The 252,117-nt window shown below is 40.1% G+C and overlaps 13 protein-coding genes across 29 annotated transcripts; 4 read left to right on the top strand and 9 right to left on the bottom strand.

Moving 5' to 3' along the window:
- Positions 1-3,097: 3,097 nt before the first annotated feature.
- Positions 3,098-9,058, bottom strand: ZP2 (zona pellucida glycoprotein 2). Its single transcript, XM_063344104.1, has 18 exons — positions 9,012-9,058; positions 8,860-8,933; positions 8,614-8,697; positions 8,432-8,526; positions 7,456-7,614; positions 7,053-7,097; positions 6,623-6,787; positions 6,158-6,254; positions 5,894-6,075; positions 5,349-5,478; positions 4,984-5,165; positions 4,807-4,898; positions 4,595-4,719; positions 4,143-4,332; positions 3,682-3,817; positions 3,502-3,598; positions 3,329-3,415; positions 3,098-3,243 (listed from the first exon to the last, which is right to left on the bottom strand). Exons 1-18 carry the CDS (start codon positions 9,056-9,058, stop codon positions 3,098-3,100), a joined length of 2,133 nt encoding a protein of 710 aa, XP_063200174.1.
- A 6,296-nt stretch (positions 9,059-15,354) lies between these two features.
- On the top strand, positions 15,355-20,718 carry ANKS4B (ankyrin repeat and sterile alpha motif domain containing 4B). Its single transcript, XM_063345284.1, has 2 exons — positions 15,355-15,582; positions 19,001-20,718. Exons 1-2 carry the CDS (start codon positions 15,419-15,421, stop codon positions 20,073-20,075), a joined length of 1,239 nt encoding a protein of 412 aa, XP_063201354.1. The 5' UTR covers positions 15,355-15,418; the 3' UTR covers positions 20,076-20,718.
- Positions 20,719-22,831: 2,113 nt separating this feature from the next.
- CRYM (crystallin mu) lies at positions 22,832-34,570 on the bottom strand. Its single transcript, XM_063345285.1, has 8 exons — positions 34,266-34,570; positions 33,833-33,983; positions 32,725-32,787; positions 30,476-30,577; positions 29,277-29,460; positions 26,780-26,901; positions 25,859-25,943; positions 22,832-25,213 (listed from the first exon to the last, which is right to left on the bottom strand). Exons 1-8 carry the CDS (start codon positions 34,436-34,438, stop codon positions 25,149-25,151), a joined length of 945 nt encoding a protein of 314 aa, XP_063201355.1. The 5' UTR covers positions 34,439-34,570; the 3' UTR covers positions 22,832-25,148.
- A 294-nt stretch (positions 34,571-34,864) lies between these two features.
- LOC134520207 (cytochrome b-c1 complex subunit 2, mitochondrial) lies at positions 34,865-47,183 on the top strand. The gene is made up of 14 exons (XM_063345283.1): positions 34,865-35,025; positions 36,570-36,662; positions 36,790-36,939; positions 38,198-38,262; positions 39,256-39,312; positions 39,672-39,796; positions 41,263-41,360; positions 41,781-41,838; positions 42,005-42,100; positions 42,997-43,196; positions 43,466-43,546; positions 44,128-44,204; positions 45,947-46,100; positions 46,937-47,183. The coding sequence occupies exons 1-14, from the start codon at positions 34,990-34,992 to the stop codon at positions 47,018-47,020; spliced, it is 1,374 nt and encodes a 457-aa protein (XP_063201353.1). The 5' UTR covers positions 34,865-34,989; the 3' UTR covers positions 47,021-47,183.
- A 64-nt stretch (positions 47,184-47,247) lies between these two features.
- PDZD9 (PDZ domain containing 9) lies at positions 47,248-55,276 on the bottom strand. Its single transcript, XM_063345133.1, is given in 4 exon segments — positions 47,248-48,068; positions 49,068-49,263; positions 53,143-53,240; positions 55,200-55,276. Coding segments are annotated over 4 exon segments (717 nt in total). The 3' UTR covers positions 47,248-47,722.
- A 2,528-nt stretch (positions 55,277-57,804) lies between these two features.
- MOSMO (modulator of smoothened) lies at positions 57,805-90,966 on the top strand. Of its 2 annotated transcripts, XR_010072377.1 has the most exons (5): positions 57,805-58,144; positions 79,051-79,263; positions 85,902-86,594; positions 90,551-90,630; positions 90,860-90,966. XR_010072377.1 is itself a non-coding variant. In XM_063345345.1 (3 exons), the coding sequence occupies exons 1-3, from the start codon at positions 58,039-58,041 to the stop codon at positions 86,084-86,086; spliced, it is 504 nt and encodes a 167-aa protein (XP_063201415.1). In that variant the 5' UTR covers positions 57,805-58,038; the 3' UTR covers positions 86,087-89,879. The 2 variants fall into 2 exon arrangements, 1 of the variants encoding a protein (XP_063201415.1); XM_063345345.1 differs by lacking the exons at positions 90,551-90,630; positions 90,860-90,966 and having other exon boundaries at positions 85,902-89,879.
- A 3,420-nt stretch (positions 90,967-94,386) lies between these two features.
- Positions 94,387-147,345, bottom strand: UNKL (unk like zinc finger). Of its 10 annotated transcripts, XM_063345335.1 has the most exons (17): positions 147,092-147,345; positions 145,100-145,309; positions 138,744-138,920; positions 135,744-135,877; positions 133,681-133,816; positions 132,851-132,968; positions 128,079-128,163; positions 122,539-122,693; positions 113,740-113,928; positions 111,511-111,573; positions 108,969-109,134; positions 103,397-103,489; positions 101,319-101,549; positions 100,449-100,651; positions 99,370-99,624; positions 98,334-98,485; positions 94,387-97,960 (listed from the first exon to the last, which is right to left on the bottom strand). In XM_063345335.1, coding segments are annotated over exons 1-17 (2,439 nt in total). In that variant the 5' UTR covers positions 147,163-147,345; the 3' UTR covers positions 94,387-97,959. The 10 variants fall into 10 exon arrangements, with proteins under 10 accessions (XP_063201405.1, XP_063201404.1, XP_063201406.1 ...); XM_063345334.1 differs by having other exon boundaries at positions 94,387-98,485; positions 147,092-147,344; XM_063345336.1 differs by lacking the exon at positions 147,092-147,345 and adding an exon at positions 146,255-146,913 and having other exon boundaries at positions 94,387-98,485; positions 145,100-145,206.
- A 141-nt stretch (positions 147,346-147,486) lies between these two features.
- Positions 147,487-149,354, bottom strand: LOC134520096 (ubiquinol-cytochrome-c reductase complex assembly factor 4). Its single transcript, XM_063345073.1, has 2 exons — positions 149,274-149,354; positions 147,487-149,190 (listed from the first exon to the last, which is right to left on the bottom strand). The coding sequence occupies exons 1-2, from the start codon at positions 149,297-149,299 to the stop codon at positions 148,848-148,850; spliced, it is 369 nt and encodes a 122-aa protein (XP_063201143.1). The 5' UTR covers positions 149,300-149,354; the 3' UTR covers positions 147,487-148,847.
- A 1,216-nt stretch (positions 149,355-150,570) lies between these two features.
- GNPTG (N-acetylglucosamine-1-phosphate transferase subunit gamma) lies at positions 150,571-159,515 on the bottom strand. Of its 2 annotated transcripts, XM_063345245.1 has the most exons (11): positions 159,428-159,512; positions 159,290-159,344; positions 159,064-159,131; positions 156,986-157,040; positions 156,786-156,869; positions 155,650-155,743; positions 154,306-154,420; positions 153,662-153,744; positions 153,270-153,392; positions 151,805-151,886; positions 150,571-151,015 (listed from the first exon to the last, which is right to left on the bottom strand). In XM_063345245.1, exons 1-11 carry the CDS (start codon positions 159,471-159,473, stop codon positions 150,891-150,893), a joined length of 930 nt encoding a protein of 309 aa, XP_063201315.1. In that variant the 5' UTR covers positions 159,474-159,512; the 3' UTR covers positions 150,571-150,890. The 2 variants fall into 2 exon arrangements, with proteins under 2 accessions (XP_063201315.1, XP_063201316.1); XM_063345246.1 differs by lacking the exons at positions 156,986-157,040; positions 159,064-159,131 and having other exon boundaries at positions 159,428-159,515.
- On the top strand, positions 159,487-163,718 carry TSR3 (TSR3 ribosome maturation factor). Its single transcript, XM_063345247.1, has 6 exons — positions 159,487-159,641; positions 159,749-159,968; positions 160,871-161,064; positions 161,867-162,040; positions 163,408-163,471; positions 163,551-163,718. The coding sequence occupies exons 1-6, from the start codon at positions 159,542-159,544 to the stop codon at positions 163,693-163,695; spliced, it is 897 nt and encodes a 298-aa protein (XP_063201317.1). The 5' UTR covers positions 159,487-159,541; the 3' UTR covers positions 163,696-163,718.
- A 2,119-nt stretch (positions 163,719-165,837) lies between these two features.
- UBE2I (ubiquitin conjugating enzyme E2 I) lies at positions 165,838-179,497 on the bottom strand. Of its 4 annotated transcripts, none has more exons than XM_063345248.1 (7): positions 179,364-179,497; positions 174,613-174,691; positions 174,293-174,376; positions 170,942-171,014; positions 169,498-169,607; positions 169,273-169,352; positions 165,838-166,494 (listed from the first exon to the last, which is right to left on the bottom strand). In XM_063345248.1, the coding sequence occupies exons 2-7, from the start codon at positions 174,676-174,678 to the stop codon at positions 166,431-166,433; spliced, it is 477 nt and encodes a 158-aa protein (XP_063201318.1). In that variant the 5' UTR covers positions 174,679-174,691; positions 179,364-179,497; the 3' UTR covers positions 165,838-166,430. The 4 variants fall into 4 exon arrangements, with proteins under 4 accessions (XP_063201318.1, XP_063201321.1, XP_063201320.1 ...); XM_063345251.1 differs by lacking the exon at positions 179,364-179,497 and adding an exon at positions 178,992-179,144; XM_063345250.1 differs by lacking the exon at positions 179,364-179,497 and adding an exon at positions 178,376-178,617.
- Positions 179,498-182,118: 2,621 nt separating this feature from the next.
- KCTD5 (potassium channel tetramerization domain containing 5) lies at positions 182,119-219,798 on the bottom strand. Of its 2 annotated transcripts, XM_063343780.1 has the most exons (7): positions 219,405-219,798; positions 208,855-208,963; positions 207,677-207,768; positions 206,461-206,556; positions 203,232-203,348; positions 196,683-196,808; positions 182,119-188,497 (listed from the first exon to the last, which is right to left on the bottom strand). In XM_063343780.1, exons 1-7 carry the CDS (start codon positions 219,645-219,647, stop codon positions 188,468-188,470), a joined length of 813 nt encoding a protein of 270 aa, XP_063199850.1. In that variant the 5' UTR covers positions 219,648-219,798; the 3' UTR covers positions 182,119-188,467. The 2 variants fall into 2 exon arrangements, with proteins under 2 accessions (XP_063199850.1, XP_063199851.1); XM_063343781.1 differs by lacking the exon at positions 203,232-203,348.
- Positions 219,799-219,927: 129 nt separating this feature from the next.
- On the bottom strand, positions 219,928-251,636 carry PDPK1 (3-phosphoinositide dependent protein kinase 1). 2 transcript variants are annotated; one of them, XM_063343822.1, is made up of 14 exons: positions 251,537-251,636; positions 237,153-237,422; positions 235,301-235,343; positions 234,959-235,096; positions 233,576-233,720; positions 232,215-232,312; positions 231,367-231,442; positions 229,838-229,906; positions 229,253-229,349; positions 227,879-228,052; positions 227,262-227,479; positions 226,606-226,663; positions 225,542-225,694; positions 219,928-225,007 (listed from the first exon to the last, which is right to left on the bottom strand). In XM_063343822.1, the coding sequence occupies exons 2-14, from the start codon at positions 237,363-237,365 to the stop codon at positions 224,900-224,902; spliced, it is 1,590 nt and encodes a 529-aa protein (XP_063199892.1). In that variant the 5' UTR covers positions 237,366-237,422; positions 251,537-251,636; the 3' UTR covers positions 219,928-224,899. The 2 variants fall into 2 exon arrangements, with proteins under 2 accessions (XP_063199892.1, XP_063199891.1); XM_063343821.1 differs by lacking the exon at positions 251,537-251,636 and adding an exon at positions 251,320-251,472.
- Between the last annotated feature and the right edge of the window lie 481 nt (positions 251,637-252,117).

Here is a 252,117-nt window from a genome sequence, read left to right on the forward strand (position 1 = left end):
GAGTAAAAATTGTGAACAAAAGCATTTGATAAGCATTTCTTAAAGTAAATTGACTGCAAAATCCAACAAGGATGTAACACAACAATGGAAGATTTCAGAACAAAGACTCAGGAAATTCAGTATTGTAGTCATCATTAAAGGCAAATCTCCAGTGAGGAGATACTAAGAGAACCAGCAGTATTCAGCTTCACAAATAGATGCAGGAGAGGGAATACATGATAGACATAAATAATTAACAGTAGGAATGCTGTACGGAATGCTCTCTACCCTGACAGGTAGTGGAAAGCCACAAGTAAAAACAACAAACCTGAAATGGATTCAGCAAACAGAGATACGTTATTTCTCTACAATCTATGATTGGCCTTAAGTATTTATCATGAAAGATGATAGAGAGACTAAGAGAGTAGTAGAACCAGAAACAATTTGTTAGTAATGACCAACAAACCAATTCATGATCCTCTTAGACAGGGCCTCGGTTGTTTTTCAGAAGCACCCCGTTATCCCTGGCTGACCACTACTGCAAAACAGTATGATCTAGCAGAATAAAAAGCATTAGGTAAGGGCTCAAGAAGCCTGAGCTTCAACCTCCAAACTCCAAGCCTAAAAATGCATTTGCTTATCTATAATCAAGATGAGGCTCCCTCTTCCCCTAAAAACACTAGTAACTGTATTGCCTTTCTTGTAGGGAAGTTTTGAGGCTTACAGGTGGAGAGCAAGGTGATACTGGGGACTGTTGTACCTCCCTTTAAACTGAGCCAGCTGGGAGAACTTAGCTTTTACCCAGACACCTCATTTATAAGCTGCTGAAGCAACAGCAGAATACAAGATCTGTTCTGGTAAAGGTGAGATTTTCCTACTTCAGAGAGGTGTTCTTGGTTTTGTTATCAACTGCTGGAATCTCCAAAAATAAGCCACTAATTGGTCTATGGGAAACAGAACAAGAAGATAAGGCGTTAAAAAGAGGCCTTGTAAGATACATTACTAACTGCAATATATCTCAAAACAAGGACCAGACCTACAAAGGTAGAGATGGCCAAACAACAGAAACCACTGCTAACTGCAACAGAATAGAAGGTAGCAGTCAGCTGGCACATTTGCAGCACAAGATAATTTATTTCAAGAGCTTAGTACCGATTAGAGAGAAGCAGATACCAAGCACCCGCTGGTTAGTGAGATGACTAGAGATCCTGAAGCTGCCATTCAGTATGAGAGGACTAGACTAGGCTATCACTAGCTACAGGTCCATCTCCTTTGGGCGCCCATTCCCCAGGTGGGCTGTTGGCTGTCTAAGGGGTAACTGGTGCAGCCACAGCAGTCCAACACAAGGCAAGCATGGCCACTGGGGAGGGAGGGCCGCTGTGCTCAACAGCAGCACCAGAGCAAAGGAGAACAGGGCTTTTAATCCCGAACTACAGAAGGGCAGCCCCAGACCACAGCTGAACAGACAGGGGTTTAACATACCACTGCTGAGCATGATTCAGGCTCAAGCAGCTCGTGATCTTTGACTCAAGCATAGTTAAAAATCAGCCAGTGAACTTAAAGCCATATTACAGTCTTCAGCTCCTCAGGAACACAAAGCTAGGGCACTGAAGCCAGTTTGAAGGCACAAAACAAGCAGATTAAGAAGCTACTTTTACATGGTCACTTTCTAGTCCTAGAGATAAGTTTATTAGAGATAAAATTATTCTAGGACAGTTTGTTCTACCACATTTAGTCCTCCCTGTAGCAGTGAGGCATGAAACTAAGTTAAAAATAAGTCACACACTACTCCAAAGGGTTTTGCTATTGTTAGAAACAGCATACCTAAAGCTATACAGATAACAGGACATTTCCCATCTCTATCGGCCAAGTCCTCTGTAATCACCTCAGTGTTGCCCTCAAGTTTCCCTTATGCGGAAGTTCATTTTATACATTGAAACTGAGCTTGAGTTTCAGGCAACTAAACATTTCCAAGCCTCCATAGGCTAAAGCACATCAGCCTGTGCCAAAGGACACTTCCTGAACATGTTTTAAGCGGAAAAGCAACAGCAGAGCCATGCACGTTAACAGACTGAAATCACTGATGTGGCAGCTGTCTTGGTCTTGAAGAGTCTCAGCAAGAGAGACTCTTACTTGTCTTTTATAGTTAGTTGATTCAATTCCACTTTCACTATTGGTGAGCTTAAGGCTGGTTACAGGCTATAGCCTACACCTCGCACTCCCCACTCCTGCAATGCGGAGGCTTCATTATGACAAGCCAGAACCAAGTGAAATTATGACTGACTTTACTTCTACCTTGAAGAGCAGTGGGGCATTGAGTACTGCTACAGACTGATCTCTAGCCAGTAGAGCACAAAGCTACTACCTGGGACATGTATCTCAGCATACTTTTACTTAAGTCACAGAGCATTCACTGAACAGCTACTGTGCACCCCCGTTAGAGCCTGAGGTTCACCCAAGATTGAATCTAGAGTTTGTCATCTCGACAACTAGCATGAAGTACAATTCACAGCTGGGCTTTGGTTCTGCAGGGCAGGTGTAATGAAACACTGCTTGTTTCTATACAACCTCAGCTAAACTAGCAGTAAAATCATACTGAGTATTTGGTTACTGCTGTAAAGAGTCTAGATGCTGAGTTACCAACATTAGGCCTTAACACGACAAGTTAACCGCACTCTTGTTAAGGAGCACTGCTTTAGCTTGAACTAATATTTTTCTTCAGTTAAATCCTCTTCTGCAATCCTACGAAAGGGCAGAAGAGCTCTATGGAATCTTCTAATACTGTGGGAACTGACTTATAATAAGAAATTAGTACCCTCTCAGTCACCCCATAATAGGAACTAAGGAGGAAAGAAACTATCCAGCATAGGGGAAGCTGCCATTGTCACTTGAGTCTTACTCAAAAAGAAGCAGCTTTTAAAAGTTTCAGTTCTAGTTTCAGCTGGAGCACTCTGACCAAAGACATTGAGAACACTGCCACTGCTCAGCAAGGTGGACATCCATCTGTGTCCAGTCTAGTTCCTTGAATGCTATACAGCAACAACTCCAGAGCCACACAACTCATCCAAGAGACTTTTGCAGTCACATTTCTACTCCAAGTTTATTTGTAAAAGATACACTAGCATACCATGTTTACCATGGATGCTCTTCTCTTTAGGCATTTAAGAAGAGCCAAAAATAGTAGCATTGTGGCCACCAGAGAGAGAATAGCAGCAGCAGTCATTGTAATACCAGCCCATACCTCCTTGCTCAAGGGAGTGCTCCCTACAAAGCAAGCAGAAAGGTAGTTAGAGAGACAGCTCTTCACTAAGGTTCAGCAACATACATTAGCACCACACTGTCTTAGTACCTTGGGTTGCAGACCATCTTTCTGGCACAAGGAGGACAGGACCCCACAAGCTCGCCACTGCAGAGTTCACACCTGGCACCCTGCTCTCTACAACAGTAGCGTAGTAAAGGTGAACCCCATAGTACAGTGGGATATCTTGGATCACTACAACCTAATATTTGTTTAGACATTACCTCGCTTGCTTCTAGATGGCCTAGGGCATCTTGTCATACACAGAGGGGAGTCTGGCTGGAAACGGTCACAAATCAGAACGCTGCAATGGAAGTATACCTGGGACAGAGAATGAGAGGTCCATTCACTTTGAGACAATAACTGCTCCTACTTACTGCTCTAAATAGGAGTATGTCACCTACTAGGCCAGGGAGGGCTTTGTCACCAGAGACAAAGGCAAAAGTCTTCACTTCCAGCCTTTGGCGATAGTTAGCATAGCTGACACCATGCCCCACAGGATGAAACACAGTCCTGTAGCTGTCCAGTTTGTACTCACACCTGTCAATAGATAAGAAGGAAGTCTGAACAGCAGGGTGGAGAAGGTTTGGGTGTTGGTTTGGTTGCAGGGTTTGGTTTTTTTTTGCCTTTTTAAAAAAAAAAAAAAAAACCAGACCAACAGCAGGCTAGAGTTCAAGGTGAACTCTAGAGAGAGGTGCCGCCATCCTCCTAGAAGTTCCAGCATACCCAGGCAGTACCTGGAAGGCCACCTCAAATGAAGCCCTTGTATTATGGGGCTCTTTTCCTGAAGGAGGAGGAGGGAAGAATTAGGGAATCCTCCCACCCGCTGCCAAAATTGCTTTCATTTCTGTGTCAGGGCACTCACCCATCAACAACAATATTCCACTGGGGAAGTGAGTTTGGATCTTGTGAAGCTGTTGCCCAGCAGTCATCCAATACCAGATGGAGGTTGGGATCATTGCGGTTCAGGACCTGAACTTCCAGGAAGATGGGCTGCCGTAGGTACCTCACTATTGGGTACTGATCTTCACGGTACGGATGCCTATATGAGCCCTCTGCAAAAGCCAAAGCCCCATTAGATGAATCAGTATACAAAGAGTCCTGAGGAAACTCTGGTCTAGAGCTCTTCAACAGCAGCCAGTCCACCAGCTGCAGTTTGCCCTAGAGTCACAGATTAAAGGCATCTGCCTCAAGTAGCATGGGTGGGAGGGAAGGAAGCACATCAGGTCACCAGCAGCCCATGCACAAGAACAGTTCACTCATACATTCTCTACCCTCCAAGCTCAGTTGCTTCCCTGAGCCCAGAGTCAGCTTTACCTGGGTAGCTTAGAAGAACTAAGGAGAGAGGACCTTGGTTCATTGAAGAAGCTAATGGAGGAAGGTTGTCCACCCTTATAGAGAGGGAGGCATCACCATTGCTGAAGGAGCACAGGACTGTTAGTCTGTAATAAGGAAGGAGCAGGTAAGTCTTATGAACATATATAGGTTATCCAGGACTAAGTAATACCCAAAGAGGTTTCCAGGTGCACCTGAGTTCACTGTCCCTTGAGATCCTGTGCAGCGGAAAGTCTGTCCATAATGCCCTCACCTCATTCTCATAAACAATCTTCTCCCCATCAAACTGCAGAGAAATAACAGCATTATGAGGACATTCCCAATGCATGAAACCCTCCCCATCAATCCTGGCTACACACTTACACACTTACCCAATACCTGGTCCCACATCCATTCAGTGGGACATGAAACCAAACCCTGTCATTCAAAGAAGATTTAAAGGCTGGCTGGCATGCAGGATCTCTGAGCCTAAGTGCATCCAAGTCTATCGGTGGTGTAGTGCTGTCAGCAAGTATTTCAAAATCCATGTACCCATCTTGGGTGCATACAGCAGCTGTAACAGAAATTCACATAAGTTGTCATGCCAGTCATTGACAGCTCAGTCTGGCAAGAGCTGTTGTGTTTTATTCTGGCTAGAGATACAGTTTCTGTGAAGGACTAGCTCAGGAACAAGCCACAATAAACAATTATCATCTGAGCAGCACATGGGCTGAGTCCACGTCAGTCAGTCACTTACCTATTGGTGCATGCTGGTCACAGGGGCACTCTGGGTGCATCACCATTGCCACAGTCTCCCCATGGAAGTGAAAAGACAGTTTCAAAGAAGACACGTAGGACTGAAGTCCTGAGCAGCTCTCCCCACGTAGCTGGAAGACAAGAGTTACTCTCCTGGTGTGTAACTACAAGAGCTTGTTTCAACACACACATGTGTTAGAGTGTTTCACCTGCCCTGTGGTCATGGTGCTCTTCACCCATAGCTAGTTTGTTAATTTGCATTGCTCCAGGCATGCCAGATACCAGCCCACTCCAAGAGGAATATTTTCACCTCCCAGTGTTTTTGCCAAGAGACTTCATGAAACCCAAGTTACCTTTGGGTGATGCTTATCTATTATAAAGTCAGTTTACATTCATCCTAATCACAACTGCCCTCAGACAGCCACAGGGCACATGGCTGACTTGACAAGTGCTTAGCCAAGGTCAAAGCTACTGTGCTCTGGTTCTCACTAAGCACCAAGGAGCTGCGATCACACCAGCTCCTGTGACTTGAGGATCAGAACTCACCCTGGACTGCAGGACTCCCCTGCTAATATGCAGCTTGACCCCGCTCTTTGTGTCCAGAGCAATCCCATTTTCCTGAAGCCGGTCCATGGGGATGGTCTTATTCTCTACACCCACAGTCATAAGGGTCCCTGGGAAGGCTGGGATGGCTACAGTCATGTGTGTTGCATTACAGATTGCTGGACCTGCAACAACATCTTTGTTAAATATAACACCAGTTTCCTCAAGGCAGAGGCAGACCAGGCTCTGACTTTCTCCATGCATTACCTGGTGCACAAAGCATTCTTGACTCCACAGTCAGTCTCTGTTCAGGAGGGCCATACGTGAGCTTGAGTGCCACAGTGTAGAGTGCCTCATCATTGTGCTGACAAAGATGACAGAGGTCTATTAGACAGTACTCAGCTCATGATACATTGTAAGACCAACCTGCAGGGCCATATACTATGTATAGTTCAGGACTGCTGCTATTCATGTTTGCAACAGCAATTTCTTCCATCTCAACACTCTTTCAAAAAGGATCTGCTCATGAGACTGCCAGTCAGACATTCACAGGACACACTGTAGGTGGGATCCCTCTTGCATAGATGCCTGTCAGCTGTGCTGCTGAGGTGCAGTCTGCTTCCCCATTTTATAGTGCTGGGCAGTTCACAGGTTTCCACAGGTCTATAGGAGGGAGTTACCTAGCCTCTGCTAAAGTAGCACCATCTCAGTGCCAATTCTTTGTTCACCTACCTCGTAGGAAACAACTCCAGTAGCAGTAAAGGCCACTTGCAAGACCAGGTTGTGGCCGTCATCTATAAAGTTATAGCCTTGCTGCATGGCTTGCCCAAGGCTCATCTGATGTATTCTGGTTCCATCATCAATCGACAGAGTCCAGGCCATCAGAGTTGCTGGAACCTGCAAAGCAGGAGATCCTTCCTAAGGAAGGGAAGTCATAGCCTCTCAGAAACAGCAAGGCATTACAGTTCTTCACCCTGTAGGGCTGCCACCTTGCAGGTTTTACATTCAAGCTCCCTATATGGATAGTATAGAATTAAGCTTCCCAACAACATGCAATTACCCCAGAAGAGGTAACTACTGCAGCTTGGAGACATCAAACTCGTTTTAGACCCAGAAGTCATGCATTCCCACACCCTCCCTTTGCAAGGCAGCAGGCACATACCATATGCTCATCATTGAAGCCCAGAAGGAGTCTTGGGAAAGTAACCTGGAACACAGCACAAAAGTTAGACCACAGGAACAGACCACAGTCACAACTCTACAGCTTTCTAAGAAGAAATCTCACAATAGTTTTTTCCAAAGCAGACAGCTGTTACCAACATCCCAGTTTCCCCCATAATAGGGCTAGAGCCAGACCATGTGCATCATTAATGACCACTTTCAAACTAGCTCTTCAAAGAACTTGTGGTCATGCCAAGATGGACATGCAGACAACAGACCTCCCTGAAGCTGGCTTGACCTTTCCCTGTCTTCCTGCAGATCCTAGCCATGCAGTTCTAGGAGACAGCCATCCTGCCTTGAAAACCTCTAAGCAGGATCTATAGCATTCCCGTTCCCCTACTTACTGCCATGAAGTCTTTTGTACAGTTTGTTACACCAGCAAAGAAAGGAGTAATTATTTCATCTGCATGAACAGTATTGCAGTGAGTGCTGTAGGTTACATTCTTCTCCTCTCCCATCGTGTCATTTGCCATCAGCCTCAATCTTAGCAGATGCTGATCATGCTACAGAAAGAGACATTAATTAGAAAAAGGCAGCAGTAGTCAGTGCAGCATGAAGAAAACTAAAAGCCATTGAGACTAATCTCTAACTTCAGAGTTGTTTTAGTTTTTTGTACCAGTGCAAGGACAAAATGAGTTGTCATTTTAAACACTCTATGGAAAAGGATGAGTTCTCTAAGAAAGCATGGGGTGCACAGGAGGGACACAAGGCTAGGTTGAAGAGCAGAAGGTACTAAGAGAACTGCAGAAGTCAAGAAGAAAGCCTTCAAGGACTTGCAGACTGTAGTGCCAGATAGTCAGCAGTTCAAGAAACAAGTTAGTATCAAAACCAAAAGTCTTGTGGCATTTCAAATGCCCAAAAGCAACAGATACCAGTAAAGCCTCTATTTTTGAGGCCAGTTTGGGTTGGTCTCCCACTTACTAGTCCACCCCAATAAATAGCATGCATTGTTAATTTTTCTATCAATGTACATGTGTAAATGAAGTGCTGCTATGGAACTCTTGGACCTGATCCACTTCCCTACAAGATGTTATTTAAAGTACTCTCAATTCCTTTACAGAAAAGTACAATATTTATGGCTGTATCTGAGGGAGGTTAATCCACAGTAAACAGTCTGGTGGTTGGTTTTTTTGTTGGTTTGTTTTATTTTACTACTTCTGGTAGGAGCTGCTCTTATAGAATAGTTTAAGCATTTCTAGTCTTGACGAAAATTAGAACTAGAAACACTATTAAACCCAGTCCTGACCAGAGGGGGGAAAAAAAAACCCCAAAACACCAACACTCCACCACAGTACCATCCCAGAACGGAGACCCCTTTACCTCCAGGCTAGTACAGTTCACAAACAGGACACTGAGCAACAACCTCTCATAATCCACAGTGTAGTTGCAGGACACCATCTCCTCACCGCTCACATCTAGGGAGAAGATGGAAGATTAGCCCTGCAGGCAGGCAGCTGCTTTCAAGCTACAGTTGAAGAGGCCAGGGCAGTAGCAATACCTACCCACAACACACACATGCCAGGAGTAGTTGCCAAGCTCTCCAGAAAACTCAACTGCCATCCTGTCCCTATGACAGGTCACGCTCTCTGCGGAGTTAAAAAACAAAGTCAGCACCACCATCACCCTCCTGGAGGCACACACCCCTGTGATCACTGCAGCTAGCCAGCCCTGCTCCGGAGACCCCTTCCACACCAACGCAGAGGGGAAGCAGCTCCAAGCAAACATAAAGTCCACACCACTCTCATTACCCAAGAGATCCTGATCCTCCAGGCCATCAGCACAAGGCACCAAGGGCAGCAAAAAGCCAAACAGGAGCAGCAACCTGCAAGAAGAACAGGACTAAATAAGAGAGCAGCAAGGAAAGGACACAGCTCCCCACGCCACCTCCAAGTCCACTCACCACATCTTTGAGGTGCACAAACACCACTGCTCCACAAGAAGTCCCATCTCCTCACTGCCACCACAAGCTTGCTCTCTGCCTGCCTGGGGAGGATTATATAGGACCTGATGCAGGCTCCACACAGGTGCAGCCTTTCTGCTGCCTGGGGGACCGAGAGCTTGCACCTGCTTCTCGTTGAGATGCCCTCTCCCTGCTGTGAATTGAATGGCTCACAGGAGACCTTAAGTTGTTACCAAGTCTTTGGCATGGGTTGTTGTTTTCTTCTATTTTTAAGGCATTTTTTTCTTGCTGTGCTAGTTTACTCCCTTTATTCCCTTGTCAGATGTTGCACAGAAAAATGCACATCTTTTGGCAGTCATTTTTTAAAAAGATTTCTGTGACACTTTGGTTTTCTAATAGTTTAAAATCCACTGGTAGATTTGTACATAACTGAGAATATTTTATTCCCATGTATGGGCAAATCTGCAATGCTGTACGTAGTACTGAAGTGATATAGATCTAATTAGGTGGAAAACATAAGTGGCAGGTTAAGGAAGAGAAGTCCTAGATCAGATCTTCAGACTGGAAGTGCTCTGGAGGCTTTGGTCGGACTGACATTGCTCAAAGCTGTGGGAAAGAGGCATGGGAAGAAAAAATCTCTGATTTGTGTTATCTTTCAGCTTCGCCAATGCTTTTGAATTGAGACAGACTTGTACAAGACCCAAAGACTCATATTTTTAAAAGTAATTGAATTCTTGAGATGTGAGAAAGCAAAAAGATAGATCATAGGAAGAAAGGAAATTTAATATTATGGAATAGTAATTTAGGAATGGGATGTTAAATTGGGCTTCAGGAAATAATAAATTTTATATTAATGTACCATGTATTCATGTAAAATATATTCATTTTTATTTCTTTTTACAGTTATAGACCTGTGCCTAGAGCAGATTTTAGAGCTTCCCAGCCCAAGTGACAGCAGCCTTATTTCCCTTAAAGATTTAGAGTTGTGAGAAAGAGCTTGTCTGTCAATTGCTGGTAGGTACCAAATCGCTGGGAACTCGGATGGGACAACTGCATGGGTGGAGGCAGGTAGCTGCGGAGCATGTGATTGCCATCAGCGCGCTGTGTAGCAAAGTAGTATGATCCCTACAGGCAGAGCAGATGACGAGTGTAATTTAAAAATGGGCATTCTTGAGAAACATCTCTTCAACTCATCCTTGTGAGAACACGGCAAATGCAGAGTTAAAGCTATTATGGAAGTGGGGATACCAAGTGTGCACGACGCCACTCATAGCAATAAGCTGGCATTAACTCGGATCCATAACCACACCAGAGTAAATAGCAGCTGATGTTAGTAGCATAAAAAGCAATTGCACTTTTGCTTTTGCCATGAATAGGATTAGCATGCGGACAACCTTTGTCAAGAAATTAACTTCCCAGAGACTCCTGAATTCACAAACATACGTCATGTACCTTTTTTTCTCTCTCTCTCTTTTTTTTATAATCAGGTTAATTGTTTTCAAAAGCAATGATTATACAGAAAACTAATGAAACAAACTCTGAAGCCATACACAAGTTTATCGTATTATGTATCTATTATTATTTACCTTGGTTTTAACTAACAGTTTGTCCCAGCCACAGAGAAAGCACAGCCATTTCTCCTTTCAAAAAATTCAGTTGCACCTGTCTGAGTTGTTGAGCCTGTAACAATAACTATGGCCTGAGTTACAGGTAAACAGCTAATTCATGCCCTGAAACACAAAACTATCTCCATGGCTTTTTTTTTTTTTTTTTTCTGCTGCAAAAAGCCTGCAAGGTCTCCTCTTCCAGTCCTCCGCTTTTCCCTTTTACTTGTTTGATTTTCCACCTTCTGGGAAAAATGGCACTGCCCCAGAGAAGCGCTGAGCATCCCTGAGTACTGGGGCATTACACACCATACAATAGATAACGTCACTGCTTCTAGCCCTTGTGGGGGGTTGACCCTGGCTGGACGCCAGGTGCCCACCAAAGCCGCTCCATCACTGCCCTCCTTGGCTGGACAGGGGAGAGAAAATACAATGAAAGGCTCATGGGTCAAAATAAGGACAGGGAGAGATCACTCAGCAATTACCGTCATGGGCAAAACAGATTCAACTTAGGGAAAATTAATTTAATTTATTACCAATCCAATCAGAGTAGGGAAATGAGAAATAAAAGTTAAATCTAAAAACACTTTTCCCCTACCCCTCCCTTATTCCCGGGCTCAACTTCACTCCCAGTTTTCTACCTCCCTGCCCTGAGCAGTGCAGGGGGACAGGGAATGGGGGTTGCAGTCAGTTCATCACACGCTGTCTCTGCCGTTTCTTCCTCCTCAGGTGGACAAGTCCTCACGCTCTTTCCCTGCTCCAGCCTGGGGTCCCTCCCACCAGAGACAGTCCTCCACAAACTGCTCCAGTGTGGGTCCCTTCCATGGGGTGCAGTCCTTCAGGAACAGACTGCTCCAGCGTGGGTCCCTCTTCACAGTCACAGGTCCTGCCAGGAGCCTGCTCCAGCATGGGCTTTCCATAGGGTCACAGCCTCCTTTGGGCATCCACCTGCCCTGGCATGGGGTCCTCTACGGGCTGCAGAAGGGTATCTGCTCCACCATGGACCTCCATGGGCTGCAGGGGCACAGCCTGCCTCACCATGGTCTTCACCACGAGCTGTAGGGGCATCTCTGCTCCAGCACCTGGACCGTCTCTTCCCCTGCCTTCTCCTCTGGCCTTGGTGTCTGCAGGATTGTTTCTCCCACATATTCTCACTCTGCTCTTCTGACTGCTGCCACCCGGTTGCTTTTTTTCCCTTGTTAACTATGTTATCCCAGAGGTGCTACCACCATAACTGATGGGCTTGGCATTGGCCAGTGGCGGGTCTGTCTTGGAGCTGGCTGGCATTGGCTCTATCAGGCATGAGCGAAGCTTCTAGCAGCTTCTCACAGAAGCCACCCCTGTAGCACCCCCACTACCAAAACCATGACACACAAAGCTAATACAGCCCTACAAAAGTCCCCCGGTCTGCTTTTACATGCCCGGCATGGCCAGGCGTCGAGGTGTGCATGTGAGGAGAGACAGGGCTTTGGTACAGTTGGCTTTATTGCCTTTCAATCTTAAGTACCTTCCCCTATTGATTAGGTCCTCGCTCTTGAAATGATGTGTGCAGGCAGACTGTGAGGGCTGGCCATGGACCCCTGATTTGAGCATGGTTACACCTGAACAAAGATCATATCAGAATGGGTCTTGGGCAGCACCGGCGTGGGTCACACTCAACCTCACTGTGGGAACTTGCTGCTGAAGGGGACATCGAGCAATAGTGTCCTTGGGCACAGCAGTTTTGCATGTCTAAGTAGTGAAGAAATAAGCTTTTATTGTTGTTTAAATGTTGTCGTCATCTCTGAATTGTGTAGCCACAATTACTCCATGTGACTAATTTCATTCTTCTCTAAGCCCATTAGTTCCAAGGATCTCATTACACAAGCAGAGACTTACTTGCCTCCCCTGTATGGCCTTTACCATACCACGTCTGGTGCTTATAAAAATTGCAATGAGGAAATGTTGTGCTGGATAATGCCTCATGCAAAACAGATGGCACAACAACATCGCTGTTCGGACCAGGCACTGAGTTATCTAGAACAACACAACTAATGGTGCTGTAGTCTTTTAATCTAAATTGTTTGTATAACTGGTAATATTTTAGTTAAGATAGTTCTTAAAAAAATAGAGCCATAATCAGAAACATAGCAAAATCCAGTAACAAATCAAAACTGCTAGTTAAATAATTAATTAGCTTACAACACCACGTACCATCACAACAGAGTTTCTCCTGAGCCTGGTAAGACATTTCTATTGGAAGTGGAATGGTTTTGAAGTTCTTTTCAAACCCAAAAAGAAAAGCTTCATTCTAACTACTCAGGGAGTTTAAAAAGTTCACAATTTTGAGCTTTGGTCTCAAAAGAAAAATCTCCATTCAGGCTGAGAAATTTAGCTCAGTTCATGTTGAATCATTTATCGCATTTTAAGTTGGGCTTTTTGGATGGGACAAAGATGAACAAATACCAGGAGTTTAGAAACAGATGGAGATTTTGTTTGGTCTTTTCTTTTTTCTTTCTTTTTTGTGATGCCCGCTTTTGTGATATAACACTAAAGCTTGCAAAGTCCCAGAGCTTCTCTCCAATTGACGTAGGTTTTGCTTTACCTCTAATTAAGTCTTGGAATAATAGTTTCCCACTTAGCATCATACAGAGTAACTTTCTTTTAAAATCAATATTTTCAGATGCTGGATGATAAAAATCACTCTGAGATCAACACTTTGTGTGCTGAATTACAGAATTAATTAGCAGAAAAGCAAATGAGTGTACTTCTGTGGCAGAAATCCATAATCTTGAAAAATGGAAAGGTCTCTTTTGCCATCAACTCACTTTCATGGGTGTAGCTAACAATGCAAATGTCAATGTACAAGAAAAAAGCTGTCTCCTCTCTTCTACCAGGCACTGGTGGTATATGCAGTATGTGTCTTAGTGTTCTTGAGAGTAAAAAAGCTTACGCTTCCTTACAGTAAAGGAAATAAAATTCAATGGCATCAAGAAACAGCTAATCTAATAGATACATAAAAAAGTATACGTGTATTACCTGTCTTATGCAGCAGGTAGTTTCTTCTAGTAGCTGTAAATTTCACTCGGTGCTGAGCCCGGTTAAATAGAAAACGGAATAAAGGACTGCATTTCCTATTAGATAAGTATTAATTGCAAGGAACTTGAAAAAGGGCTGAGGGTAAAAACCAGGGATGGAAGTGGCCTCGGTGAAGCACAGCCTTCCTCACTGCCCTGAGATGGCAGGATAGCACCAGGGATGGCTGTGTCTGTAGATGACATGAAGGAAATCTGGGGCTTTAGTTTACTCCTACCTAGACTTGTTTATTCAAAATTCAAACCTGTCACAGGATCTGACCGACTCTCCTTGTTCTCATGGAGGAAAACATTGGTACAAGTTTGTTCCTGAAGAGATCTTCAATCCCCGTCTGAGAAAATAATTAAGAGAGAAAGCCCATTTGGAGAGGTCTCCGGTGTATTACATGGGTAGCATTATGGGAAGTAAATGAGGTGGCACTCCATTCAGTAATTGCAACAGCTCTGGACAATGAGTTGGTTTGCAATTGCTACTGCTTCTGTAACATGGGCATAATAAGCAACAAAACCTCACTGCTAATTGCTGAGGGCGGATTCTCTAAGACACACATTAATTCAGTTAGTCATAGAAAACAGCTTGACAAAGTAACATTTATCTGGCACCTGTTGTGAATGTGATGAGAATAACAGATAGCTTGCAGCATTTTATTACGCAGCATATAGTCTCTTACTGATGTTTTCTCAGGTACTGTTTTAAAACTAACCTTTTACATGGTTTTCTCTTAGTAACTCTTTTGAACCTGAAAATCAGAATTACGGTCTAATTCTATAAGCTTCTACTTGTAGAGGTAGCCCTTAATGACACTGAAATCAGGAGAAATAACATCTAAAGCAAGAAGTGGTTACGTGAAGATGGGAACTGGACCCACCTGTTCCCAGGCAAGGACGACAGTTCCCAAGCTGGGGCAGTGGGTGCAGGCCCATCATGTTTCCATTTCTTGAGTTCCCTGTGCTATCCTGTGGAAATCCTGCACAATTTTTGTATCTAAAACAGAGATTACAATACCTGTTAGATGACAGCATATTCACCAAGTGCCTTAAGATTCTCTGATGGAATGTGATTTGCAGTTAAAAGGATCACATGCTAGGCTGTGGTTTTGCCTGCTGTGACATGTGGACCTGCTGGCAGTTTTATCCGAATACCACCCTGGTCCCAACAGGCCCATTCCCATACACACATCAGTCTGCACGAAACAGCTTCATGGATGTGCCTGGTTTGGCAGGGGAGAGTCCTGTTTGTAAATGCAGTGACCCAGTAAGCAATAGGTTACAAAGGACTTCACCAGTAAAGGTAACTGATTACGCATTTCATCCTATCAAAACTCAGCGATACTTTATTACTTAGGGTGAAATCTGGTCCTACTGACATTCATGGCTTTTTGAAGATTTTTTTGAAGTTCAAGGTCCTTTTGAAGTTTTCCCAGAACAGCTAGGCAAAGACACAGAGAAGATGAATGAATCGCCTCTACGTTTAGGTAGTCAAATACTCAACAAATGTAAACAGCACAGCCACCTTCCGGAAAATGAAAGCATTCACCATACCATTGCCCTATTACCTATGCAGAGCTCCAGATAAGTTGACTGCTAGGATGGACTTTGCCTCCTCATTTCCATCCTCACGGGGACGTCTTAACTTGTAATCATTAATGAACTATCCCTGTAATGGAAAGGTGACTGTACAGTGTGAATATTGTTCAGAGCTGCCTTGGGAAACCAGAAGTTACTGAAAATGTCAAGTAGGTATCACAAAGCAGCTGCCGATGGCAATTTGGACCTCTTGAAAGAAGCCACTAGGAAAGACCTCAATACTTCAGATGAAGATGGGATGACGCCCACCCTTCTGGCAGCATACCACGGGTATCTAGAAGCTCTGGAAGTCATATGCCGGAGAGGGTAAGTCAATCAGCCTCCATTGCTTAAAGCTTGTGGCTTAAAACTATAATTAGTGTGTCATTTTTCTTATGCCCCAATAACCTCAGATCCAAAAGGCTGAAAATCACAGTCATTTCTTGCACTGCATTGCCAAGAATTGTTTCCCCTCATTCACAATGGCTTAGGCTCAGAACCTGTGAGCAGGTCTGTACGTGCGGTCGGTGAAGCCACATCGACATCAGTGAGATTGTCTTGTGTATGGAATCTGCAGGGAGCAGTTAGTGGGAGCAGGGCCCTGGGACCTCGCCTTGCTATAATGGAGGAGAAGTTGGCCAACAGCCTTTGGTGATAACACATCTTTGATACTGGCTCTAAAGAAATGCACTGTTTGAAACATTTTTAGCAAAAAATCTCTCCCATTTGCTTTGAAAGTACAGCTAGTAGACACCGGGGGAGATTTAATGCTTTCCAGAGGTGTCACAACCAATAGTTTTAAGACAGTAACGTCTAAAATTGTTATTCCTCTGCTTTTTATAGTATTAGCAACTACCATCATGCTAAAAATGATAATACTGTTCCACTAGTTGGGGTATGATATTTGCAAGCTGGAAAAAAATAAGTTTTCTACATGTTTATTTTCTAATAGTAATTTCTGTTTGGTATCACTTACATGTCCTACGTGCTTAAAATGTATTATTGAAACAGTAATTACCTCCCCACCCTCTGTAGTCTCTTGCTTGGGGCCTGCCTTTTAAGCTGTGATTCTTTAATAAGATCTAATAAAAGAAAATCCACTCTTGTGTAGAGATACAGTTAATAAAATGTTCTTTCTGGGCTGAGATGAAGATTATGTTGACCGTATTTTCAATCATAATAGTTTAAAGAAGATTGGAGGGAGAAGTTGAATAACTCTATTTGGATGTATCTGAGTTTTATTAAAAATAGAATTGAAAATACGGAATAAAAATAGGGTTTTCATAGATTTGCTTTATAGCACATTGAGCTTAGGTGTGGCAGTAATAACACAATAAAAAAGACCTTTGGACTGCATGGTTATTGCTGTGTCCTCAGGAGAAGCAAAAATAGATTGACAGTTTTTCAACTTGTATTGGCAGCTCCAAGGAAATACCTAGAATCAATAAAGGTTTGTCCCTGAACACCTACAAAACAGAACAACTAGCGAAGGAATAAATAACAATATAATTTTTTTTCAAAATTTGAGGGAAAAATATGGCTTCTACCATATAAGCTGACAGAAGTCACAGCGGATGACACAAGGATCAGAATTTCTGTGTATCTGTATTTAATATATTATTAACTCTTTTTCTTGGTAGAGGACAGCTTTGGGACAGCATTGTCCGCCAAATCTTCAAACATGTGCATTCACCTCTATTTTAATCCAAGATCTCTTGACACAATCAGTAGGCTGGGGCTGTCAGAGATATGGCTGTAGTCTCACTGTTTTTCTCGGGAGAAGCTGAATTTTTGAAGATGTTCAATCTGTTCTGCAGTCAGTCAAAGTTTCATTGTGAGAAAGTATTATAATTATTTTTAAGAAATTCATCCTTTCCTTGAAGAGGTTTCCTGACAAAGGCACTGAGATACAGGACGGTTTTCTTTAGAGTGGCTGCAGATTTTAGGACTCTGAGGCTTGCAACACAATCAGCCCTTGGAAAATGTAGCAATACTAACAATAAACCCCTTTCATCTTGAAAGAGTTTCTCTTCCCAGGCATCAGGAGACATTTTCTCTGCTTGCTTTGCAGGTACATGAATAAAGGCAAGACCAAGTAGTAGATCTGCTCTTTTTGTGTGAGCCTCTTTCTTGGGAAAGCAGGGAAAGAGTTGTATGAGAACCCAAAGTAGATGTCAAATCTTATCCAAAGTCCCACTGGGCTTGGAACAGACTCTCCAGTTTGTGAATTGTTTGAGGCTCAAAGGCTGGCAGGCTCCAGGGGAAAAAGAGACCACAAACAGCTATGAAGGGACATGGGGGAGGACAGATGACCCGGCACTCCCGAGGCTCAGGACAATGCAGCCTGTTTGCTAATGTGGGAATTAAGGAATCTGGCACGCTCGGCCACAGTCAGGCAGTTCCCCAGGGCAGAGCCACAAAACCAGAAATATGTACACGTGGTTTCCATATGTCTAAGTGGAGAAACTTTGATCCTCAGCTGCCACCTCCTTGTAGAAATGCCTCTGCTCTTGTAGCCTGGCACGCTCAGACTTGCCATTGTTTCTCACTGTGAGCAGCTCTGTGGGGACCCCTGACCTCTCTCCTGCCTGTGCCATTTCAGGCTGAAGGGCGTTTTCAGATTTGGCAAATATGTTTGTGCTTTGCTTCAGAGATACGCAAAGCCAGAGATCAATGCCTGAAGGAGATTTTGTGAGAGGATGTACATAGTACAGCTGCCACAGAACAGATCTCCAAGTCATTGACATGCTCGAGCCCCCAAGAGTATAAATTCTCCTTGTACATTTGGTCCCTGGCTCTGAAGCTATTAAAGGTTTTGGGCTACTGTGGCTGCCTTGGTTATTGGTGGCAGACGACTCAAGCTCTGTTCTGAACCACTGCTAATGTTGATCCTGCCAGATCAGATTCAAGACAATTCTCAACTGCAGGCAGCAGTTCAGTGTGAAGTCAGTCCAAGAGTTAAAAGGAAAGCAATACTTTTCACTGGCTTTAAACTCAATTGAAAGTATGTGGTATTTTATTTTCAAATGAGCTTCTGCTTTTCAAACCCCATGAGCAAAAGCAGCTTAAGGAGAATAAAAGAGCTGAAGAAAACCAACGGCATCTATCTGAGCTTAATCTAATAGCAATGGAGACAAATGTGTGATCAGGGCTTTACTCTTAATAATTTACCTATTGCATACCAAAAAAGTTACTGCATGGGCTCATTAAATACATATCACTGTGGCCAGTGAAGAATCCTCCTAATATTGCCATGCAAAAGGGAAGGGTCACAAAAAAGTCTTTAAAATATTCCATGCAAAAGCTATTGAAACAGTTTTGCCATAAATTCCAATGAGTTTAAGTGGAAACCTGAGCTCACTTTTAGCTGTCAGCAGCAAAGCAGTCGGAGCTGCAGCCCCTCGCCTGTGCACGGGTGGCTGCTTATTTCTGCCCTATTTCAGGAAGCAGGTGAGACCGGCAGGGAGCAAAGGAAGCACAGCCAGACCCTGGGATGGCACATAGGATGTATCCTGGCTCCGTTAGGGGAGTCCCATAAGCAGTCGCAGTCAGCCCCAACAAGCTTGCTTAATTCACACGCAGCCAAACTCGGTGCTGGTGTAAGCAGGTGCAGCGCTGTTCTAGAGGATGAAGCTAAGCTGACTCATTTTCACTGGGCTGTACTAAATGTTTAATATCTGTTCAATGCCACTGCAGTTCTATGCTTGGCTACGTGCAGCTCACAGTATGCTATTTTCCTTCTCAGAGGTGATCCAGACAAATGTGACATTTGGGGGAACACGCCTCTCCACCACGCTGCTTGCAATGGTCACATCCACTGTGTTTCTTTTTTGATCAACTTCGGTGCCAACATCTTTGCTCTGGACAATGACCTCCGCACTCCCCTGGAGGCAGCTGCCAGCAGAGATCGCAATGAATGTGTCCGAATTCTGGACAAAGCCGCCACTGAGCAGAACATACTGAATCCAAAGAAGGTCTCCAAACTCAAAGCGCAGGCCCAGAGGAACGTGGAGAAACAAATCAAGGAATGCGAGAAGCGCCAAGAGAAACACCAGCATGAAATGAACCGGAATTATATGAAAGAAAAGGTTGGCACCGTAAATTCTTCCCAAGGGACTCACTCCAGAGTAAAGTTGCCTGGTCTCTTTGCTTCAAATACAACAAATTCTTTCTCGAAAAATCTGAAAGATACCTTCAAACTTAAGGCAAAAAAGACAGCTGACAGCGCAAGAAGCCAGGAAACACAAAGCAATGGCCAAGAGGATGGTAGGGGTAGGACAACTGTGATGCACTTGTTTGATGAGAAGGAGGAGGATGAATTACTGAATGACCTTGGAGAGAAAAACTTTTCTGATAATGACAGTCAGCTCTCCATTTTTAAGCGGCCAGGTCTTGGTAAGATTGTATTTGGAAGGAATTTGGCTGCAGATGTAAATCCTGGAACTGTGTCTTCTGAGACAGAAGGGATAAGCTTTAAAATGTCTAGCGAGCTCTTTCATTATGAAAATGCTGAGAATGGCGGGGAAGATAATGCTGAAAATGGTGTTGATATCCCTTGGCACGAAGAAGAAGTCATTTGGGATGATGAGGAAGCAGAGAACACGCCCCTTGAGGTATTTCTGGCATCACTGATGCTGGATGAGTTTCTTCCAGTCTTCATGAGAGAAAAAATTGATTTAGATGCCCTGATGCTATGTTCTGATGAAGATCTACAGAGCATTCAGATGGAGCTTGGGCCAAGAAAGAAAGTCCTGAATGCCGTGAATAAAAGAAAAGAAGCACTCAAGAACCCTGGAAAGACTGTAGATACTTGCTTATAAATTAACATACGCCTGTTGCTGTAAACTGCACGCTGGTTCATTATCTCTTTCTCTTTCCAAAAAGCATGCAATTCTTTTTGGACATCTGCTAAAGCAAAAGGTAAAGAGGCTACCAATTACTTTAGAACGTACAGCAAGGACAAAACCTTTTCTCTCTGCATAGATGGCTGTGGTGCGTAGGATATTAATTCAAGCATATTCTGCCAAAAAGAAAGAATGTGATGGTTAAAAAACAAAAGCTATAGATTTAAACCTCTTTCTCCCTCAACAATTCATAGGGATCCAATTTCTTCTTGTTGGAATAACTTAAAATATTAGTGAAGGCCAGCCACACTACATTCCTTAACAAAGCCCTTCCCTTCTTCTCCAAAACCACAATGCAGAGAGCATTCCCAAAACTTGAGAGCTTTGAGTTTTCTCCTTTTGCTTTTGTTAGATTGCTACAAACTGCCCTTCCTAGTACTGATGATACGTTAGAAATAGTATCTGAATCTTGATTTCAGCTATGGCCTATTGACTCTAATAGCCTCCGAATGAGTGCAAATAAGACTAATTTACAGCAAGTTTCTTGTTCTTGTCAGTAAAGTGTTTTGCTACTGTATTGATGTTAATTTAAAAATATATGAACTATCTTGCCACGAGATTTCGGTGTATTGTATATTCTTTTCTCTTGTCTCATTAGACTAGACCCAGTTGCCAGCACCCATCATGTCCTAAATGGCATCATGACTGCAATACTTTTAACTAAAAGAAGCTGAGATCTTATTTTCAGCATTTTTGGTCTGTCTTGATATATCCTCAGTTTGGTTCCTATAGGGTGCACATTTGCCGTGTCAAGTCCCAGAAACCAGGACTCTCACCACCCAGCGTTTTCTGTTGGTCATTGTCAGCCTCAGCCTGAAAATTGCATGTAACACACACACCCAGCTCATGAAAAGAGAAAGAAAATGAGACTGTGCTTCTGTGGAAGCTCCTGTTCTTCACAGTCTATCTGGAGGCATTCACAGCACGGTGTCCTTCATCTCTCTCAGGCCTGTTCCCTTGGGAAGACAGCACTATCTGATATGAATTAATCACTCCTGTTGAGTTTTGTGAATCTAATAAGATGCTTGTAGCAGTCTTGCTCTGCCTAAGATCTCAGATTTTAGAAGCACAATTAGCAGCAAGACTTTTATCTTTACATCTCTTTTTATAGCTTTCCATTAGTCAGCTCTCATTTTTCCCTTAGGGGTATACTGCATTTGTGGACACTAATCCTAGTTAATAATCTATTTTTCCATGCTTCCTTCTTTCCACATCTTCTTCTTATTACTTTGATTTGCATATTATAATTCCTTTTCTTGCCTGGACTTTATACTGCATTCTTTCCTCCTTGGATTCTTGTACTTCAGCAGGTTGATATTTTCTTCTATCAAGCAGTCACATCAGAGCCCTGTTCTGTGCAACCTCAAACGACTGCTGTGCTTAGCACAGTAATTAAATCAGACAGTATGCCCCCAAACTCCATATTATTAGCCTGCTGTGTTGTTTTCATTTTAGCTAAGAAAGTCACACATCTAACAAAGCAAGAAGGAAATGATGAATCTTACATATTTGAAGGCATACAATGAGTGGATTTTGAAGGGTCAAATCCTATCATTCCCAGTCACATAACCAATGTATTTGCTCATTCTTTACCTGTCCAAATGCTTGTGACCTGCCCACAACACACCACCAAAACATCAGCGAGTGGTGTCACCCACAGAGGACCTGTCCAATAACTGCCACTATCACAGAACAGCTTCAGCAGTCCTATGATAGGCCCCAACTGTCTCTGCGTTGCGCTGAAAATCTACCTTCACATGCTCATCTGTAAATCTGCCTGACTGCTGCAGCCTCTGAGAACCAGAGGTAATGGCACAGACCACCTGCACATAAACTGATTGACTTGGTTGTCACAAGCATCCAGCATGTCCTAAAGTATCCACAGGAACTCTATGGAGCCAGCGGATACAGCACAAGATCCATGGGAAGGAGTTCCTTGTCCTTGGTGAAGGGAACTGCATCCTGAGACTGAATAAGAAGCCCCAGAGGGCTGCACATGCCACTTACTTTTAGTTAACTGAATAAAAAAAAAAAAAGATTATATATACACACCCCCTTTTAAATTAAATAAATTAAAAAAAAACAACCAAAACCCAGTGCAATAGTGATAGTCCTTTTCTTGCAGGGTGGTCCTGGAAATGGGCCTTGGGTATGAAATAGCCATGTAGAAAAATTGGGAGAAAAAAAAATAATAAAAAGGAACACTCACATTTCTTTTCTTTTTTTTTTTTTTCCTCACCACTTATGTGCTTTGCTGTTTTCCAAATTTTTGCACCAACCCCTTCGGTTTCTTTTATAATTCGAAGTATTTAAATTAGTGAATCCCAGATCTGACTCCTTTGTAACGTTTGTACAGTGCAGTTTCAATCTTACAGCCCAATCTGAACCCAAATCATAAAGTCATGAGATCTCACACGATCACAGTCCTACCAGGTACAAGATTCTCTTTCCTTAAGGATTTGATACACTGAACAGACATCACGAGGAAGGGATGTGCAGTATGGGATAATGACTGCAAAACTGAGTATCACGGTGGAGCAAAGCAGTCCCAATTTACTTTCCCCTTTACATTCAGTGGTCACATTTGCTGATAGTCACTGCAACAACTTGAATACTTTCTTCCTCATCTTAAAAAAAAACCCCACCCAAAACAAAAGTAATGGACAACAAAGTGAAAGTAAAAGACAGACAGCAGTATCTATTTAATTTTAAAATAAATGCAAGTTATACAATTCTTTGAGACCGATTTGTACAAGAAGGAAACATGGAAATTAAGGTTATTATTTCCCCTCAAAAAAAAAAAAAAAAAAGATGGCACCCAAGCAACTCTCATTGTAATTGAATCGAATCCTCCTCATGAATTCAGAGGTACAATGCTGAGGACAGGCTCCCAGAACCTCCTATTGCCAGTGAAAGTTGAGAACACTGTGGGTTTTCAGAATCAGGTTTTTGGACTAGTTCCATCTACTTTTAAAGTGCACAGTCTGTAGAAGAGTACATGTGAAAATTGTATTTGAACCATGTGAAAAACTGTATTTGTCTTCTTCCCAAATACTATGTCTCACTTCAAATTACAAACCTTCTTTTGCACAGGCACAGAACTGGGATAATATTGTCATAAATTGTAAGTGCAAGTTTCCATATAGCTCTTGAATTACGGAACATAGATGGCTGTCACCTTTGTCTCACACTAGTGGAATTCTCCATTGCTGAAGTAACAGGCTAAGTCAACACATACATTTCTGTATGCTTCAGAAATGACACAGAAGAAAAAAACAAGTAAAAATAGAAGGGTGATTTTGCTACAATTAAAAAAACGCAAAAGCTTACAGTGAAATTTCTGTTCTTGTTTCTGCTGATATAAACAAGGTCAATGGAGTTAGATGTCTACCCACACAAACACATCCTTTGGCCCTATTCACTTACTGGTCTGGTAGTCTTCCATACTAAAACTCTGCAAATTACAAACTCTGCCACTTACTACATTTTCCAACTAGATTACACAAGGCTTATAACTTGGAGTATTATTTACGCCATACCTGCACTGTACTCATTAACCTCTTCTATACTTACTTATGCACCATCAAGGGCTTTAACACTAACTGCTTCTGAACCTCCTTCCTGTTGCTCTACTGTATTCTTCTGGCATCAATATAGAATGATCATGTCATCTAATCCTTCCAAGTGAAGAAACACTTAATAACCTGCATGAATTAATACGTAAGTAAAAATAAAATTTCACAAGGCACAACTCTAGCCTGAGACAGGAATTTGTTTCCAGGGCAATAGCTACTTTTCAGCAGATGCTCAAGCTTTTGTAAGGCAGTTGCATAACAGCACAAAACTGGAACTCTTCCTTATGTAGAGCATCACTGGGTTCCTCTGCCAAGAAAGGATCATGGAAATTCCTGCCCCAACAAAAACCCACTGGGATAAAAGAACAATTACCAACTGATGCATAGTACAGCTAAGGTGAAAATATTTGCCTGCATACTTTAAGTTTATCCTACTGAAATCAGTCTGCACTGTTGCAACCTTCAAAGCAGTTTACAAAAGGGACTTACAAACACATAGATAAATAATGAAATCCCCCCACAGAATATAGATAAACTAAATCAAAACACATTTTAGTGTTCACATTTTGGGTGACTCCTTGCAATACAAAAGTGGCAATATCCCACCCAGGAATGTAATAAAGAAGGCACTGAGTATAGTTTCCTCCCAGTTAAGATGTATATAATATTAGCTTTGATTTTTTTTGCACTTTAAGTCTTCCTGAGCCAGGTCTTCTACAAAAACAGACAAAAATCTAATTGTATGGGAGGCATCATTATTCATATAAACTCCCACTCAGGAGTGTGCTCTTAAATGAAAAACCATTGGGTCTGACGGCAGGGAAGGGGGATTGTGGGGGGTAAAAGTAAGGATGGTGACCTCCAGATCCCAGTCTGAGTTGGAAGGGAAGGGATGTCCAGGAGTCACGGGTGGGCTGTGTTCCCAGGAGACTGAAGACTAGGTTACTGTCAGTGTAGCACTGAAACCCACAGTTGCATTTAAAGTACCATCACAGGTAAATATGACGCCAGAGACCATTCTCCAAACTGATATATTGTATACCAGTATGAATTACCTCGCGCAAAAAAAAATATCTACCCACAGACTTCCATTATATAAATAATTAGGGAGGAAAGGCATTGATTCCACAACTATAGCAAAATATGTAAAAAAAAAAACCTTGTTAGTATCACTGCAAGCCTCTGATACTTGTTGTTAGATGAGACAGATTTATTAGTAATAATGCAGGTATCCAATACTTGCCATTAGAAAACTGTAGAAGTTAGTCTACTGCTGAAATTTTACTTTTCATTCTTGAATGTTCTAGAAGTGCCACATTCAGATAGGACTGGTGCCTTTCTTATTAACAAAAGACCTAAAGAAGCTAAGCGCAAATAATTTTCTTGGCCTCGTTGTGATTGTAGACTTCTCTCTTTAGTTACCAGCTGACCATGAGTCATAAACAAATTTTGCTGCTACTGTATCTTCAACCGCCATCCCTGAAAAAGAATTAAAAGTCACCTTCAAACAGATCTTCAGCTGTACAAAATAATTTAGCTTCAGAAGGGAATATAAAGACTCAGGAAATTACCTAACTGGACAGGAACAGGAATCATTCCCCCATCCCAAACACCTACAGTGTTGCATTCAAAGTTTATAGCCATCATGTAACTGTTAGGTGTGCTATGTGAAGTTAATGTAACAGTATGAATCTAATTTTCGGTGTTCTTATTGCAACTTGGCCCTTTCAGACGTCTTTCCCCCAAAACATCAACTCCAACCCCACAGTATATTGCCACACTGTTTGCAGGTCAGACAGACTCCAGGGGCATAACAGCAGGGCATTTGGGTTGGAGCTGTATTAATAAACGCTGCAGTCTTGTGTTGAACAATTGTGAAATGGGAAATATATTTCTTCCTATTATTTGTTTGCTTCCCTATCACTTTTCATTACATCAGTCCTGCTACATAAATAAAAAGGGAAATAAAAAGGGAAAATGCAAATCACATTCCAGTGTCTTCTGGACAGTGCATTGCCACAGCAGTTTTGAAGATGATCAGCAGCTTTCCCACGCATGGGGGACCTAGTAAATAACAAGGCATTGTTTTCTGTCAGACTTGTACACAGGAGGGGTTGTTCTTACCCAGTGATTTAAACACTGTTGTTTTCTCAGGCAGGGCTGGTTTTGTACCCTTCACTACCTCTCCCAGCTCAGCAAAAATCTCTGCCTGTAAAACAAATACATATTTATAGAAAAACATAATATCCATACATATGTTAAGAGAAAAACTTTTTTTCTGCATGACTTCAAAAGAACTCACTCCTCGAGTTCTGCTATCCCAGAACTGATTCCTTTCCCTGTTGAAGCAGATCAGTATTCAGAAAAATAATACAAAAAATGGACAGGAAACAGAGAAGTGGGATGGTTTTCAGAGAACAACAGCTGTCAGACCTTCCTCAGTCAGTAAGTTGCAATGGATAGCTTGTTACATATCCAATAAAACACAAGGGGTTCCACACACCTTACCGTATCTGGACTTCTTATGTTAAACCTCAAAAGTGGAAACCATATTCATTCCGCAAAAAAGATTAAAAGAGCAAAATTACCACTCCGTTAAACCTAAAAGACTCCCAGCTGTCAAATTTCTGCAGATGACTGGCTGCTTGGCTTCTGTGTGTTAATCACAATGAAATCTTATGGGAAGAAAATTACAGGTTTTAATAAACAGATTTGAAAAATATTTAACACAAGTACCAAACATTGCAGGAAACGTTGGTCTTTCAAAAACAATACATTGTTATTGTTCACGAAGGCCAATGATGAAAACATGCTACTGTAATATGGTGTCATGTAATGGCTGATAAAGAGGTTGCATGGTTTTGGCATAGACATACAGAAGTCTCAGTTTGAAACCAGTTTATCTTTCAGCCTCTGCCTGGAAAGTGCTAACAACTACATTTGATGTTCTAAAAGGCCTCAGTGCAGCACATCATCAGTACCAACTCATTTCAAATGCAAGCCAATTGCCACAAAAATAAAGTCCATAAGTTAAGGAAGTCTTACCCCTGATAATATAACATCTCCTGATTCTGTAAGAGCAGCCTCTCTGGAATCCACAAACAGAACAGAATTCTTCATCAGTTCATCATCCAGCTCTCTCCAGTCTGGTCTGCTTGCTCCAACAGCTAAGACAACAAAACTGATGAACTTGGGAAGAACATTTAAAAAAATTCAAACCACATTTTGTCCAAAAGGCATGTGTGAAGTAACAATGGACATTATTGTGCAACTGTAATATACAAACAATCCGATGTTAGCACTGGAGACATGTTGATTAACAAAACAACAAAAAAAACCCAGGATGTGCCTGAGCAACTGGGAGAAAGCCTGGATTTCTCTCAACCTGGCCTCCGCTGTAACACTGACATATATATGGCCTGTTTCTGTAAGGTGCTAACCTCCTGAATTCCCACTGATGTCAATGAAGGACAACACTGTGTCCAACCTGCCAAATTACAGCTCATTAAAATGTACAGCATCCTTGACCTCTAGTCATGCAGATGCTGCTGCTGACAAAAGTCTTATATTTCCCATAAGCACAGCCAGAACAACTGGAATCAATTGGCCTTTGCGTTTCAGCCTGCTGAAGCATTAAACCGCAACTCTTCAGGAAGCAGAAGTGAGATTCTTTGCTGGCACTGTTTCCACCTCTTTGGTACACTAGTCAAACTACTCCTTCCGAATAATGCTGACAGAGAAGGGGAAGCAGCACTGCTTAGCCCTTCATATCTATACAATGTAAAGATAGGCATAACTATGGATCGGTACAAAAAACAAGCCTTTGCCAGCAGCTTTGAAAACAACACCGATAAATATGTGTGACATAATTACTCTTTTTGCTTACAGAAGCACCATTAGAATAAACTTTGATCATTTGGTGACACAACTCCAGGAAGATAATCTTAAGGTTATACAGACTACAACTCTTCTGCAGACAAACAGTAACCTGTTCCCACAACCGCCAAATTAATAGGATTTTGTTGCTTTTTATTTTTTTAAACAGACTTAATTAACATCCCATACAGCTCCTCTAAAACATTCAATATTTGCTTTGTCAGTAGAATATGCTTGTCAGCAGACTGTGGGTAGCTGAGGCATAAGAAAGTCACCTCCCTTTGTCCATTATCCTTGTCTTTCATCAGATCATTACCAAATTCCCTGAATTTTATAGTCCTTTTATTTGATTCACATTGTGTTTGTTATTTGTCCATAGAGAAAAATAAGATTTGAAGAATCCCTCAATTACCCTGAACAGATAAGAACCGAAGTATTGTGCAACAAAGACTTGCACATGCAGACAGAGCGTTCAATGTTACTAATTAGGATTTTTAAACCTATAGCCTTCTATTACCTCCTTGTAACCTTATAAGCAGTAAAACTTAAGCAGATTATGGATTTTCCTTTACCTGGAGAAACTGAAAACAAACCAATGAGCTCAACTTCTAAATACAGCAAGGCTACTATGAACTTGTTATGAGCTAAAAAACCCCAGTTATACTGTAGTCAAATGTTTTTCAAAAGTGTCCAACTGTTACAGAATAATAAATTCCATGTTGCCTGAATGCCTCTTCAAACAGCACAAATGCCTCAATGGAGGGGAAAAAAAAGGCAAAGAAAGGAGAGGGGTCTTTGTGCGTGTGTCGCCTCAGTGACTGTAGACCCTAATTGATTTTAGTTGTACTTCTGGCTTCCATGCCGTGACATAACACAGACAACAACATTAAATGACAAAGGACTAAATTGAGTTTGAAAAATTGGTAGGATGCCGCTGGAATGTGGGACCTTTCTTTAAATTGTTCCCTTTGACAAGTCGCTTTTGTCTTATTACCATGCTATTTGGAAAGTGCACAAGGTCATCTGAACCAGGCCCACAATTAATAAAATAAACAAATGTGGGCATGTCCAGAGACTCCAAACAATAGTGTGGTAACATCATTACAAGGCAGGCAAAAAAAAAAAAAAGCCCCCCAAACCTCAACATAATTAGAGGTCAAATTATGAATGTCTTAACTCAGTTATTGCATCTTTTAAACTCAAGTGAAAAAAAAAAAACCAAAATAACACAGTGTGATCAGACCAAAAAGGAACAAATAGAGAAACTTACAAAACTGGGTGAAGATGACAACTACGAGGGAAACATGACAATGAGCAGGAATCACTTTGGAAATAACATGTTTGTACGGGTTATTTAAACAGAGGGCAAAGTGAGCATCAAGTGACAACATGGTGGCAAAGATGATGCACCACTAGGGAAAAAAAAAAGCATATCCCATGCTCTCACAAGCATCCAGTGCTGAAATATGCAGGAGTTTTGGCTCCAGACAATCAGGAAGACAGAGCTGGGAAAAGTGGTCCTCACTCGAGGGCAAAAGTCAAACCAGAAAAAAACCAACAAAAACACGTTCATTCTGAGAAGCATCGAGTACTGCTTTTCAACAGTTTTTGATGCTAAACAGTGTGATAATAAATGTATCCTTTAAATGATGAGAACACAGCATACCATTGATATGGGCACCCGGTTTTACCCAGTCTCCAAATAAAATTGGTGTTGTTGCCATGGTGACAGTTATAATCACATCAGCTCCAGTAACTGCCTCCTGAGCAGAAGAGCAGACCTGCACTGGACCATTAACTGAATTAGCAAACTTCACCGCTTTCTCTTTGGTGCGGTTCCATATCCTGACCTTCAAGGAAAAAAAAAAGACAGATTAGCTTGGAGAATTTGTCCTTGCTGAAACATAACACTTTGTTTCAGTTTTCAGTAGATAGTTAAACATATCCTAGAGGTGCGGTTTTTTTCCCCTTTAATGTTCTCATCATACAAGTGAATAAATTTCATGTGTGTGCAGCTGCATTTGAATGACTGGTTTTTGATGCCAGAACAGCAGCTCCTTGTAGAACTGTGTTTATGAAATCCAAGTATTTCCGATATTTAAGGGAAAAGCACAGAAAGCTTATCCAAGTACGGCACACACAGTAGGATTTTTCTCAGAGAGAAAAAGCCACCTGACTAATGACTTTGTTACCACCGTTTTTTTTTTTTCAAAAATACAACCAACATTTGAGCAAGAAATTCTACAGCTGTTCAGAGCATTCTTGGGTTCCATAGAAACAGAATCAAAATGTGATTGAACTCATAACTTCTGTGGTGGGTTGGCCTTAGCTGCACACCAGGCACCCACCAAGCCGCTCTATCATTCCCCTCTTCAGCAGGCCAGGGGTGGGGGAGAAAATAAGATGGCAAAACTTGTGGGTCAAGATAAAAGTAGTTTAATAAACCAAAAGCAGAAGACAAATATCATAACAACAAATGCCCCCACCCCTACCCCTTAGCTTTTATTGCTGATCAGACATCATGCAGTATGGAATATCCCTTTGGTCAGTTTGGGCCAGCTGTCCTGGCTATGTCCTCTCCCAAGATCTTGCCTGTCCCCAGCCTACTGGGTGAGGGAGGAATGTTGGAGAGACAGCCTTGATGCTGTGCCAGCACCGCTTAGCAGTAGCCAAAACACTGGTCTGTTATCAACACCTTTCTAGCTACCAATGCAAAGCACAGCGCTATAAGGGCTGCTATGGGGAAAATTGACTCCATCTCAGCCAGATCCAATGCAACTTCATTGGCTGTACTTTATTTATAATAAGTGCTCCTGAAACATAATAGAGAAAAATAAGCATATCCTGTTAAGATGTGTCCATTACCTCTTTAAATGTGAACAGCTCTGTGAAGATATCATAATGGCTATATGCTTGAACACCAGCTCCCAAAATGCACAGCACTTCTGCAAAAGCTGGCATTAACAACTAAAAAGTATCAAATATTAAAAAAAGACAACGTATTAACAGGTATGACAAATATATATCAAAATATTACGAAAGAAAGCAGTATTCTTAGTCCTTTTAAACAAAAAAATGTTTTATGCAAAAGCTAGTATTGATTCATATTAATATAAAACAATAGTCAATTACCGCTATATATATTTTTAATTTTCTTTAATGCAAAAGCTAGTGTCAATAGCACCAAGTACATCTTGGCTTAATTTCAGTTTTGAGTTGTCCAACTTCTGAAATTTGGGCTTACCATGCAACGGCATGAGCCAATGCAAATTCTGGAGCCTCAGCACACTCTAATATTAGTATAACATATTACACCTATGTGGCTAATTAAGCGTAAAACCATAGTGTTGATGTTCTGCACTGGCTGAAAACAGGGCTTATAATACCAAAGCTATCAGTACTGAAAGCGGTAGCTGCATGGGTAAACTGGTCCCAGTAGCCCCACACTAAACCTTCTTTTTCAATTCACTGAAGCCATAAATCATACCACAAGCACACCTTGGCATTGTAAGAGCCATAATATGTATGCATCAAGCATTGTAAAAATAGGGGTGATTCTGGGGAATAAATATTAAAATTCAGTTCTGTAGCTGCTTTTGGTTTTCTGGTTTAGTTCTTGCCTGTGATTCACTAGTACTTGGCAAACAGGAAAGAGAGAGCTGCTGGAGTCCAGCCCTGAGCTATCCTTGTGTCTTGTTTATGCGTTTGCTGTGGCCACTCACTTTTGTATAAAGAGCTTTATAATTGTCTAGGCTCACAACACTTATTCTGCTGCAAATAAATTGAAAAAAGTCTCATTGATCCTATTTTTCAGTAGCAAGAACTCTTTAGTTTTCCTTTTAAGGACTCCGAAGCACTGATTTCAAAGGTTCCTTGCATAAAAGCATGGGTCTTTGAAAAGCAAATAGCATAAAGAGGACAAGATGACAACTATGAGCTAAACTCAAACACTCCTGAAAATCTCCCAAAACAGACGACAATGAAGGATCTGATCTTGAAGTCCCTTCAGCAGCCAAGCTCCTTTGAGGCCAGCAGAGCCTTGACTGTGTAAAAACTGTCAGAACTGCACAAGTATAGAACGGGCTGAGATGAATGAGGTCCTATAACCTCATGTCCAAGGAATCCATTGTAAATTGTTCTGTTCCTTGGACTAGGGGAAGCTCTTGGGGACAGGTTCTTCACTCCAATTTTGTGTCAGTTTAGCTCTATTACCACAGATAGAGTCACACTGGCATGAAGACTGACACTAATGAAGCAGTGAGCTCACCCTTCATTCTGATGCAAAGTTGATGGGTGAAAAACAGAAGTATTTTTCAGCTCTGACCCTCTTCTTGTCGCCTCATCCTTTGAGTTGAGGACTAAAACCCTGCTGTGCAATGGATGGTTACTTGCTTTCTTCCCAATATTAGCAGCCCAGACAAGTATAGTTTTAAAAAAGGACTCAAAACCAATAGTTTCCAACTGAAATTGAAATGATATAAAGCAACATACAGCAAGATATGCCTCACCTGTCTTCAGACACTGAAATTTATGGCTGTAGCGAGGGACAGTCATCTGGACAACTTCCAGTGACAACAGAGAAGCTGACAGACAGCCACCTCTGGACTAGTCATCCATCTATCTTGGGCATCATCTAGCTTAAGTGGACCCACATTGCCCCCGGAAATGTGCATTTTTCCTCTTTCTCCAGGTCCAGTGCAACCCACCTGCCCTGGCCCAACAGCAGAAAACGTACATCTAAACAAAACTGAATTTATCGACACAGCTGCATCACCCAAAGCTGTAAAGGAGCATGTTAAGACAAGCACAAGAGAAAGTGACAGAGGAAGACACCCCAGTAAATTCCCAGAAGAGTGTGCAAAATGAGCCACAAAAACATAGCTCAGATTCCTTCTCCAATCACACACAAAGTGTAAAAGCCAGACATCACTCAAAACAGAAATCTGCATTTTTAAGTTATCTCTGAAGATACAAATATTATCATAAATCAAATTTAAAGCTGTATTTGATGAAAAGTCACATGCACTGAAAGCCACTTACATCATGGCCCCTAGTTATTTTATATATAACATCACTAACTGATTCTGTCCCAATTTAAGAAACAGAAGACATACCTTGGTAGCAATTGCAGAAACTGCAGCTGTTCGTTTTGCTGTAATGACACTGCCATCTAAGACCTTTTTTAAAAAAAAGTTCAGACTGAAGTGAACACTGAAAACATAAGTAAATACCAAACATTTTCATCCCATTTGTGAATTAAGTGATATTACAGGGCACAGAAAAATATAAAAGTTAGTAACTACTATTATAGGAACTACAAACCGTATAAAATCACGTTTAAACTGGGCAGATTCTCTGTTCCAGTTCTTCCATGTCATTCCACCAGCACAAATGGAGTGAAAACTGGTCAGAGCTGAGCCACCCCTAACTCCCGCAGCTCTTTGTGCACTGCATTACCTTGACACTCCAACGCAGGGAATAGACCAACATAAATGCAATACTCCGCACTCCAGTAAGATCAATGACCAGTGCAAGCTGGCCATGGTTCATAAGTCTGCACTGTCTTGGTCTGTACAAAGGGATGACAGAGAGCCATGGAATCCCTTCAATGTGCCTCACGCACAGTGCCTCCTGCCTCAAAGTGTATTAGCTACTGCATACAAATTAATTACGGGGCTTAAAAAAGTTTGGAAAGTTTTGGAATAAAAGCCCAATATAGTTTTCTGGACCAGTTTTTGCCCTTTAATAATCACTGTTACTAAAGCGTAATGCAAATCATCTGCATTCTTAAAAAATTCTTTAAACAAAGAAAAAAGTAATAATCAGGCTCTGAATACTATTCCCTGTGATGCCAATTGTGAAACTCTTTTGATTAAGACTTAAGATGGTTTAAGATCAAGTCTTTATTCAGCAAGCCTTTGGGTTTTTTTCCTTTCAAATGCAAGAAAAACTTTTCCTGATCGTTTCTTTCTTCCCCGTCATCTTGTGGGCCATTAGATTCCCTTCAAATCACAAGTAACCATGAAGAATAGAGAGAGTACAATTTAGCACACATGAAAGACATAATGCTTTAGGCCAAATCCTCATTTGGTACAAACACGTTTTCACTGATGATGTAAGTAAACTCAGTGCAATTTACACCAGCTCCAGCTTCTAAGATTCAGAAGGGAGAACTGGCAGAACATGAACAGAGAAGAATGCAGAAGCACACATGAAACTCACAGCTTTTAAAGAGCCATTTCTTGGGTCAAATAAGAGAACTGTCGCTTGGTGAGAAGGGACAGAGGAATCCTTCTTGTGCTCATAGAAAGTCACCAACTTAGTTGTCAGAGCATCATCCGCAGCACTGTAAGCAGGCATAACTCCTAGGAACCTTGTAAGAAAATTACTTACGTTACTTATGTACCTTTAGCACGGCAGCTTACAGCCACCGGCGCGGTTAACACCGAACGGCTACTGACCCGTTTATCAGTAACTCGGTACTACCGACTTTTTTTGACGCCCTAATTGCTTCAACCCGCCCCTTCCATTACCGCTACCCCTGCTCCCGCGGAGCCGCACCTCCTCCCGCCGGTGTTGCCCTGCCCGGGACTCCTCCAGGCCGCCCCTCGCGGCGCCCGCCCCACCTGCCCCGCCGCCCGCCCGCCCGCCTCACCCGCCGTGCCGGTGCACCGGCACCACCGTGCGCACGGGCTGCACGACCCCTCCCGCCGCGCCGGCCGAGAAGTTGGCTAGGGCGGCCTCCAGCGCCGGGAGCAGGAGGCTGGCACGGTGCAGGTGCTTCTCCACCTCCTCGGCGCCGATGAAGACGGGCGGAGTCGAGCCCATGGCGACCACCGGCCGGATAAGACACGAGCTGCGGGTACCGCGTACCGCCCCGCACCGCCGCTAAGTACTCGGCAGGCAGTCACCGCCCCCCGGCCCGGCCCCGCCACCGCCCGCCCCGCGGCCCACCCCGCTCCCCTCACGGGCACGGCTGCGCCCCCTCAGGCACCGCCGCCCACCACCGCCGCCAGGCCGCCTCAGGCAGCGCCGCGAGGGGAGGCGGCTGCGAAGTGGCTCTGCCGGGGTGATTTACTGAGGGTTCCCCGCAGCCCGCGGCAGCACCGGGAGTCCCGCAACCCGAGGCGGGGGGACAGTCACACGCCCCCGAGCGGTACCCGGGAGGCGGTGGCACTCCGCGCATGCGCGCAGCCGCCCCGGCAGCCCGCGAGGTGTCGCTCTCCCCTCAGGGGGTGATCCGAAGCGCGGGCAGTGGAGTCTGGGCATTCGCTCGCTAGACAGTGAACGCGGCGCAGGGCGTGCCGGGAAGGCAGAGTCTTCCTGCGGGGCAGCCATCTTGTTCTCCTCGCCAGGGCCGAGCTGAGGGGCGCCGAAGGATGAAGGGGTTCCCGGTGGTTGCGCGCTCCCTCTCGGTGAGTGCGACCCGGAAGCGTCGTGTGTGGTGGGGGAGAGGCACAGAACAGCGGCGGCAGCAGTTGTCTGGGTCCCGGCGGCTGCGGGCGAGCCTGACCTCGGCCAGTCCCGAGGCGGCGAGCCGGGCTGGGGGGCAGCGGTGGGCGGGCGGGCGAGCGCGCGGGCTGTGTTCGTGCCTGTGGGGCTGTCAGCGAGGGGCATGAGTGGGGGCCAGGGCCGGGGTCGAGCCGGCCGGGCGGACGGCGGAGCGGGGCTATGGGGCTGAAGGTCAGACAGGCCGCGGGCCGGGCCCGGGGCGGCCTGGGCGCAGCTCCGCGTCTGCGAGCTCCTGCCGGGGCGAGATGCTCCCCGGGGGCTTCCATGAGGCCCCTCCCGGCAGCGGCCGACGAGGCAGGTCTGCCTGTACGGCCGGAGAGGGGAGGAGCGATCTCCCAGGGGGCCCTTTATCGCTGGGGAGACTTTAGCTGCTTGTGGCAAGGTGGTGCCCTTGGCAAGCGGGGCTCGGCTTGCCCGGGGCCGTGGAGGGGGCAGAGGTCTTGTTCTGCTGCTAAAAAGCTCCGTGAGTCGGCGGACAGCTGGAATATAGTTTGCGTTAGGTTTCTGCTGGAAATGCTCTCTCGAGTGGGATGGTGTCTTCTGAGTCACAGTATGTTTATAAGTCAGCTTTAGACATGCAGTAGAAATTCATAAATAAGGAGGCTTAAAGGTTAAAATTAGGTGTCTTAAATTAGTGGTGGTGGAAGAAAGGAGTTTTTCCTAGACTGATACATTGAACGGAGTCTGTGGCAAATCAAGGGGAATTATGTCATTGGTGTCCCTACTACTGAATGCAGTGGTGTTTCTGTCACTCGTTTTTTGCTTTGAGATGTATGGGAATGAAGTTACTTTTTTAATACGAAGAGTAATAAATAAATTTATTTGGCAAGTATAAAAAACTTCCAAAAAGGTGGAAAGGAATAACATTTTAGATTCAAAAATCAATAATCTTGTCATTTCTGTTGCCAGCTATGGAAAGGAAGGCTCTTGCAATGTTCACCTCTTCAATTTGAAGGCCTGTTTCTGGTTATTAACTGTGCAGTTTGGGGACTTGCATAGGTGTCCTCTTTGTGTGCAGCAGTCAGTGTAGACAGGTTGGTGTTCTCAGAGGTGACTCTTTAGGAGTTGAACTGCTTAGATCTGATAAATTAGAAAGTTATCTCCAAAGCTGTGTTCTGCATATGTGGATTGCCGTAGCTGTTTGTTAATTGCTATACGTTGGTCCTACAGACTATATAGTCCACTGTACAACCGCAAAGGGGAGGGGGGGGGAAGCTTTTTTACAGTGCTATTTCTTGAACTTCAGAGACCTCAGGTAAGTCATTGCATAGGTTCCAACAGTGATGTAAAAAACGATGAGAGGAATTAGAAGGGAATCACCGTTTTTACTTTGGAGCTGGAAGTTGCTCCTTGTCTTTCGGCTTTAAATTAGTTGCTTTTTCACTATGTAATGGAGTATGTGATGAACTAATTCAGGAAATCCATTCTCTTATGCTTTCTCCTGTAGAAGAGACTTTACTCACTTAAGGTTGCTCCTAAAGTTGCAACCTCAGCAACTGCAGAACGAGTGAAGTTATCTCCAGAGTCTGAGGATCTTGAGGTCAGTATGAATACTGGTATTTTTTTCTTTCTCCTTTTTATTTATCTTTTAAAGCTCAATCAAAGCACAACTCTTGACAGTACTTCCAGTGGATGACTTAACTAAATTTTTTCTTTTTTTAATACAGATAACAAAACTACCAAATGGCTTAATTATTGCGTCTCTGGAAAATTTTTGTCCAGCTTCAAGAATTGGTGTGTTTATTAAAGCAGGCAGCAGATATGAAACCGCTAGTAACTTGGGAACTGCTCACTTGCTTCGTCTTGCATCTAATTTGGTAGGTGTTTATTCTCTTTGTTATTATGTTGGCAGTAGATGAGATGGTGGAAGGTTTATGATTGCAAAGAGAAACAATATGGTAAAACTTAATGTAAGAGATCTTATAATGTAGAAAACAATGTACATTGATTCTTGGTTATCTGGTTCAAGTGCAGAAGAAACTACATTACTTTCTGGAAGACAAACAGTGATATTTATTTAGAGTTATGCTCTCCGGTGGTGTCTTAAAGTATACACATATAAAATATATCTATATGAAGCTATGCGCATAATCCATGTTATTTAAGCTGCAGTAAAAGTTAATTTGGGTGGCTGATACAAACTCAATTTTGTGCGTGTAATATTTCTGAATAGTTTTTCTTACTACTGCTGACAAGATATTTTATGCTCCTTGTTTTCCCTTCGTCTTTTATGGCTAGCTTCAGTTATACAAGATGCTGTGGAGGCAGATATGTATCAGCGGGTTCAAAAAAGAATCAAACTCATTGATAGCAGGTCGTTAAACAGTTGCTAATAGGAGTAACTCCTGTAGGTATTGCAGGAATACCATTGAATGGGTTGTGGGATGTTATATTTAAATAGCCTCGTCTGTTGCTGCTGTCAGGTACAGGACGTTGGGCTAGAAGTCCCATGGGCTTCACCCACTGTGGCCGTTCCCATTTTTCCTGTTTATCTCCATCGCTGTCAGGCTGTAGCTGCAGATGGAAACATGGCCTCTCTCATGCACCAGCCAGGCTGTGACAGTTAGAGCCATCCAGTGCCACTGACACGCTTTTGACTGCTGTTGCATGGGCTTAATCCACATCAGTTTCAGGCAGGAAAAAAACGCCCACAACATCCCAGCTGCTTATTACCTCCTTCCCAACTGCTGCCCAATGTTGCTTTCCCCAGAGAGCTGTCAGCGTAATAGTGTGTATATGCATTTCTTGCCCTGGTTTTGTCAAGCTTATCAAATTCAAAGAATCCTATTAAATGTTCAAGCAAACCGGGATCATTCTAGAATGGGGCTGGTGAGCAAATATGTGCGCAATTATGGTGGAAAATCAGAGAGGACGATAGAAATGACTGGGAGTAGGGATGCAGTAAGCTGGCTCAACTTTTCAAAATGACTTCTGTATAAATGAATAAACAGATACTTGTTTCAGTTTTGCCTGAGCACTGAACAACCTCAGGCAAATCTGTTCTTAAAATAGCTGGAATTTTAATTTGCACTTTTTCCTTTTTTTTTTTTTTTTTTTTTTCCCCCCTTTAAATAGACTACTAAAGGAGCATCTTCTTTCCGGATTACTCGTGGCATTGAAGCTGTTGGGGGTAGCCTGAGGTTTGTAACCACATACAAAGATAATCTGTCTTGGTAAAACACAAACAAGCTGTATGACTAAAGGAAACTTAAAACAGTAAGCATAGCTATATGTAGGCGGATAAGCTCAGCGTGGTGAGGGTATTTGAATAGTGAACATTGACAAGGAACGTCTTTTGTACTTCTTGTTCTATTAAGGTTCAAGAGTGTACCCATGACTGGTATTTTACAAACACCTTTCAGTTAACAAAATATAAATGTTGTGTACCTGGAAGAAACATAATTTGTCCAGAAAGCTTAATGTTCTTTCTGCCTTTTCAGGCTTTGAGATTAAACTTCCTGAAGTCAGAATTTTTTTTTTTTTCCTCCATCTTTTGTGAATGGATAGCGCTGATCACACTGCAATTTTGGGAACAATTCAGACAGTAGTTGGCTTTCATGATTTGAGAGTTTAAAGCCTAGAAAACAAGCCTAAGAGAAATAGAAGAGGGATCTCACTGTACCTGCTTTGTTGCAATATATCTTGAAATAGTCCAATAAGATTGTTTTATATAGAATTTGGTTAAAAGCAGTGTTTTGTATGATTTAAGACTCTACCCTTTTTTTGTTCCTGTTAATCACAAATATGTTGAAGCAAGTGGAAAAGACCAACTATGTTTTCCGCCCAAACAGAATAATTTCTAAATTGGCTTGTAATACATACACACACTATTATTCAAGTTTTGCTATTCAGTCTTTTTTGTTGTTTTACCTTGAATTATCAGGGTATCTTAAATTCTGATGGTCACAATACACTTGTTATTACTTGAATACTTAAGATAGGAGTTTTAGTTATGTCTGTTTCTGTTGCGTGTGTATTATCACTCCTTTAAGCAGTCATCTCAAGCAGATTTAAGGTTAGCTGGGTATTCCAGTCAATATCTTGCTGACGAATTCAATCAATGGGGAATATGTGTGAAAATCTAATTCTATGTTCTCTGCTGAAATGGATTTTGTATTTTTTTTCTCATTTAGTGTGTACTCAACAAGAGAGAAAATGACTTACTCTGTTGAATGCCTGCGTGACTACGTGTAGGTATTTAGATATGCTGTAAACTGAATTATTGCTTTCTTTACAAACTGTTCTGCAGTAAAGTAGAGACCTATCATTTTACAGGGTAGGAGTAATACCTATTTTCATGTCTGAAGTTAACCAATAAATTACTGTATTAATCTTCAGCTTCTGTATCATGTTACTGAGCATACAAATACTATGGAATTGAAGTTGAATTCTTATACTGTCTACAGCAGTGCTCATAACTACTCTGGCTCAAGTGATATATTTTGTTGTTAGTGTGTTACTTACAGATTAGTTTAAATTGCTTTGAACTTCAAAAGAAATACATGATACTTCTGTTGCATTTAATGCCTCTGTTACTTTTTTTACCTAGCGACACAGTAATGGAGTACCTTCTTAATGTTACCACGGCATCAGAGTTCAGACCATGGGAAGTAGCTGATCTTCAGCCACGATTAAAAGTTGACAAAGCAATCGCATTTCAGAATCCTCAAGTTGGTAAGTGTGTTTTCTGATCTGCTGCATGTGCTTCATGGGAGTTTCTTCAAAATTAAAAACCTTGGAAAAAAAAAACAGTTTCCCTTTTGCACTGTCACATGACCATTTCATTTTTCAGCTTTTTCCTGTTAATAGGTATGGTCTTTCTGTTGTTATGGAACTTTGGAACTTTTTTTTTATAAATCCAGATGTTTTTCCAGCCTGTCCATAACAATGTTTAGCAAATACTGTGCTGAAAACAACTTACACCATTCTCCTTGACAGCTTTCATTTTACCTTTTTAATTTTTTTGAAGTACAACCAAAGAACATGCAATTCATGATTGTTGTTGGCAATATATTTGCAGCAGCTTGTGTTCTGAGAACAATATTTAGGTATTACTCATCGATGTGGAAACAGTATTCTACAAAAGACTTCTTGAATTTGTATGGTTATTTTGGTGTAAAATAATATGTATTTTCATTACACTGAAAATGGATTCCAGTTTTAGGTTTATAAATTTAGGTTTCTGGATTTAAAAACAAACAAAAAACCAACAAAAAACCACAAAGCCTCAGCCAAATCAAGCCTATTCCAGTATATCTTGTATTAGTTAACTCTAATCATCCAAGTTCACCCAGGTAGTTCTGCACGATAAACATCATTTATGCTACTCTGTGAAGCGTGCTCACCTTCATAACCCATTAAAGGTGACACTGCAATGTTGGGCTTTGTAAAATCTTTGGCTTATATTGAAGCACTAATATTTTTTTAAATCAGAATCAAGAACAATCTTTGTTTTTTAAACTTGTGTCAACTACAGGTTGGTTTCTTAGTAATTTCATATTTTCAGTTACAGTTATGTTCAGAATCAGAACTATGAAGAAATGAGTGTCATCTTTCTCTTGAGAATATTTTGAGACTATCAAACAGGAATGAGTAGAATGCTATTGGATGCAAGAAAAAACTAATGAGAAGGGAATTGAAGACACTAGCATCCTTCACCAGAACAGGGAGGGAGATGAGATATCACACAAAGCTACAAATAGTATTATAAACAGCCTGTTCTTTCTCAAGCTCAAGAAGGGGTGCATACAGTAAAGATGATGATTCTGAAACTAATTAAAAGGATGTTGGGGCTTGTTGTTGTTTTCTACTGCTCCCCCTCTCCCACACAGTGACTGCATTTATAGCTTGCTGTTGAGGCCAAAAAGTCTTGAGCATATGCAAGTTATTAGATTTTTTTTTTTTTTCAAATAAGTTACAAAAGAATAGAAGCCCTCAGACCAGATTCTGTTGCCTAAGGATTTGGATGAAACTTCTATGTGTATTGGATTATTCCAGACCTGCTTTTGCAGATTTTGTAGTCCTTCAAGTGGACTACAGCTCTGTTTCACTGGGGTAACATTTAGTTTCATTCATAATCATATCTTTGTTAGAAGTGGCTCTTACATTAACCGTCATTGCTGAAACTTTGTTCCTCTTAGGAGTGCTGGAAAACTTGCATGCTGCAGCTTATAAGAATGCTCTGGCAAACCCCTTATATTGTCCAGATTACACAATTGGAAAAATTACTTCTGAGCAGGTACGTTTGTTTGTGTTGTGTTATAAATCTGTTTCAGTTTCTTTATCAAGGCTAGATGAGAGAGAAAATAAATTTATAAATATACAGTCAGTATTTACTATCATATTAGTATCATATTAAAATAATTTGTTTCTATGCAGCTTTTACTACTGGATACAGAACTCACGTTCATGTTTAGAGAGGTGGTTGATGTCAGTGGGTTTTTGTTGATAGGAAGACTGTCAATGAAATGCAAGTCTTCTTGTATAAAAGGGTTTTGTAGTTGTCACTGAAGAATCCGTAAAATGCTATTCTGTAGACAGTTCCTTTTGGAAGCATTGGAGTTTGCTGCGTTAAGAAGTATAAGGCTGAACAGTGGATGTCAGAAACACATTTGCCGTTCTTTATACAAAATACCCTAACGTGAATTTGCTGTTGCAGCTTCACCATTTTGTACAGAACAATTTCACCAGTGCGAGAATGGCTCTTGTAGGAATAGGTATGTATGTTCTTTAATGGATGCTGCAATTCATAAGGGAAAATTACTGTAGAGGTTTGAGTTCTCTGTAGAAGTAAAATGTTACAGTACACTTAAAACACTTTTATGTAACTGCTGTAGCTTTTCAGTGCCATTATGTTACTTGGAATAAACTATTGTATTGCAGGTGTAAAGCACTCTGACTTAAAGCAAGTTGCAGAGCACTTTCTAAATATCCGAAGTGGAGCTGGTATTTCGAGTGCAAAGGCTGTCTATCGAGGGGGTAAGTATGTTTCTTGTATTTGTTCTGAATGACTGATTTTCTGTTTATTATAAATATACTATTACTAAAATTTGCAACTGAAAACTGTACAGTTGTACTAAATGCTGTACATGGAAAGTGACAGTTCAGAGGCATCTCCCATCTAAATAAGCAGAGGCTTACTCCCCACCATGGAAACTTCTGGGATAAAACTGAACTCATACGTCCAACAAAGCTTTACCTGCAAGATCATTTATTCCATAAAGTGAAAAGCAAGCTGGTATATGGTTTCTTTTGTCATTTTTGGGAAGATTTCCTTAAGAATAGAGTATGGACTATCTAGAAGTGGTGGTAGGCTTTCTTTTTAGGGAAGATCTGTTACAATGTCATAAGTCTTTCATTAAAAACAAAGCAATGCTTAGCTCTTTCAGAGCAGTATCTTGTACTAATACCAATAGTTATTCTTTAATTGGCGTATCGAATCACTCTGTAAATAGATGGGGGAAAAAAGTTTCCAACATTTAATATTTGACTGGAATAACTTCAGTTTCTATAAAACAGGATAAATATTACTATGAACAGAAGGTATGCTACTTTTCTGGATATTTGTTGCCTGGAGACTTACTGAGTTTTATCATCATTTATTGTTTTATGGTTTTATGGTCAAATAAGGCATAGTAAGGTACTTGGTTTTGTGATTGCAAGAAAATTTTTGAACGTGAAGGTCTTATTAAAATGACCTACAGCCTATTAATAGCTTCTTGCTGTCTTCCTGAGTGGACATGCAGTAACTTCACAGCCTGGGTCCTCTCTGAAGCTAACTCCCGGCTAGAAATGTTTCCTTTCCATACCTCTGAATGTACAGTAATTTCTAACAGAACACTGCATTACCTTTTATTCTGTTACTGTATTTTTAGGAGAAATCAGAGAGCAGAATGGTGATAGCCTTGTCCATGCTGCTATCGTAACAGAAGGAGCTGCTGTTGGAAGTGAAGAAGCAAACGCGTTCAGTGTTCTCCAGCATGTTTTAGGTGCTGGACCCCTTATCAAGAGGGGAAGCAATGTTACCAGCAAATTGTCCCAGGGTATTGCTAAAGCAACTACCCAGCCATTTGATGTAAGTTCAAAGGGATGCTGTACTCTAGTATTTTAAGTAAAATGCATGTTACCCTTTGAGAGATTACTACCTCCAGTTAGGATCTCAGTTAGTTCATTCTTGCACAAGTTAACAATATTTCAGAGAAGGCCTTCCAATCTGATCTTTCCTCTGCATGGTGGGAGTTTAGCTTCCTGAATTACAGTATTGTAGATCCTAGTAGTTTTCCTGTGCTTCATGCTGAGCTGTTCTGATACTTGAAACAGTTGCTGATGATGTTTGTTTTGCAGGCTTCCGCATTTAATGTTAATTACTCTGATTCTGGGCTCTTTGGGGTTTATACCATATCCCAGGCTCCAAATGCTGGGGAGGTGAGTTGCTGATTAGAACTTAAGTATTAAAAACATAACCCACAAACTAGTGTTTTGATTTGAGATTGTGACTAATTAATCTAAAAAAAAGTTGATTCATCTAGAAGAGTCAATTCATCTGGTTTCTTTTATAAGAATGCTGCATGTTCGGTTATGACATAGCTCTGTAAGTTGGGAATGAGACTTGCTTTCTGGGAAGTACAAATACCTAATACAAACTAGAGCTAGTAAAATACCTTGAATTGCTGACTGTAACTGCTGATTTACGTGTATAAGCCTAGGCATAGCGTGAGGGATGTGCTGGCTCTTGAAGCTGGCAGAACTGAATACTCTCATGAAAAACGGTGAGACCATACTAATTAATGTGATGATGCCATTTAAATCCGCACTGTTTGTTGTGTCTCACTTTGGCATTTATTACAGTGTTTTTAGTTTTGTTATAAAGCTGTTCAGAATTCAGTTCAGGCAGACAATCCTGGCACTCTCAAACTGCTCTCCCCTGAAGTTTCTGTCAGATAATAAGAAAGAACATGTTGAAATTTAATGTGGGAAGAAGTCTTAAATGATTTAATTTTCCTCAGGTAATTAAAGCTGCTTTGAACCAGATAAAGGCAGTTGCTCAGGGTAGCATCACCGATGACGATGTCAAAAAGGCAAAGTAAGTGTGCAAAGACAAAAATGGTGTGTGTTGTAAAGAGAAGTTTCTTAACATGTAGCTACTTGTCAAACACTTAAGACTATTCCATACAGCAAAGTTTATCGTTGTCCTGTAATTATTTCCATGGGGAACTGCTGGCTTTCCTGCATTAAACTGAAGCACTGTCAATACTCTTTTTTTCAAAGCTGCACTGATTCTCTGCTAGTGGTATTTCCTAATAGAAACTTGTTAGACAAGTGTTAATGTTTTCTGAAAACTCTTTTCAATGTAAGGAATTAGCAAGTATCAGCAGATGCTGTCATTTTAATCATACTGTGTAGTATTAAGACGTATTCAAATTGGAATCCTAAATTGCATTATTTAGGTAATTCCCTTTACAGTTGCACTGCAGCAATTCCCAAAACAATTACATCAAGCCATTTTCAGCATCTTCAAAGAATAGTAGTAATGAAGGTCTGCAAGTGTAAAGCACTGAATTAGTTATGTTACATCCCAAGTGCTTGAAATACATGCCCCTAGGAATATTTGAAACGGGTAAAATTTCTATTAGAGATGCAGTAATACCAACAAAGTTTGAGGGTTTCTAATTTATAAAGGGTCGTGCACATTAGTTGGTGATTGGTCTCAAAGCAGTGTTAAACTGCATTGAGCCTCTGAAACTCTAGTTGTGCAATACAACAATATAATACAAATTTACTCAAGTAGCAAAATTAAAATAGTCTGTTGTATACATAAAATACTTACAAGACTCCACATAAAGCTTGATTACACAAAACGTGATAACCTAGACATGATTGGCTCTGCCTTAGTCACTAGTAGCTAAATGGTGAATTCTGGACCTTTATATTTGGCATTATTAGTTTTGTGTTGTGAGTTTGTTTCGTTTTGTGCTGTTTGGGGGTTGTTTTTTTTTTTGTAACAAAGCTGTCTAGTATGAGGGTGTTACACACAGTGCTGTGGCTTTTTTTTTTTTTTTTCCGCGTTTCCCTTCTGGAGTGGTTTCATGTATTTTCTATAATGCCCTTTTTGCTTTAGTGACCCAAAAAAAAGAAAAACCTCAAAAAACAAATTCAAGGTCAGTGATATTTGCAGAATCTTGCAATGCAGTCAGAAATACTAAGCTATTTAGTCATAATCTATTGGAATAAGCCATTTTTTACCACCTTGACTTTTAAAAAATAATAAAAGAATAGCTTATAAAAATAAGACTTTCATACGTAGCAATGAGACTGCGTGAAACAGAAGAAGCAGTATAAACTTGCTGTCTTTTAACAGAACATGGAACTATTTATTGCACAAGGAGCCTAACCATTTACATTCATTGCTTCTTTGTTGCTTACGACAAAATTGCTCTGCATACATCTGTTCTTGATTAGAAACTGGAATAAATTTTAAACCTAATCTTTAAACTTGATAGATTAGCTTGTCTAATTCCTGGGGTTACCTGCATTAGTTACTTCAAACAGAAACAAATTCTGAACTAGAGATCGTCTGACTGTGCAGGGTGGCTGATCATTCCAAGGCAGTAGGGTAGGTGTTCAAGTACCCTGTCATTGTCATGCTTAGTCTATTTGTGGTGCCTCTTCTCTAACTACAGAACCCTTCCATACTTGAAAATACTTCAAAATGGAGAGGAATCTTGAAAACTTAAAAAGCACCAAAAACTCATTGTACGGGGCGGTGGGAAAGGTAATAACAGGACTTAGATGCTCACTCAGCCTTAATGCTTTGTTTGATGGCAGAAATCAGCTGAAAGCCACCTATTTGATGTCAGTGGAGACTGCAGAAGGGTTACTGAATGAAATTGGCTCCGAGTCACTGGTTTCTGGCACACACACATCACCATCTGTTGTTGCTCAAAAAATCGACTCTGTAGCCACTGCTGATGTTGTGAATGTAAGTATGTGTCGGCATCTACAGGTGTTCCTTAATCACAGTGTAAGGTTGTTTTTGTACAAAACTGGTGCTCATTTGTGCATGTTTGTAAACACACACGTATACTATCTTCAAAAAAAGCAACTCACTCACAAATCCCAGCTGGCTATCTTTTGATGTCTTCACTTACTTTATTAACAGAAGACCCTTTAATCCTTTACACTGGAAAACTAGTATAGCTGAGTATGTGAAATTCTTGTCCACTTCACTTAAATTTACCAAAACCACCAGTTAGTATTCATGGAAAAGTTGATATTAGTTACAGTGCAGGCACTTGTGTGTCAAGGCTTTTAGGATTCTTGAGTCTAGAATATTTAGTGTGCTTAATGATAAATTAACATAACTGCATTGCTCTTCCGAATTATCACGTTACTTATACTTGAAGCAAACTTCATACAGAAATCCATCAGTAAGAGAAATTCTAACATAGAAAACTTGTTTTTTCACAGTCACCAGTAATTTGTGTTGCAGTAGCAACTAGCAATAGATTTAGTAGTAAGGAGAGATCCACTGTATCTTGTGGTCTAATAATTATTCTAGGAATAACCATTTTCAAAGAATTTATGCCTTTTATATCTGACTGTCATTCTGACGTTTCTGTTTAGATTATAAAGTAACAAGGAACTGGATTAGAAGTAAGGAAGTTTAGACAGCAAAAGGAAAATTATTTATGTCATGTACTATAGTATTGTTGGGACTCGTTTGTTTTAGTAACTTGAAGCTGAGGCTATGAGCAGCAAGATAAACTGTGTTGTAGTGAATATTTCCTTATATCCATATTTCTGATTTATTTTCAGGCTGCAAAGAAGTTTGTCAATGGGAAGAAATCAATGGCAGCTAGTGGGGATTTGGGAAATACTCCTTTTCTTGATGAGTTGTAAAAGCAAAACTGGGATGCGGATTCAAGATGGACCTGAGCTCTAAGTCACCTATGTTCTAAATAAATTACTACTAACTTGTTATTTATGAATTCATTTCTTTCAGAAATTTAATCTGGAGTAATTGTGGGCTTGCACTCATCAAATAAAGTGCTGAGTTCATACATTTTGTGTTTAGTTTTTTCCACTGAAAATGGTGTCTAATACTGATAAGTCTGGCTCCCTACACTGAAAGTAAAACCACAGTGAGAAAATAAGGTGACTTTTAGTTGATGTGAAAAATAGGTATATCGAAAATCATCACTGTGATGCAGACAAATACTGTAATTGCCACTAGTTGTCCATGTATTCTTGTATGTTCAGGAAAAGTTTTTGATAAACTGAATGTGCCGTCCTTATATCAAGTAAATGAACAACTTACCTTCAAGCAATGATGAATATATTAGACTTCCTTAGAGCTGGCGACTACTTGTCCGGGACTAGCAGAGGCGGCGTTTCTGAATGTCTTCTCCACAAGTAGCATTGATAGACATCTTTGAGGGCAGGGAGGGCATGGCTGAAACAGCTTTATATAGCTAATATATCATTTCAAATATCTTGGGACGCTTGGATATTTTTTTTTTTTTGAAGTCTAGGCATATATTAAAAGAAAATAGATACAATGCAACTTCAGAAATACAGGTTTTGAAGAAGTCATGTTTTGAGCTATTCTGAAACAACAGTAAGTTCTTCCAGATAGGATGTATCTGATGCAGAAGGGCAGGGGGAAGTGGAACTGGTCTCGTTTTCCATAGCCCAATATGAAGGGGGTTTAAGATCACGAGCATCAAATTTAGGATTGTACAATGCATCAACAAAATTGTGAAGTACAACATCACAACCAGTGTCTGTGCCTACTCTCAGTGTCTGGCGTATATCAGATATTGATGGTAATTTCTGTGTGAACTCACAACAGTATGACTGGGAAGATTTATACTGAAAAGTTTCCAAGTCTGCATCATCATCGCTACTGGACGTGGTGGTGTCTTCATCCTCAGTATCTTCACGTGTGCTGAAAATACACAGCATGGTATTACTTCACCATAGCCATTTAGTTAACTACTCATACAGTCTTAAGTGTTTCTGCAAATATTTGTTTTAAAGGCAAGTTCATTATTTCTGGAGCTTCTCTAATAGCAAACTAATCCATGGTCCTTTGCACACTGTTTCCTTTGGACTCTAAAGTAAGAGCTAAGTTGAAATTTGGTTAACAGAAAAGCAAGCTATCTTTTTTCTGCTCTTTCAGAATAGCAAATAATTTGATTTATTTAAACATAAGCTTTCAGGTTTAATCACTTGGAAAGCCCCTTGCTGCGTGAGCTTCCTTTCTGCTGTTCTAGCCTAATTATCTCCTTTTAATACTTCTGTTCCTTCCCCTTCCTCTGAGGTTTCGTTTCTATTAAAACTTTGTGCCTCAGGAAAACTTGTAACTACCTTATATCCCATCTAGATTAATTACACTGGCTATACGAGCCACCTTTAGGATTGGGAGCAATATATTTTTAAAAGTTTCTGTATGGAGTTGCTCTCACAAGAAGAGTTTATTTTTCCTGAAGTTTAATTTTAAAAGTCATAATCATTAACCACTGTCAGTAGTTAGACTGATGAAGAAACTGATAAGCTTTTTACATGGTTATAGCAAGACTTCCGTCTTGGTATCATCAGCTACTTGCAATTGTCTACATCCTTGGCTACTATGAATCAGCATGGCCTCTTGGACTTCAGTGGCGTTATTGCCAGCCAGACTTGGTATCGTCTCTGGGGAGGTGGGAAGGGGCCTATCTAAAATTAATGCTTGTCCTGATCCTGTCTTCACTATAACTGGGAAAGTAAACTTTTATTTTGGTATTTGTTCATTTCAAATCACAGTTTTCTATTTCATAAAAATAAATGAAAGTAAATCCTCAGACTAACATCCTAAAATGAAAAAGTTATTACACTATTTCTTGTTCCTTGCTAGAATAATAACCAAGGTGTGAAATTCTAGTTATGTACAATACTTATTTCTTACTCTGCTGTCATCACAGAAAGCTTTACTTCAGGAATTAATTCAACAGCCTTTTGCCAGTGTTGAGGTACTTCAACAAAATCTCTGTAAACTCTGATTTGTAGAGTAGTTCCTATAGGAATATTGTGCAGGAGTTGCTTAAGCTCTCACGGAGTCCATCCTAAAATGTTAGTATGTCCAATTTTTATTAGAACATCACCTGCCAAGGAAGAAAATGGACAGTAATCAGTTTAAAAGAATTTTTCAAAATTTTTTAATGTTCGTATTACAAAATATGTAGTCTTAACCACTATACCTCTACATTTTTATGTAAAAGCATGTGCTTAGCAGCTCTTCTAACCAACTAGATGCAATTTTGTTTTTGCTTTCATTTTTAATTGAAGTTTTTTTAGCTCTGCTAACAACTAACTTATTCACAACACTAAGGAAAGCTGAAGTTCACTTACTTTGGGATTTTTTTGAATGAATGTGCTAGCCTTTAGATTGCCTATTCACTGCTGCCTTCCATTTCTGTGGGGTTTTTTAGGCAAGGTAAAGGTGAATACTCAGATAAGGACCACGATTTGGGATCGGACTCCAGCAAGGTTGAGTTGAGGTTACATAGCTGCACTCCTAACAGTTCTGCTGGCATTTTTTCCACTGCGTCCCTGTACTATTCCACAGCTGGAATACCCTGTCTATACATATCTGCTGCCTACCTTTGTGTGTCACCTTGCTGTGCATCTGTTGATATGGAAACAAGCCTACCCCTTCCTCCACAGCAGCTAAGTTTACCTAGGTGGATGCTGGAGAATCTGTGTAACAGCTGTGTCACCTTGTGTTTGTCTGGGCCTCTGGAGGATTCCAGGGTGTGACTCTCCACAGTGGCTGGTGCCTGTCCCTCCCCTCTGAGAACAACCAACACGGGGACGCATTGCTGCACAGTGTCAGGCAAGGCTGGGGGAAAAGCAGGAGATGACTGCAAGAGCTGGCACAGAATCTGACTGAAGAATTCCAGCAGAAAGTGGTGGTGATGTTTTGTTTGTTTGTTAGTATGTTTTAAGGGATAAGGCTGCAAATAATATTCTTACTACCCACTGTCAGTGGGAAGCACTGGGCTGCAGTTTTTCAAAAAACAGTACTGCATCCAAGAACAACAGAGTGCAGAAGGCACAGTACCTCGATATGCCATGGGGTACAACACAATGGGCTTCGAGGGGTTGGGGGGAGCTGCAATTACTGGATAAACCTGTAATTTTGGAGACTGCAAAAGGCAAGCAGAATCCATCTGCAGCACACCACAGCTCTATCAGCAGCCTGGCAGAAACAGTTGCACAGAGGAGCAGTATCAGTAAACGTTATGTACTGAACTGCAACAGAACAGCATAGGGGATTTAAACAAGCAGTACAGCTGTCTGCTCTGTATTAGGCAGAGCACGGAGCCTCTCTCCATCTGCTCTATCTTCGTCTTAAACCTTTTGGGTTAAAAATGCCTGTAGCAAAAATTGTCAGGCTTTAAAACTGTTTACCTGAACTACTGACTACCATTTTGTCATTCACTTTTTCCACTAACTGCTCCTTCTACGCTACCATCATCACATCCTCTCTCCACTCTAGCTTATCACAAGATACTGGTTCTACTGGAGTGCAAACAAGAAGTTCTGGAACAAGTACCAGGATAGCAGATAACAAAAAAGCAACGGAAAACGTTTTACTAACAGTTTTATGTAAGTTCTTAGCCTCAAACAGAATGCTAAATCACCCAAATTACATGTTTCAAAATGCATAGACATAAATGTACTTATGCTTTTAAAATATCCGCAAGACACTCTTGGCTTTTAATAGGTTCTTTCAGAATTCTGGTTTTTTCTGCCTGTACTGTGCTGATAACACTGTTGTGGCAAGTCAAAGCCATCTCTGAACTGCAGACGTAGATAACTTTGCTCCTCTGCTCCAGCACCTAGAGTCTGAACCACCCAGCTTTTCAGTTCACTTATCAGTTTTGTGATTGAGTACCATTCAGTGGCCACTGAAGATCTATGTGGAGGTGACCTCTTGCACTATAAAGGTATTTTGAGGAAACACACGAACTAAGCAGCCCTGTTTCTTCTTGCTGGCAAGGAGAATAAGGCATGCGTACATACATGTGAGGTTGGTGAGTCTAACTGTAGGATTTTAAGTGCCTCCCACTACCTCTGTTAATTTCTCCCTCCTCCCCAAGTCAGCAGAATGGCACCAGCTCTTTCAAGCTATAAGCGGTAATAAAATTGTTCTTTTAGGTTCCAGTTTGAAATTGTACAGATAACACTCAGCTTACTTAGCTGAAAAAATAAGTCCATGAAGATAAAACCTAATTCACTGCAAGAAAAACTCCAAAGCAGTGCAATGTGCATCATCATTTTCTCAAGCCCCATGCTCTGTACATTGGTATTAGTGACACAGTAAGTGTGCTGCCTCTGGTATCATTAAGAGACAGAACTTCTATAAAATACAATCTTTTCTGCAAAACTTCACAGCTTTTGTCTTAAATACAAAGTTTTTGTAAGTTCATTCCAAGCATGAATTGAACAAATTTAGCTGTTTGCTTTTTTGGTGTCTGTGGAATGTGCTGAGTTAGATCCAGGTGCTCCATGAAGCACACTCAGATTGCTTCTTTTGGCTCCAAAAACTAAGATCAGCTACAAAGGGACAATGTTTGTTACCAGTCCTCAACCCCCTTTAAACTGTTCAATACTTGCTGCAGTAAATCAAATGCATCACATGCCATAAATTATTTGACTCCTTGTTCTTGTAGCCTTTATTGAAAATGCTTTAGGAGCTTGCCTTTTTCACATTGTTGCAAATAGAACTACTTCATTTCAGTGATTAATATTCTGTATATTTTACCTTATGGATGTAAAAAAAACCCACAAAATCAGTATCATATATATGCTTTTGTATACCATAGGGGTTTTTTTTAGGGAATAGATGAAAGCTATCAGTTCCTAAGATAATAAATAAAAAAAAAGTACTTGTTCAAATCCAAATCCAATTCTATTTTATGCTCATGATTTTTCCACCAATTTTTATACTTGGACCAACAGTCCAAAGCCTTGTCTAAAAAGAGGTTAAGAACTCCATTTGATGGTTTTTATTGCATCAAACAAGTAGGTCTTTTTTCCTAGTGCTTGGAATTCTAATTCTCTCTGAAAGGTGCGAGAATAAAGGACTGCCCAAATTATAAAGGCAATGCCGGGAAAATGGTTCTAATTTAAAGATATGATTTTTCAATATATAGCCAGTAAATTTCTAAATGACTTCATTACACTCAAGTCTTAGCTTCATAGATTTCTACGTTAGAGACAATTTAATAAATGGTAATAACATGGCATGCTATCGTCCCCAAACTGTAGTTCATCAGTCTAATGCAGTTGGTCTAGGGACCCATATGAAGCAGTCAAATTTGCACAGCTTTCAATTATAAGCTTTATATAGGAGTCTGATGTTCCACAAGAAACCTTAATAACTAGTAATAGTCTGTCGGTACTGATACGGCACATTTCAGGTTTAAAGCATTTAGCAAATGAACACCTGCATACATTGTCAGAGCACAGAGATCACTCCATTGCCGCTTCATAACTATTCTGTATAATAAAGAGAAATAAAAAGCAAACAATAAAGCAAATTAATTTCAAGCCTTCGGGAAGTTTTGTGTTACTTGTAGAGTGAAATTACTTGAACAACAATGCACTGAACAAAGAATGATATTATTCAAGTGAGTTGCTATATAAAGGTAATAGTCAAACTATTTTTGGACAAACCTGCTGATGAACAGGAAATCTGTTTTTGCAGGAGAACAATATATAGATTTAAATCTTGGTCTGATTATGAAACAGTCACCCATATCAGCTATTTTAAGATCACAAGTATTTCATTACAATGGAATGCTGGCACTGAGCTTTATACAGTTTGTGCTGGTTTCTTTTCTCTGTAATTTTAAATTGAGTTTCTTTTGATCTGTGTAAGTGTAAATAAATCAGAGACAGGCTCAAAGCATAAATGCAGAACAAGAATATTTTCAATGCTATTAAATTTGAATATCACTGTTGTTTCTTTTTACCTGGTTTGAGCTTTCCATCTTTAGCTGCAGAGCTTTTCTCAACAAGGCTTGTTATCTGGAGGTATGTCCCATTCTGTATGATTATGAGACCCAATCCTCTTCACTCATCCTAATATTTGCCTTCAATGCTGCAATCAGCATGTGCTGAGAGACGTTTTCCAGCGCTGGCAATTGCCCTTTGAAAAGTGAGAGGAAAATTTTACTTATTGAAAGTGTGATATCATTCTTCAGTAAAATGTTTAAGGAAACATTTGAGCAGGTGCTGTACCCACTTTTAATCGTCCATACAGTTAAGTGTCCCTCATCCTTAATTGCTTCTCTAGATAGTCATTGCCTGGTGAGTTGCTGCCAAAAAGCCATAATAGCAATACTTATAAAAAGTTAGTGTACTTCATAAACTAACTTTCTGCAAATAAATATATTGAAAGTAGTTTTTACTTAGGAACTTACTTCTTTAAAAGGCACACATTTTACCAAGAGAAAAAGCAATACTGCTGTTAAGTATTCATTACAAATGACGATATATTCAGGGAAGGTAGAGAACAGGGTACAGAATAACATAACAGAGGATTTGTCAGCTGTTAGGGACTTCAAGAAAAGATTTAATTCCTATAAAAAATTGATTTTTCAAATCAATATTTATAGAGGAGATTAATTTCTAAATTTCCAGCAGACTGGTTTCACACCCTACTGCTGACGTGAGGGAAGGGATTGTACTTGCCATATTTAGCACCTAGAGAAATAAAATACTCTTGAGCATCCGCTATCCATTAAAATGCATAATACAAGTAATACAATATAAATGACATTATCCCAGTGTCTCCACCAAGAAATATAATAGGTTAAGAAAGTAAATCCTCCATCTCTCAAGCCTGTTCTCCTCATCAAGAGCCAGGAAAAGTTAAGACTGTCACACAAGTGCTTGAGACTCCTAAAACAAACTGTATTCTGTTAAAAATTACTTTTTTGTCTCTGTTTTAAGATGCAGTCTCTAAATGTCACTTCTGACTATAGGGTAGCAATAATTTAACTGCTTGAGACCATGTCCAACAGTCTGGAATCACTTAAAGAAAATTCCCACCACTTTATCCCTCTTTAAAATACGGAAACTTGGTCATCTTTCCAATGGCTTCAAGTAAAGCTTTAGATCAGGCTCTAAATGACAGCACAGAATGTCTATAAAATGATTAAGATTGAAAGTATAGCAATGTGAATATTTGATTTGCCAGTTTGGCTGCTGAGAAGGAAGCAGGAATGGGTTTTTGGTTTGGTTTTTTTTTTTTTGCTTCCCAGTGAAAAATGCAGGATTTTTTTTTGTTGTTGTTGAGTAAAATATTACATTTCATTTGGATTAAATACTTTATTTTCATGGTCACGCAACAAAAGCAAAGGAAGACCCACTCTGGAACACACTTTCATGTCTTGATAGTTCTAAGAGGTTGGACGTCTGACCTGCTACTGTTTCTCTGGCTCACGAATTTATGCAAAGTGGAACAAGATCAGTCGAAGGAATTGAAACCTTTCCTATGGTATTCTGGGTCACTTTCCAAGAAACGTATGTTTCAATCTTTGTCAGGCAGAAGGGGGAACTGAATCGTAGTTTCCTACTTTCAGAACAAGTAATTAACTCCCAGGCCAATAAATGTAAACAGATGATATGAACTAAGGCTACTTTATATTATTTTCTAGCCAAAATTATTCAGCAAATTCCATTAAAATTCATGAGCAGTTGTAGGTCAGCAAATGATCAGAAGTGAAACAACAACCAAAAAAGCCACTAATAACAAATCTGGATAACTTTAATTAGAAGCCAGAATCCTGATTTTAAGCTTCTTATTGCATGAAGTTATCTTGCTGGACATGAGAGATTTAAAACCATGAAAGCTGTGACTAATCCAAAGCCTACAAAATATTTAGGAGGAATGCTAAGATTCACACTTTTAGATGAGGCTCTTGTCTTTCTGCTATACCTGATATCAGTCTAAATAGGCTCCAAGGAAGGTGGATTTTCTCCTTGTTCTATGTTACAGGAAGTTTAGACACTTGACAGAACTTACATTACAGTTCCCCTAACATTGTCCTGATTTTCTCTAAGGTCACCCTTCAATTCTGCACTTTCTGCAGGCAGCAGCATACTATCTCATTCAATCCTCTTCTGTACATCCTTTTCCTCTTGTCATCTGCCTATGATTCTGTTCAAACACTCAGGCTCAGGAGCAGGAATGCCTCTTGATACTAGGAAAATTTGGGGTGTTGGGGGCTCTGTGAAGAAGATAAACCGTCTGGTAGCACAAGGACCTAAAAAGGTTGAGATACTTAAATACAGGGCTGAAAGAATAGTGCTGGAGCAGCAGTGAGGAGGTGAAAATGAACAGAGGAAGAAATGACCAAGAGAGATGGAAACTCACTCTTAGTTTCATCCCCAACCACTGGCGAAGACTGTGTATGTTCCATCGAGTCCAGAGGAAGAGGTTTTTTTATGGATCCAAAACCCCTGGGCAGGCGTATCCTAGACAAGCCTTGTGGAAATGTGCTGCTGCTCCATGATGGCCTCTGGAGGAAGTCTACCAGCAGGTGAGGAGGCGACAACTCCTAGCAACTGCTTAGAACGCTGGGGCAGATGGGTTCTGATTCCCCCCCAGCACCATAACAGTAACGCAGGCATAGGGATATCTGGCGTTGGCCAGAGGAGGTGTCTGCATCTAGGGCAATGTTTCAGTCCAAGTGGAGTAATTAGATTTAGGCTGCCAGTCCGTCAATACCACAGCTCTGTCTGAGGCCCCAAAGCTTTCTGAGGAACCTATAGCTAGTGGTGTCCTCCCACATGGCATCCTTAGGCATGTACTCATCTCCTAATAAACCTCAGCAAGATTAAATAAGTGACCACACAGCCTGCAGGGTGTGAAGACTGGGTTCTGTCATTATTTCTGATTGCAGATTTGCGTGCCTATCAAAAGCCAATGAAAACCATGTCTTCCTTTTGTGTACCCTCTCCACTCCTCCTTCCTTTATTCCCTTTGCCATGAAGCTGAGTTATTTGAAGACAAACGCATTTTGAGGCAGACTTTTACATAATGCTTGTATTAAAAGCTATTTAAATACCACTTAAAGAGGGTTTATAGGGTAGTTGCAGATGATTCTTGGAAATAACTTCTTTTCAAGGCTGCTGGCTTCCCATTGTTAGTGCAATGTAATTTTTAAATCTTTTAAATAAAAAATCAATTGTCCCATTTCTTCCACACACCAATTGTTTCCTCTTTAAAGGGAACAATTTCAGCTGTTTTTCATCAAAAGTCTTACTATTTTCTCCACCCTTAAGAAAATCTGTCAGCAATTGGCAATTTCAACAGAACGTAAGTACAGCTCTCAACCCTCCAAATAGTAAGTCCTACTGATTGCCATTGAACACTTTAAGATTACCTTACTAATATCTCCATTTTGTTTGCGTAGTCTCCCATCTACATAAAAGACAACATAAAAAGAAACAGCACAGGCAATTGCCCGCTCGGCTTCCCGGTATGTTCTCTATAGACCAGTTATGCTGCCCTGGAAAAAATAAGTGGGTGTTTGCTGTTAGAAGGAAAAAAATATGTAAGCAATTAGATACTTTTCAAGTACCTGTAGATGTGGGGGCTGCTACACTAATTTAGTTCAGCATTCCCATGGCAGAGTGTCAATACTGAAGGCACAGAGTTATTGTGGCCAAAACCAGGCTGGTTTCCCACATTTGGTGCATTGTTCATTTATTGGCTACAGCTTCCCCTAAGCTTCAATATAGCTGAATCCATGGAAAAGCACGTCATCAAAAATCGCTGTATATGGATGAGTTTTCTAGTCAAGATTAATTAGGTTTCCTTCCAAGCACAGAGCAGAGACAGCAAAGCAACGTAGTGTTTTTGCGCCGCTCCACAGTCGCGTAACGTCTGGAGGAACCTCCGTGAATCAGTCCTTCCACTTCCCCTGCTTTACCATTCCTACAGAAGCCGTGCTGAAATTTAATCCAATGCCCAACGTTTCAAAGAGATGGACAGTGGCTAGTGAAACACAAGGTAATTTTTTTGCGGTGAAGACGGATCTACAATCGTTCCTCAGCCCTCTTTACACAGCGCTGACCAAGCTGCTCGCTCTCCTCTCTCTCTGTGCACCTTGTTTCCGTCGGGGGACGACAGGCCTTGCCGGGGGCGCGGCGAGGAGTGGGCAGCCCCCCTGAGGGCCGTGAGAAATCCCCCTGTGCCTCGGTTAAAAACCTTTGGGGACAGGGATGGGTGAGGGCGGCGAAGGCCAGGCCGCGGGGCAGGTCTTGGGGCCCACCCAGGGCGAAGCTGTGAGGGGACAAGGCGGAACCGGCCGCCCCTCACAGGAGACCCGCGCTCAGGCGGGCCGCGCGCCGCCCGCCGCCAGCGCCCCCCTCAGGCCCCGCGGCGGCGGCAGGCCCCGCCCCCTCCCAATGGCCCCGCCCACCGCCCCCGCCCCGCTTCACGCTTCGCACAGGCGACGCCCTTCTCGCCCCGCCCCTCTGGGGACAGCACCGCCCCTACGCCCCGCCCACCCTCGGCAGGCCCCGCCCCGCCGCGCCCCGCTCCCCAGAGAAAGCCCGCAGTCGCCTCGGGGCTGCCCCGCCCCGTTGCGGCGGAGGCTCCGCCCCTCCGCGGGAAGCCCCGCCCCGCCCGGGGGAGCGCGCCGGGGAGAGTGGGTTTCCCTTCCGGAGTAACCGCCGCCCCCCCGCCCGCCGGGTTCGCTTCCGGCTCCGTCCGGGGGGGGGGGGGGCCCGTTCCTGGCGCCGCTGCCGAGGGGAGCGCGGGGTCCATGGAGCCGCGGCTGTGAGGCGCCCCCGGCCCGGGCCCATTGCGGGAGCCGGGCGGAGGCCGGAGCCGGGAGCCGCCGGAGCCGGAGGAGATGGACAAACTGACCATCATCTCAGGATGCCTCTTCCTGGCCGCCGACATCTTCGCCATCGCCAGCCTGGCGAACCCGGACTGGATCAACACCGGCGAGTCCGCGGGTGAGGGGGGGCCGGCGGCGGGGACCCGCCGTCGGGGAGGGGGAGGGGCGGCAGGTGGCCGGGGGTCCCGGGGGCGAGCGGGTTGCGCGCCCGGGGCGGCGGAGGGGGCCGGGCTCCCCCTGAGGGTCCGCTCCTCAGGCGGGGGACGCGGGGCCTGGCGGCGGGACCAGGGGGAGGACAGCCCGGAGGCCTGGCCCGGCCGCCGGGCGGGAGGGGCGGCTGGGCCGGGCCCCCCTGGGGGCTGCGGGGAGCTGCCGGTGCCGGCCCCCCGGTGCGGAGAGGGGCGAAGCGGCCGGTCGGGGCTGGCGGGACCCTCCTCCTCCCGCGACGCGTCCCGGCCGCTGCCCCCGGGGGCGGGGGGGATGCGCTCTGCGGAGCCCTGTCCCGAGGGGTCCTGCGGCAGCCCCCATCCCCCCTCCGCTCTGGGTAAAGCCCAGGGCCCGGGCGACATCCCCGCCGGCTCTCCAGAGTCAGTCACCTTGGAGTGGGAAGGTAGATCCGTCTCTCTGCACAGTTTGTGGCAGGTTTTGAATCTTTCGTACTATTCTGACGTTTCCTTTGTTGCAGGCAACATCTTGCTTTCCTTCATCTCTTTTTTCCAGAATATTTCCTGCGTGCTGATCTTTATCAGCCTTTAAGCCTAGGTCCCATGTGGTTTTTATTTTAGAAGTGACATTGTTTGCTTTGAAAGAACAAGGATTTGTGCATCTGTCTTTTTACTAATGATGTAATTGTTTGCGTGAACGATTTATTTCAGCCTGTTGATAAGGACCCGCGTGTTCGGATGAGTGGAGCAGGGAGAGATAACAGGAGGAGGGCGGCTCTTTGATCTCGTGTCCCAGAGAAACCCAAATCTCCATGTCAGGAAAGGAAGCCATCCTTACTGCAAACACATGAAACTAGTTTAACCACCTTTTCCTAAGCTTATAATTTCCAAGCAAACCACAGGTATAGAATAGAGAAGAGGGGTGTATCAGGAGTATTGTGGCCAGCAGGACTAGGGTAGCGATCATTCCCCTGGCACTGATGAGGCCCCACCTCAAATACTGTGTCAAGTTTTGGGCCCCTCACTACAAGAAAGACATGGAGGTGCTGGAGCATGTCCAGAGACAGGGAATGAAGCTGGTGAGGGGTCTGGAGCACAAGTGTTACGCGGAGCAGCTGAGGGAACTGGGGTTGTTCAGCCTGGAGAAAAGGAGGCTGAGGGGAGACCTTCTCGCTCTCTACAACTACCTGAGAGGAGGGGATGGTCTCTTCTCTCAAGTAACAAGCGATAGGACAAGAGAAAATGGCCTCAAGTTGCGCCAGGGGAGGTTTAGACTGGATGGTAGGAAAAATTGCTTCACCGAAAGGGTTGTCAAGCATTGGAACAGGCTGCCCAGGCAAGTGGTTGAGTCGCCATCCCTGGAGGTATTTAAAAGATAGGTAGATGTGGTGCTGAGGGACATGGTTTAGTGGTGGTTTTGGCAGTGTTGGTTGAGGGTTGAACTGAATGATCTTAAAGATCCCTTCCAACCTAGGTGATGCTATGATTCTATGAAAGGCTTCTGTCATAAATTCTTGCAGAGGGTTTAAAAATTTCTTTTCATCCACCTTGGATCTTCCGTGCCTAATATTCGATACATGTAAGAGGACTGAACCGATTCAAATGTGGTCATATTTCCTTTATTCTGATGAAGCAGAGTATTAAAAATGTTGACTATTAGGGGTTGATGACTGGGCATTCCCTGTGACCATGCTGTCCTTATGGTTTGTTTGAATTGCTTCCAGTTACCTAGTCTAGAACCTGGCCTTTCCTACTTGGTCCAGAGGAGAGGAAAGAGTCACTTCCCTTCGCAAAGTGCAGCATTCAGGAATTCCCTAGGTGACTTCACCATTCCTCCTATAGCTAATTGTGATGATCTTCCTGCCTATGGCTACATCAAATAGTTGGTTCTTTCCTCTTACAATTCCACCTAGCAGCAGTGCTACAGTAGTGAGCCATTCTTCAAGGGCATACAGTCAAATAAAATAATCTTAATTTTAAATATTTAAGTATGTCTTTCTTAAGTCCTGCCTCACCTTAACGGATCCTGTGCAATGGGGGAGATGTTGGATTCTCTCTGCCTGTATAAAAATGAGATAACAAAAACTATTCTGAAGAAATTGCTGATGGAAGGAAAAGACTTTTGTGAACTAAGCACAGTCCATCGTGTTCTTCGTTAAAGAAAAATGTTTAGTATCTCTTTATATAAAATTGTTTCCTGGAATATTGTACCTAGGAATCATTAATTCTTACTTAGTTTATGATTACTTAAGAATCATCTGCCTTTTCTGTCCTGTACTCCTTTTAGAGTTGCAAATAACAGTTTTACTTTTAAATAGGCTGGCAAACGAGAAATCTGTATGGGTTTTTCTGAAGGACTTCACTAGTGAAATAATATTTTGACAGAGCTAAGCCTTTTCGTGCTATATTTTGAAGGCAAAGAAATTGTTGACTTGATAAAATCGTAAAGGAGAGCTAGCTGTCATCCTTCTGTAATGACTCTTGTGTAGATTTTTATTGATATGGGATTCGATGCGCTCTATTATAAGACTTTTGGTTAAGAGCAATATAAATGTATATTTCTAGTACTTACACCTCCTAAAACGAGCCTTTTGCCCAAACTGCAAAGAAAGGAAGTGGGAGGATGCCCATTGAATCAAGGACTTCCTGTAGCAAACACTGTAGTATTGAATTATGAGATAAATGCTTTTATGAGTGGCATTCATTACCCGGAGGCTGCTGTGGAGAAGCACGGCACAGGAGGACACAGCCCCGATGGTAAACCCTGTCCCAGCTGCTAGCGACATTCAGGCACTCTCAGCAGACTACTGTACTTGGGCCACATTCAAGCCATCCAACTCCCATATGTGCCACTAAGAAGCAGGTTTTTTTGCAGCATCCTGCTCTCAGCTGGTGAAAGAAACTATTCGGTGGAAGAAAATATTTCTTTGCTTTATCTCTGTGCTCTTAGGTGCGTCTCCTGTGGGAATTAGTCTAGATTCTGCTTCTACAAGTCAGCCTAGTACCAAGGAGAAAGGGGAGTAATGCTGTTTCTCTGCTTGGCTGCTGTCCTTGGGGTTCTGAAAGGCAGCGTGGAACAGCCTGGTCTTCTCAATACTGCAGCTGTTTGAGAATTGCGTAGAGCAGAGGTCTTGGCAGACCTGTGAAGGCAGCACTGCATTGGCTCATTCAGAGCTGTTTACAGCCATTAAGGTTGGGAACCTGGGCTTACGTTTCAGAAAAAAAAAAATCTGTTCGGATTTTATCGCTAAACAATACGTACATCTTAGTCCAGAGGTAATGATGATTTTCTGCTAAATTGGATAGCAAAATAAAGCAGTGGCTTTAATGCTTTTCTGAAAAATCTAGATTGCTTTTAGTATTTTTTTTTAAAGGAGCTTATGTTCTGGGGAAATCGATTTAGGGGAAGGGCTGATTAGTCTCCTAAATCTTCCTCTTAAAGACAAATTTTACAGTCATTTGAAGAATGTTATCTATAGGAATTCCTCTCCAGCATTGTAATTATGAGATCACTGAAGGTTTCAGACGCTCATCTGTCTTTAGGCCAGAGGAACTACACCTTTGTGGACGTAGGTCCAAGTCTCCATTGAGCACTCTTTCTTTATGGAGTTTTGTAACAGTTGCTCATTAACTTGGTTTCTAGTATTCCATACATCTTTAAGCTTGTAAAGGAAAGATGAAAATTAAATGGACTTTTCCTTCAGAGAGCTCTCAGTGAGGTTTAGTTATTCCTAGTGTGCAAGTACAGAACACTGATAACTCCAATCTAGAAACCAGTGGCTTCTCAGTGTTCTTGCACAGACATCCTTTTCTTATCAAACCAATACTCTGTGAGAAATAAGGAAGAGTTGGCTTTAATTTAAGCCAATGCCTAAGCTCCTGTTGATTTCAGTAGTAATGAATTTTGCTTCTGTATCTCTACACGTCTTCTGCGATGAACTTTAAAAGCCGATAGTTTTGTCTCCATGTATTCCTTTTTTGTGTGGGAGACTCTTTAACGATTTTGATATTTTGTCTTCAGTAGAGGAGGAGTGGGGGATATAAGTTGCTCTGTCTTCAGCTCTCAATCCTTTTGTAGGGAAAAGGGTATGAATAGTATGCACGGTTGAAATTAGATGTGCTAAAAGCAGTAGACGTTGGGGGGGTTGACGGTCTGAAATGTTTTTAGGATAGGTCAAATAATTCGTGGGGAGAATTTAATCAAATAAAATCCCCCTGCAGAAAGCTAGGCTATCAGTTTGTTTATGTGACTCAGTCATCCCTTCCTATGTAGCTTGATTGTTCATTTGGTTCCAATTTACAGAACGACGTGTACTTTTTTTATAGCAGTCATTAAGTTAATATGGATGTCAGAATTTAAGGCTGCTGAATTCTGATGGGTAACTTCTAAAGCAAGTATTTAGCACATCCTCTTATGTTGGTACATATATCACGATGGGGCATACAGCATAATGTTATGGCCAGGCCACTCAGCGTATGCACAGCGGTGCTGACTTGGGTGATATTAGCCTTCAGCAGAGCTTCCAGTTTCATCTTGCATCTGTGACACAAGCATCAAGGTCACTTCTGTTAGGAATTATACTTTTCATTTAAACTGCCTTCTGTACCATGCTGTGCTGAAACACAGTACATTGTGAATCTACAACACACCACTTATTTTAAATTGTGGGTTTTGTTTACAAATGCTGCCTTCCCATGTATCTTCCAAAGTATTGTGTGTAGTTCTTGGTTTTGCATACTCGGTTTCTTTTTTTATTTGTGAAGTGTGATTCCCGGTTCAGTGGTGTCTATGGTCTTATAGAGGAGTAAGCTGTACCCAGCAGGCCATTCCTCCTGAGGCAGTTAACTCCTTGCTGCTGGGAAATGAGGTGTCTAGTACTAAGTGGCAAATCACTGCTGTTCAGTGTTATTCCTCTGCATGTGATAGCTCTTCCAGAGGAATTTTGCTCCACAGTTCCAACAGGAGCTGTAGCTTTGTGGGGATCAGCTTAATGAACTATCACAGGTGATAGGACCCAGCAGTGATTCCCAGCTCCTGCTGAGCTTGAGACCATATTGCCACTGAACTATTTCTCTCTACTTGGAGCACTGACTGTACATGGACTAAATGCAAGACCGCGTGAAGGTATTTGAATGAACCAGTGTTTCTAAATAGAATAGATAGAGTAAATAAAGCATCAACAACTTAAAAGAGGGTGTAAACATGAGTTCCAGCTAGCACTGTTGTTCTAAATGCAGTTGTCTGCTCAAAAAGTAGTGATATGCGAATATCAGTATGGCATGTTAATGTTTTCTTCTGCCCTTTAGGGCCTGTGCTGAGAAACTGTTCATCTACAGTGCTCCTCTGTGAGGAATCATGGTATAGAGCAAATCATTGTCTTGTCCACTGAAGGAGATACTGTTTTGTTTCTTTGTTGTAGGGATGGTTGGCTTTTCAAAAACTGTCTGTAAAAGGGTTCTGGTGATCATTTGTTAAGCACCTTGCAATATACTCAAAACACAGCATGCTTCTCCCAGTTCCTCTCAGTAGAGAATGATGGGACACGATAGGAAGCAATTCTACAAAATCACTTTCTCCTGGTGGTTTTTTTTTTGTACTGTATCATGTAGTGACTGTGATAGGAGAAGTTATTTGCCCTTTCATGAACCTGTTTGGATTGCATGCTGAGAATACAAAAAATAAAATAAAATGGGGTGATGATACAGAAAATGAAGAATTATGTACCATCATGTCCTAGAAAGAAGTGACTGCTGAAAAGCAATCTTCAAAGCCATCTGAACTTACTCGCATTTTAGAGATGTTACCAGTGCCTTAAAAACAACAACGCAAAACAATGCAAAAAACCAAATAAGAACTAGTAAGGACTGGCAAAGAATCTAAACCCCAAATAACTCGAATACTCTAACAAGAGCAGTCTGTTAATAGGTGTGCCTGGACTGGGAGCGTCAGCGCCATCTTTAAAGTTAACATTTCCATTCCACTTCGTGACTGTAGATGTCTTTCAAGTGGATGTAAAAATCTGACAAAGCAGAGTACTTGAATTGTACTTGGGTTCTGTAATTGACCAGGCCTTAAGGCACAAGAAAAATTAATAGTGAGGCATTGTTGTAATGAATTAATTTTGTGCTTGCTCAACCACTCAACATTTAAACATATGGAACTATTTTATATGTAGGAAGAATCTCATGAAAGAGAGCTGTGTCAGCCTGGTTATGTGAGCCTGCCAGAGAGAGATGAGGGAGCTGATTGTTTTTGTCCGTAGAGGAACTGATGTTTTACATCTGCGTTTTAACAAATAAAAAAATAATGCTGCTTCTGTTAGGTGAACATTTTGTTTTCTCTTTAGTATGTGAAGGTACAGAATTATTAGTTTGCCTCCCACCAAATCCTGTTGAATTCCTCATTCTCTAATTAGTCTTAAATAATTAGGTAAGAAATACCTGATTTATAAAGTACACATCTAGGAGCTAATAACTTGTGTTTTCTTTTCAAATATAGCACCTGGCATGACTAACCTTGGATGCTGGAAAGTTATTGTGGTAATGCCTCAGCTGCTGCTTCTGTAAAATAGAGGTGATGTCTTTATCACAGAAACCCCTTTAAGCAGCAAATCTTAATTTGATTTTTTTAAAAAACTTTTGTTCCCTATCATGGTTTTACTTTATTAAATGGAGGAAAAAATTCTAAGGATAACAGGTATTTCATTTGTTTTTTTCTGGTAGTAGGTGGTTTTCCTAAGGTACTTGAGTTTTAGCATTTGGAATGAGTTTTTTTTTCTTTAAAGTATTTGCTTCACAGCGGTATGAATAGCTACTATAGAACTAAATTATATTCGGTAAGTGCAGATACATATGTTGTCTATCCTGTGCTTTAGTCAAGAAGTATGTAGTCGTAGATGTGTTTTATAGACAGCACAAATTGTGGGAAAGGTGCCTTGTTGAGTCTTGAGCTTTGTGGCTTGAGGAGCTATCTGCATTTCACTGAGAGTGATGATTTTTTAAATCAATTAGAGCTGATTTCAGGTGTGTGTATTAAATTTGTTGACACAACGTGACACTGAGATGAACACAAGAGTGACTTAAATACATGAATCTTCAAAGTAAGGATTCAATAGTATGTACCGCAAAACAAGAATTTAAAACTAACTGAAATCCAAAAAAATGGGATTCTGTTAATGGCTGAGGCTTATTAAAAACATTTGTGTCGTTTAGTTTCCAGCCAGCACTTACATGTGAGCAGCATTATGTAAACTCCATTTGCACTTTTGCCAAAGCAAGGAAGATCAGTAGGTCAAACTTTTAAGCTTGGCCTACTTTTTTTTTTTTTTTTTATAGGTACCTCACAATAGCTCAACTTTTTCTTGCTAGTCTTGAAACAAAGTAGAGAGAACTAGCTTTTCTTGCCTACTGCAGTTCAGTATGTGGGATTTTCATCTCATGCAGGAGTTCTCCACCTAGTTTAGGTATCTTTTTCCAGCAATGGTTGGTACCTGTATATTTCAGAAGACGGTAACTAGAGTGACTCGTGGGTGAGGAGGAATGTTGACCTCTGAAGATGCTGCTATCTATTTTAAAATCAAATATGAAATGACTTTTATAGTATGGGGGTACAAACACAATATGGAAGCAGTTTTATCCTTCTACAAATTAATGTGGGAAAATTATAAATTATTATAAATTTATAGTCTATAAAATTTAAAATCCATTTATTATTACATAATTACTAAGTTTTTATTGTCATCCCCAGTGCCTACAAATTTAATAATGGACAGAGTCTTTTTGAGGGCTATATGCAGGAAAAAAGTCCTGTGGTAATTTTGCAGCAATCCCCGTATGTGTGCTCCAGCTGCTCTTCTCAATCTCGCTTTTCTTCCCCAAGCATCTGACTGATGGAGATACACACAGATCTGAAAAACTGGAGATATAGCCAAGAGGAGGATCTGTGCAGGGTAGGTGCCAATTTCAAGGAGTGAGGAAACAAGCTGGAACATTTGACTGGCAAAGCACTTACGCGGGCCTAATTCCATAGGAAACTAAGTGGAATTAACAGTTGTAGGTTACATCCTATCTCAGGGTGAAACTCTGTTTTTTTTCCTATTATATCATATTTGATTTCCTATTTGATGTATTACCTTGTATATGTTGTTTTTACATCTTGTAAATTTAGTTGATTACAAGAGTTCGGTCTGTCTTGGGCCCCTTAGGAAGCGTAGTCTGATTGCTGTGGTTTGTCTGCGGGATGAGCTAATCAAGTACGAAACACTATCTGCTAAGAGTTAGAGGTTCAAAATTCCACGGAGGACGTAGAGTCCAGTTCCTCTCTTTGAGGAAAACATACTCAGTCTGTTATGTTTGGGTCCTTGAGATGAACTAAAATGCTCCCTTGTGAAGGCATCAAAAGCCTCCCAGGGATTTACTGCAGCCGGCGTTTCCTATCCACACAATGTAGTGCGATAAGCAACAGTTGGCTGCTCCCCAAGAGCCTCGTGGTAGCTGCAGTTCTGTGCCATAAATTACAAAGCACTTTGGGGATTATTAAGGATGACAGTCTCTCAAGGTGTAATGATTAATAACCCACTTAGATGTTTAAATATTTGTCCAGTTGAAGACAGTTCACATTAGGCCTTGAACTTGACCATGCGCGATTCTTCATGCAGTTGTTTGGACACTGCATTAGTAGGGCTGAGCTGTCTCTGAGCTTGGTACAGCCAAGACTTTATTAATCAAATGACAGTGTTCATGGGCGATAAAGTCACATAGTTTTCTTTTGTAGTGCTCTTCATTGAGCCACCTTCCCAGTTTATGGTGTTGCAGTTTTTACTCCTGGGTTTCCTGTTCTCTTGCTCTCCAATCATTGTCCAGGTTCTTCTTGCCTTGTTTCTGCTTCTCTTGCGGTGACTGCTTCCAGCTATTGGCAGCAACGAAGTCTAGTTGTATTTTAAGGCATAGGTATGAGATGAGAATTAGAGAAAATGGGACAAACTGACTGTTCTGAGATTCGCTGAACAACTTTGCTGTGAATACTTCCAAAGAACTGCTTTGAATCTAGATTCTTTCTACACTTCTCAAATTGATGGCGTATGTACTGATGTTATTGGGATGTCTTAGTGAAACTGCTTGCTTTCTGCAATAAAATCTTCGTATACATCTGAAATGAGATGGATCCTGACTTCCACGATAGGCAGTGCAAATGTACAAGTACGGAGGAACAGTTTTATCTGTAACTTCATCAGTGTAAGCTTAATGCATCAAACATACACAACCTTTAATTGTAACGTCTTTGTATCAAAGCGAAGAAAACTGATAAGAGGTTGTCATGGACTTCAAGTTTCCTGAAGCTTGACTTTTGTATAGAAGGCGACTTGTTTAACTTGAAAATTTGCTTTAATGTTCAGTTTATAAATTGCAGTATTGAGAGAGATCTTTTCTTAAGCATAGATAGCAACCAACGGTATTCCCACAGTCAGTGGAAGTGTCAGCTCCAGAACGGCCACAGTGAAAGATTTTGGTCTCCTTTCTTGTAGTGGAGAAGATGCACTGCAGCTTCTGTGCCTATTGACGCGAGGAGTGTTGTAGGTGTTGCATGCTGTGGGGGAAGAGAAGTCACAAGGGTGAAGAAAGAACTTTTTTTTTTTTTTTCCTTAGGTTGGATTCCGTTCTGAAACTAATCATGCACCTAAATTCATGTGTTAATGATGTAGTTCTCCATTGTAGAAACTCGTGTGGGAAGAAGCATGTTTTACTTTGTTTTTTAAATTGATGCTTAATTCGATTTAAAAACTATGCAACAAGATTGTACAGGAAACCTGAAAAGATTGAATGGCCAAGAACTTCTAATGTGGTCTCATAAATTCTTTCAGTGGAATATTACTGGGTCACTCAGCAATTACAAGGAGCACCCTGAAGCTTGATACGTGAAAAATGGTGAAATAAAGAGTAAAGACCAGAAGTAGTAGTTGCTGATTGACAAACAGAAGTCTGTTGACTTATCCCCAAAGTAGTCTGAAGTAAGTGCTCTCTGTGAGTATACGTTCAGTAAGATGAAGTTGGTGACGAAGACACGGTGTTTCTTGCCTGTTTATATTGAATCTAAAATTAAAGAGAATTCTGTTTCAGAACGTCAGTATAACAACTGTATAAGCATATGTTAACAAAGTGCTCTTTGGAGCACTATGTAACATCTGATTGCTTTTTAAGAATAGTCCCACTTGTTCAGAAAGGACTGAGCCCTGCTGTTAAGATAAAGTCATATTTTATTTCAGTAAAGTGCAAATTTAACTGTTCGGGAGTGGTCTGTCTTGTCTTATTCTAGCCAAAAGAAAGCCTCCAGACTCTTACAGTCTATTTTTGTAGATGCTGATTTTTGATAAGGGAGAAAGTGTTATCACCACACAGGCAGCACCTGTTAATTGCTTAAATTATGCAGGCTTCTAAAACAAGGACTTGATCTAGCAAAAGGGATAAGATAATATAATGTCAGGATAAATCCTGAATATGCTCCTTGCCTCCCTTTTAATGTTTTTGTTGTGATGGGAACAACAAGTAAATGCCTAAATTTGATAATTGTTATTGCAGAATAAGGTTGCGGGGTTTTTTCCCCCAATTTGCCTGAAAATTTAAAGCTACCCTTTGTACTGTGGGGGGCGCTTAAAATGTTAATCAGCCAGAAAACTCTGTGCTGGCTGTCCTTGAGGACAGATTGTATACAGTCAAGCTATATGTCAGTCTTTCAGCACATGAAGTGTTACTTAGAGAATAAATTCTTTGTTGGCGCTGTACCTAATCCCTATTTAAAGTGCAGTTTAACCTGTATTGCCAGTTGTTACAAGCATGTAATACACAGATTTGGCAACAGTTATAAAGTGCCTTTAGGAATAAAAACTAAGGTTAGGTTTTATTCTACTTGAAATATTACTCTAGTTGCAATGGAATACACTTTGGGACATTTAGGTGCCATTCTTCGATTGACGAAGGTGCCTTATAGAATAAAGCAAGTCTAGTAGACATAGATAACATCTTTTATATCTCCTGTTAGTAGAGTGGGGGAAACCTGGGTGTCCAAGGAAGGGCTTGCAAGACCAGAAATGTGATTAATCTTTCCACTTATTCTAGTTGTTCTAATAAAAGGTGCAACTACCTGCAAACTTCCCTTCCCATTGCTATAAATACAATCCTGCCATCAGTTATGTGATTGAAAGAAACTGCCACCAAATTGTTAGTACATTTTATTTGCTCTTTGAATATTTTGTTCTTTATTTAGCAAGGTCTTTCTGGTAATCTGGGCCTAAAATTTGCTCTCAGCAGTGGACCAGGAGGAAGTTAGCTCAGCTGTAAGAAAGCATTCAAGCACATAAGGTGTATTTAGGCTGAGCATTTGCTGAGCAGACGCCTAAAATTTGCAAATAAGTTTCTAACCAGATGCCAAAAGGCATTTCAATGCTTCTCTTTTCACCTTACACCGCTGGGTGATTCATAAGGCCATGGAAGAGCCAGAGCAGTGGGTGTCCTTGGAGCACGTCTGATGCAAGCTGAGATCAGCGCAAAGCACAACAGTTACGGCTGGCAGAGGAAGATGATCCTTATTCCTTCTGAATTTCATTTGATAAAATGCACAAGCAATCTTGAGGGCAGGGCTGGAACCTGCATTTTCTCCCTACTCTTGAATGCCCTTGTCAGCAGGCTGGAGAAATTGCATTACATTGTAGACAGGAAGGTTGGCAGATATTTCATCTTCATGAATAAAAAGGGAGAGGAGTAAAGGCTGCTTTACTTGGTGTGATTTGGGGGTTTTGGTAGATCTCTGCTGATCTACTTGGACATCTGTGAAGTTTGAAACTCAACTGACTTGGTGAAATGGTGCTTTTAGATATGCAGGAGTTAAAAATGGAGAGCTCTGAAGTCCAGTTGTTGCCAGTCTGTGAACAGACCACTTTATAAGACACCTACGTGGAAGGTGCTCCACTAAACGGTGAAGATCCAGAATTTCTGTGGTTTTGCTGGTTGTGTTTGTACCACTTGGCAAACTCTGGTGCTGCCATTACTCACCCAGCTTGGCCACCTCACATCACTGGCTCCTTTAGATGATGGCCAGCCTCAAAGAGCCTGCATGTCAACCATACGATTGTGAAGTGATTAGCAGACCATTCCTGAGAAGGTTGGGGTAGGGTTGTGTGGTGTATTGGATGGAGAGGCATCATTTTACAGCTCTCTCTGAAGCCAAATATAACTCTTGAAAAGAGCACAAGCTCATCAGATGTTAAATGGCAGAACAGCTGTAGGTGTCATAGCTTCTGGCTTTCAACTGAACATATGGTATAAAACTGGTGTAGCTGACTAGAAAAATCACTTTTAAATATTGACACTGCCTTTGATCTTTCTTTTTTTAGACAGCGAATTTTGTCAACTTTGAGTAGCTCTAATTTGGTTGGGGGAAAAGTGGAAAAACCATGGATTTTTTGTTTGGTTTTTTTAAGCTAAATAAAACATAAAGTTTTATTGTTTTGTTTTTAAAGTTCTCTCTTTTTTTCCAGGCCCTTGCCACTTCAGAAATTGTAAAGATTCTAGTCACTGACAACACTATCCTATTGTGAAAATGCTTAAAGTGTCAGAAAATAAACAACCAGAAGGATGCAACTTATTAGAGATCCTGTTTACTAACATTTAATTAGTGCTGTCTTCTGAAGTAGGAAAGAATACCTTCAGCGTGGGCAGATCTCTTGGCTCTGATACATGAGAACACACAGAGCCTTTGTTATGTCCTCAGGAGAGTTGTTCCTGCGTTGTTGCCTGAGGATAGCTCTTTCAGTGTGTGGTGGTCCATCTCTTCTTAAAAAAAAAAAAAAAAAAAAAAAAAAAAAAAAAAAGGCAAGGCAGAACTCAAATATTAAAAAAATCCCACCCCAATACGCAAGCAGTGTGGTCATAATTCAGAAAGAAACATGCTTTTTATTGGTCCAAATATCTGCAATTAAAACATCAGTTACAACTCGTATATCATAGTGATTGTTGTCTGTAGTAATAAACTTTTCTAATATGTGTAAGTCATAAGGATCTTTCCCAATAGATGGCCCCTGACATTTTTTTCTTTGGTGGTGGGAGGAGGGAGGGAGAAGAGTGTGGTTTTTGTGGAGGGGGGATTTGGTTTGAATTAGGCACGATACAAACACTGAATGGAAAACTTTTGAGACAACTCAGGCACCAGATGGTCTTCAGCAGCAAGGCAGGCTTTTCTGTTAATATACCACAACTCTTTTAACATTGAGTTTAGACTTTAAAAATGAGAATTCTTCCATTTAAAAGCCAATAAGCTTTGGAGTTTTAAAGAGTGCCAAAAATGGAACCTAATAAATTAAATTCTCTGGCCATTAGATGGTTAAATAGAATTCAATTGGTAGATTCCTCATAGCTAGCAGAAGCTGGGTTTGAATCTAGGGACGTTAACTCACCTATTGTTGCCAATATGAGTATTTTTAAGAAAGTCACTTAGTTCCTGAAACAAGGAAGCACCTTTTACAATTCTAGGGCAAGAAGAATGGTGCATTTCAAAGTTGGTTTTAAAGGGAGAGAACATTTTGATTCCAGAGAAGGGGACAAATGGAGTAGAAGAGAAATAGCAGCTTATCTAATAACGTGCTCTCTCTTGCAATAGTGGTTTGAGTTGCTCTTAAAAGATGCACTTTAGATATAGCAAGGACTTTGCAGGTAAATCTAGGTCTCTATTAAAACTGGTCTTTTAACATTGTATAAATTTTTAGGTGTTTGTTTCATACCAATAAATATCCAGCGGGCATATGAATTGATCTTGCATCTGGTCTGCTTCGAAGTGAGAAACTCCAAAGCTTTTCTTCCAGGGTTAGAATACCTGTTAGATGATTTGAGAGACAAAGACAAGGATCTGGCATACAAAGGACAGGAAAGGTAATTCGTAATCCCTTTGTTTTGGACCCCTCTATGTTCTCTGCCTCTGCAGTTAATCCTCTGTTATTCTTTTAAGCCTTTCTCTAGATCATCCTTTAACATTCATAAATCTTATTTTAGTAAGTCTGAACTTGGTTGCCTCTTAATCTACTAACTGAACAACATACTGGAACATCCGCAGTAAAAGAATCAATCTGTCATGCCACATCCTCAATACTGTACTTGCATGGTAACCTCGACGTTGTTTTAGCAGCGTTAAGTGCTAAAGAGCATCTATTCAAACTACCCCCGATCCCTCACAAAAGAAGTAATTATTTACATAAGAACAGTAACAGATATGGTGGTCTCATACTTGATAAGAAACCAGCAGTTGATTGTATCTTATATTTTGATCCTTTTTAGTTATTTCGGTATAATCCTGTTATTGTAGTGTCCTACAACAATGACCTAAGCAAAAGTGGAGGAAAGGGTGTTCGACTTGCTTATAATTACTTAGCTGCGGTTAATGATGTGTATGTGCTATTTTACAAAATGCTCTGATATGACATTATTTGAGGTTGTAAACATTTTTAAATGGCTTTAATGGGTTAATGGCTGAAAATTTAGTTGAGGATTAACTATGTTTCCTTTTACAAGGCGGTAACTCTGAGCAGTTGTAGATACAAAAAGAATTCTAGGAGCTGTGCCTGTGGGCATCCTTCAGTGGGACCTTACCTACAGGCACCCTGCAATTCTTTTAACTATTACAACATGGACTGTGCCTTCTTGAATCAAGAGGTCTTCCCCAGCATTCTTAATCCTTTTTTCCTCCCCAGTTTTGAAGTGCTTTGCAAACCAGCAGGGTATTGCTGTCTTTTTCCTCTTCCCACCAGAGGTGGTGCATATCCTGCAAAAGCATAGCTTTCTCCCTAACCTTCTCCGTTGCTTACTGTAAGCGCGACTAATCTCCCCATAAGAGAGGGTACAGGGCCTGATTTCTGATGGAGTTTTACACTGGAATAAGTAGAACTAACTATATGCAGCCTGGAGTGACCTCCCAGGCTATGGTAGGGAAGGATCAGGAATGTTAGTTCCCTGGATTTCGGGAAAGGCAGAAGGGAGAGTATTCTGTTTACAAGGAACTAATTCCTAGAATATAGAATTAATAGAAATTTTCCCCAAAGCAATATACATATAAATAAACCTAAGTAAGGCATTCTCTCTTCCCACTTTGTATAGTAACATCACTTAAAGTGCCCATTGGAGGAAAATAAATTCCATATGTAAGACTGGGAAACATCCCACTTAAACTGCCAAATTTCTTGGATGACTTAGAAGAATTTTCTTCTTGGAAATATTGTGTCCTTGTTTGCTGTTATGGGCGGTTGCATTGGAACTATTCTTACTGTGCTCTGTTGTTTGTTCCTCTCAGGAATTCCCCGGCTATGCTTCGCTCACTTTGAACGCGGTCTTCTGTCAGAGAGGCTTGGTTGCAGGCAAGGAGCAGCAGACATGTTAAAGGCAAGATGGCCAAAGTCAACTCGGTGGTTACCCTTAACGTTGGTACAGGGAATTAGTCTGCCATGACCAAATCACTGCATTCTCTTTAGACCTTTAAAGCTTCCACTTGTACTGGGTAGCAAGCTACAGCTGCAGCCTGTTCCTCCTCTTAGATGGACCTAGACCTTTTTCCATTCAAGTTTCTTAATTGGATAGAACTTAGAAACTTTCAAAGAAAAACTTCATTTCCTCTTGTCCTTGTCTGTGGCCCAATAAGAGTTACAGGGAATGGCTTCACTGAGCTGCCCTTATTTTATATTTGTCATTCTCTGGCATGCGACTGTTACCTAACCAGCAGCAATGAATGTTTTAGCGTGCCCAAATAACATAGTTCCATGTACTGTGCTCATTACTAAAACATAAAACTTATCAGTGGCCTTGCCACATTGGCGGTGCTCAAAGATTTACATCACGATCACCTCATTAGGAACCCTGTAAACTGTGCTCTTCACTTAGCAAGGATGGTTTAACAAGTCCATAGTATCTTGTTTGAGCAGAAATTGTCTGGCAGTCACAACTGAGGTTTCTATCAGAACCACACCATCTCGTCAGCACAGCGAGGGAGGGCGGGCAGGCTGTCTGGCAGCGGTTGGATGTTTTAACCTCTTCACTAGGCATATTGGCCTGTAATATTTATTAAATGTTAGTAGTAAGTAATTTGCTAAGGATGTGGTCGGTATATGGAACGTAAAAGCGAGGAAGCTGTTGTCAAGGAATGTAAAGGGTTGCAGACGCATTTAAACCCAAGGAATAGCATTTTCTCTGAAATGATGGGAAAGAGTAAGGACATTTTCAAGTGGGGGCAGTAGGGGAGGGCAGAGGAGGGGCAGGTACCCCAGGCTGTATGAGCAAGAGCAGTTCTGAGGATTTGTGGTTTGTATGTTCATGTGAGAGCATAGCTGCTGGGCTCTGTGACCTTCTAACGTTTGAGCCCCACCTTGTTCACTGCGTCGTGCTTTCACCGTATTAATTGCTTCTTATGTTATGGTAAGCTCTTCACGGCAGTGGCACCTCTCCTGTGTCCATCTGGCACGCTTGATCCCGCGTGTTCTGGCTGTCAAATAATAGATGAACAGCAAACATCTGAATAGCTGTTATTATGCTACTGCTTTCCAGCCGTGGTATCGCTGCCACTTTTAGTAATTCAGAAGTGATGGAGAGGTGGGGGAGTGAAAGGGCTGCAGCAATCTTTGTTTCTCTCTGTAGCGGGTGATTCCTCCTTGGTGGCTCTATAGTTACCACGGAAACGGGAGAGGGATGGCACTGCACTGGCGGGGCTGCAGTGGGACTTGTGGGTCGGCTCGGTGGCAGCCACACATCGGAGCATTTCTTTGGTTTGGTGCCTTTTCCCGTCTTTCCCTCAATGGTTTTGTGAAACTTAATTGTTAAACAGGTGATGCTCCCAAATGTTGGTATATTTGTTAAAGAGTCTTTTTATTACTTATTCTGGTAAAAATATGCAGTGTCAGAAAATGAGCATTACTGGTAGTCTGGAGGAGTTGGGTGAGGGAGTGTAGGGATATGATCATGAAGTCTTTCACTCATATAAACTGGAGTCCTGGTTATAGTCCAGCTGTCACTACTGGAAGGTCATTTAATGTGTTTGAAATGCACCGGCACTTTAGGGAATAGATTTACTGGAAAAGACTAAGGACCACTTCACTGACATTTGTTCAGTGCAGCATCCTCTGGTTTGATCGAGGCTGAATCTCATTTTAACTAATCAGAAATACATATCCTAATGACCTCTCGCACTAGCTGTACTGGCCTGCAGAGTGCCAGCCTGGGAAACTATGGAGGGAGAGGTGTATGAGAGAAAGGATGCAGCCCCCAGTGTCTCCATGTTGTCCTCACAGCTCCTGGTGGCCGTGCAGTGCGGGCATTGCAATGGGGAGGATGCGCAGGTGTCGTTACTCCTCTGCATGTATTTTAGGGCTGTATCCATCTTTAAGCTGCCTAATGTACTAGCATTAGCTGTGCTGTTTGGTTTATACCTGTGTTAGGCACGTAGATTTTCAGCAATTATACTGGAATTCTTCTGAGGGAATGACTAAAAACCTCTTACCCAGAGACCAGAGCGGAACTCAGTGACTGGCTTGAGATGGACTGTTGGGCTATTCTCCAACTACAGGCAGAAGGGATCTGTTCGATTCAGTATCTCTGTCCCTCTTTTCAATGATAGACTAGATAAGGTTAAACAAGATTTTTTGTAACAAGTTAGTTTTTTGGCAGCTGCCTGGCAACTGTCTGCTTGATTGCTTTAGAGCGGGACCAAGACAATAAATTACCATGTAAACCCACTCTTCTTTTGAATTCTGTGGCAAATAAATACTTTTTCCGCACCAGAGACTTCTTTTGAAGTCTGCATTCAACAGGAGATTTGTCACTATGGGACCAAGCTGTGAGGTTTAATTTCCTTCTGCCTAGTTTATGTACACAATTGAGGTATCCCTGTATAGTGAACTTAAACTTTAACTAAATTTATGAGCACATAATGAGATTGTTTCTCCCAGTTACGTTTGTGAAACCTTTAGAACTAGATCACAGACCTTCTCTTGCCTTCCATTTGTCTCCCTAGAGTCTGCAGACTCAAGGTTCAAAACCTTCAATATGGAGTATATCTACTTTTGTAATCCATGAAGAGTTAAGAGAAAATACTAAGCATGTGCTAGCAAAAGCTTAACCATAAAGTTCAGTGTTTTTCCTCCAGAATGGCAGATCCTGAAATTTATTTGCTTATGCTTTAAAACTCTGATTTAAAAAAAAAAAAAAAAAAAGGAGAAAAAAAAAAAGAGTAGAGCAACTTGGGCATGAGAAGTGATGTTCAGGAAACCTTGCTCTAAGGAGTTTCTTGCAGCTATCCTTGTGTCTTCAAAAGGGATACTGCCCTGGTATTCACAATTCAGAGATTTAACTGATTGTTTTTTTCATTTTCAGTTGTGGATTTGTTGGTTTTGGTGTTCTTTTTTTTTTAAGAAAATCTGTCTTTGGAGAAGTAGATGTTGACAGCAAAAAAACTGCACTGAAAAAATAGTAGTTCAAGATGGAGTTCTCTTCTGTTTCCTCTAGTTACCGCACTGTTGGGCTTAGCTTTGGTCCTCTCTAAATCTGACATGTTAAATGTGCGCTTGTTAATTGAAAAATGGCTTCAGTATAAACTACAAATTGCATTTGAAAGATGAGTTAGTTGTCTCTTTCTAATACATGCTCCTGTATAGCAGCTGTTCCTCGGTACCAGTTAACACACAAAATGGACTGGAGGCCAGCACAGCGGTTCTTATCACTGTTGCTTTTGCCACAGTTAAAAATGCACTAAATTATTGCCACTGGATTCAGGAGAGGTTTCTGAATTCAGAATGTGTGTGTGATGTAATTTTTATGAAGTCATTCTTTAGATTAGAATTGCAGTTTAGAAAAAGCTGACTTCTACTGTAAGTATAGTAAAATTGTTGGCAAATCCCAGTCTCGCAGAGTGATTGGGATTAATTTCCTGTTGTATGGTACTGCAGTGAATAGCCTCTCTATCCCCAAACTACAGGAAACTACTTAGTGTTTTGTATGAGGTTCTGCAGCGGGTGTTTCAGGGAGCTTGACGTTGAAGGACACGTGCACATCTCCCCTCAGCCCCAGCGGCTGATGTAAAATGAAAACGTCGCAGGCTGTGAAAAAGCGAGTGAGAAGCAGCTCATGTGAAGCTGCGCACTGCGCAGGTGTGTGAGCTGTGCGAGATCGCGTCTGCAGTGCTGCCTCCGTTGTGTGGGATCCCGGTGCGCAGTAATGGTGTGATTGCTGTGTATCTGGAGTAGAAAATGCCAGTTTTGTTGGTTTTGTAACTGACGCTTTCTTAAAGGATTTTACTTCAACTTGTAGCTGAAAATTCATCTCTGAATCTTTCAGTTGATGAATATGTAATTAAAAGGATGAATTTGAATAAGGCTAAAGATTTATAGTCTAAACAAAGGTTACAGTAATACTTCAACAGAAGTGGTTCAGTAATGGTTTTGCTCTTGGTTCTTCATCCTGTAGGAGCGTATCACAAGTGCTGCATCTAATAAAACACGATATTCTGCCTCGCACCCCAGTGACTCTAAGCTCAGACGCTGATCCTGTGGTACTCCTTGCTGAGGTGTAAGCAAACAGGATCTGAACTCTTGTAGAAGCTGGCTGCAGGGTGCTCGGATGTGCACGCTAGGACTGGGTACCCTTTGACTATTGGCTTACTTCTTTGTTTCCTGCCTTTTTTTCTGCCTTTTTTTTTTTTTTGTCAAAGAGAAGCTAAAAAGTATGACAGTTGTTTCTCCCTCCAGAAGACGTGCTAAACCTAATCTTCCAAGTGTTAATGTCTTAATTGTTTCTGAGTTGCCCTCTTCTTATTTTAAACAGGTCAACACTATGACAATATTTACTTACAATAATTTGTGGAGGAAGATGTTGACTCTAATATTATCAGCTGTTGCTTTTTGCTCCTAATTTAGGTAAAGGACAATTGTGATTATTTAGGAAAACAGTTCAGAAGAAGAGACAAAATTGAGAAATACAGGACTTAATGTTTAGGAGACACTGGAAGAATTGGATTTTAATCTTGCATGTTAATTTTGAATTAAAATTTTCCAAATAAAGAGCACTTTGCTATTAAAGCTTACTAAAAGCTTCTTTATGAGTCTTAAAAACACTGAACTGGATTTTAAATCAGATTTTTTTTTTTATTTAACACAAAATACCTCATTTTGTGTAAAACTTTATGGTTTCTGTACCGGTCTTGTCCTTTTTCTAGGATCTTTTTGATAGATATCCCAGTTTGTGTGTGTAGTAACTCTTGTTAGCTGTCAAAAGGATTGACCAGTCTCTTACGTAGAGGAACTCTTAAATATTGTCAAGAAGTGGTTTTTTTTTTTTGTAATGTTCTTAAAATCTCGGTATGAATTAAATGCAGTTTCTGCTGTAAGACTTTGAGGTTTAAAGCTGTATTTACAGATGAGGGGAAAAGGCATTAGACAATTAAAGGCATTTTAGGGGTCTGCAGCTCATTTTGTTAGATTATAAAAATATTTCATCTTGCATGGATGAGGGAGTGATCCTCTGTACAACTCGGCTACCACTTCAGCTGATATTGGCAGGCTTTACAGGAGCGCTTTATCCCTTTGATTAGACCTTGATTGCCACTCAAGAGCCAGATACAGCTTGCAGCCATCTCACTTCAACTTGTGCAAATGCATGATGAAAGAACACGAAGATAGATGTTTAAAGCATGGCCCCCCTGCATCCTCTGTGTTTGAAAGACTTACTAAGGTTCATCAAAGAAAGAATCCCTTATTTTTGGACAATTCTGAGCTTTGGTTTGCAATTGAGCGCCCCTCAGAGAGGATTTTGAAAGTTTACTTGCCTCTCTGCTATGTATTTTCAGGTGCTCTCACAGTTGGCCTTGTGCGACAGTGTCAAACCATCCATGGACGTGACAGGACCTGTATTCCTCCACGGCTGCCTCCTGAGTGGGTCACTACGTTATTTTTCATCATTATGGGAATCATTTCACTAACTGTCACATGTGGTTTGCTGGTGGCTTCCCACTGGCGAAGAGAAGCTACTAAATATGCCCGCTGGATAGCTTTCACTGGAAGTAAGTGACCTCAACTACACAGTTGACCTGTATGCAGGATAAACTGGTGCAGTCTAAAATAACACTAGAGTGTTGTCAAGGAGCAGTGAGTGTTTAGGGCTCTTACGATACAAAACGTTCCTTCTCTTTAAATACCACATCTGGGGAAAAAATAAAATTCTTCAAAAATCAAGGGGTTGGTATCTTAAGTGACTATAATTGAGAGGGAATAATAGTCTGTGGCCCAAGGTGAGAGAAAGGAAGGCCTGACCCCCCTACCTTCCTTGGGTGGTGCCATTAATTGACCTAAGAATACGAGCAAGGATAGAAGAAGTCAGTCCTGAACTGTGTGTCCGTTGGTCTTTCATACTTCCCCGCTCCTATATATCCAGGACGTATTCCTAGCAGAATGGAATGACTGAAAATTCCATCCCTGAGGAAGAGGAGGCAGTTGATACGTCTGAGGCTTACTATAGTCGGAAATCCATCCCTACTTCAGGTGTCTCACGAATACCTCATTCAGGATTGACGCTGGTTCAGTCCTGCTTCACGCTCACAGTGGGTGTTTTATTCAGAATATCTGCATCCTAATTGGCGATGCAGGAGGATTGCCCACTGCAGAGCATCTGCTGTGCTTCTCAGCACTGAGACTTTTGCTTCCATAAGTGACCCGCAGCAGTGCTTTAGCTGGAGGGAGGAATACCAGTGTTTTTCTGCCTCCCTCGATTCTGCTCCATATGAGCACCAGCGTAACTCCTCGCAGCTGAGCCTTCTCTAGCAGCTCTGTGTGTCCACACAGGGAAACATATCCTATGGCTACTTCAGTGCAAAAGAAAAACAGTTATAATGAGTAAGGGGAATAACTTTCAAACTTCCTTTTCTTGGTGTGTGTTACAGGCTTAGCCCAACTGTGAAATGGTGCCTTAATGGTGGGGATGACAGCATGAAAAAACTCAAAACCTGAGGGCTTTTAAATTGACTTGAATTATGACATACCACTAAAGGTAGTGTGAACACTAACTAGAAAATGCGAGTTTGTGGTTTACACAGGCATAAATGAGGTTTAATGTAACTTTGTGACATGTAATGGTATCTAATATGAATGAGATTTAACCTTGTTTTGGGGAAGGGAATAATATAAAAAAGCGCTCAGCTTCAGCAAAGGTACTTCACTGAGGCACTTGTACAATCAAAGCCATCCTTCTGACAACTTTGCTACACGGCATATTAAATTAATAGTGCAGCTCTTGCAGACAATGGAGCTATTGAAATGCTGTATCTGTTGTGATTGACTTTTATTTATTTTCCGGTGAATGATTAAAATAGCAGACATGAGTGTTACTGAATATTCCATCCCAACTTTTCCAGTGCCCTTGTTTATCTATACATATTTCATGTAGATCTAATGTATGCAGGGAGGGCTTAAACTCAAAATGCCATACAAAATTAAGATGCTTACAGTAAGCTGAAGTCAAAGCTCTAGGGTAAAGAGGGGTTTTGGAGTTGATACCACAATTTATTTACCGAGGTTTTTTTTCTTAATTCAGAGCTTATATTTGGGACTTTACATATTTTCATGTTGGTTTGGTTTTTTTTTTTAATATCTTCAATCATCACGTCCCTGCATCTTTAGTTTTTTACAACTGTGATGGTTAGTTCAGCCAAAAAATCTGATATCCTAAGGCCATTTTTTTCTGTAGATGTCTTTAGGCTTGCAACAGGTCCATTATTAGAAGTCTAAATATAGAAGGACATTCTTTTATTGCAGTACTTGCCTTTTGTTATGAGATGTTTAATAATGAAACATACTAATTTGTTCTTTTGCAAGTTAGACTTATTCATAATTCTATTAAGATACGATTGCTATGTTGCTGAAATTCTAAAATTCAATGTCTTTGGTATTCATCTCCAATACATATGACTCCATGACCTTTGCATTCCTGCTAACAATGACGGTGGGAAATTTTATTGCTAAACTCACTTGTAAGAAAAATCACTTTTGAAAAAAAGAAGTGAATGAGAGGAAGAGTTCTGTATTTTTCAAAAAATTGGTGAGAGTGAGTTCTGTGGTTCATTGGATGGCAACACAAATTGCCATCCTATTGCCATCCCATTGCCTAGGATGGCAACCTATTTGTAGATTAGTATTAGGAAACACGTAACCATGTGGAATCAATTTGGAACACCATGAACTGGTCCTTCCTGTGAAGTGCCAGTGCTGTGAGATGAAAACGTGTGTAACTCGTGAGAAGGTAGTAGGGAAAACTTCATAGTTGTATTACATCTCTTCTGCAAGTAACTTCAAGACTAGGCTTAACAGCTTAGTACAGGCTGCTAGCAGGTATTCTTCTCACAGATCTTTCTGAACACAACAGAGGACACGGTATCCTCGGCAGGCAGGGAATTCTGCTGGGACTGCCAAGAGCAGCTCTGGGACTGGCAGCTCCGTTCTCTTCAAATGCAAGGGGGTCCAGAGTAAATCATCTAAGGGCAAAGGAGTCCTCTTCCTCAGCCCTTTCCTCGCCACCCTCACAGCAGCAAGGAGAGCCTGGTAAGAGGTCACTCTTGCCCAGTTCACACTAGAGTTTATATATATATATATATAAATAGATAGCTTATATTTTTCATGGAATTTTTGCTTGTAATTTTGTTATCTTGGATGACTCCAGATTTTTTCAACCATGTACGTGTAAATATGAGCTATTGCTGAGAATGGTCTTGTCTATCTTGTGTAGCTAAGGGACACAAGAAGGACGAAAGTTTGATCTCTCAATTCTCTTTCTTATATACACTTCTAAAGTGATATGCCCGAGAGAGTATTTACTAGCACAGCATTTGCGTCCTTCCCCAGCCATTGGGGGTTTGCTGCACAGAAACTTGTCTTTCTGGCTTCTCCGCAAAACAGCTTTGTGGAAAGGAGAGATACATCCCTCTTCCAGGTCATACTGCGTAAGTGACACAAGTCTTCTAAAGGCAAATGTGAAAGTTCTCCTTCACTTTCTGTAGAAAAGAGTCAAGAATTACGGTATTCCTCCTGATGTGATAGGTATTGTCGCTTTGGGCATAGATACTATCAAAGCTGTCACTGATGTTTGAGTCCTGTTAACTGTAGTACCATACAATGTGATGGAGAGTGGATTCCGTCTTGATGTTCGTTTGTGCACTGCCCAGGTGTTTGTGTGCTTCGTTAATGAATGAGGTATTGCAAACTCATACCTGTGCCTCGTGTGTTGATGGCAGCCAAAGATCTGATCAGCTATTCCTTTGCATGGTAATATTTACTGGTTGCTCATGTCACCTAACTGCCCATTACCATCCCAGCTTCTATACCACTTCATCACTAATTATGCCCTGTGACTTAGTGGCATGAGTTGGTAGCAAAATAGTAACCTGGCTTTGGATCTTTTCGATGTGTCTCTGAAGCTGATCCTTTTTTTGCTAGCCCTACTTCGAATTTATGTAAACCCTTTGTCTTTTCAGGGTGTTCGTTATGCCATCTTCTGGGTTAGAAGATAGGATGTGGTGAACCTATGGTAAATCTCAAACGTTGTAATTTCCATGGTCATTAGGACAAATGCTGCTAGGTTCCATAATTAGAAATGATGTCCAGAGCTTATTCTCTGCAGAGGCCACCTAGGTGGTCTTATGTATATTGTAACAATCTTGGCTGTTGCAGGAATTCACAGAGCTCCCACAAGATCTGTTTACATCTTACACAGATTCAGGCCTCTTACCATCTGCTACAACTAGAAAGGGAATTCAGTCTGTGTCTGCTGCCACTGAAGTGGGTCCTTCTCTGAGATGTATCAAGGGAGGAGACGCTGGACAGAAAAATCATATTTCTACCTTGTTTCCAACAGTCACCAGAGAGGCTGTTACTCTTTTTGCCTCAGGATTTAAATGTTCATGAGGATAATGGACTTGCTTTTTGGAATGCAAGTAAAAATGGGGCAGGATAATCGCATTCTTAACTAACAGTAGCTATCTTGGTGTTCCCCGGTGAATAAATAAAGTGCTTCTTGCGTTACTAAAGATTTGTACCAGGTGCTACTTTCTGCGTTACGCATCTCTGAAGAGCCGAGCAGGTACTACAATGAGCCCTCTAAAGACTAGACCATAGCTTTTTCCTTCTTTTAATGCTCTGTATCCTGGATTTTTTTGAAGCTGTCATTGGATGCTCAAAACAATTTCAAGCTAAAGAGTTAGAGGAACTAGATCTTTTTTTTTTGACAGCCACCATTCAGAAGCAGACTAGAAATGATTGTGTTTTGTTACCTGAATATTCTTGTTCACAGATATTGTAGTCATTAAGTGTCTTTTCTGCAGATTCTTCTACCCAAGGAAGAATTTGAAATCAAAAGCAAGTACTTTTGAGGGAGAAGTTCTTTATGGGTTGCTGGAAATGTTGCCGAAAATTCATTGAGTTGATACTACCAGATATGGAGAGTTACATTTGGGTTACAGCTTGTATAAGAAATTCCTATTTTCTAGCTTATAAATCTCCTTCTGAAAGAATAACACATTAAGTTAACTGAGCAGTTCGTATGTTGGATCTTCTCCTTAGTTTCTTCTTCTTTAAAAATAAATTTATCTTGCAGTCTTTTCTTAATGACTTCTCAAAACTTTGCCATAATTCAGGCTTCCTAATCTGGCAGAGACTTTGATGAATCCGTTTTTCATTTGCTATTTCAGTAGACTGAAAATTCAGACCACACTAAGAAAAATTGCTTGGACACCCTGACAGCAGCACATGTGCACTGTGTGTGTGCACAAGGGAAAAGACAGCTGGTTACTTCTGTAGTAAATGTTTGAAATGTGCACGCGCATCAGCATTCTTCATACTGCCGGCATGTGCAGAATTTATTTTTTCTCCTGCTGTGAGGTACCTGGGCCCTTCTGTCCTGGGGCAGGAGCACAAGGAGACGGTGGGCACACGCTCCGGCCGACACTTGTGGTGCCGCTGGCAGGTCTCACACCTGGGAGCACTGGTGCGTGTATGTACAACACACCTCAAAGAACAGGGGTTTAATAGAGAGGGATAAAGATCTATTCTACAACCATATCCATGAGGCCATCAGAACTTTTCCAGCTGTGTAGTTCTTGAATGTAATAAAGGAGATTTAATCTTGAAAGTGCAGGTTGTTTTCAGAATCCTAAAGCTATTTCCTATAAGTGGGTTATTGTTAAAATATAATAGAAGTTTTGTAAATAACTGGAACGCTCGTCAGGGACAAACTGGATGTAATAGGAAGTGTGCTGAGTTATGATAATGTGACTCATCCTCAGAACATTGTTCAAACTGTTACTAATTGTATGTTGCGTTACTAATCACCCATCAACCAGTGTTTTCTGGACCAGTCCAGTATAGAGCCCTTCGATGTTTGCACAGATCTGCTCAAGAAACACATAGCCAAGCTTTCTCTCCTCAGATGGACCAGCTGTTGGTTAAGATACAATTAAATAAAGGGAAACATTCCTTAAGGATTAGATTGTGTAGCGTGAAATTACATGGACCAATAATCATGTAGATTAATCCCTTCTAGACTACTTAATGTTTAACATCTAGTCGCTGGTTCTTTGATTTTGTTTTAATAGATGGCCTAAGGAGGTAGCACTGAGCAAGAATGTAGTAACTCTGCAGTTGCCAGCCGTTTTTTGTTTGTGCTCTTTTTCTTCCCCATTGAAAAGCGATCTGCCGGTGCCGTTAATTAAGGCGAGAGGCGAGCTCCCTCCAGTGGAACGCTTGATTTGTTTTCCTGCTCGTTATTGTCAGCCGAAAGAAAAGCTGGTCCTGGTGGTGGCTGCTCTTGACCCTGGGTGTTGCAAAGCTGCTTCATGTGTTTCGGAAAGCAAGGAGCAGCTGATGTTCTGATGTTCTGGTTTCCTTTTTGTACATCCACCTAGAGTCAGTTGTAAGCACGAACCATGTAAATAAGTCTAACTGTTCAGGTGAAATAAAAAGCCTCATTTCTTGGTTCTCTTTGTTCATGCAGTCTGAATTTGAAGTTTTTCACCAAGAAGCTTAGATTTAACTGAATCAGAAAACTTCTCTTTGTATTCCGATGGAAAATCCTAAGGATATTTCATTACTTAAGGAAACACTGATATAACTTCGGGAAACGAGTCTATTTTAATCTAAAAGAATATGTAATGACAATCTATGTGTTTTCTATTTTTAGCAAAACTTTTACAGAAAAGGAGTTTATATGGAAGAATGTCAGAGGGCAACTACAGTTGGAGAAAATCAACTCTGATATTAGAAAAGGAGTTTCTTCAATGTTGACTGTTCATTTGTCTTGACTTTGGGGAAAAATGACTCTAAAATTACTGGAGAAATAATGAGCTCTGTGACTAAACTTGTGGATGGTGGTAGAAGTACATCCTCAAACTTTTATTCTGTAAAGGCAGTTCATGATCTAGTGAGCAGGACTGAAATTACAGTCAAAAAGTCTTTCAGTCTTTCTTGGGAGTGGATGAGGAATGTTTTAAAAGCAAGGTAAAGCCTACTCGGCCATTTCAAGCAAGTTAGGCACTGGAATATCTCAGCTCTTCAGTTTGGTCAGAATACTTTGCTTGCTTTTCTGGACTGCTCTATGAACTGGTAAATACTTTGACTTCAACGCAGCAGTGACCATTTTTCTTTTCTCTTTTCTTTGCAGTGATTCTATTCTGTATGGCAGCCCTAATATTTCCAATAGGATTTTACATCAATGAAGTTGGAGGTCAACCATATAAATTACCCAATAACACAGTGGTTGGGTCTTCGTATGTACTGTTTGTCTTATCCATTTTCTTTACAATAGTGGGACTTCTATTTGCTGGCAAAGTTTGTTTACCTGGCTGATGAATGTCTGAACTGCAGGACTTTATTTTGGCAAAGAGCAAGACATCAGAATTGCATTCTCAGGAGGATGCCTAGATCAGACTATCAAACACTTACTGAAAAGAGGAATGCTTTGACTTGTTCTCACTATGCACTTTGGATGAAAAAAAGGAGAGCCTTTCCCATAACCAAATACAGACAGCGTTGACTAATCTCCTGAGCATATTTAATGCAGTCAGGTCTGCACTGTGATAGGCACTAGTGAAGAATGCTTTACACTGAGAAGCATAATGCCCCACGTTACTGTACTGTTCCTGTTTTTAACGTCTAACGATTTGGAAGTCAAAGTATTTATGAACTTTGTGGTAGACCAGAGGGTTGCAGAGGAATTCAAGTGAGGCTGGCCTCGCTGTTTAGGAGATTAGTATTCTACATCTTCCTTCTGATGAGCAAAGCCTTTGGCACCAACGTGGATCAATCTTGCATTACTGCACCAAGAAGCCAATAGATCAAAACACGTTCTCTAAATGTATGTAACAGCAAGAAGACATACATCCCCTCCTCCCCCATAAGCTCTAGAAAAACACTAAGGAACGTTTTAGAGGGGGATTTCTTCCTTATATTTATATAAATATATATATAAATATATATATATTTTGCTGATGCAGTATACAGTGTGTGTGTATGTGTGTGTGTGTGTATACACATATATGTATATATATGTATATACACACAAGTGGTTCCTGGAAAAGAACTCAGAACGCTTTGCTAGCAAAACACTGTGGTGTGCAAAACTAGAACTCAATAGAAAAAAGCCATTTCTCTGAAGGCCACATAGCTGAGAGTCTTCAGTTTACCTCATTCTTTGTAGCAGCCCTTGATTTTAACAGTTTTTGTAATAGGTACAAACGATCCCATGCCTTTCTAGGTGCAATTTTAAGTTAAGCTAAAATTCTTTTTATGGTAATTTATTTGTATATGAGGGTAGAAGGTGAGATCATGTCATACTTAAAGTTAAAATCCTAATTTTGGGAAACTGACACTATTTAAATTATTAGCAACTGTTGTACAGAAAGTCTCTTTTTCTACTGCGTTGTTACATTAGCATTCATACATGTTCAAGCACAGCATTTTACCATAGGTAAGCATTTCTCTAGCACATGTAAAATGTAATGTTTAAAGTAATGCAAACACTATCCCACTGCAAAGATGTATTAATTTATTTTCATTTTAATTATTAATTCATCTTTAAAACAAATGAGCAATATAATTGTTTGAATAATTTATGCCTTGTTTACTAAAGTTGTTATTTTAAATGTGGATTTAAGGGCCACCCAAATTGGGAGTAAATATTCCTCACTAAAGGTAGTTTTATTTTTCAACACAAGGATAAACCTTTGAATCCATAGACCTCTTAATTCACCACTCAGTCTAACCTTGCAGAAAGTACAGTTTAGTGTCCCAGGTAAGCTGTCTGCACTATCGGCGCTGTTTCATTGAGCTTATTAGAAGAACTGCGTTACTGAGTAGACATTTTTCTAAAATGTTAGTGAAAGTGTATTTTAGAATGAGGTTGTTGGTAAAATGTAATTAGCAGTTTCCAAAATAATCGCTTATCAGATAAGCTTAAGTGTTTGAAAGTAAGACGGTTTGCACAATTCGTTTAAACTACGTGCCATTCAGACCTTAGTGGATCCCTGTCTTCCTCCTCCACCTCTTCACTCTCCCCCTCCCAAGGTATTTTAATGCAAAAAGGTTATTTGCTGAATTAAATATTTTTTCTTTTGGCATTTTTCAACAAACTTGTCATCAGAATGGTCTATAAGCAACTTTTTTTTTCCGGCCAGCTCACTCACAGATAGAAGGGAGTGTTTACAGATCACTCAATTTTTCTAAAGTATGCTAATCTGTAAATACAGCCAGGCACCTACTTGGAAGTAATGGTTTAAGTACGATTTGGTTTCTAATTTAAGCCTTCGTAAGTCCCCAGTGATGTTGGTGAAGATAAAATGCAAGGGTCAGCTGCTGGATGTGTGTCTGAATTTCTGGTGTTATCACTGCTGTATCCTAAGCTGAAGTATTCACTAAAACTTAGACCATAAATTATGTTGCGGAAAAAGAAAAGCTAATTTTTTCAGAAATGTCATTCTTGTAAATAGTTCTAGGAGACTTTTGTAACTGGAACACAGGTGGGGGGGGAGAGTTTCTCATCTGCTAATATTTCTCGCTCCCCAGCTTACTTATTTCAGTTATAATGACATCATGTATACAGTGGATTTAGGCTTAGATTAAATGGATCATCATTTAAAAAAAAAAACAGTATAAACACTTATCTTGGAGCATACCCAGACTGTGGCTGGCTGGCTGGAAATTAATCTGATCTGCCAGTGCTATTGCTATGAATTATTAAATGATAGCAGAGGTTTAACGAGTAGATTGTTTGATTAAATATTTCAACATTTTAAGTCCAGAAATAGGTGCAGCCATCCGCATTTTAAAAAAACCCACCCAGTAATTGAAGAGACAGCTGTCAACAGTTGCTTTTAATAAGGTCACTAAGTACTATATAGTACAGTATTAATTTATAGCAGAAAATCATATCTTGTAAACTGTATATAAAACACTGTTTTATGGTGCAATCATTTGTCAAACTTATGTCTGTTACTTTTGTTTTAAAGTTGTGTGCGTTCTTTTCATACCTAAGAGCATCACTGTAAAATCTGCTGAAGACTATTTATAGGTTTTATTTGCACAAGGTTTTGTTTTAAACTACAGGAAGTTCGTATTGAACATGCCTGAACATCTGTAGACTTTTTCAGTTCATGAAAAGCAAATGTTTCCGTATGAATCTTTCTCCAAAGGTAATCCTGTATTTGTGTTGAGTGTTTACATAAACTTTTCTGATTCTGCCAGCTGTTATTTTTAACTTTTTGAAGGACAGCTCATTTCATGTGTCACTAGAGATTCTTATTTAGTCTTTTGCTTCAGAATTCCCTCAAAGGTTTGATGTCCCACCATAATGTAATTTGGGCACGCTTTGTCATTTACTTGGCTAACAAAATGTAAGATCGGAAACTTAAAATACCTTCGGAATGAGAACTAGTTAATTTGTTTGTGTAAATCTTACTGTTGAGCTCAGCTGAAATAATCGCCTGGAAGCTGTTTGTCTCAGACCTGTGGAGGGCGTGCTTCCCTGAATGCTCCAGTCTAACCATTTAACATCGTTTTTCGTTGTTAATCTTGCTGGCGAGTGATACGAGTTTCCCGAAGACGCTGTGAGTGTGCACCACCACCTCAGCCCCGTCCTCTGGCTGCAGGAACGCTGCCAGATTCGGGCCCTCCTGTCATGCCTGTGTTTCAGAGCCGTTGTTTAACCACTTCAGAACACAACTGTAGATTACCGTTTGCCCCAACACACACACACACAAAAAAAAAAAAAAAGCTGTCCTTTAAAACCTTTGTGAAGGATGAAAATAATGAAGGAAATGGTGTCTGCAAGTGGGTTGTCCTGCCTGGGCGTCGCGTCGCTCCCCGCTCGAGGCCTGACCGTCTGCGTCCCCCGCCCCGGCCTTTACTGAGGATTGTTTTCTAATTGGTTAGAACATTTTTCAATTAATGATTTCCGAACAAATGTTAATACAAACTGTATAAAATGAACATAATTTTCTTCACTTGTATTTTTGTTATTGAGCAAGTTTATCAAAATAAATTGTCTACTAAAGCGACTGGCCCTGGCTGCGCTGACTGGAACGGGTCGGTGAGTGCCGGGAGGGGCCTTGGCCTGAGGATGCTGAGGGAGCCTGGGGGGTCCCTGTCACCATGTCACCCTGGATCGGGATGTGCCCAGGCCCGGGGGAGGGAGGGAGGATGGGGAAAGGGGGTCCTTTCCCCTGGTGAGGTGAATCTCTGGGGACGGGGGAGCTGAGAGGCCTTTCCCTGTGAGGTGAGGAGGGTCTCTGGGGGTGGGATGACCTGGCAAGATGGCTGCTCGGACACCTGCTGCCGAGCCAAAGGGCTCGGGGAGCTGGGAACGGAGTGAGGCGGAGGAGCCCAGCAAAGTGAAAAGCAGCATTTTGTGATCATTTTTGCTCTGGTTTTATTGCCTAGACCCAAGGGGCAGCTCACCTACAGGCCTCCGTCGCCGTGTCTCACAGCCCAGCTGTCTCCGGCTCCCGCCGTGGCTCACACTCAGCCCTGCAGCTCCGGGTTTTGCTTTGGTTAATCTTTTTGTCTCCCAGCAGCTGTGCGTACACACAATCACTGCATAAAGTCCCTTAACAAGTAACTTGCAGAATAGTTCCTAAATGTGTTTTCTATAGATGGATAATTGTAACTTCTCTTGGCAGTTATTTTTTAACTTGCTGTTGTCCCACATGCAATGTAGTTATCATAATTGCTGACAATATTAATATCTTTTAAAATATTGTATATTTCTGAGAATTTAAGCTTTTTACTCTAATACTTTTGTCTTTTTTTTTTAACAAGGCTAAGTCTATTCATATAATGGATACACACATCAGGAAAATGGCACAGTTGGACAACGATCAGGTTTTGGAAAGAGCTGGGTAAGGTTACTGTTATAAAATCTTGTTGGGGCTTCAGAGGTAGATATAGAGCAAATAACTGTAGCTCGTATCAACTATGTACTATGTCGCTTCAAAACATTTATCATGTATCAAATGGAACGTGTAAACAAATGTCAAAGTATAAAACAGTTCCTACAGAAAAAACTTTATGTCAATACAGAAATATTATGGGTAATGAAGTCATCCCATAAAATCCATTGTCTTGTAGGGTGAAATCCAGTCTACAGGGTGATCATCCACCGTGGCAAGATTTTACTATCTCTGATCTAGGAGCAGGTAATGGATTGCTGGTAATGCATATCAACAAGACGTAAGATCTGCTGGCAGGCAAGTTCTCCTGCTAAATGGAGCAACTAGAAAAGTAACACATACCCGCTATAAATAACAGAGTTGGGGGATAAATATACTGATAGACAACTGATTTGTTTCCTTACATATATTTGGATATACACACAGACAATTTCACTAAAGTCACGGAACTACATATAGTTTCTCTGCAGAGATGAATCAGTCTGTGAACAAATCAGGCAAAACAATAAAGGTAGATCAACTGTTGATACTACATGTTTCTTGAGAAAAGCAGAAGGCAATATATACTCCTTCAAACTCCATGAGGTGGATTTTGGAGATGCTTAATTTTACTTCTTCTCTGGTAAATCACTGGGGTATTTCTTTTGTTTCTTTTACTAAACTCTCCTATTTCTTGTCTTCCTTCCTGTCTCCTCCAAACTAAGCTCTCCTTCCCCTTCCTTTAGCCTCACAATCTGAGAGTATTCTGAAACCTTTTCCTTTGTATCCCACATGCAAAAGAGTATGCCAGTACCTAAAATTCTGTTGTTCTTGGATATGCACTGCCTACCAGCAGCTATTCTTAGGAGTTATATTTTTGTCGCATTTGAACAGCACATTTCATTTCTCATACTGCATTTAAGTTTTTCTTATTTGATCCATAGCGAGTACAAATGAAGAAAATACAGTCTAAAAAGGTGCAAACCACAGAAGAATGGCTAAGAAACTACAGTTTAGAATCCTTGCAATTAACATTAAAGCATCTGATATATGAAGGCAATATTATGTTTTAAGTGCAGCACCGCCCTTTCTTTAGTCAGTCCTAATTTGTGTGCATCTCTGATGCTAATTATGCAAAGCGTTACAGGAATTCAAGAAGCAGTGTTGAAGAGACAGTTTACTGAAGAGACTGTTACCCATTTTGAGTCCAGACTTTCTGTAAGTATCCATCTTGTTCACGATTTTGATGTGTAACTAATTCTATATCCCCATCCTCCATGACTACAGGTACTGCCTTAAATCTTAATTTGTTATCTCTGGGAACTTCAGAGCATCTCAGCATTAAATCCTTTCTGCTGAGATTTAGGGAAGGTGATAATTATATGTCACTACAGCTGAGGTTTTTAATTTTTTTTTAATGCAGTTGCCTGTCAACCAGGTTCTGAACTGAGGCCATTAGCTCATTTTCAGAAAGGCAGCTAGTGAATGGTTGGGTTTTCACAGGTAATACTACTTATGTGTGGCTTATGTTTACTGTAACTTGGATTAGTTTCAAGTTACGGATCTAGTCATGATGTGAAAGTTAAAAGTTTTCTAAGTAAATTTTAATGGTATAAAATCAAGGAAGCTTAATTTGTGGGAAACATTTAATGGTTAGGCTCAATAAGCTGTAGAGTAATCATCATGTTTTTGCTGATCTTCACAATACTTGTTAGACTGGTGGTAGGAGTGCCATTACTTCAGCGTACCTCACTGTGTCAGTCGTGAAGATCCAGAATCTTCAGAAGGTCCACCTTCTGTACGTGGGCCCTGCGCCATCTAAGCAAACTGTCTGCAAATCTGGTTTAAAAAAAAAAGTAGCTTTTATGTTCTGAGAAAGCAAAAAGGTTTTCCCCTTTGAAATGTTAATTTAAACTGTCTTTTTGCCAAATTGTAAAAACTATGCACATGGTATTAAAGCCAAGTTGGTTGAAGTAAAACAATTTTAAAGGCCAGCAAGCACTTTGTTTTACCTCAGGTTATACCTATTTTGAAATGAAATTGTTGCAAGTTGTGCTGCAGTTAGTCCGGCACTTCAGTGAGCGTGCTGCCTTTCAAGCCCAAGGTTACATTTCATGAGAGTCTGGAGCAGTAGTGCAGTTTGTGTTAAATGCGTCTCCTGACAGTAACCTCTGTGTGATGAACTAAGCTCAGTTTTGCCAGAGCTTCTGTTGTTCACACATACACATGGTGAATGCCCCTCTCCTGTCTCTGAGCAGAAGAAGCCAGCAGCTTATTATTCAGACAGCTACGTAGCTAATCAGTCAAACGGCATACGGGGAAGAAGTATTTAAACGGTTAGCCCTGCAACCACCAGTTGTGATTTTCGCATCTGTGAGAAAAAGGATGTGTTGAAGACAAATGGTTGAATGTTACATGGCTACACCGTGCAAGAGAATGCCTTAGCTAAATGTGTGCTCTGCCTTTGTCAGGGCGATTGAACTTCATCAGCACCGAGTGCAGTGGCTGTTGCAGAACACTAGAAAGGTAACTTTAACTTTACAGTATATTTTTAGAATGGAACTGTATACAGCACTGAAGAATAAATTAACTTTTGAGTGCTAGTGGCTTCCAGAAGCTTATGTATTTTCATTATTTACTGCGAGTTACGCATCATGTGCAGTGATACTTGATGCTTGAAAATTGATTATTTTACTTGATCTTTCATTGGTATGCAATTTTCTGCTTTCTAGATCTAGGCCTTTTCTTTTTCTTAGCAGTCTTAATCATCAGGACCTCTCAGAGGCATTTAAAGGTGAGCAGACTGTGCAGAGCGTAACCCCTGCCTGGCGCGGAGCTGTCTTGTGGCCAGTCAAAAACAGAGGCCACCAGGTGCCTCAAAACAGCCTCAAAATCCGAGGCCATCAGAAAGCAAACAGGGACCTGACGGTGGGTCCTGCAGGGCAAGGCCTGGGGGTGTATGGGAAGGCAAGTGGACGGCCATAAGGCATGCAGTGCTACAGCTTTGTCACCAGGCTACTTGGGAATAAGTCACTGTGTCTTTCCCTTCCACCTCAGGATTGTTCCTACCACTCTGTCCTCACCCTCATTATTGAATTTCTCATGCAAGGCCAGCATGCAAGCTGAGGCTTTTTAGTAACCAGCTTCAATTTACTTGCCTTGCAGGATGTGCGGTGGCTCCTGGGGAAAAGAAAAAGTCTGAAAAAGACCTGGGCATTACCAGGAGGGATATGGATGACAGGACAAGAAGCTCAAGAAACCCTTGGTGAATCCACATCCTCACTCTTGTATGCTGTCACATTCTCTGCATCTTTTATGAAGACCAAAGTTTTGAGTTGGACAGGTACAAAGGTGCCATCTTGCATAAGGTGAGCCTAAATCGGCTGCAGTTTCTAACATCCCTGACACTGGAGGATCCGAGAGGCAGGGACTGCGGAAAGAGGAGAGACTTGCGTGCTCCTCCTAAATGGCATCTCTTGTTGCCACTGTCAGGGACAGAGTAGTGGTATAGACTTAGGACGCCAGCCCAGTAGGACGCTTTCTATGTTCTTAGGACATGGTACTACAATGGAATGGAAAAGTGATTAAGTTTTAATTACTTTGACAGCCTCTGTCTTGTAGACCGTTCTGCTGAATCTTTCTATCATAGTTAGACCTCTTTCTCCACTGAAACAGTAAACGCCAATCCCAGTGGTTGAAACCCTGAAATGATTAGGATTGCCATAATTAGATTGCGGAGGAAAACATATCTGTAATTTTTTGAGTCTCTAAACACAGTATAGCTCAGAAATAAAGATCAAAATTTTATTTCCATGTTGGTAATAAAAATAATTCCATGACTTCTGTAAACCATTGCATAAACGCTATAGTGTAGAAAAGTTTTAACAAGTGTTAACAGTTTTAACAGTTCACTACAAGTAAATGAGTATGCATTATAAATAATATGTTTTGTATTAAGAACAATTTCATTCACAAAATCATTTCTCTCTGTACACTCAAAACATTAATGGCTTCCATAAATTAATGAGTAAAAATTCTGTATTTATTTAGGGTCTGATGATGACCACAGTTACACAAGCATAGTGTGACAGTAATAATATTACTACCTATATTTAATACTAGGATACTCTGAATGGCAATATAGAACAAAACAAATATGTCTTTAATAATCTGCTATTCAAAGAAGACCAATAATAAGCCTATAGCATGCAGCTTGGGATCTATCCGTAATTAGCGTACTTCCGGTTAAATTACAGCTCCTAACTGTGAAAACCCTGAGAAATCACAATTTTAATCTATTATTCCCCAGGCTAAAGTAACTGTGACAACATAATGGCATTCACATTAGAAATTATATTCTTACATAAATTAACACAGAACTTTGTCAAATACCAAAATGAATCTTGAAAATTCATTTAGTTTGCTTTTATGTATTTTGTGACTTCAGCAAACTACCACACTGTAGTCTTGCTAAAATATAACTTCAACATATCCAGTTTCTAGACAGTGTATATAGTACAAGGACAAATACTTACAAAGGTCAGGTTGCACTTCTGACTTCTTCCAAACAGCTGTCTCTAGTCAACTGCGCATGTATTTTATTATCCTCCGTTGTAAAAGTACGTATTTATTTGCATTTGCAGTTGACCTGCTTTAATAAGATAAGGAAAACTGGCTTGTAATTCTTCACAAAGAGAATTTTGTGAAGAACTGCATTATTTTCACATGACTGCTGTGTGTGATGATGGATGGTTCAAGTGACTACCAAAGGATTCATCTATAATTATAGCAAGCTGCCCAGGCTGAGAATGTCACACATAGGTCTGTTTCTTTGGTATATGTTTTTTCCTTCTCCACAACATTGGTTTGTTGGTAGTTTTTAAATGTGTCTGTAATTCAGCAGCAAAGAAACTTACGGGGAACACCTGCAAAATTTCCAGTACTGGTATTACTATAGGACACACATCATTATTTTCAAGATCCATCACTTTAAAACACAAAACATACAATTTTAAAAAGCAACAGACTAAACATATTAGTTTATTTCCTATAAAAATGCAGCACATATAAACTATGAATGTCAATGTGACGATTCACACTGCAAGTGCTGTTTACATTCCTTTTTTGTTGGTGTCGCAAGATTAGGAAAATCGCCTGTTAACTACAATTAAAAAAAAGGGGGGGGGACCAAAAAAAATAGCTCTAGGACACAGGCAAATGCACTAAAATACACACGAAGAACTATAAACTTTGACAAGACAGCACAAAACCACACTTCCGTATCTCATGGGTAACAAATGTCACATAGCTGCATATGGGCAGCACAATGTGGCCTAAGCTGGTTTCTTCTAAAATACCAAAGCAAAAGTTTTCATTGAGATATTTCTAAATATTTTTGTGAGCAGAATGCTGTTCCACACGAGATAAATATTAGTAAACCGGTGTTCCAAAATAACTGCTTGTTTGAAAAATATGTAATATAATTTCAAACTACAATTACACGTTATTGATTTGCTCACTGTTTTAAAAAAATTAACAAACCCTTACATAACTAAGTTTGCTTTAGTCCAAAATACTGTTAAGGTTCAAAAATCAGTCTTTGTCATAGACTGCACAGATGCAAAAAATACATTAATACCTACAGCCAAACTTAGTGATCCAAGTTTTTTGTTGGTTTTTTTTTTTTTTAAAGTCCAAAGCTGGCTACATTTTAAAAAATGGCAGTTATCTTATTTTAGGACAGAAAAGTGTTTGAAAATGCAAATACAGTCCAATTTTATATTTTTCTCAGTACAAACGTTTTAGAGAAATTGTGTTAAAGTCACCAAAAGCACATTATTAAACCCAACTTTGGTCTTTACAGTGATCTTCAGACAAAATTTTGAAACAGAAGCAAGTAGAAGTGTATTTAATATTTTATCCTAGTTCTCCCTTCCCAAAAGGTCTCCAACATTCCTGCAGATCAACGTCTTAGGAAAGCAGCGACAAGTCTCTACATTTAGTGTGTCATGATTTTGTGCCACCTCAAGCCTTTGTACAAGGAATGCTAAAACCCAAAGGAGAGAGTGATTCCAGTACTACTGGCTTGGGCCCTTTATTTAAGACTGACACAGTGCTAAAAGCTCTATTTCGACAATGATAAACTTTAGTATACATCTTGGGTTTTGTTTTCACATGACTGAACTTTAAAGAGATTAACCCTTTGCTGCCTGTGTGAACTCACTTTTTGTACTAAATACAGTAATACAGAGATACAAATCATGTAACACAGTAGTAGGTCATTTCAGTCTAAGTTGTACTAGTGTCACACCTGAAATTAACAGAAAAAGGAGTAATGCAGGCAATTATAAGTAATAAAAATAAAAATATACAGTGTCAACATGCAGTAATTAATTAACTTCTCCTCCTGAATTGTATCTTCCCAACTACCAGGATGAAGTAAGGATATTACCACCTTTTAAATAATCACTGTGTCAAAGTGCCACTGCCTGATTTCATACTTACATAATTTAGTAGCTCCTTTCAAACATGCATTACTTCATTACTGAAAAAAAGTGTATTTTTTAAATATTTATAAAAGCAAGAGATGTATTCTAGTTATTGTCAAATTGTTCAATATAAAATTAAGCAATAGAAATTATTTGCAAAATTCTTTTTTTATGTCTTCTGCCATTTTATAGGATATGGGGCATAGGCACTTGGTAATATTATCTATATCATATCTGCTCCCGATGAGTACCACACAGGTTAGGAGATGTACAAAAACTTTAAGACTACAAACATCCAAACTGAGGGAAATACGCAAATGCACAGTTGTTTACTAAAACTGATCTGTTTCACAAAATTGAAAACATTGAAATTTGAATATGAAAGCATATACGCCTCACTGTTTTTTTCTCTGCTGGTACATTTATAAATACTACAGTATGCAGTTAACTTATAAATTGTAAAAAAACTAAGTAAGTTGTCTTTTCTATTTAATCATATTGTGATTTAACAGTAAAACCATGTGAAATATTTTAAATTCACAGTACACATATAACACATCATATTATTGCATATTAAAAAATAAACATAAGACCTAGAAAGCAGCTTGAAGCAATTTACAACATACCTTCTAACAAAACACAATAATTAAAAAGTGCTTTTATATTAATCAGAGTTTTTTCCAAACATCCAAGTAAACATAGTGTTAGACCGATTCCAAAATACTGGCTCTGGCGTTCCACACACACCAGACATGGCCAAGGGGCCGTGTGTCCTCTTGCGTGTGTAGTTACTGCATCTACGTATCCATCTTCTGTTAACGAAAATAACAGGTATAAACACTTCATTCAGGCATTATGGTAAGATTTATACAAAGTGATTACAGTGCAAATGAACCTAAGTAGCTTGTGCACTAGGAATGTAAGTGGAAGTCAGAAAAGGCTGCGATGGGACTTGGGGGGAATGAAAGAACCTCAAGACTACAGAACCTCATCAAATGACCGAAGTTGATATGTGAAGGCGAGGAAGCCTTATTCTCTATCGTAAAGCAACTAAGTTTCTCACATCAAAATGGAAATCAGTCTAGCACTATTAAATGGATTAATTATGAGTGATATTCTTATACAAAATACAAAACCATAAAATTACTTAATGAACATGATACGAGTACTATGCCTATATGTTACCACAGATTATTTTTTTTCTTGCAGCAGGGACATTCTTCTTGTGCAGCTGCACAGTGATCACAAAGTACATAATGTTGACATGGATTCAGGATAATGCTACGATCACCTTCCTGACATACGATACACTTCTTCGACTGAAGCTGGAAAATCACCTGTAAAAAAAATGCTGCACTCAGTAAAAGCTATTCCAAAGTACACAGTTGCAGTCGAGCAGCTTTACACTTAGCTTAGTCCCCAATAAAATTCTAATTTAACAACAGAAAGGACAATGTTTTTGTATGACAGTGTCGTGGTTTAACTAGGCAGCTGGCAACTAGGACAACGCATTCACTCGGTCCCTGGCCCCCACAGTAGGGTAGGGAGAAGAGGGAGAAAAAAGAAGGAAAAAAACCTCGTGGGTTGAGTTAAAGACAGTTTAATAGAACAGTAAGGGAAGAAATAATAATGATAAGTAATAATAATAATGGAATATACAAAATAAGTGATGCAATACAATTGCTCACTACCTGATGATCAGTTGCCCAGCCCACCCCGAGCAGTGATCACGGATTTCTGCCCCCCCGGCCAACCCCCGTTTCTATACTGAGCAGGACAGCCATGGTATGGAACATGCCTTTGCCCAGCTTGTCCTGTCTGTGCTCCCTCTCAGCTTCCATGGGAAGCTGAAAAAGTCCTTGACTAATGTAAACGTTACTTAGCAGCAACTAAACCGATATGTGTTACCAACATTATTCTCATACTAAATCCAAAACACAGCAGCTCCTAGGAAGAAAATTAACTATTCCAGATGAAACCAGGACAGAGAGAGTGTGGAATGGAGGGTCGTAAGCTCAGAGCATGCACAACCTTTAAAGTAGCAGCTGGAAGAGTTAGAAAAAAAACTCAGAAGAATCCATTAGGTTGAGAAATCTGAACCACCCTCTATTCCAGAAAAGAAAGACATACCACCCTGAAATGAAACCTGGCATAAATGTGTCATTGAAGGTTACTGAGCTGCCAGTTAATCAAAAGTAGTTATGCAGATGAAGAAACTTACCTCATCTATTGTTTCTAAATCTAAGTGCAGCCGATTTTGTAAGGAACGAAGCTTTGGCAAGGATATCTTTTCTATATCTCCATAGTTTTTCATATAAGGTAATGTAGTAGATAGACAAGCAGCTAATTGCGCCTTCAGCTTTTTTAATTTATTTTCCACTTCCTCCTTCTTCTGAAGAGCGAGTTGTTTGTCCGCATCTGCAATGTTAGCACGTTCTTTTGCTTCTTGAGCCTCTTTCTGCCATGCATCACATGCCTGGGAGAAAGAGATTTCCAGAAGATAAAAAATGATTTTTCTAAATTAACAACAGAAGAACAAATTCAAAAGCCTACAAAGATGTAGGTAATCTCTAATTTTAGACAGAACAATACATTTACTGTCAATTTAACGCTTCTCCCTAATTATCCTAGCTTATAATTAACAACTTTTCTTGTTTTGTTTTAATATAATTTTTACGTATGTTACTGTTACTTGTCTGCAAACAACCAGAAGCCTTTTTGGAGTTCTATAAGTGGAACATATTTTAAATGTTAAATTCATAATTTAATGTCAAGAGACATCAAAAGCTGTCAAAATCTAGTACAGCTGCTTAGCTACCCCTCGTCACAGAGGAAACAACATGAGGGGAAGGAAAGGACTACAGAAAATGCACCAGACTGGCAGTTAACAACCTCGGCTTGACTGCTGAGCTGGGTCGATACTGTCCAGGTTTGCTACACAACCGCAGATCCTGGCAAGCCTCTACTTTTTTTTGCGTGCGTATCATCTGGAAAGAGGTACGGGAGGGAATGTATGTCTTTAGTTACTTAAACATCAAGATACTTGACGCTGTTCAGCCTTATCCCGATATGTGTAAGTGTCCCACTCTAGAGAGGCAGATCAACTTTCAGAAAATGAGCTGCCCTTTAAAAAGCTCCGTTTCCTTTATGTCGCCAGCTCATTTTGAAGATGGAAAAAACATTCCTTTCACAGACTGTAATAAAACTCTGGGTCCAAGGATGAGAAGATATGTAAAAAGGAAAAACAGTAGGAGCTGCTTGTTTGTTAAAAAAAAAAAAAATTACCATAAATTAACATACCTGTTTTACTTGTTGCCAAGATTCTTCCCATTGTTTTAGTTTTCTCTTGGCATCATCAAGTTCCTGTCTAACTCGAGTTAGTTCGTTCCCACTGGTGTTTGAACTTGCTGAGGGGGTAGTGCCACTGCTTAGTACTGGGGATGGACTGGGAGAGAAACTCCCAGTTACAAAGTCCCAAATGCTCCCTGTAACACCATTTAAACCTGTAAAATAAAGGCAGAAAAAATAAGCATTCTGCATGCACTGCTGCAAAATGTTTCACGTGCAGAACAAAACAGGTGTGCCACATACACAAAATTTTACTTTTATCTGCAAGACTCATTATTTCACTACCTTCAGAAATGTGACAGCCTGGAAAATGTTTACAGTATTTAGAACAATTCAGGAGAGTTACCACGTTTTTTTTCTCGCTGCTTTTAATAAAAGACAGTACAGTGCACAAAAGGAGAAGAGTGGGAATTCATTTATATACAAAAAGCTTTGTTCCTAGCAGCTCATACATCATTTTCATTCTTCCTCTTTCTCTGTTTTGTATTCTCCTTTTGCAAAAGGCTGCAGCTAAAACGCGTTCCTGTATGCCAACTTCTGTATTTTAGCCCTTTCAAATGCCTCTGCAAATATCTCCTCTTGCAAGAATTCTTTTTCTCCCTTCACTAGGAACGGAAGTTCACTCCTTGAACTTTCTCCCATGTACTACATGTAACTCCATTATCAGTAGCGTTACCAATTACAACAGCTAGGCTTTGTTGTCCACATTAAGTCATAAGAAACATGCAAAGCCTTGAACTGAACATCTCTTACCTGCCACTGAGGTGGTAAGGTAAGAGATTACTCTTACCATACGCAAAGCGGAGCCTTCAACTGACTTACCTAGAGAGTTGTGAGAGGAGGCTGAGGTGCCTAACATACTATGCTCTGTCTTCAAAGGCTGAGGCTGCTGGTGGTGAGGAGCCGTAGTGGATGAAACAAAAGACTGAGACAGCGATTGTGAAAGAGAACTGAGTGGCGAGGTTGAAAGGGATGACGATGAATGTAAAGATGAGGAACGAACAAGAGAACCTGGAATATTGACAGGTGCTGAACTTCCCAGTAATCTTTGACCTATGCATGTGTTAGGGAAGAAAAAAGAAAAAAAAATAATTTTTTTCCAAAGCATTACACAGCTCTCTGTAAGTATGTTTCTGAAAAATGTATCAAATGCAAACTATATATTCAAATACCTTCCATTAAAAAACCCACTTTATTTATGTCCTATTGCAAAAACATTTTTAAAATTGAACACTTGAAAGTAGTCTTCCAAGTGCCTAAAACCAGAATTTGTAGCCTTTACACAGCAGCGGCCTTTTCTCTTCCTTTGTAGCTGCAGATAACACTTTTCAGATCAAATTATTCGACTTATTTTTACAGCCAACAACTAACACAAGTGGAGAAACTGACTGGAATTTAAAAGATTAAGAAAAATTTGGGTTTTATTTTAATGTATAAACTAGAGCTAGGCAAATGAGACTACATACCTTGAAAATCATACACAGCACAATAATCAGACTTTCCTCTACATATTTTGTTTTTGTTCAGCAGATTTTAAATGTCCAAGCCCCCAAACAAATGCTGCATGAAATGGTAGCAGAAGAACCATCTCTTTTCTGGTTCTTAAAGTAGTTTCAAATCTGGTTGTATTTTGGCAAATACAATCTGCCTGCCTCACTTCAGTTTATGGGGCAAGGTTTTGGCAGCGGGGGGTGGGCTGCAGGGCTGGCCGGGAGAGGCTGGGGCTGCCCCATGCCAGACATGGCCTGTCCCAGTGGACTTGCTGCAGGACACAGCTGCACCCTTCAGCCACACTGGTGGCACCTCTGGGAGAACGTATTTAAGAAAGGCAAAAAAAATGCCACACAGGCAGAGAAGGAGGGAACAAAAGGTGCAAGAAACAGCCCTGCGAACACCAGGGTCAGGAAAGAAGGAAGTAGAGGAGGTGCTCCAGTCACCCGAGCAGATATTCCCCTGGAGCAGATGTTCCCCTGCAGACCATGGAAGATTTGGAAGAGACCATGGTGGAACAGGTATTTCCCTACACCCCATGGAAGAGACTACGGTACAAGCAGGAATTTCCCTGCAGCCTGTAGACAGGACTGGGTTGGTGCAGGTGGCTATTGCCTGAAGGAACCACAGCCCATGGAGAGCGTATGCTGGCACAGGTTCTCCTGACAGGAACTGTGGCCCCTGGAGAGGACCTACGCTGGAGCAGGGACAAGTGTGAGGAGGAAGGAGCAGCAGAGAGGAACTATTATGAACTGACCACAAAGAAAAGGTGGCATTTTAATTTCTTGCTGTTCCCCCTCTTCATCCTTCCTCCCTGCTGTCTCTTCCCTGCACTGCTCTCCTTTGCTATGTCTTCCTCTCCTCTCCTTTCCCAGAAGAGGCCAAATGGCTGAATACTTCCCAACAGACTTTCAACTAAATTGCTCCTTCCAGGTTAGATTCATAGGAAGATTAAGTCTCTAACTTGCAAGTGTTGAAGTCCTAAAGGTTGCTAGTTCTTTCTCATCAAGACTTGTCCCCACTCCCCCCTTGTCGGCCCCCACAGCACATAGTGCCTGCAGCCAGACTTTGCAGCACTCAGCATGCAAGCACTCCAGCATAATGCCTTCCTGTGAGCGCATGCAAGTCCTTCCATAAACTATTACGCCCAAGGGCCCAGGTCATTAAGCATGTTAAAATAAAAACAAATAAACAATAAAACAGTTACTGGACGGATCCCTTGCAAAATACAAACAGGATGATAGCGGTACAATCCCTTTATACCACAAAGTTAACCAGCTGGAACAAAACTGAGGACTTTTTTTTTCAAAGTCTTTGCTGTACATAACTATTTTGATGAGTAAAAGTTTAGCAAGGTAAAAAAGGAGGATATTTTAAATGACTATAGTTTTACAAATTGGACCTCTTACTTGCTAATCCAAGGTCACTGCCTTCTTGATCTTCTAATTCTCTATCTATGGATGCGACGTTCACATCATTAAAATGCAAATCTAAAGCAGAACCTGTTAAACAAAACATTGTATCAATGAATTATCCTTGAATTATCCATCAAACTATCATGATGGCTGAAATGAGGAAACTTTATCTGACTATTTATGTTAGTGTTTCCATCATAGTGTTTTCACATCTAGGTTATGATCTTAAGCATACTACTGACACACAGTGAAGGATATCCTCTGGATTTTCTAAAAGGGAAAACTTTCATACATAAGCTATTACAGCTCTTTAAGCTGGTGAGAAGCCTCTGTAAATGCTGATTTTACAGGTAGGGAAGTGACTATCCCAGTCACTGTAGTCAGTGATAGTGATCGCCTTTGTAAAGAATTTTTAGGTTTTATGTTGAAAATCATTATTGAAAACTTGCATAAAGCCTAAGTGAGTTGAAAAGGAACAAACAGAAATAAAAGACACACTGGCTTGTGTAAAAGTTTACAGAAGATCCAAAAGGGATCTCTTGATCCCTCTGGAATTAGCCTGATTCCTCTCTCATAGCCTAATCCTAAACATTAGGCACTGTAACCTGCAGAAAATCTTTGGCAGAAATACTAGACAGTTGTAAAAGTGCTAAAAGTCAGAAATTGGAAGACCCATTTGGATCATTAATAGAAGATCAGTGCAGTGTTATTACATATAGGCATTTTTCTAATGTTGACTAGGCTATCTAATAGGCTGCACAGTCTTGGAGCTCCAGATAATACATGAAGGGAGATACTGACCCAGAAGCAGGATCCACAGAACAGTGCTCAGCAGGAAACTGCCTAAGCTGGCCAGAAGCAGCTACCAGCCAAGAGATAAAGTTCACATACTACACAATGATGCTCATGACAAAGACACCCAAGAGTTAACATAGCTCTTTGTGAAGAGTTACTAGTCTGGGTCTCACAAACAACACAACTTTATTAGTACGGAGTTGTGCCCAAACAATAATCCTTATCTTTCAGCAGTGCTGACAAAGCAGCTTGGTGTCCAGCAGTCAGAGGGAGGAAGGTCTCTGCATCATCATTTTGGCCTGAAGGGATATGCCCTAGCCTTTCAAAGTTTTCCAGCAATAACCTTCTGTTGGAGAGAGGTGCCTAAAGCCAGTCCTTCTATACACTGCAGTAAGGAGGGGAGAGATGGCCTCCTTTTACTTGATGACTCAAGGCTTAGAGTGCCACACATGTTGTGTGAAACCCAGATTAAAAGTCCCTCTTCCATACCGGGTTTGGGATCCCCATTGCTGCACTGTGCCTTCCCTACCTTTGCCTTTTACATAGGTAAGGGCCTTTCATCTCCAACACTTTCGCCTCCTATCTTGCCCTTTCACCCACCTGCTCTGGCAGTACCTTCCAGAGTTGCTGGGGCCCTGTGCTTCCTTGCTTGTTCTCACGCTCACCATCGTTACACTCACCATCTGGCACCTGCCACTGGTGTGAGAATCACGCTTCCTTTCTCTTCTCCTACTCCTGATTGTAGCTTTTCATTTACATTAGAGGGGCGCAATAATATCTTTGGACACCACTCAACAGCCAGTTAGCACATATCCACTGACCAACATGTGCTCCAATTAACACTAATAACATCATAAGCAGTAAAAGCCCATAAGGAGTTTGGGATGGTCTTGATGAAAAGCTATAGTATAGTACAGTTAATATGGGAAAAGTAATATGTGGGAGAGAACCAGACACTGCACTGGAAAGGATGCCCAACAGAGGACACTCATCTACCCTGCCTGTCACTTCTTTTCCCACCCGGCCGCTGGGACAGTTTTCTCTTTCCCTTTCTTGTCTCTCTCTTTTCTTATGTTTTTATATTTACCTGGAAATAATTTTCACCATTATATGGCATCAGCTATGCAACCCACTAATAAATCTTCACGCGTGTGAACCTGTCTCAACATCCTTTGTGCAAAAACGCCATACACCTGTGAGAGCAAACCTCTCATCGCTACGCTGCAGGATGTTCTGAGAGAGATCCCTCTCACTTTCACTAAGTGAAGCTGTTCCACTTTCTTTCAAAAAATTCAAAATTCTCTCAGTCATGAAAAGAGAGGCTTTAAAATCCCATTATTAGCACCGTCATTATCTTTAAACAGGAAAACAAACTGGTTTTTTTCAAGCTCTTGCAATTCCCCACATCACCCAGATGTTATTAATATTTGAAGTTATTTGCAGGGTCGGGCTCAGTATGTTGCTGCGCAAGTACGACAAGCAGGAATGAAACACAATGATATCATAAATGATACACATAAATGATACTGCTCAAACAGCAGATCAAATTAAGCCTGCAGCCCATCTAAATCAATAACCTGTCACGTTCTCCTCATGCGAGGCCTTAACTCATTCTGCCACACTCCTCCTCCTCTACCACAAAAAGGACCGACACATTTCCTTACTGTTTATTATCTAGATTTTCGAAGCTTAATTTCTGATACCTTCCAGCTCTCTCAGATTCCACCTGACAGGGTGGAAAGTCAGTGGAGTGCAGGGCGAGAACACATACAGCATCTTAAGATCACAACCAACATATATGGGAAGCAAAAGGAGAGACATCGATTTTCCTTGAATGGCAAGTCTTCCAGACAAGTAACATCCCCATCCTTGAGTATCCAATAGAAAGCAGGGAAGCAACCAAAACATTCCCAGGGGAAGACCACCCACCCAGACCTAACAAACACAGACAACAGGGTGGAGTATCAGGCTGGCAGATGTCCCCTAATGTTAAGGTCCCACCTTCTCCCTACTGCCACTTGAGTCGTTCCCTTCACTGCTGCCCAAATCTGTCTCCTTTGACGCTTTGCTTACCTAATTTCTGTATTATCTTTAAAAATATTTTCTTTTTTTCTTTTTCTTTTTTTTCTTTTTTGTAATTTTCAGGAGAACTTCAAACACCCTGCAGCCTTTATGTTCTCAGATAACGCTTCTTTCTTCTCTTTACTAGACCACCACCAGACAACTTAACCAATCTCCCTTGACTCTGACAGGAATAGACTGCAGCAATATACCTTCTTCCACTCCATCATTCCTCAGTTTTCAACGTATTGTCCAAGCCTCGATGCTAAATACTAGTTGTAGGTAATTGGTATGCTTATTCCCAACTGCCCTGCACCCTTCTCTTGCCCAGCTCTTGGGGACTATTACACAGGAGAAAGAGAGGGCTTGGAGCTCCCTGTGAGATCAAGATAAAGGGCGACACAAAGGGCCACAGCCGCCACTGTCTGACAAAGCTTCCTCAGTCCTTGCTAATTTGTCCTGTATTTGCCCTAATCCTTTACACAAATCCGTTCATCCCCTTTCCCCATAATCACCTAGCCCCTTCCCTTGCTGCAGCTCTTTTTCTATCCCCCTTTTTTTTATGATTCTTCAATCCACCACTTCCCATGAGAACACTATGTATTTATTTTCTGTTCTACAGTAACATCTTAATTTTCTGCTCTATTCAGATTACATGCAGCACTTTATTTTTAATGCCATCCTGTATATCCATGAAACAGAACTCTGGAAAAAGGATTTATACATATCTGAAATTCTTTTAAGGAAATAAACCAAAATCTACACAGTTACCATAAAGTATACTTACTTATACATACATGAGATTTATTTTATGACTCATTTTCTGTTTACAAACATAACATACTGAAAGCTGGTTTAGAAAAATATCCGTAGACAGCAGAGGCATATTCTAACTTGGAGGAATCAAGAGTTTCTTATGCTCAATAATATAATCAAACTGGGACATGGGAAACATAGCATATCACTGTTTAAATGACTTTGCAACACTTGTTTAGTATATCACAATTTAAAAATTATACTGAATTAGCACCACATCTCGTATACAGAAATTAGACCGTGTTTTTTATTGTTACATGAGTAACTTGTTACAGACAACTAGTCTCTACTTATTCTAGAAGTAATGTTTATCTTGACAAAAATGTGATTTCATTCCATAGTATATATCAAAATATTAACTGTAAGCAATGAAATTGTATTACTTGCATAGAATAAAAACTAAAATTCTGCTCATTCTAGTTCTGAAATTTAAAAATAATTTAAAATCTATTTTCTGTTCTAACACACAGACCACCAAACAAACCTTTAAAGAAAGCAGGCTATATACTTGTGAGACTGCAGAAAAAGATCCATCATTTAATATTCTGCATAGATTTCTTTCCTAAAAAGATTAAAAGAGTGAATGCCTAACTTACCATGCTGAAATGCTGACTCACTGCCTGCAGTCTCCTGGTCGCTGCTACACATCGATTTAAACACAGAAAGCTTCAAGTACCCCAGCTAATCACAGCAAGTCCCTGCTCACGTGACTTAGCCACAGAATGGGAAGTACAGCATCTTTCAAATCACGACATTCCCTGCCACAGCCTCCTGAATAAACCACATTCTGTTTAAAAGTGCCACGAATTTCAACGAGTTTGTGGATAACGCTAGATTAAGAGGAGCAGCTGACATGCTCAATGGCAGGACTGACATTTAGAGGGATCTCAAAAGGCTGGAGAACAGGACTGATGGAAACCTCATGAAGTTCAACAAAGGCAAATACAACAATACTGCACCTGGGACTGAATAATCCCTTGCAACAGTACAGGCTGGGGGCCAAATGATCAGGAAGCAGCATTGCAGAAAAGACTTAGGAATTCTGACGAACAACACGTTCAGCATATTCTGTGGCAAAAGCTGACAGCACACTGGCCTGCATTAGTGAAAGTGTAGCCAGGAGGCCGGGGAAGGTGATTATTCCTCTCTATCCAGCACCTGTGAGACCACAGCAGGAGTACCATGACCAGTTGCCAGCATCTAATTATTACTGAAATATTTATCACCTTTTACCATCTTCCACATAAACAGCCTTGCTGGTTGGAAGCATGGGAAAGGCTCTGGGCTAGTGACAGAAATTTTGGAAGTGAATATTTCCCAGAACCTGTCTTGTGCACCCACAAAGCAAGGGCTCCTCCTCTTTGTGTCCTTTCAGATCTGGCCCACATACTGTGAACAAAAGATTTTGTCCTTGAATATAAAAATAACCAGACTGGAGAATATGCAGTCAGCCAAAGAAAAATCTCCCATTTTCATGTGAACACGGTAAGATCTGAAATTGCACCTATTATAGTAACATTAAAAAAAAAAGTTAAATCTCCTCAGCACACCAACAGAAGTTGAGGAGACAGTACTTCTAGCAACACAGTGAGTTGCATTACAAAGGTTTTACATATTTTTTTAAATCACTGTCCAATACCAATGCCAAAATTCCAGTTTAAATGTCCCATTCACTCATTCCTGTGCTCATGTTGGAGACCTTGTGAAAAATAATGATACTGGGTGAAAACATTTAAATTAAATTTCAGATATTGCATTTAATTACATATAATAAAGCAGGTGTATACATCATTACTGTCTTTACCAATAAGCTCTTTGAACCTATGGTGAAACAAGAACAACTTGAATAATGCAACAAAACGTGTACAATCAGAGATGAAATGTTAAGACTTACCTATTACTGATTCAACTGTGTTACTGCCAGAATAGAATGGGAGAGCTTTGGCACCGATAGCAGAGACTGTTGTAGGAGATGAACTATCTGATCCAACGCTGGAGGCCAGACTGGAAGTTATACTTGAAGCAAGAGGGTTAACTGCTGAAAAAACACTGAGATGGTTCTGTTAAAAAAACCCAAACAACATATGTATAGACACACAATCACACACAGATGTGTGTACAACCGTATAAAACAAACAGAATCTATTTTTAAAAGTAGTTATTTTAATTCTATCAGAAAGAAAACCATAAGAATTCTCTGAATGAACAGATTAGGATAATTTTCCTTATCATTTACCAGCAAGTGCATTTCTCCAATGTGGCTGGCCATCATGAGACCAGCCATACGAAGGAACTGTTTTCAGAAACAAGGTATTAAAACAATAAGGTATTGCAAATAAGCTCTACAAACATAATCAGTTAGCTGAAGTTTGATGCTCCTTTTCAAAAGGAAAATATCTATTGAGGAATTGTACCATTTCATTATGCATTTGTATGCAAATTATATTCTATATTGGTTTTTTTGATCTGTAAATTTTCTCTTTTAATCTAAATGCAATTGGTGCATAAACTGATCTTCAGTTTAGGTAGGTGAGAAACATGACTCCACTGCGCACATGTAACATGCTATATAATGACCTGTACCTGCGCTACTTCTTTCTAGCTGAACATTTTTTCATACAAATCACACGTTTAAATTATAAAAACATTAGAAAAGCACACAAAATGTAACCATGTAAAATTTTAAAATGGAAAATAACTTCACAAAGTCTACAGGGACTTGGTGCGGAGTTTCTAGTATATTAACTCCTTTTATTGTGTATTTATTCCCTCAATCTTTTAGTTAATAAAAAAACCATTTAATTGTGACTGAATCAATCCATGCATCCTCTCATTGCCTTCTGTGTGACAAGCAGTGATTGTGCAGTATCTACTCTCCTGATTTCTACCAATACCACAGAAAATTGCTATTTCAAAGATAGATATAGTGCAAGATTGAGGCCGATAATGACCATGAGAATGAATATTTTTTTCTTTAAAAATGGGCACAAACTGAAATACAGAAAGTTTCACTTAGACACAAAAATGTTTTTACTGAGATGGTGGCCAGACACTGGAACATGTTACCCAAAGAGGCTGTGGAGTCTTCATTTTTGGAGATATTCAAAACACTACTAGGCAAGGCCCTGAGCAACCTGCTCTAGCTGACCCCACTTTGACAAGGGGAGGGATGGACTGCAGACCTCCAGAGAATCATAGAATGGTTTGGGTTGGAAGGGACCTTTAAAGATCATCTAGTCCAACCCCTCTGCTGTAGGCAGGGACACCTTCTACTAGATTAGATTCTTGAAATGATGCTCGAAGCCCACCCCAACCTTCTGCAGCTCAAAGACTCCTTTCCTCCTCCTGTTTTGACAGAGGAAGAGACTGACCCTATCTGTGACTTCAAAACTCTGCTCTGGGTGATATCTAAACAGAACAGAGAGACATAATAAACAGAAATGAGACCCGATAGAAAGATTATTTAAAAAAATATGTCAACAGTTTTATCATTACATTGCCACTCTTACTAATTTATAGACTTGTAGGGAAAAAAAACCCCAATGTATATTTTTAATCTGCTTCATGTGCTAACTCTTCTCCACAGAACTCACGGGATCCACCTCTAACTGTCTCGTGTTTTCTCTCCTTATTTATGCTGCACCACTCCTCCTACTTTTTAAATGCAAGATACATTTTAATCCTCCACTTTAGATTATACACTCCTGTGAGGCTGCACGAATGGCAAATGCTAAAACTTTTGTTCTCATTTATCTTGATCATTGTCATTAACAAAACATCAGGGTTCTTGTTCTAGCAGTGCAAAGCTGGGAGAGTTTTAAGCTCCTTTGCATATATAGAATGACCTCTAACACTCGATGTATTTAGCTTCATCACAGGTCAAAGCTATGCCCTCTTCCCTGTCACTTTAACTATTCTTCTAGTTTTGAGTATCTGATGCTTGAACAACTGTATCATCGTCTTCCTTCTGGCCTTCCTTAAATTTTATCAATCCATCCTCAAAGCCAGTTAATCCAAAATTTCACTGTGACAACTCTTGCATGGACTTGCTATGATCAAAAGCGTCCTCAAATTGCCTCATATTCTTCTCATCCCTGGTACTCCCTGCAGCACACGTATTGTACATTTTCACACAACCTAGAGCTGGCTGCCCAGGACCATGTCCAGACAGCCCTTCCATAACCCCAAGGAGGGGGACTCCACAACTTCCCTGGGCAATCTGTTCCAATGCTCAGTCTCACGCACACTGTAAAAAAGCATTTCCATACATTTAGACAGAACCTCCTGTGTTTCAGTTTGTGCCCGTTGCCTCTTGCCCTGTCACTGGGCACAAATTTTCCTTAGACTATATTGTAAAGCGCCACATAACTTTGGTACTGCATTAATAAATTATCAAAAAGGGCAAAATATTTACAGTGTTTAGCTTTTGGTGATACCTGTTTGTTGTCTTGTTCATTTATTTTCTGCGGATTCTCAGCTGGGAAGCTTCGATGCTTTGCCTGAAAGATGAAAAATCTCTGTAATATATGAACTTAAAGAGTCATTGCTGTAAAATATATTATTAGTTTATGAAGGGTCAGTGGCATCTCTGTAATGATACCTTCAACAGGCTGGCTTCATTTCCCTCACTGCAGTCCTACATGGGTAATTAAATTTTAATGCTTATAGAGTAAATTTACATGGAAAAGGAACAGCAGTTGCAATTGTTCCACTTATATGCATAATTGAACACATGCAAGTTATTTCTGGTCCAAAAATGGAGTAGTCATGTTAGCACTACGCTGTGACAGAAATAACATGTCCCAAGCGCTCACCAGCTGGGGAATACTTCTCCAAGAGGCTGGTGGGATACAAGCCTGAGGTAGGCAAAAGTTTGAGTGGAACTGCCTAGATTTTCCCTTAAAGCGATCATGCTACAAATAACACAGAAAAAATATTAAAAAATAAGGGCAGATTTTCTTTGAACACCATTTAGTAATACGTTAACTTTTGAAACAAGTGAGACATACATAAATAAAAGGGAATTCTAAGTAATATCCTTTTGCCCACTGTGTTCTTGCAGAGCAGGATCAAAGGATCTCTGCTCTTTTCAGGCCGGTAATTTTCAGTGACTTCCCAAATCGCAGTAAACTCTGCAAGGTATACTCTCTGCCTCCTTAGGAAAAATGGTTCTTTTCTGTGGCCTTTGAGTGGTCTTGTTGTGTCTGTTCCTTGTTTCCTTTGGGAGATTCCTAATCTGTCTTGTAGTGAAAACTCCCTAGCAGTACCAACTCTCCTCTTTCTTTACATGCTTCCCCACACTCTTGTCAATTGCAAAGTCCGTCACTGCTTTCTCTCTAGACAGGTTCAATGCGGCCGCTAAAAGGCAAGCACAGGACGTTTCTGCCGCTGAGGCACATTCTTTGTAGCAGTACATTACTCACTAATTGTCACCAAAACAGCACAATAGATCTTCACCAATGGTTACACCATTTCTCAATTATTGCTGCCTCCTGCCCAGAAAGCAGCCATTTGATACTGTAAGTGCCTTGCTTCCATGACATTTGATCAACGATCACTTGATCCCAATATTGGGAGCTGGAAATCTTTCCTGTCACAATGATCGGCTCTCTAACCTATAGTCTGTCTGAGCACCTACATAAGAAAGCAAATCCTCCCTGGAGATCTTTAAAGTTATAGGTGCTGATCTTGACAGCACCTACAAGTTACCATTTCAAAACCAAAATCCTTCCTTTCATTCTTTTTACATCTTTTACTTCTGCACTTGCTTCTCTGCGCATCTCAGGTTATAGAAATCAATTCTGACAAGCCACAGCTTTGCAAGAAGGCTGATCAGCATGGGCTGCAGCTTATTTATATGAGCCACTGGAGCTAATTTTTTAAACAGTTCCTTTCTGACAATTTAGAAGTGTAATTGGTATTATAATAGAGTGAGAAAAAATTAACTTTAACGGGTAAATCCTGGGCTTTCAGCTTTTTTCTCGTAGGCCAACAGAGCTGTTTCACGTCCCTGAAAAATAGCAGTCTTCCCTTCTCCCAGCTGTGTCTAGCATTGCCTGTTTTCTCCCCACCCCCCTGACTAAAGGATTATAACTCCTCACCAACTTCAGTTTCAACCACTCTCGTTGCTAATGCTACAGATCTCTCCCTTCAAGAGGCTTATTATATTTTATCATCTATGTCTGTCTCAGCAATCAACTTGTCCAAGGAGAATGGCAGCTGCAGGTGGGAGAAGAAACAGACTGATATTAATCAAAGATTGGAACTAATAAATAGTATTAACTGCCAGAAATTAATGCACCTTTTTGCCATCAATTTGCAACAATAACAAAAACCGAATCCTACCAAGTCTAGTTATGATTTTTTTTCCATTGTTATCTTGCTCTGTTCTTGGCAACGTGGGCTCAAAAGGACAATCACAACATTTCTGCAAGGTTAGAATTTACTTCATGTCAGCTGAGCTGCAGTGACTGTTTGCATGTTTTTGGCCTTTGACCTTACTCTAAAGTAATTTGATGCAGTTTAGCTCACTAAAGAAGAGAGTTACAAACTGTGTCCTAAATTTCAAAAATCAGTGCCGATACACAAGGCAGACCACATTTTCTGCTGAATCTAATTTAACTTAAGATCGCATTTGTACTTCTAGACCCACATTATTCACATACCTGATCTTCTCGTTCAAAGCCTGGTGCTTTTGGATAGCTAGATGTTGGTGAAGAAACACCTGATGTGCTAGACTCAGAACACAAAATGCCATTTGCTAATGATCTCTGTCTACAAAGAGGTCCAAGGGGTGATAAAGAACTACTGCTACCAGAACTTGATGTTACAGTTGGACTTGAAGAACAGCAAATCTGTAGAAGACAGAAAACAGTGTCTAATATACTCTATGATAATTTTTTTTATGTTTACAGCTATAGTCTCCCTCTGTAACACAACCAGTTGTAATTATAAATTAATTTCAGTCTTACGTAAACACAACACTAACTTTGGTTTATTTGTATATATTTTTGGTATTAGCTTAAAAAAGTAGCACACGACAAAAGTAACATGGAGCTATTTTAAATATACAGACGTCAAAAGGAGATGGGTTTGTACACACCAGAATAAAGCCTTGTTTGGTCCCTACGCACAAAATGAATCACAGTTGGAGATTGCTCTAGTTAATGGATATTAATTTACAATAAAGGAATACTTGCTTTCTGACAACCCTGATTCCATACATTCATCTATTTTTTAATTTACGGTTTAATGCAAGCATTATACAATATTTCACTCTTTAAAAGAACTCATCCGGATCAAGCCAAGCAGTTCAAAAAGAAGACGACATGTAGAATCTTGGCAAAAAGCATCTCAGTGCTTGTTTGTAAATCTTGAGAGGCTGTTTTTTGAGATTTTAAAATATTAAAATGTTTATTGATTAATAAATTAACGTTATAATATTTAAAAACATGACTGAAATTTATAAATTTTAGTTCTGCTGTACATTTTCCAGAGAGTTTTAAACTTCTAAAGTAAAAGGCTTAAGCTGAAGGTACAACCTGTAAGTAGGTCTGGGCAATTTTTTTTGCTTAAAGTACAATTCTGATAACCTGAAATTTATGAACTCAGGTGCCAGCATCCTACCACAGTAAGTTAGGGTGGAATTGTGGGCATTGCTTGTTTCCATATTTTTTAAGTAAACTGTTCCATTTTCTTAAACTAGATTTACAACTAGACTCACAAGGCAGTATGGAAATAGTTGCATCCTACATTTATGCCTAACAGCCCAGTGCTTAGAACACTCAGTGATGATACACATTTCAATCTCTTCTCTGCTTGTTTCACAACAGAATCTACTAGCTCTCAAGGAAATGAACTAGTCAATACAATAATGAAGTGAAATTCTGCCAAAGCTGTTTCGGTTTGTTTAAATACAAAAAACACACTGAATCAGACAGACTAGACAAGAATAACTATACAGTTTACTGTTAAACTCTCAACTTAGGGAAGACCCTAACCCTTAATTTTACTCTATGCTCCAAAGAATGTGAAAGTATTTTAAGCAAATCAAGATTTTAACAGGAGACACCTCTCTCCCCAGAATAATATAACGTCAAAACGTCCCTCCTGAGCAGCAGCAACTTCAGATTAAAATTCCTGTAAATCAGGTAGAGGACAGACATGAACCTAGATCAGGTCTTAACCCTGGACCGAAAAAAACCACCTCAAACAAACGCAAGCCCTATACTGTCTGAAGACTATTACCTATGCGTTCATTCGCTCCTATCCCTACAGAAAATCTGTCATGAAATTTATCTGTGTGGAGTTCTGTAATTAGATTGCTTCTGAAATCCAAAGCCAGCCTCTCTACACAACAGTCTGAAATGTGCATATACCCTGAGAGCTGACAGAAGTAGAAAAGTGGGCACAACAGCAAAAATAATTAAATTGATAGGATAGCCAAGGTGTACTACGACAAAATTCTTTCTGAAGTCAAAGGCTGAAGAATTCATGTTTTGACCACAAGCTTCTTACAACGTGCAACGTTTTTCTTTCTATTACCGTTTACTCTAAATCCAAAACTGAGGATTGCCCCTGTGCATGCAATGCTCAGTTTGCACACTTTGCTCAGCTCTAAAATACTGAAATCCTTTCTTTATGCTAGAGAGAAAAAGAAAATAAAAGGACACTGCCAGGAAAAAAACCACTGCTCTTAAGTGAAATTAAAGAAAATATTTTTTTTTTGGTCAATAAAAACTTGCTAAGGTATTCAGTTCCATAATAAAAGATTTTGAACACTTTTTATTAATAACAGTTACATCTTGTAAGTACACTTCAAGCATACTTCTGGTAGCTCAAGGCTTCTTAATGCAGCAGACAAATATGTAAGATAAAATGACTAGACAGTGAAGGCAGACTAACACCTGAAGAAAGATACTAATTTAGATTAGCTACTCACTCAATTTAAGGATGAGTTCTCTAATCTGCTGACAACAACCGTAAGTGGAGAATGATGCCCTTGTTCACTCGGAAGTACTGAGCCTGAGGTGCAGACTTACTGGTCAAGATCAGATGATATCAGGTAGGTAGACCATTAGGTAAGACCATAAGGTGCCACTCATGTGATCCTTTTGGTTACAGTAGGTATTAATGGTGGCATTAACATACATATAGAGCTGTAAGCATTACAATTTTACAATACAATTTTGGTAGTTTTGCTCTGAAAAACTGAACTACTAAGCTAAAACAATTGCTCAGCCCCCTAAGATGCAGGCAGGATTATCTGATTACATTCATGTTTAGGCTTTTGGTCTTAATCTCTGAAGAGTCCACCAGGACGACAATAGACAGAGATAGCCTCTACTCTGTGTTTTGTATTTTTCAGAAAAGAAAAGTTAGTTAAGTTTCAATAACTGGTTACAAACTACCACAAAATTTGTGTGACTCAACTTGCAAAGAAGATAAAGAACTCATGCAAATAAAGCAGGAATAAAGCAGTCCTATACGACTCAAGGCTAGGTGGGCTCCGCAGAGAAACCATCGTAGGTTACACTGCCACTCACATGACAAGAAAAAGTTTATCCTCAAATATTCGTTCACCCCTTATGGCTTGCTACAATATGCCTGCAAGACCACTACTCCTGTATCTCTCATTTCTCATGCTCTTTGTACAGAGTAAGATACAAAGAACATCTGAGAAATGCCAAGAAACCTATGACTAGAAACAGCCATACAACTTAGTGCAGTATTGATGCCAAGATGGTGAGCAAAGATGTATTTTGTATCAAGAGGGACTTGTGATTCACAGGTAACATGAAGTAAGTCGAACGTCAGTACCCACATAAAATGAGTGTGACATTAGTATTAGAGACAAAAAGAGTGCAAGAGGGAGGAAGGGAAACTACCAATGTTCACTTTTTGTTCCTCCATGCTGCAGAATTTACATTTTGGTAGCAATGTTGGCATGAATGGCAATCTCCTCAGCACTACTGATGCTAGGAAATCTACTGCCAATTGTTAGTCTTTTTCTTCTTTATTAAGACAGGCACACAAACAACAGAAGCTAGAATTCATACAGTTGCCTCAACTCTGGAGGAAGCTTCAATGTATTTGGAAACTGCTCTACAAATGTAATTTAAGATTTGTGGCATTTGATTTCCTGAATGTGGGATAAAGAGGCCCAACAGATTTAAGTACTCTTCAGGAATGCGTCCCTCCTAAAAATGGAAATCTGCTGTGCTGTGTACTCAAAGACGTAAGCACAGGAAGGACACAGTTCAATGCCTAAGGATTTAGAGTCTAATTTAATTAAAGACCATTACTTGGTGACAATCCTTACTTTACAAAGGCTCAGCTGCAAATTTTTAAGATTAACTAAACACTGCAGTTGGATACATTTCAGATTACCTCTCACTTTCACAGAGGTTACAAAAGAACAACTTTTCAATTTCCCATCTCTGCGATAGGACGACACCTGAATATTTCTCACACACCACAAGTCAAAAGACGCCAAGCTTGCCTTAACAAGGGTCACATCCTCATAATGTTGTAACCACACAGACTTTGGCATTGTAGATTCTTATGAAGAAATCATTTGTCACTAATTTTTCACTGCAGTTAAATTGCTTAGAAAAGGAGCATGTAGAACAAACGATACATTGGTTCCCTTGGTTCTTGCCTACACTAGGCCTCTTACAGCTGAACCTCTACAAAGAAAATGAGAAAATGTATACCTATAAAGCTAGCTATATTTCCTACGAAAATCGCAGCTTCCTGAGTGTCTTGATTTGCATTATATCTTGTGGCTTTAAATGTCCTGTTAGATTGCCTACATTTGTGGGGGGTGGATGGGAAGATGTCAGGAAGAGGAAACCTGTAGGTATTTTTAATCAAGCCGTAAAATTAATTTTGCTCTCAAGTAACTTATTTCCTTCCTATGTCTCTGTCTCAGAACACAAATTACACAGTAAAGGAAGCATGATTCATCACCATGCACACATAATCAAACTCAGTTGCATTATCACAGCATAACAAACCATTATTTACCAAATGAGTGTGGTAACTGATCATCACAGTCAAGCCATCTTAGTTATGAAGTTAAAAAGACAATTTTAGGCTTAATGAAGGCAGCAGAATGTTAGCACTGAGTCGGCAATCAGGATGAGCTATGAAGGCACACAATCCTTACTGTGCCTGAGCTGACAAGCACTGACTTCTTAACTGTGACAACTCGAATGTGTGATCAAGCACTTATACAACTTTGATAAACTTGATAAAACGAAGATGGTGCTGGTTATCCTATCTTCATCCACTGTAATCAACATATATCCTATGCAAATATTCAATCTTTTAAATACATCATGGACTCTGGGCGTGATGACATCGTGGCCAACGTTTCCATCCTTCTACTCTTCAAAAAGAAGCTATGATTTATTGCTCTGAGCCTAGAAAGGCTAACATAAATATTCTGTAATTGATAAATGCAATTAATCTGTGATGTATGTCCTATTTCATCTCCAGAACATACAGCAAGTGTTCCTGTTAATTTTGCAGTGCCACAAACTTGAACAATATTTACAGACAAATTTTATCATACAGCTAGGCCTTTGCTCTGTATCATCACCTCACTAGGTACACTGCACCTCAGTACCAGTAACAAAGAAAAGATCAGCAGTATGGAAAAAATCAGCAGTATAATCCTACAGTGTGAGCTGAGAGTGTTTTAAGAAGAGGCGATGAGATTTTTGATTATTTTTTGCCTGAAAAGCTGCTCTAAAGAATATGCATTTTGTATTGATGTAATAACATTGGAAAGCAACTCAATCAGCTAGAGAAAACATATAAAGCAGCAACTATGACCATGGTTGCACGGACCGAGACAATGTAGTTAATCCAGCTCTCACGGCAGTATGAGAAAAACTGACATAGAAGACCATTTGCGTATGTTAAATTGCAATACATTTGCAGGATACAAATGAGAACAGCTGAAATGAAGGGATGAAATTCAGGTGACACAGAAGCTTAAGGCTGAGAATGATGCATATGTATGGAATTCAGAGGACTGCATGCCAGAGAGATTACTTTGGCAAAGGTGACTGAGATAAGGGGTAGGTAGCAAAAGTGACTGAGCAAAAGGGGTCCATAGCATAATGGATGATGAAACATTACATAGCTGAAGATTCATGGAAGGACATGCAAGAAGTAATGGGAATATGAGTAAACACGAAAAAGTGGTAACATAAGCAATGTTATTAACCAAGCAGGGCATCAAAGTTTGAACGGTGCATGCAATGCATCTGAAACATGGATCAAGCTATTTCAAGACTTGTATGCACAGAAATATTCAAGAAACCTAGTCTACTATCATTTTCCATAACCGAGGAGTTCAGATAAATTAATTTTACCAGCGCAACAGAAGAAACAATAAGGAAGACCCTCTTAAAGATAAATAAAGACTGAAATAAAAGAAATTTATGTCATAAAAAAGGAACAGTAGGAGAATGAGTAAAAAGGAGTGTTTCTTCTGGCAATTAGATGACACTGAACAGAGCACAAAAGAGTAGTAACAATTAAGAACAAGCAGTAAGAGCTGAAAGTAAAAGTTGCTGGTGTAAATGCAGCTCCTAATGAAGACACATCGGACTGGGAAAAGGATGAGTGAATTTGTTGCTACAATGCATACAAAGACTCCGAATCTTACTTAAGGCAGTTCACAGCTCTGAAGCAATATGAGAAAAAATGTGTACGCCAAAAAAGCCAATCTGGGACTTGGTAGAAAAACACAACAAAAAGAAAGATAAGAGGTGATGGCAAGTGTGGAGAAACAAATAGTACTGATTGAAATGAAAAACTACAATCAAGGGAAACACTGTACCACGTTGGGTAAACTGCATTGTGGAGGTTAAGTACATTTAAATGATACAATTGGTGGAGTATAAAGCAAAGGGAACTGCAAAGACAGACTGGAGAAAAACAGTATTATCAAAGATCAGGCGAAGGGACTGACAAAAGTATAGTATTAGATGCTTCAAACCAGAAGGCAGAATACGGAGGTAAAGAAACATAGATGTAGAAGCTCTTCATGGAAACTGAACTCACACTTATCAAAAAAGACTGAAGAGTAGATTATTTCCTGACTGACATATTAAGGAAAGATACAGCAGAGGAATGACTGATGACAGTCCAACTGACAAGGCAACTTAGATGAGGATATAAGAATTCAGTATAGGTGAGAGAAGAAGGTCTATATTTACCACAGTTATACAGCCTCCCTCACTATCAACCTGGATCATACAGAAAGTTAATGGACTCATTTTTCCAATAACATTTATAGATAGGGCAATAATACTACTACATTCTAGAAACGGGGACCTAAGTAACTTGCTTACAGCCAAAGAGGAATTTTATCATCAAGCAGAGAACTGGGTTTAGGTCTCTCAAGTACTACATCATCCTTTTCCTCTAGAAGCAAATAAAACAGTAAGATACTCTCCCAGTGTACTATAACACGCTATCATGGAATCATGGAATGGTTTGGGTTGGAGGAGACCTTAAAGTTCATCTAATTCCAACCTGCCTGCCATGGGCAGGGACACACACCTTCCACTAGACCATATGTGAAAGAAATTTTGGAAGATGAATAGGGAGATTTTGTTTTGAAGACACAAAGGAAAAGAGGCACAGAAAGCCTAATTTCGCCATGATAAAAACCACTAAAATTAAGTTTACTTAGGGTCAGTGTCTGACAGGGATGAGCACAAAGATGAAGGAGGGCACAGAAAGACAGATAGCTTATGGGAATAGAGAGAAAAAACACAAACCACAAATGTAAATAAGTTGCTGGGATACAGAAAATGAGGGGAGGAAAGAAAACAGACTGATTGCTTAAATACTAAAATTAAGCAGTTTACAGCAGATGGAGAAGGTGAAAGCAAGCAAGTAACAAAACTCAAGAATTAAACATGGAAAAACAGAAGAACAACCTACTAAAGGAACTGAATACCCAGAAAAACAAATAATGGAAGTGCATCGAACAATGCTTCAGGTAAGTAGTCAAGTGAAAGAATGACAGAACATTTTGCCAGACGTCAGAAAAAAAGGTGTCCACTTGCAATAAAACTTCAAGTAGAAAGTACAGGGAAGGGAGCAGGGTCAACTTTTCCATTTTCACACTTGAACAGTAGTACAGGCAGAGATGCACTGAGCACTGAATGGAAGAGATACACAATGTTCATCTGACTCCTAATTACTAGCAGAAAAATGCATGTATATTGAAGAAGATTCCCCATTACTGGAAGGCATATTAGAATAGTTAGTGTTTTCAGCTGCACCTAAATTATTCGCAAAAGGCTAAGAAGCTTCTGGGAGAAGAGATGCTTTTATGAGTCCCTCCTGAAAGCTTCAGAACCTTTCCAACAACAAAATCAGCTTCCTAAATAAAAAAGGAGACCCTCTCTCAGAACCTTTCCTATACAGAAGCAGACTTCTGCACCGGGAACCTAAGATTTTTTATGTAGGCATATTGGTATCTTTATTCTCAATTTACAGGACAGCAATATGAAGCTACATGAAAGAAACCCAGGAGTTTTTAACAACTGCACAATTTACTGGCAATTCCTTTTAAACATTATTTAAGATATTTAAGATACATCCTTTTATCTGGTTTCTAACCAAACACTATAAATCAACAGTGCTGGAAAGCTAGAAGAGAAAATTCTGGGAATAAATGTGTATGTACTTGTGTCTCTGCTCTGCAAATGAGGTAAGAAAAATGCAAGTCAGGAGAGAACAAGAGAGATGCCACTATCTTTATATATTATTTTGAAACAAACATAAAACCTAACAAAAGTATCTGTTCCAACTGACACTAAAAGGAAGAAAATAAAAGCTCTGCAACATATCTTGCTCTTTCCTCTCCCCCCATCTTTACCTGATAAAATTTGCTAATATAAACTACATTTATCACCCTTGCAGTCAAACAAAATCTACTCCCAAACACACTGCATGTACTGCACCACTGTAAGAAGCTTTAAGTATAAAGCATGTACAGGTAGGACATCAATTCATTCCTAATGTTAACAAATTAGGGCAGAAAAGAGGGCTGAGATCAGGCAGGATCATCCATGAATTAAACCTTTCCTACAGAAAAAAGACACATATGTAAATTAAGCTGTCCTGTAGTTGTACATTTGTTTAACAATGGTGTTCCTCGCTGTAGCATTCAAAATATTGCAACTGAAGACAAAAAACAAGAACGGAAAACACAAATAATACATAATTAAATCTGGTGCCAAGGGCAGACGTTCCACTTAGGCTTACAATACCAGTTAAATATTACTGCCTGACATTTACTATAGCTGTGGTTTTTTTCTTTTGCTGAAGTACAAAGAAATAAAAAAACAGACATTTAAGAAGTAAAATAAACATTGCATATTGGCACAGTGATTATTAGTAGTAACTTTTCCAGAATTATTTACACTTACATTTCCAGACTGCCCACTGCTATTTGTAATGCTGTTTGTGGAGTTAAGACTGCTGCTCCATTCATTTGCAATTCCTATGCTGTCTGCTGAAAACAGGTGAGCGCCTGGCTTTGATTGACAACCAGTTTGCAGTATGACTACATTCATGGTGTCCTCTGTTGAAGGAATCCCCAACAAATTACACACAGAGTTGATACTTAGCTGTGTGAATTTAACAATTACATACCTAGCACCAAACACAGCACCTGTCACACGGAAATATCAATCACACACCAGAAATCTCTCTTATTCTTTAAATATAAGCATAAAGGCAAGATAAGAATAATATAATTCACCATTATGTATTTGTGGCTACTAACAAATTTGATACTCTTATTCACTTGCTCCATCAAAAATTGGTGGGAGGTAGATCAAAATTAATATATTTAAAGTATTCTATATTTTGCTTTATTTTCCAGAAATCTATATCACACCAGGGTTTAAAGACAACATTTTTATAACTCCTGAGCGGAAAGGTAACAATGGCATCATAATTATAGGGTTCTTTGTTTTCTTTTTCCACTCTAGAACCAACTGACTTAATCATAAAACAATTTGAAGAGAATATGGGACTTGCACTATTTAACTTAAAAAGGAACAAAAAACTTTGAGAAAGTTCATTATTAACATATAAGTAAATTGTGACCAATGACTTGCTAATTTTCATACCAGAAAATTCAACTCAAGGTGACTGAACAATTATTTGCAATTCCCCAAAGGCTATTTCGTTAAACTATTAAACATCTTAGATATTTGATTCTTTAAATTGCAATATATTAAGGAGATTTAGACTTTTAGTTCTACAGGCAAATGATGAGTTAACACAAAGTGTTTACTTTAGTAAGCAATTACAGTTAATAACATTCCTCACCTCATAATCCATGCCCACAAGACATCAAAGTAAGGAAGTCAGGACTGAAAACAAAGTCTCTTAATAAATTCTACAGGTATGGCAAGATTTTTTTCATCTCTAGCCACTAGCATTTCTGAGGGGTTATGATAAGCTACAGTTAAAAATAAATTTTAAACATTTCTTTCTACTAGAAACAGTAAGAGTGTACAAAAGTACAAGCCATAGTAGGAAACAAAATGAGTATGAGATATGTAGACACCTCTCTCCAGTGGAGACAGCATAGCTGAGGATCACTTCTAATGACGTGGGTTTTTTCTATCTAGCATTTGATTTATCACAGATCCGTGGCCTTCTTACTATATGGTCCAATCTTTACCAAATCTTTCCACTATTGTACAAATTACAAAAATATGGATATGGCTCACAAAAGAGAAAGGAAAAAGCTACTAGTAAGTATCACTATACACACAAGTCCAGTCCAGCCACACCAAAAAAAAAAAGGAACCACTGGGATTGCAAAGATGATGTAAGATGATGTCACTAGACCCCTGCTGTTTCTCCTACAGAATGAGAGTGCAAAGAACAGTCAGGAAGACGGAAACAGATGCGCTGACTTTTTGTAATTTACTCTTAACTTTTACTACCTGTCATGTCATTGTATAGCTGCTTGCCCAGAGCAAGGCCAGTCAGCCCGCTCATGTCCAGTCAACCCTCGCACTGTCATTAGAACAACACTATCTGATTCAAGCTCTTTCTTAGATCTTCATTAGCTTCTTTCCCCTGACACAACCACATACTCATCCAATATTCTATAAATGAGTGAAAGTAGTCACACCACCCTAGAAGGGTAGTATAAGACTACTTTCCAAACATTTCAAAAAGAAATAATCTCTGGTTTCTCTTTCCAAGATATTTAGGGAGAATAGCATGATTAGGTTTTGGTATTCTGATTATTGATAGGAAGTCAAATAGCCACGTTAAATTCAGAATGTGTGTTTCTACATAATTCTAATTTCTTCCAAGAGTGAACATCATAGTTTGTGGTCAGCTGCACAAAAGGCACAAATCCTACAGAGTAAGCCTCCACCAGCCTAACCATATTTTCTCAAAGACCTATAGCTGTTGTAGGAGGTTGCAACTGACAGAAAAGCGACAGTCTCACATGGTGACCTATCTCCTGGCGATCACTGAAGCTCATGGAGATTAGGATGGAGCCCTCAAAAAGAACTTCAACCATCTAATGCCAGTGCAGTGGTGCTTCGGGGATTAGGCATCAGTAGCCTAGGATGTTATGTAGAAATAGGGTTGTACTTTTTATGAGATACAACTTTTTCAGCCATAAAGCCTCCTTAGGATTTGCACTAACAAGGCTTGGGTTTTATTAATATAAGAGTTACCATGGTCAGGCTAGGTCTTAATAAATCTTTCATGAAATCAGAAGTAAGGTTTTTCATTATTGCAATATTGACCCCAATAGAAGAGAACAGTCTTGGGCAAACATTCGGAAGGCAAATTGTTCAGTACTGCCTTCAGTAACAGAAGCTATTATACAGGAGATGTGTTCTTTGAAGTGTTTCCAAATTCCTGCCTGTGTTTGTTTAAAAAAAAAAAAAAAAAAATCTATTTTTTGTTAAGGTGCCAGTTGATGTCAGGCAGTCAGTGGGCAAATGGGTGCCACAGAAAGGTGTTCATTATTTTAAGAGTCCCCTACTGAAGTGTCCCAACATACCCCAGCTACTCTGTTTTGCAAAGGGTGTCAGGAAGCTATGTCAGATCCCATTACTTCTCTGCTTTTCAGGATCAAGTGCCCTCCCTCCTGTCATCACAAAGTGTGTTTGGGCCTCCACTGGACCTAGGGCTTCAGCCAGTGGGGCAAAAAAACCAATGAGTGACATTTATAAGACAATACTATCTGCAGCCAGGGCCTCAAGGGAAAAGCAGTCTTGAAGGAATAGTAATACACCTCATGATCTTCACAAAGGAGGGAGTAAAGGAAAAAAACAAATGGTCAGCTGGTTCTGAGGAAGTCATTGAGGGAAGACCAGGAACACTATTATAGAGAACGTGTGCTTCCAGTAATGATTTTGCACAGAATGATAAAAATTGCTGAGATACATATACGAATGGTGGGAAACCTTCCTCTACCATTCTATTCAGTGAAGCTAGGGCTTCACTGCAGCTGGGTGCAGAACACCCATAATTTCTGATTCAGAGATCCATGAACCAAGAGTTTCATGCTTTTCATACTGATTATAAGATCTACAGCTCTGAAACCATTCTCTCTCCCTTCCCTAAACGGAAGGAACCATTTTATTCTATGGGCACAGGAGGCAGAATGTCAGAGCTGCTGAACTAAGCTTAAAGCTCTTGCTGATGGTAACCAAACATCTAACTTCTGATGGACTATTCAGACTACCAGAGACAGGGGATGGGTACTGTTGCAAGATTTCAAGTTCATTTGTCAAGATTTCCTGCTTACACCGTCTTCATTCCAGATGATGCAAGCCAAAGAGGTCCAGAGTATGCTGGTTGAGCCATGTGAGTCTCTTCTGATGGACATAAAATGCTGTCTAATGCAACTATGTGGAGAAAATTAAGCTGCTGCTTCTCAATTAGCAATTCTAACATGATCAAAGTCTCAGGAATTCTTTCAGAGTTCTGGAGATTTTTGAAGAGTACAAGAATTCATTCCACAGAGCTGAAGAAAGGACAGGGCTGGGATAGAAGGACTAGCAACAGATTAGAAAGATACTCCTTAAGAATAACAACATCAGCAAATTGTTAAATTTGGACTTTCCTTCAGCCCTCTTTATCTTTAGCCTGTGCAATGCTTAACTTCTCCTTAGAGATGGAAATCTCGTTTATTGTCAATGAGAGCTCCCTGCAAGAATGATTCCTCTCGTAGGAATCTAGCATCAACTGGACTGGTAAAGTTACTAATGAACAAGACACGCTGAAGTAGATCATGATGGGGTCTCAAAAGAACTCCAATCTCCAAGAGCTCTGATGAGTTTATCCCATACACTGTCCATGCTGGAGAGGCAAGAAGGGAGGCAGCATTCGGTTTGTAAGGAAGAAAACAGAGAAAACGTAGTCTTATCCCACAGGAGTTTTGTAGCAGGTCACAATTATACCATGCTACATGTATGCAGTGAATTTGTTTAAACCGTACTCTTTCAGCTGTTTCAGGAAAGAAAAAACTTCTATCAGAGAAACAGAACAGTAAACCTAATGCCATAAATTACTTCTGAAACAAAATGTGTATTTTCAGACTTTCCTGAGTCAAAGAAGGACTTGCTAACACTGGCAAACAGTGAAGGACTTGATTTAGGAGACAGCCCCAACAGCACAAAAGGCAGTGAGCTACTTTTGATGTGAAGAAACAGCCAATACTGACTTCATTGCCATAATGTTTTGAAGAATTGTAGGTCTTAGAATAATGAGCTTCTTGAAATAAATACAGGACGTTATTTATCTTTCCTCTTCTTTGAGTAACAACATCAAGGAAAAGTAAAATCGATCATTGCACGGAAGTTAAAAGACAAGCTGAACATACCATGGATTCTCAGAAACAAGAGCTGTGGGCGAGGAATGAGTCTATTCACTGAAAGTCTTTTAGGTAAGCAAGTGACACAATAAACGGTTGTATAGAACATCACATTTGCCTAGACAGGTTAGACAGAGAGGAGACTGCCGCTACTTATCATCAGAGAATTATAAGATAAATACGAGTGAACTACAGAAATTTGGAGCTTCCCAAAATTAGTAGGGTCTCTCATCCCTCTTTCCAGCTCAAGAAGCAGAAGGCAAAAAGTAAGATAGGGGCAGACCTTTTTCTTCTTGAAGAATAAATATGAGGTTTCTCTGATTACATAATCAAGCAAAAAATACATAATCAAAGAAGAAAAGATTTATCACCTATAAGAAACCAGTTACACAGAAATGCTTCAAGTTCTGCCGTGCATCACAACTGAAAAGAAGGCATGAATAGCTGTCACAGCAACTGCACACTTCACATTCTGGAGTGCAGGAAGAGTGTAGGGGTAACCTAAGTTGATACTACTGTTAAAAAGAATGTGATGAAGCATACCCAGAATTAATCTGTGCAGATGCACACCAAAGAATTGAGTGCTCTCTCAGAAAAAAATGGTCCCTCTTCCCTTTTTCCATATATAACAGTTTGAGTGCAGTGAAGATGTGATCTACGGGGGAAAGAGGACAGCCGACACAACTTTCTCTGTGCTCTTTTTCAGTCCAAGCTAAGGCCCTAGTTCTGCAAATATTTGCGAGGATGTTTAACTTTTACCTGAGAAATTTACTATAGGTTTAAATAGGGCAGCTAATATATTTTTAAAAGTCAAGTATGTGTGTAGAAAATTGCCAAATAAAGCTCAAAAAGTTACAAGGACAAGCTGCATTTGTAAAGAAAAGCACCTCCTGTTTTACGGCTGATGCAAATTTGATGCAAATGCAGCAAGTTCCCATAGCAATGTACAGTATTAGGAAACATGGAATGAATTTCTAAGAAGACATCAAATGCCATTTATGCATTAAAATTAATGATGTTAAGTCACTTCTGTTACTGATGCTTAGAAACGATGGTTCACTTTTACGAACACTGATAGAAAATAACAGTTCTTTTACTTACTTTCAACATGTGCAAACGCACAAAATGGACCACGTGGACAGTAACCTGTTTGGCGCATGTCATTGCACTTTGTTGATTTATATATCTAAACAAAACAGAAGGGTGGTTAACCTAAATATATTTCTTACATAATGACAAAATAGTTAGAAAATTTAAAAACCTTTAAATTAAAAATTCTGAGTATTTACTAACAATACGTTTTACAGTTTTCTCGGAAAATTCAGTTCTTATGATCATTTTTAAAAATCAAATAGAAGAGCAGAATTTTAAGAAAAGCAAACCTGAGACAAGAGAACCTTAACCCTCTTCTGTATAATAATAAAAAGTAAGTAACAATAATATTTAGAAAAGCAGTGTTTAAACTGCTTTGGTTTTCCATGTCAGGAATAAAATGTTCAAAGTCTTCACACCACTTCTAAGAAATCTTTCAGGATAAATGATGCAGAGCAGCTCACACAGCTGAAAAAAACCACTCAATATGCTTTTTTCAACACAGTTCCTTGGTTAGGACACCTCTAATATCCAAATCATCCTAACATTCCAATGTCTTTCTCTAATCTGATAGGGGTGTGCGAGAACTGAAGTAATACTGACTGTTCATGACAGTAATGTTTACATAACTTGCTAGTAAGATCCAGATTCAGTTTATTACTCTATCGGGATCTTGATGATCTTTGGATGTCACAAGGCTGGGAGGAGAGACTGAATTACTATCATATTAGAAGAATATTAAGAATGTATTTAAAAGCACATAGATTCTTTAGAAAATTAATTCCGGTGATTTGCAAGTCTGTGGCAAATAGCAGAGGAATCTTTTTGATTCCCCAAACCTTGGTACTGTGGTCTTTGGCTTTCAATGCCAGTTGAGTGATTCACGGCTCAATAAGTAATAATTCTTAGTTCAGAATGCCAATTCTTTGGCACTTTTGCATATGCTGTGTAAAAAAGTGTTTACCTTGGACTCCCACCTTAGAGCAAACATGAAAAATGAAACTATGTATTAAAAAGAATACAGAACAACTAGTTCTGTAAGCTCTTTATTTTAGAGCTATTTTAAGCATCTTAGATAAATTTCCCTCTTATAAGTGATTTTGAATTGACGCTGAAAATTTAGTTGCTATATTCACTACTAGTTTACTCATAACCCAAAAATCATCCAAGAAACTACAGTAAAATGTTAAAACACAAAATTATTACTGATGCTTATCATTCTACAAATAATTTATTTTCCCTTGAACACTGAAAAAGCAACACAACTGTAGACCAATATTCACCCAAACGACACACTTAACAAACAAAACAGCGGGATTGATCTTTCCACGAATTTTCCTGGGAGCTATCACAGACATTGCAAAAAACAGAGGATTCATTTGTGCATACCACACCCAAACTAGGAAATGAAGCTGGGCCCATCTCCTTTCTCTCCTGTTCTGTTTATTGGTTAAATATAAAACCCCAGCGTTGTATGAATGATGCTAATGATGCAGAAGAAAAAAAATGGGGTGACTTCCAAATGGTTTCAATAAAAGACGTAATTGAAAGTTCAGTCTTAGTTTGAGGTACTAGCTAAAAAAATAGCCTTCCTGATCCTATCAGCTGCCCAGATGGTGCAGAGTGCCTTCTGGTTAATGCTACATATACAAGACTTGATAAAATAGATAACACCTAAATACTATTGGGGCAGAGCTTGCACCTCAAAGACTGATTCTGGAGATGGCCACGTCATCTACACATACTGATATTACAACACAGAGAGCAAACTCAAAGAAGTAAATCATTACAGAAGACTAACTTCCCAGCTATAGAAAAGAACACAGCTGCTATCTATTAACAGGAGAATCAAGATATTCCTGAATGTGATAACCAAAAGATTTCTTCAAAAAATAGTCACTGAGCCAAGAGGCAATGACAATATTCTTTACTTGAATTTGGTAAAGAACGTGTACATGAAAACATCCAAAAAGAGAAGATAATGTTGGATAAAGTGAGTATTAATTCAACTTGAAGGACATTACAAAGTAAGGCTGATATAATGTTATTGACATCAAATAAACAGACTGAGGAATGAAGGGAACTGACTACCACCATTAAATAGACTGAATTTCATTATGAATTGAATAAAATGAGTGCTTTGAATCCTCAAATCAGAGGCACAGAAGCTGTATGGAATTTCCCTTTTAACCACGCAACTGGATGAAAGTCAGAGCTGGAGCAAAGGAGGGAAAAGATCACAGTGTGTGATACTGAATGAAAACTCCTCTTTCAGTGCAGGCACGTTGCTAGTTTCTGTGAAATTAAATACTAGACCTAAAATTAGGTGAGGTGATAACACCTCACTGCCTCGATTATCAGTAGGAATTATGTTCAACACTACAACAAAGGCAGCACAGCTAATGGAAACAAGCAAAGACTGAGGTGACTACAGCTGACGTGGAAGCAAATCACCATCAATTCAGGAACAGGAAATGAATTAGGTAATTGCTACGTCAGAATTTTTTAATAAAATGGCAAACAAGACAGATGCAGTTAGCAAGCACTTTTAATAAAGCCATCACATCAGAAGTAGTACATATAACTGAGGTATATTTAGTATAGCTCACATATGTTTGAAAAGAGCAAAAATAGCTGAGTCAGGCCACTGTATGTCCACTAATTATTCTGTCTGTCATCAGACAGAAAGAAATGGGATAAAATTAAAAGTACATTTGACAAAGGCACATCATGGTAGACTCATCATATAACTTTGATTAATCAAAGGTGCTTCTCTAAAGTGGAAATATGGTCATTCTAGTAAAGGACTTCAATAAAGGATGTGGTAAGATTCATTAATTAATATAATGAACAACATGACTCTTACCAATCTTATGTATCTGTGTTAAATTGACTAATGGAGAGATGACAATGGATAGTATGAAAGAGGAAGGGAGCAGAAAAAACTAGTAGCAGAACTCAAGGCTCAGCCTTGTGCCTAATTTTAGCACTTCCATTCATAGCTTTGTCATAAATAAAAGCAGGAAGACAACCTTACTACAAAAAAAAAGGGCTGGAATACGATGCAGAATAAATTAGATGATATGAAATAAATCTGGATTATAAAATCTCCAGTAATCAGGACAGTGAAATTCTGGAGCAGCATCTCAAGAGTAGAGATAGCAGACACCTATTTAGTATAAAGCTGTAGCTGGTCGACTAATGAAAGGGAACGTGTGATATGAAGCTTGCAACAATCCTGGAGTCAGTCTTCTAAGAATTCCTTTCCCCATATGGTCTTGAGATGCCTTCAATAATCTTCATAATTGGAAGAGAAATTAGGAATCGCTTGAATGGTCTTTGCTTATACCTTACTAAGTACTGAGCTTTCTAACGCCAGGCATTACATCCTGCTGTGAAGTCTTCATGTTCATTCAAGGGTCCCAAAAATAAAACAGATACCCAACGTTGTACAAGCAGCTTCTAGCATAACATGTCTTTTCAGTACCATGTTTGTTTCCATTAACTGGCACATTTAATATTTTCATAGTGTCGAATAAGAATTAAAACTCAGCAGATTGCATGGCACTGCTCTCGTCCCCAGCATTTCACTGTTATGCTCAAGCATCCAACAAGTTACAATGACTTTGCTTACAGAGGAATCTAAAATCACCTTGTTTTTCTGGAGCATCTTACTTCAGCCACTAGGAGTGTTTTCTGCTCTTTCCACCTCCTCCTGACCTATTCAGTTTCTCTTAATTATTTGCAATAAAGCTTTTTTAATGTTGTGGTTTAGCCTGGGCTGGCCACTCAAATGAACGGCAGATGCTCTCTTTAACCTCTCTCTCCCTTCCCAGAAGAGAAGGGACAGAGAATAAGGGAGAGAGACTTATGGGTTGAAAACTAAAACTACTTTAATGAAATATTAATAACAAAATGAAAATATAATAATATCAATAAGAAAATGATGAAATATATACAATACACACAAAACCAATGTCGAGCTCACAGTATGACGATCATGTCACTGGCAGACACTGGGAAAGTCCCAGACTGGACTAAGTGATGGGAACTGGATTTCGGAACACATGGTCAGGATAGGGATGGAATACCCCATTGATCAGTTTGTGGTCACCTGTCCTGTCCTCTCCTCCTCACAGGTACAACCCCTCTACACTTTTCCACTTCCGACCTTCCAACTTGGTACCTAACTAAATTGGCTGACCTTGGTTGTTATAGCAGTAAGTATAATCAGGAGCCTGTCTGCATACCATTCCTTGGTATTAACGATACACATCAGACCTTATCTGCTAGAAGCAGACACTGTCTGAAAAATATGCCGTTATTCGCAGTCAGTTAGAAGAAGCTTAACTGAAAAGCAAAATTACTGAAAAGAAAATTGGTTCTGTTCTACCTCAAACCAGGACATTTAACTATACTTAAAACAGAAATTTGTCCCAAGTTATCGAGTAGCAATTACTGCTGTGACTTCATTACCAATCTGAGAAGTTAGGTTAAAAAGGAGAACACATTTGTTTATGCCTAAATCCAGAGAATATTTGCCTAAATCCAGAGAATATTAATTTTTCATAAGCAGTACAATAAAAATGCCTATCAGTGAAAACCATAGTAGTACAAATAACTATTTCTTAGCAAATTTTGTTTTGCTTAAGCAAATACCTAAACGACTGGAAGTGTTCAATGAAATGTCACATGTTTTTTCATAAATAATATCTTTAGTCGATAATCTAATCCATAATAAATTTGAAATCGCTAAAAATAAGTAGAAACATAGTTCTTACCTCAGGATGAAACTGCTGCTCTGTACGAGAATGACAATATTGACAGCTGTCCCCGCTTTCACACCTTGAAGGTTCACCCCATTCATCTGCATGTTTTACATTGGGGCAAGGAGTGGACCTAGAAAAAAGTGATGTCCAGAGCATGTTTGTATCTACTTCCTAGCAGAAGTCTTAAAAAATTTCCCATTAAATCTCAGAATCTTAGATTCTGGGACCTATGAAGTTGCACATTCTGAAAGACTCTGACTTTTTGGAAATTCTTTGACAGAAAGATGAGGTAGTAGGATTCTATATATCTCCTATCTAATGACATTTATTCACAGGCCTGAGACTGCCAAGCAAACCCCATCAATTCTGAACCCTGTATCACTGCACAAAAAAACCACAGTGTATGAGAATGATGTAAAGTGATGTAATGATGAAAAGTAAGAGAGGCGATGCATTAAATTTTTGTCATAAAAATATGGCTCAGAAATGGAAAATTAAAGAACAAAACCAGAAAAAAAACAGAAATTCTAACTGATCTTTTCATAACAAAGAAGGTTTCACATAGTGATTCCAATTTTTGCTAAGAATTATAGAATTGTTTGATTCTTCACAAGAAAGGAGGATATTTCCATTACAGCTTCAAGTTTTTGTCTTTAGAACTGTCTGATCATTCTGAACAGATGCTTTTTTCCCCCCAAAAGAATTTAGCAAGGGTATTAAGTAAGATGTGGTTTTATTCCATTAGGAATATCCAATTGCATCATAGAAGAACCCAAACAGATCAATCCATTAACAACTGTCTGACTGAACAAAAAGTCTATTCTTAATATGTATTCATGTACCTGTATTTGAATTTTCTGGGATTTCGTCTTCTATCTCGACTATTGTGATAGTGTGGACATGCATAACCCTGGCGGCAGAGTCTGGGTGGCTTGGTACATTGTTCTGTCTTGTAGCCAGCTAATACAAAATTTGTGTCTGTAAACAGGTCAACAATTAAGAGAAATAAACAACTAATTTTTGCATTCAGAGTGTTTTTAGTGAGCTCAGGTGTCACATTGTTTTTTGCAAACAAATCATGATTCACAGACCGCTCCATTCTTATAGACTTAGTCCCGCATTTCTTAAAATAAGTGTCTAACACATTCACATGCAAAGCAATCTTCATTGCTTTTATATTCGACAGCAATAGTACAATAAAGTACACAAATAAAGCACTAGCAATCTATGGGTAGACAAACTATCCCAAATTTCTCATTACATATATTTAACATTTTGAAAATTAATACCTGAAAATACATTATTCATTTTAGTATGACAAACACTAAAAACTTACACACAGTTTTATATCTGGACTTCTCTTAAGTTTAGTGTTGACAGTCCTTATTTCACCAAAAACTACTCTCATGTTAAGGCATGTTAAGGCTGTCCAGTAAAATCTTCCTGGACAATTCTAAAGCCTCTTCTCTACCTTTGCCTTTGTGTCTACACTTTTGGTTCCAGGAAGGAGAAACTAGGAGATGACAAACAAGGTTCTGTCTAGAAACAGAAAAATTCAGAAAAACAGCGGAGCAAGTAAATAAATTAGAAGGTACAATTTAGCTAATGGCAAGCAGGGTTTGTGAGGAGCAAATTATATCAAACCAATCTAACTTCTTCCTAAGGTGGGAAAACAGATGCAGGTAAAACACAAGCAGTCAATGTCATGTATCTTCACTTCAGCAAAACTTTTAGCTTGAGATGTTCTCAAAAACGAACTGCACAATACTACAAGACTCCCGTAGGATTTGTGGAAAACTAGCTGAAGAAACATCCACAAAGAGTCATTAATGATGTACTTTCAAATAGCAAAGATTATTAATCAGAGTATCACACAGAGTCTATTCTTTGTTCAGTCATTCTAAGTAGTCACACTAAAAACTTAGGAAAATAAGGTTGAAATCGCTAGTTGGGTGATTTTCAGTTACCACAAACTATAACACAGACCTGTCACAATGCAAAGAATGCAATAAAAGTGCTTGTAGTTAGTCAATTTTGCTGTCTTTTTACGTTGAACATCCAATATTTTTTGATCTAGAGATGACAATTAAGCTATACATATTATTAGTACTTAAATGGGTGGAACTCACCCTATAGTAGATTTAAAAAACACAGAGGGGACAAGTATCATACGATTATCTCCACTTGAATTCTTTAGAGACAGCGCCTTCATGTGACCTCTTCCTGGGTTACTGTCTCCTCATGAATTTTGTGGAAGTAATTGTACCCAGCCATCTTTTCTAAAGTAAAATTTGTGCAAGAGCTCTAACAATACCCAATTGATACTAACATCTTTGGCTACATAATAAGCAAACCTAAACCAAGAGCTTGAGAACCAAATTTAAAAGCCTTAAGAAAACTAGGGCAATTGGATTTACTTTAAGAGATCTAATATAACGTTTTCAAGACATTCTTGCTTTTTAATATTCTGCTCCAATTTTCTGTTTAATATTATATGTCATTCCTGTTAGTCAAGCTCAGCAAAGAGTAATGGTCCATTACCTAGTCTATTAATGACTGAAAAAATGAAGACTCTAATCATTGCTATTACTTAGCACAAGACAGAGCTCCTACTGACTTTTAAGAACATTTATTCAATTGACATAGATTAGCAACACTTGTATCAAGTGAACTGAAAAAGACCTATCAAACGTTTTCAAAACAAAACATTTTCAAAACGCAGTCTGAATATAAATGTGACAGACAGTACAACTTGCTCACAAATATGTGTATTACTTATATTAACCAATTCTTTACTCTGTTAAAAAAAAAAGGCTTTTGCACTTCACCCAGATGAAGACCCAGGATCAACAAATTGTATCAAACACCAATAAAGAAACAGAAAAAGGAGACAGGATAACGTTACCCTGCCATCTTGGATCTTCACTAAGGATCTTCTCAATCATTGCCTGGCTTGCTAAAATTCCGGGTTGCAGATCTGGAATGCCTTCACCGCATCCTAGCTGCCCATTCTGTAAGGTTTCCTGTGCCTGAAGTTCTCTGGAAGGGGGAAAAGAAAATAACACTGCTAAACTGTATAGATACAGCAACCCTTTCTGTTGCAGATATAATCCTGTCTAAGTCTATCAAAATTCTGTCATTTAGTCCAGCTCTTAACAAGCCTAAATTGTAAAAAAAATTAAATTGACTGTATTTCAGACCATTATGTGCTCTGAAGCTGGCAAACAATTGTAAGGAATAACCATGCCATACAAGGAATAACCATGTCGTATCAATCAAAGAGAACACATGAAGGAATGCTAGTATTACATACACAGAGTACCAGCAATGCCCATCTGTACCTCTGTATGCTCGTTTGCTGACATTTTGAAAATGCTATTAATTACTGATATTCCACTGCCACATAGGACATGGTAGAACTAAAAAAGACATAGAAAGGGCAATAAGGGTGATCAGAAATACAGAGCTCCTCTATGAGGGAGAACTAAATACCATAAGACTCTTTGCCTTGGAAAAGTTATGACTGAAGGAAGATACAAAATATAGCTATTGAATATTACACCATATAAAAGCAGACAAAGTACTTTTGACTCACTGTAAGAGTTTGCAAAAAAAGTCTGCCAAGATACTTGTGTGACCTAATAACATACAACAATCACTATGAGGAAACGGAACCTCTTCTGCAAGAATTCACAACTGCTTTGCAAGTAAGCAACCACAGGCTTGCTGAAAGATCAGAATGACCACTACCGAACCAAAAGGTATTGTATTAGTGGTATAAATCCTCTGCCAAAAAAATTAGACAATTTTATAACATCATTTTAGTAAAATTAGGCTGTAGAGAGATTCGACAATGGTAAAGCAGTACAAAAGATTTTTATTTTTTTTTTAAAAAAGATACTATAGCATAATTATATTAGACAAATCTTGAAGCAATGGAGAAACAAGCGAGGAATCAAATACCAGAGGTGGATCTATAGTACTCCATGAGAATCAAAGGCCTCTACCTTCAATTGGCACTGCTTTCTCTAGACACAAATATTCAAGGAGCCTACCTCCTATACCAAAATACTCCTACTCAGGATCTCTGAAGAGTTTAAAAAGTGTGGTGGTTTACAATGTAACTAGTTATGATATCAATTACATATCATTTCAAGAACTTCCACATCCCAAGTATCCTCCAAGAAAGAAAATCTCCAAGGGAAAGGAAGACAAGACAGACTCAAAGCCAAGTCTAAAACCTTTCAAACAGTCAAAATATTTCTTTTACAGATTCAGAAAAGATGCAGGCAACGAGGAGGAAAACAGATAGTTCCTAGAAAGTGCTTTTTCTTTAAGGCGGATGTGTAGAAGAGCAAGGCTATTAAGGGGAATAAAGTTAATGTCTGCATCAGTGAGCATACTGTTATTTCTCTGCTCTTCACTTAAAATGAAGAAATCCTAACATCTGTGTCCATTGTAGAGCAAAAAGACCACCAAAGCAAAAATAAGACCTGATTGTTTAGACTTCCTTATGAGTGCTGGATGCCTGAAATCAGGAGAAGCAATGACACACCACTGTTTTTCACAAACACCAAAGAAGTTTGAGGCAGCCTACTTGCAGGTTCAAGCCGTTACATGTAGGCTCCTGCCACAAATGTCTTCAGCTCCTGGTGATGCTCTACACACAGCCAATCACCAATAAACAATCATCTAGCACATTAAAAGACATTTAGAGATCGGAGTTTGGTTTTGGTCTTGCTATACATTGGTTCCTCATTCTAATACAATACAGAAGATTACAAAGATACTAAGGATTCTGTATTCAGACTGACGTGGCATCATGCTGCGTACGCTAATGAGGAAAGTTAAAATGAAGAAAATGGACAGATGTCTTGCAGAAGCAGCAGCAGCTAGCTAACTGAAGAAAGTCTTCTGGAAAGAAAAGCTATATATAAGTAAACACTATGTGACCAGGTAATGCAGCAGTGAATTCTGTGGCAAAATATGAATTCAAATAATTACGAAATTACTGAAAAGGCACCTACTTTACTAAAATTATTGTGAAGGGAGAGCTATCGTCTCCCAACAGATGGCTGGGAATAAGGGATAACAAAGGTAAGAATGTAAGATAGCAGCCATACCAGCTCAGATCAAAGGTTCATCTAGCCTGGAATTCTGTCTCCAACAGTGGCCAATAGCAGATGCCTAGGGAAGAGTATAAGAATAGGGCAAGCGTATAGTGATACTTCCCCAGAATGTTCTTCCAGTGTCCAGTAAGAGATACGCGTGACCCTCCAAGGCTTCAAAGCTCTCTAGGAATTGGTATCCTTCTCTATTGAGTATATACAGACTTCCTTCTGTAGCAAGAGTTCCCCCTCCACCCATTTATAATACCTCCCAACAACACGCTTATCTGCCAGCTTTGGCCACAGCTAAAACTCATACCTACCACTACCCTGATACACAAAGCACCTTCTTTCGAGAATAAATTAGAGAGGCAAAAAATAATACTGGTACTTTATCCACGAAAAAATACAACATAATTCAAAAAAATGCAACGTCAGTAGGCAAAATGTCAAACATACAAGCTGAGAACCTGAAAGATGGCTTAACAAAATCATAAATTTGTGAATGTAAAAACCACATGCAAATTTAAAAGGCATAAATGACAAATGGCAGAGTATCTGGTCTTTTGTCAGGCATAAGAATTACATATATGGCTCTTGAAATTTCAAGTTACAAAACCTTAGTATTTCTATTTTCCAATGTGCTTCTACTGTGATGCACAGTGAATTGCATTCTTATGTTTACAGTTACAGAAGTATATTTTTCAGGCAAAGCATACTGCATTTTCTGGTATGTGGTGATAACAGATATGTGGTATTTCCTGCTAATTAGGATGAAGAATTTGAAAGAAGACTACCTTATATCATATACTGGTGGTCTAAGGTCATGCGGACCATGAGCAAAGGCACAGTGAATTCCATTCTTCACACAGTGACCCCGGGCATCTGTTTCATGAATGCATGTTCCAGTCTTGTAATATCTGAGATGATACTTCCTTTCTGTATCCCCTGTTGTTCGATGCAGGTAAGGGCAACTACATAATAGAAAGAGGAAAGTTAGAGTGTTGCTTTGAGCTTTGTTTTTACTAATTAATTCTGAATCTTATTAACTTATAACAAGTAACTTCGTAGGGTTCTTCAAATGAAAATTGTCCCAAACAAACCACCATCACAGATCAGCTTCAAATTAAAAAATGTTAACCTATTTCTTAGTCTCTGCTAAAGCTATAAGGATTTATAGCTGGCTGGCTCACAAAGATGTTATTAATAAACCTAGTAAGTACCCCTGTAAGCAGCAACACTATCCGAGCTAAAGAATTACATCTTCCATACTGATACAAGCTCAATCATTTCCACGCTAAGAAGGACAATAAATTGTTTATTTTTTTAATGTTATCATCATCAAAAATCAAGGGGCACTTGAAGCACAGTGATTTTTTTTCCTGCCTGCTCTTTATAGACATGGAACTTACTGAACAATCTCAAGGGAAATCTAAAATGACTCTTCTATGGAAAGGAAGAGAAAAATTTTTACATCAGCAATATATCTTTGTACATATAGTAAACATTTTCCAGACATAAGTATATGGGTTACAATCTACACTTTAAAACGGCTAGCATCGTGTATGGATTATAATTCCAACTAATAATAGTAAACAAATTTTAAAACCCCCACATATACACAGGGATGCCTGTTATCTCCCAGTTTATACCAGTGTAACTAATTTTGGCCTCTGCTGGTTTTGAAAAAATATTAATCTCCAAAACCTACTTTCCCACATCCCAAAGCAAAAAGAAACTGCACCAAAAAGCTTAGACAGTGATACAGAACAATGAATGAAAAGTCTCACAAAAATATTTTACCTTAAATGGAGGGAGAATAGCGAAGCACTAAGTAGACTTCAACACCCACAAGAATTTATGCTGGCTTAAGCTTTATTTACTATATTCTAAAAAAATTATTTAGAAACTAAACAAATGCAATTGTTTGCAAACATTTACAAGTCTGGCATTTATATCTTTACATCAAAATCATACATTTTTTCCTGCTGTGCCGAACACCTGCAGCTTGTGCTGACTTCCAGGAACTGACACTGTTTATGATTTCTGAGATTCAAGTTGCTTCCTTGTAGGAATTTAAAACCTGCGTTCCACTAAACAAGATAAATGGGCTGCAGCTAGTGATCTGTACTCTCTTTAAATCCCAACACAATTAATTAGTGGGAAGACTAGGTATACCAAATTCAGTGCTACATCTCATTTTGTCGGTGTAAGATGGATCACAGACTACACTCAGGATCTGAAAGTAGTTCTTTCACGCTTCTTGGCTCTATGTGGAATGACAGACAGGATGCAATCTTTGTCGGACCCATTATAGTGCCTCAGCTGAACTTTGTGAGAAATTCTTTGTGATGTGTGAATAGTTGCCCTCCTGTTCTGCTAGAATTGCTATTGATATGGAAAAATGAGAAAACCCACAAGAGTCAGTCAGATACTTTTGCCAGCATTAGTTCTGTACAGAACTCTAAAGAGAAAATGCAATCTGAGGCTATATTTTTGTTATTGCTAACTGTCCCACCAGAATCTTTGCAGGGATCAAATATTTCCATTTTCCCAGCAGACTATTAATTACAAACTCTAATAGTTCACTCATAGATGCACACCTCTGTCATATTCTTATGCATAATGTTCACGCCTCCATTTTCATCTACTTAAGTTTGTTCGTTCCTGTTGGAAACAAGAATTAAATGTCTTATCTTCCATGCAAGAAGTGTACAGGTGTCTACATCTCATTACATGTCTCTAAGTCCGTGGTTCCTTATCAGAGGGCAAACATTTTCGCTTAAATATCTGCAGTTTTTCCCTAGTAAAATCACCTTATCAGTGGAGGTCCCCCCCGAAATGTTAAAGCCTTCAATTATTTTTAAATTACTGTTAAAAAAAGAAAAAAAATAATTAAACAGAACACAGACAGAGCTTGTCAGACAAGCTAGGCACGACTTGTTGTATGCAATGTAAGAGAGGGAGAAATAGTCAGGTCAAAGTTTTTCCCACAAAAAGACAACATGGATTCCAAAAACAAGCTGGGAAGAAATAAAAACTGTGTCACAAGACTCTCACTTCTGATAAATTAAACCTACGTTTGTTTGTCCTAAGACTCAATATTTGTGTCATCAATAGCAAATGAAATCTGAATTTTACTGAAAACACAGCTCTCCTACTGCAGATTTTGCTAGCTGCCTGAAGAGTTCCATACCAGGTGAAGTCCTCCTCCGGAAACTAAGGGAATGCTTTAACGAGGCTACACAGTATGGCTGGCAGTTTGTTATCTGAATTGTGTCTAAGACTTGTAAAGAACAAGATAAGGGCTAATTCTAAAGGTGACTCAGGGGGACTAAACAGGATGCAAACCTTAAAGAGCAAAAATGATGGCATCAATTTTGCATGTGTATGTTTTACATAAAAACGTGTTATTCATAGAATACCACAATAATACATACGCTATTAACCACAGACATCTTTCTTGATCAGCTGTAGTTCATTGTAGGATCATTAGTCAGAAAGGCAAAAGCCCCTAATAAAAGCAGCTTTTAGACGGTAGATAGTACTTATTCACAGATAGTATCAAACTAAGCCAATGCACCGAAATATGCACAGAACAGATGTTCTACTCAATCTTTAATAAACTAGAGGGATGTTCTATCTTACCTTCACTTTATTAATGAAGTATTTTAATGGAACATAAACCATTGTAATATATAACTTTAAACAAGACTAGTATTTTTATTTTAAATGGCTGATTTTAATTATTAACTGGCTGCAAACTGATAAACTTGTTCTTATGTATCATAATTTGGTATGAGGTTGCTCAGACATCACTTATTCCTTAGGAACAAAGTTGGGTTTTTAAAAAAAAAAAGGAAAAAAGTTGTTCCCAGGCAGAATACCAAATCTATTTCATGGCCCATATCTTTACAGCCATCTCCCAGCTTAAAATAACTGTACTGAATCCTAACTCAGTAATCACCTATCAGTAAAGAACATTACTCTGTATTTTCAAGTTCTGTTGGAGTCTACACACAACATTTAACTAAATCATTCAGCTTTGTTTTCTGCATCTGGATCTCGCAAAGTAAAACTGTCATCACATTATTCAAAGTAAGGAGATGTATAAACCATGAAACAGAACAGATGTTCACAAAAACTTAAAAAGGCTAACTGATTACTGAAATGCATATTTCCTTTCCACACTCTTCTTTATTCACATCATAAACATTCCAAAGATATCCTTTAAGAATAAAACAGTTCCAGTTTAAAGAGTAACACTAGATGCTCTTAAATGTATGAAAACAAATACAAAGTTCTACTTCTGTTCAACCTTGAGGCACTGACGAATTTCTTCCTACGGTTACTTGAAGTGCTCTTCTGTAGTAGGCTTCTGTAATTCATTCACTCTTAGAGCAGTCTTACGTTACAGATACTAACATATCCAAAATAATCTTCTCTTTTAGAATCTGACATCAGTCGACTACAACCTTTGAAAAACACATCATATTTAAACAAAACAAGTATCACTTCTAACCTCACTTGTGAAATTGGGAGGAACGCTATTCACTGCTCAAAATATATCCCTCTAACTCTGCAAGTAATCTAGTCTTTCTCACAGGCCGTTCCTTAGAACAGATTGTTTTAATTTGTTACCCTTAGAAAAGCCCTTTTCTAAACAGCGTTAAAATTTTGGGCTTTTCATTCCAAGTTGAACTTTGGAAAGAAATATCACAGTCAAGCCTGGGTGAAACTAACAATTTCTATTTTAACTCTCCTGAAACTATGTTCCTGAGAACAATTATGGGTGTCATCACTCCACCTTTCTCGCTACTTCTCTATGAACTCACAAACTGCATTAACCTAACCGTGGATTCAGATGAGCAGAACAGAGAAACAGAGACACAGATAAAAGCCAAAAAAGTACCGGTATGTTGTCACAGATAGCTTAGAACAAAGGCGTCCTGGCACTACTGTTTATAACCTATTTCTTTAAGAATTTGAAATTGCTCCAAATAAAAGGATAAATTTTAGGCAGAAGACAAAACAGGGTGAAAAACCTACTCTTTTACTGAGTTCTGAAACAGGAATGCTACCACACTGTAAGCATGTCCTCAAAAACGTCAGTGTTTCCCTCCGTTTTTTTCTCCTGATGCTACAGACATGCTTTGGAATCTTCTATCTTTAAGGAACTTATCTTCGACTTCTCTTGGCTTTCCTAACTATTTCGCCTGTATGCCTTTTCTCTTCTACCTTAACTTCAATGAGCTATCAATTTACAATAGCTGACTGCCATTTCTAGCCGCCAGTTCTCAGGAGCAGATCTAAAATAAGGCCCTCCACAGTTCAGCTGAAACTTTTCTCACAAATGTCTCCAATAATCCCACCTTGTAACTGAGGCAAAGAAAACAGGCTCCATTTCTTCTACTCACAGCTGTCTTCATTTTAATAATTTACTGTCTCCTTTACTCAGTTTTTCTCCCCTTGAAACATTGTTCTCTTTCGTTTACGGGAATTCAGCTACATTCATGTTTTCCTCTCAGTCCCCCCTGCAGCATATCATCCAACGTCAACATTCTCTTATGTCACTGGTGAGGGGTCTCACAGGACTCCAGCCTTGGTCCCTGCTCTTATCCTTCTACATCTGGGCAGTTTCACTGCAAAACACAAACTTGAAAGCCATTGCCTCTTTGATGATAACTTCTAAACTTATCAATTTAATTCAAACCATAAGCACAACATGCTAAACAGAGGTATGAATCTCACTACTGGTCTTCTTTCTGGCAAGTCCTTTGCGCTTCCATTATGGCAGACAGTAAAATCACCCTGTTTGTCATTTAGATTCCTAACCAGGGAGTAATCTTCAGCAACTGTAGGGGACAACCTTTCCAATCCAATTGCAACAAAAAGGTTTCCATCTCACACCTCCCCTTATTTGCTTCTGACAATTCAATCTTGCCCAGCTAATACCTTTTTAAAACATTGCTTCCATTTTCCTCCTTTAGAATCAGTATCTAGTACTCAATAATGAAAGGTCAGTTCTTGTCCCCAGCCAACCCATGACATTATACGTTATCCTCGTTTGCCGATTTTCCAAGAAATGCTCATGCTGCCCCAGGATTGGCAGGAGTGCTTTACGAATACCTGAAAAGATAATTAATTGTTCTCTTTTAAATCATCCTTCACAGACATTTTTTGCTGTTTATATTGCTTAGGCATGGTACTCGATATTGTCACGCTGCCTAGTGCATTTTTCTTGTTTACCTTCTCTTATCCCTATTGTTTAGTTTGTAAAGTCTCTGGGAAAAATCCAGACTTTCTTCTGTGACTACAGCCTATAACACAAAAGATACCTGATCCATGACAAGTGCTGCTATACACTACAGTAACCAAAATAATTAATCTTCGATATTTCAAACAGGTAACCAGCATAACTACATATTTCCCAGCTGTTTTCCTGCAATTTTTTTGGTCAGAAGTCCTTCCTTGCTTCCATCACTGCAGAAGAAGGTAGCTCCTCCGACACATGACCACAATATACCCAGCTCCTCCATAGATGCCTGCCTGCCGTACCGTACCATTTGCCTGTTCTCACTTCCACAAAGCTTCTATCCCTGCCCAAGTTGACCGAAGACCCTCTGTAGCCTTTATCTAGAAGAGACACATGTCCATGGAAATGCAAACACTAGCGAGCTAGCCAGACAACTAACAGTGAATTCCTTCCTTTGCTTTTTCTCACTGGAAGGACCACAAAACTGTTGTTCTCCTCTACTACCCACCAATCTTCACAAAATTTACATAGTTTAAAATCTCGAAGCCACCTCTATAGGTTTGCACCTACTGGTCAAGGAAGCACAACTGAAAAAAACCCAAAACAATACTAGCACAAATGTGCAGGAACAATACTAGCAGAAAACCAGTTTCTTATGTTATGCTTTAAAGATAAGTCACAATGCAAAATCAGAGTTCTAATTCTATAATAGCCTAAAGAATACATGCTCATATAAAAGTATATGTGCCAAAAATTAACAAATCACTTACAGAAATCTGTTTTCAAATGAACTGCAGCAGGATTCTATCAATCTTTTTTTGCTGAGGAGAAAGCAGCATCTTTCCTTAATGTCATTGATAATACTATAAACACCTAGGACTGAAAGAAATCACTTACTCATCTCCATCTGGGCAGATTCCTGTAGTCTCATCATATTTTGTACAATAAACATCTGGACTGTAGTTAAAAGTCCCATCACGCCTTCGTATAGGTCTACGACGACGCTGATTTAGGAAATGCCAATGAAAACAGGTAAATGGTCTGTGCTGGGTACACTTGTGCTGCAAAAATAGGGGGCACTGCTCTGTCCTAAATTCCTTTAGATACCTAAAAAAATTAAACTGTGTTACAAGTTTATCTTATTGGAGGCACATTTTTACAGTATTAACAGGGCACTTGACAATTCAGTGCACACAGCCTGTGAAAAATTGTACAAATGTACCTGCATACAGTTTTAGTTCCTATGCACAATTGACTGTTTAGCTGTTGAATACAAGTGACTTCATTTTTTATGACAGATGCATTACTAATAAAATACGGTGGAATACCTGGCAAATTATACTACGTTTTGTAACTAAACTAAAATCAAATAAATATATTAAATCAAAAAGCACAGTATTTAGAATATTGTCCAAAGTACCCACCAAACAGAGATTACAAATCCAACAAGTTACTTGAACGAGCATTCGTATTGCTTGCTACCATACAAAATAGTCCTACAAAAGCTATTTCAGCTAAATACCACATCTAATTTAAACATTAGTTCTTAATCACAATATTCCCAGAATGTGGACATGCTATATAGAAAGCCAAAGGGTTAAAAGAGGTTTATGAATGTTATTGGGGCTACGAAAGGACTTCAGCAAACTTATTTTAGTGACTGTTACTTTTGTGTTGAGAGTTTGGGGTCTTTAAAGGTTACTTAGGTGTAAGACAGTCCTTCACTAGCATGCCGGACACAGAAGCTAGTTAGGAAGTCTGATACTTCATTCCACAGGACATAAAGATCATGCCACACCGGGCACTGCTGTGGCATTTGTCAAAGGCTGTAAAACAGCACTTCTTCCTGTCTCAGTTTATATATCTATTAGGCAATTTAGCAAGTTCATTATGTTGCTAAAGTTACGGACTATTTGCAGAGGAAGGGGTATATGGGGGCTTTGCTGAAGAACCTTAGACTTCCTAGAAGTATCTAAAAGGGTGCAGCCTACAAGAGAAAGGAAAGCATTAGGAAGAGGAATAAAGGGCATCTTTTTGGTCTCAGTTGCTTACATTGGCATATGAGGGATGTAACGACACAGAGTTATGAAGCATGTCTTTAAGTTTAGAGATTCTTCTCTAAACTATCCAGGATTGCAGGGAGGGAAAAAAAAAAAAAAGGAATAGAATTTTTGGATGTTAAGGGGCAATAGGGCAGGCTATAGCAGTATCTAGGTAAGTAGCTACATTCTGAGAGTGCTGGAAACGTAACATTATAGAAGTGATGATACAGGGGATGGGAGTGCATGAATGCCACAATTAAGTGATAGATTATTCTGCATTTGCGGGGAGCACACGGTCCTACACGGGGTGGGCTGTCAGTAGTGCTCGAGGGCTGCAGGGACTTCACAGATCACACCAGAAGAAAGCGGGCAAGCGTGCAGAGAGTGGCGAGCGCACGGGACCCGTCTCTCAGTACGGGAAGGTCCGGCAAACGTGCCCCAGGGACTCGGGCTGAGGCGACGCTCCGGAGAAGCGGCAGGGCCGCTGTCCGAGCGCGGAGAGGGCGGTCCCGGAGCGTGCTGCGGGGCTCGGCACGCCGGGGGAAGCCGGCGGGTCACGGTGCGAACCAGGGAGGCAGGACACCGGGAGCGGAGAACGGTGGCGGCCGCTCCGCGGTCAGCCGCCGCCGGGCCGCCTGAGGACGCGGCTTCCTCCCCGCGGCGCCGGAGAAGGAGCGCGGCGGCGGGCCGGGCCCGCTCCATCGCCTCACAGCCCCGCCGCCGGTGCGCGAGGCCGCGCGGAGCAGGCCCGGCGCAGGAGCGGGCCCTCCGCCTCGGCCCCCGAGGCCCTCCCCGCGCGGCGCGGGAGCCGCGGGGAGCGGGCCGCCTGACAGGACGCGGTACCTACGTATAGTGCGTCGGCTGCTCGGTCTGCGGGGACCCGCCGCCCCGCGACACCGCTTTGGAAACCGACGGCATCTTCTCCGCCGCCGCCTCAGCCGCGCGCAGGCCCCGCCCCGCCGGCACGCGCCCAGGCGGCAACGCGCGGCGGCGGCCCCGCCTCCCGCAGGGCGCGCTCCGGGCCGCGAGCGCGCGCCGGGTGCCCGGTGTCCGCCCGTCCGCGAGCGTCCCCCGGACACGGTGTCCCCGCCGGCACCGGCCGCGTCCTCCGGCGGCCCGGGGGAAGGCGGGGGGTGGGGGGAGGTGTCTCGGAAAGAGCGCGCAGAGCCGCGTCACCGATGACGTGCTAAAGGGAAACGGCGCGCGACTTTCCCCGCGCCTTAAAAGCAAGAGACCGTGAGGGCGGTTTTGCTGCGGGGTCTTTATTGGACACCTGTCCCGTCACCCCGGGATAAGGCACAGGCGAAGGGGCAGCGCGTCACGGCCTTAGCGCGGGGCCGGGGTCGTCGTTGTCACAGGGCGAGGAGGAGTTGGGCTGGCCGGGGAAGAGCATCACGCCTGCGGCCAGTGACAATAAAACCCAGGATCGCTTTTATTCGCCAGGACACCCCCTGCACGGATCTCACCAGACACCTTCCGCTGTAGGAGAAGCTGAATCCCAAGACAAAATAACCCCGGTGTCAGCACCAAACCGGCTGTACCCAGTCACCAGATGTCACATACACGGTGACCAGGTGTCACCTGGGTAAACCACGGGGACTCTGCAGCACAGTCCACAGCCACCGCGGTGGTGGTATTCAGAGACGTGTCAGCAGCATCGGACACACGGGATGCCAAGTCAGTCTTCTGTGCAGCTCCAGCCCGTCTCACTAACCGCTACCGTGTTTGGTTTTTCAGTTTGTTTGGGGGTTCTGTTTTGGGTTTTTTGGTTTCTTTTTCTTTTAATTGGGAATTTTAATGGACCCAGTTTTGCATTTCTCCAGTTGAAAGCTTAAAAAAAACCCACCTATAACTTTGGAGAGAACTAAGTTGCATTAGTAGCTCAGCTTCTTCCTCTCCAGGAAAAGTCTCCCGCACGTGCAAGTCTGAATATCTATGAATCTGTAGGAAAAACTAGATACGCCATTGTTCAGTGAAACTAGGGGCTTCCTCCCCAGAATAATGCAAGCCAATGACTGTCATTTCCTGCAGAAATCTCTCCTGCCAGTAATGATCACCTCAAACAGGCATGCCTAAAAAGTTCTAGTGCAGAAAGCAAGCACCGACTATGCATTAAGGGTTGAAGATGGTTAATTTAAGTAAAATTTAAAAACCCTCAGAGCACAAAGAATCACGTATTAATGAATCATACACTTACAGTCGTCTTCAATGTAAGCTGAACATACTCTGTGACCAGCAAAATATCACATGAAGGTCACCTTCAGCAGCAATTTTACAGACTTACAGTTTTGGTATTTTAATACCTTGTGCATCTAAGAAAAATAATCCATGGAGAAGAGATGGGTTGCATAAAACCTATCTTCAAATGCGATCTGGTTTGCGATACGTCCTGGGTTCACCCTACCATGCAGCGCAGAAACCGCTCCTTGCGCTACCAGTGTGAATTATGAACCCAAGGCCAGCAGCACGGCAGGTGAGGGAATCAAGGCTGTAAGATAAGGCTGCCGGTGGGCTGGAAAAAAACAAGTTTTCCCATTAAAGTGTCAGTACCAGGCGAATGCCCGCTGGCTGCCGGCAGCTCCCCCGCCGCAGCCGCGCTCCCGTCACTTCTCCTGCTGCGGCGGCAGGGGAGCGGCGCTTTTTTGGGCCGCATCGAAGGAATCCACGAACTCCGCGGAGAAAATCGCCTCCAGCCGCTCGTCGATCTCCGTTTTCTCCCGGAAGGCGGCCCAGAGCAGCAGCCCGCTGCACAGCAGGCTGAGGGGCAGCACCTTCAACCACGGCCGCTCGTGGTCGCTGCCCATCGACTGCCCGACGCTCCACACCCGCGGGCTGGCCTTGCTGGCGGAGAAGGAGATGGGCCCCTCGTCCTCCGCGCCCTCCTCCGGCTCCCGCCGCCGCGACAGCCACCTCCGGGGGCCGGGCAGGCGCAGGGAGCCCCGCGCCCTGCAAAGACACACGCGTCAGGGGCGGGGGATGGGGGCCGCCGACCGGCACCGCCAGCGCCCCCGGCCCCGCCGCCGCCTCACCGCCAGCGGCCCAGTGCCCCGCTCATCCCGCCGCGCCGCCCGCCGCGTCCCCGTGCCCACCGGAAGCGGAAGCGCGGTGGCGCCCGGCGGGGTCCCGGCGGCTGAGGGGCGGCACGGGCGGGCCTGCCTGGCCCCCTGTGAGCGGAGAGGGCACTCGGCCCAGACGACGATGGCGGGGCACGGGGACGGACGGGACACCTGCGCGCTGAGGAACCGGACAGCAGCCCTGGTGAGACACCTCCGGGGCGCTGCGTCCAGCTCTGGGTCCCTCAGCACAAGAAGAACACGGAGCAGTTGGAGCCGGTCCAGAGGAGGCCACGAAGATGCTCCGAGGGCTGGAGCCCCTCTGCTCTGGGGACAGGCTGAGAGAGTTGGGGGTGTTCAACCTGGAGAAGAGAAGGCTCCGGGGAGATCTTAAAGTCCCTTCCAGTCCCTAAAGGGACTACAGGAGAGATGGGGAGGGACTCGTTACCAGGGAGTGGAGCCATAGGGTGGGGGGTAACGGATTTAAATTGAAAGAGGGGAGATTTAGATTAGATATTAGGAAGAAAGACTTTACTGTGAGGGTGGTGAGACACTGCAACAGGTTGCCCAGAGAAGCTGTGGGTGCCGCATCCCTGGAGGGGTTCAAGGCCAGGCTGGACGGGGCTTTGGGCAACCTGGTCTGGTGGGAGGTGTCCCTGCCCAGGGCAGGGGGTGGAACTAGATGATCTTTAAGGTCCCTTCCAACCTAAACCATTCTATGGTAAACAAAAGTGTCCGGGAATGCCTGGATTCATTCTGCCAGCTTTAGGTGCCAGTTGTAACTGAATCCCGGTTGCCTGGGGTTGTGAAGAAACAGAATTCCTGCAGCAGGCGTTTTAATGTGCCGAAGACATATCACTCTTGCAGGTGCCTGCTCACTAGGTGGGATTCTGTGATAACGTCTGGAGACGGTGTTCTTGGCCTCCACCGGCTCCTACAGTAACATTTCCACAGCTGATGTTGGAAGAGTCCATTTTATTCCCTATTACACACAGAGAATTGACATGTATTCCCTTGACACAGCTATTCTTTTATAACAATTTGGTGTTTTCATAGCACCTTTCCATCAGACCCTGAACTGCTTTCATTTTACCCACCCACTACCCAAAGATGACACCTGCACGGGGGTGGGTGGGGTGGCGCGTCATGCGCTGCTGTGGCAGAAAACATTTCTTTTTCTGCTAAAGTCTGCACAGAAAACATTTTAGCATACAGATGAAATAACATGTTCTTAATATTGTACTTACTACCTTTCATACAACATCTGACAGCATTGGTCTTGAACTATTTTTTATTTACACCACCTGTTACCATGCTTGATCAAAGAAAATAACAGAGGTGGGACTGGAGATGCAGAATCTGTAAACCTATACCCAATACTGGCCTTAGCAAAGGAGTTTTACAAACATTCTCAGAAACAAGCCAACTGTTCTTGGTGATGGTGAGCCCTCGCTCCATTATGTTCCCTTTGCTTTAGGGCAGAAATTCAGAAAGTAAAGAATACTCGGAGAAGGTAAATCATCCTAGTGTCACGATACATGTTCAACTTGCTTGACATTCCATATGAACCTGCTGTTTACCACCCAGGTTTCTTCATACGGTCTCATTCCAAATTCCTGTATCGCCATGCAGGTGCTCATCATCCTTTGACCCATTAAGAACAGTTGTCACTGCAGTTGCCAGTTTTTGACTTCGATGTTCAACACTGGTATTTTCAGCTGTAATACGTAGTTTAAGACATCAGTTAATTCTGCTTTTGAACACCAAAACATTTTTGTAACAGAATTCGCTAAATAGTTTTGAAATAAGTCATCTAGAGTAAGTTGTGAATTCTGCTTTTGATCATACAGTTTTAATCTGCAATAATTAAATGAACTACCAAACAGGCAGAAATACTGTGCAAGTTACACATAGTTTAAACACGCAGATAAAATGTTTTACAAGAATTCTAATATGTTTTCCCTAGAAAGGAAATTAATCCAGATAAGCCTTGCTTCTTCATAGCCAGCACCAAACAGTCTTTCCTTCTAAAAACTGCATGCGATATGGTACTCACCTAACAGAAATCAAAGAGAGGGAAAAAAGGGGACTAAGGAACGATAAAAACAATTCAAACAGAAACAGAACATTTCAAGTGTTCTCAAAGAAGTCAGGCCTTGTGGTTGACTATGCAGAAAGTGGAGTTACTTAAAAGATGCTTATGTGCTATGAATGCTGTAACACTGATTCCCTTTGTCATCTTAAGTATTGGAGACAAACCTCAGTTACAACGGCAGTCAACATTTTTCTATCAAGGTAAAATTTCAAGTAATCAACAGATTTTTTGGGGGCAAAACAAGTCCTCTTGCGCAGGAATCAAGACCTAAGTACTTACTAAAATCTTTGTCTACTAAATTTTACCTCCATATACGACAGCTTATTTAATCCTTGCAGTAACCAAAACCAACATTTGGGTATTCACATTTTGAACAGACAATAATGAAAAAGAACAATTCCAAAAAACTCACCAGAAATTCCTTTGTATGCAATACCGTGCTGACTTAATAAATCTTGAAGTTTTTTTATTTCTTTAGAAAGTTGCTTGTATTCCTAAGAAAGAAAATACATTTAAAATGGCTCTCCCACTCTCCAAATGCATACATAAAATGGGAGTTTATCAAAAATAATGCGTCTGTGCATAGCTGCTACAGCTTTTGACTTAAAAGATCTTAAACTGGTTATTCCAGGAACAAGGTGCAAATTTTACAAAAAGATATATTTCTATGTTGCCAAAACAGGAGCCAGCTTTTTCCAAGCCTGAGAGTAAAAAACAGGAGTGCTTTCTGTTGCTATTTTGGATCTATCCTCTAACTAGCATTTTATCACAGCACAAAATTGCATTCATAAGTTTGCTATAGGACCAGCCTTATTTTATTTTATATCATAATGCCTCAAAATTTGTCACCTCCTCAGCTCTTGACCTAGAAACTTCATGTTCTCTCTTTTGGCAGTTTCTGTTAACTTACAGAGCCAGGGATTGCTTAGTACTTTTGAAATTGAAGCCACATATCTGAAATACCAAAGCAGCCCAAATTTTTTATTGTGTTTTGGGTTTTACATGAATCAAGAAAGAGCAAAACATTAATGATTTAAGATTCTGTGGTTACCAAAACAGCCAACTTTATGTCAATGAAGCCAGAAAAAGAAGCACGAATTATTAAATACTGTATTGTTAACAACTGGGGGAAAAAAAAAAGAAAAAAGGTGATTGTTCCAGCTCCTGACAGTACCACATCAAAATGGTGATCTTTATAAAAGTATACTCATGTTAACCACAGTTTACTGGGTTACATTCAGGAATTACTACGAGGTGTTCTGTCTTTGCCACATTTTCAAATAAAATGACAGCAGCAGCTTCTTCTTTGTATTACAATGAATTAATTCCCTTCCACGCTCCTTCTGATGTTCAGCTTGCACTCTTCCAGGCTGAGCACACCTTCTGTTTTCCCCATTTCAATTCTGTTGCAGAAGGACTGTTCACACAGGTAAAAGCCATTCAGGAATGGACACAGCATAGATCATTCTGCCTTTTGCTTGTGTAACAGCCAACGCCTTCTGACACAAGTCTGGGTAATTATCCATTCCCAAGGCTGGTTACACATTTATTTTCACCAGTAACTCCTTCCTATTCCCAGACTGAAAGAGTATTTACAAGGTGTTCATAGCCCAAGCGCCTACATTAGTTCCTACATACTCCCCCTGTCTTCTCATTGGGCTTTCAGTTGTGCTGGTTTGTTTCTGACTTAAGGGCTAGAATCGAGATACCAAATCCCTCTGTGTGCAGATGGTTACACATTGAAACAAGAGAAGATAATCCCATTAACAGACTGCAGCTGAATCCAAAGAGTATTTACACAATGCTGTCACGCTGATACTGTCATACAGTAAAAAAGTGGCAATTTAATTCCACGTTGTAAATATTATGCTGGATACCTTATTGCACTTCTCCACTGTTTCAAATTCCAGACTTATTTTCTTATTCTCAACTTCCTTTTCTTCTGTTGCTTTTAGAAGTCCTGCTTCCTCAAAAATCTCTTTCAGTATTTTTTTGTATCCCTGAAAAAGAAAGTTTCCAAAAGATGACAGATCAATCCACTCGACTCTCATCTCCACTTGTAATTTGCACTGGCCATTCCAATTCCTCAAGCTTTACTGTAGAAAACATTACAGTTACCAGGTGATACAGCAATTACAGAGCACAAAAATTACTATTTGCCAACTGCAGAATAAATGCATCCACTCCAAAAGAAGAAACTGCAGAAGCCAGGTTTGGCTCTTCACAGTAATTGTTCTTTACCACTCAGAGTTGGAAGACATTAACAAACCTGGTCAGTTATGAGTTCATCGTAGAGAAGCTGCTCTGCTTCATCCCACTTCCTTTGTAGTGCTTCAGTCAGAGTCGGATAAACTGAAAAATGGAAGTCAAACCATGTAAAAACCAACATCGCTGCCCTGCATTAGTTAAATGCTCCTCTAGTAGCATACAAGCACATTTGTTTTAAGACCTCAGTGTTTCTATACAGTACATGGTCTCTAGTGCTTCCAAGAGCGGGGATTAAACTTAAATTCCGCTTCACACATCTAAAGTTTCTGGAGAATGCCACCAACCAAAAATTCTCCCCTTATTTCCAGCTAGAAGGCCTCGTATTTCTCTGCTGAATGTAATTCGTATTCAGCTCTCCCTTTTTGTAAGGTAAGTAAATGAACAGATACTACAGGGCTGATTCCTACAACCAGTCCGAAAAAAAAAGAAAAAAACCCACCCACTGTGTCTATACTAACAATGCCAATTTATTTGAGAAATACCTATGTGTTATAATGATTGGGACTTGAAATACACTTCATATTCTATGTTACATTTAATACTCATTTATATCCAGTTACAAACTCAAAGAACCTCAAAACTGACACTCTGAGGTTGGCGTAATATGCCATCTGCTCCACACACAAATTGTTTTCTGAATCTTACCTAAAAGAGAGTGAGGATGGCACACGAGAGGAGTCTCAAATGTCAGAGAGTAAACACAAGTACTCGGCTCAGATACATAAGCCAATTTATTGCTCTTTCCACAAACAAGATGAACCTAAAGATCAGTAAAAACAAAGATAAGTGAAACGCCTCCACATGAAACAGGGCCAGCAGTGATGATCCGTTTGCTGTCTTCCAATGCCAGCAGATGCATTTCTGTACATACCGTCACATCAAAGCTTCCAGCGCTGTCACCCACAGAATCATAGCAAGCACACCTTCAAATTATTTTAAAAATGTGAAAATTGCTTCCTAATGGGAAATGATGCCCCCACCTATCATTGTTCCTTGGAGTCCCAAGCACCGTATTTCCATATTTTGTCCCTTTTCCCATCTTCACATTGGTTATTATTCCAACTATATATCCCTCCCTCTTAACTATTGTATCGTCACCCATCATTGTAATAGCTAAGCATCTTCCACCCAAAAAGCAGCCTGTTGTGAACTATACGGAATCGTTAACTCTTCTTCACGACAGCAATCTATGTCACCAGGGAATGTGAGGTTTAATTCATTGTATCTGTAAAACTCTATAACACACTGAAACGGGAGGTGGAAAAATAAAAACATTCACGAACAAAAGGATAAAGGATGCGTGCAAAGCACGTGCCACACATTGGGCAATTCTCACCCTTCCTTACCCTTCCAGTTGCGTAGTTACTTGGCACAGAGACTGTCTGAACGTGAAAGGGAACATTTTAACCACTCCACAAAATAATAATTTTTACTTTTTCTTTAAAATGTACTCACTCCAGAATCTGTTTCTCTTGAGTTGGTTCCTCTGCCACTCCCGTATACTTGACTCCTTCCTTAATTCTCCTTGCATGCCCTCTGCTCTTGTTTTAACACCTCACTAAGCTTCTCAGCATGCTGTTGTTAACTGCCTAATTCTTTTCCCTCCTTTTTCCTGGATGTTCTGAGCACAATAGGCTGGCATCTTGAACTCAGCAAATAGCGCTTTTTCCTTATTTTTCCTGACACAAGTTACAAAGGACTGTATGTTCCTACAGTAGTGGTAATACCAGAATATTCCACTCTATCAAGGAAAAAAAGGAGTTAAAAGCAACCAATGAGAATACATAAGTAAACTTCTTCAAAATCTTATCCTGATTTTAGCTTCACTCCTCCATCCATTCACCGAGCTCCTACAGGAATTCATCTTTGTGTTTTATGTCACGTCTTAAATGATGACTTCTTCGAAGTAGGAATGTTTCAGTCTGTAGAGTGACACGAGTGTGTGTAGAGAGCGTGCTGTCTGAATTAGCATAGTGGAGGTTATTATACCTTTGTCTGTCTGCTCTTAGTTTCACAGGAATCTCCTTCCCTCATCCACATCCCAACAAATGTGTTGTTCTCAATTTCCCATTCATGCCAGATTCTGAAAAAACAGGACATCATTTTATTTTAAGTAACGGGGAAGAAAAAGGTGAACACTCAGGACGAAAAACACGAATACCCTTACACCGTGTCCAATTTAACTGTATATATTTAATTTTTGTTGTTTTAATATTTCCATTTCTTACAGCCAAGACCTTATAAATGGTACAGTTTGTTATCCTGGCTGCTATCTGGGGCACATCAACATTACTTTGAGAGCACAACGGTGGTTCAACTTTCAGTTTGCGAACCATTTGCACTTACATATCTATGTTTAAATCCAATAAAATACAATCAATCCCACAACAAATTCAAATTCCATGATGCCAAGTACCCTGTGCAGCTCAGATTACTGCAGGATTTTAGTGCTGGTGAAAGCACCTACAAAACCTAGTCTCTACTGCTGCGAGTCCTAAAGCCAACGATACTCTCAGCACCTTGATGTACCCTTTTCCTCTCATACTGGCTCACTGATTATTGTGCACATAGGAAGAAAAAGAGACATCTATATTCAAAATGTTTTGAAAGACAGTAATTTTAAAGCAGTGCTCTAGTTCATAATTATATTTATTTTAGGTCTTATAATTTGGATGCTCTGGGGTTTTTGAATGCTTTGGGGGGGTCTACATTGAGTATTATAATACCTTTTATTAAATATGTTTAACAAGCAACTAGGTATAAAACATTAATTTAATTTTATAAGGTTATATTCAACTCAAAGTGAAGATAGTTAACAGACATGAAATCTTTGTTAATATAAACTGTAGTTATAGACTATTGAATTTCTCACATGAACGTGTCACACCTGCAGTTAGCACTGGTTATTAGTCAGCCTCCAGCTAAAATAGGAGGTTAGTATTTATCAAAAAAAAAAAATCATAATTTTTCAAGACGGGGTATTTTTATGCATAACGCCTGGGGAACCACAATGACCTAAGCTGACCAATAAAAGAATGTTAAATTTTAAAACTGCCTTCTTTTTGACAATCTATAAAATGGTCTGCTATCAACATCAGTAAAACTTAAAGATCTAAAAGCCTCACCCTAAAATCCCACTATAGGCATTCCATCGAAAAGTCTGCTCATGCTGAGTGACATTATGGAAAGGACAAAACTCATACTTGTACCTTAAAAGAAAAAAAAAAGAGAAGAAAAAGAAAATAAGAAATGTTTCAGACTGAAATAAAAAACTATTTCATTCCTAATAAATACACATAATCAAATATCCAAATCCGTTACTCACGTGGATTCCACAAAACTGAAACACTTGCCAGCAAGCCTAAAGAGATGCGCAGGGCCTAAAAATACCACAAAACGGCATCAAGGAAGAATAATGTTTCGGTTAAATTTAAGCAAGTTACTGTGGTGACAAAACTGCAAGGACTATGTGACAAATTTAGTTTTCTGCTGTACATATGGAAATTTGTACCTTCCATATGGATTTCTGCAAGTTCCCACCAGTGCTATATTGGTTTGCATCACGATCTGTAACATTTTTCAACTTCAGCACTCGGTGAAATAGATAAGCCTCCTTCTATGCGAGAAATAAGAAACCTATCGGGAGGCCAGATCCATAGAAGGAATCATCAGTGCAGATCTTGCCAAAACCTAACACTGAAATCACTGGAACTCTTCCTTGCCAGCTGTCTGTCCCCAAAGTCATCCAAACTCCTCAAGCGTACACTGGTAAAGCCCATCTGCTCAGAACATTGACAGTGCTGCATATTAAGTTTCACTGAGATTCCCTAAGTAGATATTCCTTCCCACAGTTTGCCGTCACAGTCTGATCCGGTTAGTATTCAACAAGATAAACCTTTGCTGTCAGAGGGATCAGCAGTTACAATTCTGCTCTTGTGGAATTGTCCATTCCAGCCTTGCTGCCAAAAGAAATCCAAGGGAGGTAACTTGTCATTCCAAAAAAAGGGCCGAAAATTCTGAACTATGTGCTAGAGGGGTACTTCAGTGTCCCTTGTTTAAGGTCATTTTGCATGGAATGATTAAGTATTTATGAGGGAAGAATAAAAGAGATTACAAAGCAAATAAAACCCCATCCTGAATTCTAAATCATAATAATGTACTTTTCCCAAAGATCTATACAAGCAATCCTAGAAACAAAGACCAGACCACCAGAATCGTGCCCTCGGAACGCCCTGACCACTGGGATACAGGCAGGTTCTCTTTCCCATGTGATTTTTCCGACTGCATGATCTTGCATTTCATTCTACAGGCGACCATAGGCTTGGCCAAAGGGTTCGTCCCTCTACTACACGGAGTTCCTGCCTCCGCAATCAGGATGCCCACCCCACAGAGAAAGAAAAGCAAATCTGAACGTCCCTCAGGAACGCGTTAAACTCATGCCTCCATCTCCTTATAGGAACTATTACCCCAGCTCTCTTGTAAAAGAAGAGAACAAGTAAGGTTTCCATGCTAAAGCAATAATTGTGCAAGACAGTGTTCTATGCTCTAGACTGTAGTTCCACAGACACTCCCAATTTTTGGCTACACAGAAGTTCTCATATCCAGGAAAGAAGGATTTCAAGCGTACTGTTCTTTTAACCTTTTTTCTGCTATTTTTGGCATCTTTCCATTCAGCATTTTAACTATTACTAATCCCATGTCTAACTATTTCACTTTCCACATGCAGAATTTATACATTTGATTTGGGTTTACAAAACATGACAGAAGACTTTAAGCATAATCCCGTTCAATGTCACCACACCAAAATGCCTTTATTGAACCTGAGCAAGGTTTAAGTCTGTGCTTAAGGTTAGCGGAGAGACAACAGTTATTTCCTTTTGCTCACTCTTTGCATTCGGTGTTTATTTTATCTGCTCTCCTCCATATATGATCTAGAATTTTTTAGATTCCTGTTTATTTTGCTGAAGTGGTGAGTTTACGTTGCAGCACCCAGACCTGGTGTGTGAAACTGAGCTTCTGGGACTTGTTCCAAGACTACTCTTAGGGCTTTTTTTTAAAACAATTTCTGAGTATTAAGTACTACCAGATGACAGGATGACTTCTACATGACAATCTCAAGGCTGTCAGGGATTGTTTCAAGAAGAAAGAAGTTTTTAGTAAGGATTAGAAGGATCTATGACTGGCTAAAAAAACCCACTGAATAAAACATATGGATAGCAGTGTGACAAACAGCACCGGGACACGGGACACCAAAGCACAATAAAATATATTTGGCCATGCTTATTTTCCACGATGCCATAAGATACCAAGTAAAATTAGCCTTTGCACACAGTCAACGTAGGCAATTTTGCAAATTGTAGTCACTAAACGATGGAAACCGGACAAAAAAGGTAACGCACGTACCCGACACGGCAGACGGGGACACCTTTGGCTGCAGCCTGTTTGTCTGAGGCAAGAACGGGTTATTCAACCTTTCAAGAGAAGGGGAGTTACGCGTTTGAGTCCGAGCTGTGCGTTTGCCCGCGGTTACACCCCCCCGCCCGTGTCCCGACACCGGCGGCCCCTTCCCCGGGGGCCGGAGCGGCCGCTGAACCGGGCACCGCGACAGGGCGAGGGGGCGGCCGCCTACCCGAACGTGTTCGGCTCCTCCACGATCTTCATCTTCCCCGCGGCGGCGAAGAGACCTGCCGAGCACAGAGCGGTTGGCGGCGGGCGGGCGGGCGGGCCACCGACCCGCCGCGACCCCCCGCCCGCCGCCCGCGCTCACCCAGCGCCGCGCCCAGCGCCGCCGCCAGCAGCCGGGCGGCCGCCATCGCCTCTTCCGCTGGAAACGGAAGGGCGGTGGGACGGAGGAGCGGCCGCTCCGCCCAGACGCGGGGATATGGAGCGGGGCCGACGCGCTGACCGGCGGAGGGGTGGCCGGCGGGGCGGCCATCGCGGCCTCCACACCTTCGCCGAGGAGGCGGAGGCCGCGCTGAGAGGTGAGGGGAGACCGCGGCCGGGCGGGACCGGGCGGGGCCCAGCGGGTCCTGGACCGGCACCTGGTGGGGCCTCGGAGCGGTCACTAATGGTCGGCCGCTGTTTTCAGCTTGCCTGGAGGGCGACGGTGCGGCGGAGGCGGGCGAGCCGGAGGCGAGGAGGTTCCCCTGCCCCCTCGCCATGTGGGAGCTCGGACACTGCGATCCCAAGAAATGCACCGGGAGGAAACTGGCCCGAAAAGGGCTGCTCCGGACGCTGCGGCTCCGCCAGCGGTTCCCCGGGCTCGTCCTCAGCCCGCTGGCCACCGAGTGCGTCTCCCCCGCAGACAGGTAGGTCCCGGGGCCGAGCGGGGAGCGCTTCGGTGGTGGGATGTTGTGGGGAGCCCTTTAACCACCGATTCGTGGCCAAAACTGTGCCACAGGCCTTCCTGTTACAGCGCATTGATGCCCGAACGTGAGAAATAGAGCCTTCTTATTAAATCAGGTCAGCATTTTTACACGGTATCGGGTGAAAAATGCATCTGTAGATCATAGACTCACAGAATGGTTCGGGTTGGAAGGGACCTTAAAGATCATCTAGTTCCAACCCCCTGCCCCGGGCAGGGACACCTCCCACTGGACCAGGCTGCTCCAAGCCCCGTCCAGCCTGGCCTCGAACACCTCCAGTGAGGAATCAGTGTGTGGTTTGTAGGTTAATTGGTTCAGAACCGCGGCCCTACAGCTACTGTATCTTTTATGATTCCATATTCAAGTTCTTCGGCTGGGCAACACAACACATTAACTAGAAAATGTATCTGGGGGAAACGTTGAGAATTTTCTCCAAATGTGCCTGCGCAATTTTTATACAGATGCGCGTACTCAGAGAAAAGATTAGCTTTTAGAAGCTAGCGGAGAACCTAAATCTGAACTTTGGTGTACTTTTAAGAATGTGAACATTACTATTAACTACACTCTTCTGTCACATTTTTAAACCTAGAATTTCGCACTTTCAGTCTCAAATGTATGGATCAACCTTTTTTGCCACATGCGTGTTCAGTGGAAAAACGTGTTATTATTCTTTCTCATTGCACCTGTATTTTAGATCATTATAAAACATGCCTTTTGATTGACAAAAGGGGGGGTGTATGCAAATTTGCTGCCAGTATAAAGTGGCAATTATAAGTCTTACTTTAACTTATTTTGTCAATACAGCGATGACAATTTTTCAACTACAGCGATGTTTCTTTTCTCAGGCACGTCGTTGCCCAGAGTGGAATCGCAGTCATAGATTGCTCGTGGGCCAAACTAGAAGAAACTCCTTTTCAGAAGATGAGAGGAGGGCATCCACGGCTGCTGCCCTACTTGGTGGCTGCCAATCCCGTGAACTATGGTCGCCCGTGCAAGCTGTCCTGCGTGGAAGCTTTTGCTGCAGCTTTTTGCATTGTTGGTAGGCTGCAATGCGTCTGATAGGAAACATGCTACCAGCAGTTCTTACGTGCCTAATAAATCAGAAGAGATGATCTGCGATAGAATGAACCGTGATGCCCTCTCACTGGTCATCGCGCTGCTGAGTTTGGGATCAGATTGCGTAGCTTTCTTCCAAGTACTTGTATCTGGTAGCGTTGAGGTCTCTGTGGGGTGTTCAGGTCAGCTATTAAATAGGACACATAAACTGATGATCCTGGTTTTGTCAGGATGGCACTTAATGTTAGAAAAACTGTTTTTAAAAAAAAAAAAAGCCAGAGCGTGAATCCTTAGGCACCTTTGTCTCCAAGAGAGGTAACAGCCGCCTGTTAATAGTGGAGGTTCTGGTTAAGAACAAAAGAAACTGCTCCCTCTTCTGATGTTTTGCAAACTCATCACAGAACTTTCTTGACAACTGAAGAGATGTGCTCTACTATACTGCAGACAAATCTTACCTTCTGAAAATAAGAGAGGATTTGGTCCATACAGTACTGAAGGGCTGTGGGAGCTGGAGCTTGAACCCGTTACCTCTGCAGAATATTTTTACATAACGCTCACTAAAAGATTACGAACTTTTCTTGGATTCAGTTAGATATTTCGAGTTAAACTGAAATTTGAAAGGATTTTTGATCTTTTAAAAAGTCTGAATCCCTGAACATTGAAAAAATGCTGGCAAACATCTCATTATAATAGTGATACATAGATATGTACTGAACTTGGAATCCTGTAAGCTGAGTGAAATCTCCCACTGGAAAAGAAAACTGATCACTTATTTTCTGTTTTAGGGCTCCCAGACCTAGCCACCATTCTTCTAAAGAAATTTAAATGGGGCAAGGCATTTATTGACTTGAACAAAAATCTCTTGGAAAAATACGCAGCCTGTCATTGCCCAGAAGAAGTGCTGAGAGTTGAAAAGGAGTTTTTAGCCAGTGTCCATGAAACGCAAGATGAAGAAATAGGTAAGAAAAAAACACAGACACACCACCCCCCCTTCTCCTAACTAGTTTCCTTACAATCTTTTCCTTTAATCTCATGAAAATAGTAGAGGTAGAAGGTAAGAGCATTGTTGAGATGTGGTGTTGTGTCTTTATACTGTCTATTCTTCTAAGCGAGTTTCCCTATTTCTTTAAACTCAAAAAGATTAAAATTACTAAAGCAATTTAATGCATATAGTGGTGCATTCACAGCTGAACTGTGGAGCAGCTACCCTGATTACATTAAGGATATTGGAGAACTAAGGAGTAAAAAGAAAATACTATGCTTCCTCATTTTATCTACAGATGTTAAAAGCAGAGTGTGAGTAAAAAGACTAGTAATTCAGGAGGAGAAATATAAATACAGGCATACAGTCTGACAGCAAGTTAGTTACACATAAACCTAAGGAAGACCTTTAATGGACATCTTTATATAGTCCCTAATCAAGATTTTTAAAATCAGACCTATAAAGATAACAAAAATAAGTACAGTAGTTTATTCCCAAGTTCTTCTGGTAACTTACTGGTATCCCAGTATTTCAGGCTGCAGTCACAGGTGAGTACTTGGTCTCATTCAAGACAGGAAAAAAAAGAAAGACAAATCAAATGATCAAGAACATACAAAGAGAGATGCTCCCAGTTAATGTTACCCTTTCACAATGGTTAAGTCCCACAGAAGTCGGCCAGGGGATCACACCGTAAGCAGGTGGTAGACACCTTTAGTTTCCCTGCCCTTCAGTCTCTTTGCCGTGACAGGCTAGGCTAGATTCAACTACTGCTATGTTAAACTGAAGACAGTTCTTAAGGGGCAACACTGCTATGCCAAATAAAGCACACTTCCACCCACAATCACGTGTATTTTCTGGACGGGTTGTGGTACCAAAGCTGTCATGCCTTCTTTGACTTTTCAGAGGTAACAGTTCTCCGCAGCTGTGTGAGCCAAAGCAAATCTAGCCCTTCCCTTCCTCAGCAAGAGCTAAACCCGGACGGCTGTGCTTCACTTCTCAGTAGACGTGAACTCACTAGATAACCCTTTGAGAACTAAACCATTAAAAGCCTTAGAAACCCTGTGTACAATCTGACTCCCCCTGAGGAGCTACGGAACCCTTTGGGGCAGGAGGGGAGAGCACAGAAAAGAGTGAAGACTAGAACTGGGGGGCAGGACCTGGCAGTTGTTTCTCGCCTCCCCTAGTTTCTGACCAAACTACTATGGTAGAATCATCAGAAAGCTGAACCAGGCTTCCTGTGCCTTCCCCTCCATGCCAATAATCTTCCATTGAAATGAAAATAAAGGCAGACGATTAAAATATGCCTTCTTCATCAATGTGTGCGTGTTTTCCTTCTTTTTCCAGATCCATTTGATGTTGACTCAGGAAAAGAATTTTCTAATCCCAACAGACCAATCCATTCTCCAGGGTAATGAAATTTTATTTGAAATACTGTTTTTCTTATTATAAGTTGTTTTGGTTTTAAAATCCTGAAAAAATGTTTCCAGACTAGCAGAAAGTGATGAAGAATCTGAGGACAGCGTGAGCGCTCCAGATGATGACACTGAAAGCAGCAATGAGAGCAGTCCGGAAGATGATGGTACTGTAAAGTTGCCACAACAACAGCCAATAAATCAACTACTTGAAAAGTAAAACAAAAAAACCACCCAAAACCCCAACAAACACACATAAAACCCCACACACCACAAGTACATATCCTCCCCCGACATTCCCAAAGAGTTGTAACATCTTGTATAAAGACATTTTCTTGCGAAGTTGAGTGCGGTTTGTTCACTTTTACCTTGGTGCTTAGCAAATGCCTTCCTTTAGGTGAAGGTCAGGCTCTGTGTGGGTTTATAGGTCTATTTAGGCACATAAAGGCTTTATGTTATTTAGTTTTTAGACAACTGTTTATGGAATTATTATGTAAAGAGCCTGAAGCTTAGTTACAAGCTAAAAAAACCCCTGTATTCTAATCAATGTGCCTGGAAAACGGTTTATAGAGATTACTTTAACCTAACAGTACCTTAAGTAAACCCTTCTGACTTCTGGACTATATTTGAACTGGAAAACATGATTTAAGATACTGCCCTGCTCAGAGTTCGTACCGCATAAGGAGCCTCTGACTTTTCACAGGCCCGAACCAGCCATATGTATTTCAACTACTTCACCTAGTTTAAGGTAAACTGACTACCTAAGCTTAAAAGGAAAAGATGCTTCCTAGAATTGTTTTAACATCTCAGTATGTCTTTTCACTAGCTTTACATGCTATTTTTTTTATTTGCTGTGATAGACGGTCCTAAGCAACGTACAGTGTTTTGGCACCTTATGTTCAGAACTGTGCCAAGAAGTTTCAGGTCGCGGGTTCAGCAACACTATCCGCATTCTCCTTCCTCAAAGTGGCACCCTACAAGTCAGAAGTACACACTGTCTGGCCCTCAAAGATTTGAGTCAGAGACTCTCCCCAGCACTAGCACCTTAGTTCACTTTTCCATATGCCTGCCAGTTTGCCTGGTGAAAGCGCAGCCGTTAGCAGTTGCTTCCCGTACATTTAAATAGAATGCTCTTTTGAGTTTCCAGCATCCAACTGGAACTTATTTAAAACTAAACTTCAGCAACCCTTCAGTAGAACTGGAGATACTGAGGACAATTAGAAGCGTTACCTTCGTACATACAAGCTCTTCAAGTCACAGCAAGATTTCCACCTCTAAACTCTCTTCTACTTGAGCAATTAAACGCTAGCCCTACTGGAGTCACAGCAGCAGTTTTAGTGGTACAAATATTCCATTTCCCTTTAAAAAGAAAAAAAGAAGCCCAAGTAAATGAAGTTGACAGGGCATCTTTCCCTTTAACTCAGTTTCTTGGTCACTCACTTTCCCACCCCAAGCATATGAAGTCTTTCCCAAATCAGCTGCAACAAGGATTTCTGGATAGTGCCAAGGAGTCAATCCTACACAACCAATTTTCAAAGGACTGAGAACGGCGTGCGGGTGTGTGCTATTCTAATTTGGGGGAATGCTTTTCCGTTACAAAGCTATCACCACCAAAAGCAGACAAGCAGAACAGATCTGAGATCAGAGCTGTATCACACTTAGAATAACTTAAGTCTCTAGCAGTAGCCATTTTTTAATAACAAAAGAACTGAAGCTACAGCTCAGGTGGAACAAAGCTTTTCACACTTCATTTGTTTTGCAGAATTATTTTTGATTAAAAAATACAATTAAAAAAAGCAGTGAAAGTTTAATAGAGGGCATATCAGCTTGACATACATGAAAATAACTTACATAATTTAACTGATTTCCTTTACAGAAGGAAACTGTAATTGCATAGAGCATGTCCTTTTCCTAAAAAGCTATATACATTGACATATGGAAGAAGGCACAGAAGTATTTCTGATAAACAAGTACCATTTATAACCCCCAGTTGCTGTAGGTCCCCTTGCATTCCTTGGAGAGCTTCTACTATTGTTCACATCAGCCTAACGCTTGTGTTATTTTATGTTAACCGTGGTCACACCATACGCTGATCCCATCATGCACAGTGAGCAGTGGGTCTCTGGCTAGTAAGCTGTTTAAGGGACTGATGAGAGTTGAATAGCTGCAATTACCACTCTGTGCCCAAAGAAGGGCCGCATTCATGTTGGGGTGGGGGCAGGGAAAAGTAGTGAAGGCAATATCTAAACAAAAGATCAGTGCAGCATCACAGGCCTTAAAAACAGGACTTGCACTGAATTGTGTTCAGAGCCATTTAAATGGCAGTCTTTTAATCATTTTAATGAAGATAAATGAAACAAAGCCCTTTATATAAACAGTTTATTTACTCTAAACAGCAACACAGACAGAACGCCATATAAACACAAAGGAAGTGATGCAGAATAAGGATGCTGGCTGACTTTGGATCTCAGAGGCTCTTAAGCAATAACAACCTAGTTTCTGAAAGATAGAAAAACAAATTCAGGGAGGGAAGGGGGTGGAGGGCATGATTTTTTCATACAGCCAGCTAGAGGCTAAATATAGTTCTAACATTTTAAAGCATGCCTGCATCAGATAGCAAAGTAACTAGAGATACTAGTGAATTTATAGAAGTATAAAAGTTTATAATTTTACAGCAGTTGAAATACTGACATCAATATTAAAATAAAAGCAAGTTTTACATAACAATCAAAAATACAAAAGACTGAAGGAAGAGACCCTGTATGAAAAAACTGGGGGCAATTCAGCAAATTTAGAACTGTATACAAGTGGCGTATATGGAAAATGGCACACATACAACCCCCTCCCCTAAGTGGATATTAATATTACATAGCAACATTAGATTTTGCAAAAGTTTTGTAAACAAGTTCTTGCCAAACCAATCCCTTCCTTTTTAAGATGCTGCATGACAGATGCTTATGATGGTGCAAACTTCTTGGCTTGTGCTCGAACCCTCTTTTCATATTCCACTCTGTTTTGGCTGAATAAAAGAGAGAGAAAGGATAATTACAGCTTGAGGAATCGGAGGCTACAATATATAGTTATTGTTCTATTTCTTTTCAATATGAAACTAACTCATTGCTGAAGGCAAAACCATTAGATAGGAATTCACTGAGCACTACAATATATTAAAGGCTTTTCTGGACCATTACTCCGATAGTTTCCTTTGGAGGGAAGGAAGGTACTGTTTAACTAGTTACTTCCCAGACTTTATCTGTTGTCAAACGATTGTACTATCTGACTTCATACCACACCGGTCTCTATAAAACCGGTTTGTGCCTGCTCTTTCTCAAGGCCAGCTGTACCTTACACGCAAGCATTCGTATTCATCTGAACATAAGTCTTCACTCCCCGTGTTAAGACCTGAGGTCATTAACAGTAAATCCCAGTATCCGGACCGCACAAAGTGTTTGAGGAGAGCAGTTCACTAACAGCTGGTGGACTTCAGACTTCATATGATTTTAAAGTAGCATCTTTACTGCTTTGGGAAGAGAGGGGAAGCACTCTTTAAGAAACAGGAAAATGGTAATGGTATGGTAGTTTCAGCCTTTATCTCTGCAGACACAGCGTTAGGTTTATCCCAACCTTCAGCTGGAAAAAAGCTAGCTCAACATTTTTGAAAAACACTGTAGTTGACCAAATCCTGCATACTTGCTACAGACTGATTATCAAGGAAGTATGATCAGTCATTAAGCCTCAGACTCAACACATAAAAGGGCAAGTTGTTTGTTTTCTATTCTTGGGCCAACAAGGGATGGTAGTAGCTTAGTAGAGCATCCATTTACATTCAACACCATATTTTGTATTAGCTGTCAGAAGTGTCAGTCAAGAGCTAAACAAAAATGTGTTACCATTACTCTTGTGCCAAAGGTAGTTTACAGTGACTAGATTTTGCAGACAGCTTTGCAGTAAACTTAACTTACTTTCAGCTATGAAGGCTTGCTGCAGTAAAAGAGAAAGAAGCAGCAAATTATATCCTCAGAAGTTGACAGCTTGGGGGGGATGAAGAAATTAAGCCAATTTTGGTCACATCCATGAACAATTACTAAACAGACTGAAAATACTCTAGTTTCTTCTCATAAAATAAATTTATAAACTTTATTCTGAGAACACAACCTAGCTGTTAAGTCTCACACCCTCAGAATGCACACAGAAGAATGCCTGCCATAGCAGACTCTGCATGCCTACAACAGAGGAAGCAGATTAGCACACTAGGAGCGCTAAAGTTACAGAGTACAAAGCAATCCTGAGAGTGAGAACAAGCATTCTTATTTTGAATACAAAGTTTATTCTTGAAGTTAACAACTTCACTAAAAGACATCTATTTGAACAACACTGCACCTTCCCCAGTACTTATCAACTATGCCAAATTACAGATGCATACACAGTCCTGCTCTGTTGAGCTGCTTCAACCGGTTACTCAAAAGTAGCAAGAGATACTCTCTCAGACTGCAGAAATATAGTAACCCATCTGAAATACTGCCCATGTTGAAAAGACACGAAGAGGATAAGTGGGAGACTATACATTTGAAGTAGCAAAAAACATATGTAATAGTTTATTCTCAGATTTTTTTTTTTCCTAGAAGCACTTACAATAAAGCAGAAACAAGACTAGCAAAGCCTATTTGTACATATATGCATGTGGGAAGTGATAAAAAAACCCACAACACAGGCTATTTACGCATGTAAAAAGTATATTTTTCCTGTCCCACATTCCCTCAGAGTGGCTTTTTTTTTTTTTTTAAAGAAAAAAAAGAGGGGAGGCCTTCGTCATCATTACTGGCTCCCAAAGGTGCTGCCTACAACTGTGGCTGTCTAACTGCCCTCCCATCAAGTCTTCAGCAGCTACTTAAAAAAATAACATTGAGTAAAGCCTTTAAATTGAACCCAAGACACACTACCCATCCCTATCTTCCCTTTTCACTAGAGTCCCATAACAGACATTTTTGACATAGCTTGCATGTGAAGTCTCATAAAATGCCATTTTTCAAACTTTGAGATTTGTTCTTCTGTCCAGAATGGTAATTTCACATTTCCATCTTAGTCATTATTACAGTAGCTGTCAGTGCAAAAAGCATTGGTTTAAAGTGTTTTGCACCCCTAGAAATTTTAGATCAGCCGTCCATTTTTAATGGTGGTAAAAGAGTACTTTTAACTCACAATTAGTTTTCTGAAATTAAAATTTCCCAACCAATGCAAACTTCATTCTGCTAAAGCTACAAGCTTTCCATACTTTTTAACCTATTCTTTTGGAAGATGTAGTTTTCACAAAACACCACGTATTTCCTAAAGCAATCACAGCAGCTCTTCTTTATCCTTCAGGCCCAAGTGCTTATAGGTACGCACTACTGGACAGAAGTCAGTTACCCCTATACTGATGAACAGGACTTGCCACCTAATTCAGTCTCCTCTATCAGTGGTCTTGTGATATCATTATGCCCCATCACTACTACTCAGTTGACCTTTAGGGGAAAGAATACTATGTTGGGCTAGACCATGATTCTCAGCCTGGTTCTAACTGAAGCAGTCTTCACACTTCATCGCTGTTGCGATGCTATTAAGAGCTCCAGTTGCCTATTAACCATGAAGTTACTGTTTTGTTCAAGTTTAGCACAAGCTAGGCATCTCCACAGGATACAGCCGTGAAGGTAAGAAAATTCCCCTGATCATCCCTAAAAACATTTGCATGATATACTATAAGCAACAGACCGCTATAGGCAATATGACAGCTTTCAAGATGATACACAAAGATACTTACCAGTAAATTGTGTAAGCCTCTGCTTGAGCTGGGTCTTGAATATTTGGTTCATTTAGAAGTTCTTGTATTCCTAACAAGATCTGTGAAAGAAGCAACAGAAGTAAGCTAGGCATGGACACTACTAAGAGACATTCCCTTAGAAACAGTGAACATCTTGCATTCACATCAGATAAGCAAGGAAAGCAAATAAAAGGGCTAAGAATATGTGTAAGTATAGTTAATGACCTGTTTAATTGTGATTGCTGGCCTCCAGTCCTTATCCTCCTCTAAGATGGAGAGACACACTGTGCCTGAAGGATACACGTTTGGGTGGAATAACGGTGGTTCAAATTTACCTGGTGAAGAAGAGAGAATTACTTGCATACAGTGCTAAGACTAAGATCAGAGAGTTGGTTTAGATCAGCAGGAAAAGAAAAACCCCAAACAAAAACAAACTGGCCAAAGACACACCCTCCACCCTAAAAAACCCTGCACAGATTTCTGGAGCTATTAACACTGTTTCTCTTCTTGGCTCAGCCTGCACCTAAAGCAGGAACTCCATCACATCTGTGGTATCAATCCAGGCAATGTAACACTACCACCCTGACCAGTGATCTTTTGGTTTAGGAATGGAAACTGACAAAATAGTTTGTCACAGCTTTGTGATAAAGACCATTCTAAACTAATACTGTCTTTACAGCCTCACATGCTATTATATAAAGGAAAGATACTGCCCTTCACTCATCTCTTCTCTCCTCACTTAAAAATACTGAAAGTTCCATACAAAGATGACTAAGTTTCTAGCATTTTTCTTTTCAGTTTGACTTTTCTTTTATGTATAATCAAGACAGACTGAAGAGGAACCAAGCTTACATTGCAAGACTGACTGAAGGGGTAGGCTTGTGCAGCACTCCTTCTGCCACTCAATCTATATTCTGGCATTTCTTTAATCTTCACAGGAATTAAATGCAACAGCCACCATCTTGAGTAATGTAACAAACACTTGTTTAGCAATGTATGAAATATCTACACATTAGTGCAGTTTTCTAATCCGTCTGACATCATAAATAAGTTTTGCTTATGAGCTACTCAATGAAGTTCAGTAGGAACTCAGAAGCTGCATTGGTAAGAAATCTTACCAGTCACATATGCGTCTTATTTCAAGGCATGACAGTTCATTTAACACTTGCAAGATGTGCTAGTTGCTATTTCTCAAGATATTAACGTTAAATATTTTTAGCTAAAAGAGAACAGATCCATATTTTAGTGCAAGTTGATAAAAAGGTTAAAGTTGATGGAACTTTTTTTAAATTGTTTTTTCAAAGTTCTTGCCTTAGAAGACCAACTTGACAGTAAGAATACACAGAGTGATTTAGTCTAACCATGCCTACCTATCAGTTCCCAAAGAGTGCTGATCAAGAAGCAGACACTTCAAGTGATGCTTTCGTCAAACTTTGAGGAAACCCACACAGCAGTCCCCCTCCCCTCCCAATTTTGTTATAATGGGCACTTAACTCATTTCATCACAACTTTCTAAATGCAAAGTGGCAGGTGGAGAAAAAAAAAGAAAAAAGCAACTACCCTTTAAAAACCAAAATCTCTAAGAAAGTAATAACCATTTGTAGAACTTCATGGAGTAGTTTAACATTGTTCTAATAAATTTGTGGGTTTTTTCAGTCATTTTACTTACATTTTGGGGGTGAAGAAGGGTAGTCATCCTTGAAAAGCATTCGTAGTTTAAATAAGCCTCCTTCCCATGGTGTCTATAAAACATTAAGGTAGAGCTTAGATTACAGCAAGGAAAAGTCAAATTTGTGGAAAAAACTTCTCAAGAACACAGTTTCTCAGGCAAAGCACAAGATGTCCCTCTGCTACACAGTAGAAAATAACTGTGCTACACAGTAGCATGCTGTCTAGACTGAGACAAGTTATCCTACCTATAGAAGGAGCTGAAGAAAGGAAACTGCTTTTCCACTTCATTACAGCTAGTAAGCGTTGCTGAGTCATCAACAGCCAGGATCATCACCAATAATTCCATATACAAGTAAAATTTTCACAGTACATACAAGAACAGAGTCCTTCTAAAGTTCTACATGACACACATGCAATGAGGAAGGGGCCATTTTACTCACTCTTAAAATAAGTCTGAGAAGATAGGATACGGATATGCCCCTTAATACACCCATGTAAATGTCTTCTATTTTGCCTCACAAGAATGTGGCTAAGGAAACTACAAACAAAAAGTTTGGACAGCATTGCAGTACTGCTACAGATAATATGAGGTTCACTAGCCTAAACTAACCTGCCTGCATTTGGTACCAGGTAGTCTCCCAGACTCCATCTTTTCGTGTAACAGATTGCTAAGCAGCTTTTTATCCCCACCAGAAACTGGCAAGAGCACTGATAAGAGCAGCTGCCATGCTACGGAGCAGACCAAGTAAGACAGCACTACTCAAAAGGGTCATATAAACAAGGAAAAACATCTAGCAAAGGACAAAAAGCTTGTCTCAAATATATACTTCTTTGTCATCTTACTTGGAAATAAGGAAAACAGCCCATCTTCTGACAAACCGATTTCTGTTAAGAAGGGTAGAAATACAGAAAATCTTGCTATATGTGTAAGTTCAGACCACTTCTCTGTAACTTGCCCTTGCGATGGAAACACTGCAGTGAAAGTAAGCGTTGGGTTCATTCTTTAAAACAAACTGGAGTAAAGATGGTCTCACATCTTATCAGCATACGTGATCAAAAAATCTTATCCTCAGGAACAGACAGGTATGTTTGAAGACCACCTTAGGAGGAACACCCTCATTCTTTCCTACCTGAATTATCCAATTTTTAGCAGAAGGAAAAAGAAAAAAGGGAAAAAAAACCCATGCCAAAAAAGAAAAAGCACTCCACTGTTGCTGGTATTTATTGTGCAAAGTCTCAAGCTTGAATAGAAAAAAAACATGCTATAGAATACCAAGATAACCGTGTTTTAAAAAGCGAATGAGTTTGATTACATTTGCTATAGTGTATTTAAAGAACTTGTTCTGAACAGCTGTAGTCAGTTGTCAACAACTAGAAATATCTATTCTCCATACCTTCTCAGAGAAGACAAACTGTCCATTTTTAGAGGAGAGGAGCTTTTTGACAGAATAAACTTTTCCTATTTTGCTTGCTTTCAGTCATGCAGGGAAGCAAACAGCTTTTAGTAACTTCTTCAAGTAGAACACCAGAACGGTCAAAGTTTTTACTATCTTTCTGACAGGGCAACACACCTCATGGGTGAAAGACAGCAGACACTCAAAAGCCCTACTAAGGTAACAGTATGACAGCAGTATCATCGAGTTTGTACTGTATTACTGGACAGGTTGCAGATGTTCTTCGAGTCAAATTCTAGGTAGTTAACAAGTGATTTGCTGTCAAAAAAGTGAATGGAGATATCCAGCCCAGGACTGACACCACTTTACTTCAATTTTTGATCTGGCTGACAGGAAAGCATTTTGGTGATTTCAACTACTCATCTGTCTCAGGGGAAGCACTGCAGTACAGCATGCCTCCAAACACAAAGGCAACGGAGAGCAACTGGTTGGCCTGGTAGAGATGAGCAAGGCATGCTGCTTCTTGTTAAAGAGACAGCATTTTCACTTGAGTAAAAACCCTGATTTTTTTTTAAATAAATCTCTATCAGGAATCACATGAGCATAACTGATCTTTTCCTGGTGTGATGCATTTTCTAGGAGGCCAGAAGTTGGCTTTGAGGGTCTTGTTTGCTCCATTTTGCGGTTTACAAAACTTTAAAGCAGTAGCATGAAGATTTTATGTAAGTAGTAAAAGGTGACATCTTAAAAAGGGTACATAACTGGCTGTTATGAGGGATAACCTTGGTTTGGCAAAACATAAGGGGATGAGTTTTTCCTTACACTATTACATTATTTTTCGGTGCTTCTTTAAGAACTAACTTGAGCTGTGCAGCCAACTAGCTAAGTAGTGAGCTAAGTTATAACCATAACAGCAATGCCACCTTCTGCATTAAACTGAGGCAGTAGCACAGAATCTGCAGGTTTTGCCTACACACTTTGTCTTCTCAGAATCTAAGAAATGGGATCTTAAGCGGACTTCAGCAAGTTGGCAAAAGGCAGTAGAACAGGCAAAGCAACAAAGTCAGTCCCACATCCAATGCAAAACACTAAAGACCCAAAAGAATGAAAACTACCAGGTAATTAATGGTATTATCTCAGAAGAAACGGCATGAAATGAATTCAAGAATAATCTCTACCTGCTAAGTAACATCTTGAAAAACAGAAACAAGATTCTGCTCAGAATGAGATGTTATAGTGGCAGTGTACAAAATCAAAGAAGTTTCATGCATTAATGATTATTTCCACTTGAAAGTTTGCATTTGTCCTATCCCCTAGAACCAGATCAAGCTGAGAAAAATAAACAATTCTGGTCTCTACACTTTTTCCTTTCGCTTGTTATTTAAAAAAAAAGAAGCACAAATGACATCAGATAAAAAAAGAACATTGTTAGACAGTTCTAGTCTTCTTTCCCTAATACAAAAAGAGAAAATTCCATAAAACAGACAGCAATGAGATTCCATGTTGCTACAAAAACCAGTGCTGCGGCACTTCTCTAGGACTGAAGGGTCTCACTATTTTGTGGACAAGAAAGGTACCAGCAGAGGCAATATTTTGGTAGTATTAATTTTCAAGATTTAGGGCTTAAACCAGCATTTAGTAAGAACAGAAGTCACCATAAGCCCTGGCAAGAAGCAGAAGACAATCTCAAGTTTGCTCAATGCAGGATTCTTCCACACTCCTCTGAAAACTTTTATTCTTAAGCTGGTCAGTGCCAACAGTTGAACAGGTACATCGTATATTTTGTCCAATATCATTCTTGGCCCACTCCACCCGGATTCTAAAGTAGCAGCAGCATCCAAGCATTTCTATTAAACTACATGTAAGTTATACTCTCAGTTGTCAGTGTAATGCCTGAGCAGGCTTATGTTACTTGTTCACCATAAATGAAGTGTTAGGACAACAGTAAGTCTTACCCCTTTCTTTCCTGGAATAGCGCACTCCCAGTTCATTAGATTCATTGTGCCATCTGGATTTTTTGTAGGTACTGCTACAAATCCCTGAATTAAGGCAAAAAGCCAAAGGGTGAGGATTTCAGAAGATGTACTTAGAATACTTCATGACATATTTTATCTTTGCACAGAGTTATTTCTTTTTGCACTACATAGTTTTAAGCATCTTTTTTATTTGAAAAATTAATTTAATAAAAAAAATCACATCAGGGTAAAGAAAAAAAGTGACCACGAAAACACCAAAATAACTGCCAAGTCATAAATTTGACAGTTCTCATACTTACAAATGGATGATCTTTTCTCCAGGCTTTTCTCTCCTGTGCAAGTCTGCTAAGAGCTATGCCAGACATATTCAAAGTCCCTCTAAAACAAAAATAATTGCTTTTAGTATAAACAACACATTATATTACCTGTTTATAAGCCCTGCTCACTCAGGAAATGTTTTGACCTCTGATTTTCACTACTATAGCCAAGACACACATTTTTGCACACCCTGCAGAAGTTAACATCAGGAATAACATCGTTTCCCTATGTCAACAACCTCTTAGTTACTGGACTTGACCTACGAAATACCATCCCCACCTCATGTTTTGTATTTGAGCCATGTCTTAGGAATGACTGACAGTAGCTTGACAATGAAACACTATTAGTAATGGGAAGAGGACTCAGACTTGTGCGACTAAGAAACACATATCTATCTCCTTACTACACCACAAGAGGCTTTCTTCTGTAGGCAAACACCCGTAACTGCTCCCGTTTCTGGCAAACAGGAATTGTTATTTTTAGACTGTAAATTCCCATTGAAAGCCAGTATTCTACACAAAAGCAATACAGGCACAGAACTTAACAAAATCACCCCAGTTTTACAGTGATGCCACCATACAACTTCTAGACAGCATTATAGAACTGAGCTAAGGAAGAGCCAGCGGCCCGCTCATTCCACAAGGTAGGTTTCAATTCCAGTATAAACTGAACAATCTTTCTGCACCTTCACTGCCTTAGTAACCGCCAAGCATGGTGACTGAGAGGGCAGAAGAAACATGTAGAGCACAGGTCGCTACTGCATATGACACAAGGGCAGTTCTAGACACAATGGTTGCAACAGCATGGAGCTTTCAAATTCAAGGGAGGACTCTCCATTCAACCAGAACAGCAGTCAAAGCGAAAGTTTGTTTTCCATTGTCAAACTGTATCTAAACTCAGGGTTTGGTTAGCCCTGTGGTCAAAACAAACTTCAATGAAGGTTTTCAATGATCCTCCCTGCTGCACTTCTACCCATTTTAAATAAGAGCTGATACTTGGCTGTTGGAGAAGTCAGGCCAACTTGTTCTCAGTCCCACAAATAGCTAACAAGCCTTTATGACAGCCAGGAGAGGAGAATTCTTTCACTAAACAAGCTCACAAAACTAATTAAAGGAGTATTAGCACTCTATTAAACACTTAAGCACTGGTTAAGAATTGTGCAAAATTCATGTTCTATTAATACGTAGATTACTCGTAAGAGTATACCACTATAACCATATGAGTTATAGCTCACACAGATCTGTGTTTTTAAGATCTCACACATTCCTGCCATGCCCTTTAAAGAAAAGGCTTACCAGGCACTGACTTATTCCATGTAAGTTTTCTAGATATGTTCATCTCACATTAATCTGTTATACCCTTTAAAGATTAGAAGACAGCACACTTCCAATATAAATATTTACATATCATCAAAATTTGCTTAGCAGTGCGGACACCTTAACTAAAAGTCTTTAAAAGAATCAGATTAAGATTTTTTTTATGCAGTTTCTAGGACAGTTAGCATTTCAAATTCCTCCTCCTAGCTTTTTTTCAAAGTCAGTTTTGCATGGATGGCCATAATCCATAATCTCAACTTCAAACTAGCAACTAAATTAATGTCAGATAAAGCTTTTTAAGAGGGACCATTAACATCCAGTAAACACACACACAAATCCTATATTCAGTCCAGCATTCCTCTAGGATTCCCAACACATCAATCTGTACCTTGGTTATGTCAGAAGATTTGCAGGACTTAGCCAACACAAACTGTACCTACCACTTCACATTTTAGTCTGTTCACACACAGGAGATATGGAGCCACTTAAAAGATACTGTCAGAACAAAGACAAAAGCCTCCCCCTTAACCAAATTATACAAAGAGTCATTTTAAATACTTTGTGAGCCCATGCCCTTGCCAGAGATGCAAATGAACTACTGAATATACAGCAGAATTTCAATTGTGCTGTTAGTATCTGGTGGCCCACTGCAGCAATACTGCCCTTCCCATAATAATTTGAGTTATTTGTGCTTATAAACTGTTCAAATATTCTTAGATAGTTTAGTAACTCAGCGACCTTTTCTGCCAAGAAACATATTACAGGATGCTTTCAAATACCTGAATTATATTTCCTGTGGCTAACAGCCAATTAATTACATGCACCTCAAGGGAAATGCCAGCTTCTCAGAGGGCACCCAAACAACGTACATCCTACAGAACATTGACAATCAAGTAACTTTTCAACAAAAAAAAACCCAAGTTTTCAGGCTCTGTATCCTGCTTGCTTTTGCAGCTGGTTATGCACTATGCCATGCCCTAGTAAATGGAAGATTTTCTTATGTTCTGTGAATACCTTTTCAAATGTTGAGGCATTTGACTTAGTTAAGCACTGACAGACTACATCCAAAATTACTGAAATTAGGAGAGACACAGGCTTCAGTTACCCTGACAAGGGCAGACAAGCATCTAAAACCTCATCACAAACTACTACCAAGTAGATTAGAGACAATGATGACTGAAAGCCCACTTCAAAAATTAAGATCCCACTAGGCAAGCACCCCCTCAAAAGCAAATCAATCTATTAACAAATTGCTAACATATACTCTCCAGCAGCTCTTCAGTAAAAGACTAACTTTAGTTCTGCTGGAGCTTAAGATAGGGCAAACAGAGATTGTTCATCTCAGTACGTACTTCAGCCTCAGAAATTATGGAGTAGCAGAAAGGGTGAGACACTAAGTGGGCATTAAACATGAAGATACTATATTCTCACTGCTAGTTTTATCTTCTTCAATAATTTATGTGCATGGTTTGTTGGTTTGTTTGTTTGTTTGTTGCGGGGGGAGGGCGGCTCCTCTCTCTCCTTTGGAATAACAGTTTGCCCAAATATCTGTATGTTAAGTTTAGCTCTTGTAAGCTTTTTAAATACCTCACAAATGCAAGACATGTCTATTAACCTGATATAGTCAAAATTAAAAAAAACAAACAAACACCAAAACCCCACAAACACCACCAAATCCACACAAACAAACAACCCCCAAACTCCCCAGTTCTTATGGTTTTGTTTTTGATTTTTTTAATATCGCACCTAATTTGTTTTCTTCACTGGAGAAATTTACTGCTATTAAATAGAATCGAAGTCCAAAGATGCGCTACATCACTGGAAAGAACACAAACTTTTGCACCTGAGGAAGTATATCAACCCTACCTTGCAGGGGCCACACAAACCACAGATCAGTCTTCACATTTTGTTTGGTTTTAATTGCCCCAAACACACCACTGCATTAAGAGGCAGCAATGTCCCTTTTACTGCTATCAACTCATTAGAAAATTAACAGAAACTTCCAAATTTACTCAGTAGTTTGCCTCTGCTGCTGTTACTACTACATATTTTGTAAAAAAGGACAAAACAAACCCAACACACTTATCTTAGGTGCACACTTTGTGTTCCATTACCCATCTATACCCTCTGATAGAGGGATGAGGGAACCTACTTCCAAACACAACAAGCAAGTCTTGCAAAGAAGCACTCCTGTGCCAGAGGAACAGCAATCACACCCACAATTCTGACCCATGACAAGTCTCTAAATACATCAACAACAATGCTCCTGAAGTCTCAAGAACTTTCAATAGCTCTTATTAACTCCAAACAGCAAGAGAAAAAAAGCATTACCATTGCTAACCTCACACTTTTACTTTGCAGGTTAAATACTGACACAGGAAGAGATTATCAGTTGGAGTAGTCGGCCCCAAGACTAGAGAAACTTTACTTTTCAGAAGGTGGAGAAAGCCAAGGGCTGAGGTTTAATCGAAGCACGCTAACTCTGGACCGGAATGGAAAGTCTCCTCCTGCCTGCGGCCTGAAGAAGGTAGCAGAGGCGGTACTAGCCGAACGGCTACCGGAGCCGCAAGAACAACAAAAGGAGCCGCGCGGCAATGGGTCTCGGTGCCCGGCCGGCCGAGGAACCCGGCCCGGAGCAGCCGCGGCAGGGCCGAGCACCGCCTGCCTCCGCCGAAGGCCGCTGGCCTGGCGGGCCCTGCGACGGGGACGGGGCCAACGTCCGAGGCCTGCTCAGGGCACCCCGTCGCCCGCCCGCCGGCTCCGCGGTAGTAACCTTCGGGGCGGGGACGGCTCGGCGCAGGCCCGCTGGTACTCAGACCTCGGCGGCAAACTCGGCCCGCGGCAACCGAGACCTCCGGGGGCGAGCCGCGGAGCCCGCCTCGGGCGGCCAACGATGGGCCCAACGGCGCGGCAGGAGCCGCCCGGCCCGTGCCCCCCGCCCCTTCGCGCCCCGTGCGGCGAGCGCCAGCCCGGGCCCCCCCCCCTCGCCGAGGCCCGGGGCCGCCTGCGCGCCGCGCCAGGCCCCTCGCCCGGCCAGGCCTCACCGTGATCGGCCGCAGCACCCGCGCGTGTCCCGGATTGAAGCGGCAGCGAATGACCCGGATGTTCCCGGCTCGGCTCCCCCCCTTTGTCTCCGGCCCGGAGTTTCCCTCCCTCTCTCTCCCCCCTGGGCGCGGAGCGCGGCGCTGCGGTGTGTCCCTCGGCCCGACCCGTCCCCACCGCTGCGCCGGCGCGGTCTGACCCTGCGCGCGATCCGTCCGCCACGCTTTACGCATCCCCGCGGCACAGGACCCGGGGTGACCAGCACAGCGCCTGAGCGCGGGAGCGGATCCCAGACGGGCACTCCCAAGCCCGGGGTCTCCCCCGCGCCCCTCGGCTCCCACAGGCCCCCGGCGACCAGCGGAGCGGATCTTTACCTCGGGCGCCCAGAGCCACCCGCGCCCCGCAAAGGCCTGCTCCCTCCACGGGCGCTCGCGCGGGTCTGGCAGGCCGCGGCGGTCCCGCGACGCGCTCGAGCCTGGTCGAACCCCGCCCACTGCGCCCAGCCGGGCCTCTGATTGGAGGGTGGGGGCTCCGCCCCTGGCGGGGCTCTCGCGAGGTGATGGACAGGCGGGGGAGCCTGTCAGAGGGAGCGGGGGGCGGGGCGGGGCGGTCTGTCAGTCAGTCGCCCGCCCGCCCGCGTCCCGCCGCCGGGCCCCGCTTGGTTCCCCGCCGCTCCGGGGAGCTCGGGGCTGGTGGAGGAGTCGGAGCAGGGGACGGCGGCTGCTGCCGGACAGCCCTCTTTCACCGCCGGTCTGAGCTGTCCCCCGGTCCGTGACTGTCGCTTCCTCTGTTGCAGTCTTTAGTTGTGTTTGGCCCAAATCTGCTTTTGTTTTACCTCATTTTAAGAGGCAGCATGCTTTATGCTCTATGGTTTTTGTTTCCGCTTGGTTTTTGTGTTGGTTTTTTGTGTGTGTGGTATTTTTGGTTTCTAAGAATGCATTTTTAGTGGCATCGAATCATAGAATCGCCTAGGTTGGAAGGGACTTTTAAGATCATAGAGTCCAACCATTAACCTAACGCTGCCAAAACCACCACTAAACCATGTCCCCCAGTACTAGATCTACCCGTCTTTTAAATACCTCCAGGGATGGCGATTCAACCGCTTCCCTGTGCAACCTGTTCCAATGCTTGACAAGCCTTTTGGTGAAGAAAACTTTCCTAATATCCAACCTAAACCTCCCCTGGCGCGACTTGAGGCCGTTTCCTCTTGTCCTATCGCCTGTTACGAGGGAGAAGAGACCGACCCCCACCTCGCTACAACCTCCTTCCAGGTAGCTGTAGAGAGCATATAGGGTACAAATCACATTCTGTTCTTGTCTTTGACTTATTTTTCTCATTTTAATGAAACATAATAAATATCAGTGCTGAAATCTCCGTTTAGGCATGCCTTGCAGTGGTCTGTGTTTGTTACTGTTTCTTAAACTACGTTCTATGTAGCTTTAAAGTTCAAAATGGTTTCTTTTTTGGGGAACTAGAATTAACTATTTCAACAAATAATCACTTTGCGCTAATTTGGAATAGAGACTCTCAGCAGGGCTGTTGAAGTGCAATCGTGGCTATGCCACATCAGACTAAAGATCACTCTAGCTAAGAAATCTTTTGCCAGTAGCAAATGGCCACACCAGGACTAATATTTACGCCTTGTATACCTTTCCCAGTGATTCCAGTGACATTACCGAAAGCAGTGGGTTTTAGGGGACGCTGTTAACACACCACTCACAGGATTTCTCTCATGAAATCGTGCAGATTTCAGTCTCAGAGAACGTCACATAAATACGGACTATGTGTTTATGACTGCTGGGCGAGACTTCAGCACACTGAAAGATGAATTTGCATGGTCATTTTCATCTTCCTGAAGTGGAACTTCCCACTGAAAGGAAAGCTAGCTCCACATAAACTCTAAATGTTATCAAAGATCTGAACAGGATGTTAATGACTTACTCATTTGTCTCATTTGTGTCCTCTTTATTAACTGGTTTCTGGTTCAGAGTACAAAGTTGTCCCTTTTATGCTCTCACTTTTGCTAACTGGTGAAGATGCTTGGAGCTACAGATACGCAGAGTAGGAATTTGGATTGAAAGTAGTGCTGGTTGACTGTAAAGTGCCAATACTTTTAGTACGACAGCCTGATAAAAATATAGATGCACACATTGATTAGATAATTTCTACTAGGGCAATGTTTGTAGTTATGACTTATTTTAGTAAAATTCAAATGCAATTAAAATGCAGGAAATCAGTTTAGTAAAATGACACCATTCTACTGAAGTTGCTGGATATATAAGGAAAGATTAAAATGTGCTTTGCATTTAAAACTGATAAGATGAAATTCAGCTCATATGTAACTGTACAGCCTCTAAGATTTTAAAACTCATAGGTCTTAGCATCTTGTACTTAATTCTTACTAGCAGTTTGGAAAATCAGAGCAGTCCAGTGGTCTTCTCAATACCAAGACTGAATTACGAACTTTTCTATACTTGTAGAGGGCACAGCTGTCACACTGCCTGAATAATTTCATCAACCTGTACTTGGTACTTAATCACTTACTTCCTTCAGGCATTTCTACCTTTAAAACTTTTGCAGCAAACATGTACTATATGGCTTCTTATTTACATTTCCTATACTATATGCTGGCCTTATTACAAAGCGTCAATTTCAGTTAGCTTAATTTTTCAGACAAAAGAAGCATTTATATTAAAAAGCGACGTACTGGATTCTAAAATAAATCTGTAATGTTAGGCAGGGTGATTTGTGAGTTGTGTGAAAGAAAGTGTATGCCAAGTGATTAGTTAAAACTTGGTACGTGTTTTTTTTGTGTGATATCCATACCAGAGGGGACTATTTCCTACTATAATGGTCAGCAACAGTCATAGTAAATGCAAAAAAGGAAAATACCGTATTTTCCTGGCAGATGTATTTCTGAATAAACATGACTTTTTTGTGATGAAGTCTCTTCAGGACATCAGAAAAGGATACGTCTCCTTTACAAAGGAAAAAGCATTACTGTTTGAATCACTGCACAAAGTGCAACTACATTTTATATCTGAAGCGCTAAACTAGGAATATCAGTAATATCACACTGTTAATGTCAACATTAGCGGATTTAGAAAAGAAAGATTTAAGACATCAGACTTCAAAAGGGAAAAAACAGGTTTATTTCATGCAGTTTACAATACGCTAGTGTTATGAAAAGGAGGTTAAAAAAATACCCACACACATTTTAATTGTATGTTTGTTTTAAAAATGATGGTTAACTGTAACCATCTTCAAATGATTTGGGAAGCCCTAGCAGGTTTTTATCCAGGGAAATTCCATGGATTCGGTTTCTTGTCTATGTCTGTGCTAAGAGTTTTGGCTAATGCAAAAGCATTAAAACCAGATCAAAACTCAAACTTTGCTGCAGTAAGAACACTTCAGAGATAATGAATTGGCACAAAATAAAGTGTTATTGCTAATCCACTATCCAGGAAATAACATGTTGCAAGTATGGCCACTTGGATATTAACACAAACAGCTGACACATAACTAATTTTGAGACCAGTGACTTGGAGGAAAAAGAAAAAAAACCCCATCTGTTGAATTGGGTAGGTGGGCCTAGAGAGTCCATAGGGAACAGATTTTTCATAGCTAGGCTCAGATGAGGCTCAGGACAGAAGCAGGTGGAAAGAGTTGCCATTTGATCCTCCTTCAGTTTGGTGATCTTGTTTCCGTTCCAGGTAGACAGCTTGGCAATGTTTCTCTTAAAGTACCTTGGCACTTGCTTCATCCGAGCAAGTACACGTGAGCCAAGTTAAGTTTGAGTAAAGTTGTGCATAAGCTTTCGGAAAAAACTTCAAAAGGAGCAAGAACCATGTACAGAAATATATTAGCTCTTACATTTCAGATGACCAGGCCTGGAAATCTCAAAAGGTGTTAAGTCAGGTCAAAATTTAAGCTCAGCTTTCTAAGGCAAGGAGAGCACTGTCACAGAACCACCTCCCCTTCCACCCACTCCCAAAGTAGCAAAATAATTTTCTAAAAAGTTTCTGCCATTATAGTAGCTACTAACACGCAACACCCTAAAGAGAACCCTTTGACAGTCCCAGAAAGCTATGTTTGCAGCAGTATCTACTCACTGAACTTTTGAGAAGGTTATGCCTTGGTAGACCTTGCTAAAGTAAAGGACAGCTAAGTTGCAATTAAATATTCATGACAATTTCCTGGGGCAGAATCATCTTCAAAGTCTCTCTATTGCCAGTGCTGTTCATAAAAGTAGTTAGATTTCAGCATAGGCAATAGTAAAGCGGTGGGCAAGCGTACTGTCTTCTCTAGGGCGTTCCTTACCAAGCTGGATACTGAAATTGCAAGTCATACATGGACACTTATATCTGCAATTGGTTCAGCCATTTGTAAAAAATATCTTAAGAGTCCGCAGTTGAAAGAAAAACCGACTAGCTGCTTTTTAAACTTTGCATGTCTCCAGAACTTCAAATTAGCCCTGGGAAGGATTTTAGCCCTTAGCATTTCATCACTGAAAATGGAAAGAGTTCCTTCTGTCTGATGCTCATGTAGGCAAACTAAACAATAAGATCTATTTAGCCCTTTAAAGCCTCAGAGTTCAGTAAGAAGCCTTTAAAGACGGCTCCTGATTGTTGTGAGCCAAAAGAAAGAAAAGTTCTACAACACCGTATTCAGAGAGCATTCCACTTTTTTTTTTTCCAACTGAATATTTATACTATTTTAAAAATCAATAATTCTACACACAAACCCAGGTAAGATCCTGAGATTGTCCTTAAAGCTGGAGGTACCTGCAGTCTAAACTGTAATGAAGTAACAGGCAGCATCCTCAGGCCGTACGTATGTCAAAATTGTTGTGTCAGAAAAGACATTTCTTCAATGAACACTGGGAGTTTTAATCCTGCCGTCCTGAGCTAACAGGTACTGTTAAAGGCATGACAAAATCTCATCTCTTTTTTAAGGGCCCCACCTTTCAGGGCTGACTGAACAAGTCAATTTGAAAAACTTGAAAGATGCTTCCGATGTGGTGAGAGAGAGAACAGAATAGGAGAATGACGCTTTCTGATTTTATCATGTCTGAAGTGAAAAAATCCCAGGCTTCACCTCCAGACTCTCTTTCACTTGACTTTGGCCTCCATGAAAGTCCTAATACCTCACTTTTCCCTCAGTACTTCTCAAGGAATGTATTCCAGTATACCTGAATGATTGGACAACACACATTACAATCCAGTTTCTAGGTCATTTCATTCAATCAGATACTGTTGCATTTTTGCATTCAAAGTTCACTTTTGTAATACTAATAGTAATTTTTAATTAATGTGTGTTAATTTGCTGGTGGTAGCTCTCTACTGCTCAAGAAGAGACTGACAACTCTCCACAACCTCAGCAGTCATTCACAAAAGAGTGTTCTGTTCTGAGAAGCAGTTTGCCGAAAACACCATCATCCTACTCAACAGACCTGTTCCCTAAGCATGCCTGCAACCAAGTTTTCTTTTGTTTAATCTGCTAGAAGTTTTCGCCTGAAAAACAACAACAACAAAAAAACCTCTCTCAGAGAAAGAGGAGATTGATTCAATTTTGGTATCTTCAGGAAATAGTCCTGTTTCTAATCAATCCTAACCGTGCATCCACATCACTAGAAATGGAGCTACACAGCTAAAGAAAATCTGAAGACAAAAAAGTCGGATGGATGTATCAAGCTCAATTTCTTAAGAAATATCTTTTTGTAATGCTACGATGAGAGAAAGGAACTTTTATCATTACAAGAGATGTAGCTGAGTTTGAAAAAAAACATGGTACATTTTCCATGTTTTCTGAGTATATGATTCTGAAGACTGAAATTTGGTAGAGAATCAGTATAAGCCTCTAGATACAAACAGGCCTTTGACACACAAATTACTATGGGCTAACAAATTGCAATTAGCCATAATCCATGGAAACTCCACAGTAAGTGGGAGAAAATTCCAGGTAACCTTTTGTCTTTTGTCAAATAAAAAAAACCCCAAAAACCAAGCCACCTCTATTTGACATTTACTGTGGGAGCTGCTGAGTCAGAGTATACTTTTGGACAATTATTATGTACCAGGTGACATTCACATCTTAGAGGCCTCAAAATAACTCATTCATTGCAGATAAACTCTGATTTAATTGCTGCCTGAAGAAGTCAAAAGCATTCAATATAAAAATGTCATCTCCAATACAGAAAAGTAGCCTCTCACAAAACTTAAGGCCAACAGTGTGCTGTTTCCTAACTCAAAGCAAGAAACTGCTACGGCAAATTCGAACTTCTCAGTTTTTAAACAAGTTTTGCAAGAAGTTTGTCATATAAAAGCTTTTAAAGAATTTCACTGAAAATCCACTAATCATCCGCTGCAGTAACCTCCTGTTCCATGGACAACACACCAAACCACTGAACGTTCGCATAGCAAAAGGGTAGAAAGTTAAATCTTTCACAAAATTTGCATCTTTACGAGAGGTCACCTTGATTAACTGTTATGTTTTGGTATCTCTCCCTTCCTGCTTTATTGCCTTCTGCTACGATCTCTTTGTGCTCAGGATCTTAAATTCTAACCTAGAATACTGTTTTGATTTAAGAATAGAGAAGCTGTGTAAATTCAGAGTTCGTGTCAAAGGCTTTTGCAGAAGAGCTTTTCAACTACAAACCCCGAGCGAAGCATCAGCTTCCGACAGTCACAGCCATTCTCCTCAGGGAAATACTCTCCAAATGACAGAAAAGAAACAGGCAATGGACTCCAGTTTAAACTATATCGGTACATTACCTCATCCTGCAAGATCATAACAGACGAAGCAATGTTTGCAAAACCTGGTGATGTAGATTTGACTCTAATGCAATTACCTTGTTACTGTAGCTATCTTTATTTGAAATTACAAGAGTCAAATAAAAAGAAACCAAACTCATTTGGGGATCAGCTCTTAACGCCTTGAACAAGGCATATGGTAGCACTTCCATCTGAAAGCCTCACATGTTCACACAAATTAAAGCAATAATGACATTAGCAAGAACAGGAAAGTAGTTTAGGTGGTCTCAAACAACAGTATATTTAAAATAATTTACAAGGTACCTGCCTATTAAAGTTCTTTTTTTTTTTTTTTCCTTTCTTAAAATCTTTGTGAGGTATTGGAAACAAAGTGCAAAATAATTAACCACTCATTTCCCCAAAATTTGCTACAACAGGGATACAATGTAAACTAGATTGCAGGTAATCTCACCATAAAAGCATGTTTTTAAACTGAAAATACTCCAGTGAAAAAACACACTTAGAAAAACCCACTCTTTACATATTCTAAATTTGTTCAGTTTGCTCAGTTTGTTACGCATGCTTTGCTGCTGTCATTCTTGAAAATTTCACTTCATAAAATAAAATATTCTGTCTTTTTTGGATTAATAAGAGAGACAAGAGAAATGCTGATTCAGAAGGATCATCGTAAAACAGATATTTTAGGCATTAAAATCCACTTAGGCCAATGCCGAATTACTCTGTAGAGCACATCAAGAAAACAAGAAACATGGTTGTCTGCAATTCCATGAGCTAGGGAGCTCAGAGAACTCGGTGGAGTCATACTGTTTAGAAACACAGTGACTACTGCAGCAGAGGAAATGTTTTAATATGCAGTTAACACAGACAACTGTTATGCTTATTTTCAGATACACAAGATAATCTGTTACTATTTAGGGGAAATTTGGGTGCTAAATTTAAGCTGATAAAATATGGGTGCCTAAAAAAGTATAAAAGTATAAACATTTCCCCCTACACAATTACATTTTTAGTAAATTCAATTAAGTTTTCACATCTTAAAAAAAGACAAACATTTTGTGTGTTGTTGCGGAGGGGCCAGCAGCTTCCTGTGCAGACCACATCCAAGTCGCAAAATGCATTACAAACCCTTTCAAGCATTAAGACGCATGGACAAAACATTTAGCCCATTGCTTAACCTGCTTAGTAGAAATGGTTTTTAAAAATTGTTTCTGCCTAACTTTTATTGATGTATAATAAGTCCTTTTAAAAAAAAAAAAAGAAAGAAAAAAAGTAGACCCTGGGTGTTTGAAAAATCAGGCTTTTGTGTAAAGGATTACCTAGAGTATATGCATAAATTCTGAAGTTACTGAGAATGAAAACTGTAATGTCTTTAGAATTCAAAACAATCTCGTAGCTTTTTGAAACTCCTTTCCACTGCTTTCATAAGTCAATGAAGCCGAGTTTTATACCGTCAATTGCATTAAGTGTTTTAAAGATGTGCTAAAGATTTTGCTCAAAACATAGTGTATTAAAAAGCTCCAGTCTTGTGTATTCGCATTCATCAAGGACAAACTAATAAAGCCGCACCAGATGTTTTCAAACAGTGTTCTTTAACTGCATAGTTGAAACAGTATAGAAAGAGAAAGATTGATTACAGGTATCCTGAATGTCTGAAGTAATTAAGTTTTTCAATTGGATGAGCTTGTGTTCACACTCAAGGTTGATTTTAATCCCAGTCACGGAGATAGGGATCTAGGACCAGCCAGCCATATTTCTGTACAACCTCCAGCTCTTGAAAAATCTCTACCATAATCCACAGAGTTCAATGCTTATAGGCATTTTATAAAAGCACAAACACACATATGAGTACAAACATCTCAAAGAAACAGAATGTTCAGTTGTTCATTTTAAGTAAATTTTGATTCCCCTTCCAAACATCTGGCTAAGACCGGAGCATAACTTTTGCAGGAGGAGACTTTTAACAGAAGGAACATCAAGAATAACTCAGATGAAGGGCATTTTCTCTGAGTTTAGTCTTCCCTTTGGGTATTAAAATATGCTATAAATCCAGTCAATATATACACCCTTCCTTTAGAGAAACCTTTTGTCTGTTGTGTAACTTTTTACGTGCTAGTTTCAGTTGATCTCCTAGGCTGTTATTACACAATAGAGTATGTCACAGAGCCGTAAGGAATGTGCAGTATAACACAGTCAACTGGGGCTGCCGCTGATTCAGAAACAAGGTAGGCCCAAATATTTGCATTTGTGGGCTGTAATGTGTGTGTGTGTGTGTGTGTGTGTGTGTGTGTGTGTAGCACCAATTACATTGTCCTTTAAATGTCTACAATGATTAGCAGGAAAACATCTCCGAACTGATCAACATTGGGTCATCCAGCACCAGACATTAAGTGCTACATGTCTCAGAGGAAAATATGAGTGCATGGTCATTTCTTTCCAAATGACCAGTGTCAGTCAGCCCACAAGAGAGTACAACCATGCACTACAACCAAAACTTAACACACACTCCCACACCATCTATTCCCATTATGTAATCTTGCAATGCTTTCAGCCGGTTGACACCAGCTTATAGGCAAAAATGGTTGAACCCAGATCAACAGAAAATTGTCTAAATCAGATTTTTTCTTTTGCAGCCGAGCCTCTTCAGTGTGACAATTCACTGCGTCTTGGAATAAAAGAGAAAAAATTGTCACCGTTCAATACTGTCTTCACATCCTGGAACCTCGTTCTTGCAAAATCTGAAACAGACCAACAAAAATTCTATAAATGAAAATTCACCCAATGTCATTCCTAAAGCATGGAGGTCAAAGAGCAACATAATGACTATTTCAAATTGATAAAGTCTCAGGGAACTGGTTCAAGGACATTCCTGAAGTCTGTGCTTTAATGCTGAAAAAAGATGGATTGATATGTACAATACCTACTATCAAACATAACGAAAACAGATATAAATCACTGCCAGGAACTGAGTATGATTAATAAAACCAAAGCTTAAGGGTTGGCAGAGGTAAAAAGTAAGCCATTTCACCTCATCCTCGTTCTGAAGGTACTTAGGCCCTGTGTGGCAAATGAACTCGGGTACTTCATTAGAAATTGAATTTCACCTTCATTTTTCCCCTTCCAGTAAGATGTCCTTAACCCTTCAAATTTTCAGATGCAAATTGTGTCCCATAAATTAGTACTGAAAGCATGAACCAGCAACTGAAAATGTGCACAAATGGCACACTGGGTGAGATGAGGCAGGAACTTTTCAAAGGCCAAGAGTATGAGCTGGCAAGATTTAAGTCAACGGAGTGATTTCAAATGTGAAATAGACGCCCAGGCTCGGTCTTCTGTATGACCTGAAGCAAACCAACTACATTTCTGCACAGATTTTTACGATGCTGTTCAGATACACAAAGCTTATCAGCTGGACTGACCAGCTATATGAAAATAAGTACTACTCTGATAGCAGCTTTAAAATACTTTTACATTAATATTATTTGCTCATGCAAGATCTCACAAGTTTTTTTAGGCATCCTTTTCCACATGAAAATTGTTTCCGTGGACACAGGACAAAGCACACTGAACTTTTCACACGTTACCTTGTCCATCATTAACCTTTGAAACGCCCAAGCCAGGCAGCTGAGGGGCAAATGCAGGCTCTCACTTCATGAGGAAGAAAACATTTCTCAAAAATGATATCTAAGGAATTTGATTTCCCCACTGTTACCAAGGAACTGAGATTCCCACTACAGTGAATAAAAGGATTTTTTTTCCCCCTAAAAGCAGTTGATTTGTTTAATATTGACTTTAAAAGGCATATGTTAAACATAGGGGCCGAAGTCTAATGGAAACAAAACATCTGCCCCTGAAAAACCTAGGAATCCTTGTCTTACAACATGAAGACCACTCTACTTCAAATTTGACTATTTTTTTCCTTTTCTCTTTCAATTCACTTTGGCTCCTCCAGTGAGGAAAGGCTCCAGGTCTTAGGATTGACTGTCCAAGCACCAACATTTCTCACATTGCTACTCCAACCTGCATGGCAATCAGCAGTAATGAGGGCAGCTCTCGGGCTGGGCAGTACTGCAGGGAAGCCTTTAAGCAAACTGTACAACCCATCGTGACGGTAGCCAAATAAAGCACTAAGCAAAGCTTCAAATGTACTGAGCACAAATACTTAACAATGTTAAGCTGTAAGTAAAAGTATCTCTAATGACACTTCATTTTCTTTTGCATCTCGACAGTTTTCCTAGTACTGGGAAGGGCTTTTGATTTCAAAAGCTAAAAGAAAGCAAAGGCATGATCCCTGGACAACGACATAGCTGTCTTCAATGCAGAATTTCCTTCTGTGACGATTTTGGTAGAGTCTGATACTCAGACAAACACTTGATGCTAGTGCTTGGTAGCACATTCCATCCCAGACGACCCAGAGAATCTGACAGCGCCCACAAACACTTCAACCTTCGTGCTTGTAGGGCTGGCTACCACTTAATGCAGCATGGCAGTTCCATGTATGGCTTTAAATAAAAAATGTGTAGGTATTTGGTTTCTTTTTAATATTATTAAAATGCTGATAATGTAACTTATCAGCCTCTGTGTCAAGCCTAATATGTCTTTCATAGTGACTGTAGTCAAGCAGGGTCTCACCTGCTTGCACAACTTCGTGGGATTTTTTAAGGACTGAAGTTCATAAAGAACCCATCACCATTTGTGCACCTCAGGGACAGTCCAGTAACAGTTCAGTGTTAGCTTCAAAAAAACCCCAAACTTTATCGCTACCTGGATCTCGCTTTGTGCATACAAAGTCCTTTTTCATTTCCAATTCAATATTATTATTTTGAAGTTACGAAGCCAGGTGCCACTGCAGCTACTTTGATAAATTCCAAAACACAGGAAGATGGTTCCCCCGGGCATATTTTAGATGCAAACGTTGCTTATCTCACCAAGATCATTTACTATGTGTACTAAGCAAAAAGCATTTCATATGAAACTGTAGGAAAGACACAAGTGAATTCTACGAGGAAAAGCCAGGCCCTGAAAATTGCTTAGCAACTGCTAGTATAATATATTCAAAAGGGATTAGACACACTTACAGAAGATATTGCCATTGATGACCTACTCATGGTATCGTAGTGTCATTGCACCTTTCACACAACGATCTGGATGCAGGCTTGAAGCCAAAATTCCTAAATTGAGGCTTACTGGAAGGTGGGGAAATGTATCAGGAATTAATTTTATAAATGCTTCGTACTTAAACCCTTTCCTCAGGTACTTGTTGTTGGTCACAGCTGGGAACAAAGTGCTGGAGCAGATGCCCACATAGGAGATAACAGTCTGACCCAGCAAATGTAGTCAGTAAGTGAAACAATCTCCAACAGAGACAAAACCATGGCTGAAATAAGCACCTGTGCAGTTAGAAAATAATATCGGATCTATTCATTTTGTGAATATTTCCAATTTAAAATGAAACATCCAAGTTTAATTCTTTCCTAGAAGATAAAAATTACTTCTAAGATTAACAGACTTAGAACTATTTTCTGTAGCTTCAGGAACATATACAATAAGATAAAGGTAAGCCAGATCTGGACGCTGAACTTTGCACACTTTACTGAGCCAGTAAACCAAATGTAAAGCAGAAAATTCTATCAGATCAGGCAATATTTTAACACACTCCTAGGTACTTCTTCTGTAATCCCCTAAAGGGGAAATGATTTCCAATCACAAGCTCTCATGAGAGGTGTTGCCTCCACCTCTGTTGAGAAACTGTGTGAAAGAGACTACCCTCTGTGGTAGTCATGGGCAGTGACTTTGTCCAAAAAATAAATTGAATTTCAATTGTCAGGAATTCTATCAAAATTGTACTTACTTACTAAATACTGAAAGGACGACTGACTCTGTTCTGCAATTCAAAATTCCTCACTTTTTTTCCCTGAAAAGCCCTTTAATAAGACTATTGCTAAAAAATTTAGTGGCTTACTGGGCAAAAATGCCAACAGAAGATATTTCAAGACTAACAGAGGTCAATAAAATCTGAAAACAGTTATGGTAGGTCTTCTCCCAAACTGCTAATAGCTAGGTTTGAGGAGTATGTCTGGAGCAGAACCAGGCACGGAAGAAGTTCTTGTTTGAGAACATGCTCTACAGGCTAAACCGGTGACTGCACTGATAGTGCTCCTCTGTCTGCACGTTTTAGACCACAGAATCACCACTTGGTTTGAGTTGGAAGGGACCTTTAAAGATCAACTAGTGCAAGCCCCCTGCTGTGGGCAGGGACATCTTTCACTAGATGGAATGCTTCAAATGATGCTCAAAGTCCCACCCAATCCAAGCTGGAACACTTCCAGGGATGGGGCATCCACAACTTCTCTGGGCAACCTGTTCCAGGGCCACATCACCCTCAGACTAAAGAATTTAATCATTATACCCAATCTAAATCTGCCCTCTTTCAGTTTGAAAACATCGTTCCTTGTCCTGTCACTACAGGCTCCTTTTAAGTATTGGAAGGCTGCAATAACACCTTCCCGGAGGCTTCTCTTCTCCAGGCCAAACAACCCCAATTCTCTCAGCCTTTCTTCATAGCAGAGGTGTTCCAGCCCTCTCTCTCTCTGATCATTTTTGTGTTTGGACCCACTCTAACTGGTCCATGCCTTTCTTGTACAGGGAACCCCAGAGCTGGATGCAGTGCTCTAGGTGGGGTCTCACGAGAGCAGAGCAGAGGGGGAGAATCACTTCCCTTGACCTGCTGGCCATGCTTCTTTTGACGCAGCCCGGGATAATTGGCTTTCTGGGCTGCAAGTTTACGTTGCTGGTCATATCTGGTTTTTCACCCACCAGTATCCCCAAGTCCTCCTCTGCAGCGCCGCTCTCAATCTATTCATCACCCAGTCTGTACTGACACCAGGGACTGTCCTGACCCTGCTGCAGCTCTGCTGTGTTCAGAATTTTCTCTCTTTTCATGTGTCTGTTCTGGTTTTCCTCCAGGTGCACCAGATCCAAAGTTAGCTTATCAATTCTAAACAATGCAGAACGAACTTTCATATCCTAGGGACCCGAATGTGATTGCTTCTTAGGGAAGCAGAACGTGAGAACTGTTTCCTCCACTCAAAATAAATCTGCTGCAGACAGAAGAGTGTTTCGAATCCCAGGCAGCTTAAGACTCTCGAATTCAATTCCAGCACAGTGCCAGTTTATTTTTTTCAATAAAGCTTCAGATTTGATCCATTCCTTGCAGCCATTCCTGAAGACTTGGCAAAAGACCTTATTCTACCTCAGCAGCAGTTTCTGTTAGCATCAGTTAAGAAAATAATGTAGGTTCTTCTTCAGCCACGTGGAAGCAACACTTCAGAGATAAGTATAAGGCTGCTTTACAGCTAAAAAGTTCAGGAGTATGGGTGAGAAGCGGGAGTTGAATCTCATGCAATGGTAAATGTCTTCAATTTGTACAGGCTCAAATGACTACCCGTAACACCGTATCACTGAACACTCCACGATAAGTTATCTTCTAGAAAGTGGACAGCAGAATAAACAAGAGCGCTGTTTGCAGACACATTAGGAAAAGGTTGCAAAAGTTATTTTTTCTGATGCAACTTTTGTGTTCTTTCACTTGTGACTTTTAAAGTACCTTGATCTTCAATTAGTGGGAAGGACCTGATACCTCCCCGGAGAGAGTTGTTTCCTGTGATAAATATAACTGTAGCATTGAGATCACACTAATTAATTTTATTTGCCAGGTCTTGATTCAAAAATCAATTGTTTCAAAATTATCAGATAAGACCATCTTTTGACTATGTCGCACTTCAGTCAAGTTTGCTAATTTGTTGCCAAATCAGATATTTACTGAAAATGTATCCTGCCAGTTTGTATCAGATGCCCCTATACGTAAAAAAACATTTGACAGAAAAGGTGGCGCACAGAAAATAAAAATGAAAAGCGATTCTGACCCTAGAATCTACGTGAAGAACTTTTCTTCTCAGCAAAGCTTTAAAGGAACCAATCACAATACAACTTATAACAGCAACACTAATTCTTCTGTCAAAGCGGCAATATCCAGAACAGGGATTCTATCTTTGCTACCCAGGCTACAACTATAATCACAAACACACACACCACCAGGACTAGCCAAAGGACAGCACTAGTGGGGGTAGGAATTGGATGGGGCAGAAAAGCATCTGGGTAAAATCCTAGGGCAGCTAGTGCTCACCATGACATTTACACTTAATCTGAGTCATTCATATCGTAATCCGTTTCTTCGTCCTCACTCTGAGTGGCATGCAGCATGCAGCAAGTATAGAGAAAGGAAGGGAAAAGAAGAGATTGCAAGTGAGTCAGAGCTGCAACAAAGTACAGTCCACTTACACTTGAAGCATCTGGGATGGCAATGATTTACTCTTATTTGGGACCCCCACTCTTAGTAAGAAAGTATAACAGCAAACAATTTCAAGGAGGAACATTACAGATTTCATGAAAATTTCCTTTTTCAAATGTCCTAAAGACAGCAGATAGAAGCCAAAAGTACCGTGCAACATAACAACAGGGACCATAACTATAGAGAGAATTTAAATAAATCTGTAAAGCTGGTATCTTAACTCTGCGCACGTTTCGCCACAGATGGGAAAGGATAGCACTTGAGAATCTAACTTTGGATGCAGATGTTATGAACAAGTTTTGGTCATTTGTCTCAAGAGTGACAGCTCAATAAAGCAGTACGAAAGAGGAGAATACTCGTGGGAATACAAGTTATCTTTCAGTACCAGTAAAAGCCACTGGAACCATTTAAGTCAATGTCCCAAGTATCATTAATTTCCTTCACTTAGGTGTATTAGAAAGTTACACAGAAGTCAACTACTAACTTACTATGTAAACTGTTTTCCCAAAACAGAAAACACAAGAAAAAGAAGTCTCTAAGAAGGAATGAAGGCGAAGCTTGATTAGATGGGCTACCAAAAAATGCTTTTTCCTATTCTGAAAGTCCAGTACTTTCTTTAACCCAACCTGCTGTAAAAGTAATAGGAAGACTTTCTCATGACTTCTCTAAGTCAGCCCCAGCACGTGAACACATTATTCTGCATATATCACCGGATACCAGAATTTCAATCATATGAACTTCATGAAGACCAACTCAGACACTGATGAAGAGATTGTAGACTAGAGGACTAACGCTGGCTAGGAGGCAACTACTGAGACAACAGCTCCCAAGGTCTAGTCAAGATTCCTGAACACAGATGTCATAAATCTCTCAAGCAAAAAGAAAGTTTTTGGTTTTCCTTTTTTTTTTTCCCCAGTCACAGCATATACCTATAAATAAAATTTGATTTATTAGAAACACAATATATATATAAAAAAAAGATTCTTCAAGTATTGCCATTAATTGCTAGCAACAGCTCAACTCTTCCAGGACAAAAGGAGTGAATGTTTATATCTCCAAACAAAATTAACAGTAATTCTTATTCATCAGCCTGGTCAAATTGTGCTCTGCTCTCTTCTCTGAAACAATGACCAAGAAGCACTTCAATGGAGAGGTTTAAGACTTAACTTTTCTCGAAGCTCCTGAGTTTACAAAGTTGTGCTGCACTCTGAACTAGCTTTTGTATTTAGAATTTGATAGTTTCATTTGATCTGTATTTTCTTTTACATTAAGGATGCAATGTAACTCTGGCAACTTCTGAAGTTCCCTGAAGACGTACTACCATTCCTTATGAAGACGTTTATTAGGTTTTAGAATTTCAAGTTTTATTTCAGACACACATCTCAGCCCTAAATTATTACCGCACACCTCTTTGGTCAACTTTTGAAGTTTTCCTGAAGCATCCTGGCAAAAGCAAACCTCGGCTAGCATTTTGGAATGAGTGAGCTGTGGCTTACCCAGGTTCAGTGCTTACCCTTGACTACAATAATCCCTTACAGCTCTTAGGAAGTTGTATCACAACAGTGACAAAAGAGCATAAAATAATAATTTCACTACAAATGCAACATAAAGTGTATTTTTACAGTGCAATTTACGAAACTGTCTCCATACGTGCAGCTGCATAACCAACTTAAAAAGGCACAGAAGGCAGTGAAGTTTTATCTAAGGCCTCAGTGCCAAGACCCAGATCAATTCTTAGCATTATTTCAAAATTAATTTCTTTGAAGGTGATTCTTGAAAAAGCAACCTTTGATATTTTACCAATTGTTTCCCATCTACATATACTAAATGAAAAGCTTTTAAGCCAACTGCAGGAGTTTGTCTGCAGTCATCTCCTCATACAAAGCAACAATACAATGATAAAACCTGTTCAATATGCATGGGAGAGAAGAATACACTTACACACATAATTCGTCTGCCTTATTACTATTCATTTGTGGTTTTACATTTTCCCTTGTACAAACTCTGAGTGACAACTGAGTAAAATGCTAAGATATTGTGCCCATAACGACCTTTTTGTAAAGCTGGTTACAGAAAGTAAAGAAAACTAGGCAGAAACCTGAAAATATTAAGCTAACAAATGCCTTCATTTTATAACATATTTGCATATGACTATGTTTTTCAGAGACAGCAATCTCCGTTCTTGACAGAAAGTTTTCTTCAGTTGAACTCAAGCAAGGAAAACAGTTTTCAACTGAACCAGTGGCAGAATAAGGAAGCACTCAAACGTGTAAGAAACAAAATCTAGATTCTCAACTGTAAACAGCAAGTATCTGCCAATACTCGAAAAAACAGGACAGGTATCAGGAACAGCACGGAGTACTGCACTTAAAGAACCCATCTGGTATAACAAATGCATGCTGACCGTACCATTTACAGTCTCTCATACAAAGGAGAGGGAACCATTATTAGTCATGAGTGAGGAGGAAAAAGGCAATTAAATAACGGTCCAGAACAGAGGTAGGCCTAGCTACCTCTTAGCGAAGCCCACCCAATTTGACACCATTTCTTTAGTCCAATGTCTAGTAACTCACCTTTGCTTTTTCACTGGGTTCACTGGTTGTGCCATAGGGAGTGTTATGCAATTCCTTTGAGACAACACACAGAAATTCAGCCTGATCTTCATTGCCGTAGTTATAGGAAGAACCAATACTGACCAGCTGAAAGATGACCAAAAAAAAAAAAGAAGTCAATTGCATTTCCATATAAAGCAAATTCCATAATTTCTCATCATTAGTACAAACACTCCTCACTCTTCACGTTGCTGGCTGTGCCTGAAGCATGATTCTCAACTCCAACGCAAATACATTTTGATGTTGACAAATACACTGACACTCTGATGATAAGATAAATATAGCTTTTCTTTTCAAACGTTTACAGAATTAATGATTTACGGTTACGATTACATTGTGAAAGAAAAGGCTACAGAGGCAGGCCAGTGGAGAAGTAGCCTGTTCCCTGTTTCTGTTAATAACTGCAAATCTTCCCATCCTCCAGAGTTAATTTTTAAAATGCTTGTACGTGGTATCTTAATGTGGCATGATTTAACATGTAAATGGCTGCATGCAAGAAGCACTTTAGCCTGAAGAGATACCCAGCACTTTACTTACAGAATAACAGTACTTCTATTAAAACATATTTTGAATGGACAAAGACAAAATTTGCATTTGATTGGAAAACAGCAAGACACAGCATGGTGGGACACCAAGATTAACATCTGAAATTCATACGTACTGCTACAAGGAAGTTAATTAAGGAAGCGCTATAAGCAGAAGCCATGTAATGAAATGTGACGTTTTTACAAACTTCTACAAGTCTTGATACTGAATGATAAATTACAAGATACTGAGAAAGAAGGATATCCTCAACATCAGTACTACCTCATATGCAGCATGTTTATCAAATGGCGGAAATTTCATGTAACTTGTCTTACCTTACACACAGTACACTTACCTAATGCTAGAAGCTTTACATAGCCTGCCTTTCCAAGCCAGAATCAATTCAGATGTAGCTGCTTCATTTATTTTAAAGGTTTATTTCAAAAGCATGACAAGATAACGTATGGTGCTATTACTACTGACACAGATCCAAGTTCTAAATATCCTATTGCACAGATACACCGTATCTAAATGTCATTACCAAAACTATATTAAATCTACCTACCAAATTAACACACATATTTAATAACCCTCTCCTATTCCCCAATCTCTAGTATATCATTAAAGCGCCCTAGTAATGGCCCCATAGAAAAGGCTTCACTTGTTTTTTAGGGCAGCAGCACTTGAAACACTGTAGTTACCTGTGTAAAAACAGTGTACTGCCATTAGTCCAGCAGAGCACCAAGGACAGTAAAAGCCTTGTTAAAGCAGGGAAGATGCAGCCAAGATGAAATCTTGGTCTAGAATCTATACTTGAGGGATTAGTCTATTCCCACAACAAAAGTGGAAGGCAGACCAAGGTTAAAAGTAGCTTCCATATAGCACTGTCAGGAGAAAATAAAGCCTCATTGTACTTTTAAGGAGAGAGAGGAGAGAGATGCTCAGATGCTCCAGCGCCGTAGTAGGACAGCCAAGCAAGCACCTCCACAGACAGACAGAGCCGACGGCTACAAAGAGCAGCAGTTTGTCTGCAGAGTGAACCAACCTGATGCCAGGCCGAGGCAATGTCAAAGTTTTTGGACCCTGATGACATTACATCCTACAAGGCTCAGCCTCCCATGAACAGCACTGGCACGCAAAACGCAGCACTCTCAAAGTACCCACTTTAACTACCCTGTCTGGGTGGGATCACCAGAAACCTTTCGCTCCCATCTCCGCTCCTAACATCACTCTAGTTCTGCAAAATAGTCTGTAATGAACACAGGCTGATCAAAAATGAATGTGATAAAGACATTTTTTCCACTAACACTATGTAGTGAAGTTACAAAACCGTAGGCTTTTTTGAACCACCAATACATCCTCACTGGAATACAAAAGCACTGTTTTTCTTGAAATGTTAGATGAGCTAATCTTTCATAATGAATACTCTGCACCATAACATATTTGCATAATATAGAATCACAAACCCCATAAAGTAACTAGTTGCTTAGTTGCACAAAATGGACTAAGATAGTCCACTGAAAAGCTGGAAAATCAACCCAGATTTACTTCATATAGAGAGGTGATTTGTTGATTTTCTTCCCTTTCAGAAAAAGATATCATGCACAAATTTTCAGAAAAAAAAAGCAGTTAAGTTGGCTTCAAGCCTGCTGAAGTGGTAAAAAGTTATATTGTATATATATCTATATTGCTATATAATATATTGTTATATATCATATAGCAATTACAAACCATATAATACAAATGCAGTAACTGCTTCAATTATTGAGGTAAAATGTAGGACTATTTTAAACAGAACTTTTAACCCACTTTAAGGCTAGAAAACATTCAAAAAGTTAGACACTTTCTTAAATAAAGCTACACATAATTCACCTTATCTGAAGAGAAATTTGAAGAATAAAATTCAAGCACATGATCTGATTTAGTATACCGTTAACTTTTCTTCTTCCAAAATGGCAATAACTTGGTATCAGATAAGCTATGATAACAACTACCAGAAGGAAAAATACTTCTTTACTTATGGACACTCAAAAGAAATAAATGACCTCTCTGAAAGCAGATACAAGGCAAGATCCAAACATCAGCCAAATCATCAATCCTGGTTCAAGAAGGTTGATAGGTCCTGAGTTGATAGCTATTTACAACCCCCACTAATGCTTCATAACCCAAACAAGCTGACCTTTTGCACAAGTTGTCTTTTTAGGAGACGTGGCAGAGTGACTACTAGTTGGATCGGACTATTGATTTAGCTGACTGCAAAACATCTGGATGACTTTTTGCCATTATTAATCAGCCGGTGCATTCCAAGATAAAGTAACTTTTGCAACATTAAACACAAGTTCTTCAAAACTCCAACACATGATACTCTTGTAAGCAGTTCCATATGTGTGCAACTAAGAATGTACTTTTTACATTGTTCAACAGCATGCTAGAAACTTCGTCGTAGCTTTTTGAGATGCAACAGCAGCAATAAGGGTGACGGCAGAAAAAGAAAGAATGGAAAATGATTGCAGATTAGAACTGAACTGTTGTGTCAGAAAGTATGATCAGAAATAAAGCAATGTTTTAGCACTTGTATTCCAAAAGTCACCCCATTGTTCCCAGTGTTGGTGGCAACACTTTAAGAAGGATGCTGATAAACTGGAAGGAATTGTTAAACTCCACCACCCCGTGCCTGTCCGTCCCCGCACACCACTCCCCTCTCCCACAAAAAAAAAATTAAAAAAAAGAAAAGAGACCCCACAACAAATCAGAGTAATCTGAGGTTGGCAAAATACAATGCAAAAGAAAAGGATTTCAGATTTTCCAGCCTACTGTTTCTCAGACTTTCTGACAGGACAAACTCTTTTTGGCTCACGGGGCTTAAACAGTGGAGTTTAAATGACCAAGAACTTCAGGAAGGAAAAAAAGAACATTTTGAAACTCTGAATTTCATAGATTTGTATGATTAATATATACATATGTATACATGCATGTATGCATTTTTCCTCACAGGTTTTTTCCTTCCATGACTTGTTTCATTACACTCCTTACTAAAGCAGTGTGATCCTGCTTGAGTGTCCCTATGAGGCCCAGGGTGTCGTAACCAAGCACAGGAAAATGCCAATGTTACTTATCACAGAAAATTCATTAGATCATGATCCATTCACTGTTTGCACAGAATAAGGGTGCTGACACTAATAGGCTGTCAGCGGTAACTAAAAAAGGAAGGAATGGAAAGCAGTCCTATTATTATTACTATTATATCAACTGAAATAAAGTTATTTGTATTCTATTTCTTCATGTGAAAATACAGGTCATGATTTTCCTGAAAAGACAAAGAAATAACAATAGGAAAGTCCCTGTCTCATAAAGCCTGAACTTTTAAGGAAAATCAAATATGATAATCAGAAAGGGCAAAGTTAAAAAAAAAAACAAGTTTGGCATAAATAAAGGTGGACAGCGAGCACCTGATGCCTACCTATGGTCAAGCTTGTTTTCAAATAGGAAAGATTTAAGAATGATTTCAGAGGCAATAATGAAGTAACTTTCTGAAGAATTTTTCCTAAGCCTGCAGCTCTGTGAGAGGATAACTGTGCCTTTCAAACAAGACTATTTAAGAAAAACAGATGATAAAAGTGGTATAGCTGAGAGAACAGGTCAAATGATTCCTGCATCAAATTACTCAACAGCAGCAAAATATATGAATCTCTTCCTGTCTTAAATCAATGACTGTACACCTAAAAATATCCCTATGAATAGGCAAAATGGTTGGTGCATCACTTTTAGGAACCTTATTTTTGAAGCGAACAAACTTCATGCCTAACTGATGGTTGGACTAGATGATCTGAAAGGTCCCTTCCAACCTAGGCAATGCTGTGATTCGATGAACTGAGACAGATCTCACAACCAGCCACATTTCAATAACTTGCCTATACAGGTTTGCTATATTGCTTTAACAATATTGATTCAGAATCTGTACAGTACGTTTACAGGACACATTAGCAATAGTATTACCATCACAGATAACTACTCCAACTTGCACAAACAGCACCCCTATCTTCCTCTGCTTTCCACTAGAGTTATTCACATTAACTAACTCTTCTACTTCATGACGACCAATTTCCTTCTCATTCTGTGATGGTCCGATTCTCAAAACTGAGTAAATTTCCTAACAATTACTCTCAAATTCTATTTTTAATATTCTTATACATTGAAAATTACTGTTCTATTTCAGACGTGCTGAATTCCTTGTACACTAGAAAGCTTGTCTTGGAAAGCTTGTATTTTTTTTTTCTTTTTTTTTATTATACTAACTAACTGTTTATAGAATAAAAGAAAGTCCTCCCCTCAATTTTTTTTTGCTGAATCAAGTTGTATGAGCGTAAGAATGGCCTCTATGCCTTTTAGAATTATAATGCGTTGATCCTACTGCCTTCTCAAAGGATTTGCAAAAGGCTATAAAGATGCGTACACATCAGCCATTACGCCCAGCACTGATGACTGACACCAGGACTGTAAGCATACTTACGTCAGGTCTCTTAATGCAATTGTCAGACTTCAAATCTAGGAGGAAGGAAAATTCATTCCCTTGCAGATTTATTTTTTTTTAATTTTATACCTGCCTTCATTTCTTCCCTGCCTTCCTCCATCTCTCGTTTTATTATGTTGATTTTTACTTTGAGCTATCTAGGACATGAACACACAAATAACATCTTGCTGGCTGTACCCTACCCATCCTTAACAACAGGCCACATTTCTTACTCAGTTCCAGAAAGTCTGCAATTACAGTGCATTAGTTCCACATTCCAAACGTTACCTATACAATTGCAAGAAACAGATCATACTTGGTACACTGAAAGCAGATTCTGGAATATAGCTAGGCAATGGTCCAGGTTTAAAATCTACAATTGCATGGCTAAGTGTCCGTGTCATAGGCAAAGTTCTGCTCATATCAAGTCACTTTACTGTCATGTTATCTTCATGACGTTATACTGACCTTTCAGACTGAATAACCACATATATAGCAAGGAAAAGAACAAGTATTTTATCGATGAAAAATACTACAGAACACCAGGTTCCCAAATCAATTCACATACGACACTTCAAAACGGAGCAGAGCTCTGTAAAGAACTGGAAACTGCTTCCAATGTTACTGGTTAGCAAAAAATCCTTCCCAAACTCTTGAACACTGGGAAGTAAATCACCAATTAAAAAAGCAGTGACCTGAGGGCGAGGGGAGCAGGTAGGATGAGACAGTCTAAAAAAGACAATGGGTGAAACTATGATTCTTCATTTGGGTTTCAAGAAAATTTCCCAAGGAGGGGAAAAACCACAACAACCAAAAAGTAAAGCCAAAAAACCCCAGGATGTTCTTTCCACTTGAGACAAGATTTAAAACTGCTGGGTTTGTTCTCCCCTCACTCCTCCATATTTTATTTCTGAAAAATTCTGTTATTCATTGTTGCAGTTTGAATATAGTTCACCCACCTAAAAAAACAGTAAAGTTTTGAGTTACCAAAAATAAAGGGCGTGAACTCAGAATTTAACTGGCTATTAGGTGGATGAAATACTCTCAAACAGGAACAACGAATAACACACAACTGCCCCTTTCTGAACTCAGTGAACTGAAAGCTTTATTTACAGGGCTCCTAATACTTAAATTGTACCACTTTTACTTAACAAGTATGAATCAAAGGCTGTTAACTTTGGAGGAAGATTTAAGGAAATAAGTCACCTATTGAGAAGGTTAGAACTCTTCTTAAGAAAAACCTTTAACTCAATAACTAAGGGGTTTTTGTTTGGTTGTTTTTTTAATTACTTTTACGATATGAACATTCATAATGTATAATGAAGTACCGTGAATATAAATAAAAGCCAGTCACAAATACACACAAATTACTATGTGCTGTACATCCAGGAATAAGGTGGAATGATTTGAAAGCAGCAGAAACGCAAGGAGGCCAAGCATATCAGTGTGAGGGCAAAAAGAATGGTGTGACACACCTCACTGCAGCATTTCTGGAAGCATCTCTCTTCCCCTTTCACTTCCCGTGACACTATCAGCAGATACTCTGACTGCTGGGCCCGGCCACAGCTGTACTGGGAACCTATACTGACAAGCTGAAATAACCAATCAAAGCAAAACACAAAAAGAAACCTTTGTAAAGCTGAAGCACATACCGTTATCCAAATCGTACAAATAACAGATGAACTCAAATGTTTAGGTAACATTTACTTGCCACTAGAACAAGTTGCTATCAAGCTAGAACTTTCATTTCAACATACTTAAAATTTATGGAGGCAGTTGCAAAGCCCTTTGTAAGTTCAAGGGAAGTTAAGAGTTACTGATAGTAAGTCAGAAAGCTCCCCATACCACTGCGGTGTAGCCACATAAAGTTTGGTGTATTCTGAAAGGGAGCATTATTTTCCTGTCATACTTGCCAAGTGCAGAAGTTAATGCGGATATAAGACTGGAGGTGTTATGTAAAGCAATATATCAAGCTTGGGTATGAAAGAGCTTCATCTTGTTCCAGATATTGATAAACAAAATACAGCTAAGGAAACATAAGAAGTCAACTAGAGGAAAAAATGTTGAGTGCTCTAAATTGGTTTTAGAAGGGGCAATTTACAGAAGATCCAAGAAAATAACTGGAATAGAAAAAAATTGTCTGTCTTGTTCCCATAAAAATCAGTACCGAGAACTCTGTTCACCCTTGCCAAATGTCTAGTAATTCAGAAGTTCAGAACAACCTCACCTAAATTTCTCATCTTGCTATTACAAAAAATATTTTATCTTAATAATACATGGCAATTCCTATCCCATTTAAATCAAAGCATAGCCTGTCAGTGCACTTGGGAAAGATTAGAGCTTTAAATTAAGTGTGAAGAGCTAGACAGCAACTGCCTATTCTGAGTAAACTGGAGATTACTACTGATGAGAAGGCTCATGAACAGTAAATTTATTTTTATCCTGCTATTGTTATGTGAATAATTTTGAAAGCAGCAGCTAAATATCTTCCTCGTCATAGAGTGAACATATTTAAGACAGCATTATGGCGACAGACTCAGGTTACATTAATCATTAAAATTTACATGACTGACACGCTACTGCTGTCTAAAGCCTTTGTATGTAGTGATTTTGTACAGCCCAGAGTTTCTCATTATGCAATATTGCCAAAATGTTGTTTTTTCTGATTGCCTGAAGAGGTAACAATTGAAGCTAAAAATCATCCACAAAATAACCCACTGAAATCACAGAAGTCGGGCAGCACAACTATTGGCAGTAGTTTTGGGACAGGGACTGATACATAATTGCAATATTCTAGCAGTGCTTTCACTGCTATTCTTTGGAAAAGTGCATCGATACATCCACGTAAGTCCACCAGAAGTTTACCTTCCACTCCTATTTAATCACCACATCCAATTATATTTTACAAGAAAATTTTTGAACTTTAAGGGGAAAGAAATATTTTTGATCAAAAGCAACCACTTAGACATGGTACACAGGGCACAGAGCACAAGGACTCTCAACCCGTGGGAATATTACTCTGAAAAAGATGATGATTTCTCTCCCAGCGATGAGAATACGTACAAAGCGTAGTATGTGCCAACCCAAAGACTGTTTCTCAAGAAAGCACGCTGCTGTGCAACACAGGTTTAGAAAACATAAAAAATTACAGAAATTCTCCAGTGTTCTCAAATCTTAACAATAAAACTGTTTAGATTATACAGAATATTCTAATCGTGTTTCAAGTGAATGATGTCTGCTAAAAGCAGGTCTGCAATACAATCAAGGGAGAGCATGGCCTAGTCTGAGGTAGTGAGAAGCTGAGGATTACGAGACCATACAGCTGTTGTGTTTATCTGCTTCAAACTATGTGTGCAAGAGGGAGCAACATGGGGGACGGAGGAAGTAGGGAGAAAGTTAGATGAAAAAAGGAAATAAAGTTCAAGAAAACCACTGGGATTTTCCAGTTCTAAAAGAGATTCTAAATTCTAAAAGAGATTATAGTAGTTTTTTCAGCAGTTGCAGTGTCAAAGCAGTATTACTCCCAAATACAATACCCCCAAAGAATACAAGGCTTTAGGACAGGTAAAAGCCACCGTATCATTTAATCTGTTAAGAGGTAAGGAATCTCTACTTGTAGTGAAAGCTAGTTTCTCATGACAAAGAAGAATGTCAAAAAAAACTTTGTCAATGCCCTGGTCAAAAGAGAGTCGTGTGCATTAAGTGAGAGCTTTTTTTCAGGGACTTAAACAGCATGCAGCTTCTGGCATGCCAAACACACCTGATAATACTTGAGCCGGAGAACTGAAGTGTAAGAAGCTTTCTCCGTGCTGATTTAGTTTATTTGATCATGGCTGTCTCCATGACACCAGAACCTTACACATTTCATCAAATATAAACAAAATGTTCTTTTACCTTTGTGTGCCGTACTTTTTAAAAAACGTTGCTTTGTTGTGTTATTAGAGTGAGACTGCACAGGAGAAGAGGCTTGTGCTTATTCCAATCTCGCCTACAGTTGACACCAGACACTGAAAAAGATGCTGGGCGCCAAGCACTTGTGTCTCACTCCAGAGTTAACAGATTTATTGCTCCAATGCAGTTTAAATATCGTGTTAGGTTAGGAACTTGAAGGATGAAGAGGCCATGTAGTTAGTTTCTTATTTACAGAGATTAGCAAAGACAACAGAAAGATCTCCTTGCAATTTTACAATATATTCTTGAATGTACACACAAAGCTATTTTTGTGCAGTGCAAAGAACGAAAACATTCATGTAGCTCACACCTATCCAGCTTCAAATCCACGCTGGTTAAGTTCACCCTCCTATGTGTATCAATCCTTTATCTGAAGAACCATTGTTTGGGCCTGACAAAAATTTATCTGCCAAACTCATCTCTTTTACCCAGAGCTCTTTATATCTGACCTACCATTTGTATAAACTTGTACTAGTTAATTTTGGTTTATTCAGCCTTCAAATGCTCATGTGTAGACACCGAAGAATTACATTTCAAACATGATGTACATGTTTCTATAGAAAGTCAGCACAATTTACCTCGTGGAAAGCTACAGTTTTTTTGTTCTCTGACAAGTAAGAATACAAATACCAAATTCTTACTTAAAAAAAATGAATGCGCTTAAAAAGATGCATAGAATTGACTTTAAACTCCACTTTCACATAACTGAGTTTTTAGAAGACTTTGTAATTATATCCCGTATGGTTTTTTTACCTGTTCAAATTTCCAGCCGTCGGACATTGTGGAAACCATTTGAGTGAGTTCCTCTTCCTGGCACTGCAGCACCCTGTACACATGTTTGACTGGCACCTTCAAGAACAAATATAAGATGCTCAATACAGCATGGAATTCACTATGTTTGTGACTTGTCTAAAGTTGCCCTTATTCTTTAGAAATGGTAAGCAACACCACCTTGAACACCTTGCCTTTTTTTTTTTAAAAAAAAAAAAAAAAAAGAAATCTCATCTGTTCTGAATTACCTTGCAGAAGACTCAATGCTTCATGAATGTTTCAGGGACTAAAAGTGCTACTTAACAGTTATACGAAAATAAGCTTAAGACTTACCTATTGTTCCACCACATCGTTCAAAATCAAGGTTGAGGTTCTGCAGAAGCCTACCTAACCTTAGGGAAGGTCTGACCATACTAAAGGATGTCTTTATTTCTCTGTCAAAGGCAATGAATAACTAGGACCATTTCAGCTGAAACCCCTTAGAAAATGCTATCCGAGCAACTCTGCTATCCCATAACCCGGCTGCAAGAGAAATCTGGCAACATGAGTTTGTAATATCTCCATGAAGATAGTTATCAGGGAAGACCAGAGTATCAGAGCTAAAGAACATACTTAAATACTTTCCTCATTGAACAGTTTCTCTATCATAGTCACTTTCATGAAGAAACACTCATGAGCTGCTATGAGAAGAGGCTGTGTCTTCTCAGCTACAGAGCACTACAAAGAAAGAAACTAACGTCGCTACAAAGGCACATGACAGGAGCTAAACAGCATCTGCATGTATGCTGTATAAACATACTGTATAAACAGCAATTATAACGCAGTTAGGCAATCTCATCGTACTCAAGAGTATTTAAGTGTATACGAGAAAAATATATTCTGCAAAAGCTGTTTTCTGAAATAACTATTTCCAGAAATGATATTATGTCAACTTTGTCATTCTTGAACAATTCTTCAGAATGTTTTCAGTTTTTGAAAAAGAACTGGAACAATATGCCAGTGCCCTTTGTAAGCAGACTGGCAGGTACCGGTGGTTAAGAATATTAATCTTTCCATACTAATGGTTCCAGCTCAGCCAGTGATGGGGGCAGCCATTCAGTATACTACCGGGAAATGAGCCATTAAGGAAAAAAAGTGGAACACATCCACTACTTGCCACAGAACAAACAATCAAAACCACACTAGAAAACAGCCTCACCTGTGAGATTTTGCTGTCTCTTTCTCTTATTTTGTCCTTTACCAGTTTTATTAGTGATGTGATATTGTAGAATTCAGCCTCTTCCAGTACACCTAGTATGAGAACATTTTTTGGAAAGAGAGTGTTACCAAAGATTCAAGGCCAAAACCACCAACCATTTCCTAGGATTATCTTCTCTACAGCTACAGAAAATGACTTATTTTGCCCTAGGAAAAGTTCATTTACCAACCTAACAATTCTGGCTTCCTTCAGCCACATGTAGTTCAAAGTTTAGCTCCTAAAAAACCCACAAAGAAAACTGATTCCATTTCACATATAGAATGAGAGCCAGGAAACAAAAAAAAAGGAGCACAAATGCCATGCCACAGCACCCTGATGGACCACCACAACCCAGGCCCTGCCTCAGGCTGGCATACGAAAGAGAAATTCAAATAGTCCTACAGAAAAGCTCTGCAGCTGCTAACGTGCAGAAAATTTTTCTTCCTGTCATTTGAGATCTTAGACCCCAAAACAAAAGCTTCAAGATACATACTATGGAGTGCTCTTACTCACACGTTCAAGCCTTACCTGTTCTCCACACATACTATGTGTTTAACAGCATACATGGAAATTATATTTCACATTATTTCCTGCTAATATTGTTAGACTGTATTCCTCTTTGATTGATTTCTTCAGTACCGTATCAATACAGTTTTAGTACTATATGGTTTAAAACAGTCACCCTCCTTTAGAGTAAAACTGATATGAACTGGGGACAGGGAGGGAGAAGCTGGGGGCAGAATTTACTCTTCAAGAGCATATTTCACACATTTGAACATCCTAGAACTTCTAAAGCTTGTTTCACAGCCAGTATTCTTCTGCTTCAAGAGGACTAAACCCAAAAGTTTAATACAGGAAAAATGCAAGATTATGCAACAAAAGGCATCTCCCCTCATGTCTGAATATTTATGTTCTATTTTTTACTGGGGATGTGGGTTGTGAAATGAGGAATCATACTCAAAACACTCAAATAACAGCATATACTATGATTGCACGATACCTATCAGCTTCACTTAAAACAGACTGAAATGCTACACTGATTACATTTACCGTCCACTTGTAAGTTGCTACTGGTGACTCAAAAGCAGTGAGAATAATAAGCAAGTAACAAGAAAGAAAGAGAATTAGTAACATCTTACCTTCCTCAGCTAGGTCCTTGTTAATAACCAGTTTCCCATGTCTGAGATAGTTCAGTACTGGCCCAAAGTAGGTTGGGTCTCTGTCTATTAGGTAGGCACCTGTTTCATCCTAGATTAGAAAAAAAAAAACAAACCACAAAACCAAAACAAAACACCACCAAAAAAACCCCAAACAAACAAACAAGCCAAAAAAACCCACAATGATTTGAACACCCAAGCAGGAATTGCAAGCTAACATTCAGCTTGGTGCCTGAATAGCAAGCGGGTATTCATCCCTTAAAGCCAAATTTATTAAAGAAATTAAAAGGAATTCAACAACATAGTTGCAATTGTATCAGACTGATCACTCAACTCAGTCATGTACTACACAACTTCTGTTACTTGACCAATTCCCCCCAACTCCTTATCAAGAGATTATCAATAACGTTAGCATGAAAAATCTAATCAGTGAGAACACCGAAAACTAAAGTTAAAAATAACACTTAAAAACAGGAAACTACCATTTTGTTTGGAAACCTGAAGAATCAGAACAAAGGCTACATTCCAGTGAGGTTCAAATACCAGCTTTTTTTTTTTTTTTTTAAATTCAAGGCAAACCAATCTACCTTCTCTTTAACCTCAACACTTTGTTCTAAAAACTTTTGGTTTTGTCTGAGCTCAGATGTACAAATACTCACAGGGTACTGAGGACAGCTATGTACCAAGCAAGGGTTGCATGTACATCTTCTAAAAAAAAGTACACTGAAGATGCAGTTTCTACCTATCTCGTGCAGACAAAGAAGGGACAGATTAAACTAAATGATGCTCTCCATAATCTTTGAAAAGTTGTGGAGATCGGGGGACATTGCAGAAGACTGGAAGAAGGCTAACATCACCCCCATCTACAAGAAGGGCTTAAAGGAGGATCCAGGAAATTATAGGCCCATCAGTCTTACTTCAGTCCCTTGGGAAAGTTATGGAATGAATCCTCCTGGGGGCTATAACAAATCAAACGAAGCACATGATTGCGAAAAGCCAGCATGGATTCACCAAGGGCAAACTGTGCTTGACAAACCCGATTGCCTTCTATGACAAAGTAACCTGCCTGACTGATGTGGGGCAAACGGTGGACATCGTCTACCTAGGTTTCTCCAAGGCCTTTCGACATGGTTCCCCGTAGCCTCCTCCTCAAGAAACTGCTGTGTTGTGGTCTAGGCAAGGGGTCTGCGTGGTGAGTGGCGAACTGGCTGAAGGGCTGCACCCAGAGGCTCCTCTTCAAACTGGCAACCTGTCACGAGTGGGATCCCCCAGGGATCTACGCTGGGCCCAATGCTGTTTAGTATCTTCATAAGTGATCTGGATGATGGGATCCTGTACCCTGACAAAGTTTGATGATGATACCAAACTGAGCAGGGAAGTGGACACTTCAGAAGGGAGAGCAGGAAGATCTGCAGAAAGACCTGGACAGGCTAACAAGAACCTAAAGTTCAACATGGACAAGCATGTAAGATCTTGCCCCTGGGAAAACATAAATCCAGTGTGCAGAACAGGCTGGGATCTACCTGGCTGGGGAACAGTTCTGCGGAAAGGGACCTGGGGGCCCTGGTGGACAACAAGTTCAATATGAGCGAACGGTGGGCTGCAGTGGCTAACAAAGCCAACTGGGTGCTGGGTTGCATCAACAAGGGCATCACCAGCAGAGATAAAGAAGTCATTAGCCCACTCTACTCAGTGGATGTCAGGCCACACCTGGAATACTGTGTTCAGTTTTGGTCCCAGCTATGCAAAAAAGATGTGGACAGGCTGCAGAGGGTCCAGAGAAGGGCCACCAAGATGATCAATGGACTGGGAAACCTGCCATACGAGGAAAGGCTGAGATAACAAGGTTTGTTCAGCCTTGAGAAAAGAAGGCTTGGAGGAGACCTTATCACCATGTTCCAGTGTTCAAAGGGTGGCCAAAAAGAAGATGTAGACTCCCTTTTTACAAGGAGTTACATGGAAAATATGAGAGGTAATGGGTACAAGTTACTCGTGGGGAGATCCTGATTGATTGGATACAAGAGGAAAATGTTTCACAATGAGAACTATCTGCCATTGGAATAATCTCCCCAGGGAAGTGGTGGATTCCCCAACATTGGACACTTTTAAGATTGAGCTGGACAGGGTGCTGGGCCATCTTGTCTAGACTGTGCTTTTGCCAAGAAAGGTTGGACCAGATGATCCTTGAGGTCCTTTCCAACCTGGTATTCTATGATTCTATGATTCTTTCTATAATTACAAGCTAAATGCTTTACACACTTAGACACACTGTCATTTTAGAAGAAGTGAAGGGGTGTTATATTTTCTATAAAATTAACTATTCAAGAAAATGCTAATATATTAAAATGTGCTGTCAGTTAACCTACACTCAGAGCAGACGGTGCCTGATGAAGTCTAATCACAATTTCTTCTAACCTAAACTCATGGTCTCACAAAAGCAAGACTATGCACCAAAACCAGTAGCTAGAAGTGGTGCATAAAATGGTACATTTTTAATGTGTCACATTAAATTATACAAAACACTTAAAGAATAAAAAAATCTACAGATACAACCCAAAAAAATTAAATTAGTTGACAACTGTATGGATTATAAACTATTATTTAATATAGGAACAGAAACCAGTGAAGTTGATAAGGAAGATCTAAAACTGATAAAAAGAAACACTGTTTTAAATAAAAAAACCAGTCTTTGGGCATCAGTTGAACTGAATTAAGAAACATATGGGCTTACAAAACTGGAATTCCTCCCAGTTAAGGGAAATAAGTCTCTAGAAACAAGCTTCTTCAATAAGATTACTGTATTCTTTTACACTACAGTGTTTTCTCACGTGACCCTCTGAAGCGATACTGGCCAGCAGCTCTACACCATTACAGAGATAGACAGATGGGTGATAGAAGCAAAATAACTAAAAGTTCCACATGAAATCTCAAGCAACAATGGTTACTTCACTCCTCACACAAAAGGCCTCAAAAAATGAGTATTTTTTTTAACAGGCTCCAGTATCTGAAATTACTCTTACCTGAGTAGATTTCTATATACTAAACAAGCTTCCAACAAAAACACAAAGGGAACAAGCTATGTCAGGCTTTTTCTTTCAACTTCCACCTAATGACAGGTCACCAGCAACCTGCATTACCTGAATTCACCAGCCTAGCAGGCACATCAGACCTTATTATTAGCACTTGCACCAAACACGCTTTGCACACACTGACAGCATCCACTCCGGGAAACATAAGATAGAATTGCTTTTGTCTTATCCCTATTTTTAACCATTTTCCTCATCATCCACAAAGGTTTTTTTTTCTCACTCTGTCATTCCTCATCTCACTTTTTTTCCCGTTATTCTCATTCCTTTCCTAGCCACTATCAAGTTTTCTTCCTCACCAAACTACCATCTGGAATCTATAAAAAAGCTTAATCTTCATATTCGTAATGCAAATACCATACCAAACATATGTATAATATACCACATATGAAAAAAGTGCCATCTCACTAGTGTAAGTTTATTCTAGGAAGCCTTTCAGGCAACAATGCGTCTTCAAAAAATAACAGAAAAGAAGAAAAAGGAAGCCAGAAGTCTTACGATTCATGGTGTAATTAACTTTTTTTCTTTTTTCACATTAGTAAATATCAGTAGTTAAAGTTTAAGAACTCTGTATAAATTCTAACAGTGAGCAATCCAAATTCTGTCAGTAGGATTCACTTTAGTATGTAAATTCCATGTAAAATGATGAATAGACAGAACATATCAGAGAAACCGGCCACTTCCTCACCCAGATTACAGATATGGAAAACAGGCTTTAATTAACATTCTTCCAAAGAGAAAGATGTGTGTCTTGGACTTTGACCTTACAACTCAGGTATGCTAGAAACTAGTGCCAGGGAGTCGAGACCCAAAATGTGGACCATTCAGTAAATATTGTAAATACATGCAAAGAATGCACAGGCAAGAGGCACAAAATTGACTTCCTAGGCACCTTCCTATAGAAAATGCCTTCTCACTCCTCCTTTAGAGTGAGCTGCCTGATTATCCTTCAATGTACACTAAGCACTTCATGTTGAAATCACTAAAAGCCGATTACACTAGATCTTTAAGGATATTTATGTAAACATACATCCAATAAAAGCTGACACAGTAATATAGTCATCTGCTCCACCTAGAACTCTCAAAATATGGGTCATAAGTCTTTCCACACTCCCAGAATATTGTCAGGATGTGCTTCATCCACATGTACATGAAAACACACTGCGTCCTCATGTGTAATTAGCTTTTTTGACACTCTTTCTAACAGAAACATTTTTGGTTTATCGTAAGATAATAATAATAATAAATTGCATGTCAAATGTGATCTAGAGAGCTTAGAGGTGTAGCTACAGTTTGCGCAGACATAACCAAACTAGCTTTAAGCTCGCTAGCGTGAATATCAACAGACTGTGTTGTTCCAACTATGGTACTTTCTCTGCTAACTAGTTAATTAGGTTTCTACAGCTTTGAAGTTTGAATCTTCACTGATGTAACTAGTGTGGATATTTTGAAGCCATTTCCCAAGTTTCAGGTGAATACCACGAATTCCAGACAAATGTATATTCTAGTAAGGTCTCAGTTTTCTCTCTTGTTGATAAATTTTATACAAACAGGTGTTAATGTTTACCAGAACAGCAGCTGAAACCCAAGTTTCCTCTCTAGTCAGTATAGTCACATCACCCCACATTTTGACCCTATAGGTGTTCTATACAATTTTGCCACTCTTTGCAAGGGACACTCAAAGCAAATGCTCTGGTCATCTATGTGTATCCAACACAAAAGTTGGAACAATCACATGGGTGTTTGTATCTTTACCCAGTTATATTTTTGCATGACATTCTTCTCTCTACCAAGAATTTTTCCTTCCTTGTCCATAAATCCTAGACCTTTTACATACCTGCTTCTTTTTACGAGGACACCATTTAATAGACAACGTTGCTGAGGTACAGCGGAGGCTGCATTTCTGTATTACCACTCTCCCACACCAATATTTAGTCTTAGTTACAAATACCATGGAATTTTAGAGGAAGTCTAATAACTTGCTCTTAAATTTTCAATCCCCTGGTTCAGTGTACCAATGAAAAGACAGTGAACCTCACAACCACATCCCTTCTTCCTTAAGAATTAACCCTAATCTACGATCCAGTATTCATGGAGACAAAAGACACAAAATGCACGTGTATATTCAAAGAATTTGAAAAATATTGCCCAAAACATTTAAATGATCATGTATTCCAGTCTCAAACATTTCCACTTCAATCTTTATAGAGACTGAGGCTGAAAGGAATCATAATGAATACTTAGCCTGATCTTAATTTGAAACAAATATAGGACTCAATTTATTCACAGTGAAATTTAATGTTTAGAAAGTAGTGGTGAAACTTAACCATTTTGTGCAAGCCATTCCAATCTAATTACCGTTGCTGTGAAAAATATGTACTTTCTAGCCTGGACATCTACAGTTTAACACTTCACTAGCTGGATCTCACAACGCTTTTGCTAGACTGAACAGGCTTCACTATTAGGTTTCTAGTTCTCCGTGTATGTACTTCTGGACTGAGAAGTCACTCCTTAAATTTCTTGCCAAAAAACTAGTTTTGCTCTTTATGAGCTTTTGCCAAATCACATTTCATCTTGTGACTACCCTCCAAGTTCTCCAATTTTTGAAGTGACCTTGAATTGTGGATACCAGAATCAAGTACAGGATTCCAGTAGGACTCAAAAGTAGGACCAAGTACATACATCTCCCTAATCCCGTTTAACATTCTCCCCAAGAATTGCATTAATATACTAGCTGAAATGTCAGAAATTTATTTCCAGTTAATTATCTTCCTTGAGGTGAAAACTAGTCCAAAGACTTCTCCTCAAATACTTTTCCAGAATCCTGTGCCAAGCTTTTGGCCCAAAGCTGTGCGCTATAACACGGATATCTAAAAAACGGCCACCATTTGCAGATACCGAGCAAGCCGAAGTTCTGCTAAAGGCAGCAATATGCACAGAAATACAGTAATATCTGGCACTAAATCTGGATTTAGAAGTAATTGTCTCCCCTACCCCCTCTGCATTTAAAAGCTTGATCTGGATGCCCAGAACACATTTTTCTCAAACTATGTGACCTAAAAACTTTGAGCGTCAGCAGACTGCCAGTACTAATCAAGACTACATTAATAACACAACCCACCTAACCGGTCAGAAATCTCATGGACAAATAAAGTCTATCTCAGTTCTACCTTAGAATAATGACTAAAATTAAGATACTTTTTAGTGCTGACAGTTAAGGATGTGCTGCCAGGAAGATTTTGAGTTTTCTAAAACACTCAGTGCTTGCTTGCTTCCTTCCTTCCTTAACAGATTCTACCTCAGTACAATTACGCTTAACTTTAGAAAGGCATTAAAAATCAAGCATGAACACTGCTGCCAAAAACCTTATTAAGGAGGGCTGACAATCTTCTCACTTAGGGGCAAGTTTAAAGAATGATAAAACAGTTTATAAAAGAAAAACTGGTATATAGGAGATACCTGGCAGCAAAACTTACAAGCATTAACTAAGTAAAACAAGAATGAAAAAGGGAGTAAGGCTCCAGTTATCAATTTTTACATATTCATCTCTAATGCGAGATTTAAATATTCTGGAAAACAAATCCCACCGTGAACAGTAGGTATGACCACCACCACTCATTCGTTTGCTGAAACGATTCTCAAATAGTCTTAAATACAAAGATGCGTATCATATTGTGAAACACACTACATTCAGAGAATGGATGTCACTACCTCATTCCATTCCGCACTAGTTTTGCCACAGGGTGTGCCACGGCTAATCTCTCTTCTGTTGCTTACCTGATACCCAGAGACAGGCTGCACGGCCTTGCTGAACACTAGCACCTGAAGATAACTTGAAGCCAAACATGCTGCTTTTCTTGAAGCCTTTTAATTCTTTTTCATAGCAAGCATTAAGGAAATCTTATGATTTATGTAGTTAAATAACAAAAAAAACATGTTGGTGTCGAAATTACAGTAGAGGAAAATCCATATGTATGCAACTGATATTTGTAAAGTCCAACATATGAACTATTTCAGTTTCTTGATCTCGTTTCTAATAAACTCATCCAGTTAACTTCTTTCAGAACTTCTTAATGTATCAACATGGTTAACTTTGAAACGCCTCACTTGTTGAGCTTAGGCAGAAACAACTCTATTATTACTTTTTGGTTTTGCTTATAGGTCTCTTCTCATCTGGATAAGCATTTCTTACGGCTTCATTTTCTAAAGATTCTCATTTGGCAATCTTGCAAAGAAAAAAAGAATGCAAACTAAACTTTTTTCTTCAAAGACATATATTTGCTGGCTTATGAGCTAATTTAATTATTGGCTCTTCTGCTCGGTTTTGCTTCTAGATGTACAATCTGCCCCCCTCCCTTTTGTCAGCTGGGACATTAGAGCTTTCCACAAGCTGGTTTAACTCCCTGAAGTTATAAAAAAAAAAATACACCTCCTCCTTCATTTTTGCTGAGTTACATACTTCTCAGATGGAGCGCGATTAAAGGAATATGAAATGTGCCTATGAACTACAAAACGTGTTTTGTACTGTGAATGCAATTCAGTATTAATCTCTTGAAAATACATCTAAAGCTTCCCAAAGTGAGTTACTGAAGTGCATCCCAGATAAATTCCCCATACAGGAAACATGATATGCCTTGTTAAGACTAGATTTTTCATAGCTCTTTCAAACAGAGGGCCGTGGCTATCAGTTTTCATAATCTCATCTGCTGGCTCATCGCTCGGGATTCTCCCTGCCCCACCTCCCCCACATCCTCATCTGGAGGTAGGGACAAGTATGTCTGGATGGGCATAACAGGCGTCAGCCTACGTAGGAGCTCAAATACACATTCTCTCTCACTTTAAAGTTTAGGTCAAAGACCAGCTCTAATGCCCCAAGCTTTAAGAGGGCAGTATCTTTATCTAATAGCTGCACCTTGTAAGAACGACTGTTTCCCGTGCACAAAACTGTGCTGCACAGTAGTCACCGTAACTAATCTTTAGAATATGATTAAGAAAAATATGTCAACTTAGTATCAGGTTACAGCTCATAATGGGACTCCAAAAAGTTAAACCATGAAGGGAAAACCAAGTCTATTACTATCAGATTTTGATTTACATATATATGTGGCAAAGGAGAAGAACCAGAGATAACACAAATATCACTAATTATTCCATTGAAAAACCCGTGCTCATCAGTTCAAGGCTTCTGCTATTTCAAAATGAAACCACACAGACAATCTATTGACGTGCTATTGTCTCAAGATGGTACGTTCACAAACTGGTGAGGTGTCAAGGAAGGATTTTTTTCTCTTGAAAGGACATCTATGATATCTGCTACCATTCAGAGGAAAAAAAAGGAACAGCTTGGATTACGTTGTACTGTTTAGAGGAGATGAAGAATCTAAAGATTCCAAATCAAATGCTTGGAAGAAAGGCTCTGTGTGTTTAAATACTCTTAGGTACCGTAATTAATACACTCTGATGGGTAATCTAAGAGGTAGCTACTTCTGCAAAATCCAAGATGACAGATGACTGCAGAAACCAGGCTCTGAATGGCTGAAGTGAAAATCAATGACTACAAATAGTCAAAGACAACGAGACAAGAAAATCTGACAAACATTGTACTGAAAAGCAGACCATAGTGCATATTTAACCAGAAAAGGCTTTGCTTTTTGTACATCAAATTGAAGATATCCAAGTTCATAAGCCTCAAGAATGCATCTCTGAATAAGAGGATTTTCTCTAACCCAAGATGTTCCACAACAATTTGTAGGTCTCTCTATACCTACTGCTTTTGCCTCATGTTACTGATTTGCACAATAATCTATTAAAGATAACTATAGCAGCTACAGTTTCATTAAAAAGACTACTCACAAAACAGGACAATGCAATTTGTTTGCATCTTGATAAAGTGGTTTCTATTACACTTCTACATTGGCAAAAAAGGATGATGGTAATAACCGAGCAGCTCAAATAATGTACAGGCACGTTCCTTGTAAGCAAAGGACATCTTTCTATAGCTGTGACTGCAGCTCACTTTAAGTTGTCATGTACGCTATTAAGAACTATAACTACGTTTAAGTCTAGAAACATGAAAAAAATTCAATGGGTCTCTCCACATCCCACCAAATAGCTAAGTAACCTTAGCATAAATTTATGATTTGCTGCTGCAACCCAAAAATGCAAGCACAGTAAAAAAAGAAAATGTTTAGCTTAGGAGTCTCATGAATTTTTTGCAAGATAGCAACACCTCACCGACTGTGCTCATGAAAGATGATTGATTTCAAGTGGTGAAAAAAGGCAGCCAAATGCCTAATTACAACTAAAGCATTTCTTCTAAAAATGTGCCTTCTCTCTCTCTCTCTGATGACATTGAGAGATAGCAAGTAAGCACCTCTTTGCAGTGGAACGACTGAAACAGGTGCCTTAATTATTAAGTGTGCCTTATCTTTTATTTAAGAAACCTTAGAAGAAAGCTTTCCTACTCCCTTCCAAGTAAAGACAGTTTCTTACCTATCAGCAAGCCACCTACGTTTTAAAATTTATTTTTATAGGTCAGTTTAAGCTAATCCTCTCCCAAAAGTCCTCAAACCAAACCAAAGACAACAAAACCAATCTCCACACTGACAAACTTCAAAGTATTTTTGTCCTCTAGCTCTGCAACGCTATTCAGGTTCTGTTTGCTATCCTCTTAAGCATTTAAACATCCTTTTAGGAGTTATGCATAAGAAAATGAAGAAGTTTACTAGCAGTCTCACTGCAAAAAAAATAATTAAAAATTAATACATAAAAATCAACTCCATTTTCAACCTGTTGGTTATATATTCAAGGGTTATAAGCCGTTTCCTTCTTTTCCCTAAGTGTACTGTACTGGAAGTCCATTTTTAACCATTATGTTCCAAAACCTCTTTCAGAGCCAGTGCTATATACGAATACTTCATATCCATTGCTACATACCACTCCATAAATAAAATCTTAATCAGGAACTTTTCTTTCCCTGAGTCAGAATGAATCCCCGAATATTCAGTATCACCCACCATTTGCAGTCCCTGCAGAACAAGTAACATTTTACCCAAAGAATGGCTGAAGCACAGAATGCGATGGCCAAGTGAGGGAGGTTATTATCAAAAGAAGTTCGATTTGATTCTTGAAATTGAACGAGAGGGTGATGACAGTGCAGAAATAACACGGCAGCAGCTCAGGCAGACAGTCCATTAAAACGCTAAAACTAAACCTGGGCAAACAACATGAAAATTGAGGCAAACACTCGAAGGATCCTGCGCTCTCGGTGGTGTTTATAGTCAGGTGTGTGATTCAGGAACCAACCCCCACCCCCTGGAAGCACACGCGCCCTGGAAGCACAGCCCCGCCGTGCCCCCCCTGCCCCTGGGGCTCACCGGCGGCCCGCCCCGCAGGAAGCGCACCGGGCCGGGGCTCGGCGGGGCCGGGGCCCGGGCCCCCACTCACCTTGTCCGAGTCCAGGTCGGGGTCGGCCTGGCAGAGGCGGAAGAGGAAGGACTTGGGGTCCCTGCAGAGCGTCTGCCGAGTGGTCAGGAAGCAGGTGCCCCCCACGTTCAGCCGCACCCACTTGCCGGGCACCGCGCCGGGCGGCGGCGCTGAGCTGCACCGGCGGCAGGGCCCGCCCGGGCCTCCCAGGCCGAGGCCGCCGATGGGGGGAACCGGGAAATCGCAGTGGTTCTCCGCCGCCATCCTCGCCGCCGCCGGAAGGGTCCGCCCCAGCTACAGGTCCCCGGGCGCACCTCCCACCGGAAGCGTCCCGCTCCCACCCCGCTCCCTGCCCGGCGCCTGCGCCCGAGCGCTCCGGTCCGCCGGCGCGGCCTGGTCCGCCGGCGCCGTGCGCGATGAGGGGCGGCGGCGGAGCCCGAGCGGCCGGCTGCCGGCTCAGCGGGGCGGGCGAGGCAACAGCGCCCCCCGCCGGGCAGGAGGACCACCCCCCCCCACCCTCGGAAGGAAGAGGCGGAGGCCGGGCCAGGACCCTACATGCCTTTATTACAGACTACCAAGCATAAGTGAAATCCATCATCCAGTCACTAACTACACATCTACAGCACAGAGATCTGTCGAGAGGAGAATAAACAGTCATTAAATTATGAGATATGATTAAATCATCGACCAATAGAAAATTTATATAATAAAGCCAGAAAAAAGGTGTAAAATATAGTTTACAATAATTATTCACATTCAAGGCTGTACATCAATACATACAACACCATGGCCCCGAACATGAATTCAATCCAAATAATTCATATATTAGAATTTAAATAACACAGACTGAACTAGAGGCCAACAAGAGCCAGCAAATAACCTTATAAGAATAAAAATACAAAAGTGTGTATCTTATATCATTGCATTATTTGCTTCTGTTTTCACGAGTTCTTAGAAGAGGGGAGATTGTTTTGTGGTGTTGGTTGAGGGGGGCTGGGGGGGTGTCTTTGTTGGGGGTATTTTTTTTTATTTTTTTTATATTATTTTTTTTTTGCTTTTATCTGTACATCACAGTTACAGCTACAAACCAGGTAGAGAATATTACACACGTAACTGACTGCCACCAACCTGAAAACAGCTAGCATACAACTATCGAAACTGATTATGGTTCCTGGTTCCTATTTTTTTTTTCTCTTTTGTCAGATACAGTAATTGTAAGTTCTGCTACAATTTAGAACATTTGCCACATCCAATCAGAGTCAGTACATGGTCATAGGAAGCTTTGTCAAATGGCAACCATCTACATTCACTGCCATGCTGACAGACAGACCAGGTTATTGGGTGCTTAAGAACCTCTCCAATTGTTTGCTGCATAAAAGTCATATTTCTTCCAAGAAAGAGGAAACATTCTTAAATTACCAGTCTCATCTTAACTGAAAGCGTGCCATTTTGGGTCAGAGAATTACTTGTCTGTAAGCTCACTTGATCAACTGATGGACAAACTGTGTCGTGAAGCTTTGCAGGAGCACTTCCATTTGATTAATAAAACATTTGCATAAAATATTACAGGCATTCAGCAAAATTTCAGATATAAATACCACACCTATTTGTGTAATTCACCAGTAGAAAGAATGACCAGAATCCACAAATCACATCTTTAGGCAGCTATTAATACACAAGTTCCTTCCTCAGCAAGGTGTTAAAATTGAATGTTTTGTCCACAGGTCAAACGAAGTAATTGTGTTGACTTTACCAAATCATTCAAAAGAAACTGTTAAATGTGCATGTGAGAAATCCTCAGGATTCTTCAAAGCTCCAGCACAAAACGTAATGATATCAAGCACAATAAATTAAGCATCTTGAACTACAAAACTGTATTACAATTATCACGTTTTTGTTTTAACCTACAGAGTTTTTTCCAGGCTTATGTATAGCAGATACTTCACAGCTAAATCACATCAGAAGGACAAAAGTAAGTGGAGCACAGTACTATCCGATAGTTTGATGTCTTCAGCATTTAAGTGCTTCGCAAATAAGATGTTAGTAGGTAATATCAGTCTGCTCCCAGTGCCTCAACATCACATCTGAAGCAAGTCTTCCTTAATATAAATCCTTCTCAAAACTGGGCTTTAAGGCCAACGGTAATAAAACTAATCTCTCCAGTTTATCAAAGTAGTTTTAAACTTCCTGTGACTGGGCCGGACACTGAATACAACAGTGTGATTCAAAAATCCTTTCTATCAGTAGTACTTCTTCATTTCTTAAGCTCCACCCCACAGAGAACAGATGCAATAAACACCTTCCTGAAGTTTAAATCCCAAGCCAAACAAAATCACAACATTATTGACCAGATTCTTTATAACTGATTAGCAATTGTTCAAAATGCAAAAGACTTAATGAATCAATCAACAGATTGGGTTTTCAGTAGGTTTGTAATGAGGAGCCTGAAGAAGAGTCTTCAGCTGCCTAACAACCCTTCTTGTGCTTTGAAAGACCTCAGATAAAGAGTAGAGAAATTATCTGGCTTATCTGCAGCTCTGAAGAACCTCCCTTGTACAGTTCATTCCATGAACTCCTATGAACCACAGGAGTGATCTTCAGGACAAAGATCTGAAGCTACTCCACTTCAGGTATAAGCATTTAAAACAGGAACGAGCCCTTCATAGTATGCAGCACCTGCTAATACACATTTAAGCGGACAAACTGGTGAAACACACTTAAATCCACATGATTGCTTTTGTCTTGCCTCTATTCTTCTGCAATCTTTCAAAACCACAGATTTCACTTACAGTCTAAGACAGACAAATACCCCTCCCAGAAAAGTTCTAGTCCCTTCCCAACAAAGCAGCAGCTAAGGAAGACTCGATTTAGAACACTGAAGCGCTAAGGGGAGGGATACCTGTAAGAGATGCTCACAGTTTTCTAATGACGGCATTGTCGAAAGAAAAAAGGAATACTAGAATGCAGAAATCAGCCTTCCAGACAAGCTTCTCTATAGCTTACTGCTATGGAGATTTCTTTGGCTGAAAGCTTTTGGTGGGCAGGACAGAAGTCTACTGAGAGAGGATTTTCAAGGTCTGAAAAAGCACAGTAATTACTTTGTCACAGTAAAATGACTACAAGTCTAAATATTACAGAAAACATGTTTAAGCATTCCTAGATTTCCACCTAGAGAAGAAGCCAATGGAGATCACTCCATCTTCCCAATGAAGCCAAGGTGTTCACCATTAGCAGAACAACTTTGCCAGACTTCTTATGTGAGGCCAAATTTTGTCACACCAAACAGCAGTGGCATCATGAATCTCCATCACTGCCAAACTCTCCTGTATAAAGTTGGGAATACATCGACACCTCTATACCAAAGGCTAAACCCAAAAGCAGTAGGGTTGCCTCCAGTGGACCCAACATACATCTGGAATTTGACAGCCAGCGAACAAATGGACAGCACTGCAACGAACTTAAAATGCACGTCATCTTGGTTAGAATGGTAAATACAGGATTAATACAGGCACAGACAGAAAGTGTACTGTGCTACTCCAAATTTTAGTGACAAAGAGTGTACCTTGCATGTGATGAAACGTCTCATGATGCAGAGGGAATGGTGTTCTGTCTTTCTCATCTCAGCCGTTTACAGGACACCTCAGTTCCCTTAACACCAGGCACTGTAAGCCAGTGATTTACTTTTATCAAGTCTGTGTACGTGGTGGGTTAACAGAAGACTACAGGAACATACTTCCTCAAAAAGGAAAGGCAACTGCACTCTACCCTTTAAAGACCGAAAGATACTGGAAAAGCTGAACTGTCATCAAGTTCAACCACACAACACAGCTTTTAAGAGATAAGTAATAAATCTCCTTCACCCCGTACAATAACAAGACACCCAACATTCATGTGTTTTCTGAGAAATCTGATGAACCACTGCATTTAAAATACTGCTTCTAGAACAGTAGTTTTTTTCATGAGTTTTTTCAACATTGCAATGGAGCATTTCTTTCTTTGGTGGAAGGAAAAGCACATCATAGTAGGAGACCTCAAAATGCAAAGAGAGAGTATGCGCAGAAAGTGAATAAATAGGTGTGATGTTTACACTGCTTTTAAAACAAGGAAGGAATGCCTTTGTCCAGACCTCGGTCATTCCTCTCTGCAAGGTTCAGGAACACAAGCATGTTGAAAATACCATTAGGGAAGTTGTTTTTAGCACATAGAAAGTTATGTCTTTGCAACATTGTAAGAAATGTTTGACCACAAAAAAAAGCCTTAATTTGAAGGGGATAAAGGAGATCGATATGAAAAATATTTTCATTTTATAGATATGCCTTAAGTACCATATATTTTCCTTTTTGTATCAATATTTTCCTTTGAATTTTTAATGAGATTACTTTATGGAACTAATATTTCAATTGCGTAGATTTTTTTCAAAGTTGCTAAATATTTGGCCAAGGACCAAAAATAGGATTATTTGTACATCTCCTTATACAATGAAACAAAAAAAAAAGTCAAGTAATCAATTGTACAAAGCTTTCACACTTCCTTCTCTACCCAGGTAATAGGTTGGCCCCACTAAAATGCACAATACATACACACCCTGGAAAGAAAGCTTCTAGCCCTCATCTCCTGAAAAGGTGAAAAACTATTTACTACTTCAATAGTAACCTTTTCCCCCCATACTAACTAGTTAATTTTTTTAGTTAGCATTAGTTAAAAGCATGCTGGTAAGCTTATTGTCCCTTGATTAAACACACATATGATTCATATTAAAATTTAAATTGAATGTTTAAAATCTTATATGCTTCAGAAGCCAACACTTCAATTTTAGAAAACTTTTCAGTGCCATGTTCAGCATTTTACTCTCTCACAACCTGTATCACTGGAGCCTGTCTGCCAGACACATACATCTGATTCATTCACATAATTACTAAAGTACCACATAAATCCTGCAACCAGAACTATATTAGGAATTACACAAGGGTGCAACTGACCTGGCTACAAATGCCATATACCAATAAGCTGGGGGACTGTGAGGAAAGGAAGAGAAAACAAAGAGGTGGTGCTTAGGAGAGGCGTATAAAAGCTCCCTGATGAGATACAGTTTAATGATAATCTGAAAGTCACAGAAAACTCCAGCCCCATAAAATGCAAGGCTGGTACATGATTCGGCATGTGTGCGTGTGGATTGGTTTTAACTTATCTTAAAGTGAAGCTGGTAATGCAAGGTCTATTCACTAGTCTGCAGCAGAAATTGAGCTGAAGTGCACAAAAGCAAGATCTTCACTGCAATGATATGCATGTGGAAGCCTCAACAGAAGCACAAAGAGCGAGCAAAGCGACCCTGAATTCCATTAGGTTTTTGCTTCTTTTTTTCTTTCTTTAAAAAAAAAAAAAAACACAAACAGAACATTTCAGACATATGCTTCCCCTTGAGATGGTAACAGGTGGGTTGAAAAGATTCCTCTGATCGGCTGCACACGGAGTTCTAGCAGCAAGTAGGGAAACTGGGAAATTTTGGATGAGCTTTACTATTTAGCAGCATTCTGGTGGTATCTGTGCCGCCAAACTTCATGTATCTTTTTGCACCATTTATGAGCATTCCCACTCGGGTCCATCAGGTAATATGTCCTGTTTGGCTATAAGTGAACAACATTTTAATGAGTACTCCGAACAGTTTAACCAAAAAGCAATCATTATTTTGCAATCCGTTCATAAACTTTCCAAAAGTTAAATTCAATTACAATTATGTAACATTATATATTACTGAATAACCATACGTCTGGCATCTCAGTATTGTTAAGCAGTCAACTGACAATATATTGTCGGTATACTTGTGATCCACTATTTACAAAGAGGGCTGAATTTTTAAAAGTCCTACTTAAGAACTTTGTTCAAATCCCAAAATCCTCTGATAGATTATTTACACATGAATAATAAAAAAAATACACTAGTATTTTTGTGGGAAATGCATATGTCAGGTTTTTTTGTTGGTGTTTTGTTTTGGGTCTTTTTGGGGTTTGGGTTTTGCATTTTTTTGTTTTAAATTAAGACTATCAACACTTGTCTTTAGGGAACTATTTTCTCCAGAAAATATTTGTGTGGTGACAATTTACAGCAGTTGTCCAAGGACCTTAGTACAACTTACAAAGAAATTAAAGAAAGTCACTTACTGTGTGAACAAAAAATGTCTTAAAATTCTTGGCTTCTGGCCGCAACTCTAAAGACCATGGAATTTCTCCTTTTAGAACTTTGTTGACGGGATCCACATAATACAGGTGGGGCCCTTCTGTGAGCAGCAACTGGCGCCGACGTGCAAACAGTCCCTAACAAGAAAAATAGAAGCAGCAATGCAAAAAAAAGCATGAGAAAAAAAATCTAAGCATGTAGGTCTCTGCATTTAACAACAGAGGTAGAATTAAAACAGCTCAGCAATAGGATAATATGTTTGAGTTCAGGGGAGTTTTTTGTTTTCTTTTTCCTTTACTTATTTGACCTCGCTCGTTTTTTAGGGGGTTGCAGTGCATCCCTACTACATGGCAAAACACAAGTACTATTTTAAGAAAGCATCTTCAAGTTCTAACAACACAAAACATCTGGCTGTACAGAGTGAAGCAAAATCTATTTGTCAAAGATTCCAGCGCAGAAATCAATAGTCATGATTTTGTAGGGAAAATTAGGAACTAGCAGGCAGTAACTTGATGAAAGAGAACCTATGCTCCTGTTAAGCTGACACAGACTATCATTGCTCATCTGTACTACATTAAAGTTAATACTTAAAGCTGTTCTAATGTCACCTCTGCCTCTCTTAGGAGACAAGCACTAGTTAGATCCAGGAAAAACACCACAGCTAAGCAACAATATGGGCTTGTATTTTACTTTCCGATATTTGTGGCTCAATCCACATGCAGACGTGCATCAAGACAAAGCATTTTGTGGGCTATATCAGATTGGTAAGAGGAGGGGGAACAAAAACTCATTTACTACAGTCTCAAAACGAAAGCATCAATAGCACATTTACTTTCAGCCTTTTCCAAAAATCAAGACACACCACTAAATTAAGAAAGAGCAACCTATTCACGAGAACACATTACATTTTAAAAAAATAAACAAAACAACGTAGCACTTACAAATAAGTTAAACAAGGAAGCTCTAAAACAGGTTCCTTATTTATGCTGCAACTACACAAAAATGTGACAGCTGAATCTTGTTACAGGGAATTAAGAAAAGCCCTTACCTTTCTTTTGTCCACTGGACCCATTTTTAGGATTAAGTTATTTTCTACAAACTGATGCCTTAAAAAAAAAAAAAGAAAAATAACTATTACTCCAGAAGTAATTCTTCCACAGAAACAGCTTTTATTATTATTATCAAGCAATTTTTCATGTCTTTCCCTAGTGTCTCCTCTTCCACCAAAAAGTCCTGAACAACTTTACTAGATGAATTTTGGACTCTTCTTCATTCCATGCCAAAGAGTTATTTCTAAAATCTGACGGGGGAAAAAAAAAAAATCAAAAATGAGAAACTCCTTTCAAGAGTGAAGATAAATGCTATTAAGGATATGGTCTGGAGGTATTTTGGTTAGATATCGACAGAATATTATCATTCAAAAAAACCTCCCAACTTATGACAACTGTAAGAAAGAAGGAACCTTTTCTAGTTCTAGGACTCTAGAGGGAAGACTTCTCACCACTGGTATAGCGTCATTTCTGCCTGTCTTATAAACATGCTTCACAACATCATCTAGACCTTGTAAATTCTAGAAAGATAGCATTAGGTTTCACTGCTATTACTTTTAAAAATAGAAGTCAAGAAAAAGATAGTTTGCTTAAAGATATTCTGGATTCCTCACTGCTGTGCAAGTAACAGATGAGCTATATTCAAAGATCTTACCAAGGATTTCCACCAGCTTGTTTTGCCAGAAGTAACCTCTTTTCATCTTCAGAAAACTGTAAGTCCAGCTCAAACGAATTGTTGTCAAGATCATGAATATACTGTTCAATATTTCCTCCTGATGTCTGTGGTGTACTTGTCTCCGGGGCAGACAGGGAATGGGAAGAGGCAGAACCAGAAACTTGCATGCAACCAAACTGACTCAGGAGATTGTCATACTAAAGGAGGAAACAAAATGAAGTAAAGAAATTTCTTTGATTAAAAAGCTTCTTTTGCACTAACTGAGGCTTTTAATTTAAGCATGTTTATTATGCTTTTGGGGAAAAAAGACAGCCTACTCGCCATAGATTAACAGGCACTTATCCAAAAAAGTATGCTTGGTCATAAGCCAGCCAACCAGTATTTTTTCCAAACGCTCACTTTTATCAGAAAAAAAAAAAAATGCTGACTAGTTCAAATTTTAACCAGCAATTTTATATTAGATTCTTAATAATCGAGTCTTCATTAAAATATAACTTATCAGTAAATTTCAATAAAAATATTTAATATGCAATAATTATGCTTTAATGAAAGTCTCAGGCAGCATCAGAGCTGAATACAGCAATAGACAAACATACATTTCCATAACAGTCTTCATCATCCTCTGACATAGCAGGTAAATACGCTGTAAGTTTTGGGGGTGTTTGAAGATGTAGGTTCTCCCACACAATGGATTCAAAGAAGGGGTGAGCCTTAAGAGGTCCATATCCTCCCATTTCTTCACAGCCTAATCTGTTGGTAGCATCTAGAACCTGAGCAAATTACAATTAAGTTAACATGCATAAAATAATGACAAGGAAGGGGTGAGCATGATTCGCATTTGCACAGTAACATGTGAAGTCTCGAGTTGGTCTCACTGCCCTAAGCATACATATCTAGAATATAAGGAGACTCTTTATAATACAAGATGATATTTGTCAGCATGTCTTGTCAGCAACATTTTGTATTAGACCAGCTCACAGATCTAGAGAAACGAGCACTTCTTTGGGTCCACACAATGTTTTGGCTTTTCTTCATGAAGACAGAAACAAAACCAAGCAAACACACAGAAGGCCTGACGGAGCATAGCTCATTAAAGTATAGTCCAGCATCATATTCTAGTGATGCAAGAACCTGTGGAAGCTATAGTTGGTGTCAAACATCAACCTCTCAAGCACCCTAAAACTGTATAGTCCTCAGGATGTTAATGCAACCTAGACCTTACCATTCAGCAGGCACTGGCTTGGCCATAGAGCTGGCCTGGACACAGGAACACACTGCTAGGCCCTGCACAACAGTTGCGCTCATCATCCACAAACATTAGACAGTTTCCTCCTCACCCCATGCCCCACGCTAATATGCTAGACTGTGGAACTTCAAATGGCTTATACCACTCAAAATGTTCTCTGCATATTCATTTTAGTGTCACGGCTACATCTCACTGCTAAGACAGAACTATTTTTTCTTCCTATCTGTCATTCATGTGCAGAGTAATTCTTTGGCTGATATTATTGAGATACGCATTAAGTGCAAGGTAAATGCATGCTAACATGCAAGGTAAGTTGATTTACATTGGTATGAATATCTCCCTGTGATGTATAGAACACTGTTTTCAACTAAACGATACAGTATACAACTCAACAAGAAAGAATCTGAGTACTATGTAAAGCTAAGTATTTCAATCTTAACTTCTGTGTGTAATGCACAGTATTTAGAACCATTTGTTTCCATTTCGCTGAGAGACATTCCTTGTCCACGCTTTATAATTCAGATTTAAAATAATAATAATAATCTAAGTGCTGTTTAATAATGGATGTTGATTTTCAAGACACTCCTCTACACAGTTAATAGTGCTCACAGTCATTCTTATTATAAGATTTGCAATGGAGTGCACAGAAACTTTAGGAAAAAAGAACTACGTAAACTGAATGTTTCCAATGTTATCAAATCATTTAACAGCAGCAAATATTTACCAATAGCTTTTCAACAAGGTCTTTTGCCTTGGGAAAAAATTTTTCTGGAAAGTCATATTCCAACTTTATTATCTTCTGGAATATAAGATATTCATTTCTGCAAAAGAAAAATATTGGCTTTTGTTATTAGTTCTTCACAGTCTTTCACCCTAACAGCGCATAACCTGGACAAATATTAAACAGGAGATCTACAAGTAAAGTCACATTCTCATCAATCTTTCTAGGGTAAAGGCGTACACTCTTCCAAGTATCTATGATTCTCTAGGTACCAGATACTTGAATAATAACAAGGAAAGTTCAAATGACTCAATACAGAGGTGCCTCATACCCCCTTCATAGTTACCTTTATGGTATAAATTACATGTGAAATCCTAGGATAAATTAAGGAATCTCTCTCAGAAGCAGTAGCTATAGCTGTCTGATCATTTTCATGACATCAGAAAGGACAAATAAAAGCAGGCATGACATTAACACCAACACTGCACCATAAAAAGTTGTACTTCAGAACTGGTAGTGAGGTAAAAGCCAAAACCAAGTCAAATATATTTATGATCTACATGTAAAGAATTAGCTTAAATCTCTTACCCAGCTCTAAATGGAGGCAATCCAGCTACAAGCTGATATATTATACATCCCAGAGCCCAGAGGTCAGAGCTTCAAAAGAAAGGAAAAAAGACACCCACATTGCATGTTTTCCTATAAGAAGTCTTTAAACCGTAATTTAAAACATTTTTTTAAGCTTCTGCTAATTATAACATAGCACAAACACATTGGAAAAACCTGCCTAGCAAAATTTCCACACTATTTTCACTTAATTCCTTGACAGAAGAGTACAGTAGCAACAAAACTTTCAAAAAAAAGTATACAGTAACCATCCCACAACAACTGACTACATGTGCAAGACAGCTGAATTCTCAGTCAAAATAATTAATGAGTATGTAATGAGACTAAAAGAATACCTATTTTCCACTACCACAATTCAAAGATGCATCCACCATAACGCAATAAATGCTCCTTCAGAATTAAAATCCTTTCCTCTAAATATTTTATGCAAAAAAAAGTCACAATACAGCTTTTTCACTTAAAGCTTTTATGAAGACACAAACAAAAATGGTACATGGGTGAGGGAAAGTCCTAAGTTTTAGTGCGTGGGCCTGAAAGAGTATTTTCAACTTATTTTATCTTGTGGCAAACTATATGTAGATTTGATTAAAGCTTAGAAATCCTCATGGAACACTAAAATACTAACAAAGACTCAGAACTACTCAAATTAAGAGTTTTCTGTGAAGATGAAGCATTACACAACTTCTAAGAGGAGATGATAGCATGATGAAGTCTTTCCATTAGCCAAACCAGTCAAAATCTCTTTACTAGAAGTAAAAGTGGAAAATCTAGTGGTATTTCTATAATTTCAAGAAATGCTAGCACAAATTACCACAGTTATCCCTGTAAGAGATCTCTCTTCCCCATGATTTGTCAGTGATTACTTTGATTATTCTTCCATCATTGTAATAAAATAGATATACAACAGTCTGTAGGTTACCATCAAGAACCAATTTAAAGGGGGTAAGAAATTTCTCACGGATATCACTCATACAAGACAGAGAGATGAGCTTTAAACCACTGCAAACCCCAAGCAGGGCCTGGCAAAGATAACTGTAAGTTGATCTAAATACAAGTCAGGGAAAGCTGTAGCTTTTCGCCTAACTGACAGAATGCAACATTCTGCTGCTTTTACAGCAGGAATTACTGTATTAGAGCAAGCTTATATAAAAGAGAATAAAAATAATTATATTATTTGGATAATAGAAAAAGGTTTTCTGACTTATTTATGGGTAAGGGAAATCCAACTTCACATTACACACCTTCTCCTGACAACACCTACTGCTGTCTGCAGAACTCCAGAAGGTAGATGAACTGAGGAAGCCAGCACTCAAAGAAGAAGTAATACTTTTTAAGAAAAAAAAATTTTCAAACTCTCTTAAAAGACCTTTATACTCAAGCATCTTGTTTCTTTGTAATACAAAGCTTGCTTGCTTTATTTATCCCCTCCCCACCATTTGACAGTATCCTGACAGAGTCAGTGAAGTTCTGAAATACAATCGAGTCCTCACCTTTTACAGGCAGATTTCTCTGTCAGCAGCTCTGGAGAAACATACTGTGCTGTCCCTACAAATGAGTTTGCCCGCGCTGGTAATAAAAATTGAAAGAAATAAGCAAATACATACTTATGGGGAAGCCAACCTGCCCCTTCCCTCACTGCCGTGCCCGCCCCACCCCCCCAATTAAAAAAGCCCAAAGGCAATCTATTGCAAGTTATATAACACTACAAAGAACCCACACGAATTTTGTTTCTCTACCCATCCACAAAACCTTCTTGGAAGGGGCAAATCAACCTCAGTGGTGTCTATTTGGTTCAAGAAGCTAGGCATTTAGGCACTTCATTAGGTATAAAATCTACCAACACAAGCTTTCTATATTCAAGTAAAAAGTTAAGTTTATTGAATTCAGTTCAGGCTAGTGCTTTTCTCAGTCACTGTGTGCAGCATCACTGATTCACAGATTAACACTAAGCAACTAGTAACACAAGAACTCTATAACCTTCATTTGAGCAACTCTCCTAGTCACTGAGGTTAAATACATAAGCAGCGCAAAAACTTACATTTTCAGCTAAGCCACAGTAAGTCCTTGTATTCTTGTTTTGCAAATGAAAAGTAATTTGAAGTAGTTCAACTTTCCACTCTATTTGGTGATCTAGCTGGCTATACCACTACACCAAATATCACCTCTTCTGACATAATTTAAGAAGTGACAGTCAAAACTGCTTCAAGCTCTCGCAGCGATTTTGTTACATAAGAGGTAATGATATTTGAAGGATACCATTTGGTAAACAAAACATACATACATTTCAAAGGACCATTTGCTATAGTTATCTGTGGCACATGATGAAGTAATGGCATACCTTGTCTGCTATCTGCAGATAATACTTTTGCTGTTCCAAAGTCTGTAATTTGAATGTGCATATCTTCGTTTAGCAAGATGTTCTCTGGCTTAAGGTCCCTGGAAGAGGCAGATTTTTATATTTAAATAGCACACAAATTAAAGTTGCAAAACTTAGTGACTTACATACATGATGCTATCATAAATGATGCAGGTATTCTATAAACATTGTTACGTCAACTTTCCTCTAACTTGTAGCTGTCAACATGCAGACTGCTCACAGATTTTAAAAAGCCTGTTAATTAACATTTTTTCTAAAAAGACCTGAAATAATGAATAATCTCAAAACTAAGCCATTGTACGTATTAGTTGTTCAACAAAAATGAAAAAAAACAAACCCAAACAACCTTCACTCTCAAGCCTTAACTTAAATAACATCCGAGACTGACATGGCAGTAAGATCTTCTAGGCTTGTTTTAGTCAGTGCAAAATTCCAGTTAGTCAAAGAATGCCACCCCCCAGCTAAATGTCCAGAAGAGGTAAAAACCATAAAGCACCTTCACTCTTTAAGAGCAGCATATTTACACCCGTCACATACAAATCCACGTACAATCTGTATTTCCAAGGTATGGGTACCATTTGTATGGACACTGCCTCTGATTCCGAATAAAACCAGACCTCACAGTATCACACACAATATATAGCAACACAGAATTAGATGTTAAGAGGTTCATTTAGCAACAACATTAAAAAAAATAGCATTGGGCTACACTGTTATGATATTATTTACTTTGCACCAAGCTTCCTCAGTTGACAAGAAAAAGACAACGCACTTCCCTCTAAGAAGTATCTTTGGATGCTCACAAAGAAATCTAGAAGCATGGGAGCTGTTTTGGTTGACTGGTAAGAAAAATCAGTGCAATTCAAAGCTATTTCCATCAACCACCATGCGGCATTATTGTCCTCAGATTAGAGCCCCCTATTATTAAAAAACATGGGTTGTACAGTTTAAAGTCTGTGAACTAGCACAGACAGCAATTGGAATGAAGTAATTATGACACACAAGACAAAAACCTTGTTTGTTTTCCTGTAACTATTCTCAGAGAGAAGTAGAAAGTACATGACTGGAAGAGACCTTTTTAACAGTTCTGTGTGTTTTTTTTTAAGTATACAAATTGATATATATATACTGTACTCTATACACACAGTTTATATATCATATACCTGTATTGCATATTAACATTATGGATCTAGGATATATATAGATATCTACATACATTAGCTTTCCACAAAATCCACGTTTGCTACAGACTTCACAAGGAACACTTCCAGAAAAAACACCTTTGCATAATCAAATGCATGTTTATCTCAGCTTTGTATTACCTGTGAATTATTCCTTTCCCATGCAAATACTCCAGGGCTGATACAATTTCAGCGGTATAAAATCTGGTACAGGTCTCATCAAATGAGCCGATTTTACGTATATACTTTAGCAGCTCTCCGTTTTTGGCATAACTAAGCCCAAAATCTGAATGTAAGTATAGTTAAGGTCTATCACTAAACCATTCTAAAACAAAACCAAATACCACCGCACTTCATTCCAAAGACAAGAATAATACTAAAAATACATGAAGAACAGGGAAGAAGTGAAGCTGGTTAATTTGAAACTTTACATGGTAGCAACGTAAAACCATTTCTTAAATATATTAACAACCTAGGACACAGGCCCAAATTTCTTAGCATAGCAAAGACTACATAAAGGGTTAAATTTATAGTTTTTCCAGACATTCGCCTGAATAATTCATTTAAACTGTATACATAATTGCCCTCAAAGAGAACTATTTACAGTCATAACCAGAATTCAACCTAAGTTTAAAATAGCCCCATCATCTGGAAAGTTCCAAAGTCATCCCAGTGTTCAATGAACAAATTTTTACATTACAAGAGAGCCCCTGTAAGTTCTGTTGCTGCGCAGGTGTGCTATGGACGTACGCACATGCATGATATAGGGCCTGTGCACACCGCTAACACAACTACTTACTGACCCCAGAAATAGACTGATCTATCCTTTTACCCTTGACACAGCCAATTTGAAGCAGGAACTTCAGGAGGAAATTCACATCATTAACATTTTCTTCACAAGAAAAAAAAAGCCAACTGCAAACCAATGAGCTTTCAAGATGAATCCACACTTTGCAATTGCCGCTAGAGAGAGAACTTGGGAAACAGTGGCCCAAACAGAAGAGTTTCGGCTTTCTATCATTCAGACTATTCTGTAAGCACTTTTATGTAAGAAAGATTTTAATAGATCTATGGTTTAAATAAGAAACAATAGTAGTAAATATAGCTGACTACCCCTATTTTAAACACAGGAATTGTGGTGTTTTACTGTATAGATCAGAAATAAAACATTTCTAATACATTTCTCATATACCCCCCCAATTTTATTTTTTTTAATTATTTTAAACTTAGATTGTTGCAAGTTGCCCTTCAGCATTTACCAAATGGACAATACAAGTTATTGTTTTATTCATCTCCCCTGTCCCACAAGTCACCCACTGTTCTCTTTGAGGGGTCGCACTCATTCTATTTGCTTAATATCTATTACAAGAATGACCGCAAAAAATTGCATCACAAACATTAAGATATTTTAAATATCTGAAGTTACTTCCATCTTTCCTGTTACACAATGTTTCAAAGGAACCAATACTGGTGATTGTTACTTTTAAGAAAGTGTTACAGAAAGTTTTAAAACGCAAAGGATACATAGCTTTTCATCATCCTGAAAGGTGAAGTAGAGTTTCACAAAAAAAGGGTGATCCAGTCGGGACATTACATCTCTCTCTCGTGTCACATATGGCACCTTGTTTTCTTTTATGATATGACGCTTTTCTAGAATTTTAACTTTATGAAAAAAGACAGAGTGAAAACGCAGGAGGTACAACCAAATTAAGTCCATTTAAGTAATTTGCTTGGGGTTGTGGTTTTTTTTTGTTAGATAAAATTATCATAAAACCACTAATACTGTCTTTTGAACAGGTGTTTTGTACCAGAACTACACTGACATTGTATTTTTAAACAGTTTGTGCTGAAGGAGTGAATACTTACTGGCATATTCTCTAGAACTTGCCAATTCTCGAGCCAAGACGACCTGTTGCCAGAAGAGAGAAAATACATTGTAACCATTAATTAAAGACCTCAGTAACATTGGTTTTCGTCTTCCAGCAGGTATTTAGAATACTGATTCTCCAAAATAAGCTATCACAACTGCAATCAAGCAAAATATTTAAGCCTGTGTTGATATGATGCTGCCTTCACCAAGACCTCTGCAGAAATTCAGTTCAGCATCACAACGCTTATAGACCTGACTGGGTAATCACTGATTTACATTTTCTTTTTTCCAGGAGAATTCTGAAGATGATAACATAAGTCACAATAAATTGCCACATCTTTTTAAGGGGGTGGGGGGGAGGAAGCAACAAGTGCACTGAGGAATATTTATAAAAATTTGTCACAGTACTTCTTAACATAAATGGCAAATATTGAAAGATAAATGTTATCTGAAAGATCAAAACTGAGAAGTGAGACAGTTTTCAACTACTTACAGGTTGTTAGGAAAAAGATTTTAAAAAAGGGAATGAGAGATTTCCAATTAGTAGAAGCAAGGAATAAAGTTTCAGGCAAGCAGTTTTATATTTTTAAAGGAGAAAAGCTTTTGGAGGAACACAAATTAAAGTTGCCTTCAAGAAAACTTCTATAAAAGGCAATTTTTAAGACAATCTGAAAAGCCCTCTTGCATGAATCCGAGCAATAACCTCTTAACAATAGATGACTACTGTTTGTGTTTTTCTCATTTTAAGTTTATATCCATTCCAATACCTTGCTAGAATCTCAACATTATACTAACTTTTAATTTTATTTTTTTAAATCACTGCACCAGGCTTGCTTCTAATACACTTCTCATTATATTCTACCCCTTGCAAAATCAGTTATGAGTACTCCAAAATATTATTACATACACCTGATACACAATGTAACAGACTGGTGGAAATTTTGTACAAGCTGCATCTCTGCATAAGGAATTTTTGAGACCCCTCTGTGTACACAGGCAACATTATTTACAGCTGTGCAACCAAATGAGAAATGTTTGTAACTTTTCCAATTTTTGTTGCCAGGTTTCATCAACCAAGTCTACCATTAAAGCTACTAAAAGCAGGTCACTTTAAAATCAGTTGTTAAATAAATACCCAGATATATAGTACTAACTTTCTGCATTTTGGAAATTGACACCTCTACATTTTCATAAAAACAATTCAGTGCCATCAGTAAAACAAAAATCCAACAGGCAACCTCGCCTATATATCCACACACAGGGAGTCCGTAGTCAGATGGCAGTAGTGATCAACCGACACAGGTAGAAATACATCTTAGCTAATAAGTCTCATTAATTGAATTAAGCTGTATAGCTTAATTGAATTAAGCTGTATAGCTCCAAAGACTGACTCTCCTCCAGTAGAAGCAGAGAAAGAATACTGGAGAAGTAACACTGTTCTTACTTTCTTCCCTAAGCATCTGGCAGTAGCTCCTGCCACAGACAGGACCCTGCATGGAAGTTCTTACCACAAACTCCTAGCCCAGTCCTAGTCCTTTATATCATAAAATTTTAGCATAGCCCATTATGCTATCAAACTTACATTAGAAAGCATTGTCTCCTAAAAATCCAAACATCAAGTCATCAGTGTACAATGGAACTCCTGATGAGTTCAAAAGGTACTTGAAAAATCAGCACCCATATTTAGTGCAATACTTAATTTTAATAGTAAAACTTAAAACCACTATGTATCATTCATTTACCCTTCAAGTTGCTCTCTCCAGATTTAGATCTCGGCAATATTACTCGCACAACAAATTTTGAAGTTTATCTAAGATATCCGGCACTTCTTATAAAAAGTAAAGTTACCGTTGAAAAAGATCCTTCACCCAGAATTTTCCCAAATTTGAAGTCATCGGGTCGTTTCTTTCGAGGCTGTGGAGGCTGCTGTCCTGTATGTTGCTGCAAGGAATTCGAACTAGATCTTGATTCGGCTGCAGTGCCCTCCATGTTAGATCCCTGCCTGCTGCCACAGGTGGAAATGACAGATGGAGTGCTGGAATCTGCTTGGTTCCTCACCATTGATGGGGATGAACAGGAGCATAACACTACGCTAGACTGGATTGGAACAGCATCATACTGAAAAGAGAAATCAAACTGTTATTCCCATACTTTTGAATAATTACCATACACATCTGCACTCCATTTCCATACAAGCATCATACAAAGTCCTATTTGAAAGGGTTATCATTGTAACGTCTTTACAAGGGAATGTTGGCATTTATTTTGGAAATGGCAGCTCTTAATTTATTAAACAACTCTGTTTAGGTCATGCTGCACACGTACATGTAGCCATGAGTCAAAAGTCTGAACACTTTAATTCAAAAAAAATGCTGCTTATCATTAAGATACGGAATTTCATGGTATATTCTCCTACAAATAACATGATCTTCATGCTTAGACACAGAGCCATCCATCCAATCTTAACAAGTAGCAGTTTTCCTGAAACTAAAATAATTATCTAGTTACGCAATGAACACCTGTATTCACGAGCAACATTAGTTTAGAGATCCAAGTTACAATGAACCACAAAGGAACAAGTAAAGCATGAAAACTTTAGTGGAGACAAAGGATACATTCCTACATTTTTACTTGTAATCTCACTTTCTCCAATAGCATTTCTCCTTAACACACATTGGAGAAAAACAGGAAGAAAAGAGAGAACAACACACAAAAGACAGATCAGCTGGACTTTTTAATAATCATATCTAATCAAATATCTAATACTTTTTTTTGAAGAATGCTCTGGTCCATGACCTTTTAAGACAAGAGTGACTACACTATTTAAATCGTACATATGGTCACATAAAGACATCCCAATTCCAAAACAAAGAACCAGATATAGCAAGTACAAGAAGATACACTCCAAATAGTGACTCTTGTAATATACGAAGCAAATCATCTATTTGTATCCTTTAATCAATTTTTCCCAAGTAAGACCACGGAAACCTTGTCAAGCTGCTTTCCCTCCCTGTTGGTAAATACACCTCCATCAGTCTGTCAGGTGTCTGCTTCAAATGCTTTACTTGAAACGGGCCAGAAAACACAGACAATAGGAAAGCTCTGCTGAACTACTTCTGACAATAAAAACTGAAATGGTATGCAAACAGAGGGAATATTTAAGAGAATTAAAACCAAGTCTGAACATTATTTTTTAAACTCAGTATTCCAACATACGCACAGCAGAACAAAACTGTGACTTAATGAAGATCTCCTAACCTCAAAACAGATGTATTATACAACTTTGACCTAGTCTGTAACATATCTCATGTTGATAATCAAATAAACACTACTGACAAAAAGAATTTATCTCATGAATTTCAATTTGATTCAGAACAATTTTCTGCATTTCTATCAGAAACCACTTTAGAAGGGAACTGGACTTGCATTCAATCATGCATATGGGCTTAAAGCACCTACCTCCCAAATTAGCAATTACTCACTTGGCAGTGCTCTATGCATTAGGGAAAAGCAGCCCTTATTTACTGCTAAACTTCTTTCAAAAATAAGATACAATTCAGAAATACACTTTACTTGCACATTTAGTGGCATTACAGAACAATGAGACATAAACGTATTTCTAAGCGTGCAAACATATACTTTCTAAATTGTGACGAAGATAACGAGGTCAAAAAGAATACAGCTACAACTCACCGTTTTCTCCACTCTCCATAATTGATATATAAATATCAGTTCCCACAAGACTGAAAATTAACTATTATTAAACAGCTATTCTAAACAATATCTTCCAAGAAGCATAAGGGAAGATTCCCTTTCCAATCTAAGCGCAGCTTACTTGCTCTAGGATCTCTATTGCTCCTTAGGGCTTATTCCAAGAACTATGACTACATCGATGGGGCAGCAGATCAAGAGCAGGTAACAGCTTCTCTTATTAGACCTCTGTCTGAGCTTTGTGACACGGCAGAGACTGATGAGGAATCTGCCTATAATGACAGCTATTTGCTATATTTTTACAGCTTTTGTGAGGACAAACGAGGGGGGGGAGGTGAGGCTGGCAGAAGATCTGGAGACAGATGGGGGAATTTTGCTTTTCAAAAAGTTCACTAACTCGCCCGGAGAGCGGGATATGCTCCTACTCAGAATCAGTTATGCAGCATTCTTACCTTTCAAGAGAAGAAAGTGCATTGATGCTATTATTACAAAAACAGCACATATACATTAAAGTATGCATGCTATAGGTCACAGTTCCTTTCATGCCTTCTGTGCAGATATTTTAGCTGACACAGACCAGGTATTGTTTCTAACATTCTCATAGCCCAGCTGAATTACCTTTCCTTCAGACAGCTACTCAAACAGCAGCCTGTATAAGGATACACAGTAGCTAGAATTAAAACCAGATTGTACTCTTTCCTATCAAGAGTACAGCAAGGCTGACACAAGCATGACTGCTCAACAACTGAGGTGAAACCGATGTAAGAAACATCCCATTACTTGAAATATAGCAAGTAAAAAAAAAAAAACAAAACCACAACAGACTGAATATTAGGATTTAAATGATGAACTGGCTCCAGCCAGGTTATTCTAGAGCACCTAAGGGCTTACAGGTAAATAAAGCAGCAGCATTGTGGGGGGATCTGATTAGATTCTGCAGCTAGCAAGATCACCTTGAAAAAAGAAACAAGAAAAAAAAACACCACCACAAAAGCACACTGAAAGGGGGAAAAATATCTTGGATGCAGTATATTTCCTTGCACAGTATCTAAAACTAAGTCACGATGAATATCAAGTATAGAAAAGTCCTAAGGGAGGAAGAAACAGGAGTAAAGGACTTTGTAGAAAGAGAAGGTTATTTCCAGCCAAGGTATAACGTCAATTAGTCCCCTGACTTTCTCAAAGGAAAGTCAAGATTAAGAACAAGGAGGACAGAGGAAGATGCAATAGATTTAGAGTATCAGTTACCTAAGAAATGACAGAACTATGCAACTAGATATGTTGCACTTGAACATGTATAGAAAAGGTCACTCCTACACTTTTCTTTCCACACTTCACATATTCTTGTTTAGTATTTTGTGTCCTGTATTATTTACCTTCTCAGTTTTATTTTGAAAGATTAAAAAAACATATCTGCAGAGACTATACATGTACCTACATATGTGTCTCCACAATTGCCAGAGAGTACAGACTAGCTCATCCAGTCTAACCTTGTACAGCCACAAAATTAAAGATTCTTCTTCTGCTAGATACAGGCTTTTCCTAGCAGGATACAAAGTCAATCACTGAAAAATTCAAAAAGCTTCTAAACTGCATCTGCAGTTCTCAGAAGCTTGAGGATGCTCTCCTTCCAGCAACTACCAACATTTCTCAGCTGGCAAGCCAGTAAAAGCACAGACTCTCACACAGCAACAACAAACTTACCTACTGCATGTCACAGATCACCGTGGACCACACTGATAATCACTGATCTAAACATTCTGTTTCTGCTTTCAAAAACTCATCTCTAACATCACCTACTTTCCCAAGCCCAAGGGTGCTGTTTCTAATTTACTTCCATATAGAAATTGTTTCCTTCTTAGAACGACACACCATGAATTTGAAAACCTAATAGGGAAGAAAATAACAAATCTGCTCAAGGTAAGTGAATTCTAGATCAGCAGACATGCCAAAATTTTCATTAACTAATTTTTGCTAAATCACTAGAAACAGGCTTCCTTTTATTTATATGCCATGCAAATTAAGTCCTTATGTTGTTCTTTTCCCCTCTTGCCTGCAAACTGTAGAAATAAACTTTAAGAGAGGAAAACTTGAGTCAGTGCAAAAATCCCCCTAGATATCACTGCATTTCCCCTTCATACTTTCCTCCCTCCCCTTTTTATGAAAAGCCAGCGACAGCCAAAGATCCCAGCTATCTAAAAGGGCTTATACCTTTCAGAATCTTTTTTGCAATTCAGCATTTTGACAACAGCACTACCACTACAACTTTTAATATATCCAAGCACATAGTATGCATTAAACAAGTACCACCCTGCTCTAAAGCAAGTACAACCACAACTGCATCTCTACTAGATTTTTGCCCACCGCAAAATCTGCAACACTGCTTTGCTGATACAGTTCTATCAACAGAAGCAAAAAATACTTGTAGAGACTGAGCCTTCTGAAGCTTCCAGTATCTTTTACTTCTAAGTGATGTGATACTAAACCCTGAAGATGACTGAGAACATCTTTGCTACCACTGAAACTCTACTAGCAAAGTCTCTTTTCTGTTACTCTCAGTGTGAATAGGGTCCTATCACTTTGTCTAGTAACACTGAGTCCAAGTATTGACTGTATTACTGAATCTCTAACTGCATTAAGACATGGGGCAGGCATGATCAGAAAAGCTCTTCCATCCACTTACCTATATGTCCAATTTTTTCGGGAGCAGACCTTGCTAACAAAATGTGTTATTTACACAAAGCAACATGAGCTCTACACCTCAACTGGTACATTTGTTTTGATTATAAACAACGCTGACAAGACTGTATAAGCTAGAACACTGGCACAAACCTCTTTTTTATGGTAAACTGTATTACAGGTCTACTACATAAAATATTGCAGATAGACATCCATAAAACAATTGACTTCACATTATGCAACACCTGAAATATAGAATACTGTTGAGGAAAACGAATATAGGACATACTCAAAGTAAAACTGGTTAAATTCTTAAACAACTTATAATTAAGTCATCCCCAAACAAGGATCTCTTCTAATTCACACCTGGATTGACTCTCAAACTAAACATGGTGAAAGAAAAATAATAATTGCATAAATTTAAGGACTGAGGGGAAAAAACCCACAAAAATAATCAACACACCATTTGGCAAGAAAAAGTGTCTCTCTCAGAATAATCTACAGCTTTTGGTAAATTAAGCAAACAGTAAGACCTCACTTTGTTTATCACAAGATTACTACAAAATAAAATATGGTCCAAGAATTTAGGCATAATGGTAGGAAAACAAGTAAACAAAGAACTTAAGTAGTACATATCTGAATATATAGAACTAGAAACCATCAACTAGGGAAAGCAAAGTCTTACTGCCACTAGTACTATGCAAATATTGAAGAGAAAACCAAAACAAACCACTTTCAGGAGAAAATCAAGACACAGAACCCATGGAAAAACATCTAATCATCTGACTATATTAAGGTCCTGAACTCTGTCTTTATTAAAGAATCTGTTTGTTTTAGCTTTGTGGTATCAGAGAATACAGAACCCTAAAAATTAGGATCACCTGCAATTCAACACAAGTCTTACCAGATATAAGAATTACTGAGTGGTGTATGTCATAAGTGCCAGACTAAATAATGATCAGAAGTTCACAGACTACCATGAAGGTAAACCAATACGAACATGTATGCCCCACATCAGCAAAGTCTGCTTAATAAATGGTAAGATTTAGAAAGAAACATAGCAGCATGCTAGGATATCTGTGAACTAATCTTTTCACTTGCAAATGGAGTTTGAGAGGCTTTCAAAACAGATACTACATGATACAGTATAAGATACCCTCCCCGTCTGTCCTAGTATCTGATCACAGCTTTTACTTCTCAGCCAGACACAGCCCTTCGATACAGAAACAGGAACATCTTCCATAATATGTGAATCTAAGATTCAATGTCCAAATTAATACACTTGCCTTCAAGTAAAAATATGGAATCCATCTATTTACCTATGCAATTAAGGACAAATAAAGGCCTTTATTTCACATTGACAGAAGGTAATTGCTTTCTTTGGACAGGTTTTTTGTATTTTTTTTTTTTGAGATAAAGCTCACTTGATACTTTTTATCAATACTGTGATTCTGATAAAGACAGTTTAAGTTAGAAAGGCTTGGCCCAAAAGGTTTTGTAAATTATTTTTATATTGTCATACAAGACAAAAATTCTTCGTATTGCTTATAATTTAAACATTGACAACCTGGGGTTTCCCAAGGATTTGTTGGCAAAGTGCAAGGGGAAAAAATGAACAGCTAGGCAGCGATATTTAATATATTCTTTTCATGGCACACTGGTGTTTCAGAGCATTGACAAAGATGCAGCAACTGCATCTGACATACACCTTGTATCTGAAAAAAAACATAAGAAGGGGCAATTAACAGATATAATGCACAGCTTTCCCATTGGCCGCCTCCTCCCTCACATCCCACAATGAAAACGTTTACCTTCTCCACATTCTCCAATACCTATTTGTGACAGCCCCCACTTCAAAGGCTAGAATGTAACACACCCTGAAAATTCCAGCATATTCCAATAGGAAAAAAAAAAAAAAAGCAACTCATCAGGTCAGATACTAAGATGGGCCTGAATATATGTCCTCAAAGTATTCCCTATAGTCCCTAAAAAGAGAATGTAGGCAAAAGCAGGGTAGTTCGGCTACAAGAAACCTGAGTTAGGATACCAAGAAACACTGATTCAGAATAACAGAATCCAAGTAAAAGCCTCACCTTCCAGGGCAGAAAGCACAGTACAGGTGGCATTTCCCATTATATACCAGTCCCATCCAGCAGTGGTTTGCAGGAAGCGCAATGATTATCATGTGATTCCCTATCAACATTCAACACCAGTTTTCCTTTCATAAACTCCGTATGCTGCCACACCAGAGTGACTGCCATGAATGAAGGCAACCCAGAACAGTAATAGATGGTGTGCTTTCATAAACTGCAGTGAACACCAATTCTCATACCTTATATCCTCACGTCTATTTATGCTCTGGACTTCTGTCTAAAAACATGGTCAGACTTTGTACTAAGTGACCAACAGCATCCCCTTTCTATTAAACAATTGTACATGTATGTATACAGAGAGAAACAATATACTGAATAATTTATTCAACTCCATTGCATGCCAGTTTCCATTTATATATACTTAGAATTTTGTCAGATAATTTAAAGAACTTAATAACACATCTACTTGCCAACATTATTATTACCTTCAAGGAATTAAAGTATTTGGCTACAGAAAAAGAGAAAATCCATTCATACGCCTTAAAAAGTCTCACTGGATGCTGTCAGACTGTCTTATCATTATAATATAAAATCAAGCTTGTAATGGACAGGATAAAACTCGGATTAAGCCAAGCCCCAGCAGCACTTCTGAATGCACTACATAACTAGTAAACTGTTTGCCCACCTAACAGGTTAATTTTGACACTCAAATACATACAGCCATATTAAAAAAACCAAAACACAACAAAACAACACCAAAGTAATTGGGAGCTATTTAAAAGCATGTACTCTGCTCACACTTCCACCTTGCTAGATCATGGATCTCCCTGATGAGGAAGGAATACCACTAGACCAGAACAGTAAGGAAAACAAACTTAGAAGTACGCTTTCAGATTCTGAAGTCTGAGGAAAAAATTGCCAAAGGCTTTTAAGAACCACACTCAATATTCATTCATTGAAAAGAAGGAATATATTAAAAAAACATTATTGTAACTGAATACTACATTGGAAAATAACCTAGTCTTCTCTGGGATGAAAACATTAAGTCATACTTTAATGACTTATCTCTGTGCAGCAGAGTGCAAAACGTAGCATTAAATAACCTAGTAAAAAAAATCTGATCAAAAGGGGTAATATTAAGGCATTAAAAAAACCCTCCTGTTTTTAGGTAATTTTCAACATATCACAACAAGCAAAGTTTACATTGAAATGACAGATCTTGTTCAAGCTTTCTTAAGGCAAATAATTCAAGTGTCTAACACAAAATCATAACGAATAAAATCAACAGGCTCCTCTCCAAAAAACAAATGAGGCACTTATTAAAAACTGTACTAGGTTACAAAGATGCCAAAGATATTTTCCTGGGACAACAGGATGTTTTTTTCTACAGAGAAGTTCTTTGAAGACCATAGTAAGCCATTTTCTTCCAAGTGCAGTAAACAAACCCTACTCCAAGTATTAGTTATTTGTAGATATTAAAAAAGCATTAGCATCAAACCTTGATCTTGTGTAGCACAGTGGTTTGTGTTTATGTTGTGTAGAGCTGCATCAGCACACTTTCAAACCCCATCACCAAATGGTATGCAAAGATCACTGCAGAGAACTTAAGATCTAGCTAACACTAGAATTTAAGATATAGATAACCCAACAAATTGCCCATCAACTCCACAGTGTCTTGAAGAAACCAACCATTACACTCAGCAAAACAGTCTGAAGCCAATTTGTCAAAATATGTATTTTGATCAAGGTTCATAAATGGTTACTGATTGCTACATTTAAAAGAACAGACTGAAATCTCGTATTTCAATTATAAAAGCTATTTTAACACAACTTTGTTTTGCAAAAAATCTGAACTCATACATCTATCCGGAGTGATAGAAGTTGCTACATGAAAAATCTGTTGCTTAATAGACCATTTTTATGAATAAGCCATGCAAATTTCAAAAACATTCAGTCATATAAAAGGAGAATTTTTTTGTTGTTTAACCAGACTGCCATGGTAACTGATTAAAGAAGTCTAGGCTCTGACCCACCAAAACAACTATGCTCACCTTCGTGCACAGTGTCATGTGAAACTTCTCAAATGCTGGAAGGTAAGCATTCATTAAAGCATTGCATAAAACTGTTCCCCCTAAAAAATCTCTTGAAATGACCATCATTTAAAAGAAAAGATGACTTCTTTAAAAATACTGTCCTGGTAATCCATTTCAAGGTTAAAGATGGTAAGCGTTAATGGAAGGAGAAAGCTTGGAGCAGGTAATTCTTCAAGGACACTATTCTACCTAAACTGGCTAGGACCTTTGCAATAGTGGGAAACAGAAGTATGAAAGGAATTCAAGTTGATGTAGTCTGCTTGATATATTAACAGCCCTAATACAATTTAAAGAAAAATTACAGTAATATGAAGGCAATGTTGAAAATACTTGTAATAAAACATCATAAGATACAGTTATTATTTTGGAGGAAATATATATAAAGCCCTGGCTAAGTGACATAATGCCACGCTCTAACAACCTATGAGAATTTGATAGTAAAATTGTGGTTGTTTTTCAGAGACTTTTCCTTGTATTACTGTAAGGCACAAGTAGGTTGTTAAAAAAGACTCTAGTATCTAGTTGGGAGTTGTTTGCCTCATGTTCACAATCAATTTTGGAAGATACAAGTCCTATCTTCAAAACATAATCAAGAAGATTAACTTTGAAGGACAATCAAAATTAATTGATTTTTCTTCTTAAGCTTTCTGGATGCACATCCTTACAAAGTTAATGATATACAAAGAAGTGTTTTAAAGTTTTGGGAGACATACTGTATTGTTCGTACAAAATAATCTCAAAACACCAGACACAAAGCTCAGCTCTGACACTCTACTTCCTTCGTAACCAAACTGATCACCTACCACCAGTTCCTTACTTTCTGCAGTAAACCTGTAACACAGTTTATTCGTAAGTGAGTAATGAGGAAATCAGATTCACATTCTATCAGCAAAAATATAACCAACAGGCTCAAGGATTTGGAAGCACAGAGAACACCTCTACATTCTTAAATTGTTTTGACTCCTCATTGGGAATAAAGGTATTTTATCCAGAAGACTGATTTTGTCTCTACAGAAATTAATCTCTCACATACAGAGCAATGTCGACCCAAACATTTTAAGTCCATGCAAATGCCTTTTTCTAAATTTGATAACCTTACACATACGGTGGTATTTCCTGCCACTAATTTCCAGGATTCTAATTCCAAATTCAGGTAGGGATTAAAGCTAATGAAAGGATTTGTAAGAACCTGCATATCAGCCAGTTACTGTCTAACCTCCTCGACTGCTAAGCAAAGCACTTAAGTTCCAAGCACCTTCAGGGGCAGAGACTATTTAAGGCCTCCTTCCACCGCCACCTCCCCCCCCCCCCCCCCGCCCAACTGCAAGCCTCAAAACAGATCAGAAACAGGAAACCACAAAAATCTCTAAGAACCTAAAGTCAGCCTATGTCCCAAATAGCTATATATGTAAACAAGCCATTGAGAATTCATTTCACACAAACAGATCCAGGCCAGCTCACAAGAAAAACAAAAGCCATCTGTAATCACAATAGTCTGGATCACAGTCTACATCAACAGTTATCTCATGAAGCACACCAATATTAAGAGGTGTTGCACAGCATGGATAGGGGCTCATGCTAACAAACATAAAAGGACTTCCTACACTAGGCTCCTTGCTAGCAGTTCAAGGAGGCAAAGAGAACAGTTTTGGGTGAAAAGCAGAGAAGCAGCCACACAGAGGTGGCAGCGTATAGATGGAGCATACAAAGTTGGACAGCACAGTCGAGAACCGTAAATTAAATTCCTGCAGGATTACTAAAAAACTGAACATCAAATTCAACACTTTCTTTTCAGAAGAACGTGCTAAGCAAGTTAATCCTTGTGCTTTTTCACCATAAAGAATTATAGAATATTTGCCAGTTGACGTATTTACAGCTTGCCTTTCAAAAGCAGAAAGCAAGTCTCAACTTCAATTTTTAGTCACACAACAAACCAGTTATTTCCTACAGCACTGTTGAGTAGAATCTATAAGGTGCGAAAAATAAGGTTCTAGACCAAACAGCTAACTTTCTGCATGCTGTGTTCAGGCCTTTCATACACTTTAGTTAGACCTTAGTAACTTTCCATGCACATACCTGCAAATAAGATGTCAGAAAGGGAAGTGGGGAGAGAGAAAAATTAGCTCCTTCCCCTTTTTTTGCTTCTTTATTACATATACATAATCTAACTTGGCCACCTGCAAAAAAAGTTTTCCCATTTGAAATACCAGAAACAATAATTCCTTGGCTTCATACAAATTATTCAGAAAGCTCCAACATAAGGAACTTGAAGAAAGCTTTTATCTTTCAAACACAGTGTTTTCTGAATTTAGTTTTTATCTTTCCACATTAATCAGTAATTTCTCACTTGCATATTTTCTGATGTCATAAATGTGCTAGTTCTACAGCAATCCATAGAGCTTTTATAGAAAAAAAAATGTAGATAAAATAAGTTTACTGTTAAAAACCAGGGATTACCAAAATATTCCACATCTTCATAGATCAAACCTATTTTTATTACTTTGCCAGTTTATTACTTTTTTCAGTCTAACAAAGTGACTGCCCCAACAAAGCGACTGCGCCTGCCTTCTGTACCAAAATTCCTGCAAGTACTTCAATAGTCAGCATCCCTTTCCAAGTTTTTCCTGCAGTGCTGCCTTCCAACTGATTCGCTTTAGGGTAGTGAAATGAACCAGAGTCTTCAGGGTGTCTCAGTGTTCAGCTACAGCAATCTACTTGTAGAGTTTCAAGAGCTATATGAAACAGACACTACTTATAGCACTGTAAGCAAAAGACCAATAACCCAAAGAATAATTTGCTTTAAAAAAAGAAGTCTACCATCACAGTGGATTCACTATTTAGTTGAACATCACTATTATATCCAGATTATTCACTGGGTCGTCTCCTTTCCACTAGCTACCAGCACTTCCTATGTTAGAAATATGAATGCATATAGAATTGCTCCTCTTAAGCTGCTTCCATTTTTTCACCTTTGAGCACCATCTCAACATCTGTATCTTTTACCATTTTCTATTCCTGCAGCCTGCTTTGGTAAGAGATTTACAGAAAACTCACCCCAGTTAAAAGCCTATGCATGAGTGATAAAGACTAGTCAGATGCTGAAAACCCAAGAGAAGAGAACACTAAGTAGACAGGTATGTAGGGGAAATCCCTCCAGCCTGTCTGAAAGTTTTATACCTACAAATAACTACAAACAGAACCCTTACCATAGCCTAGTCCAATGCCTCACACAGATGCAGAACCTCTTCTATTGAGAGTCCAGTTCTCTGAAAAGTATTAGCTCCACAGGGTGGGGAAAAAAAAAAAAAAGAGCTAGCAGTTTTGTTCAGACATATCCATGACTATACTATAGGTTTTATCAGGTCAGAAACACTGGTAGAATCTAATAATCACTAGAGCAGCTAAACCTTCCAGTGAAGACGTTGCTGAAAATGAAGGTGTAAATAATCATTCTTGCAGACTCTTCATTTTGAGAGGGAGAGCACTTCTTGATATGAGACCCAATATGCTTAGAATGAAGGCATTAACAGCAAATAACTAAGACCACACTGACACCTGCAACTAAAGCAGCACTACAGTTGTTTCATCCTTAAAAGTGCAATTCTCTCCTTGATATCACATCTTAAGAAAACAGTAGAATGTTTTAGGAATTGTCCCCACATACAAATACAAAAATTAACTGTTTTGGCAGAGGAACGCTGGAATATTCCTTTCAAAGCTGTGCTCTATTTCCTCCCCCAGTCTTTTGCGTTTATAGTAAAATAAACACAGAACTCATTAATGTCACTAATTTCATCACACAGACATTAACAGAAACTTGCTCAGAGTTTCAGAAACACTGGATTTCCCATACTTGATATCATTTGATTTACAAAAAGGTTAGCTGAATCAAGCCACCTCTACCTGCTACTGCCAGTTAGTACACTCACCCGACCAGAGATATATTAAACAGGATGGAAGAGAAGGAATCAAAAATAAATTGTCCTGAAAAAAATATTTCAGTTATAACAAAAACAGTTGTCAACTCTGTTCTTCATTCATTCTCTCTCTGTATGTTTCTCTTACAGGCTGGGACCTAAACAGTACATAGGAAAGGAACAGAAGAGGAAGTATTTTGGAGAGAAAAACCTGGAAAGAGAAGCAACAAGCAAGGACAGAACCACAAAGGGAAGCATATTCCCTTATTTAAAAGGGTCCAAGTAAACAGAAGTCATCTCTGATGCTGAGAAGCAGACATATGGAGCTCTATTAAGTGGCAGGAAAGCAAAACTAATTCCTGTAATAATCAAACATTGCTTTATTTCATAATCCTCGATGCAGTATTTCATCTCCTCCCCTGTAGGGCTATTCCACATAATAATTCTTGTCTTTGGTCAACAAATATGATTATGAGTAACACCCTGATGAGAAAAGCACTGAACATGAAGAGGAGAGCCACCGAAACAGGACTTCAAGAATGAACGCAGCTCTGCCAGTCTCCCCGCAAAAGACCCTCCTTAGCCAGCTCCAACTGATGAAAAAGTTTTAACTGGTGCAGAGTGGAGCTTGGCAGCTTGCAACCGATAGAAAGAGTACGAGACCCAAACGCACAGCAGAATGCACGCAAGGATGAGGAAGATATCACTACCAGTTAATTACACCGACATCAATGAAAGCTAGTAGTTATTTTTGCAAAAAGCACTCTTTTCGTAAGGGAATTTCTACACTAGCTAAAAGGTACAATCTAAACACAAACTAAGATTTACCATTACTACTTCTATGCATCAGCTACAGTTTCATCAGTCAGTGCTCACAAAACCCGAGGGTTTCACACTACCGGGCTAACGTAAACAACCGTGTTTGAAACGGTGTCCTATTACGACCCTCACGATCTTCCTCACGCGTTTGTTTCCACTACAAAAAAAAACGATTACAGAGTAACAGGTGCCTCCCCCAGGGCAACAACGCCGGCCCTCCCGCCGGGAGACGGCCCGGCAAAGCCACGCCAACGCCCCGTACCCGGAACCGAGAGCGAAGCTCCGCCGGAGGCCGCGGGGCGGCTACTTCAGCTTCGGCCCCGGCCTCGCTTCCTCCCGCTGACGGGCCGGGCCCGGGCCGCCCGCCGCCGCGCTCGCCTCCCGCCTCAGGGCCCCCGGGGTGGGGGGGTGGGGTGGGTGGTAGAGCGGGGCCCTCCCACCAGGCCCGCGGCGACCCAGCTGCCGGGGGGAGCGGAACGAGGACCGGCAGCAGCAGCACCGAGGCCGGCCCCGCGGAGGGCAGCGCTCGCCGGGCCAGGCCGTCCCCCCGAGCCAAACACCCGGCACGGGTGGCTGCCACCCCCTCACGGGCCGGCCCCGCCGCCCGGGCCTAACTTCTTTCCTCCACCCCCCCCGCCAGCGCACGGCGGGCGGCGGCCAACCGTCAGGCCCGGGCGGCGGCAACCCCTCGCCCCACACTCACCAGGTGGCTGCTGGTGCTGGCCATGGGCCCCGCCCGGCCGGCGCGGCCCGCGCTCCGGTCGCCCTTTAAGATCCCAGCGCACGGCCGCCCAGCCCGGGCCAATGGGGCGCCCGCATCCTCCGCCCGTGACGTCACCCACAACAATGCCCCCCCCTCCGCCGCGGGCAGGACTTCCGCGCGGCCCGCGCGCTCGTTGGTGGCGCCATCTGCTACTCACCCAGCGTCCCCCGTCGCTCTCGGCGTCCTCCGCCGCCGCGCGCACGCGCGGCTCCGAGGGATGACGCTGCCGGCGGCAGTTCCTGTCAGGAGGCCGCGCCGCCCCGCCCGCTTCCGCCCTCACCCAGCGCGGCCTCCACCCTGCGCTCACATCCGGGTGCGTGCCACGACGCGAGAGCGCTGGGGGGAGCGGCGGCGTGCTGACGTCAGGGAGGGGGCGGGCGGTGGCGGGGCGGCGCCGCGGGCTGTTTGTGGGCGAAGGGCCGTCCCGCTGCCCGCGCCTCGCCCTGTGAAGGCCCCTCACGCTGTGAAGGGCCGCTGAGGGCACCGCGTCCCCCTTACAGCCGGGGGCTCTAGCGCGTCATAAATGCAATTTCAGCACAGGTGCTTGCTCCTAAAAATCGGCCTTGTCTGCGGAAAACGCATTCCCTGTGCCCCGTGAACGTGAATTCACCAATTCCGACAGAGAGTTTTCATGGCAGGGTTTTCCTTTGTGATCCGGGAGCTGAGTGATTTTACCCCTTGTAATAAACGTTCTCTCCGGTGTGTGTGGAGGAAGCGCGTTCCTACCCACCGGCGCTC

Source organism: Chroicocephalus ridibundus, chromosome 8 (genome assembly GCF_963924245.1).
Source record: "Chroicocephalus ridibundus chromosome 8, bChrRid1.1, whole genome shotgun sequence".
NCBI lineage: Eukaryota > Metazoa > Chordata > Aves > Charadriiformes > Laridae > Chroicocephalus > Chroicocephalus ridibundus.

Bases quoted from the DNA above. Each gene is read 5' to 3' on its own strand.
- ZP2 (XM_063344104.1), bottom strand. From the start codon at position 9,058: ATGGGACTTCTTGTGGAGCAGTGGTGTTTGTGCACCTCAAAGATGTG. The intron at 7,615-8,431 runs GTAAAGGGGTCT...CTCTTTCTGTAG, and splicing joins TGAACTGTACTAGCCTGGAG to CATGATCAGCATCTGCTAAG. The intron at 3,599-3,681 runs GTAGGTGACATA...TCTCTGTCCCAG, and splicing joins ACAAAGCCCTCCCTGGCCTA to GTATACTTCCATTGCAGCGT.
- ANKS4B (XM_063345284.1), top strand. From the start codon at position 15,419: ATGTCAAGTAGGTATCACAAAGCAGCTGCCGATGGCAATTTGGACCTC. The intron at 15,583-19,000 runs GTAAGTCAATCA...TTTCCTTCTCAG, and splicing joins GAAGTCATATGCCGGAGAGG to AGGTGATCCAGACAAATGTG.
- CRYM (XM_063345285.1), bottom strand. From the start codon at position 34,438: ATGGGCTCGACTCCGCCCGTCTTCATCGGCGCCGAGGAGGTGGAGAAG. The intron at 25,944-26,779 runs GTAAGACTTCCT...TTTGTTTTACAG, and splicing joins GAGATGTTATATTATCAGGG to GCAGAGATTTTTGCTGAGCT. The intron at 25,214-25,858 runs GTAAGAACAACC...ATTCTTTTTCAG, and splicing joins AACAGTGTTTAAATCACTGG to GGATGGCGGTTGAAGATACA.
- LOC134520207 (XM_063345283.1), top strand. From the start codon at position 34,990: ATGAAGGGGTTCCCGGTGGTTGCGCGCTCCCTCTCG. The intron at 43,197-43,465 runs GTAAGTTCAAAG...TTTGTTTTGCAG, and splicing joins CAACTACCCAGCCATTTGAT to GCTTCCGCATTTAATGTTAA. The intron at 43,547-44,127 runs GTGAGTTGCTGA...AATTTTCCTCAG, and splicing joins AGGCTCCAAATGCTGGGGAG to GTAATTAAAGCTGCTTTGAA.
- MOSMO (XM_063345345.1), top strand. From the start codon at position 58,039: ATGGACAAACTGACCATCATCTCAGGATGCCTCTTCCTGGCCGCCGAC. The intron at 58,145-79,050 runs GTGAGGGGGGGC...ATGTATTTTCAG, and splicing joins CAACACCGGCGAGTCCGCGG to GTGCTCTCACAGTTGGCCTT. The intron at 79,264-85,901 runs GTAAGTGACCTC...TTTTCTTTGCAG, and splicing joins CTGGATAGCTTTCACTGGAA to TGATTCTATTCTGTATGGCA.
- UNKL (XM_063345334.1), bottom strand. From the start codon at position 147,162: ATGCCGTCGGTTTCCAAAGCGGTGTCGCGGGGCGGCGGGTCCCCGCAG. The intron at 109,135-111,510 runs GTATCACCAAAA...TTTTTTTAACAG, and splicing joins ATGAACAAGACAACAAACAG to AACCATCTCAGTGTTTTTTC. The intron at 99,625-100,448 runs GTATGTTAATTT...TCTTTCTCCCAG, and splicing joins CTTGGCAACAAGTAAAACAG to GCATGTGATGCATGGCAGAA.
- LOC134520096 (XM_063345073.1), bottom strand. From the start codon at position 149,299: ATGAGCGGGGCACTGGGCCGCTGGCG. The intron at 149,191-149,273 runs GTGAGGCGGCGG...GTGTCTTTGCAG, and splicing joins GGGGCACTGGGCCGCTGGCG to GGCGCGGGGCTCCCTGCGCC.
- GNPTG (XM_063345245.1), bottom strand. From the start codon at position 159,473: ATGGCGGCCGCCCGGCTGCTGGCGGCGGCGCTGGGCGCGGCGCTGG. The intron at 157,041-159,063 runs GTACGTGCGTTA...TGGTATTTTTAG, and splicing joins GTCCCCGTCTGCCGTGTCGG to GCCCTGCGCATCTCTTTAGG. The intron at 153,393-153,661 runs GTTTGTTAATGT...TTTCTTTTTCAG, and splicing joins ATGAACTCATAACTGACCAG to GGATACAAAAAAATACTGAA.
- TSR3 (XM_063345247.1), top strand. From the start codon at position 159,542: ATGGAGCGGGGCCGACGCGCTGACCGGCGGAGGGGTGGCCGGCGGGGC. The intron at 159,642-159,748 runs GTGAGGGGAGAC...CGCTGTTTTCAG, and splicing joins GGCGGAGGCCGCGCTGAGAG to CTTGCCTGGAGGGCGACGGT. The intron at 161,065-161,866 runs GTAGGCTGCAAT...TTTCTGTTTTAG, and splicing joins TGCAGCTTTTTGCATTGTTG to GGCTCCCAGACCTAGCCACC.
- UBE2I (XM_063345248.1), bottom strand. From the start codon at position 174,678: ATGTCTGGCATAGCTCTTAGCAGACTTGCACAGGAGAGAAAAGCCTGG. The intron at 169,353-169,497 runs GTCATTAACTAT...CTTCTTTCACAG, and splicing joins CAGCAATCACAATTAAACAG to ATCTTGTTAGGAATACAAGA. The intron at 166,495-169,272 runs GTAAGTATCTTT...TCTTTTATTCAG, and splicing joins GAGGCTTACACAATTTACTG to CCAAAACAGAGTGGAATATG.
- KCTD5 (XM_063343780.1), bottom strand. From the start codon at position 219,647: ATGGCGGCGGAGAACCACTGCGATTTCCCGGTTCCCCCCATCGGCGGC. The intron at 207,769-208,854 runs GTAAGATGTTAC...TTCTCATACTAG, and splicing joins CAAGGACCTAGCTGAGGAAG to GTGTACTGGAAGAGGCTGAA. The intron at 196,809-203,231 runs GTGTGTCACACC...GTCATCTTTCAG, and splicing joins TCCAGAAATGCTGCAGTGAG to CTGGTCAGTATTGGTTCTTC.
- PDPK1 (XM_063343821.1), bottom strand. From the start codon at position 251,343: ATGGCCAGCACCAGCAGCCACCTG. The intron at 235,344-237,152 runs GTAACTTTACTT...TTCTGGCAACAG, and splicing joins GTGAAGGATCTTTTTCAACG to GTCGTCTTGGCTCGAGAATT. The intron at 229,350-229,837 runs GTAAGAGATTTA...TTTCTTTTGCAG, and splicing joins TTGCCTCCATTTAGAGCTGG to AAATGAATATCTTATATTCC.